Source organism: Triturus cristatus, chromosome 12 (assembly GCF_964204655.1).
Source record: "Triturus cristatus chromosome 12, aTriCri1.1, whole genome shotgun sequence".
Lineage (NCBI taxonomy): Eukaryota > Metazoa > Chordata > Amphibia > Caudata > Salamandridae > Triturus > Triturus cristatus.
The window spans coordinates 56,260,217-56,548,574 of NC_140595.1; the positions used below are offsets into that span (position 1 = coordinate 56,260,217).

Consider the following 288,358-nt stretch of genomic DNA (forward strand, 5'->3'; position numbering starts at 1 on the left):
ATAATCTAAGTGGTAATCATTCTCAAAGATAGAGGTATTCCTGAAAACATCGCATTGATTCATCCCTCCTGGACCAGTGCTGTACACCCCTTCTGCAGAGGTACACAACCCTTTTCCTGTATGTGCAGCAATCAGTTCCACAGCAGAACTGGACATGTGGAGCTTCTGATGACAGCAGGAGAAACCAGCAGGAAGAACAGCACCAAGGAACTGCCTCTTCCACACAGTCCCAGGTGGGGAATGTGAATGAAAATAGGAAGGAAGTCCCCCCTCCACTGTTAGCCCTGGATGAGCTCAATGTGCTGCAACTCTAATTCTCCAGTAGCGGGTGGTGTAAGGGAAATGTGGTGAGGCAGAGCGAAGGGGGTAGCTCAAGTGGGCTAAAACAATTTTTTTTAAAGTATCCACCGGTCTTCTGATCACTGCTCTGCTCACCTGTCTTCTCCTCTGGGCACAGGCTGAAGCTCTCAGCTTCCGCTGTGGTCATTCCCGAGGCTGCTCTCACTGTGAGAGCAGTGTCGGGATTGGGTGGAGCGGGCTTGTCATGCGCTCCATCGGGAGCTGGGAGCCTGTGCCTGCTGATCTCTTCCCCCAGCTCCCACATGTGGGTTGGAGAGATATCAGTGCGCATGACAGTTTGGCCGTCCTAAGACGGCGGGCCAAACTGTCATGCACAGTGACAGCAGGGGGTCACCACCCCTCCTTCCCCTGCTGCAGTGCTGTGGCCCTGCCCCCAAGACTCACCCACAGGACGAAAAATAAAATGATCTGCATTAAGATCATTTTATTTTTCGTTTGCCTCTGCAGGCAGAGGGCGGTGCTCTTCAGCCATAGTGGAGGAGCCGCTCCTGTAATTATCCTCATTCAGATGTGATTACTTATTCAATTAATCTTCAAAGATGTTTAAAATTCAAAATTCAATGTTGGGTTCCACTACTTTGAGAACTCTGCCTTTATTTTACCTCCTCTCCTGGCTTGAAATTGAGGAGCCTTCCTACAACCTGCGTGTTCAGGGCTAAGTGCCAACAGGGTGGGACATTTCGGTGAGTTTGCGTTTTGTTCTGGTTTAGGCCGTACATATTGGTTCAGGGGTGAAGAGCAGCCACTTTAATAGAGTTGGTTTGTGTGTTGATTTATGGAAAATAATATCAACATGTATATTTGGCAACCACAGTGTCATGCAGCAAATATTTTAATTTAATTTTCTAGTAGTTGGGGAGCACCACTATCATAGGTAAAGATTGGCGATATATAGATGTCGATGCTCCTTTATTGGAATGCGGGTACAATATATGGTTCTGGATCCAGTTTTTTCCTCGTATGGCCACGGTGGATAAGCACCATGGATTTATTCCCACTGACTGTTACTTGAAGAGGTTCAAAAGGACAAGTTACCTACCTTTGATAATGCTTCATCTTGTCGACTCTATCTAGCTGCAGATTCCTTATCTTAGAATGATTCCCAGGCATCAGGCTGCTTTTGGACATTTTTGAGCAGTACCCCATGCGCGCCGGTAGATAGCATTGTTCGGCTCCGCATCAGTGGTGTCATCAGCTCCAGAAGTGACATTTGCTATGCCTATATAGTTGCCACCCCAGTTTGCGGACATCAGATTCTTTTTGCGGCTTTCCATGTCAGAAGCCACAATGAATGCTGATGCACTGGTGTTCAGTGCTAAGAAAGGTAACCGTACACATGAATCAGTTCGCAGAGTGGGGAAGATGGGAGGGTTGGTAAGTAATCTGCAGCTAGATAGAATCTCCCAGATAAGGTGCTACTAAAGGTAAGTAACTTGGTCATCTGATAGAGAGTGCTACCCGCAGATTCCTTGAGATACCCAAGCAATATCTCTCTTGAGGATTAGACCAAAGGACCAAACGGGCAAAGTGCCCAGTGTTTGCCCAACGTTTAGTCCACTAGGACCAAACGGGCAAAGTGCCCATCATGACGAACCTGACTGTCCAGGCAGTAATGTTTGGTGAACGTGTTCAGTTGTGTCCACGTTGTTGCTTGACAGATGTACAGGACAGGGACACTGCAAGCTAAAGTAGTAGTCACAGACTTGGCTCTGGTGGAATTAGCATGCAAGCCCTCAGGGGGTTGCTTCTTGACCAATGCATAGCAGAATTTTATGCAGAGCAAAATCCATCAAGAGATGGTTCTTTTCTACACAGCCTTTTCCTTCTTGGCACCAACATACCCAACAGTTGATTATTCACCTGAACTCTTTGGCATGATCAGGGTAGAACGACAATGTTCTTTTTGGGTCCAGACGGTGGTGTCTCCCCTCTTTTTTACAAGGGTGAGATGGAGCAAAGAAGGTAGACAAGATGATATCATGGCCTATGTGAAAAGGTGTGACAACCTTTGGAGGAAATGAGGCATGGGTCCTCAGAACCAGTTTGTCTGGGTAGAACGTTGTGTAAGGAGGGTGCACAGAGAGTGCCTGTAGTTCGCTGACCTTCCTGCCTGATGTTATGGCCACCAGAAAAGCTGTTTTAATGGTGAGAAGGTGATTTGGGCAGCTGTGCAGGGGCTCAAAGGGTGCACACATGAGGAATTTAAAGACCAGATAGAGATCCCATTGTGGCATAATGAATGGTCTTGGAGGGAACAAATGTGGGAGTCCCTTGAGAAACTGGGTTACAATAGGGCCCTTAAACAAGGGAGGTTGGTCCGGAAACCACAAGGAAGCCAAAACGGCTGACAGATACCCTTTAGCAGTGCCCAGAACAGAAATTTGCTGGGCCAGAGAAAGAACAAACAATAAAACTTGGGCAAGAGGTGCAGAAAGAGGGGCAATTCCTTTAGATGCACCCCATGTCACAAATCTGTTCCAACCGCAGGCGTATACCGTGCTGGTATAGGGACCCCCCACTGGTAAATAACAAAACAGACTTCGGGAGGATGGTCGAAAGCTTTTAACTGATGCCACTCAATCTCCACGCATGAAGTTGGAGGGTACACAGGTTTAGGTGCAAGACCCTGCCCTGTTGCTGTGACAGACGACCCTCCCGAAGGTGCAGCCTGATTGGAGGATTGATGCTCATGCTCAGGAGTTCAGGATACCATACTCTTGGTGCCAAATCTAGAGCCACAAGAATGGCTGGGGCCTGGTCATTCCTGATTTTCTTGGGAACTCTGGGCAGGAGTGGTATGGGCGGAAATGCGTACAGGAGGCCGGAGCTCCCCTTGAGATGAAAAGCCTATCCAAGCGAGAGCTGCCTTGAAAACTCCAGTACACAGAACTGTTGACAATGTGCATTCTCGGCGGTGGCAAACAGATCTAACCAAGACTCTCCCCATTCTTGAAACAGTCCTTGCATCATCTCCGGAAAAAGATACCATTTGTGATCTGCTAGCCATCCATTGGCTGAGTTAATCTGCCCTGGCATTCTGGGTGTCCTCCAAGTGTTGAAACACCAGGGAAATTCCCTGGCATTCCAGCCATGTCCAGAAATGTGAGGCCTCTTGGCAAAGGGTCTATGACCCCACCCCTTCCAGATCGTTGCAGTACCACGTGGTAGTGGTGTTGTCCGTATACACCTTCACCAGCCTTTTCTTGATTGAAGGAAGAAGGGCTTTCAATGTCAACCGGATTGCCTGAAGCTCCAACAAGTTGATGTGGAGCCCAGACTCCACCGGACATCAGAGTGCTCTGAGCTCTTCCTCTCCCAGGTGGCCACTCAAGCTCAGGAGTGACGCATCTGTCACTACAGTCAGCTCTGATTGGGGAAGGCAGCAGGTCTGCCGTTGACCCAATCTTGGTCTGTTAGCTACCACGGCAGGTCTTTCACAGTTCCTCAAACACACAAGAGCCCTCAGGTCTGGATGAAGAGGTAAGGCTAAAGGAAACAACACCAAGACCGCAAAAAGGCATCCTTTTAAAAGACGGTTTACCTCACCCACCAGAGGTGTCATGCTTCATGATTGGGGAACCTCTTTGCACCAAGAAGCTTAGTCATGGTGCGGGCTACGACCCCTTCACTGAGAGGGAGGAGCTCAGGAGGGTATTTACTAATTACTCAATCAATATGAGCTGAAAGGCATGGTGAAGGACGCAGTGCAAAAAGTGAGAGAAAGTAAAACTAGCTACAGGGTTCGCCACTTGTCTTTATTCAGGCGACTCTGTGCTAGGATTAAAAACAAAGACAAAAAAGCAGAGCAGGAAACATTTGACCCACTTGTGTTGCTTGGAGATCAACATGTTTTGACCCGTGACCCAATTTATGTCATGGCCTTCATCAGGATCTAATTAGTGCTGCTGCATATATACAAAACCTGTGATCCATGGGTTTCCGAGTAGTGGATTCACCGGTAGTACCTGTTGGAAAACATGAGAGAATTATACAACAAAAACGTATTATTTTAGCGGGAAAGGTGTTGTGCATTCCAAGTAAGCCTAAGCTTCAGAACTGTAATTGAAACAATCCATACAAAGGATACTTCTCTACGTCTATAAAGACGTCCATAGACGAGGCTTTTCAGTTCCTGATATTGCACTGCCTACAATAATGCTAATTCGTGCATGAAGGAAGTGCTTTTTTAGGACTAAATATGAGATTTATTAAAGAGGGCCTTTTGTCCATCCCGCCTTTTTGCGGTATTGGAGTTGTTTCCTTTAGCCTCACCTCTTTATCCAGAGCCCAGGGCTCTTGTGTGTTTGAATAATTAAGGGGAGTATACCCTTGCTGGTCTGTAAACCTCCTCTAGCCCCCTTTTTTGTGTTTTCCTTTCACAGTTCTCTCCAAGATCTGGAACAAGTCGGAGAGATTCCCCTGACACTGTGCCCATTGGGACTTCAGGTTCCACTGCAGAACCTGCAAATGCCAACAGGTATGTCACTAGCAGGAAACCCCGAAACAGGTCTCAGGATGCTTGTTTCTGGTCCAGGGACCTGGCCTGGCAGTTCGAGTTGGACTGTTCATATGGGGGAACAGGATCAAGACTGATTTGCATATGGCTGGTTTCAAACTGGAATGGCATGGGAAGCAAAAAAATGATGGATTTAGGCCCAGATCTTCGTACTGGGGTGAAGGTTTGACATTGTTCAACATTCTGTCCATCAATTGTTCTTTTTGCATTTGTCACCCCGAGTGAGACAGGTATGCTCAGACGTGGGTCCCGTGCTCTCCATGCCACTGGAAGTTAGCTTGGCTGGTGAGGGGTGAAACCCTGTAACCAGTCCCAGGACGCTTGTTTCCAGTCCAGGGAGGACCTGGCCTGGCAGTTCGGGTCAAAACCGATTTGCTTATGGCTGGGTTCAAACTGAAATGGCATGGGAAGCAAAAAAAAACTATGGATTTAGGCCCAGATCTCTGTAATGCGGTAAATGTTTGACACTGTTCAACATTCTGTCTATCAATTGCTCTTTTTGCACTAGCAGGATGTTGTTACACCTTCAGGCAGGCTTTCGGTCCTACACGATCACTATTAATCAGGTGTTTTGCTTTATTTTGATCCTTTGTAAGACCATTAGTCTATACAGAGGCCAACTGTATGTAGTGTTCGTGGACCTACGGGCAGCCTTTAATCTGAAACTATGGGTCCACTCAGAAATATGAGGATACCAGTTAATCTGCTCGACCTAGTAATTCGCTTGTACAGTGACAACTTTGCACAAGTGAGATGGGGCAGGGAAGGTGAACTGACGGACTGTATTAGTGTTGAGATAGTGTTGAGATAGGGGTCTGTCAGGGTTGCGTGCATGCCCCAACTTTGTTTACACTCTACATTAAAGGGGTAATTAACACGGTATATAACTGCAAGGGCAACCCTCCCAAATTGGCCAATCAGAGTATTATTGCCCTACTGTTGGCAGATGATATGTTACTGATTTGGAAAACTCTTATGTGGCTGCAGAACTTAATTGATAGATTTTCTATCACCTGCAAACAATATGGCTTGGAAATCAATGTTTCTAAAACAAAATGCATGCCTTTTTGTCTGCAAAGGTCTTTCAGTGGGAAGGTGAAGATAAGATCTACTTAGTTAGAGCAAGTCAGGGAGTTTGGTTATCTGGGAGTTCGGATTGCGTGTACACTATCATGGGTTCCTCAAATAAAGAGAAGTAAAATGTCCCTGCAACATATGAGGTCAGCAATTGTGAAAAAATGAATGCATCTAATTTCTGACCAATATCTCCCACTGATTTACCGGGCAAGAGGTCTTTGCGCAGCATTGTATGGTGCAGAGATATGGGTTTCAGAAGAAATTAAGAGCGTGGTGAGAATAGTTTTTTAAAATCTATCTTTAACATCCCAAAAAGCACTCCACTAACACCCATGCGCCTAGACGTTTAAAGAATATAGCGGATGTAGCCAAACTTTAGCCCCTGATCTATTGGATTAGACTCTGAAGTAGCACATCTTTGGCATCTTATAAATGGGCATTTGCTAATCTAAAAATGCTAGATAAGCATGGATCCATAATTCGGTTTAGTTACATAAAGTCTTGGATGTATAGGTTGGACATGAACCTAGTCTGGGATAACCCAGAACAGATAACCAAGGAAATACTGGGCCAAATAAAAACATGTTATTGGCTAAAGGTACATGAGGGATGGATAGCGTTGTCATCAGTAGGCTTGTTGAGATAGATTTCTCAATTCCAAATGGGATCTGGAATTGGAAATGTTCATGTACCACAAGCAAGATCCATATTTCTGTAATCTAGGTTTGGGATCCTATTGGTCAATGCATTATGTGAGAGATGGCTGGGGTCTAGTATTCCACTTTCTTGTCCTACATGTAACCTGTGTCCTGAATCTGAAGAGCATTCGTTGTTCTTCTATCCCACTTATTACCATCAAAGGAAGACTTGGTTAATGCCTATATGTCGCCTGTTGTGTGTAAGACGTCATCTAGAGTCCATTCGCATCTTAAGAACTGATAACATGGAGCAGATTGCTTTTGCAGTTTCCAGATATTTACTGTATGCCTGACGGAAAAGAAATTGATTAAATCAAGTACTTCAGCATTTTAGAATTACAGATGTATTAGGTATTTTTAAGATGTACTTTTTAAATGTGGAATGGAAAGATGGGCTATATTTTATGGAATGTTGTGTTGTATTTTATGTTTTGTATGTTTATTTGGGGGGGTTTCCTCCGAAATAAACTTTTAAACTGAAACCACTTGCAGGATGAAAGAGGACACAAGGCCCTAAAGCCTCGGAGTCAGCCTCACCGAAATCCAGGATAAAGGCTGGAACATCCAAATCACAGCCTGCATATCCTGGACTCACAGTTTGGAAGGATAAGTCCGAAACCGCACTGTGTCCAGAGCAGCTCTGAATAAAAGGGAACATCTGAGAGTGAGTGAGTCACATGCGACTTCAGCATGCTTAAAGTGAACCCCAGCAAATGCCGGAGGTCCACTGTAGTCTGGAGGTGGGACACAACTACCTGGGGTGTGCTTGCCTTGAACAGCCAATCTCAAATTAAAGGAGTTTTGAGTCTGTACCAACCTGCGGGAATGGTAAACAGGCTCAACCTCTGGCTGGTGTCCCCATGTGAATTGTGGGAACCTTTGTTCGTATCCACAAAAAGGTTGGGAAGACTTCTGGCCGTAGTGGCTGGGCAGGAATTGAAGCAGTTGGTAACCCCTCCTGTAGCCCCGGAAGGGGCCAAAGCAGATGTCTCAAAGACCTGGATGCAGCTCTACTGTCTTTGAAGCAATCCAGCGCTGAACCTGCCTTTTCATCAAAAAGGCGAGAGCCATCAAAGGGCATGTCCATGAAGAAAGTTTTGACATCCGCTAAAAAGTCAGTGATTCTTAATCAGGCATGGCGTCTAAGTGCCACTGACAACAAAATCACTATGCATAACAAGTCAGAAGTGTCCAGCTCCCATCCGATGGAAAACTTTTCTGTATCTCAATCATCAGCAATAGTCTTGGGGAGTAAGGATCTGGCTTCATCCGGACCATGGGCAGCACTTGGGCAACCGAGTTCTACACAGTATCGCTGTATTTGCCGAAAATGCAAGTGGTGTTCACTGACAACAGTGCTAGGCTGGCGGCTGGATTTTGGATTCCCTATCCGGTAGAGTGGCAGGGAATGTAGCAGGGTTGATTCTGGCGTTGGAGGCTTGTACCACCAAGCTCTCTACAGTGGGGGGCTGGGTAAGGACATTTGGGTCCCCGGGAGTGGGGCTATGGTTGTGGGCAATTGTCCTATGCACAGGGGTCCCTGTGCAGGGCTTGGATCAGTCCCCAAGTAGGACATTAGTGAGGGCTTCATTGAATGTGAGGAGAGGTTCTGAAGGGGTAAGTTCCAGCTGGAGCACCTCCATCAAGACGCTTGTGTTGATTGCCACCGAGGACAGCTGAAGGTGCAGGATCTCAGCTGCCCTCTGCACCACCATTGCAAAGGAGCCTCATATCTCCGTAGCCATGTTGGGAGGCAAGACCAAGTCAGTGTTTGGTGAGGTGTCTAACCAACTGGCATTCACAAGATCCTCATGTTGTCCTCTGGTTCATCTAGGGCACAGCTTTCCAAACTTTTTATGTTGGTGATACACTTTTTGGAGATGCATCATTTTGGGACACAGTAAGGCAGTGTAGCGAGCGAGCGTAGCAAGCGAGCCCGAACCACTTAAAGGGGGTTCGAGTGGGGGTTCTCCCCCCAGAAGAACATTTTGAAATAAAAGTGGGCAAATGGTGCATTTTCAAGCACATTTGAGACCCTGAGGTTGAACACAGGCCCCTGCAGCGGATGCCTTCGTCCACTGAGCCACCAGACCCGGCATACACACATCTCTCTCTCTCCCTCTGTTTCACTCACTCTGTCTCCCTCTCTCTCTCAACTGTGTCCCCCTCTCTGTCTCCCTCCCTCTGTGTCCCTCTGTCTGTCTACCTCCCTCTATCTCTCGCTCCCTCTGTCGCCCTCCTCCCTCTGTCTGTCTCCCGCTCTCTGTCTCCCTCTTGTTACGTCCCTCTGTCTCCCTCCCTCTCCCTCTGTCTGTCTTCCTCTGCCTCCCTCTCTGTCTCCCTTACTCTGTCACCCTCTCCTTACCTCTGTCCCCGCCTGTCTCCCTCCCTCCCTCTGTGTCCCTCTCTCTGTCTCCCTCCCTGTCTTCCTCTCCGTCTCCCTCTCTGTCTCTCTCTGTCTCAGTCTCTGCCTCTATCTGTCTGTCCCTGTCTCTGCCTCTATCGGTCTGTCTGTCCCTGTCTGTCCCTGTATGTTGCTGTCTCCCTCTCCGTCTCTCTGTCTCTGCCTCTATCTGTCTGCCCCTGTCTCTGCCTCTATCTGTCTCTGTCTGTCCTTGTCTCAGTCTCTATCTCTGTCTGTCTGTCTCCCTCCCTCTCTCTTTCTCTGTCTCCCTCCCCATCTCTCTGTCTCCCTCCCTCTCGCTATCTCACTCCCCCGCTCTCTCTCTGTCTCCCTCCCTCTCTTTTCCTCTGTCTCCCTTATCTGTCTCCCTCTATCTGTCTCCCTCCCTGTCTCCATCCCTTTGTCACCCTCCTCCCTCTGTCTGTCTCCCTCTGTCTCTCTCTCTGTCTCCGTCTCTTTGTCTCCCTCTCTCTCTGTCTCCCATGTTATCCCTCTCTCTGTCTCCCTCCCTCCCTGTCTGTCTCCCTCCTCCCTCTGTCTGTTGCCCTCTGTCTCCCTCTCTCTCTGTCTCCCATGTTTTCCCTCCCTCTGTCTCCCTCCCTCTGTCTCTCTCCCTCCCTCTGTCTCCCTCCTCCCTCTGTCTGTCGCCATCTGTCTCTCTCTATCTGTATCCCTCCCTCTGTCTGTCTCCCTCTCTGTCTCCCTCCCTCTGTCTCCCTCTCTCTACCTCCCTCTGTCTCCCTCCCTCTATCTCCCTCTATCTGTCTCCCTCTGTCTGTCACCCTCTGTCACCTCACACCAGCTTCCCGGGCACACACACAGCCGCACCAGAGTACTTTGCAGGTCTTTCAAAGATCATTTACTGGGAGACGTTATGCAATAGATGAGGCATAGTGAGAACAAAGCTTTCAAAGGAATGCCTCTTAATTAGCAGCAGTTATGTGCTAAGTGCCCGTTAATACCAGTGTCATCCCGTGACACACCCACCATTTGCAGGCGACACAGTACTGTGTCGGGACACACAGTTTGGAAAGCTCTGATCTAGGGGGTGACTGACTGAATAAGGGTCCTCAAACCCCTCCCAATTGTCTTCCTGCCCAGGCCTATCAAAAGAAAAAGGCACTGGCTCTGCCTTGGAGGGAATGGTACCGGCTAGCACCAGAGTCAATGTTAGGTGACATCGATCCGACTCTGTTTCGGAGTCTGGAATGACAATGGCTTTGGCAGTGCTGGGAACAACAGCATTGGAGCAGGCCCCAGGGAAGGTTGCAGTGGTATGGGTGGAGTCACTCCGGATCCATGAGGCCTGACTAGCCCCGAGGGAGAACCTGCCGGCGCCAGTCCGGAAGGGCCCCTTCCAAACCTGTGGCACTTGAGGGCGCTCCAGAGGGGTCTGGCCGCCCATATATGAGGCGCATGGCCTCATAGAACTCCTTGAGTTGGACAGGAGTCACTCTGGCAACTTCTGAGAGGCACGTAGTCAACCCTGGGGCAGGCTCTGTGGAGAATTTGGCCGCAAGCGGTGTCCTTGCTTGAGCTCCTTGTCGTATGACTTTGACTGGCGCACTGAAGTCAAAGAACGCTTCAACTGCTTTGACTTTTTATGATTGTGGGACTTAAACCCGAAGATTTTGACAGGAAGGATGATTGTCGGGAGCAGCTCCACAGGTTGACTCGGGACCTTCTGTGCAACCGGGATAGAGTGCGTCCCGGGGTCATCTGACCTCAGTAGGCCAGGAGCATCAGGGAAAGTTCCTTCAGCACCTTTGGGTTCATGGCCTGGCAGTCCTCGAAGGTCTTGGAATCGTGGTCCAGCTCCAAGCACCACAAACAAAGGGCCTGATTTACAAAGGTAAACTCACACTTTTGTGTAAGTTTAGGATTGTTTACTAATCACAAATGGATTTACGAGTAGCATCTTTACAAGTACGGAGTATCCGCACATAAAAAGACCTATCTTATTATGTGCAGAGACTCTGCACTCGTAAAGATACTACATGTAAACCCCTTTGTGAATAGCAAACAATTGTAAACTTACACAAAAGTGTAAGTTTAGCTTAGGGAATCAGGCCCAGTGTGTGGGTCTGTCACGGACATCTGCCTGTGACAGGAACCATAGGGCTTAAAAACCCCTGTTTTTTGTGTTACATTCCTAATACATCAGGAGAAGGGATTCTAAAAAAAGCCTATGGCAAAATGTCGAAAAAGTTCAGTCAAAAATTACTGTGGGCAGCTCTTCCAGATCTGCGCTGATTGACGTGGAAAGAAAAGAATTGATGTCAGTGCACTGGGGTGGCGCCTCTATAGACACTGCACATGTCACTTCAGGCACAGACGACGCAGAGCCAAACGTCACCTAATGGCACGCAGGGGTACTGCTCCAGATTTTCTGGATCCAGTCTGATGAATGGGGATAATTCTACGGTACGGAATCTGCGGCTAAAAGTCTCTATAAGTTGCATTAGACTGTATGAACAGTTAAATCCCTGAATTACTGCACTCTTCTGATGAGCTTTAAACAACCCAATTATGTAGAGCTATAGTAGAGCAAAATAAGAGAAAATGATTGCCACGTGAATAACTAAAATGAGCATGATAACCAGTGGAATGTGAATTCAGACTCCTGAAGTCTGCAACTACGAGTAGCAGATGAACTGTAAAATCTCCAACAAGTTTCACGATGCAATGGGAGAGCAGAAACTGAGGGAGGCCTATTACAATCAAGGTACTCAACTGATTTTGATGTTTGTTTATTCATGTTTGCCCACAACTCCTATTTTTGATGGACGTTTTCCCTTATCTTGGGCTGCTGGCTTTAGTCTGGTGGAGGTGGCTCTTGCAGCACACGATGACTATTAAACTGTTTGAAACCGATACAGTCTCATTCAATAAGCTGCAGATAAAGCAAAATACAGGTGACCTCATACTCCGTGTAGTGATATGTGGGCCAGAAATATTGCAACTGGTAAATATCGATACAATGGGGTGCAGTATTTACTTAGTGTAATATTTCCAACCTGTTTGAATGCCCATAGGTAAAAATAAGGCATAGTCAAGTTTGCATACTGATTACTGCATGTTTTCTCTCTTTTTGATCACCGTTTCTTGGAAAAATTCCATCAGGGTTGTCCTGGCGAAATGTGTCCACAAAAAATTGCGGGTGTGCAGCAATGATGGTAAAAATTGTTTGTGCCCGAATTGTGTTGTATACGACACTTGGGGGCATATGTACCAAGAAGTGGTGGAGTGAGGCATTAGTCGTCATGGCTTAACGCCTCACTCCGCCACTTCAGAAACGCAAGGCTGCACCATATTTACAAGAATATGGTGCAACCCTCCGTTTCCCCACTGTACTGGTGCTACACTTAGCAGTGTAGTGCCAACGCAGGCACCCTTGCACCATAGTGCAAGGGTGTCTGCGTGCAGGGAAAAGATTGTTTATGTACAGGAAGGTCCTCCTTCCTGTACATAATCAATCTTTAAATGCCATTTTGTCACTTCTGTGTGCTGCTTAATGCAGCACACATGGAAGTCACAAGATGGCATTTTTTTTAAAGATTGTTTATGTGCAGGAATGGGGACCTTCCTGTACACAAACAATCTAAGGTTTTTAGCTTTTTCCATGTGTGCTGCACACGGCGGCACACATGCAAAAAGCAAAAACGAGGAGAAATAAAGCATTTCTCCTCGTTTCGCCTGTTTAAGACCAGGTTTTCCCTGGTCTTAATTTTGGAACGGCCTCCTATTTACGCAGCCCTTGTAAATAGGGGGCAGCGTCAAAATCAATGGGTGTTGCGGTGGAACACCAACTGTCCACGCCTTTCATTCTAAGCATTTAGTGGCTTAACGCTGCCTAGTAAATAAGGCAAAGCCCCTATCGCCATCACGTCACTGCAAGTGACGTTGTGATGGTGATAGGGGATTGTATATATGCCCCTTGGATCACAGGCATATGGGAGCTTTTTGCCACAAGAATAACTACAGTCACTGTAATGCACTGGAACTTGTGAATTCAGTACAATGAAGCTTGAAATAGCAATTAGGAGAGGGAGCACAGAAGACCATAGAGATGGGGCAGAGGATGCCAGCACCAGGCTCATGTATGCACATCCATGGCCTCAAAGGCCTAAAGCTGTAAAAGTGAAATGCTCAGTGATGCCTGATGCTGAAATCAGACTTTGAAAGACTCCGATGTAGAAATGTGAGGAAATGCTTACCTGGTTTATCACTACATTCCATGGTCAAAGGCAAAGTGCCCTTGGGTCAGAAGTAAGACACAAACACAAGATGCAGTCTCATACAAACACACCTGATGAATGACTAAAAAATATTTTATTGAACATAAACTGCAAAACTTCACAACACAGTGACAAACAATAAAAGATGAACAAATATTAGGTGAGTTCCTTTCAAAATAAATCTCTCCACAGGAATGCAGATAGGCCTACCCAGCCTTTGCTCCTGCTACAGAGACGATTGCGTGTCAAGGTCATGTTAGTTAACATCCACTGGTAAATGGCATGGTTTGGATAAAGTGCCAAACACTTAGAACTTTTCTTTTTTTACTTTTCAAATGTTTTTTAAACAATGTCATAGCAAACACACGGAAATAATAGTTCCAGTTAAATAATTGCATTAGGGCTCTGTCTGCAGAGCATGTCCCATGATGAGGAAGGCGAATTTGTCAAGGAAATCAGTTGCAGATTTTTACATGGAGGTGAGTTTTTAAAATAAACTTAAAGCTCAGAGACGCAACAGGGACGCATGCACATGAAAACGCATCACTCATCATGGCAAATATTTTGATTTTTCTCTTTAATGCCAATGTGTGCACTTAGACCCCAGGGATTGAAACAGAGATTAAAGATTCGCATGAGTACTGCCTGTTTACTATTCAGCAACCGTGCCCTCTACCATTTTACCCAGTTAAATGCTCCCTAGGCATCTGTCTGTTCATGTCAATTTGGTTGATAAATTTGCAATGATATTTTTAATCGGTTAGTGCATGATTTTGTTACAACGAGGTGGCGTAATCGAAACTTAACGCATGTTGCTCAACCCTAAACATTTTTAACCCACTTGGAAATTGATGTACTCATTTGTAATTGTGGCTGGCTTCATTGGCATTAAATAGAAAAGACATGAAGAATGATGAGATTCCACATTGAGGAGTATAACAATTTATGGCCCTCTTTCAACTCAATCTTTGCAGTCATTGGTGTTAAAAAAACACGGAGGGACTGCATACCCTGCAATGTCCTAGCTGGTCTGTGTATTCGAGGTCAGGGTTACTCAGTGTTCCACTTCTTGTAAGAGGGGTTTTCAATCTGAGACTCTGCTTTTGTACTTTTACAACCGAAACTAGCTACCGCTGCTTCGATACCTTTTAAAGGACTATTAGGACATTGTAATGTTGTAATCTCCGATGAAGACAATGGAGTGCTCCGGGGTGTTCTAATGGCTGATAAAAGCCAGGAGCTCCAACATTCCAATGTTTGTTGTTCACAGCTCAGGCTCACTGAGGCCTTTTTTAAATTTGTTAGAACATTCTGCCCTCTAGTGACGGAATATTCTAATAGCCTTATAGCCCGCCTTAGCTGGGCTATACCAGCCATTAAAGGCCCGATCCATTGTCAAAGGCCCTCTGTACCGCTGGAGTGGGCCTTTAATGGCCAGTATCGTCCACTGTGGTGGGCTATAAGGCTATAGTGATCACCACTGATGATTTTCAACAGACCAGTAAGGGATCTTCATTTTCCAAAGCAGGATGTCTGCTTAGAAAAGAATAATGGACAAAAGGATTTGATGTGACTGACACCCTTGACACCATCACCTCTCTCCGCCATAAGTAGCAAGGACACAACAGAACAAACTGTATAAGCAAATAAACTGTAAGACAATGCACCTGAATTGTCCAGAGGGCATGCAGCTTCTAGAATGAGAACATGAGACACTTACAGTTACACAGAACAAAATGACAATTGATTGCTTTGAGGTTTTCTGTTACCTAATACCCGATCCTTAGCAGAAATCCTATCCTTTATTGTTTTCAATCAGAAAGCGAATGGAAAATGCTACCAAAAACACTAGAAAAGCTGACTGCACTTGGCAGTAAAAGTGACTTATCAGTATAACCTTTGTCTCCCAACGGACTGTCTTTTATGCCTGTTTTTGATGGCTGCGCTCTCCAAGACAAGGGGTTGTAATGCTTGTGATTTTCAACATTTGTTGATGATGATAAACCTTGCTGATGCTTTTCTAAATTCTGTGTTGTTTCTACATAGCACTCTGAAAAGCTTATTAAATCCAGACTCCTGGCCAAATGAACTCAGATATAAAAAAGGCCATAAAATAGTAGCATTCTGTTTAGTCTCCTTGCATACCCTGTGGACAGAGAAATGCAGTAATAGAAAGTGTGCATGAAGCAAGGACCAGAGTGTTATATCCACAGGTAACAAACATTACCATGTATTGAGGCAGCCCATGAATGGTTGGTTTACTGTAGATTTAGTCCAGACGTATACATTGAGTCATTCAACAATGGATTTATCGCAACCTCTTAAAGGCAGAGCTCAGGACATCTCTCACTGCGCTTGCAGGTGATAGAATTAACGCGTGAGCTCAGAATAATCTATTCATCATTTTCCGGAAAGATCTTAAAGAATATTGTAGTAAGGTGCTCTCTGAGATGTATTTTTTTTTTTGGTCCCTAGTTGGTTTTCATATTGTTGCTTTGGTAATTGTATCTATTTTAATGTCTAATGCTCCGGACACTACAAGCACCGAGATTGATCTAAAAAATAAAAATAGCAGACAATAAATAAATAAATAATTACATAACTTAATAAATAAATACATAAAATATATATTAAAGGGCTTGTGTCATATGCAATGAAATATCACTTCTAGGTCTAGATTTACTAAGGGTTCCATGGACACCCACACTGCGATTTACAGTTTAGCCCTGCACCCAAGGGTCTTTTTACGGTAAGTGGATCAATGCAATGCTTTTCACCGCATTGCCCACACTAGCCCCTGTGCTAAATGTTAGAAAATAACCACTCTTATGCGGTGAAAAAAACCCGAGTCCTGACCTTTTCAACCACAGATATGTAGTGTTGGATTTCTGGAGTGCCGCTTTTCAACAGGTGAATGTGGAGACAAACTCACTCTGGTGTCCGGTTCCCTTGTAGATAAATATCATGTCTACACAGAACTGCCAAACAACTTGTGTTACAGAGGCAGTTCTATGTTGTTCACTCCTCTTGCACTGTACTGCGACACAAGAGGCACAGCTGCTTCTCTGTTGGAGTCAAGGAAATCATGTGCTTAGTGGTAAGATCGAACATGCGGCCTCATTCCTGTTGAGTGATGTGCTTTGGTATCTTGGGAATTGTAGGGTTACATACCTGTAGTCCTATTTCTGCATCGTAGGTATTTTCATTGAAGTCATAAACATTGAATAATTCTCCACTTCCGGCGCGGACCCTGGAACACCTTTCTGAACAGATATAACCTTTGGAGAAATTATCATTGAAGGATGTTCATCATTCAAATACATTTTCCATGGATTCTCAATGTAGTCTGTCAGAGATGTCACTGTCTTTCTGAATGCTGGAGAAAGTAGTTAAAGTTGCTGAGTAACTTTTGAATGTACATCATTTGTCATGGGAAAAAAAGCTATCTTTCATATAAAAAGCATGAGTAGGAAATGCAGCCTAATAGGCTAACAATGACAGGGGTGAAAAAATTAGCCTGCCCCTTTAAGAACCTGAGAAGCGCCCTACCCACAATGCCTGCTCTGTGAGGGTTAGTTCTTTTTTATGGGAACTATAACTCATAAGCCACAAATCCGGATTGGAGGGTGGGTCGTTTATGACTTTGATGAAGATATCTATAATGCAGAAATAGGACTACAGGTACGCAACCTTTACTTCTACATCAGAGGATCTTCATAGATAAACGCTGAATAGAGTAGCAGACTGTAGAAAGAAATATTCCTTGGCTGTCAGGCATATGTGATAGGAAGAAAAGAAGACCATTGTAGGATACGATTTAAAAGCACGGTCCATATCCAGCAAATCAAACATCTTGTAATCACCAGTTTCTAAATGTTTCTTGAATGAACTGTGCTTCAGCTTCAGAGTTTGTGTCTAGACAATAATGTCTTGTAAAGGTTTGTATTGGTTTCCAAGTGGCTGCCTTACAGACATCTTGAAGCGGGACATGCCTGATCCACGCTGTGGTTGCTGCTTTGCCTCTTCGCCTCTTGTAGAGTGTGCCTTGGGCTTGCTTGGTAAAGGTCTTTTGGCAATTTGGCAACATAAAGAAATATGTGAAACTTTCCACCTTGCAATGGTTTGTTTTAAAGCCGCTAAACCTTGCAATGAAGAGCCATAGTTTACAAAGAATTGGTGAGATTTTCTTACAGCTTTTGATTTGTCTAAATAAAAAAGGAGCACTCTTTTAATATCTAGAGAGTGTGCAGTTTTCTCTGCTGCTGTAGAAGAGTTAGGAAAAAACGCAGGAAGTGTGATCAATATGGAAGTCTGAGACTACTTTTGGTAAAAAGGCTGAGTACGTAGTACTACTCTAGTGTGATGAAAAACTGTAAATGGTTGTAAAGATGACAATGCTTTTAGTTCACTAGCTCTACGTGCGGAGGTAATGGCTATTAAAAAATAAGGTTTTCCATCACAGATGCTGTAAGGGTGGATTGTGAATGGGTTTGAATGGGGGACCTATCAATTTTGAAAGCACTAGGTTTATCTCCCATGGAGGTGATGGCCTTTTAACTGTAGGAAAAACTTTTTTAAGTCCTTCTAAAAAATCTTTAATCGCAGGAATCTTGAAGAAGGATAGCTGTATTGATGATGATTTGTTGATGTCGACCCTTCTTTCGAGAGAGAGTGTGTCAGTTTGAACCCGATGGTGGTGGTTTTGATGTTGACATTCAGTACCGATGAGAGGGACATCAATGACAATGTCTGGGAGGAGATCTTCTGTCTGTAGATCTCCCTCTGTGGGAGTCTTTACCAGATGTGTGGGTTTTCTCATAAGAAGTACGAGATATAGCTCTTTCCAAACTTTTTCTCTTTCTTCTCTTTATCTTGCATCAGACCTCGTAGTCTGATGCCCTCCCTGTCCTCAAGAGTCTTTTTTGAAATTTTCTTGCAAATGTCACATCCTTTTGACAGATGTGATGGTGAGAGTCAAACCACACATAGTTTTACTCAATTAAAGGGAAGTTGAAATGTCGAGTAAAAGTGGTTTGAAGAAATGCGGTAGATAGAAACAATTGTTTCGGAGGTGTGAAGAAACACCTGAGGTGTTAAGAGATCCTGTGTGAAGGAGCTGTAAAAACACAACTGTCTCTCATAAGGCATTGTGGGTAGGGGTGCTTCTTCGGTTCTTTAAGGAGCAGGCTCCTGTTTTCAGCTCTGACAGTGTTAACCTATCAGGCTGCATTTTCTCCTCATGCCTTTTTATATCAAAGTTTTTTTTTTCCATGACGCATGATGTACATTCAAAAGCTACTAAGTGACTTCAACTACTTTCTCCAGCATTAAGAAAGAAAATGGCATCTCTGACAGACTACTCTGAGACTGTATGGAAAATTAATTTGAATGATAAAAATTCTCAATGATATTTTTTCCCAAGTTTATATATGTTAAAAAAGGTGTGCTGGTGCCTGCGCAGGCACTGGGGAATTATTCAACATGTATGACTATCAATGAAGATCATACGATGCAGAACAGCATTATCTCCAAACAACCATGAGTGAAAAAAGGATGGTTTGGTGATGAAAGGCTAGATAATATGAAATAAATCACAACATACAGACAGGATGGGTGACAAAAAAGTCAATTTTAATCTACACTGATATTCACATTTGCAAAATGCTATTGGTCCAATCAGTTAACTAATTCTGGGTTTAATTGACTATTGCTCACACCGTTTTAAAACAAAATGCTCTTTAAGAACACCTCTCAGTTTGAAAATTGCCTTTTACGCAGCAGGGATTGTCATTATCTATCATCTTTGGTATAATTCGAGGTGTTCTTAAAGCCATTTGGCCAACTGGTGAGATACTGGAACATTCTGAGATGATTCTTTGTAGGAAGTGATGGGGTAATTTAGACAATGCCTCATTCTATGGTCGAGGGAGGATTTAGAATCCTCATGCACATTGGGCTGAAAATTCGTGGCTCTGATTGTTGTGACCAAGAATTTTAGGGTAAAAAGTTCTGAGGTATGAGCGTACCCAGAGGCAGTGCCGGCTGAATGTAGTGACAAATTAAGGGTTCTGCAACCAACCAATGGCATTCCAGTGTTTAAAAATCTGCGGTACTCAACTGAATTCATAGCAGCAAGGCCGCTGCTGAGAATGGAGGATGCCTTGCTCGCTCCCTATGGGCTTGAAGATCTGCAGGGCAGATGATACTCCACATTCTTGTGTGGCTTGCATGTTTGTAAAAAGAAGTGCGGAAGTACACTTGTTACTGAACAAGGACCGGATCATCAAGGTAATGATGTAATGTTATGCACAAAAATGTAACAACTAGTGATTAGCAGCAAAACAAAAACGCGCAACAAATTTTATTGTGATCTATAGGTTCATTAACAACCTACCAAACTTATTTAAAACACTCTATAAAAAATACTATTTGAGCCTAATAGGTCACTCCATGTTTAGATTGCATAGGTAATGGAATTTGAAAGTTTTCATGTACGCGGATATTGGTATCTGCAGGGCTTCTGGCAAAGACGCTCTTCAATCTTTACCTCAACTTCTCTTGGTTGTCTACAGCAAAAGGAGTGCAAGAAATGTGAGAAAAAAATGAGTTGTGGGAGCAAATCATGGGCTATTTTTCTTAAAGATAGGACTGGTGGTATCCTGTTTTGGAGAGCGCTAAGCCTTTCCTGATCAGGATTCAGGAGGAGATGCTGTCGCTGATTGTCTCTCTCTCTCTTCTCAACAAAGACACTTGTGATTTTGATAGTGATAGTGGGTGAATAATCTAAAGGAAAGATGTTTTTAAATAAAATAACAGGCCATAGGCTTTCTTGCCTGGGCTATTCATTTATCCAATGGCACAGTCTCTTTGCACTAAGGCAGTCCCAATGACCTGGCCAGACTTTAGAATGGCGATGTTTGTTTAGAATACTCTCCCGTCTGGGCCTTCTTAGGGGTGGCTGAAAGGTTTTCCTCATACACAATAGGTGGTGTAGAAAAGCAACCTATGAACTTTGAAGAGGTTCATCTTCACTTATGCTTTCCGTGCCTTTTCCCTTAGTCGCAAGCAACATTTTTAAATGAAGCTTACATGTAGCAACAGGGTTTAAAAAACTCTAATAAGACCCCAGTTTATTACAATTAGTAACTGCTATGAAACCACTAAAGATTTCCTAAAATTAAGGTAATCGACTAGCAGAGAAGAGCTGATATTTTACAAATCTGCATAAGCCATGTCCTAGCCAGAAAGACATGTCATTAAAACATCGGGCATCTGAAGACTGGCACACGTATATCAGAAGTCTTTACGTTTTATAGAATTTGTTTTTTTACCTGCAGTAACGTATTTCTGTTGAAATGTGTGGACAGGTACTCTGGGTTTTAAAAAAACAAATTCTTCATTTTATTCCAAAATCAATACCACTTATATTGTGATATGTGCCACACTGATATTCTCCTATCTTCTACAATGCCGCCCTTTCCCCCTTCACTTCTTAAAGTTGTGATGGGATAATGTTTTTATTTTGTTAGTTTTCAATTAACAACTAATTGTTAATGTACTCCTATGAAACTGCTTGTAGGCAGTAACAGAACAACTGAGTTAAAATCAAATGGGGTTTGAAGGAATTGTACAATATATAAACAGTTGAGACAAGAGGGCTGCAAATCCATACTAACCAGACAGAAATTATTTGCAAAAAATCCATGAGTTTTACCTTTCTGTTACACCATCAAACAAATTCTAGCATAGCCAAGTCAGTCATGCACATAAGCTGGAGCCATAGTGCACAAAAGATATTTTTAAACCCCGGTGTTACCTCTCCAAGTTTTTCGTTCTGACGCATTTGAGGCCGGTCATTTGCCAACAAAGAGGCATACTGTCTTACACACCCCTAAAAAGTGCTTAGGTCCCTCTGCTAATCATCACTGGATATACCATTCACTGAACAGCTGATTTAGCACATGAACATAATGACAGATCAAAAAGTCACTAGTCTACAGAGGGTTATCTGGGTTTCTTTTTTACCAGGTGATTGGCTTTGGTCATGGTCGGTCCTCTTTGAGTGCTGACTTTCCCTGGTCCATTTCTAATAACACTCAGTGTTGTTACAACACATTTTATATATACAAATGAAAGAACAGAATCTCACACAATCAGGTGAGGAAGAAAACCATGTCCCATGCATCACTTCTATTTGAATGAAAATCTGTGATTGGAAATTATGTTTCCTACCCATCCCCTGCCCCTTTAAAGACAAATTATTACATTAGTTCAAGAAAGAGTACATTTTCCATGCATAAATCATAACTCCATTTTGCCTCCTTCTTTCTGCTTTTTCTTAAATTACAATTTAAACACGAGGTAACACATATATAATTAGTGTCCTATTCGACACGACCAGAAAAAAAAGAAACACGATCAAACAGAAATGTCATTTGTCAAAGGACTGTTTTTTAAATGTGAAATCTGTAAACCCACTGGGTCTCTCTTGCCTCCCACTCATATTTCTCTGTCTTTTTAAACTAACAAGCTCTTTTCAGTACCTTGAACATTCAAAATGTCTCTAATTGAACGCACCAAAGAAAGAACATGCCATATCTCTGCAAAAAAATTATAATTTAACAGTATAAAGCTTCAAGTCACGAGTTCCAAAAACTAGCTAAGTATTTTAATCACATAAACTATACATTAAATATTTGAGGTATTTCAGAGACAATTGTCAAAGGCTTGAAAGGTCTGTGCTGAAAATCAAGGATTGTGTTGGCTTTTGTTCCCCGCCGTGGAGAATATCTTTGGTTTTTTTTCTTTGGTATTAAACACCAGGGTAAAGGACAGATGAGAAAGGGGTAGTACAACTAAGGAAATGATTCTGTTTTAGAAGGAAGGTTTCTTACAGTAGAACGCTCAGTTTTTAAGAAATATGTTTACCTAGGAATAGGTTTATGTTTCCTAATAAATTAGCAAATGGCAAATATTGAAATTAAATATGTTATTAATTGAACTAAGGTTCACAAACAAGAGCACACTGATTTCTTGAAGATGGAGCTATCAATTATTCCAAGCGTGCTGAAGAGAATGCAGAGAAAGAAACATGGATGTAGTGTTTGTGGTGGACCTGTGCGTATATTTATACTATATTGGGCCAGGCAGTGGGGCAATTTGGAGCTTCACGCTATACGCATACTAAGAACACTCTTTAAAGCAGCCTAACGGCAAAATAAAGTGTTTGAGGAAATATAGGGCGCTGTTCGTCTTTCAGGAAACTGGAAGGGAATGCCGGGTGGTAGAAAGCGGAAGGATCACTTAGCTAGGATGAACATCACAAGTGTATCTCCCTGTACCGAAGAGGGCCTCGCGCAGTCTAATGCATGGCCGAATCAGGCGCTCCATACCGTGCTATCCATTCAACAGATACACATTGAGGTTGTGTTTTCTTATGGACAAACTATACCCAGGACCACAGGCAGCTGAGCTAGTTAAGGGATTTAAAGTTGGAAGCCACTGGCTGCTACAATTCATTGGAAATAACTCCCACCCTTCTACTCATCAACACAAGATTCATATTCTGATTTCTTTGCTTGTTAGGTTTTAATGTACCTACTACGCTATAGGTAGTCCCAAGGATGAAACCACCAGACAAAGCTTGGATTTTACGCCACCTTACAGCTTGAATCAAAATTGGCCACTCGCAAAGGGTGCTGTATATAGCTGAACGACAATTAATATGCACAGGGCAACAGGGTTACAGGTTGATCAATGAATTTTAAAACTCTACATATATTGAATTATTTTAGTCTTAAAGGGTCCTGTTCTAGGAAATATATACGCTGGAGTGGGTTAGTGCATGTTATAAAACTGGCTGTGGTTAACAATGTGTTATGGGGCAGCGAAATTAAAATATGAGTTTGTGTATGATTTCATTCCAGAGGATGTATCTTCTCTCAGTAAGGGTGAGGGATGCCAAGAAATAAACAAAGTGTAATCAATTGTGTCTGTCGAGTGGTGCAGAATTAGGACTCAAGATGTTTCAGGGTATGCCATGCAATCCCTTACCTGGTCAACTACCCCACCCACATGCTACAAGGAGGAACAGGCCCACCAAAACTGAGGTATTGAGAGTCTAGAGCAAAAGCGTAGGAGTTTGTAAAATGGTCACACCTTTGGTACAAGGAAAAGGCACTCATCCAGGACTCTAACCTTCTATTTCGAATATCTGTAAGCCACCAGGAACCTGCCTCGCAACAGTTTGTGCCATATGCAGAAAATGGAGTCAATCTTTTGGAAACAGGACACTGGCTGAAGGGTATTTGAGATATATATATATCAGAGAGAGGGAGAGAGAGTGTGTATGTATGTTAAGAGAGGGGTGAGAAGGAAGGAGAGTCAGGTAAAGAGTCAACACTCAACAAAAGTAGAGGGTGAATGTATAGAGGTTTATGCATGAACCTGTCACAAAGGGAGCGGGAAAGTGCAGTTTCCAGCACAGACCAGGCAAGTGGGAACAAAATCTTTGGTATCAGACGTGATTTTTTTTATCTCAATCACACATTGAAAACTCGAGTGAGGTAGCCTTTCTCAACAGGGTTCTCACTAGAAATGTCTTGTTTATGCATGGTTCTTTTTTGAGCGGAGAAGTTTATGAGCAAAATATCATTCACTTCCCCCAGGGTAGAAATATATGCAATACTAGTGCTACTACTGAAGGTGTGGTTCAAGATTCCATCTTCCTCAGCATCATCGTCACCACATCATAGGAACAACAAGGAGCAATTTATAGGGAAACTCTTTTTTCCTCCCCTTTGCTTTTTTGGCAACACACAAAAAAACCTGCCTGTAGTTTGCATCTCCAGATTCTGTTCTCTCTTTGGTAGTAGCTTCATCTTTTTTTACTTCTTGTCCTTTACCCTTCAGAGTGAAACTCAACATTTGTTTCAAACCTTGAACTTTGTTTCCCAAGTGAAGGGTTTTTTTTTCTCGTTTTTGGTTTATATATATGTATTTATATATACATTGACAGTTTTTTTTCAACAAGGTGCCGAACTGTTGCACAAACACGTTTGTTGTAAAGTGAATAGAAACTATTCAGAATAAACACATCTGAGATGGTACTATATATTACCCGCATCATTTAAATAGTATCATTTTTAGTTTGTAATTGTCCTGCCCCTCCCCCGTACTGACTGTGTACGGGGTGCTGGGGCAATACCTTTCACCCTATAGATTCCAGAAGGAGCTCCTGCTAGGACCCAGGAACCTTTTTGAAGTATGAGGGAGGTCTTGGAAGGATTTTCCATTTTCCGGCCTTGGATTGTGTCTGCATTTTATGGCACACGAATCATCGTGAGAACAAAAACAAAATGAGTTTCTGTTATCTATAGTACCATCTTCCATGATTAGCATTAAGGCAGTTGCTATTGGCACGAAAAAAAGAACCATTCTCCTCCCTTCAAGATTCATTGTCACCATTTCCAATGTTTGTGGCTGGCTTTCCTTCCCCATCTGTTTTGAACTGTGCGATGTTGCATTAGTCACCTTGTGGGGACTTACTTTTTCAAATGGGAGGGCTAACCTGTTCTTTGGTAGAAGAGACCATAATACTTTCCGTCAGGTTAAAATAAAAATTTGCAAATCCCTTAAGATTTATTAGCGCTTGAAGCACAGCCAGGTTCCTTGAGGCGCTGCCATATTTTTTTTTTGACACTTTTGAATATGGCTCACCTTTCAACACCACTGTTTTGCCCAAAACGAAAACAAAAATCTGGTTTATTTTTTGTAAGTCGGTTTTGAATGTGCTTGTAGACCCGCGTTACCTTTGAAGTGGCACAGTGCAACAGAGATTTTTCCCCTCTTCCTGGGGTAGGTTGCTATCTGTCCTGGTTTCTGAGAAATATTTGTGACTCAAATGTGTAAGCAGTTTCCTGCACTGTCCTGAACACCCATTCAGTGTGTATACGTGGGTGTTTGGCTTGTCCAAACGGATTGTGAACAGTGGCAACTCCACATTGCTGCCTTGGTCTCCCCTGATGTGCGAAGAGGGCAAGGCAGTCTTGCGTTGCCCTGCAGGATTGCATGACTCTCGCTATGTGCAGTCTTTTTGTGGACAACACACAATTTGATTTTTTTTAATCCCAAATAATTTTGAGGATTCAATCTTGAACGTATTTGGATAAGATGACCACTAGATGCATTAGAAATTCAGAAATGCCAAAAGGTTTTACCTAGAATGCATTGACATGGAGAATAAGTTAGCCAAAGGGTTACCCCTTGGGCCTACATTTCCGTTGGCATCTCGGGACACTTCCGTTAGTTTATTTTGGAGCTTGTGCGGTTGGTGTCAATCCAACGGATCTTCAGAATGGTGGCTTCGCAGTGGGTGTCTCTTCAGGTCTTACCTAATGACACATTTCTTGACTGCCAGAAGTGGCTTCAATCAGCACGGCTGTGCCTTCTGTATCCATTTGCTGTGGTTATCTTAATTGATTGAATTCAGCACTTTTACATAGAAAGAGTCAGGTGTTGATGGTCTTCTGGTCTTTTCCTGTTCCTTCATATTTTATCCAGGATCAGGTACTCAGACTCATCAGTAAGGGGGTGATCATGATGGACATCGGTCGATTGCCGGGTGGCTTCGTTTGCATTATGGAAAAATATTTATTTATATATGTACATGTTGTTCTTTAAAAGACCCCAAACATTGAGCTGCTGATTTCGGATATCCTCTTAGTAGGATGGACGCATGATGAAAATCCTGAACAAATGTCATTACAGCTCGCTCAACTTGAAGGTGGCACCTAGCAGTACAAACACATTTGGCAGATCTGCAATGGGTCACAAGGTAAGGGACTTCTTAAAAAAAAAGTTTCAATTAGTTTGCCTCCGAAGACAAATGAGTGTGTGATGTTAGAATGTTCCAGTTTTTGGTGAATTAGTACGCTCCCTTTGCTTGGAATTCTGAGGAGCTGGGGCAGCAATATTACAAGAAGATGGTTCCGTCGCCACGATGAGTGAAGTGCATTACTAATGCTGCAGGAGGGCGGGCGAATATGCTGACATGCTTGTGATTTGTTTTAGGATGTTGTTAGCTATAGTCTCCAAAGCCTCCACTGGATTGCCCTTATTTGTTTGCCGCATTATTTAGAGTCTAATTATTTAGTTGTCGTTGTCCATACTGTAGAATGCTGGAGTTGAAAAAATGAAAGAAAGGAGGGAACAAAACCTCATGCTTTGGAAAAAGTGCCACCAGATGATGAGGGCATGCCAGGGTTGGCACCGGGATCCTCCTGCCACCGGTTCATGCACCGCCGGCGGGCGTTCATGAAGAAGTTGCTGACAGTGTTGAGCTCCAAGCCGAGCTGCTGCGAAATGGTGATCTGCATCTCCTTGGAGGGGCGCTTGTTCTCTTTGAATATGGCGATCAGGGTGCGACGCTGTAGGTCGGTGAAGACCAGGCGCTGTTTCTTAGGCTGCATGTTCCGATCCTTCTGCTGCTCTTGCTCTTTGCGTTTGCAGGCTGCGCATAGAAAAAGAAAGGACATTGTTAACGCAACCAGTACCACAAATTCACACACCAACACTTTCTGCCGGCTTCTGATTATTAAGTATTGACAACTGAGTAAGCAGTAGCGCCCACGGAAGAAGGCTCTTCCTTACGTTTCATAGCCGGCAGGCAACAATCTACTTGCAAGAACTCCCATTAAGGAACGCTCATGCTTTTCTCCCTTTCAACCTAAATTTAAACATACAATTCCACTTTCTTCCCACCATGCTGAGAATTCAATCGGCTGATGAAACATTTGAAAAAGCACTCAATGTAAGAACTGGGTACATTCACTTAGCCGTAAGTGCTCCACTTTTGAGACAAGTCACATTGAATATATTTTTTTATGTACCATCCTGTTTGCCGCCTTACTAAAACGCTAGCAAGTGGTTTCGGTTCTCAATTTTTCAAGCATTGGTGTGTGAAGGGAAACAGCAGACAGAACTACACAGTGCCATTACAATGCAGGCACTACAACGAATGTCTCCTTACCACCTATTCCATTACCATGCAAGTCGTTACAACGACTTGCTTTGGAGAACGCAAACTACTATTGCACAGAATGGAGTTGGAATAGTAAAATATACTATTACAAAGTCCATGCGCTTCCCTAAACGACTCGAGTTGTAATGGAAGGCGTGGTAACGAGGCGTTCGCTGTATTGCCCAAGTTGTAAAGGCATGCGTTGTAAAAGCATGAGTGATTAGGTCAGACATCTGTGTGTGAATGGTATGTTGAATGCCACTTCTGATGCCAATATCACTGCCGTCTTGGCCAGTAATACCCAGCTGGAAAATTGACTGAGGCAACACTAAAGTTAAGACGTGCAACGGAATCACATCAGCAGGTCTTCTGCTTGATACAATCTGCAAATGTTGAAATTCTGGGGCTGAAAAAAGACTCCCATATTCAAAAAAGGTGACACGGGCCCAGAGTGTTATCTCCTTTAATCCAAGGAGTGGTGTGGGTGGCTGAGCATAATCATACAAGTACTTATTTGACCCATAAAACAAATGGACAGGCATTTTTGCTAGTAAACCATTCCTTTTCAATAAAATTCATAATTTTTTTTGTGTGTCCGTCTGCCATTTCTACCAAATCGGGGTTCATAACCATCAGGAAGGGTTCATAATACACACAGGTATACTACAATAGGCGGTTGTATTCATTGCTACAGATCCCATACATTTGTTTGAACAACAAACGTTGCTTTCTTGGTGAATCTGTTCTTGCTAGCTGGCAATCCTGGGCTCATCATCCCTCAATAGGACAGATGCAGCAGGGGGAAAAAATCACCATTTACGTCGAAGAACAAGAGCTACCAGATAATGGCTGTGTACACGGAACTACACGGCACAAAATGTGTGAGTGCCCAAGTTATAACAGGGTTGGTTTATGCAATGTGGAGACAGCAGAGGGTTTCATGCTAGATTTTTTGCATGGCAGGGCATAGCTGCACCTCCACCCACAATGAGGACACAGGTTTGGGTATGCTCTCAACTCCTGTAAATTCACTGTTGAGAAGACCACACAAAGGCGGTGCTTTGGGGTGATAATCAGTCTTCCTCCATGATCCATGGAGCTTGCAATTCTGTGGTTGGCCATTAGATGGTGTATTCCTTGGAATTATAGTGCACAAAGATATATATGTTAGCACCCCGAGCGAGAGGGTGAAAGGCCCTAATGTGCATAGGCCTGCACATAATTGACATTTTAAGATGCACCTGTCAGAGGATCCACAAATGTCACCATTGAGCAGCGATCTCTTACGTGCAAGAACCTTGTGCTATCTCAAGTGAAAGAGGCGCCGGGGAATTACTATATTTATATTGAAGGCTCATCCCACACGTAACACAATATTGTGCCAGCTCAAGTCACTGTAGGAAACAAGATTACGATTGCAGGTAATTTTCTAGAAAACGTCAAGAAATACAGCATGATGGTGAGGTCTCATTGAAAACCACTGGAGTGAAGCAGCACTACAAGATTTGACATTGCGCTCGAGCCGGGACAAGAGAGACTTTGAGGCTATGGGAGGTCTAAACGTGTAGCTTAGGAACCACGCGAAATGGTTACCAGAGAAGGCCTTGCCTTTTTGGGGTCAAGGCAGGAAATCTACAGAGTAGACAACAAGACACTAGCACGGAAAGATGAAACTCTACAGCCCTACAGCCTAAGACCGAGATCCTGTGCTAAGGCCAGGGGAGAGACGCGGTGTTGTGTGGGGATCACAATGGGAGACTCAGATTGGGATCATAAAGAGGGAAGACGAAAAGGAGTGGCACAGGATGCAAAAACATATTGAGAGAATGAGAACTAAATAAGACAAAACACCAGGCGTCTTAAGCCTGATTAAGAGAACCCTGCTCTAGAAAGGTGGGCCCCATGTCAGGAAAATTCCCTGCTGAGAAAACAAGTACGGGAAGACCTTCTGGTGGGTGAAATGGTCTTTTAAATCAGACTGTAGGTTTTTTTTTGCTGAGGCAGCACAACCTTCCTTTCCCACATCGTCTAATTACAGCACCGTGAAAACAAAATCAATCGGCGCTCCACGCCACTCTATTTACAGCTGTGACCGCCGCTGTAACTGGGGCAGGCTTACATATCCCATTGTTTCACGATTGGTTTAACAATTGGGCGGGTGGGAACGTTATTTGGCAGAGCACTCCTGTTAAGAGTGGGGCTGAAAGACGCGTATTCGTGTTCAGCGGCATTAAAAGGTGCAGGGGGTATCCTCTAGTCTTAATGCCAGCAGGCAGATGATGATGCGTGCTGGTTCATTGCCGGGGCAGCAGTTTGCTGGAGTCAGCACCAGGGCGCCTCAGCAGAGCGATGTGGCTGCGCCGCACCGAGATATGGCGAGTGCAGCAAGTCGCGACTATGGCGTCAATTAACAAAGGACTTTGCAGTACGTAAAGTAGTCGTCCTGTAGTACTATTTTACATACTTTTACATGCCTTTGTGAATCGGCCACATTACAATTAAAGCGGGACTAGACTGGAATTGTTTAGGGATTATTCATATACAATTAGTACAAATAAAAAGGATTGAGCACTCATTGCACTTTTATTAATAGGGAGTTGGACGTTTTGTGGCTGGCTCGCGAAGGCAGGTATAAATAAATAAATAAATAAAAAGAAATAAGAACATGTAACAGAGTCCTCCTGTACTCATAAATGCAATTGTGAATGGGCCCCTAGGCTGTATGAATCAAATCTTAGATGTTGTCGACAGAGGAGTAGAATGACGTGCTGCCAATGACGTTTGCTGGTATTGAACGAGAAGTCTGGTGCACCAATAATAAAATACTAAAGTGAGAACTTTAAGAAGACAGAGCCAAGAACAGAATCACGAACTGTGTCCATACTAACTTTCACTTTCACTTTTAACTACTCTTTTCTGGTGCACTTTGCAATATGACTTGCTGACTCTTGTTTGCGTACAGGATGTCTTGACTTCTATCCCCAGGTATGATTTGCTACTCCTACTTACAGAATTAGGCCCTCAAGGAGAAACCTGAACATATAGCTTTGCAGAGACCACTCTGCAAAGACGTCTAGTGACCACCATGCCTCAAAGTATGCAGATTGGGAAGCACTGATTTTGTGTAAGGCTTTAAGGTAAGACCAACTACAGATATCCAGAAATGGTGTCATCAAACTTTTCACTATTACCCATAATAAGCCTGCAAACACCATTAGTTGAGAAACCAATTTTTCTAATCTTTTTCCTAATCTGCACCAGTAGTGGCCGGCAAATTGAGCAGCTGGAGTGCGGGCAGGCCACATATGCACACACATACATACACTCACCCACCTACATGCATGCTCACTCACACCCATACCTTTCACAAGCACATACACACTAGTATGCATACATTTATACATACACACACACACAAAGACAAGCACACACACACATAAAAGAAAAACGTAGTGGGCCGCAGCGGTTTTCTCAGGAGATGGGGGGTACGCCTCTGCGGTTGCTAGAGGATTGGGGCTGCTGCCTCCTCTAATTTTCTGACTGTGGATCAGCCAATAAGAGGAGGCAGCAGCCCCTTATTCGTGACAGAGAGGGATGAGGTCAGTGAGAGATGCTGATCCCACCCCACTCTGTTACAAGATGTCTGTGATTGACACTCAGCTCAGGGCTTAAAGCTGAAGCGCCCCGGATCGAGTCTTATCGGTGACATGCCCCCTTGTATTGATGGGGAGGACCTTGAGGCACTTTGCCAGGCTGAGGAGGTCACATCCACAGTGCTGGGAACTCCCCAGCCAGGCAAAGTTCAGCTCAGACAGCCAGGTGTCTGCACATTGAGCTCATGTACAGCACCTGGCTGCTTAACCTGAACATAAAGAGTGTCTGTCAGGCTGATCTTTGCTCAGCCTGATAGATACTCTTCATGTCTGCAAAAAAGTTGGGGGGTGACCCCTCCCGCAATTAAGAATGGCCCGAGCCTCATCTGCGTGTGCACACACACACATCAGGACAAAAGCAGAATTATTTCATACACTAACTCTCAAGGAGAATGCACATGCACGCAAAATGGGCTGCCTGTGTGTAAACTGACCATCAGACATGCATTTGTCCCTTGGTACACAATTAGTGCTAAGGGTTGTGCCAGGAGGTGATGCAAGCACAGATTTCAACACAAACTTAATTCACAGAGTGATGCACTGAAAGCTGTTGCTGTTGCACTTCTTGTTAAACGGGCTGCACAGCGAAAGGCACAATTTTCTCTGCCTACTCTGTGGAATCCATACCTGACTGCTCATGAAATCCACAAAAGGTGGAGTAGATCATTATATTTCCACTCCTAACCTACGGTGGGAATTTAATTTTTTGCATTGACATGCAAAGGGACTTTATGACCCATACATATAGGGAACTCCCACAAAGCCTTATCTTGGCTCAGATCATTTTCAAACGATAGGAGACAAATGGTGCCCTAGGGGAATTTCCCTACAAAGAAAAACTGATTACCAGGGGCGCACCACGGGGATATTCCCTTAGCCCTGCCCTTTTTAGGTCTTGCCTGACTCAGCGCATGCGCTGGTCAGGCAAGACTTATTGAGAGGGCTCCAAAAAGTGATTTCTTTCACTTTCGCGGCCGCACAGCCGCTTTGATGTTTGATCGTGATCGCGATCACTTTCGCGGACGCTTTGCATAGCCAATAGGTCTCGCTTTTGGGACCTTATAAGTATTTAGTTATGAAACTGTTGCATAGCTAAACACTTATAAGGTCCCAAAGGCGAGACCTATTGGCTATGCCAATGCTTGTTAATATCTACATTGCTTCTCTCATCTCGCTAATTGACTCCGATGGAATCGCAACTACACCATACGCGGGTGACACCCAGTTGATCCTTTCTCTAGGTAAGGGATCAACTGGTCCAGAATTGAACTTCCAAAAATGTCTCAAAATCACCTGAAATGCAACTCTGAGAAAACGGAAATTCTCCCCTTTGGAAAATCGAATCTCTTTTCTACTACACGCTGGTGGCCAAACTCAGTCCCCCTTCACCAGAGATGCCAAGAATTTGGGGGTTGAATTTGTAACAGATCTATCCTTTCAACCCCAAGCAGCGGCAGTAGCCGGGATGTGTTTCAACCTAATCAAATCCCTTAAGAAATGTCTTCGTTTGCTTCCTCTGAATGCCAGGAAGACTGTGACATTTGCACTTATCAATTACAAGATTGGATTATTGTGACAGCCTGTATGTGGGAAGTGCAAAACAGCTCAAACATACATTTCAGGTGGTCCAACATGCAGTAGCCAGAATGGTGCTACAGCTCTCTCAATGGAGCGCGGCATCAGCCGAATTAGAAAGGCTTCACTGGCTACACATACAAAAAAGAATCTTGTTTAAGACACTGCTGCTAGTCTTTAGAGCTTTTAAGGCCACAGGATCGAAATATCTCCCGTCCAGAATCAGACATTATCAGACCCTGAAAACGCTGAGATTGTCAAATTCAAATCTGCTGAAGCCCCCCTCTTATAGATTAAAAACTCGAGGTGGAAAGTCGTTCACGGTAAAAGGCACCAGGGCATGGTATCAATTGCCAATGCATCTCCGATTTATAAATACGGAAAATGCTTTTAAAAAGACCCTGAAAACGTGGCTGTCTCAGCCTCTGGTGTGCTCTGTCACTCCCTCATTTAATGCTATACAAAAGAGGGGGGGACCAGGAGCTTATAAAAGGTCCAGTGTCCACGCTCCTAATATCTGCATTAATATCACAAAAAGGACACTGTTCCTGAAAAGTAGGGTGCAAAAAGTCACCCATACAATAAGGTGCAAACAGTCACCATATGTTGAGAAGAGGAATCAGAAAAAAGAGAAAAGAGGAAGGAAAAAGAAAAAGAAAGAGAGAAATACCTAGGTGAAGGGACCCTCAGATGAAAGGGAAAACCATAATGTGTCCTCTGTTGCCCTCACACACCCCAAAGGGTGTCATGCTTCATCATCGGGCAGTTGCTCCTCGTAGGGCCGGCGCTGCAATTCCCTACGGGTCCCCCGAAGGGTCTCTTTGTCGGAGATCTTTTATAGGACTGCCGGATGGTGCATGTGGGTGTGTGGGGTGGGGGGTCCACTGAGGGTGAAAACAAAAGTGCGTGCAAGTGAGAAGAGAAAATTCGTGAAGGGTAAACCTGCAGCGATTGTCTGAATTGTGTACCCTAAGCAGACTCAACTGCTAAATAAAATCTAGCCCCAAAGGCGTACTATGCCCGGGTGTAGAAAGACATAGGTCAACATGTTTCGCGCCTGCGTCGCCATAAGGGTCGTTGGCGCTTCGTCAGGACCAGAACTTTAAAATGTAATGTGCACGTGAAAACCAATTAAAATACCCTCAAAATAGATCAGGGCGGGCAGTAACCTGTATCACCCGAAATCTGGCTACAGCTGCATGATGTAACCGCTCCTGATCAGTACCTAGGACAGAAAAAACAAAACGAAGTAAGACACAAATATAAGCATCAGGAACACCTTGATGCCACATGATGTGCCACCGTTGTGTGCACATCCAGTACATGAAAAACAAGAAATAGATCGGCGTATGAGATAATAACCCACATCGAATAGTGCTTATGGACACTGTGTCCAGAGGAATCAACCGCTCTAAGATTTATACACATACCACCCCATCAAAATTAAAACAGGGTTTTTTTAGTGAGTGCTTACCTCGCACTGCTGAAGAAAAAAAAAACGCTGGCACAAGCAATGAAACGCCCCTAATTTAACGTGCTGTGGAAAACGGGAGATCAAAAGGAGTTTACAAAAACAAACATGGGACCAAATATATATTAAGCCCCCACTAATAGTGGTGCCTGTATCCCTTTTAAACAAGGCTACTCACATTTTTCCTCGGATACTGCCGCCAGTGCACCTACCCCATCGTTGCATATGCCAGAAAGCAACGAAGCTTTACGCGGTTCAATTATAACAAATCACCGGGGTCAGGTACAGGGCGTTAACTCCATCCGGTAAATCCTGATAGTCGAAAAGTTTAGTGCGCATGCTCGAGTTTATGAGCTTAACGCGCAAGTGCATAGGTAGGGCAAACTAATCCCCAACACATGCGCAAATCATGCGCTCAATACAAACGATAATGCCTATTAATGAGTGTAGACTCAACTCGTGCTCACAATCAATTATCATTGCTGCAATATGTAAGATCTCCTAGAGTGAGAAAAGTTCCCACATTACTGTTAACAGACCCAGTGAATACACAAGGGGTCCATAATTGCTGGTGCCTGTATAACGGGGGGAACCACTTTCAAAAGGGTATTATCTCATGCGCCTATGATAAAAAAGGAAAAAAAGGTAAAATAGTAAGGTCCCACGGCTGAGCCGCCGTACATGACTTGCTATACAAAAGAGGGGGGGACCAGGAGCTTATAAAAGGTCCAGTGTCCACGCTCCTAATATCTGCATTAATATCACAAAAAGGACACTGTTCCTGAAAAGTAGGGTGCAAAAAGTCACCCATACAATAAGGTGCAAACAGTCACCATATGTTGAGAAGAGGAATCAGAAAAAAGAGAAAAGAGGAAGGAAAAAGAAAAAGAAAGAGAGAAATACCTAGGTGAAGGGACCCTCAGATGAAAGGGAAAACCATAATGTGTCCTCTGTTGCCCTCACACACCCCAAAGGGTGTCATGCTTCATCATCGGGCAGTTGCTCCTCGTAGGGCCGGCGCTGCAATTCCCTACGGGTCCCCCGAAGGGTCTCTTTGTCGGAGATCTTTTATAGGACTGCCGGATGGTGCATGTGGGTGTGTGGGGTGGGGGGTCCACTGAGGGTGAAAACAAAAGTGCGTGCAAGTGAGAAGAGAAAATTCGTGAAGGGTAAACCTGCAGCGATTGTCTGAATTGTGTACCCTAAGCAGACTCAACTGCTAAATAAAATCTAGCCCCAAAGGCGTACTATGCCCGGGTGTAGAAAGACATAGGTCAACATGTTTCGCGCCTGCGTCGCCATAAGGGTCGTTGGCGCTTCGTCAGGACCAGAACTTTAAAATGTAATGTGCACGTGAAAACCAATTAAAATACCCTCAAAATAGATCAGGGCGGGCAGTAACCTGTATCACCCGAAATCTGGCTACAGCTGCATGATGTAACCGCTCCTGATCAGTACCTAGGACAGAAAAAACAAAACGAAGTAAGACACAAATATAAGCATCAGGAACACCTTGATGCCACATGATGTGCCACCGTTGTGTGCACATCCAGTACATGAAAAACAAGAAATAGATCGGCGTATGAGATAATAACCCACATCGAATAGTGCTTATGGACACTGTGTCCAGAGGAATCAACCGCTCTAAGATTTATACACATACCACCCCATCAAAATTAAAACAGGGGTTTTTTAGTGAGTGCTTACCTCGCACTGCTGAAGAAAAAAAAAAAAAGAAAAAAAAAAAAAAAAACTCCCTCATTTAAACCACACCTTTTAGGCTAGGGTAAAGGCTTACACTGCTGTTCAGAATCAGCGCCAGGATGCTCATGTGTTTGAGTGACAGTGCACTTTATAAATACCCATTCATTCATTCATTCAATCTGCTGCAGTGGGTGAGCTGGGTGCTGGTGCGCGAGTGTGCTGAAACCAGCACGATTCCACCACTGCAACATCCGGGTTTATAGGATGTCTTTTGCCATGCGTGGAATGTTTGTTGCCAGGCCCTCAGTCTGCCACTGTACTCATTTCTGAAGGGGGACCTCAAGGTATGAAAACTGTGACTTCACAATTGTCGGGGCTATTTTGCACCCTAATAAATAGATAGCCACAAGAACTGGATCCTTAGGTCCTTATGACGAGCGACCACATCATTTTATTAGATTCATTGGAAAACCACAGATGTGTATACTTTCACCTGGGGAATTCAGCACCTAAAAGCAGCCAAAATCTTTGGATGAAAGTCCCCAGTAAAATTAGGCACTATCAGGAAAATGGAACAGATTTACCAATTCTCCTTATAATGTTACATTTCTTAGTGGATCATTAGAGTCCAACTTTTTTTGGGCTGTTTTTGCCTAACCCTTTGAATTTCCTGTCCCCTTGTTATCGATGAGTCTAGATCTGGGTAAACCACTGTCCATTTACTGCCCACTCGTAATGAAGGCCCTAGCGAGTTCCGACACTGTATGTGGAGTCAGCACACTTTAACATCTCCTTCCAAGATTACGTATTGAGGTGAAATAGTTGCTGGCAGTCAGCCCACACCAATTTAAATCGTTTGGAGATTAATTTCTAGAAGGCGGCCTGAAAGGAGTCAGTAGCCATAAAAATACCCTTCAAGATATTTTAAGTCTAAATGAGTCCACCTCCTTCAATCTTCTGGCTCCTGTGGCTCAGCTAACAGCCTCAGCCTTATTTATGCCAACATCAGTCTCCCGCTCTCTTTCTCTTTGCCTCACCGCCCTCCTTTGTTTCCAGGCCTTGGCACTCTTCCTGTCTCCAATTTGTCTGCAATACAACCTGCAATTTTCTACACATTTTGCTGAAGAGCTGGTGATTTGCTGGGGTTTCAGTCGCTTGCCAACATCACTCGGCACTAAAGCGCTGCCTCAGAGTGGAGTCTGGGAACTCTCATCTCCGCTCACAAGGAAATGACCAGAGCCTTGTTTTGCAGTGAATCCTCCTCACTCCGACGTGCACTGCCACCTGCATTGTCTTAAAGGAAAGCTATTGTGTTCCGCCTGTTCTGCTCAATCTAGACCAGGGTTCTTGATGAACACCTGAGATGAAGACAAGACAGCAGACAGTTGCCAAAGCCGAATCGGTGAATGGTGCACAGAGGTAGTTGAGCAAATACAGCGACAACAAGTTGCATCGCTGTTTGTTTGCTTTACGAAACTGGCGTAGCCCACACCACCCAAAATCAACCTGACATCACTGATGGGAGTCTCAGAAGGGTCAAAGGACAGCACTGTATCTCTCACTTCAGAGCCAGTCACCCCTTCTATCTCTAGGGAGAGTGTCAGCTCGGATCATATTATATGTTTGGGGCAGAAATGGTTATCATTTATTTTTACTACTACAAAATAGGTGATATAGAAAATGCAACAACATAGGTTTCATGTTGCTAGACACAAAATATTGCATTAAAATCCCAGAAAAGTTGGGATATAAGGCCTGAAAGGCAAGCAGACAGTGGGGGTATACTTCACACAGAGGATGAGTTCACAGGGGCAGAACAATCTGGCAAAGCCTGGAGCAACTGCAATGCATCAGTCGAGCTGCACAGCACGAAGCAGAAGACGCTCCTTCGAAGCAGCGATGCAGGCATTAGGGCCATTGCCTTCACTGCCAATGAGAAGGGGGAATGGAGGCCTGCAGGGGGAAACTCAGAGGTCAGGGTGAATTTGGTGAAAGATTGCGTGGGTTGTACTTTAGGACAGGAATTGGTGGCACTGGCTCTCCCTGACTTGTAATGCTATGGTGATGAAGATAGTTTTAAAGAGCAGTGATTATTCTGGTCACCGGTGTCTTGGCGCTGATATCCAGCCCCAAGGAGGTCGCTTGGTCAGCCTCCGGGGTCTTGGCGCTGATATCCAGCCCCAAGGAGGTGGCTTGGTCAGCCTCCGGGGTCTTGGCGCTGATATCCAGCCCCAAGGAGGTCGCTTGGTCAGCCTCCGGGGTCTTGGCGCTGATATCCAGCCCTGAGGAGGTCGCTTGGTCAGCCTCCGGTGTCTTGGCGCTGATATCCAGCCCTGAGGAGGTTGCTTGGTCAGACTCCGGTGTCTTGGTACCGATATCCAGCCCCGAGGAGGTTGTTTGGTCAGACTCCGGTGTCTTGGCGCTGATACCCAGTCCCGAGGAGGTTGCTTGGTCAGACTCCGGTGTCTTGGCACTGATATCCAGCCCCGAGGAGGTTGTTTGGTCAGCCTCCTGTGTCTTGGCACTGATATCCAGCCCTGAGGAGGTCGCTTGGTCAGCCTCCGGTGTCTTGGCGCTGATACCCAGTCCTGAGGAGGTTGCTTGTCAGACTCCGGTGTCTTGGCACTGATATCCAGCCCCGAGGAGGTTGCTTGGTCAGCCTCCGGTGTCTTGGCGCTGATATGCAGCTCTGAGGAGGTCGCTTGGTCAGCCTCCGGTGTCTTGGCGCTGATATCCAGCTCTGAGGAGGCCGCTTGGTCAGCCTCCGGGGTCTTGCCGATGATATCCAGCCCTAAGGAGGTTGCTTGGTCAGCGTCCGGTATCTTGCAGAAGATATCCAGCTCTGAGGAGGCCGCTTGGTCAGCCTCTGGTGTCTTGGTGCTGATATCCAGCTCTGAGGAGGCCGCTTGGTCAGCCTCTGGTGTCTTGGTGCTGATATCCAGCTCTGAGGAGGCCGCTTGGTCAGCCTCTGGTGTCTTGGTGCTGATATCCAGCTCTGAGGAGGCCGCTTGGTCAGCCTCTGGTGTCTTGGTGCTGATATCCAGCTCTGAGGAGGCCGCTTGGTCAGCCTCTGGTGTCTTGGTGCTGATATCCAGCTCTGAGGAGGCCGCTTGGTCAGCCTCCGGGGTCTTGCCGATGATATCCAGCCCTAAGGAGGTTGCTTGGTCAGCGTCCGGTATCTTGCAGAAGATATCCAGCTCTGAGGAGGCCGCTTGGTCAGCCTCTGGTGTCTTGGTGCTGATATCCAGCTCTGAGGAGGCCGCTTGGTCAGCCTCTGGTGTCTTGGTGCTGATATCCAGCTCTGAGGAGGCCGCTTGGTCAGCCTCTGGTGTCTTGGTGCTGATATCCAGCTCTGAGGAGGCCGCTTGGTCAGCCTCTGGTGTCTTGGTGCTGATATCCAGCTCTGAGGAGGCCGCTTGGTCAGCCTCTGGTGTCTTGGTGCTGATATCCAGCTCTGAGGAGGCCGCTTGGTCAGCCTCTGGTGTCTTGGTGCTGATATCCAGCTCTGAGGAGGCCGCTTGGTCAGCCTCCGGGGTCTTGGCGATGATAACCAGCCCCGAGGAGGTCGCTTGGTCAGCCTCCGGGGTCTTGGCGCTGATATCCCACCCCAGTGAGATTGCTTGGTCAGCCTCTGGTGTCTTGGCGCTGATATCCAGCCCCGAGGAGGTTGTTTGGTCAGCCTCCTGTGTCTTGGCGCTGATATCCAGCCCTAAGGAGGTTGCTTGATCAGCCTCCGGTGTCTTGGCGCTGATATCCCACCCCAGTAAGGTTGCTTGGTCAGCCTCTGGTGTCTTGGCGCTGATATCCAGCCCTAAGGAGGTTGCTTGTTCAGCCTCCGGTGTCTTGGCTCTGATATCCCACCCCGGTGAGGTTGCTTGGTCAGCCTCTGGTGTCTTGGCGCTGATATCCAGCCCCGAGGAGGTCGCTTGGTCAGCCTCCGGTTTCTTGGGGCTGATATTCCACCCCGGTGAGGTTGCTTGGTCAGACTCCGGTGTCTTGGCGCTGATATCCAGCCTTGAGGAGGTTGCTTTGGTCAGAGTCTAGGAGAGAAGTATTGTCGAAGAGCCAGATATTGAGGTTCTTGTGGAGGACAAAGTAGTTTTGAGTGGATCTGAGGGTAAGGGGAATAGCATTCCCGGCCCATGCTGTGAGGGGAGAAGGAGCGGAGAAGAAATGGTGGTAAGAGGAGAAAGCACCAAGAGTGGGTGTGCAGAGGGAAGGGTGGAAGGGGGAATTCTTCATGGGTGGTCAGCATGGCCCTGCGGTTACTCAGTGCCAGTCATTCCTTCCCAAAGAAATGAATCCAGTGTTCGCATGCGCATTACCGGTGATTCCGTTTGCCTGGGTTTCACACCCCCCTTTCACGGACACTGCTCCCCTCTTTCTGCACAAGCTAGTGAAACGGACCCACATTTGCCAGCAGTGAGCTGCGCATGCGCGCTCCAAGGCTGGCCTCTTCCGGGGTTCTGCGGCCTGTCCTCCCGCCCTGCAGGCAGCTCCCTGGAGTTTACTGCGCGATCGATGTGCAGGGAGGGCAGCGAGGCCTGCAGAGGTGTCGGCTCCTCGAAGATTGCTGGTATCGACAGGCTCGCAGGCTCCCCTCGGCCGCCGGAGCGCGGGAAGACAGATTCCCCCAGCCCCGCTCGCTGGAGCCCCCTTTCGGATTCCGCCTCACCTTTGCTTCCCGGCTGCAAGTGCAGACTTCACGTCTCGACGCTTTAAAGGAAAGGTCCTCACAACCAGCGCCAATGAAAACCGAGACATAATTTAGCATGAAAGCAGCATGCTGCCCATGAATATTTGATGCCCTGCCTGCCAGCACCAGGGCTTGGGTTTAATTTGGAGACACAGGAGCCAACCCGCTGCAGGATGAGGCAGAGAGCGGGGGCTGAAGGGTAACTAACTTCATGGAACCTTTCAAGCCGGACTACCGCTGAGACCTAAAGGCATATATTCAGTGGCCCTTTCAGTCTCATAGGTTTCTACTCAGAGATTCCTCTGAATCTGAGATGAGGACTCAAGTCAAGGTTCTTTCCTACATTTTTGCGCTTGGGAGCAGTTAAATGCCAGAGAACATCCTGTAAGACTTCTTGAGCTACAAAATAAAACCTCACCAGAAATGTTGGAATGTCTTTCAAGGAGCAGTCATCATATGCCACAGAAATGCAACGAAATGACCCGGAGATGAGATGCATAAGAACAGCGATAGTCTCAAAGCTCACATAGGCCGGCCTGGGAGTCACTAGGGAGCGCAGAATGGCTGTGACTGCTACCATAGTGATCCCTGAATGACGCAACTCTTTAGGATTGGAAGAAAACCAAGTTAGCCACGATAAGTGTGACCTCGCAAGGATCGGAAATGCTTTGACACGTTTAATGCCGCTCCTTCAAAATACCATTCGTAAACTACGATATAGTCGATTTCAAAATAGCTCACCTGGTCTTATCGCACATCCTAGAGGCAAGACATCAGCTATAGCTATAGTGGATTCCATTTTAATGGAGATAAAAATATGAAGCGTATGTCGGTATAACTGTAATGACTCACGAAGCGAGTCTTCCTATGATTTGTTAGGAAGAATATATTACCCGAGTGTCCATGAAGCTGGCTTGTAATATTGAAAGCATTCAAACCATGAGCTGAAGGTCACAACTGGAACCAAACTAACCGCACGGTTATTAGTAAGCCAGAATAATTCCCTCAAAGCAGTCCTTCCTAATCTTTAGGGTATCCCAAAAGAAAGTGTCATTCAATTTCAGCGACAGTGACAGGAAGCTTAAAGAGCTGACAGAGTGATCCCTGCATCCAAAATGCTGCAGGCCTTTGTTCCATTGAGATGTGGCTAGTATACTGCATTTGAAATGGACTTTTCAGTCAGCGCAAATAAAGATGGTCCAATGTACATAAAATGATTGCAGAGTTTCAAGCTTGCTTTCACTCAGGGTATTTCATAATGTACCTATATTCCACATTAAGTTATGGAAAAGAATGTTAAACTTAACACGAGTGATATAAATCATGCTACTTTTCAGAGCAAAGACAATGGCATGCGTTATACTGCACTGCCAGCACAATTCTGATCAACAAACACTTTTTGGGGTACAGAGTAGTCGCCAATTATGCCATGCATGTCAACGGATCAAACATTTTTTAAATTGCTGTACATGAGGGGGCAAAGCCATTGGCAGATCTTATCAGAGAGTAAAATGGCCGCCTTCTGCTCCTCATGGCTGTGTGCGGCCATTTCAAGAGGCCTCCTAATGATGAACCGGGGAAGAGCTCACCTGCGCAGCAGGAAACAGAAACCCTAAATACTTCGGGGCAGATTTATGAGCCCCTTGCGCCACTTTTGCGTCACTTTTAACATGGGAAAAGTGACGCAAAAGTGGCGCAAGGGGCTTATAAATCTGCCCCTTCATTCTAAGTTAAACAATGTGAGAAGAATAACTATTTCATTGTGATGATATTTTTCCCCATTAACCCAACTTTATGTTCACTTTAAAGACACTGTTCTCAAAGCTGAAGTTATTTCAACAGGGCAAACAGACTTTAGACACATCATACACATGTTGCCTTTCTTTTAAGGTCCCACACTTGAATCTGAAAGTCTCGCCTAAGGAGACACGTACATAATAACTCTAAAATGCACAACACTGTTCGGCTGAATTGTGTTTTTAGAAGGAAACGTGCCACATAATTTGGCTCTCAACTGCCACACAATTCCAGTGGCCTTGTTACACGCATTTTAAACTGCTGGCACGTGTCCAGCAGCAGTGGATGCAAGCAAACATGCGGAATATAGAAGTGCTGGACAAATATACTGCCACTTCCCATACCAATACTATGCACAAGTGTACTGGGTCTGAACTAAAGCAACCGCTTTACAAGAGTGTCAGTTATGGCAATATATAAATAAAGAAAGGCACCTATCTTTTTACATAGCTCAACACAACAGCTGTCCAGAGCAATACAAATAAGGGGCGCGGGATAAAAGGGCGAAACTGGTGCGCGAGTCACAATCGAAATGTGAAATGTAATTCTACAGTAATCAACTACATATTTTGTGTTTTAAGGAAAAAAATAATCAGAGAAGGGTATAGGAAACACTGCTTGGTAATCACCTGGAATTCATGCTATTTTACTCATGTACATTTTTATCAAGAATAAAATATGTAATTTGTTTAATCTGGTTGCTTTTATTATAACGGTTTGATTCAATATTATTTCACTTATGAGGAAACCGTTTTAAAGTCATTTTAAGCCTGCCTGATGGTCATCTAAATGATATGGCCGTTGTGGCTACTTTCATTAATTGGTCTCCGAGACGTGCTGTATTTTATCTGTGTTATACTTCCCGGATCAGAGGATAAGCGCATTACTAGTATTAGTGTTTATTGAGGTAACTGATGTCAAAGCATCAATCTAATAAAATGAAAGGTGGATTCTGATGCCATGAACCCTCGGTAGAAGGCAACAAGCAGCAGCGGATGAAGGATGTACCCGGGTACATCATTCCATTCCTTCTAGTGCAGGACTCATAATAACTGACCCCATGGGGCTCAGTGACTGCTTCAACTGCAGGATAATGAACAATTATGAGAATGGGACATTAGAATTGAAGAGAGATTAAATGATTTCTAAGCCTTCTAGGAACACGCCTATCCTTCATTTTAATCTCAATTAATACATTCAAGGGGCAATACTAGAAGTGAAGTTCTCAGATGCTATCTTTAATCCTCTTGCCTGTCTTTCCAGTTAACCATTTGTTATGCTATAAATCTTGTCACCAAAATTCAAATTGTTAAACTGTAGTGGAACAATGAAGGTTTTGAATGAACACGCTTAACCTTAGCATCTCTGCAGGCTCCAGATGATGTAATAAGTTAGCCTAGAATTCTGTGTTTGAAAACCCTCTGAAACCGGAGTAAATAAAGGCCTTAGTTAAGCATAACCTCCTGCCATCCTGCCCTCCTTTGTGAAGACTGCTGCAGCTCCCTTCCCAGCAGTGAAATCTGCTATGCAAGTTCTATGTTTAAAGCAAGCTCTCTGCAAACTTGGGCAAGAAAAACGAGTGAAGTAGACCCTGTCCTCAATAGGGCATGGTGACCATCGCGTTTGACCCACTCATCCAGTAATGGGGGACTACTAGGTCACGGGTTAAGGTTGGCAGAGCCAGTGAAGGCTTCGGCGATGAGAACCCAGTGGTTCCTCTGACTCTAAAGCGAGTTGGGGAACTCTTGGTTGGGTGTGGTGGCACAACTGTCAGAATACAGCATTCTTCTTGCTCCGATAACCCTAAAATAGGTATTTTTAAGACATTAGATAGCAGTTTTTGAAAACATTCACCTTTCAGACTAACTCAAACTCAAAAACATCAAATGTTGCTGAATTATGCTATTACAATGGGTCTCTTGCTGCAAAATGCAAATTACGAACAACGAAATAAAGAGTCAGTAGTTACAGAATTATTTAATGTTAACACTAGCAGTGCTAGGAAGCACCTTATACATCTCTACGTCTGTGCATTAACATGACTTTACCCACCAATAGCAGTGTAATATCTTAAACTCAGGAAAATTCTAAAAGGCACCTTTGGGCGAAATTCACAGGAAAAAAACACATGACAATGCTGTGGTTAATAAACAGCAATTACAGTTGGAATCCAACAGTGTAGTATTTCAATCGTTAACATTTCATGGGAAATTGAGCATACAGGGTTAATCAACAGCATGTTAAAAGCGTTGAAGCACAGTACTCAGAGCATTAACACAGGAATACTGCTCTATAGGTACTAAACCTCTTTGAAATATTAAATAAAAGACTTCTCTGTGTTTGGTCAAATCCACTGATTTTCAAAAAAGGTACTGTTCTAAAGCATGCACACACCAAAACTGGGAATCCATATTATTACCATAGAAATAACCCTATATGGGGTGGCCAAATAAAGTATAACACGATAGGGAGAGTGTAAAATAAGCTCCCTATATTTAGCTTTACTGTGAGTATGGTAACCTTGTGCTACAGTAATGAGTTAAACCGTGTACACAATTTACCACAGAAGAATCCGTTATATGTTTCGAAGTCACTCACACTGCTGCAGGAGTATGTATCAGGGAGTTTCAAATCTAATAAGGTCATTGTATCATATTAGTTCTGCAGCCTAGTGTGTCAAAAGCATGATATTTCTAAAAATGACACCCTCGTTTACCACCCGTATAAGATTTTCAACATGAAAGAAATGCCACACAGTAGTACTCCAAATCTAAAGTTTTCAACACACAGGATGTTAAAGTGCGCCAAAAGGAGAACACTACCATGGGAAAACCGCACCTTGGGGCTCTAATTCCAAAATGTTAATACTGAAGTCCTGTTCCACGGTATGCCGAGTCAACACAAGAACGTAAGACTACTATACCGGTTTCAGATAAACGTCACAAGGAAAACATAACAAATGAGTCTGACGAATACAGAAAGTTAGAACAGAAATGTAACATCCAGAAAATTCCTAACTTTACAAAATAATCAGTGAACTATAAATTCTTGCTCCTATAGTAAATCCGTAAAAATTGTGAAGTTAAGTACCACAGACTGACAACACATTTAAAGGAAGACCACAAATTCACAAAATTGGTCCAATTCCCTGTCCTTCTAGTTTGACAACCGTACCATAAAGATGACGCCTGCTTACGATGCCAGGCGGCCACTGCACCACAGATATAAACTCTGGATCGGTGCACTTTTGTGCGCCTTAGTTTTACAAGATGGCGGATATGATGCACTAAAAGTGTGCTACGTGAGATAACCACCCCAGCATTGCGTATCATACTGCAAGTGTGTCACATCCAGAACACTGCTAATGAACCACCAGATCACTGGTATAGAAACGTAGCCTTTGAATTACCGACAGCCAAAGAATAGCCACATTAGACCGCCACATCTTTGCGGAACAAAATGGGACTATTACAATATAGTTTTTGATATTTCAATAATTCTGCTAACATCACCACTAGAGAGTATGCCGTGTTTGTTACTTCAGGACTCCACAGGCTTTGCTTGCCCTTAACATGCACTTTCCGCTAAATTCATAACAAACCATAGAAAAATGAATTCTAATACAAAACCGTTTGATGTAGCAAAACAACCCAGCATATCAAATCAAGCATGTCATTTCGAGGTATTATGCATATTATATCAAATCCACTGGATTTCTTGGATCCTTATGCACTATAGTATGACAAATTACGACAATACATATAGCTGCATTACACAATTACTGGAGAAGGAGGGCACAGCTCAGATAAATAGCAGTATTCCCATGGCATTGCCTGGCACACGGCACAGCCGAGCTTTACATGAATGTTTATGCACATAATACGGTTGGGTTTCCCAAACGCCCCCGCCACCACCCAAGCTAACCCTAAATGTTCTTAAAATGTTCCTTACTTGGGCCCACCCGTCCCCCGGGGTCTCCGTCCGACCCGCGCATCGTTGCTGTTGGGTAACCTCTGCCTTAAGGTGCGAGAAGCCTATTTTATGTTTATTACCTTTTCTTCCGGGTTTTCTGAAGTTGAGACCAACTGGAGAAAAAGAGAGAAAGAGAGAGAAAGAAAGAAATCTTCAATCATCTACCCAGGAAGACTTGAGAACAAAGTTCTCTCTGCCAACAACCGCATTAAATTCTCTCTTTCCTCGTTTGTATCTAACTCTCCCTTTTGGTTAATAAAATCTCCCCTAGGAGCAGACTATGGGAGTCCCAATACCTGGGTTTAACACATAACTTTTACAATTAAAAAGCAGGTGAAACCTGACACCCCAGTATAGACAAAACCGCTAGAACCTTCTTTCCTTCTATTTATCAAGTGAAATCAGCTCATGCAACAACCCCGAGTCAAAAGTACAAGAGCCAGCGAGGAGTATGTGTTTGAAGCAGGGACTGAAGGGAGATACAAATATTTGCCGTGTTATGTGTGAAAATGAATTAGTCAATTAAAATATGTGTCCATCACCTAATAATGGAAAGGACATATCTTCGCTATAACACAAATGATACACAAGGGATCAAGCCAACTTCTCAATATCATAAGAAGTATTTTCCACCCAAAAATGCCAGGGTACATATCTAAAGTTTGGACAAAATCTAGAACATAGCTGTCCCATTAGAGATCAGTTTCAAGGTCATGTTATAGAGACTTTTATCAATTAAACACCTCGAGGCACTTAAGTGCCATGAAGGTTTCTCACTCACTCACTTGCCCACTTGAGCAGCTCACTCAAAAGTGGGAACTACGGTGAAGACTCGTTCCCTTGAATTTTATGGTAATGAGGAAAAGAAGAAACTGGTTTGCTTAATTTAGCTATTCACAACGGATACAGCTTTCTAGTTTCCAAGTGCGGACACTACATTTGGCAGACACTCCTCCGATGTTGGGGGACCCATTTAAGGTTTGAACAGATAGGCCTCCAAACCACTGAAGCTGCAGAGTCCTCGCCTCTGCCCTCCCATGGCAGCCCATTGCCCAAAGTTATAGTTCCCCAGTGTGGTAGCAGGAACTTCAGATAACAGTGCTCCAGTCATCAACAACCAGGGAGAATCAGTACCAGAAGGCCTCCTGGAGTACTGCAGCCAACAATCCTGTGGTGGCTGGACTAACGGCTGAGGCCCCCTTGAAACTAACAAATCAGTTCCCCCGTTCCTCAGTTAGGCAGGGGAAGTGAGATGGTGGTGAATGAGGAAAACTACGATTTATGGGCGATGTCTGGTTACTGCCAATCTATAATTGATGGCATTAGTCATCCTTGTGCCATTTTATTAGTAAGAATTAATTCCACTGGTACAAAGAGTGATTTAGAAGTTTCTTTGCCCAGGACGAGCTTGATCGTCTTAAAGTCATCCAATGGAAGAAACACACAGATACCTTCTAGCTGAAGATGGTGAAGGCACTGAGATGTAGAGAGAAACGAAGTTCTCTAGTGACACATGGAGTTGATTTGGAGAAATCCCATTATTTCTCAATGGTTCATTGCACAATAATAGATCCCCATCATAAATCAAAAGCAACCCAGGCTTCACGGTGTACAGTCAGATTTGCCAGTAGGATTGCCAATTTGCTCCCTGTCAAAGGACGCCATGTTTCAAGTATTCAGCTTTCATTTAACAAATCACTGCTTCCTGTACTATTGCTCCGACAACAATTGTTCAAAAAAAGAAAGCTCATGTAAGGCTGACGTTCAGCTATGTGACAATCCTACTTGCAGGCCACACCTTTATTACTGGAAACTAGGGCCTCAAGTACTTTGAAGAGCAGGTTCAAACACCAGGACTGGACCAAAGCAAACCTTTTGAGTTAGAATTAGGCAACAATCTCACTCAATCTTCAAGTCTAAAGCATCCTTTTCCTTGCAATATGCTCAGTTGCTTAACTGAACCATTCATTCATATTGATATGAGATTACACAGGAGTCTCCGGTAAAACATTAGGAAGTAAGTGATCATGGAAACGGTGATTCAATGGCGTTCCCTTACTGTAGGAACGATCAAGGCAAGAAGAGTAAGATGGAGGGAAAAGGCGCTGTGGTTTTGCATGCGTGTCAGACATTACAGGCCAGGCAGTCCTACATCAAACTCAAGTACCGGCCTTGATCATGCATCACTGCCCAAGTTATTAATGTTCCTTACGCTTAACATCTCGTTATAAACGTCTCCATATTGGGATCCCGCAAGCACATATATGTTAGGGAATTGTCCGGTAAATATGTGTGACACAATAATTTGTATAAAAGCAAGGGACTTTTGCTGTGGTATATATTGGCAACAAATGACAGCGCTTTCTGATCTCTCGAAGAAACACGTAACGCAATTAGACGCAGTGCTCATGACAGACCTGAGGTCAGAGAGGATGATTTATGGAAGTGGCCTGTAATTAGAATTCATAATGGATCTCGACTGTGCAGCATGGACGCCCCAAGTCTGTTACATGGATTTGATTTTAGCCTCGTTTTCATGTACATTTAGAAGCAATTCTGGTTGGCTGCATGAGCAAGCATCATTGATTCATACACTAGACTATTGAAAACCAAAATCTAACGGCCCAGCTTTGAAAACTTCCCATTACTTGGAACTGTTCGCAAAGTATACAGTTCTTCAAGTTCAAAGCCATTCGACGTTCCAGAACCTGTGCAATTTCCTAAGAAAATGAAAACTAAGATGACAAAATTAACCTCTCTAAATGGCACACGAGAAAATGATGTTCTGTACAATGAAGACAATAAAAATGACAAACCGCTCTTTGGTAGCTGCTCGGGCATTGTTCTTTGACTCCAAGGTCAGGGTTAACGTCTCCTACTTGGATCCGTGTCCTGACAGAAAGTACTCATCTCTGACTGCAAAGAAGCTAGAATAATATAGTGTACTGCTCCCGGTGCTCTGGGTATCTGTGAGAGCGGTACGGCTCAGAATAAGAGAACACGCCTGTCCACATAAGTGTATGAGGGACATTTCTTTATTTCCATACGCTGATACCATGCCTATTAAACAAGGTGCAGAACCGCGTTGTATTTTTAATCATAATAGGTGCTTGCAATTCCATTTCTACCTTAAGGGCCTCAGTTTGTAGGCCAGCTGTTGGTTGCAAACATGCCAACTCACATGGTACCACAGTGTGACACACGATAGCGGCTCCCATCACACAGTCACCCAGAGAGGAGCCGATATCAAATCACTATAAATAGTGGTTTTCCAGCTCGTTTTCGAGAGGCTTTGAACTGCTGACGTCCATTAAGGGATGTGAAAACACCCCAGGACATGGCACCAGCCTTGGTATGCTTGTTTTTTGTGAGAGGAGGGGCTTGGGGGCAGGGTGGGGTTCAAACGTGCCTCCTAGGTACTTCGCGGCACAAGGCCCCGCCCCTCCTCACACTGTGAGATTGAGCTTCAAGTTGGCAGGTATGTGGTTGTCTACAAGGGTCCTTAGGCAGGAGGCCAAGGGCCCTACTAATTGTTTGGCCCTTGAAAGTTAGCATAGGGAGCTCCCGTGCAGACATAGAGAGAAGTGGCCACGGCCACTGTTCCAGGCATTTGGAGTGGCGGACCTGCTCTTGCGTCTGCAGTCTTGGGCTTCATACATCTTTTCCCCACGGCACTGGAAACCTTAAGTTAAATGAAGAGCCTGGAGGGGAGAAGCTTCTATAACATACAGTGAGAGCTGCAACCATGGCTGAGACTTCTTCAGAGAATAAGTGATTAGAACTGCACATTAGTTACTGCTTCGTGCGCCCCTGTTACATCCCTGCTTCTTCAAGGCGCATTGCCTGGGAGCAGAGCACCCAATGAGATTTGACTTATTTCAAGAAACATCACAGGGAGGACATTGGCCTGATGATATCCTTTGGCATTATTGTCACCGAGATGTGTTTGCTCCTTTTAGCCTTCCACTCCCTGAATTCATGGGCAGTTTAATACTGTGCCGGACTTTAGACGGTTTGGTGTAGCATCAAGGTCTGGAATACTTGCCAATATTGGCTCCGCAATCATGCGCACTTCAGTCCCTGGTCTCGCGCCAGCCTACGTATGCCTACCGCAGGAAGCTGCTGGGAGGTCAGGCTTTTACCCATTCCACACCCTGGAGCTCCATTCTCTGTCATTTTCCTGAACATAACAAGAGACAATTGCTTCTAATAAACTACTAATTCAATATGGCGTTGTGGTCTTGTTTGCAAGAGAAGGCATCTGAGCTCCGGTTACACTGGAGGGAAAGCGCCATCAGTCTGTTTCCTTTTCAGGCTTCCTAATGCATCTAAAGCGACTGTTCTTGCTGTTCCAGGGTACACCAGCAGGGACCCTGGAGGAGTAAATATTAAACAATGATGTATAGCACACACCCAATCCTGGTAAAGTATGAGAAAATGCTGTAAGCAGCGGATACAATCAAACCCCCAACGACAGTGAATATCACTGCAGACTGCCCGCTCTTTGGTCAGCTGGGAATGTGAACTGGTGAAGTGGGGCAAAGCCAACATTTCATAATTCTTCACCACTGTGTCTATTTGTGTAATTAAAAATGTCACACTGGGGCTCCAAAGAGGACAATCTCCTCTGCTTTTGGGTCAAGAATGCACATTGTGGGTGAAGAGACGATGATAGCTTTACAAATGCCGTTAGAAGTAAATTTGCTGTGGCAGTGTATAGCGATGTAAGTTCGTCCACACACTTGTCATTCCATTATTGTGGTGTTTTGAGTGTTTTTGAAGTCTAGTCTTGCTCTAACCCAGCACAGGGCATATTCTCCCTCTGGGGCATGGGGTGGGAGCCCCTCAAATAGAGCAGGAGAGCTCACATCTCAGATGCTGACAACCACTGCCCACCACCTTAGAATGCAGCTCTCTTTCAGCACCAGCATCCTCCAGTTGAACAGCTTTCCACAGACCAGCAGGTCTTTTGAAAAAGTAAGTCATCTGTGAAAGAAGACCTGTGCCTTTATACACGAGGCACATGCACTGTGCAAGCAGCATTTCCCCACACGTTTTTACGCTTCCTATGCAACCTTCCACGTATGAGGAGTATTTTGGCGGTGTGCCCACTTAAAGTCTTTGCCCACACGGCAAGTCTCAAGGCCAAACCACACGAGTCCCCCATACTGGCACAGAGCCCAACAGAGAGAAGCTGGGGGCATATTATCAAGAAACAGAGTTAAAATTATCGACAACATGGGCTTCTATTGGAATTCTCAAGTGCATATTATCAAGCCCATTATCGCCGCTTTAGCGGCAGTTTTCTGCCGCTAAAGCGGCGATAATTTTAACTCCATGCTTGATAATATGCCCCCTGGCTTGGAAAGGAGATGCAGATACCGCCATTTTAAAGAAGCTAAACAACAGGCAACAGGAGGTGGATATGTTCCTGAACCAGCCACGGGGCAGGTTGGCCAATAGTTCATGGTAAAAAATGAATTTGTGAATGTTGGTGACCCTAGACAGGGCCTGGGACTATCACACGTGGTAGATAGTAAGGGAACCTTGCCTGCTCCCGGGCTACTGCCACCTCCCTCACTCGGCTCTGTAACATGCATCTGTTCACGATAACACTGAACTTGAGAGAGGAGCATAGGTATAGCCTAAAAGCAGGCTGCATTTCTCAGGAAGAACACTGATTTGATCCTTGCCTATGCTTTTTGGGTAGAACAGTTTCATCGTGGGAATCCCTTTCATCAAACACCAGCCCTGACTCAAAGTGCCTAGATGCAGTGTCCAGACACAAAGGACTTCTTGCTCTCCTTAAAATGTCATTATTCAGCAGAACATGGAAACATTTGTCCCATATAGAAACCGAAATCCTTCTTTATTCTGAGAAAGTAAACTTCACATTATGTACAAGGTAAGTACAATTTGTTAAAATAACACAAGTTAGGCGGCTGCATCCAAAGACTGATATTTCAACATACAGCTAAATGGCAGCTGACAGCTTGAATCGTTAGTTAAATAAACTCTTTAACCTGGTAACCCCCTGTCCTACATTTCTTTTTTTTATAGAACTTTATTAACCATTTTGCATCATACGGAATCAGAAAATAAAACATGTAGCTCACTGTCACAATTCGTCTGCATAAAAATAATGGCATGTACAGTCATCACAAAAGAATATCAAACTTCATCCCAGAGCCTACTTGCAGTCGTCCCAACATTTCCCCAATTTCTGCAATGTCCTGCGGCATATCCATCATGATACCTGTGTATAGCTTTTCAAATCCATTTCTAGATGTCTCATCCAGCCCATCAGTATCATTAACCCACCCGGCGGGGACTCTGCCCTGCTCAATCGGTGTGGAGGGATGCAGTCGCTCCATGGCCCCATAGTTCTTGAGTGGACCCCAGATGTCTTTAGGCCGCGAGGAGCGTGGTAGAGTACTGGCGTATAAATTGCTATTTGTGTTGCAATATGTTAAGCTGCTCAGCCAATTCTTAAAAGTAGGAACGGCTTTACGCCCCCATTGTAGGGCAATCTCTCTTTTCGCCAGCAATAAGCTGAGGGCGACAAATTTCTGGACGGTTTGTGGAAAATTGGCCACATAGCCCAGTAGTGCCACCTCTGATGTGGGCTCCACATCTAGTTCTACTATGTCCCCCAGTGCCTTATGTACTTCCTCCCAATAAGCTCGTATCTTTATGCATGTCCAAGTGAGGTGAACAAAATCTGCCTGCGGAGCCCTGCATTTTAAGCAGGTGTGTGGTCTGGTCGGATCTAATCTATGGGTTGTCGCTGGGGTCACGTATAGCCTGCCTAAAAATTTAAAAATTCATTCATTTACGGCGGCCATTTAGGGTAACCGTTTTTGTCATGGAGCAACATTTGACCCAATGTTCGTCGAGAATGGGGTGTCCTGGTCCTCCTCCCAGGCCCTACGGATTTTATCATCTGCGACACGGATTATGGACAAGCATTCGTGATATAGCTTAGAGATCAAGTGCATGCTCTTGGCAGTCTCTATCGTCATTGTGAGTGGGGTAAACAAATCTGGTTCGAGAGGGAAACTGGGTAAAGTCGCCCTAAGAGCCGAGCGTACCCAGTCCATGACAAATCTGTCCATGAAGGTGGCGGAGTGGAAACGCTCCTCTTCTGTCAACTGGAAGACATGCCCTCCTGGGACTTTGTTATGTCAAATTTGGCTAATGTGCGCTGCATTAATTTCTCCCCCATGATCGGGATCCAGCGATTGTTAGGGATAGGCAGAGCCGAGGAATACAATAAGGGGCGCCAGCAGTGCGTCGCAGCTTGTCTCAAGCCCAACAAGTGGTGGGAACAGTTTGGATTTCCTTGGGGTCCCTGGCCAGGCCCTTGGGCAACACAGCGTGTAAGGCATCAGGGAGAACCAAGTCTGCTTCAGGTCGTAGATAAGGGATTCGAGCATCAGGATGATGCCAGGCATACGCATAGCTGCACTGGGCAACCAAGTAATAGAGCTTAAGATCTGGGACGCTGAACCCACCCCTATCATGGGGCAATGTCAATACCTGCCACCTCACCCTCGGTCGCTCAGGGCCACTCCAAGGAGTCGAAAGCCTTCTCCGTGTCTAATAGAATGGCCGCCGCGGGGACTTCAGGGTTTATTCTGTGCCGGACCGCAAACAGGGTGCGGAGATTGAGCGAAGTAGACCTTTGAGGCACAAATCCTGATTGCGCCGGGGCAATGATCTTGTCCATTAAAAGTGCGAGGCGGAGTGCAATCATTTTTGCGAGGATTTTGTAGTCCAAATGTAATAGGGATAGCGGCCGATATGAGGCACAGTGTAGGGGATCTTTGCCTGGCTTAGGGAGAAGTATACTGACTGATTCTCTGAGCGTGGGGGGTAGTATGTTCCTCTTAAGCGATTCGGCATATACTTCTATTAACTTAGGGGCCAGCAAATCCTTATATGTCTTATAAAAAATGCCAGTAAAGCCACCCAGGCCAGGAGCCCTGGAGCCATTCATAGCCTTTATTGCACTAATGACTTCCTCTTTTGAGAAGTGTTCTGCCAGGAAGTTCTGTATGTATTTCTCCAAATACACCAGGGCTATCTCAGACAGATAGTCCTCTTGTGCAGTCGAGTCCTGCGCAGCCTTGGAGGAGTACAGGGTAGTGTAATAGTCTAAAAATTCATCACGGATCTTGGTAGTGGCATTGAGGAGCTATCCCGAGGTAGACCTCAGTTCAGTGATGTAGGCTTTATTGTATGGGGACCGCAACATAATGTGATCCGTTGTTTCGTCTTTTCTGGGCTAGGGTGGGTCAAGCATTCCCTGTCCAGCTCTGCCAGCTGCTGCTCAATATGGGATAGTGTAGTCTGCAAGTCTCTTAACACTTCGGCATGTTTTGCAATACAAACCCCCCTAATGTAGGCTTTAAAGGCCTCCCCTAGCACCGCCCATGTGTCCACTGAGCCGGTATTAATGGTAAAATAGTCTTCTATCGCCTCCCCCACCTCAGAGAGGAATAAGTCATCTTACAAGGCCCGGCTTGGGAATCGCCATTGGTGCTCATAGCCGTCAGGCCTGGGGACTCGAAGCTGAAGCAGCACAGGGGAGTGATCGGAATCGGTCCTAGGGAGTGTGGTGATGGACTTGTATTACTGACAGATACCTGGCGTGAGTAACCAATAGTCAATCCTAGTCCACGTGTTGTATTGGGCCGCATAGTGTGTATAAGCAGCGGTGCATGGGTTTCGCTGCCGCCATATATCGATTAAAGTCAGGGAGTCACAGATTTCGAGGAGCGCCCTTCGTGCACCTGGTTTAGTGGCAGTGGAGGCGGACGAGCAGTCCAGTGTACGGGTTTAATATTAAATTCAAATCCCCGCCAATTATTAAATTGCTTGCGTCTAGTCGGGCAAGCTGCGAATGCAGCTCGTGGAAAAAGTCGGGGCAGTAATGTGAGATTGTGTCCCATCAATTTCCCGGCAGCTATAGTGTAGCGGCCTTCCCTGTCACATAGGATGGAATATAAATGAAAAGGGACCCTTTTATGTATGAGGATTGCCGTTCCCCTAGCATAGTTACTGAAGTTAGAAAAGTAGCGGTGCTGCGCCCAGCCTAAAGTAAATTGTGTATTCTCTGCCTTAGGTAAGTGCGTTTCTTGGAGAAATGCAATGTCTATATTGGGTCGCTTCAGCTAGTGTAGTACATGTTTCCGGTTCCTGTTGTCATTGAGCCCCCTGACATTCCAAGACATTAGGGACAGGTCTGATAGGCCTGCAATAGTGCCTATCCTAGCCATCTGGGTAAATTAGATGTCGAAATGATATTTGTGATCTGCAAAGAGGAATGTAGCTGAACAGTGAGCATAATCATAGCTGAGCAATAACATCTGTGTCCCCAACATATTCCCTCCCCCTCCCGCCACCCAGCCTCGCGTCCCCCATCGAGAGGAGAAAATCCCATCAAACAACGATACCAAACCTCCCAGGAACATTCAAATTGATGCAGTAAATAGAAGCAACAGTTCGCTAGGTACCAAACTGAGATTCTCATGGTCTACACCTGAGGGGTAGGCAACGCCCTGCCAGTTACCCAGCATATTGTAGCTATACATGTCGTAGGTGTGATATTATCCCACTAAACATACATCCCAAACAAGGGGCACTTCTAGTTGTGTTATACCTATGCCTATTCATTCAGTGGAGAAGAGCTCGTTGCGGAAGAGAGGGCCCCGCCCTGTCAACTTTATGCTGGCCACCCTTATTTTTAAAAGTCTGGCAGAAGTCCTGCACATCATTGGGTGAGTCAAAAATGCCTGGCCTGCCGTTAATGTCCACCCGCAACCACGCCGGATAGAGCATACCATATTTGAGACCTAAGTTTCTGAGGGTGGCTTTGACACCGTTGTATTTACGTCTAGCCTCTTGCACCATAACGGTATAGGGCTAGCCTGGACCCCTGCCAGTTCGTATCATCCCGCTCCCTGGCCAGTCGCAGGGCAGTATCCCGGTCTCAGTAGTTCATAATTCGGGCCAGGATGGGTTGGGTGGGTAGCCAGGATTAGGGCGAGGGCCCAGGGTGCGTTGGGCGCGCTCCACCACGAAACCAGGGGTGAAAGCTTCTCTGCCAAATAGGTCAATGAGTACTATTTCGACGGAAGTGTTCATGCGCCCAGTGTTCGTAGATTCCAGCACCCCCAAAATGCGTATGTTGTTCTAGCCCCTTTAAAGACTGTGCCAAGCTATCCTCAATGTCCGAGATCCTGGCTTCTCCCACATCAAGCCGCTTGTCGCGCACCTCTATTTTTGCACCCAGCCCCTCCAGTTGTTTGCCAAGAGCGCCAAATCTGCCATCCAACGCTCTGAAGCCAGCCCTCATCTCCTGCAACAGCGAGTCGGCTGCGGCCGAGGGCTCTCCTCACAGGCCAATGTCCTGCCCACCCTCCGCCATGTCTGGGCCTGCGTCCTGTGCTTTTTCTGTTAGCTTTTCGAATGGCAGGACCCTTTGCTTAGGATCCTTACGGCCCATGCCGCTGCATGAGGTCAAGTAGGTGGCCATGTCAGTGGCACTGTGTGTTGGGGCCAAAACTGGGTCGTGTGTGGAACTGGACACGCTATGAAAGGAGCACAAGGGACCGGCACAGTGTTTTGGCTCGATGTGCAGTGTCGCAATGGGGGGCTGAGGCAGCGAAATCGGGGGCCCAGGATGTCACCACAGTCCAATAGGAGCGGTACGATTGCGTCTGTTAATGTAGCTGTTAATGTTAATGTTGTACAGGCAGCGGTGTACAAGGTGGTAGTGAGTGTTTTCCAGCACTTGTTGCAGCAGATAAGGGCCTCAAGATGGTGGCCGCAGGCCGGGTCCGATGTCGAGGCCAGCGCCAGGTGGAAGACAAGCGAGGTTCAAATGGTGCGTGTTTGGGGGCGGCCAGATCAGATACCTCAGCGCGGGGTGACCGGGCTAGGCCCACCACTCGTCTCCCCCTAGAGCACAATCACGCAACTGGGCGGCTGCCTCCCAGGCTCTCCCGTGGGCCCTGTCCCCGCGGGGCCTCAGGGAGTATCAATAGCACACAAGGCACTTTTCGCTCACCGCAGACGGGGAGGATAGCAAGGGGGGGAGGGAGGGGGTCCCCAGTGGCCCGCGCCCAGCACACTCACCGCGGTCTTTGCCCCGGACTGGCTGTGGCAATGTAACGCCAGGATGAAGGAGGCCCGGGCCCACGTCAATCTTGTGTCCGTCTGCCAATCGTGATGGCACCACCCCCTCAGCAGGATCAGGCCTGTTTTTGCCTCGATCGAACACTACCGCTGCATCTCCGGAGCCCTCCGCACGCTCCACATCGCCGCCGCAAGAGGCCGGTGCCGCATAGTTGGAACCAGCGGCTCAATAGTTGGGGATAATTCGGATGTGCATAGGCGATTCGACGGAGCCTCAGCGCCGCGCGACCATGTTGGTCGGCGGCCTGGCCACGCCCCCGACCCCCTGTCCTACTTAGTTTCATTTAATACATCCTTTGGTGCTGGACAGCACTTGCTTCAAAAGGAAAGGGAATACACTTAGTAGCTTGGTTCCCAACTCTCGGAGTGAGGCTTTGTGCTCCAGACTCTCAGTTACTCCATGGCTTTGAGTTTGTCATGCCCAGGAGGAAAACCAATCGCTTCTGCTAACATAAGGTGCCCTCATTTTCTGACCCACTGCATTGGTGTTCCATTGTCCATAGCTGCTACAGTACTCAAGACGCCCACCAAAGGTAGCTTCGGTCTCTACAACTACTGCCTGGTATCCAAAGTACAGATCTAATGAAAGACACTATAGATGGCCATCACCAACCATCTCCACGACAACTACCGATCCAGCCTTTGTGCAATGTGGCGACTGCAAGGATCTCTGCTGCCTGAGATGACGAGCATCTCTCTGTGCCCTTCCCTGGCAAAGGGTCATCTGAGATGTTTTAAAAGATGGGGGACACACCTGCAGCTCCTGCCATAAAGACCAGCATTGTATGCCCTGATTATGCCTTCCACTCAACGCCATCACTTCGTGATCTGCAGCTTAGTTGGGACGCACAGCTCAGATCGACACATGTTATATTTGAACCCAGTTAAATAGTGTCTCTGTCTTGTTAATAATGTGGTAAAGGTATGAATCCAGCGTGCATGTGTGGAGCAGCCCACAGAAAGGATGTTCTACAAAAACTCGCAACCAGGGTACAAGTCCTAAAAAACAGAAGTGGGGGGACTAACCTAGTTAATCAGAATGCAAGTGGCATCACGGTGCCTAACATCACGGCGCGTGACATCACGGCATGTGACATCACGGTGCGTGACATCACATGAAGTGGCATCATAAGAAGTGGCATCAGATCTTAAGCCCTCACATATATGTTTACCATGTCTATCATCAGTACATGGGAGCATATTTCGAGTATACAGGGAAACCCTCCTGATTTAGGCAGAAGATTCACATTTTTTGTAAGCTACACATAAAACAGTGTTGCCTTTTGTCAGAGTAAACTTCCTCTACCCATAGTGCTTTAAAAGAAAAAATAGTGGTACTAAAATAATTTCAACGCCTCCTCAGGGGTAGTAAGCACTATATAAATTACATTTATTTTGTGTAAATACTGGGAAAGACCAAAACATCTGACATTCTTACAGTGAATGTAAACAGGGACTGAACAAAGTGAAAAGCTGCCTCTCTTAAGTATGTGTGAAGTGCTGTCAAGGTGTGAGCCTTTGTTTCCCCTCTGCTGCATTTGCATCTAGGTGTGAGGCTCCTGACTGCTCCCAGCCAGGAAACTCCAACAAAAGGAGGCCTGATGACCCCTCAGATTCTGCCTTTGTTATGAGCCATGTCTGAACTGGGGTGGCAGAGTGGGCTAAAGAATGGTGATGGATCAAACCCAGATCTGTTGACTGGGTGTGAGTGTTTGATTGGTTCTGATGCTCCATCCATCACCACCCCCTTTTGTACCGCTTTGTTATGAGCCCGGCAGGAGTCTGAACTAAGAAAGCCCTGTCCCGCCTGCACGTTGTTGCAGATGGAAAGCAGCCAACGTGCAGACGCCGCTGAAAGTGTCCCGGTGTTTGGAAATTAGACCGGGGCGAATTTAGCACATTATTCAAAGGGGGCTCAACTTCTTGGCAGGTTGGACGGCGTCCACCCTATGAAAATAATGGGTGGACGCCGCCCACCCGCATGTACCCCCGACTCGTGCCCTGCTCGCAGCCCACTCTTACATGACTTTGCAGAACTGGATCCCTGCTTCAGTCAATCCTTGGTGCTAAGCTTCTTGAGTGACTGCATCATGTCCTGCACTCGGAAGGAGATATCATCCTGAACCATGAGCTGCAGGGTCTAGGCAGGATTGTATACTCATGGCAAATGAGCACAGGCAAAAACAATAGCACACAGCAATGGGGAGCATACATATCTGGAGCACTATGGACAAAGAGATAGAAGGGGAGGTTGGTGTCAGGAAGCGGAGCTAAATTGCAAAATGTCACAGTCACTTCCACCTTTATGGTGACTATCTCTGCTTAGTTGCATAAGTAGAAGTGAAACCCAGCACAAGGGTGCACCCCTGCCGAGGCTGCTATCCCAGCTACGTCTAGTGCCGTGCTGATTGTGCGTCACTCGTAAACCACAGTAATATCTCTTTGGAGAGAACCGAGAGGTACCTCAATTGTATTTTGTAGTAGGGGACCACTGTGTTAAAAAATATGCACAGTAATAGAAGCAGATTGTGGAGAAGCTGGGCATCAGGGCCTGGTGGAAGATAAGGGAGGACCACACCATAGAGTCTTCACCAACTGAAGGAGATTCAATGTCAGTGATATAAAGATAAAATATATTTCAGAACAAGCTGTTCTTCTGTTGTTCAATCATATATATTTGCTTAGTATTCCGCCATTATACTTGAATGCATTTCATGGGTCTTCTTTCGCTCTATTTCGATGGCTGGATGAGACTGATATTTGATAGAGGCAAGAGTTGAACTTGCATTGGATTTGTTGTGATTGGGTTATAACTCCGGGCAGCAGCGGTCCGTGCAGGTAAGCGCGGTGGGGCAGGGTGGGGGGGATGTCGAAAGACGACGGAATAGGAATTATTTATTCATTTAATTTCCCCTATTCCGTCGTTTGTCGCCCTCGCTCCAGCTCCCACCCCGCCCCACTGCGCTTACCTGCACAGACTGCCACTGACTATGGGTCGAATGGATCATTAACCAGATTGTACACTCGGATTTGGTAAACTGAAAGATTTTTTTTCAAGACATAGTTCATGAAAGAGTCACACGGGTGGATGACTAATTATACATCATCCTATACCGACTTCGCTTAGTTTTTAATCATATCTGGGATACCCACAATTAAAGGATGACTCCAGGGTATATATCACGATTTGTTAAACTTTGCATTGGATCCCGGCGACAATAAACTATCATTTATCTAAGAACTCCCAGCAATGGTCGACTCCGCCATGGTGATACTTAGCATCCATGGTTTGAAAAATTGCTGATGATGAAACATGCCATGAAAAATTGTGGGAGTGGAGATTTAAAAAAAACTTTTGAGCTTCTTGTAGGGCAACCTCAAAACAATATTTCTGGTTAGCTGGCATTTTTGGTGATATTATGCTGTTACATGGAGGACATGACCTGGTTTTATTCCTCCTTCTCTCCAGATGTGTACATATATAGAGTTCATGAAAGCTCTGCTATAGAGCTTAAACACTCTTTAAAGAAGGAGATTGCAAGACTCTTTGAAATGCTTTTTCAGACTAATCTTAATACTTACTCCCTTAAAACTGATTTTCTTTTTCTGCTGAAGCTAGCTGGACATTTTCAAGAATCTTTCACCAAGGTAATCAATCATACTACCATACCTTTCCAAAGCATTTTATATCTTCTTTGGTTTCCATGAATCACTACTACTTTGAAATTGTTGATTTTGACTTGCTTAATTTCAGCTGAGAGACACTTTTGCGGTGTGCTGATAGACAACAATTAAGATCATTTTCCATAGCCATCTATTGCAAACCTCCCATGTCAATATAAATCAAAAGTCTCATTCCATTCTTACGGGGGTCGTGTAGACCCAGGAGATAGAGCTGCCAGCCTGCCAGGTTGTGGGGCCTTTGTCTGCGCCCCGCTGCCAGTGGCCTGCTGCCTTACTGAGAGATGCTTCACCTGCCTGGCTTAGATCTCTGTAAGAAAAGTGCATCCGCTGATGAAGTGGGTGAACTTTGCTCACAGTTGAATGCTGAGCAGCTGACTGTGTTGATATGGCCCACTTTGCAATACCTTATGCTTTTCTAAAATAAACTCCCATGGTTCGTGTATTTTTTTAACAGTAAAAGAAAATAAAAGCCTGTGACATGTAGGGTGACTTTTCACTGTGTGTCAGGGGCATTTCTCCCTTTTTCTGCAAATTTCAATGATAACTCGCTTGGAGGTGGCAGGCAGAAAAAAAACCAGTTACAGATACCCTGTAGGTCAGGGGTCGCTGGGTCAAAGATCTATGAAAGCTGGCTCTGCCATCATAAATGTAGCAGTGCCCCCGCCTCTGTAGGAGGTGGGGGTCCCTGTGTTTGGTTAAAGTATGGTATGACCCACACTCCCTCAAACCCTAAATCAACCGTTAAGTCTGGAATTATTGAAAACAAAGACAGTCCCAAACACTGGAAGTGTAGGGAGATTTCTCATCGCACACCACCCTCTTTTTTCAGCTCTGTTCATTCGCAGGGGTTGCAAGCTCTTGCTATGTACCACCTTTTGCCATGCACAGCAAGGGATGGCCACAGGGAAGTCCCAGCACCCAACCATCACCAAGAGCAGAACCACCGCTGTGCAAACCCTTCGACCATGCTCAATTGGGGTTGGCCACATGGTCTGGTCTATGGTCAGACCAACTGTGAGGTGCCAACCCGCCACTGTTTCCCAATGTGGGCAGCCAGCTCTTGTTATGCATGGCCTTTATCAGCACGCAATTTTTTCCCTTCTTTTTTTAATGAGAACGTTATTTTCTAGTTTTTCTCTATTTCTCATTTTCAGTGAAAAATCACAATGTATATGACAATCAAGATTTTCAGCATAAAATGGTCCCCTTTTCGATGCTCACAAAATGGTGGATGCAGGATCACAATTTTCATTATAATATTAATTTTATCACAGCAAAACTCTTCAGAAAAATTTGGCCCATATTTCCACATCTATGGGTGCACTCAGCGCTTCCTCAGAGTTGGGCAACTTTCATGGTGCCCCTACATGGCTTTGGCATTTTTTTTCACAGCACGAAAATCATACATTTTCAAAATGGCTAAAAAAACAAATTTAATTAATCAGCCGATCGCGTTTGGGAAAAACATTCAAATGACAAAAATGAATTACAACAACCCAATAAACACCCGTTTTCTGAGTAAAGTTCTAATTTTATGCCAAAAGTATCTATTGAGTGTTTTTTGGCTCTATGCATAAGGAAACTTTCCTCAATGCTTAAAACACAAATGCTCAAACCACCAATTTGCAAACAACAGAACAGAAACAAAAAAGAGGTATTGAAAAAACAATATGGTGGTTGGTGTGAATTCTGGATTGTGTACAGTCATAATCATATTTGGCAGTTTCAGTTGTTTTATGCACATTTAAGTGCATTTGGTTGTTTTTGTTATTATGTACTTCATTTCCAACTCACTGCGAGCTTCTATGGTTTGACAGTGTGCAGCAAGTGTTGGGTAAAAGGCCGGGGTGCGACCACCCTAAGATCCACTTCGCACAGCGATCAGCGGTGTGCAGTGATGGTTCGGAACTGTTGTAGTCATGGTTCTCACTGCAGAAGGCCAACCCTCCTTATGCACGGACTTCGGCCCAACCTGCACTGGGCACTGCACAGTGAGGGTGGCTGCAGGACTGGATGTACAGCCACACCCTGTGCCTTACCTACTGCCATCCAAGACAAGACAGACACTCATTTTAATCTTTGCCTTTTACACTGCCTGAAACTCATGAGTAAGAAGCAACTCATGAGTCAGGCACAAAAGGGCATTTAAATCCAGCAGCTAAAATGTCTGCTGGTGAGCACGGAAGTCGAGCACTGGCTCGAGCACTGTTTTATGGTTGAAATCTTTTTATAGAAGAAAATGCCATGCATTGCAAGCCTGCAAATCAGCTGTGCAACCAGTTGGGCCACGCAGGGCTCCAGTGCAAACCAACGACATATGAGAGTGCCAGAGAAAATAACTATAAGAATAAGAATGAGACCAGAAAAACAACCCCCCTCACCCTAACCCAGAGATAAGAAAAAAGAAGAGACTAGAGTAGCGCTCTCCCCCCTCCTCCACCGCTCCTCCCAGCCCAGCTCATCTATCAATAGGTGGTAACTAGCCGAATGGTTCACCCCTGATGTGGGAGTGTCCAGAGGTGCCAAGCGCAGCAGGCGCAGGTAACTCGGGCATGGTAACTCCTTGAAGCCCTGTGCTAAGAGAGCCAGGAAATTTTGCCAGAAGTGTCGCTAAATCCTGAACCTTTGCCAGCCACGGTGAGCAAAATCTTTTCCATGCCTAATATATGCCATAGGCGGTGAAGCCACCCAGTGAGTGTTGGAGTCCGTGTAGATTTCCAATGCGTGAGGATGTTTTGTGTGGCAGAGCCCAACGCAAGCGCTATTTGTTTCCCCCTCATGGATTTCAAAGGATAGGTAAGGGGATTGGGAACCCCCAAAAGCACGTACTCTGGTAGCAGAGGGATCTCTGTGTCTAAATGCTTGTCGTCGTCGTCGAGGACTTGAGTCCAATAGGGTGTCAGTGTTCGCATTCCCAGAGTAGGTGGACGAGTGTACCCACCTTCCCACACGCACACACACTAACGATCAGGGCTATGTGCACTGTCAAAGTGATGCATGCGCTCGGGGTGTAGTACCAGTAGTACGCGAGCTTCGTAAAAGTTTCGGTGAGACCTGTGTGAGTCGCAGTATATCTCGCCCTATAGCAGATCCCTTCCCATTCCTTGCTAGTGAGATCTCGACCCAAGTACCTTTCCCATCGGGCCCGCCCTGCATGGAAGGTATGAGTATAACGGGATAGGAGCATTCTATACAGGTTCAAGATTAGCTTCTTGTCTGAGGATCGTGTGATCAGCCATCTCTCATACTGGGTGAGGAGTCTATGGGCTTGTAATCTATCGTCTGGGTGTGAGGTCCAATGTCGTAGCTGCAAATAGTGCAGGCACTTAGATTCAGGGAGACCATAGTCAGCGCGTAGTTGTGCGAAGGGCAAGAACCCTTCAGCATCGTAAAGGGTACCTAGCGCGCAGAAACCGGTGGTTCTCCACAATCCCAGGGCCAAAGTCAGAGTTCCCAAAAAGAGGAGTGAGTGGGGAAGGGAAGGTCGTCAGGCCATGACGCTTGTTCGTCTGATCCCAGACCAACATCGTAGCGCGGGTGACATGAGAAGCGTACAGGTTGGGAGGGCGCTGGGCCTTCCGAAGGAAAGGGATCTGCATCAAGGAAGTGACCGCTATCACCCGGTCCTGGAAAAGCCAGTGCTTTTCTGACTCGGCCTGACTCCACTCCACCAAGCGCCGGAGCTAAGCGGCTTTATAGTACAACGCGAGATTGGGTATCCCTAGATCCCCTTCATCAGGAGGGAGGAAACTGACCAACCCCGGTTTGCGACCCTGCCAGATGAATTGAAAAAGTTCTGCTTGCACCCGCTGGAGTCAGCCGGTGGGGGTTGCAGAGGGAGCGTTTGAAAAAGATAAAGAAGTTTGGGAAGGATCGTCATCTTGACTGCAGCGATGCGACCCAGTCAGGAGATAGGGTAATGTTTCCAGCGCCGTAGATCCGCACGGATGTGAGATTGCAAGATGCTATAGCTGACAGCCCTTGTCGCCTGTAGTGTGGGGGCAAGCCGGATTCCCAGATAGGGGACCGTGTCTGTAGACCACTGTAAAGAGTGTCGAGCCTGTAGGTCCGCCAGCATCGGGGCGGCAAGGAAAGGTTGAGAGCCGTGGAATTGGTGATATTAACTTTGAATCTGGACGCCCCCCGAAGAGTCCAGCTCCTCCAAGAAGGTGCCCAGGGCCGTTGCGGGTTCCGTCAAGGTGACCAGAACGTCGTCTGCATATAAGCTAATGGTGTGGGTATAGCTGCCAAAGCGTATGCCCGGGATCCTCGGGTGCTCACGGACTCTTTGCACCAAGGGTTCCATGTAGAAGGCAAAGAGCAGGGGTGACAAAGGGCACCCCTGTCGAGTGCCTCTGTGGATATGAAAGGGAGTCAACGCATGTCCATTGACTCGCACCACCGCCGCAGGGCCATGATAACAGGTGAGGATACGGGTCCTCATCTTGTCCCCCAAGCCAAAACAGATCAGCACCTGCTCCAGGTAGGGCCAGTGCACGTGATCGAATGCCTTTTCAGCATCGATGGCCAAGAGCATATAGTTCCTCTGGAATACGAAAAGCTTTTTCGATGAGATGGAGCACCCGCTTCGTATTGTCGCTGGTCTGCCTTTGGGGTATAAACCCCGCCTGGTCAGGCTCGATTAACTCAGGCATATAGGGAGCTAGGGCGAGCCGCAAGGATACTAGGTATAAAGCTTCAGGTCGATGTTTAAAAGGGAGATAGGACGACATGCCGCGCAGAGCTTCTTATCCTTGCCAGGCTTGTGGATAACCACCATATCCGCCTCGAGCATGGCAGGAGGGATCGCCTCCGAAGAAGCGAAAGAATTAAAGAGACGCGTGACAAGAGGGGTAAGCGTGGGGCAGAACTGCTTGTAAAAAGCCGCCGTATAGCCGTCTGGGCCAGGCGATTTAGCCACTTTTAGGTGCGAGATGGCAGATTACTTCTTCCGGGTGAATCGTCCTTTCTATGTGATCTGCTTGCGATTGGGGCAGGCTGGGGAGAGAAACCTGGCTCAGGTATGCATCTATGGCCGTCGGTTCTAAATGCTGTGTATCGTACAGCTGTGCGTAAAAGTCGCAAAACGTCTCGGCTATGTCAAAGTCCTCTGTGTGTGTGCAGCCCGCCTGGTCTGTGATCTCCTGTACCCCATCACGCAGCCGGGATTCCCTCAGTTTGTGTGCGAGTAGCCGGCCGCACCTGTCCCAGCCGATATAAAAAGAATGGCGCAGACGTAGCACCGCATATTCAGCTTTATCGTGATCTATGGCAGCTAACTGCACCCTAGCTGTCTTCAATTGACGCCAGATGCGCGGTGCTCTGGTGCGTTGATGGATCTGTTCAAGCTCACGCGACCTCTGGGTGAGGTCCTCCCTCTTGCATTTACGTTCCACATTGTCCGCAGAGGAGAGAGCAATCATTGCTCCCCTAACCACCGCCTTCAGGGCTTCCCATCTGGTGGGGACAGGTGTGTCAGCATTGTCGTTGTGAGATAGGTAGTCATCGAGTGCGTGCCGATTCTGGGAAACGGTGTCCACGCGGTGTAAGAGGGTATCACAGAAGCGCCACCATCGGGTAGGAAGCCGGACGGGGGGCAAAGTCAAGGTGATTACTACTGGAGCATGGTCCGATAAGGCAGCCACAAGAATGTCGGTGGAGACTGTGATGTCCCTAATAGTCCTGGTGCCTAAAAAGTAGTCCAGTCTAGCGTAGGTCTTGTGATGTGAGCGCCAGAGTATTAAGAGTATTCCATGGAATTTGGATGGAGGTCCCTCCACAGATCTATCAAGCCCAGGTCCCCCAGCCCAGCATGTCCGGCACGTGAAAGTGCACCCACTTGGCCGAAGCTTTGCACCAACCTATCTAGCTCATTGTTGAGGACGAGATTAAGGTCTCCTCCCAGAAATAGCCTGCGCTCTGGAGTGGCGGTAGCCTTGGTCAGTGCTTCATGGAGAAATCGCTCCTGTCTTGCGTTAGGGGCATAGATGGACCTTATGATCAGCGTGTGACCCCCAATCATGATTTGGTAAGTGAGAAGTCTGCCTTTGATTTCAGCCTCCTTCTGCACCACTCTCCCCTTAAAAGCCCGAGATATCATTATCGCCACCCCTGCAGACTTAGAGGGTCCCGAGGAGAAGAGTTGGGTCGGAAAGGCCCGTGACCGAAGTCTGTGACAGTCTTTAGCTAGCAAATGTGTTTCTTGTAGTAGGCATACGTCAGCCCCGGAGCTCTTCAGGTAAGCCAGAATCGCTCAGCGCTTGATTGGATTAAGTCCCCTCACGTTGAGTGTGAGGACTTTAAGACTATGGGGAGGCATGTACAGCGGGGAATATCTTGCGTTGGGAAGCATGCACGGCCTACGGCAGGATTGAATGCTCAGCTGCCACAGCGTAGAAGGGTCAAGGGACGCATGGTGCCGGCTCGGAAAACTATTGCCAGAATTGCTGGGAGATCGAAGGGAAGCGCAGAAGGAAAGAGAGGAGGAAGACAGCCCCAGAGAGGGGTAGAAAAAGCCCCAGCACCACAGGTGCCAACATGAAGCAAGAGTCTTGGTGAAAGTCCTTCTTCCACGGAAGATCAGGTAAAACATTGATACGAGAATTACGTGGCCAAGTGTATCCCCCGTCAACCCCCCCCAAGCCGCCCAAGAAACAGAGAAGCTAAGAAAGAGACATGGCGGAGGATCGTTACGAGGGCAAAGTCTTAGCCAGGGTTCCAGGTAGGGCCTCCAAAGCGTCCTGCTGACCCTTCGCGATCTTTTCAGGATCGGGGCGTTGCGGGCGGTTGGGGTGGCGTCTGCGCCGCTGCTGCCTCCATCGTGGCTGTGTGTCACTGGACCCTCTGTTTTGTGTGTCACTGCCGTCATCCTCGTCCGGTACTTCAATCCCCAGCACCCTACTAGCCTTTGTGAGAGAGCGTAGTTGGTAGAGTTTGCCTTTGTGGCGAAATACAAGACGAAATGGATGACCCTAGGAGTACATAATGTTGCGTTGGCGTAAAGCAGCAGTGATAGGGCAGAATGTCTTGCGTTTTTGGAGAGTGAGGGCGGCGAGGTCTTGGTATAGAACCGGAGACTGTTTCCTAAATGTGAGAGGATGCTGTTCGAGCACTGTTTTAGGTGCTGTTTTCATTCGAGTGTCTTGTATTTTTCACATATTTAGGTACCTCTTACAACTGTCCTGGGATTGGTCACCTTTAATGGTTGCCCACTATGGCAGTGGAAATTATTTTTCACAGTGCACAATTCGCAAGTCGGAGCCAAATTGCAAGGTTCAAGATGGCAGGAAAAAAAAATTCTGCCAAAATTTAGCCATTCACATTTTGTAAAAAAATTCAAAATGTGATGGACATGATTTGCAAGTCAAAACTGGAGAGTTTAAATGCAGAACTATTCATACGTGTTAATCCTTTAAAGTCTGCTCTGAAACTTTAAAAAAAACTTACATCTCAAAAACTATTGTATGGATTTACAGTAAACTAAAATAAAATCACAATCTAAAGTCTAAAGATCTACTATCATGCCAAGTTTAGTGTACATCTGTTCAGTAGTTTGGGCTCAGGTGTGAACAAAATTCCCTACAGGACCTAACATGGGAAACACTTCTTTTTTCATCTCTCTCTAAACATTTCTTTCCTGTGGAATAATCTTCACCAACCTTGGAATGATGAATTTTAACTGAGTAAGTAGACTTCCAAATTTCATGCAAATTCATCCATGGGGTCAAAAATGATATGCAAATCAAAAAATGCCTCTCCAATTAAAACACCAAATGAAACATAACTACACCTTGGTGATATTTCATATAATTGCATAATTGGGGTGTATGTGTTACAACCCTAGGCCCACATTGTAATTGTACCTTCTGCACTATGTCTTGAACACATTTCAATGGAACAAAATTTATTTTCACAAATATTTTACAACCTAAATGTTTAAAACAATTTCCATGGCTCTGCAAATATAGCTAAGGTCTAGATTATCTGAAAATACAGAGAAACACCTTCCTTCCTCCAAAACCCCAACATTCACTGAACGATTTAACATTTTCTGGGTGCAAAATGTTGGGACTTGGGGTTTTATTTAACTTGGGAGATGCAATCTCAGTTTTAATGCTCTTGACTAAAGCCCATTTGATGAAGTCATCTTTAGATGTAGGTTGGTCAAGAACTGCTAGCCTATTGTGGGGTCTATATTAATTTTGAAGAAAGTGCTTTTGCAGCCTTAGCATGAAAAGCAATGTTTTTCTAGTGTGGAGACATTTTAAGACATGGGCAAACTAGGTGCCTGCCCGGGGCTCCCATCCTTCAAAAGGGTCCCCCCCTGCATAATGAACACTCTCTCTATTGTACCTCTGCATCCACTGTCCATTTCAGTATATAATCCTCCCTTCCTCTGCCTGCTTCTACCTCTATTTCTCTCTACCCAGTGTCATTTTATGGATTTTTATGGTCCCGGGCAAGACATATTGCGGCTATCTGTGTGATCCTATTTTTTTTTCTGGAGTTTTATATAGTGCGAATTTCAGTATAGTATAGCGTCATCGGCGCTTGACTTAGCAGGAAATGAGTAACAAAATGTGAAGTTGTTCCGAACATTGGCCATCCAGCATATGTTTTGCCCAGTTGCCCTCAAAATCCTTAAGATGGCCCTGTATGGCCCTGTTCCAGGTACAGCAAAATTCAGCGAGTTAGCGCGCAGCGCGCATGCTGAACGCGCACTACGCTAAATGCAGAGGTTGGCGGCCAGCAGTGCACTAGGGTACCAGCTCGTTGGAGGGTGTCTGCGGCTTCACCCTGGGAAACCTTGTTCCCAGATGGCTGCACTCAACTGCGAGAAGAAAGAGAGACAAGTGAGGGAACTTCTGCCAAATGCTTCTCTCTCCCAATAAATCCGGATGGGATATGAGCCTGCAACCGCATGGAGAAAAAGGTATTAATTAAATAGGAAATCAATGCCCTTTTATTATTTACAAACACTGGAGACGGTGCACAGGGCCACGGTTCCGGAAGTGAGAGCAATTAGCTCACTAAGCTCGCTTCTACGGGAAGAGGTTAATTGAAATGCACTTTCCCTCAACTCTTGTTTAATACAGGAATTACTTTTCATATAAAATAATAATTACACACAATTAACTGGACATTATGAATCTATCCTGAGACAGAAAGAGAGAGAAGGGAGCGATGCAATAAAAGGAAGCACTAGCCTGGAGAGAAGCAGGAGCAGTGCGAGGGAGTTCAATAAAGAGATACTGAGGGTAAGAAAGTGCAAATGGGCGAAAAGAGGCAGGAAAGACCAAGGAAGGCAACGCTAGCGGGAGCTGAAGGTAGATGGGTAATGGGATTTCTACCATAATATGCAGGGCCACTGGAATTATGCGACTGTGCGGCCACAGTGATTTTCACATAATTAGGAATTTGCCACATAATCCATCATCTGCCGCAAAATCTGCAGGTTTTAACAACAAACAAATCATTTCTAGCTCAAATGGTTCAAAAGTTAGTCAAACACAGCAAAACATGTTGCCGCACAGAGGAAGGCCCTCTGGAAAGAGTGACTGGTCACCTTTCTGTAGCTTATTTGGGTGTTGAACTGGTACTAATGTGGTGCAACTAATGCCCAGATAGTGCTAACAAGTGTAAAAATGACAAAGTAATGAAGTAAACAATCACAAAATTTACATACTGCTTTGACTTTTCTTGACGCATAATTTACTCAACCCTGCTGCATAATTTGGCCCTCCTCTGCCGCCTAATTCCAGTGGCTGTGATGATATGTGAAAACAGTGAATGGACCCTTTGAGTGAGGCTATTTCGTTGCTTCCCTCATCAGAGGTCTCACTCGCATGCTGAGGTGTTTTTGCATCATGTTAGGGTGCCTCTGTAGTTATTTTGGTGAAAGACCCTCATGATTTCTAAAGCAGTCTTCCAACTGTGGCAGCTCTGCAGAACCGGTAACCTTAAATTGGACAGCTGCCTTTATGCCCTTTTTGATGGCTTTGTCACCACTCCAGAACAGAATGATGGCGTTGCTGGAGGAGAATTTGCCAGCAGGCCATCTGCCATTCACCCCCCTCAAAGTAGGGAAGTGAAGCCCCAGGAAATGCGGACAGGAGGACATCTATTTTCCCATAATTCTCATTTTTACCTACTATGTCACCTGAGACAGGAACCAGCAAATCAGTGCACTGGGGAAAACACATAGGTGATGGTGAAAGGCTCGCAAATACTCCGCCACTGGCAATCGCTCAGGATGCCAGTCCCTCATGTTTCACCCATTATGCCATTTTAGACAGGGATCACCACAGGCAAATCAGACTTGGCCCTGCTCCAATAGGAACAGTATCAGCAGGCCTTGAGTAATCGCCCACTTGCTATGGAAAGTCATATTTTATCAGGGCGAGCTCTTTTTAGCGTCAACTTGAGAGAAAGCTGGAAAAGAACAGGTGTTCCTGTTCCTTTAGAAAGTGAATAACCAATAAAGATGCCTGTAAATCTTGTTTTGATCTTTTCACATTTGCTGTGTGTTCAAAGACACAGATCAAATGTCAGCTTATGTCTTCTTGCAAATTGCTGCACATTTTATCCTGGAGATTGCTGTTTAATTTTCTTTCTCTGACTGAAAAGTTAGTGGATTTTGTAGAGTTAACTGTCTGACAATTGTGCGGGGCGCACAACATTAGAATGTAAATGAACTGTAAAAATATTTCAAAATATATTTGAGTAGTTAGGAAAGCTGTTTTTTGTAATTCTGAAGTGAGATGGAGACAAAGATTGTAATAGGATCAAATACAATCATCAGAATACTTTACTGAGTGATTTGCAAATAATAAATATTTGCTGGGACCCGAGCTCCACACATTATCGTTTGTACGCAATATAGTTTTATCAGTAAAACTGAATGCTAGTGGGTACGCTTGTGGCCATTTCGATGGAAAATGTCTGTCTGTAAATGACAGTGTGCTACCAAATCTCATTTCAGCAATATATTTATTAAAAGTGAGAGTTTTTAAATATGAACTGAGAAATATTCCTACCCCCGTCCTGATGAAAATGCTATTAGTAAACTAAGAGGCAAGTCAGGGGTCAAGTGTACCATATATGTGGGCTTCTATTTTATTGCCCATAGTACAAGACGTTAGTCTGTTAAATCAAACAAAAGAGTTTTCTGCACCAGACATGCTGAACTCACATATTTGAAGGGGCTCCTGTATGTGATAATGAAGAAAAAGGTGACTGTGTGTAATAAAATATTTGCCTCGGATCACAGAATTTGAGACGAGTTTATGGGCCAATAGCATTACAGTTAAGTTGAGAAGTTTTTTCACGGAATTAGACCTGCAGGTCTGGTAACATTTTTCTGATTTTTCGAGGCCTGGAATAAGAGTAACTGTCTTTCTAGGTCCCTTGAGAATAAGAACATGAGCAATGCAGACTGGTTTCATCCTAGAGGGCCAATCCCCGAGGTTCAGCTTGAGCGCTGCGGTATAGTGAGCGCTGTCTGGGCATACCTCACGCACTTATGAGTCTTAAAAAGGAGAACACAATGGTGATGAGCAGAGTGCTCGCAAAAGCCTCATTTGGGGCTTCATTTTAGTCCATCATTTCTCACCCCTTTGTCACTTCAGACATAGAATGCCTTATGAAAATCAAACATGGTTCTCGTCCAATAGTGTCAGTCTAAGCAGTATCAGTGGAATCAAGCACGGTTCTCCTCCAATAGTGTCAGTCTAAGCAGTATCAGTGGAATCAAACATGGTTCTCCTCCAATAGTGTCAGTCTAAGCAGTATCAGTGGAATCAAGCACGGTTCTCCTCCAATAGTGTCAGTCTAAGCAGTATCAGTGGAATCAAACATGGTTCTCCTCCAATAGTGTCAGTCTAAGCAGTATCAGTGGAATCAAACACGGTTCTCCTCCAATAGTGTCAGTCTAAGCAGTATCAGTGGATGATAAGGTTCTCCTCCAATAGTATCAGTCTAAGCAGTATCAGTGGATGATAAGGTTCTCCTCCAATAGTATCAGTCTAAGCAGTATTAGTGGAATCAAACACGGTTCTCCTCCAATAGTAACAGTCTAAGCAGTATCAGTGGAATCAAACACGGTTCTCCTCCAATAGTAACAGTCTAAGCAGTATCAGTGGAATCAAACACGGTTCTCCTCCAATAGTAACAGTCTAAGCAGTATCAGTGGAATCAAACACGGTTCTCGTCCAATAGTGTCAGTCTAAGCAGTATCAGTGGAATCAAGCACGGTTCTCCTCCAATAGTGTCAGTCTAAGCAGTATCAGTGGAATCAAGCACGGTTCTCCTCCAATAGTGTCAGTCTAAGCAGTATCAGTGGAATCAAACATGGTTCTCCTCCAATAGTGTCAGTCTAAGCAGTATCAGTGGAATCAAACACGGTTCTCCTCCAATAGTGTCAGTCTAAGCAGTATCAGTGGATGATAAGGTTCTCCTCCAATAGTATCAGTCTAAGCAGTATTAGTGGAATCAAACACGGTTCTCCTCCAATAGTAACAGTCTAAGCAGTATCAGTGGAATCAAACACGGTTCTCCTCCAATAGTAACAGTCTAAGCAGTATCAGTGGATGATAAGGTTCTCTTCTCATAGATATGTTTACCGCTGTGAACAGATTTGTAATGCACTGTGTTGAAGTCATTTTGTATTATATTTTTATTGCAATGACAGTACTAAATGAATCTCTGAACACAACATTTGCAACTCGATATCATGCAGGAAGCAAGAGGGCGATATGGGGAGATATAACCATGTAGGCATTCCATTTTATTTTGACTTTGGGAAAGTCTGATAGATCACGCAAAACTGTGGTGGCCTCTTGATTATTATTTCGCATGCCGATGTAATAAGGATCCGGCACATTACCAGAGGTATTGTTTTGGACTTCTCATGAAGGGAGCTTGATACCAGTCTGAAGCCCTCGTGTGGGCGTAGATGATAGATCTGAAGTGAGCACGCAGTGCCTCTGGCCTTGATAGGGAACTCAGGCCTTGTGAGAACAGCAATGATAATAATGGCGCAATAAATATGTTAAGGGAACTATTATCCTAGACAGATTTAGCAGTGAATGAGAAGCAGCCAAGTGATATTCCTGGCATTCATGGACCCTGGCAAGCGTTTTTTCCTCTGTGGGCGTTAACAGATGAATCCCTGTCACTGGGCACTCACTGCCCTAGTCAGGGGCGGCTCCTTCACTAGGGCGGAGAAGCGTCGCCCACCGCTTTCTGGCAGTGCGAGAAAGCCACAACATAAAATGGTAATAACTTTTGGTTATTACCATTTTATGATTCTTTCGACATTGCGGGCAGGCGGGCGGAGCTGCCCAGGCAGGGCAGGAGTGTTTTGCCCACTCCTGAATGCACATGACTGGTTAAGTCGGCCCTCTCGGGCCGCCCAATCCAGTCATGCGCACTCTGCACTTCTCCATGCAGGCTGCATTGCAGCTTACATGGAGAACATGCCATCCCCTACAGCCCCTGGCTGAGCGGCGTCCTGACCAATCACAAAGCTCCACTGGAGCGTTGGGATTGGCTTAGGTGGAGGGAGGGAGGGAGGCTGCCAGCTTCCTGTTCCTGCCGGAAGCATGAGAGCAGGAGCAGTGAAGACGCGGGACCCATGCCAGCAGAAAGGTTTTTAAATTTTATTATTGACCCTCCTTCCTCCCAGTGCTACCCCCCTCATTGCGAGATCCCGCTCCCGCCCCACACCCGCGAATCCATGTCGGCTGCTACTGGTCCTAGTTCTGGGGTGTTCTTAGGAAACCACTATAATTGGATTCTTTAAGTCTGGTTAGATGTACTCAACGAAACAAAGTCCACAATTCCAAGAACTGAACAGATTGTGAAATGAAGCCCATACCCAAAGCACGGTGTCTCCTAAGACACGGTAGCCATCTGGCACCTTACGCATCGGCAGTAGGGGCTGGACAGCAACATTGTTTGCAGCTTTGTAAGGGTAACAAGAACGAAAGTCTTGGTCCCATACCCTCCAGGTTTGAGTGCATCCAGCCGATGCCAGGCCACTGAAAAGTGTTCATACGTTCCCAAGGCTAAGGTAGTGAAGGCAGGGGGGATGCTTCCTGGAGGAATTATTCCAACACCCAGCTTGCAGAAGTTCTCTTAAGGCTGTTCTCTTGACCAAGCTAAATTCTCATGATATTAATCAGTGGAGAAATCGCGGCGGATTTAAAAACCAGGCACTTTCTACCACTTTCCACCACCTCACACTGGCAGTGGCAGCACGTGTTTAGTTTTCTTCTTTTCTGCAGCACATCACTTGTGGTAGATCGTTATTTTCAAAAGGGGCCAGTGTAGGAGCCTCTATCGACTGAATGTGACATGATGTTGTTTGATTGAATGCATGAGTACAGACTCACTCTGGGAGAAATAGACGAGGGAAACTAGCTGTCTGAAAGGGAGAAAACAAGAAGAGGCCAGGGACTAGGGGAGAACAGGATTCATTGGTGATTCTCTTCTGTAGATGCTGCAGAAAGCAAGCATTTTAAGCTTCTGGAAAACCATCCTTTAGAAAGTAAGATTAAACCCTTATATATATATGTTCTACTTTTTTTTTAAAAATGCGTGGGTTTTGGAGGTCTGGTTATTTGGTTGTTAAGACACTGTGCACAACACACAATCAGAATCAGAAATGTTAAAATGGCGAATGTCACTAAAATGCAAACTTTTACTTATGCGGATTGACATAGGTGGTTTAGTTGTCTATATATGAGTGCGCTAACTGGCACACCTGTTTTGCTGCAATAAGATGTCAATTAGTTAATTACTAGTACTTAGGCTCCTTCTCTCCCCTTTATGCCAAACTGGCCTCGACGTTTCACATGCAACAGATCCCTGGTGCTCACTCGTTAATGTATTTATGTTTATTCATAAAGCTTCTACATTTATCTTGAAGACGATGATCGTGCTTCCAGTTCTCATTGAAGAATCGTACGTGTTTTTCTATGGCAACAGCGACTCATGGGTTGTGTCCTAAAAATACATCTCTTGACACGTAAACCATTGCATTGGTTTGCATGAAAATCAGGGAAATACATTGTTACTCTGTGTGTTGGAACTACATGCCAGTTAAACATGAGTTGCTGCAATAGACACGTTTGGATAGAATGTTGTGGAGTAAAACAGGCACTGTTTGAGGAACATCAAGTATTTCACAGTTGGGTGGAGCTTTGAGATGCCTCATAACTAAGAAGTAACATACTACTGCACCAAATCAAGAAGTCTGGGTAGCCACAAGTTCACTGCCTCAAACTCATCTACAAGGTGCTTATGCTATTTCTCTAATATTGGCCTTGTCTCTTCTCGCCGTCCATTTCATAAATGGTCTTGTGAAAGTGATACAGCTGGGATTAGGAACTGCAAGTCCACAGCTGTTCAGACACACTGGGCTCAAGATTGACAGCCTGCAGCCTATCTTGTTTCAATGAACACTGAGACAATTCCCTTCTTGAGAGAATGTAGGTCAGGGTGTATATGCCCGCCCCTATAAGAGAGTGGTTGTGACACTAACCACAAGCGTACTATCCTCTGTGTATTTACGTTGTTGTTCCATGCCAGAGAAACTGTGTTCCAACATGAGGCTTGTATCACAAAGGGTCACCATAACTTACATGGCCATGTCACCTTTCGTTCTCTCTCCTTCAACTGCCCTTATACGTGATACTGTACTTTGTGGCTCATTGATAACATCAGAATGTTATGGTTGGATGAACCCATCCGGATTTATTTTTCCTGTAGCTGTTTCTGTTAGAATCGGATGTGTGAGCCTAGCTGGCTGCCCTGGCTTTGCTTGAAGAGTTGAAAGAGAGTCACACTGTCTGAACTTTTTGTCTCTCCTGACTAGGAAACTTTTTGTCAATCCCCTCACTACAAGATTGCATTCATTTGTTTTCAGAGCGAAGTAGTGCTGACACTCAGTTCACTTGTCTTCCCAAGAAAAGGCCCTGCACCACCATAGAGGTCAGATTGGCATGGCTTACTATTATTTCTGGGACTGATGAAAGATTTACAGAGAAACATTCATAGTCCGCTGTACGACTTGGGAGCCTACCCTCCAGTCTGATCTGAGTGGATCTTTATCCCTGACTACGGCTAACTCCGGCAAACTGCCTTCAGTGACGAACACTTGGGACCGTCTATTTTAATGCTTGGCTCCTTGGTAGCCCATTATCAGGCATTAACTAGAAGTATTAGACTGGCTGCAAGGTAATGCACTTTGCATTATAAGTGTATTTTCAATATAAACCACTGCCCGCCATAATCTTTTGTGATCCTGGACTTTCCATTCTCCCTCATCTTTATATATCCGGTGGAGTTCTGTAATTGGCAAGGATGCTAGGAGTTCTATTAGGATGGCAGTCGGAAAATCTCCCTGACCACCATGGTAGCAGGACCGCGGAATAACCGTCGGTCCAATTAGGATGCTCCACAGTCGAAATCTGACCGCGGCGGTCGGATTCTGGTGATTAACATTGCAGTGGTCGCTGCTGCCAGCAGCACCGCCGCGATGTTAAAAGGAGCATGTCCTGCATCTCCCTGCACTGCGTGGCAGGCACTGCACAGTTGTAGGGGGGTACTCATACCCCCCTAGGGCACCCACACACCCCCCAACACATTGGGGGCCCGCAATGGGCCCCCGGAACATGTTTCCGCCACCCTTTCCATGACGGTTCCACCGCAGCACAAAGGCTGGCTACCGCCGGCATCATAATCATGCCGGCGGTGCCTGGCCCTGATCCGCCACAGTTGTAGCGATTCAGCTCCGCCCACCAGGCACGCGGGCGGACTGCGACCGGCAGGTATGTGGCGGGCGGAAAATCACATCACCGCGGTCACGACCACGATGCTAATCGGACCGGCGGTTTTCCGGGTTACGATCGCGGGCGGATGGCCGCCACCGGTTGCCACCGCCGGTGCCCATCCGCCGCCATCCTAATAGACCCCTAGATGTCCAGAAGAAGTATTAAGTGCTTCTCTGGAATCTGGTACAAAGGTTACAGGCTCAAAATGTCAAACCTATAATCACTATTTCTTAAAGGGAATGTCCAGGACGTTTATTCCTGTCTGGTAGTGAATGGATAAGAATCCCAACAGTCAGAGAATTTAGAAAAGCCAGAAGACAAAACCATGTAACTTGAAAAAACGAAAATAAACTGCATCATATACACGCAGCATTTCCATTGAATGGAACCACACTTGGGAAATTTTTCTAAAAATCTTTGTTTTTATTACAAGTCATTGGAGCTTCCGCCATTGTTGTCTTTTTCATTCTACATTATTTCCATTCGCCCAGCACCTCCTACGTGTTTTACTCACAATGAGTTTTCCTTTGATTGAATTGTGTGGCCTCTGGACCAATCTGCAGAGTTTACCGCGGTCCAAAATCCGACGGGTAGACAGGAGTAGACTCTCTCCATATGAACCGATTTCGAATAAACCCACTGCTGCATCTTTTCTTTGTGTTACCTCATACATTACAAACTCGTTTTCTTAATCTGAAAAAATCAATACACGTTTCGCAGCAAAATGTAAAATCCCTCTCTGATGAAAAACTGTAAAGGATTTTTCAAAACTGCATCTCGTGTTTTTTTTTACTCTGCAGAAAGGTGGAGAACCGCGGGCATGTTTGCGGTCGATCCCTGTAAACACACACACACACACAAAGCCGGCCTGGGCGCAGCAGCCTCGAAGCAAGTGGCCTGTATGAAAATGGCCCCCCTTACAGAGCTGTCCCTTCGTGTAAAACAACTATTAGTCAGCGCGAGCCATGCCATGGATTTTTAATCACCTGCTCGGGGGCAAACCGGCCTGTGGGGAAAGGGGCAGGATCGTGTTCCTGTGGGCCTTACACACCAGGCCGCGGCTGAGGGGTGACTGACTCCCCCCATGCTCGCCAGCCTGCGAGGCGACGCCCTCACGTGAAATGGCGCCCTTTCCTGCAGGCCTCCCCGCCCCCGCGCCGGCCCTGCCACAGAGCACACGTGTCACAGCGGGGAAGGGAAGGCGGTCTCCGGGAGATGCAAAGAGGGATCGATGCGGCGCAGGCAGTCGATACTGATTGATACCCCAAGGAGTAGCTCTAACATGCGTTTCATATTGCGGGACGGCGGCGGAATCATTACCGGGCCCGGCGCTGCTGCTGCTGCTGGCAGGAGGCAGCTTGCGGTTTCCCCAGACCCGGCTTCCAAGAAGACGCTGCTTGTAGATGTAACGGGAAGATTATAATCGTATTTTTCTTTCTTTTTTTTTTTCAACTCTGGTGTTGGAGCAAGAGAAGAGGTGCCAAGGCGCTTGGCGGAAAGCCCGCGGAATGGGTCGGCGCGGTCTGTAATGTAAAGGAGAGAGTGTTATTCAGTATTTATGTAAATCTGCGGTCCTCGGGGCTGTAGTCGTGTGCTCAGGGCTCAGGGCTTGCCTGCCTCTGCAGTGCATGGCATAAGGCCGTGTGTACGATGCATGCTGTTCATTAGCATATGCTGCTATCGATGATCTATTGGCCCCGCATTCTGAGGCGTCCCCTCCATCCCTCAGCTCTGTCATTGATCTCGGCTCACTTATCTTTCCCATCCTGGCTGTGGGTGCGCACAATCGACAGCCACACACCCCGCAACAATGGACGCACGATACGAAGACCGGGCAGCAAGGAACAGCCACACATGAAACAGCAGCTCGTGTATTAATGCTTCTGCTCATAAGGACTAAAGACGCGCAGTTGTTTGCCAAGGGCAGCGTGGAACCCCACAGATTCTGTTCGTGGTGTCCATGTTCTGCAGCGAAGGAATGTGGTTTGTAGTTCTACAGGCTTCCGTAATAAATGTATCCTTGTTACCCCAGCTTACCAGGCGTGCTGCCACCCCTTTGCAGTGTTTGGGCCTTAGGCCCACATGCAGGTGAAAGTGATGGACACAGACACTCAGATGATGGTTGGATAATTGGCCCAGAGCACGTGCGCTCGGCCCCTTTTATTGCCAGGGTCACCTGACTCGTGACGCCTGTGGTGGGTGGGTGTTCAGTGTGTGTTACAACATGCTGAACACTAGAATGCTGACCGGTCCGTCACTACACCCTTGTACACTATCAGTGCCATGGGCATTGTTCAAAGCCTTTTACTCTTCGAGGCCAGACTGGACGAGTTCCTCTCCTGCAGATCCGTTTTTTCTTAAAAGAAGGTGAATTCAGTCTCTTTTGAGAACCACTCGTCATATTTTGTCCTAGCTTTGCAGTTATGCAGAGATTCGAAGTGCGTTCACCCTTTTGTTCAGAAAGTCCTTTGGAGCGTTGTTCTAGATGCCTTTGTGGCAGATGGACAGAACCTTGAATTGATTTCTGGACGCAGAGGGTTATTGGGAAGGTTCCCAAGGCATGCTTCGAGACGGTCCATTGGCCTACTCTTCTTTGTGCTAACTGATTTCCTGGTCCAGTTGGTCATTCGCCGATCTTGCGGTTGGTAAATTTGTAGGAGGTGATACCTTTCGGTAGTTGGAGCAGCAAGAGGTAAGATTTCATTTCTTGTGGTACTTGGTGAATGACATCTACCTTGGGCTTGCTGTTTACCGAGAATCGCCAATAGGTTGCCACAGTCTAACGGTTCGTATTCCCGCGTTCATTGATAAACCGCCTCTATCTACTAGAACTCTTGTTTACAGTTTGCTGATAAATCCATGTCTGGCTACAGCCAGAATTCCTGTTCCAGTGCAAGGCTCTGCAGACTTTACCTAGCCCTCTAGCACATCGGCCTTTCCCCTTTCTTTGGCCAGAACAGATCTGCAGTGCCAGGGCTACTGTCTGTTTTGCTTTCTAGAGTGTTCTTTTTCCACTGCATCCATGTTCTCTTCGCTTCCTCTTGCGGGTTCCTCTCTGCTTACCCACATGTTTGTGTCTTTAGGTACTGCTTGTTCTTCTCAGGCTCCCTTCTTTCTTCCTTGATTTCTCATATGAAGTGCGTGTGATTCTCCTCACCGCAGTCTTTTATTCGCTCTGCAGTCCGTCAATGTATCTTGCCTAGACTCACTGTTCTCACCCAGCCCCGTTTACTCTAGCTTTAGACCTGCTACAGTACTCTTGCATGTTGCCGCTTGTAAGATACTTACACATTGTCTCCAGCTTTATCCTGCTACCTTACCTTTGCATGGTTTGTTACAGTTGAAAAATGTCTTGCATGTTTTATAGCACAGGAAACCCAGCACATGTAGGGCAGGCCTTCTGATGCTCATCTTTCCTGCCTAAGGTTCTGGGCAGGAAAAAATGTGAAATTTCCCCAAATTGCAAGAGCAAACTCTATTTATGTTTAGTTTTTCTGCAAACAAATTCCGCTTTGGGGCCTTTGGTTCAGAAAAACAAAAAACAAAACTATTGCAGCTTGACAGACCAGTCAATATTCTTATTTTTGCCAAAAATGCTCCTGCCTATTGCCCTGACCACGTTTGTTGAAAATTCCCCGCCGCAATGACAAGGATCGTTAATTGGGTTTAGTATGTTTCAAAAACATATTTTGCGGTCGCAAGCCCTAAGAATGACTGAATTTGAGGGTTTGCAAATGTGAAACACTTGCTTTAATTGCTATTGTGTGAAACTGTGAGTTTTTAGGAATCTTCACGGTTTCCTGCTGGACCCGTAGGAGCTTGATCCATATATTTAAATATAATGTTTGTGGTCTAGCATCCCAATACAATATCAATTTTGTTGTCTCTTTTTAATGGGCATCATAAAGTGGCGACCTGTAAGAATAACTCACAGAGAGACATCAAGCTTCTCTATATCTTCATGAAGTTCGAAGTTTTGCTTGCACAGCCATAATCACTGATCAATCCAGGCAACCGACAGCAGCCCCCGATACATTCCACTATATGTCTGCCGTCTCTGTAAGAGCAGCTCAGTGCTCTAGTCCTCCATCACCCAAGCCCACCTGGGCATGCAAGAATCTCTGTTTTTGAGGCGTTGAGTGTGAAATGGTCAGCAAACATCTAGTGATCAGTTGCTTGTAAGGAATCCCCATGGCAGAGCCTTGAGTTCAGACGAACCTTCAAGCTGTATAATGATTTGAATATCATCAGCATGGTTGTGCCAGTAGCCATTAAAAGAGGATATGAGCCACCCCTGGTTGTGGAATGAAGTACATATTAAACCGAAGCAGAGCAATGATTTGGCCTTGTGGTATGCCAGTGGTGGAGGTGAATGGGCATTGGAGAAAGTGTGAATTGATATGTTGGGCATTCTGTCAGTGTCAGGCTTGGTGCCTTATGTAAAAACTAGGACTGGTGTACTTTCAATGTTAATGTGATTTCACACGATTGTCTAAGTTTGTTTCACTTGTCATTTTTGACTTTTAATTTTTTCGTTTTTAAGTGGAATATAACATTGTGTATGAATGTGTTTTTGTAAATGTGGTGTTCTGTAAATGGGAGCTTTCTTTTCTAAGGCATAAAAAAATATTTATTTGCTTCGCTAATCTAAATAATTTAAAATAAACTAAATAAAGCAATAAGAACCCTAGAATTGATGGTCTAGGGTATTCTCTTTAATGTGTGCAGACTAGTCCTTCTGGACACACTCTTTTCTCTTGTATTTACAGTGGTCCAGTCCAGGAGGTTTTAGGACCCAAGCCTTCTTTGATCTCAAGCTACCACATGGTGGCGGTGATTGTGTAATATAGGAATGACCACAACAGTTGTTCATTAAGCAAATAGACATTAAAACAACTAATACCTGCCTCCCGAGCCATTCTTGTAGCTTTGGAGGCCTCAAACAGTCTGAATTGTCACACTTGTAGCAGTGTGATGGCTAGTAGTTCTGTAAATACTGTCCTTGGAAGCGACGGCAGTGGCAATGGGAGGTGCAAGAAAGGTTGGCCTCCCGCGAGGGCCCTGGCACTTATTTCTTTTACAAATTAAGCACTGACACCATGGAATCCCTTTTGGCAGTCCAACAGTAGGTTGCTATCTTCATTGAATGCCGATGTTAGTTTGAATGCAGAACTTTCAAGAAATGTACCTACAAAAGGAATATATCTTTTAGTGAGTTCGTAGTAGCGGCATAAGGACGCAAACCAGGTATTCTTTGTTAGACTTTACTTTTTATGCACCACTGAATACATCATGTACTCTCTAACATATATTTTTACGTGTTCATGAATGTATTTTAATGTTTAATTCCAACTTCTTCTTGTGTGGTTTATTTTTTTCACTCTGAGAGTGAAGGCATAAAAACCACCAAGGGAGCTAGGGATTTTTCACTCACTTGTTCATAGAAAGAGAAACTGGTGACTGAGATGGCCCTTTTCAAGGCTGTTCTGTCTCCTTTTCAGATTCTTAGAGCTCTGTCCGGTCTTCCGAAATCTGTCCTGCCCATGAAACGTATTTGAATAAAACAAAGAAAACAAAACCAAGAGCATTTTGAATTAACTTCAAAATGGCCACAGATGAAGATCACTTGATTTCATCAAGCACAAATTAAAGCTCGCACCTACGTAGAAACTGCTATCTAAACCACCTTCAAATGTGTACTTGAGCCTTCTGTGGAGAAAAAAAACATACCTTCCAGGAGAAACGCAAAGGGAGGTCTGGTTTGGTACAATAATAGGAAGATAAAGGCGATCACTCACAAGAGGAAGACCAGCTCTTTCATAACTAGGACCAGTCCAATGGAGGTGTTCCTGATTGAAGGGAGCGGTCTGACGAACCAATAGAGAAACAGAAAATGAAACTAAAGGCATAACACCCTAGTATTCACCGCTCTCCCACCGTTCATGCTGTGACACATGACCCCCGGATTTTGGCAACCTTTCGGACTCCCATTGCGTAGTGACATGGATTCCACACTGTGCCACTGGTTTGGTCTTCCAATGAACTGTGTCACATGCCCGGGTTGAGGTAGGACTGAACAGTCGGCTGTTTATCTGTTTTTCTATTTACCTTTCCCACTCACTTGTCTCGTTTTTTTATTCCACATAAAAAGTGCGAATGGCTTCTCCGGCGTTCTCACCGATGCTACCCTCGCTTTACTATACCGACAGACTCAAGACAATCTCCCTCCCCTTGTGCACAACTGACCTGGTTTCTGTTCATCATTTGTTCCCACCTCACACTTGAGCGTGAGTCGACATGGGATCCTTGCTGCTTTGGGCAGCATTTCGTTTTACGTTGGTCTTCACACATGCATGCTTCTTCAAAACCAAAGCAACTGTACTGCACGCAACCTTAGCCGTCAAGCATCCTTATGCTGCCCATTCGTTGAGTATATAATGTATATACGTTATGCAATATTCATTGCAGACCTTCTACTCTCTGCTGACTCCGATTCCTGTCTTTCTCCAGATCAACTACTGGGAATCTAACAGGTACGACCGCTTGGTTTAGTCAAGGCCTAGGCATAGGAACCCCAAGCACTGCATATATTATATATCTGCGCTGACCACTACTGCTTATTAATAGTCAACTTTATGGACAGCTGCTTTGTGGCAGATACGTTATCGTCAGTATAGAATATACGTGAGGAATGAGACTTAACTGCAAATGTGTTGTCGGTAAACCTTTCCTGCTACGCTAATTGTGCACTACGCATGTCGCATTCTCCAACCCTCACACACCTAAAGATCTAGGCGGGATTCCAGGACAACGTATTTGTAGTGGAGAACATTAGTTCTTAAGCAAACCTTGAGAGGCTTTTAAATACCTAGTCGAATACAGGGGGATCATGATGAGGAAGACCAGGACCTTCTGGATGATGCACAGACATGACGTGACCACTGACTACTGATGAATGATGAAGACGCTGTCAGCGCGTGCTATTAAAGAGGTGCTCCCCATTCACGTGGCGACATGGAAGGCTGAAGCTCCTTGGAAGCTGCCAGGATGTCTCCACTTTAACAGTGCGTGACATCTGGCCGCGTGTTCTTGTGCATTGTGGTGGAATATTTTATGATACATAGAAAGCTTTTATTGTGCACAGTAGTGGCTCCTTATTGCACATGGGCGGTACCCAGGAACATCACCTTGAACTGGCCACCATCGTCCATGCCCCTGACACACCCTTGAGTGCATCCGCAGAGCTCAGGGTCGCGAAAACGAATGTCTGTTGGCACAGGAAGGCCGAGGTTCAACAGCCTGTGCCATGAAAGCTTTTACGAATACCACTGAAACTGTACCATGGCCCCAAAATGCCAGCCCACCCCATGAACTCTATGCAGCCACTTTGGGCACTAAATAAGAAACACTGACAAAGACCATGACTCACAGGCCACCAAACCATGAGGCTTTGCACCACACCAGCACCCTCATAAGTCCATCTAAAGGTGTGAATTGCCTCCTCGAGACCTCTGAAAGCAACACACAAACGCACCCGCAGCACTAGCCTTTAAGACAGAGGCTGCCACTAAGCACTGGTAACTCAGGACCAATGGATGGTAGAAACTTTGCACCTCAGTACTCGGACAGAAACAATCTCAGCCTTTGCAGTTTTACAATGTGAGAACAATTGATTGATTGATTGATTGAACTGAATCTATTCAGTTGCAGCAAAATATAAAATAATATTCCAGGGCATTGTTGTGGAATAAGGAATGGAGATCTGGCTGCTTGGGACCATGAGGTTATCTGTCAAGTCAACAAAAAACCCATTCAAGGTGGCTCCCTTCAGAGGAAGGTTCCACAAAACCTACAACTGGAGTTCTTTGACTCAGCGGAAATAAAAGGATGATGATGAGCCTGAGTGAAACCCTATTTTTATGAGCCACGGTGGAATGAACATTATTCAAACCTGGTGCTTAGCTCCAAACTCATATCGGAGCAGTCCTTGAGTTTATCACCATAAAACTAAATTAGCAAACTATGGGATTGTGAATTCACCAAGTGGCACACACAGATAATCACCAACGTTTGGCAGCTAGCAAATAGAATACACCTGTGCTAAGTATATTTATTCAGATGCCCCGGCTGGCAAAATCATACTCTAGCTGTGTAGAGGTGGTAACAGAAAGAGGATGGTGGAATGCATCCAGCTAGAAAAACACACTTAAATGAGTAATAAAACTGTAACAGAGAACGTTGAAAAAGCACAAAAACAGGAACCACAGAACAACTGCTTGGAGGCAAACTGAGGTAGATCATGACCAAAACATGATTCTAGGTTTAAGAAATGTCCCATTCTTGATTTCTGATAGACATCGATAGCAGAAAATGAAATACAAAGAACGACTAGTGCGGTGTAACAAAAAGATGAGTGTTTATGTGGGTTAATTCGATGGATTCTCTTAAAAACACTCAACTGCATATTTGCAGCTGATAATGGTGTGTCAGTCTAGTCTGCTGACAATTCAGCTTCGCAAGTGGAAATAAAACAACATCGACAACAATGCGAGATTCTCCATGTGGCACATTGGGCAGGGCCTACACCTGGATGATTTTCTAAAGTCATCAAGCTGCCTTAACCATACCAAAGACACAGGTCACCAACCTCCCCCACAGTGTGTAGTGCGATTAACAGCCACTGTCACAAATCTTAGCACCCACTGACGCATGCCTGTAGTTGGACATGGTATAGAAATGAGCCCTCAAAGGCAATAAAGGAGTTGTTACAAAAAATCATAATCAAATCCATTGTGTTCAAAAGGCTGCTACTCACTAACAGTTTCCATCACTCGCAGGTGAGTGTCACGTAGAAAGCACAAGCTACTTACCTGTAACTACAGGTTCGCTAGTTAAGTAGAGGATGCAGGAGATGGGCTACGGCTATTGATCTTATGGACAGCTACACCTCACCTGCTCTTCGATACAACGGAAACACTCAACATTCACCTCAGACTGCCCATTAACCCAGCCCATAGTTCGAACCTTGCCTAAAGTCGGGTACAAGAGTAGACATTGCTCTCTCAAATTGTCCGATTCACGGCAGTTGCACATAGTGGGAGGCCATCGCAGCGGAGCGAGCTATGTGGGTGTAATCATTGGGCAAGTATATCCTCTTTTTGCATTTCGTATTTCCACCCCTTCCGACTACACCCTAGCCCAATTCGATAGTAAACAGCAGAATCTTTTCTTCTTAGAAGTTTTCCAACACTCAACACTCTTGTTATGAACAGGCTGGAATACTCAACAGCCAGCCTCTTTCTCAGTTTCCCAAAATACTAACGCCCCACTAGACAAAGTTATAACCTTTGCCGAAGAGACTCTAGTCCACCTTGATCCCTGCCTCAGCATATCCTGAAACTCTTGCAGGTGGGATGACTAACAGCTAAATACTGATTGCTCATTCTAGTTTTCACGAAAGTTAACGGCATGCTCGTCCCTCGTTTGTGTCCATTCCTCATCCCATGACATCACACACTTTGACTGTGATGACAGCACAAAGTTGCCATCCTGTTCCACCCATAGCCCCTGAAAGGTCTTCTATTTGCTGTCAAGGGTCTGGGGAAAGATAAGAAATGAAAGCTGCAGAAAGTAGATATGCCTCTTAAAGAACAATGTACTTATATTCCCGGAGCAGCCTGCTAAAGTTACAGCCCTAAGGCCGCAGGTAGCAGAGGCAATGACGGGGGTGGATGTCTATGGGCACCACCGATCCTTCACAAAACCTTTGCGTACCTAGCAAAGGAGGTCATCAGATGCAGGGCCGTCTGCAGTACACAAGTAATACATTCATCGGCAAAGCCATAGGGTCTGGCTTTCTAATCCCATCTCTTGGCTTTGCCAGTGCTTGCTTTGTTTTGTCATGGTGTTTGTAAAACGTTATTGTTGAAGTCGGATGACCATTACCCCATGCTGTAGTGGGCTGAAGAAAAATGTGAATGACATAATGAAAGAGGACGGCTGGCTGCAAATGCCTTTAAGAAAATATGTAAGATGTATATATAGGGCGTTTTAGGTGGGCCAGGTCCTGCCGGTGCTCAGACCTGGCAGTTCTAAAAAGGTAGGTGCTGAGACGGCTCCCTATCGGTCGCTCCATGTTTACCTTCACAATCAGGATGATTAAAACATCTTAACTCTGCTGCAGTGCCACCCTTCACTGCCTTTGATGTAGCTGCAAAAAGACTCGCTATAGTTCTTTCACAGTCTCATCATTTCAGAAGGGAAGCATTTTCAATATCCTATCCAACAAATCTATAGCTACTGCTTATTTTTCCTAAGCAACTAACAACCATTGACAAAACCAATAGTCCTGGCTTGTTGTAGGTGTAATGTCACTTGTATCATATATCTGGATGCAATGACAGACGTAGCAAAATGCCAGTTAGGCAGCACACTATGCTAAGCACAGATATTTTTAGCTTATGTGTTTTAAAGCCACGCCCTTAATTATATTCGGCCAAGCCCCTTTCAGAGATCCCGTTTTTTTCATCCAACTTAAAGCCTTGTGTATATATTATACAATTTTAGTAAAATCAATAGGTCTTGGCGCCATCCAAAAATAACTTTGTTTTGCAAAGAAAGAGGGGAAGCAAAAGATTAAGGAAATGAGAGAATACAACAGATAAGATAAAGCCTCACCCTGCACATGTCGAGTAAGTTGGCCAGACGGGCGCCTGACGTCATGTGAGCATCAGTCTAGGCTGCACCCAATATATGTGATAAGACGCCTTTCGCGGCTCCTGTCTCGCGCCTGTGTTTACAAGCAGCTGCTATCACAAGGCCTGCTACAAAGGGTGTTATTGCTGCTGAGTCAGACCGGCAGCCTGCCTCATCGACGTGCAGTCAGACTTCTCTCCAGCAGGTGGCACCAAATAGTAAAAAGGCGCACGGGCGGTGCAATAGAATAATAATTACAACATAAACGTTCCGTACTTTATATTTTAAAAGCAATGACATCAGTCAATTATTACAACATATATATATATATATATATAGACGGCAAGACTTTCAAGGAGTAGGAAAAAATCCATACAAAGGCATATGCATTTCTTTGTGAAAAAAATAATCTGTAAACTGGTTTTGAATAACGTTGTTTTAACAGGATTGTGAAAGATTTTTCTGATTGGGGAAAACATCAAAGAAATACAAATGAGTTTCATCTGAACGCGATCTGAAGATCACATATTTCTTTTTATTCCAGAGAGCTTCAAAACCCCGAAGAACATCGAGCAAAACGTGCATGTGCTGAAAACCAACGCCGGCGTCCTGTCTGCCAACATTAAAACTGCAAGAGGCGCTGGCGCGGAGCCCGGATTAGGCCTGGCGTTCGCCACACCCTTTCATTTTACTCTCATTGTATATATATATGTATATATAATACACAGCGCCTTCTATGGGGTAGTAATCGCTCTAAAATACAATTACAATATGATATACTTATAGGGGGTTCCAGGCAGGCCTTTTTAATCCATTGGTCTGTTGTGTCTCTCCATGTTTCTTCCACCTACTACAGCTTACAGCGTGGGGCACTGGGCCAGCCCACTTCAGGCATTGGCGACCTTCACTGTGAGTGACTGCGTTCTGTTCTTTCACAGTGAGGCTTCCACTCACAAGGTAGTTAGTTCCCTTAAATTCAAGGGACTTCTTTGGCAGCGTGTGCGTTTTGAGTCCAAAAATATTTGTGCTTGTAGCCAATCTTTAAAAAAATATATCTATTGTCGCGGGCCTGGCAGCTCCCCACCACTACAGTTTTACAAAAAAGAGTCACAATAAAAATAAGTAATAGCTATATCAATTGTAATTGTAAATGTATTTACATAGCCCTTTACAACCCCTGGTGAGGCACTGAGGCGCTTTTTTGGCAAGTAGCATGCTATTCCAGAACCTAGGATTAGTAGTTAGTATGCAAGTACAATTGTTTTTTTGTTTTTCTTGTGCATTAGTTGTGTTAGGATTGTGTTCTTGCTTTCATGTGTGTTTAGTAGAGTTTGGAGTCGGGATAGAATGATAGGAATGGAATTAAAAAGGTGAAGTAGTGAGTTTTTTGTGAATAGTGGCCATGTCTGCTTGTTAGTTGGGTGGCATGGCTAAAAAGGAGGGATGGGATTCTGAGTAAGATATTGAGAAGTTATACATATGTATATATGTGTGTGTCTATATATGTATATTCACTTAAAAAACCATAGGTTTCACACATGTTATAGTTAGCTGGACATTTCACTCGTGAAAAACCAATGAAATTCCTCCGTTATAGTTAGTGCAGGCAACTATAACTCACGCGACCGCAATCCTCTGCTGATGACGTCAGATATTACATCACTGATTAAATATGTGTCTTTCTGAAAAATAAATATTTGTAATATATGTATAGCTAAAGATTAATGGAAGAAGACATGGGTAAATAGGTGTCTAAATACAGTGATGTAATATCTGACGTCATCAGCAGCGGATTGCGGTCGCGTGAGTTATAGTTGCCTGCACTAACTATAACGGGGGAATTTCAATGGTTTTTCACGAGTGAAATGCCCAGCTAACTATAACATGTGTGAAACCTATGGTTTTTTAAGTGAATTCGCAAGGTTTTTTAAATGCTAATTCCTAACTATAACGTGTGTGAAACCTATGGTTTTTTAAGTGAATTTGTACGGTTTTTTAAATGCTAAGTTATGTATTTATTAATATATTTTTTTTTCAGGTTCTTCACCGTGCGCGCACCGTGCGACCGCCAGTAGATAATATATGTATATATATACATAGATATACATACACTTGATAATTGGTAAAGTTATGTTTGCTTGATTAAACTCTCTATATAAATACCCATATATACATTTAAGTGACAATATATACAGGGTTTGCTGTGCACATTTATCTTGTGTTTCATTTTTATGGTTCCAAATAACTGTAATAATGTCCAACATTGTTTAACATTGTGATAGAGTAAATGTAGCACCCAATACTGTGTTTACTCATTGGTGAATGATACCAGGTGGGACAATTCGGTTGCTATTATTTGTACTAACGTCCACCCAAGGTGTATGGGTTGCTCCTGTAGTTCATACATAAAATAAAGTGAGCATAAGAAAAGCTGTAAGGTTGGCAGCCAATGTCAGACCTATTGGCTTTGCCAATGCTCGTTTATGGTTTGATTGCTGTAATCATGAATGTGCAGGGTATAGGTCCAGTGCAGAGATTGACACACACTTTTGTATCCCAGCTCTTCCCCTTCAATTATTAGACATGTTTCAATGTTTTTGTACCTAAAATGCTCCCCCTCGCGACAGTAGAACTATATCACCCTTCCCCAATCCAACATTTCTTTTGAATGAGTTCACAAGGGCATATCAATCTAAAGTGCATCGAGTGCCGTAGTTTGAGGGGCTCTGTGGACCCCAATTAAGACTATTCTGCCCCAATCTGTTGCTGACGGTCCCATTTTCCTTGCTTCTACATAGGCCAATGTCGCCCTTACTACGCAACTGAGTGTTCATATACAAATCTTGGTGAAAAAGTCCCACCTTTATTTTTAGCAGTTTTAGGTCTCGCCTAGTGACGCAGCGCATGCGCGCTGTGCGCCTTGGCGAGATCTATTGTTGCCGCTTTCTGTGCCGAAGGGAGACAGGAGATGGCACGCGCGGACAGGAGATGTGCACGCGTACGGACAGGAGATGTGCACTCCGTACGCGTGCACATCTCCTGTCAGCGCGCGCATCTCGCGCCTTCACTTTTCCTCCCCCCGTCGGCTCCACGGAGCCAGCTTGTTTGTCCTAGGCATCACACGGCTTTCAGTCTTGAAAGTCTGATCATGTTACTCGGCGCATGAACTGAGCACTGCGGGCAATCAGCGTTTGTAACCACTGTCTTTGATCCTACTGTGTCGTTGGATCCCTGTTTCAATGCTACGCTTGCACATGCCACTTGACGGTTTCATTGAATTCCTGTTTTAAAACATCTAAAACTTCCATCATTTTCTCGAGGAACGATTTAAAAAGAGGCCATGGGGTAATTTATCTTTAATTGGGAGGTTCGGAAGCAGCAGATAGCAGAGAGAGTATATGATACGCTTTCTTCAGCTGTTCACAATGTTCAGGGAAGTCAGCGCATTGATGTCTATTTATTAAACCGCAGTTATCACTGCGTGCACACAAACTTTAGGTTCTGTGCATGCCTCTGCTACATGAAGGTGGTTTTCATCCAATATACGCAGGAAACGGAGTCATTCGTGATAATGTATTTATTCATTCAGTATTGTGCAACTTTTTTTCTTGTTCTCGAGTGTGGTCAGTACTTGTGCAGCCTTCTTCCCTCCCTCCCTTCTTCTCCCACCCTCTCGCTTCCCTCGGTTATCTGCTTCTCAGATTATTTTCTGATTTCCACAGATTTCGGAGTGAGGGAGCTCTGACTTGTGAATGCATCATAGCCCAGTACAGGCCCCCTTATCAGCATCCTGGCCCTCTCACCCCATTAATCACACACAGCAGTACTTCCACCACGGCCTGCCCTCAGCCTCCAACCATTAACTTTCCCTCCACCAATGATGTTATTTCTTCACCTGTTTTTTAATCACGTGGGTATATTTTATGGGATGTTAGCAAGATCGGAAATACAAAAGCTTGGGAATCACCTGCATCTTTCTCGTTAGGTACACCGTTAGACTATATGTGCTTTTAAACAAGGGGCAGAAGGAAGATGCAATTAACTTTGGATGGTTGAGCATGCTATATATAAAATTGAAAAAAAAGGGGGAGGGGTTCCAATCTTTCACACTGTGACCAAACTTTCTGTTCTTTTGCATTTACACATATTAAATGTTCTGTGATGCTTGGAAGGAGGTATTTTAGTATTGTGTTTATATACTACCATATAAAATGCGTTGCTTCAGTGCATTGCATTTTTTGTTGTTTTTTTTAATACCCAAAAACACAGACCTGGAGCTTGGCTCCTACCTATTTGTTTTATTCATCACCAAAAAAGCAAAGCTATCCACACAGTTCCACACCACACAATTCAACTCCACACATTTCCAATCCATATCCCATAATTAAACACTAAACCACACATTCCTCTCAACAACACAATTACACAACACACTCATACATCCCACTCACACCACAGAATTGCCCATCATGCCACAAAATTCAACAGCACACCACATAATTAAACTCTAAAGCATACCACTCCACAACACAAAATACCATTCCACATGCTTACACTCCATAACATGCAATCCCACTCCACATAATTTCAGAACACTCAATACCACATAATTACTATCCAAATAATGCCACTGTACACCATGCCACATAATTCCACTACACAAATCAACTCGACAACATACAAGTCCACACCACATCACATAATTCCACAAATAACAATTCCAATCCAACCCACGTAATTCCACTACACTCCACATACATACACACCATAACACATAGGTAAAAGCCCGCCATTTATAACGCCAATTGAATTGAATTGAATTGAAAAATTATATAGCGCATGGCTACTTGGAAGCATCCCAGCGCTCAGGAAAGGTAACCCAGGGATAATGGAAAGACCATTAGCTAATCTAAAAAAACTCTACTTTCTCGGAAAGAGCCATGTTTTTAGCTTCTTCCGGAACAAAAGTAGTCTGGACTCTTGGCGAAAAGACAGAGGCAGAGAGTTCCACAGTTTGGATACATTTAATGAAAAGAGACGGCCACCAGAACGGGGTCGGTTGAGGGATCACTGCAAGGTTCTGATCGTTGGAGCGGAGATTTAGAGAGGACTTGTAGGGCCTTACCATGTTTTCTAAAATGGGAGGGCCTTTCCCATGGAACATTTTATGAGCCATACACGGTCACTTGAAATAGACCCGCTCTTTCACCGGAAGCCAGTGGAGAGTTTTTAAAGCGGGTCTAGCTGATGTGCGATAGCTAATACCTGTTAGAAGCCTTGCCGCCGAGCTCTGGACGACCTGAAGTTGTTTAGTCGAGGAGGCCGGGGCTCCTAAATAGATGGCATTCCCATAATCTATCCTAGATAAAATCAATGATTGGATTAGGATTTTTCTAGCTTTTTCCGGCAATTGAGGGAGGATTTTGCGCATGGATTTCAAAAGCCCAAAGCAGATAGCAGCAGTTTTTCTAGCCTGAGTTCTAAACGCTAGTTCTGCATCAAGCCAAAACCCAAGGCTTTTGATTTCCGATTTAGGGATGGGGCCAGAACCCATACAAGAAGGCCAGAAAATCGCGTTATCAAATCTAGCCTGTCGTCCCAACAACAGCAACTCTGTCTTTCCACCGTTCAGTCTGAGATGGGACTGATCCATCCAGCTTGCAACGGCTTCTAGACAGTTACATAGCGTCGACGGAGAATGTGCAATCTGATTCAGGGAGAACACCAACTGGGTGTCGTCGGCGTAACTCACCAACTGAACCCCAAAAGGAGCCACTATCTCCGCCAAGGGAGCCAAATACACATTGAACAGTGTGGGGCTAAGGGAAGACCCCTGCGGCACCCCACACTGCAACGGAACCGGGCAGGAGCAATGATTATCCTCAAAGACCCTAAAGAATCTGTCCCCAAGGAAGGATTCCAGCCACTTGAGAGCCTTACCCGTGATTCCCATGTTACTGAGACGGGAAATAAGAATATGATGGTTAACCGTATCGAAGGCGGCGCTGAGGTCCAGGAGGACAATGGCCGCGCTGCCACCTGCGTCCAGAATCCTCCTGGCCTCCTCCACCACCCTCAACAGGGCTGTTTCCGTTCCCTGTCCTTTCCTAAACCCAGTTTGAGATGGATGGAGCAAATTATGTGATTCCAGAAAAGAGGCTAATTGTATATTGACAAACTTCTCAGTCAATTTACTAATCCCTGGTAACAGGGAAATGGGGCGATAGTTGGAAAAGTCCCCTGGGTCCAAGCTGGGCTTCTTCAACAGGGCCCTGACCATCGCTACTTTCCACTCTCTAGGCACCACAGCTGACTCCATTGAGGCATTGACCACGTTCACCATAGATTTACTAATGGTAGTCAAAACTGCATTTAAGATATTCATCGGGGCAGGATCGAGCGGGGAACCACTCTTTATGGCATTCAATAAAGGGGGTAAGAGATCCTCCCTAAGAGGAGAGAAAGAGGAGAGCCTAGGATGATCCTATTGATCCTGGGTGGAAGATGGAAGTTGAAGGTCAATTAGAGATATTGGAGGAAGCGTATTGATGATCTTTTGGATTTTGGTGCTGAAAAAGGTTGCCAGTTCTTCACATCGACTACCTGATTCATCTGGAACAGACGGCGGATCAGGTACTTTCATCAGAGACTTTACAATTCTAAATTTCTCCCTGGGGGCATTAGCAGAGGACTCAATTTTACTAGCGAAAAAAAACGATTTAGTGGTGATCAGAGCGGTCCTATATTTCTTTAGAGCCGCTCTGTATCTCCTTTTCTTTTCACCGATAAACTCTTTTCGCCATTGCCTCTCTTCCTTTTTACACTCTTGTTTAAGAGCTCTTAGCTCCGAATTAAACCAGGGATGTTTGGTGTGGCCTTTCTTTAATGTTGTCAATTTTTTTGGCAGCAGGCTGTCCAAGGATCGTTCTATCCACTGGTTAAAATCCTTATTGGCTCTATCCATGTCCGAATGGGCCAAGGGTTCAGTCTTCTTCAAAATGTTTTCCCAATTAGAGAGCTCAAGCTTGGACCAATGCCTAGCCAGCCCTCTATAAGAGAGGCACCTTCCAACTAAAAGGAACCACCATATGATCTGACCAGGGAACCGGGACAGGGACATCAATGGTGAGGCCGGGAATATTAGAAAAAATAGGGTCCAGGAGGTTACCCTTCGAATGAGTGGGGTGTTGTACCCTTTGGCTTAGGTCATAACTCCCCAGATCTTTTATTACTTCTGAGGCGACAAAATCTGACGATTTATTAAAATGGAGATTAAAATCCCCCAGCACCATGAAATTAGAAACAGTACTGGCTACATCCATAGCTGTTTCAACCAATTTTTCCTGGAATTGCCCCAAGGAACCCGGAGGGCGATAGATCAAAAATCCTGAGAAGGAGGTAGCTGTAGAGGTTGAGATGGCAAAATGTACACTTTCACTATCCGAAATTGAAAGGTCGAATAGGCGACACGCTATATGATCCTTATAAATGATAGCGACCCCCCCCCACCTTTACGGCTCTGTCCTTATGCTGAATCAAATATCCAGAGGGCAATGACTGGACGATATCAGGGTCTGAATTAGGTCCTAACCAAGTTTCCATAAGAAACAATATATCCAGAGCCTTATCATGAAGTAAGAGGGAAATTTCAACAGCATGCTTCGGCAGTGAGCGACAGTTTACTAATGCCATTTTAAGGTCAGCTTCAAATGGGCTTCTGTTCTCATCACTCTCTGTCATGCCAAAAGAACAATAATTACACCTAAATTGACCACGGGCTAAATCTAAAGAGTGGCAACAAACAGAAGATGAGACACCCTTTAATGATAGAAGACACTGGCGAGAATAGATAAGAGGCAACTCGCATACTGGGGCGGAGGGTCTAGGCCCTGTGCCCGACCGTGCGCGAACGGGCGCAAACGGGCTTACCTCTGGCGCACCTCCGGCGCTCATACGGCGCTCCCGCTGCGCTCGACCGCTGCGCGTATCCATGTGCTGTTGAAATAGGCTGCAGTCCAGTACGCCGGAGCGCTAGAGCGCTGACTAAAATGGCGCTCAGAAACGCCACTTCCTTCCCCCCAAGATGGCGGCAATGTCACACTCTACCGGCCAAGGACCCGCTCTAAAAGCGGTGAGTACAACAATTATAGTGCAAGAATGCGCAATTGGGGAAACAACTCTAAGCACACGATGCCACAGGTTAAAAACAGGGCAAAATACTAATGAAATCCAACAGAAATAGGAAAACGAGGAAATTATTTTAAAATACACCACAGCAAGAGCTATGCTACTGCAACGCGCACAGATAACTGACAGCGCTTCCAGCACCCGGGGGTACCTTATTCAGCCAATAGCTCTAACTCAAGCAAATGCGAGACCTATTGCATTTCTAATGCTTTTGTCTCTGTGTCAGGGGACGCAAGGAAGAGACTCAGGGCACGTGGTAGGGAAACTGTGAATCAATAAAACATAGCACAGCGAAAGCTCCTAAGTAAATTCTAATGTGACCTATCAAAGGCACGTGGCCACAAATGGTATTATCGATGTCTTACACCATGCATCTGCTGGACTTTTCAAGGGGGCAATCTCTGACCCTTACAGTGCGCACGGAATTTATTCTAACTAGATTGTTGGTACCAGTCTGTCTCCTGAGGGTGACAGTTACTAGCGTCACTCTCATGTAAAGGATTCTCCTCAGCTTAGAGAAAATGGTGGTGGCAGAAAGTATCATATCTGTCAACTTGAAGAACAATTTCACAGGGTGAGGAGGGGTGGGGCCCTGAAAGGGGAGGGCCTTGTGCTGAGAAATACCCCGCCCAAAAAAACAATCTTGCTGAGGCTAGTGCTGACATATGGGATGTTTTACACACCCCTTAATGGACGTCGGCAGTTTAAAGCCTTGGAAAACGTGCTGGAAAAGCACTATTTACAGTGGTTTTCAGCTGGTTTTCCCTGCCACCGAGTGATATCGGCTACGCACCTGGAGACAGTGTGATGGGAGCCAACATTGTGTGTCGCACAGTTGCGCCGTGTGAGTCGGCAGGCATGCAGTATACACTAACAGCCTATGTAGCATAGAAGGCGGAGAGTATTAAAAGCATCAAAACTGAGGCTACCAACCCCCTTGCCTCTTTGGGAGGGATAGCGACGCCCTTTTAGCATCATAAATCAAGTGCAGCTGTCTGTAGGCTCCTCCCAGTTTTTGTGGCACATCATATATCTTGGCAGTAGTGCAACATGTTAGAAAACTACAAATAAAATACTTTAACGAGCACATAACACCCGGGATACTTCGGATGTGCCTCAAAGGAGCACGTATATACGTGGAAAAAAACAGAGAGAGACCTAAGAGAGAATGAATGAGATATGGGGGAGAGGAGGAAACACAAGGAGGTTTGGGGGAGAGATAAGTTCAGCACTAGGACATGAGTCAGGATGGATCTTCCCAATTGATAATCTTTGCTGTTAACCATCTTCCTAACCTCATATGAATATTAAAACAGTTTCAGCCTTGAACCTCATCAGACCGGAGTCTCTGGTACGTATCTGAATTGGGTCAATTGCCACACTGTGAATATTCATGGGCAAATCATGATCTGGGGAACCACTGCCCAGAGAGAGGCCCCGGGCATGCACGCTAAGCCCATCTCATCACAAAGCAGGACTAAGGACCAGCTTACCTTTACCTGCACAGGTTTTATGTGATTTATCCGGAGATTACATGTTCAGCCACTTTGCACTCCGGCACAGAAACAAAATATAATGGCAACATGCATTAATGTGCATGTGTAGTTTAAATGTCTCTGCAACCTGCCTGCCCTTCACTGCAAAGACACCATGACGCATAACGCCCGGCTGACCTATCGGCTCTGCACCCAGCGCGCCTGGCATGAGTACTGACAAATAAGCCGTGTTTCCGATGTCCTGAGGCCCTTGCTATCTGCTCCCTCGAGTGGGACAACTTGTCTCCTTGTTCAGTTTGTTTTCAGGTAGCCCACTTCTTCGCAGCGCACCAGCTACCAACGACCTGACTTCAACATGACCGCCGCACCCGGTGCAGGAAACAACCACAGGCACACTGAAACCTACCTACAGTCGCCGACCCCCATTTAACTATCAGACAACGGCCCCAATCCCCCCCAATAAACCTAATAAACCGGTGAGGGAGCCGCCACTGCAATTGGAGACATCCTACCTGAGGTGAGTTCAACGGAGGCGTGGGGGATGGGCGAGATGCAATACAGGTGGTGCACCCATGAGAAATAAGCTGGAGGCTGGGTTGTCTTACAATCTGCCGACCTTGGAATCTGTCACTTCCACCTCTCCTCTCAGCACTTTTGTCCTGGGGGCCAGCTGGAGAATGTAGCAGACGGCACTTCCCAGTAACACCAGGACCGGGGCCTTTAGATGGAACTTTGACGATGCCCCCTGGCCGGATACCATAACTGTTTGTACTTACCTCGGAGCCCGAGCAACCTTGGCCGATGCCCGGTGGAGCTGTCCTATGCAGCTATAGAGGAGTATTGGCTCTGGTTCAAGCCCTCGGCTGACACATACCCAGCCGGACATCTGACATTTTTTTCCTCTTGTTCCCGGTGTGTTTCCTTCCATCCCCCACATATCATGTTTTTGTTTTCTCCTATGTCTTTACTTGAAGCCTGTAATTGATGTAACTATGTAACCTGTAACGCTCTGATCCTCATGTAAAGCGCTCTGATACCTCCGGGTCTAGCCAGCGCTATATAAAACGTTGCAAATAAATATGAGCAGCTTATTGTCAAGGGCTTTGTCCCAGACCACGAGTTAGGAGTAAACAAGTGCAGCAAGTCCAGGCAGCTGGATTTACCAATTCTGGCTGGTATCTCCTTATATATTTACTACTATTACAAGTTTAACACCTCAGAATTAGGAACTATTCTGTGGACAAGTAAATAATGTGTATATTGTGCATGGTATCCCCTTTTCCTAGTAGTTCAATCCAAACATTAACCACCTGCTGTAAGCAGGTGGTACATGTGGAAGATTCTATTTGGGGCAGGGGTGGAGGGAGGGAGGTAGGGAAAGAAGGCAAGGGAATTGGAAGATCAGTTCTGGCGGGGGTTGGAGCACTGAATGCTCCTCATTTGCCAGAGAAGACGTCTAGGTTGGGGTGGGCGAGGCTAGACTCTTGGAGCAGCCAAAACTTCCTGCAGTTTTACAGACTGGCAGCTTTGGATCAGGAGTTTGCGCACCCAGGAAACCCGGCCGCGGGCACCAAGCTTTTTATGATGATGTGGAGCGGATTTCCATAGAGGAATTCCGCTCTGCCTGACTCGCAATCATGGCCTTGATCTTAATGCTAGATTGCGCAACAGTGGCATTGAAGGTCCAAAACTGTTTCCTAATACATGTTGGATGCACGCTCTGTTGGATTTATGCATGGCTAGTGCATGCGACTGTTCCCAGGAGTTCAGAAGAGTAGTCTGTATCGAGCCTGCAGTAAGAGCCATTGGAAGATGTGCTACCAACGGCCCAGGGCTGCCACCCTTTACCCATTATATGTAACTGGTGTGGGTCAATGGCAACCCATCGCCGTCTGTTCTGAGCCTCAAGCTATGGTTTATATTGAATCCAGGTCATGGTCCAAGGCCCTTCATGACTCGGATACTGTGTGTGGTTGCTCAGAAACGTAGGCTCATGTGCGGTGGCATCTTTACTAGTTAGAAGCCGTCCAAAGAATGCACAGAAAGTCGTGGAAATTAGGTTCAGTGGTTAAATCTGGCAAAATAAGATCTTCCCAATCGTTTCTTTTTACTGCATCTGATATGTGGCGGTGAAACAGGTGTGTATTGTAAACTGATGTATGTAAAATGTCTGTTTCTAAACGATCCGTTTGATGTAGCACGTTCCCCCCTCTTCCATGACTTTTTAAAGCGCCAGTCTACTGTTCAAACGTGAACCTCACACTCTTTTTCAAACTTGAATATTAAGATCTGGTCAGTGCATATAAAATATTTACAAGATGTAAACAAAATTTAAAACGCTGCGTATTATTTTTGGATCACAAATAGAAGAAAATTCATAGACACATTTTAGAATAATATTACCATTTTAAAAAGTGAAATGTTGAAGGAATGAGGTGCTACAACTTTGATCATTACATGTAAAAATCTAGAAAGTTCCTGTCTGCATCTCTACCCTTCGCACTTCCGCAATCTGGATTTAAACAGTCTCTCAATTTGGCTTCTCTCTGCAGCAAAACAGGCCACCAAGATACTGGGATCTCTCTGGCTCTTAAAACTTAGTTGTGCAACTTACCCGTGCAGACGGGCTTAAGGCAGGCACCAGCAATGTGAATTTAATAGATGTATTTTCAAATTAGTCTGCAGCTTTCAGAGACTTATCAGCTAAATGAGCTTTTCAAATTGATTCAAAGGTCATTGTAGAGTTGACAGGCCTGTTATCTCCTCACAGCTTCAGTGACAACTTGGAAAAAACGGCTGCCAGCCCCCAACACACATTGAGAAATACTCACTTGCCTCATCCAAGTTAAAGTAAATAACAACGTTGCTATGCAATTTAAAAATGAAATATGCTCCAGATAGCGACTCTGCTCAACACTGGCTCCAACTTGTATAGGCTGCCGTCAGGAGACGCGCCTGTTTTATCGCATCGCCTTTCGAAGGCCCAAAATGTTCCGCAGGGGGTGAAAAACTACTACTAGCTTATCACACAAACAACATTAAGAAGACACTCTGTACATCGAATCCTGCGCACAGTCGTGTTAGTAATTAGAATATCTATTAAAATCACAATTAACATTCACATTTTGTCTGTGACCACTCGTGAAAAGGTAGGTTCATGCTTATGTGTGTGTGTGTGTAGATATATATATATATATATATATACACATTTTTTTTTAAAGAAGGCATTGTCATGAACAATGAAACCTGAGGTAATAAGTAGTTCATGGGGGGGTGCAAGTTATAGCTCACTCAGTGACCTATACCTGCTGAATTTCAGTTTTTTTAGTATTTAAAAGTTCGTTGTTTTAATCTTATTTCGACATCTAACTATAACGTCACTTTAACCTTTGTTTATTTTAGTGAATGTCAGTGTTTTTTTTATCATATTCAGCCAACTCCCCCACACCCACACCTACAGGTGGTCAACACGCTGCTACGCATGACCTTTGGCCATGCGCAGCGGGGGATTGGCCAGATATCCTGGTCTCCTGCTGGGTCCTGCACCCCACACCTGCGAAAGGCCAACCCCACTGTGTACAACTTTTTATTGTGCCCAGCGGATGGTTGGTTGCAGAACCTGTCCTCTGGCCAGGCTCCATACCCAAACCCCACGGAGATCTAAATAATTAGGGGTATACCTATCACATCTCATTTTTCATTTTTGCTGAGCATATACAAAAAACATATATTTTACAAACCAAACCCTATATACATAAAACAGAACTACGCTACTGTCCCAACAACAAGGGTTTGGATTGTAAAATATATGTTTTTTGTATATGCTCAGCAAAAATGAAAAATGAGATGTGAATTGACACACATATGAAAGGATAATTAAAAGTGTCCTTATTCAAAAATATTGCTTTATCTGTTCCTCCATACCATTTTCTTTATATTACGCAAACCCCACGGAGGCCAAGCCCTGCAGTGTACAGACTTTGTTTTCTCTAAGGAAGCTTACACTGTGCCGTGGTCCCATGGGGATGAAGCTTGAAGTTGCAGTTTATGCGATACCAGACAGGAGGGCACGCTGAGTCCCAAAGGAGTACTGTGGTACCAGCAACACAATTTTTATTACTATAATTTTGGCTGCTGGGAGAGGCCAGTATGGCACTACCACACAAGTGCCTGGGGGTCAGGGTGTCCCTACCTTCCCGATTATACCCTAGTTTTTTTTAACATTTTCTGGACACAGAGACATAGACCCCGAGTCCTGTGAAGGCAGCCACGACATTTTTCTCTCGGTTGTGGCCAGTCATTCAGATCACTTGGTACCCTGGAACCAGTCCTGGTTTTGCTGTACTGAAATAGTTGACTGAAGGAAAAGCCAATCAGAGGGCCTATTTTTTTTTTTCACATTTTCTGTACCATGGGACTCCTGATAGACCAACCGCCCAAATATGCTTAGCTTTTTAACACCTTAAAGCTCAAGCTGAGCTCCTTGCGAAATGTGAATTTCTTAAAAAAGGCGAAATGGATTTACACCAATCACAAAAAACATGCTCTCTAAGTAAAGTTATAACTTTTTCCCAAATTTGGTGTCATTTCGTTCAAGTGTTTTTTCTCTACCAGAAAGCAAATTTTCCTTTGGGAATTACCACAGGAAATCAGTGTTTTAGGACCCCCTATTTTCTTGGCCCTCACTTGGTGGACAGGCACAAAACTTTCCAGGATGAAGCTGAGGTGGATGATAGTTTTGTTTTTAAAGATTCGTGCAGATTTTCCAAACGGCGTCAAAGTTATTCGGAAAAAAATGCTCTTCCTACAGAAATTCTAACCTAAATGTAACTGCATTGTGGTGACAGCCACCTTGTAATATCTATCTATCTATCTATCTATCTATCTATCTATCTATCTATCTATCTATCTATCTATCTATCTATCTATCTATCTGTCTATGTGTGTTAGTCATGGCTCAGCGAAAGCAACAAAACTAACAAACTAGAAAAGCGTTGTAATTCTCCAGTAGTCCAATACAACATGCAACACACAGTGTAACCCATGAAGCTGCCTTGTTTTAGGCCTGGTACTTTTTTCACATGCAATTGGCAAATTGGTGTATTCAACATGCTGGGGCTGTGAGTTACCACAATGTTTAGAACTTTTATGTTTTTGTGTTTTCTTAAAAATTACATTTAACTGTGTTTTTTCTGAGAATGTATGTTTTTTTAATGAAGTACAGCGTTCACGTCGGACACCGATTCTATGCTGCATGTTAGAGGCCTGTCTAGTCCGCTCTGCCACACAAATCACTATGCCTTTGGCCAGGTGCAATGGAGGCTGGTGGGTTTGCCTCAACATGACACAAAATTAGAATGGACTCAGAAATGTCCCTTTGCTTGGGTTGGTGTAAATCCATTCTATAGTTTTTAATATATTAACACTGCAAAAGGGTTTCACGCGGGCTTCAAAGAGTTAATTGAAGAGATTTTTGAGGCTCTGGATGCTTCAATCCTCCGACGATAAAATATTTGATAAAGAAAACAAACTGCACTGGAAGAGGAAGAATTTTTGCCATTTGTCCAATGAAGGATTCACAAATCCTGGGAGGATTCGAGCATCCAAGCTTTTTAATTGTCAGGCAGCAACTGAATTTTTTGTCGCAGCAGCCATTACAGGATGCTAAAACCTGAAGCCTGTGTCCTGAAACAAAAAGTGATGGAGAATATAAGGGGCTGGGGAGCATCCCTGGCTCCAGGGAGGACGAGGGAGATTTCAGAAGGGCAGATACAGACCCCAAACTGAAAGAAAAAAAGCCTTGATATTGTTTAGGTCATCAACTTCCTAGGCAGGGCACAAGTCGGGGTTACACGCGGGTACACGGCGTCCACCCACTATTTTTACAGGGACGACGCTGTCCACCCTGCTAAGAAGTTGGGCCCCACAGAAATATGTTGAACTTGTCCCAGTGTAATTTTGAGACACCGGGACATGTTCATCAGCTCCTGCAGGTTGTCTGCTTTCGATTCCCAGCAGCAACGTGCAGGCAGTGAGGGGGCTTTTTTTTTTCACCTCCAGCTGGGCAACGATAAAGACAGAAATGAAGGGGACATCAGGCCTCCTTTTGATCGAGTATGGGACTGGAGCGAGAAAACAAAAGCACACAGCTTATCTCTTCACAGGTACTTTAGAGGTGCATGCTTTTTCCTTTGTTGTATATAGGAGAATGCACTGTAAGAATGTCAGATGGGTTGGTCTGCCTCAGTATTTACACAAGTAACAATTTAAATAGAACTATTTTATTTCTTTTATAGCACTACTCATCCCGATACAGAGAGTTAGAGCGCTTTACATAACAGACATGTTATCCATTCCAAATAAATCATGTAAGTGTGTAAATTAATGTACAAGATGTGTTACATGAGACAGTAAGTGTTACAAGGTGTAGGAGTCAAATACCCTTCATAGCTCATTGTGGTCTACTAGAAGGATTTCAATTTATTAAATGTAACTAACAAAAGGATATCTGTGTCCAAAGCAATAATCCACTTACCTATCTACATAAAATAATACAAATCTGTGATCTGCATGTTACATGATATGCTTTGCAGGGGACTACTGATTAAAAAAACATTTTTTATTGCATTTTTAGTTCCCATATGTTATAACATTCACAACCACAGAGCATCACTTCCTCCAGTAAGTTCACTTCCTGTGATGCCACGTGGAATGTGGCGCATTGTGACGTCATGTGCTTTTATGGCACGTGTCATGATGTCACTTGCATACTGCCTAACTTGGTCAGTCCCCCACTTCTTTTTTTAGGACTTGTGCCCTGTACCTAGGCCCAGGGCCGGACTGGGAACCGAAACCGGCCCTGGCAAATTGCTCGGACGGGTCCGCCCTGGGTGGGAGGCGGTTTGCTAGGGCCGGTTTGGGCTGATTTTGTTACAGGGGGGCTGATATTGCCGACCCCTGGTAACAAAAACGGCCCCCAGGGGCCCACAACTGGCCCCCACCCTGGCGGCCCACCGGGGAAACGCTCGGTGCCCACTACAGCCAGTCCGGCCGTGCCTAGGCCCTATTCAAACCTGTCAAGATCTCATACCAAGAGCTTAATTTGATAAATAATTACAAGCTAGATGTACGAAAGGGATGAATAGCGATTTAATGCAAATAGCAATTGGGAAATCACTATTTCTAGAGTATGAAACTCTTCAATGTAATTTGCGATTCCTAGTGGGTCACAAATAGACCTACCTCATGAATATTAATGAGGTAGGTTACAATTTGAGACCCATTAGGAATTGCAACCATCACAGGGATGGTGGCCTGGCGGAATCAGGAGACCACCACATCTGTGATTGCTTTTAAATAAAGCAATCAAAATGGGATGCATTTAAAAAGAAAAAAATGAAACTTGGAAGTCATTTTTTAAGAGTAGACAGTGGTCTGTGGGGCCACTGCCTGCTCTTAAAAAACTTTTTTACCAACCATTCTCAAAGGGGAAGGCGTCCCAAAAAGCATTTTTTGCTGTTGCAAACAGCCCGATCAGGCCATTTATGACCTCAAAAATGCCTCGTACATCAGGCCCTCAGTGCACGGCAGAATTTTCTTTCTTAGGGGCCCAGCTCCAACGCTGCTGAATGCTGTGGTGACTGGACCCGGAGTTTCCCTAGTCTTGATATCACCTAATTCCTCTTTATTCCATCACTCTATCCTTCTGGTCTCTTCACCTCGGTTTTCTCCCTTTGTGTTGCAGTTCACCTATCCCCTCTTCTTCCTCCTTCCTCCCTTTTCTGCCTTTCTCTTTCTGTGGGTCAAAGTTTGATGATTAATAATAATAATTCTTATTCCCCAAAACTGAGTGCTGGAGCCCACCATCTGTAACCACTGGCACACATTAAGCACTGCTGGCACCACTACAACCCATGCAAAACCATATCTGGATCTGTCTGCAACAATTGGCATGTTTAACTGCACAGAAGGCATATGGCATATGGGAAAAGCTATGGGGGGGGGGGGAGATCAAGGACAAAAACACAGAACAGCCACTTTTCAAGGTATCCTGCCTACCGAGGGAGGTCTGTTGGTTGCAGACCGGTTAGCCGAAAACTCTTAGCTATGGTGCAGTTTACAACAATTTTAAGCCCATCTCCTATAGGTGAACAGACTTTTCCCTCCCAATCTAGATGCCTGGCCTCGATCACAATGCCTAGATCCCTTTAAAAATGAAGAACACTCTGCCAGCATCAAATACTGGGGCAGAGCACTGTGTTTAAAATCTGTGGCTAAAGTGCTGTGGTGTGTTCATAAAGTAAATAGAGTTTCGTGCTAAACACAGATACTTATCTGGGGTCAGGGATTCTGAACCCCTATGACCCTCTGACTGTCTAGCATAAATACTTTTGTGAGACGTAGAAATTCAATATATAGAACGAGCAGGCCCATACACATGTTCCTGTAAGAGGAAGCTCTAATAAATCATGTCAAGTTTTTAAAAATTACATGGAGAAACATGTAAATCTCAAATGTATGCAGTCTCCTCGCTGTGCCATCAAGATCGAGGTTTGCCCCATCACCGACTAATTATTGTGTTTGGGGGAATGGGGGACTTTATAGGATTAGTACATCCTTGTTTATAGCCTGGTTGCTGTTTCCCAACTGCAAAGTTGGCTGGAAGCTTTAAAGTTATCGACAGAAATACATAGAATACGTTGAGAAAGGGGCCACAAACCCCACACAGCTAACATGCATTTTATCCTTTCACTTAGCGGTTTCATAGGAATAAATATAAGCCCTTGGGTCTGAGCAGCATTTACCTTCCTTGACAAGACTCAAGGAAATTGAAACTTTTGGTGAACTTCATGAAGGTACACAGAAACTTTATATTCAGCGTAGTCTCATAGTTAGTCAATCAAAGACTAGTAATACTAGTGCTCTGCAGTCAAGATGGCGCCCAACATATGTTAAGACCACACTTTACATACGGCAGTCTTTCCTACAGCATTTGATGCATTGTGTTAGCGGGATCCCATGAATCTAACCCAGCGTCCCATCAAACTCCGGTGTCCTTAATTCTCTGTAGCTGCACCTGAATCGTAGTCATTGGCCGCGGCTACGCACCGTCCCTCTACATACAAAACACCCCTCGGAGCAAGACGTTTCCACTACTTTCACCGCTAGGGAACCTTTTCCCTTTGACGTCGCCAGTGATCTCTCCCTACGCCCTCTGACCTGGAGGCGAGCTGGAGGACGAGGCGGACGGCGCATCCCAGCAACACCGGGACTGATGCCTTCTTTGGAACTATGACGATGCCCCACGGGCTAAAACTATAACTATTTGTACTTACCGCGGAGCCCGAGTACCCTTGGCCGATGCCCGGTAGAGCGGTCCTACGCAGCTGTAGAGGAGACTGGCTATGGGACATCCCCTCGGCCATCACTTACGTAGCTGGACATCGGACATTGGTTTTCACAGCTCTTCACGGTTTTATCTGTCTCTCTCTTCTACTGCTTTGACTACTTTATTCCCCCTGGAGTAATTTCCCACTTCAGATCTACCGGACTCTGTCTGCTCTCCCCTCTCCTGTTTACCTTTACCCCCACTGATTTCCACTCCCCATAAGACGTGTGTCTTGGATATGCTATGCGCTAATATCTTATATTATTGTGTAAGCCCACGTTTTTTCTCCTAAGCATGTACTGGTAACTGCAACGGTAACTGATATAACTATGTAACAATGTACTGAAACAATGTCCTATCTCATGTAAAGTGCTCCGATACCTCTGGGTATAGCCAGCGCTATATAAAAGTTTTCAAATAAATAAATAAAGACTCAAGAGGTTTAGCCACATAAAAACCCATAGGAGGAGGTTAAATCAGAAAATATCTTGCTTTGCTACGGTTGACTGTGGCCCTGGGGATTGATTATATCTGTCACAACGGAAGCCGACATCGAAAACAAACAAAATCTAATTTAAAAAAATGTTTATGTGATGTTTATGTTTTGTTGCTAATGGAAAATCGTCAGAATATTGAAAAGCAAACACCTTGCTTGCATCCGTACACTTTGAAGCCCCAAGTGAAAGATTTCTTAGTACATCTAAATCAGTGGCGTGTTCATGTGCAAGATGGCGAAGACAAGTTATACTTTCAGGAATCAATGTTCCGAAAAGAAACAGAAATGCAACTTCTCCAGGGAGTCCACCCAAGTCAAGTAGAGGAAGGATGGTTTGCAGCCACTGCTGGGATTCCTTTTGATCATATATGGATTTATTGCGAGTGCCTTTGCATGTGAGGGCACCATGGGTCACCGTGAGAATTGTTTCACAACTCCTTTTCTGCAGCAGTAGTGCACGCCTAGTTGTGGAGTAACTTTACACGAATGATGCTTCACAAGGGTAAGCGCGTGACTACCATTAGGTTATTGATAAATTTGATTTATTCTGCAGTCAGTTCATTACAACAACTCGCATATATTACACATTCGAGCTCTTAAAATCCCTTTGAAGTTTCTCTCACCTCTTCTAATAGGGGTATCTTAAATCCAAATTAAAATTGGAGTCCACGCCACTTGAATCCACTGTGTTTATGGGTGGAATTCGCCTTAGTGTCCTGTTCTTTACATTTCACTGTTCTGGGAGACACCCTCAGACCACTCCCTTTCTTCTTTTTATTCTTACACCTTTCGGTGAAACCGTCTCTTATTCTGCGGTTTTTCCTCCCTCCTGCTCATCCTCACACTGGTCCCCTGGGTCTCCTATTACTTAACACCCTTAAGTTTTTCTCCCCTCAAAAGAAATACATGATTGGAGTCATGCAAAGGTGTCGTCTGCTGCTTCCCTCCACTGTTCACTCTTGCTGTTTGGGGATCTGTCATGTGCCGAGTTACAGTCTTTTCACTATTTTCATTGCGTGCGCGCGTTGAGCGGAGCGGAGCGGAGTGGACTGAAACTGAAAGACATTTTACTGTAAACTACTTATTTGAGGGCATCGTGACTTTTACGAACAAGTTAATAAGTGACTTGTGTTTGAATAGTTCATTTGTATTCCAGTTTGGCAGGTGTTGCGGGTCATTTGCGTGATCCTCACAATATTCCTAGGGGCAGGTTCAAAACGTCGCCTGTGCTTTGTCCCACGGCTCACCTTCAGGCTCTGAACGGGACTTGTAAATCAATTGTAACTGTATTTGGTTTGTATAGCGCTTACTGCGCCATGTTGAAGCGCTAGAAACCAATCGCTGTCTAACAGGCGTGACATTCACTAACACCTCCCACAGCATGAATGGGAGCGTTTTTTAATTCCCTGTGCATTATAAATGAGGCAAAAGACAACTCCCAAATAGCCAACAGGAGTAGATGAAGAAGACGCAACCACAGAATATAACATAGAAAATAATCTATTAACCATGAACGGCACAAGCACAATTAAAAGTCTTATCTAACAAGCATTGGCAAAGTCAACGTTCTTGAGTTTAATACAGGTTTGTAGACGAAATGGCTTTGCCTGCTTGATTTACCATGCTTTCTCGATCCAAGGTGGTCACGATGCGTAAAGATGTGTGCAAATGCACCGGCAGCCATCTTGCACAGGTTTTAGTCACAGTTTGACAGAAACCATTCCAAAACGGCCACCCATGTATACATGTATAAATATATATATACACACACACATATAAATATACCTGTAAATATATATATACACACACATAAATATAAAGGTAAATATATATACACACACACACATAAATATACCTTTAAATATATATACACACACAAATATACATTTAAATATATATATACACACACATAAATATACATGTATAATATATATACACACACATAAATATAAAGGTAAATATATATATGTACACACACACATAAATATACAGGTAAATATATATATACACACATAAATATACATTTAAATATATATACACACACAAGTATGCATGTAAAAATATATATACACGTACACATAAATATACTTGCATAAATATATACAAGCAGACTTAAATATACATGACTTACAAACTTAAAAGGCACCTGGACCCTTTCTTCGTGGGACGCTGTTTGTTTGTTTGTTGGTCCTGGCCGACGCTGCACCTGTGTGAGGGCTGCTCAAACCCACGACTTGCGGAACCCGCTTCGCGGGTCCCGCTGCGGATTCCCCTCACCTGTATCGCCTGTCTGTGGTCTCCTGCCTGGCTGCTCTGTGGGGGCGTGTGAGGAATCAGGGCTGCGAGCGTGAACCGGGACTCACCTTCCCAGGAGTCCCGGTCCCGGAGGCTGAGTCACCTGGCCCCGCTCTCCCTGAACGCCCCGCCCCCACCTTTTTACAAACTTAAAAGGCACCTGGACCCTTTCTTCGTGGGACGCTGTTTGTTTGTTTGTTGGTCCTGGCCGACGCTGCACCTGTGTGAGGGCTGCTCAAACCCACGACTTGCGGAACCCGCTTCGCGGGTCCCGCTGCGGATTCCCCTCACCTGTATCGCCTGTCTGTGGTCTCCTGCCTGGCTGCTCTGTGGGGGCGTGTGAGGAATCAGGGCTGCGAGCGTGAACCGGGACTCACCTTCCCAGGAGTCCCGGTCCCGGAGGCTGAGTCACCTGGCCCCGCTCTCCCTGAACGCCCCGCCCCCAACTTCTTACAACATACCCCATTGGTCTTTGGCCCATAAATATCGGAGAGTGACGCTGCGCGGGAGCGCGCGGGAGCGTCCGGGGCTAAGACCGGGCTAAGACCGGGCAAAGAGCGGGCCGTTTGAGGCCGTTCGAGGACTGAGAGGACTGGACTGGCCCACCCCTCTTGGCTCGACAGTTTTGGAAGCTAAACTAATAACTGAGGGGAAATAGATCTACCTTTGTTACAGTGCCTTAGCGCTATGGATCCAAGGGTAACCCGTAGCAAGTCTTCTAAACGTGGGTCACAAATTAGTGGCCCCATGGATGACTTTATAACCCGCACTAACATAGCTATAGACGAAGAGATATTCAAGCTCCAATCTCGGGTCTCGCTAGAACTAGATGCCGCCAGAAGAGTGTCCCAAGTAATTGCACTTTCTAAGAAATCCTCTCTAGGCCACATAGCCACTTCTGTTACCCCTGAGCGCCCAGCCCGCCCGCATTGTATAGTCACTCAGGCAGATGTTTACCATCCTCCGATCCCGGCTACTCCCCAATTTGCCTCGGGAAGTAAGAATGAGGAAACTCCATCGACACCTCTTAGTGTGCACACTCCTGTCCCCATTGCACTTTTCCCGAATCTGTCTAATAATATCCCCAGTGGTAAACAACCGAAGAGGAAACGCAATTCTCGCTCAGCTTATTTCCGCAAGAAAGCGAAAATTGCTGTCCCAAAAGATTTACTAGTGACCAACATCACAGCACCCAAAGCTGGAGTAGTGAATACCCCTAATACCCAGTCATGTAGTAAGGGGCAGGGACAAAATACATCTATTCCCTTCCTTAATACCCCAGTAGGTGTGGACCCCGAAGTGGACGGGTTAACCAATAACAATAAAGAATTTATAGAGGTGGTTTGGGACACACTTAAAAAACTTTTGTTACCTCTAGATCTAAGACTATCAAGGATAGAAAATAACTTGCTAGAAATAGAGAAGAGCATTATTGCTTTGGCCACTCTTGGGTTGAAAAGTCTGGAAAATCAGGGCATTATTGCAGCAGACTCAATGCCACAACCTACCGCACCCCAAACCAATCTAGCCTCCTCTTTAGTACCATCCACAATAAAATCTGTCCCTAAACCAAGGTCAGTTATGGGGGAGCAAGCTCGCGTTAAACCAAGGCCAGTTATGGAGGAGCAAGCTTGTGTTAAACCAAAGTCTCCCCCACAAGGTCTCACACGCAACCTGCAACATCCCAAACGCGAAACACTAAACAGATCGATTCCCAGTAAAACCCAGGTTCCCCCAGTCAAAGATAATTTTAGAGGAGGCTATATTGACCTTCCCCCAGAGGCAAACGACTATGTGGTTGTCTTGACGGGTGTTCCTATGATAGGCAATGGCCAATTCGAAAATCACTGGTCGCTTAAAAACAAAATAATGCACTGGTTAAATGTTAACAGACCAATTCCCAATGGTAGAAGAAGTCGCGTACTGATGGTCCGCAGGACCCCCTGGGTAGGGCCAACGCTGAAATCCAGTTCGGGGGACTGCATAGTAGTGACCTTCGAAGACCCACACACGGCACACCACATCTGTAGTTGGCCTAGCAATGATGACTCCTTAGTCAAACCCAAACCACTATCCTTTTTTTATCCCCCCCGATCCATCTGTAACCAGGGGGATAATTGGTCACTGGTCCAACACCACCAACGGCCGAATAGGCCCTGGTGTCACCGGGAGACCCCCCCTCATTGGAATGGTCTCTCTACTTTTAACAGATTTGGTGGCCTAGAGGAGGTGGATTGACTCCCTGTGCAACCACCCAAACAACCCCGAAGGGAATTCTTAACCTCACAAAGGCATCATTCCATTGATTGTCCAGTCCGAGTAGGACGATCCAAGAATGAAAGGGTTGATGGGGTGACTTTGTCATTGGACACAATAGTAAATTGTAGCAGGGTAAATTGGTCAAACTTGCTCTCCATGACCCCCCCTGCATCTACTTCTCTTGATTACCCGGATTCTACCTGCCTGGTCTCCTATGCGACCCCCATTCTCCAGCAAAATGAGCCATTGGTGAGGTCCTCAAGACCTGTGGGTGCGATTGTTTCTCCTATGCCTATGCCCATTGATCCCATCAAGGTCTCTCCAAAAGCTGACTCTGTTTTAAAAATGTTATCTTGGAATGTGGCTGGTCTTGGTCGTAACTTTGACATCCCCGAATGGAACGACTTTCTGGAACCCTTTCACATTTGCCTCTTTCAGGAAACTTGGTGTTTGGAGCCAAGACATCGAGTGGGATTTTCCACCTTTTTTATCCCTGCAGTCCAGGAGCAGGGATCCAAAGGTCGCCCGTCAGGCGGCCTTATTATATGGATTAGTATTACTCTCGGCTTCAGGGTGAAAGAAAGAATTACTCAATCACCGGATCTCCAGTGGTTAACGATAACTCACAAAGGGGGAAGAAGTATGGAAATCTTCAACATTTACCTGAGGGGTGCCAAAGGCGGTGTATCCCATCTACCTACTACAGGCCTAAACCACAACCTGGCTGCTTGCAAAGCGGACTCCTATATAATGCTTGCAGGCGATTTTAACTGCTGTTTTGAGCCCTTGGCCAGCGAAGATATCTTGGACACTTTTGAGGAGGACACCAGGAGAGGTATTCCTATTTTGAATCTTGACCCGATTCCAAAATGGTCGCAAAACGCAATAGAGATCAATGCCCTCTGTATGGAGCATAATTTGCGACCGACAAATGGCCGATCCAAATCTGACCATATGGGTGCACACACTTATAACAGACAAGACCATACGTCTAGGATTGATTATATTATGCTTAATTACAATCTCTGGCTATATCACCTAGATATGGAGGTTATAGTGTCGGGCGATAGCGACCACAACCCCTTATCGCTATCTATTTCATTTCCCTGGCAGGCTGGAAGCCAAGGCCCACTCGGACATAAGTGGAAATCTTCCCACGAATTAGTCCCCGCAAACTGTAGCAGGCGCTTAAAGTGGGCAAAAGTCTTGGCTGATGAAACAAGGATGGCCCAAGCCGGGTCTATTTTGGAAGAGGTGGAGCCCCGGATGAACACTTTAAGCTCAACCGACAATAAGATCTTACCTCTATTCACTGAGACTGTTTTGGCACTGAGTGACTTATTTATTGTTCCCCAAATCTCTCGTAGGGGTCCCCCGAAAACCTTGCCTAAACAGTCAGATAAGTGGTATACTGTAAAATGTCGTGAAGCTAAGAAGGAACTTGTTGTGACATTAAAGTCCAAAGACACAGTTGCTATTAGGGCTGCTAGAAAATTCTACAAAAAAACCATATTTGAAGCCAAACAGGTTTATGATTTTAACTTTTGGGGAGACTTAGTAGAGGCTAGCACCAGGAAGGATGCCAAGAGGTTCTGGGACCTATTAAGATCTAGGGAAAAGCCCACTGACCAGCAGCTAACTTGTAACATTATAGGGGGGGTATGGTTCGACCACTTCTCACAACTGTACTCCGCTCCCCCAGGCCTCCCCCAGCTAGCTTGCCCACCCATGGGTTTATTGCCTAATCCTACAATCATCCTACCGTGCTATGATGGCCTATTTACCAGCTTAGAAGTAGAGAGAGCAATACAAGGTATTGTCCCGAACAAAGCAGCGGGTCCTGACGGAATCCCCGGAGACCTAATCAGGAATTACCCACCCATTTGGAGTAGATTAATTGCCTCGCTTTTGAACGAAGTTATGATGGGTGGAGTTTTTCCTGATTCATGGAGGGGTGCTGAGGTCGTTCCTATTTTCAAAAAAGGTTCTAGGGACGACCCAGCGAACTACCGTCCAATTAGTTTATTGGACTCTTCTCAAAAGGTAGCAGGGAAGGTGGTATTGGGCAGGATCAATGAGTGGGCAGATGGAAATCACATCCTGTCAGATCTTCAAGCGGGCTTCAGAACAGGAACAGGCACAATCGAGCAGACGTTCCGCCTTCTAATGATCTATTGGAAAGTGGTGGTGCTGGGAGGGGGCAGTCTGTATCTAGTCTTCATTGACTTGCGGACCGCCTTCGACCTGGTACCACGTGCACTTTTATGGAACGTCCTCGATGGGTTAGGCCTCCCTCCTTATTTGCTGTCGCTGCTCGTGAAATTTCATGATAGGAATTTCGCCCAAATTAGATGGGGTACACAGGGAGAGAAAACATCTCGTATCCCCGTGGACAGAGGCGTTCGCCAGGGCTGCGTGCTTGCCCCCACTCTGTTTTCTCTTTATATTAACGGAGTGGTGGAGCATCTTCTACAACAACCATCGGATGCACCAACCCTGGCTGGTAGGAAAATCCCAACGCTCCTGTTCGCAGACGATACCCTCCTAATCTCAAAATCACCAATGGGCATTCAATCGCTGCTTTCTAGCTTTCAAACCTTCTGTGAAGGAAGGGGTTTGGCTATAAACATAGGCAAAACTAAGTTTTTAGTCCTTAACCCGCCCAAAAAATCCGTCTATCCCCCGGTCCTAGATTCTGTCCCACTTGATCGCGTCAAAGAATTTGATTATCTGGGTATACGCATCAGTGATACCATGAGTTGGAAGGCACACCACCAAAAAATCCTTCTTACTCACAAAAGGGTGGCAGGTGTGTTGCTCAAGGAACAGCGAGCCTCAGTATTAAAACCTATTGGGGCTCCCCTAGATATTTATAGGGCTAGGGTTGTAAGTGCGGCACTTTATGGTGCTGAGCTGTGGGGCACCCATGGAGTTGACACTTTGGCCCATCTTGAGAACAACTTCCATAAAGATCTAATGGGTTTGCCCCACAGCACGCCAACAATCCCATTGCTGCTAGATGCAGGTACCCGGGCAATCTGCGACCAAGCAAAATTACGCCCACTTTTGTTATGGTCCAGGATCTGGAATGTACAGGAACTAAGAAGCTATGCAGAAGCCTTGAATGACATTTTGTCATTACCGGGTTTTCATAAGATCATCTGGCTTAGGGAGGTAAAAAAGCTGCTCTACAAATTAGGCCTAGGAGAGGCTTGGGCCAACAAATCTGCACCCCCGAAACAACAGTTAAAGAAGGTTTATTGGGCATGGGTGGACAATGAGAGGGCCCGAAGTATAAATCATTGTAAATCTGTAGTTCTGTTTCTGTCGGTCAAAGACTCGCCGTCAAGGGAACTTTATCTAGATACCATTCAGAGCTCATGGGACAGAGCACTGTACATTAAGTTTAGGGTGGGGGTGCTTCCACTATGTGAGTTCATGTCCACTTGGAAACCGCCCGCTCAAACTGTACCCTATTGCCCATTTTGTGATCTAAGGGTAGAGTCTGTGTCCCACATGCTGTTTGAATGTAGCGTCTATGTAGCTCCGAGACGTAGGTGGTTGAAGCCCTTGTGCAGGTGTTTGGGAACTCGCTCTCACTTAGAAGCTCTGCATATTTTACGTACAGATGCTAGACCCTTTTTTTCCACTTGTATGGCAAAATTTTTGGGCTGGGCTTGGCGTCTAAGAACTGCAAGAAAACTGTTAACCCAGTGAAGGACCCCCCTTACCCAATACGCTGTTTCGGATATGAAATGTTTTTATACTGATGATTGTTTTTTAAAAATGTTCTTTTTTTTAAAAATGTGTGGAAAATGCTTTTATGATATGTTTGTATCGAATAAAGCTACTTACTTACTTACTTATATATATATACATACACACACACATAAATATACACGTATAAATATATACATACCCACAATATGTTAAGGCAGTGGGGGAGTTAGGGGTGGGCGATAATGTGATGAGGAGATAGCGGGGGCTGGGAAGCAGGGAGGGATAAAGACACTGGAAGCGAGGAAGGAGGAGACGGGGGAAGAGAGCGAAGAAAGGGATGCATTCCCACGAAGTGTTAAAAGGCACTTTTTTTTTTTTTAACAAATGGTCACCTAACATCACCGGTGGAAAGACACAACTCCTCCAGTCAGAAAGGACACGAATCAGACATGCTTCATGGGTGAGGTAAACACAAGAATAGGAGTGAAAGCATCGAATCTTGGGGAATAGGACAGACATGAAAGCCATCCCCAAGGACATGACTGTACAATACATGCTAACGACTCCACACACATGGATGTTCGACTACTGAGCTTTTTATAGCGCTGCGTGCCGTTCAGCCGTCGCTTCATGGCACTCGTCCATCGTTATCGCATTGGTACAGGGAAGGAAAACTAAATACAACCTGAACAACGGAATTCAAAAAACAATTTTGTAAAAAAAAGCTAGAAGACGTCAGTGTTATAAAGCAAAACACAGACTTTATATTTATAGATGTTCGTGCAAAATATTATATATGCATTGCATTTTTTTACGATCTCTCGTCACCGAAACGCAAATCGATAACATTCTTTTTTTCATTTCTTAAGTGTGTGTGCGCGGTGGTTTGTTTTAAAATGAATATTTACTTAGAGATGACGCGCCGCCGTGTAGCCCTGAAATCCTTAATCAGTTATGTTTTGAAGGAAAAAATAAAGAAAACAAGGATGCGATGTAAAACATAAACCCCGGTGCGCGCCGCTAGGTTTCCGCTTTGCTTTGTTCGGAATGCCGCTGTTTGTTATATTGTATTTTGTTTGTGTGGTTCAGACCGCCCTGGGCCGCATGTATTTTCCGTGGATCCCTCGGTTTCTTCCTAATCACACACATGTTGGTGTTTTTATGTTGAGCATTAATTAACGCGTTTGGCTCTTTTTCCGCTGCATGGTGTGACCTGGCTGGACGCGGAAGTGTCCGTCATATTTAGCGGCACCTCGTTAAACTGAAATGATGAAAAGATGAGCGGGGCTCGCGTCGTTCGTTTGTGCTTCAGACCCGGTCAGAAATGAAGCCGTCTGGGCCGCTCGGGGGGCAGTGTGGACTAAACAGAAAACGGATATTTCTTTGTACAATGTCGAGCTTTTGGTAGCCATGGACTGAAAAAAGAAACGACCCTAATGGGAAAAATACTGCACTTATTTCCACCTGTTCACTGCAGTTGCCTAATTTTCTTTTTGTGTATCATTTTAAATCAGTTGGTGTTATTTGTTTGTGGAGGAGTTTTGACAAAATATGCCAACCAGAGACTTTCCTGACAGTAAAATATGTATATTTTCTCTTCGCCAATGGGCGTGGCCACCTCGCTATTTCAATAACTATATGTGGCTTGTGGCTGGACACCGTTTTTTTGTTTTCATTGCGTCAATGCTCCTCTTAATTAAATTATGGGATTTCAGAAACCTAACAGTATCGCGTTTCAGACTGGGTATTTGCTACGTAGTCGTCATTGCCCCTTATTTCTAAGAGGTTCCTATCGTGTTTAGTTATGGTAATACAGGGTGCACATTTCATTTTTTGGTGACATTTGGTCGCTGAGTGTTTACAAAATAATGTTTCAATTTGGGGTTGCACGTATTGCTCGCTTGTCAAACTTGACATCTAAAGGCACTTTTTACTGAAGCTGCATGGCCGTAACCTAGTCTTAGTATGCGATATATTTTAAATAAGACAAAACATGCATTTTAACCCCTCGAAGGACTGACAGCATTACGCGGCGTTGTAATTGCGCTCGTCTGACGCAGGGACAGGATGTGGCCTGGAGATGCTTGTGTGCTACGTGTTTCCACGCTCCCGCACATGTATGTCGAGTCCATGATGCGGCCATTAGCACAACGTCTTTCACGGGTCTGTGGGAACTCTTGGGCCTGCCTCTGCACCCTTCTTCTGCGGCGCCGCACCCTGGAAATGAAATATGTCACGTGACGCGTGATGTCAGGCCTGTCCGTGCACACCCCTCCCCGTACACTATCCACAGCCACACCGTACACGTCCAGTACAGAGGTCAGGCACCCCCTCACGTAAAGCGCACTCCATTCCTGTTTATTCTTAATATCAGCACCACTTCACTCGTGCAGGGGCAACAGTCAACATGTCACAGAGACAGTCAACATGTCAAGAGCGCAGCCAGCATTTTACAGGGACAGTCGACATGTCACATGCACAGCCAGCATACCAAGAGCGCAGCCACCAGCATCTCACAGGGACAGTCAACATGTCACGCCTACAGCGAGCATGTCACGGATGCAGAGACAGCATTTTATAGGGACAGTCAACATGTCACACGCACAGCCAGCATACCAAGAGCGCAGCCACCAGCATCTCACAGGGACAGTCAACATGTCACACGCACGGCCAGCATGTCACGGGTGCAGAGACAGCATTTTATAGGGACAGTCAACATGTCACACGCACGGCCAGCATGTCACGGGTGGTGAGACAGCATTTTATAGGGACAGTCAAACATGTGACACACACGGCCAGCATGTCATGGGTGCAGAGACAGCATTTTATAGGGACAGTCAATATGTCACACGCATGGCCAGCATGTCATGGGTGGTGAGACAGCATTTTATAGGGACAGTCAACATGTCACACACACGGCCAGCATGTCACGGGTGCAGAGACAGCATTTTATAGGGACAGTCAACATGTCACACGCATGGCCAGCATGTCACAGGTGCAGAGACAGCATTTTATAGGGACAGTCAACATGTTGCACGCACGAACCAGCATGTCACGGGTGCAGAGACAGCATTTTATAGGGACATTCAACATGTCGCACGCACAACCAGCATGTCACGGGTGCAGAGACAGCATTTTACAGGGACAGTCAACATGTCACACGCACAGCCAGCATGTCACGGTTGCAGAGAAGCTAGCAACTCACAAGTGCCAAAAAGCCAGCATCTTACAAGTGCCGCGAAGCTAGCAACTCACAAGTGCCGCGAATTTAGCAACGCACAAGTGCCGGGAAACCAGCATCTCACAAGTGCCGCGAAGCGACCATCTCACAAGTGACACGAAGCTAGCATCTCACAAGTGCCGCAAAGTATGTGAAGGGAAAGCATCCGCTCGCTAGTGCAAAGGCAAGCAACAGTACAAGGACATTTCGCCAGCGAGTCGCAAGCACTTATAACCAGAGCGACAGGCCCAACAGCACGTCCCACGCCACATGGTTTTCCTACGGTGGACGGGGCGTTTCCCGCAAAATTATAAATTTGCCACATAACCATCATCTCCTGCAGTTTTCCTTTTCTTATCGCATAATGTAGTCAACCCAGCCACTTTCATCCCATCTTCTATGTGTAAGAGAACCTGTGGCAGCACACGGAGAAAGAACCCGGCGGAAAACGTGATGTTACACCTATATTAACCGTGCCAGATAAATCAGCTTGCACGATCACCTACCACCGGTGTTCATTCTAGTATGTGAGATTGGTTCCGCGCGTGGGCCTGTCTTTTTTTGACTCTAGGTAATACAGATTCAGCCGTGCAGTCCTAGGGGACAGAGGTCATCTTTTTAGCCCCTATGTATTCAATGACACAATACTGGTGATTGGGCCCAATGGCTGCCATGTGTTAGGAATGAACACAACTGCACTTCTAGTTTGCACGCATGCTCCGCCCCTACAGCTCAGTGAAGTGGGCAGTGGCCGAGGCAGCCTCCGGCAGTCAGCGCTTCCTCGGGGCCGCCCCCCATCACCATAAATATCACACATTGCGCTCGGCCCTGAAAGGCTGCGCGGGGAATCACCGACGGCCTTTCCACATGCGATTCCCACCTCCTTCATCATCCCCGGCCGGTTCTGCATGTATCGATGCACTTTAGGAACCATCGATCCGGGCCGGGCTTTAATTAAAAGCCCTATGCAAAATATGAATCAGTCTGCCTTTATTAACTCTTTCCGCCCTGCCGTCCCTAGCTCAGATTTAAACATCACACTTTCCCCTCGTTGATTGGGCTGAAGAGGACAGATGATCAATTTTATCTAAGATATATGCGCGCGCAAGACAACTGTTAATGCTTCTATCTATCGGGCTGGGCCAAAGAGGGCCTAATGTATTCTAGAAGCACTAAATATATCCCTTTCCCTTCTGAGGGGCCCAATTAAGAGAGCGGAGAGCTGCCAATCACGGAGGAATCACCGAATACCTGCGGAGCGCGCGGCCACGGAGAGGCTCGCGTCGATGCCTGCTTTTCGGGGAATATTCGTGTGCCCCGTCCGCTGGGGTCGGGCATCCCATGGTGGCTGTATCAATGCGGGCAGCTGCTGGCCACGTCTCCGGGATTGTTGTTTACTCCTACCAAGTATATGTGTATACCACAAATAACTCTCAGATACTAAAGTGATTATTGAATAATCAGTCTGAAGCGCGCATCTTGGTAGAACAGGGCTCCGGGGGTTACTCGCCCTGACTGTTGCCCTGTGCATACTTTGTAGGTCTGTGGTTCTGGTTTCAGTTTTGGATTCCGCATCTTACGCACGTTTGTCGGGGGAGTGCGATCTTAATTATCTGTATGGTTTTACGTATGTATCGAGCTTTTCATATTTTATATTGTATGTATTAACTGCTTTGCATTGCACTTTTATGCACACAATCTGCATCCGAATAAAGGTTTTGAAGTGAAAATGACTGGCTGCTTGAGTCCAGCCAGGAGATTCCATCTCCTTTAGCTCCGGCTCACGCTTTTGATTGTTAACATTCGTGCACGATTTCATCGCTCCGTCTTTCGCCTCTGTTTTTTCTTAATTTCTCACCCGAATTGTTTTTCTTCCTTCTTTCAACTTGTTTCCCCATCAGTGTCATTGTCTTTAATTATTTTGCCTCTTCCATTTATCATTTACTTTCTTTTTCCTTTGGAGTCTGAAGGAAGCTTTCTTCCTTTTGTCCAGTCGCTGCCACGCCCTCCTTTCCTTCTCAGCCTCGGTCACTTTCTCTCCTCTGCCTTTTGCTTTTTCTTCCGGTCTGATCTCTGCCCTTCCTCCCTTACTGTCCGCTGCCTCGTCCCTTCTCCCCCCCTCGGCCCTTCATTCCTTCCCCTGAGCTCTCTTCTGTCGTGTCCTCCACGAGGCCGCCTTCCCTCTTCAGTTTCACGCTCCATCTTCTTACCCTCTTTCTGGTCTTCTCGACAATGCAATACACAGACACCTGCGTGGATACACGCGACTGTAGAGACGTATGTGCGTGACGTGATATATATATATATATATATGCGCTATGTAAATGGCTTATTACACACATGCACGCGCGCGCACACACACATTAGATAAGCCATTCACATAGCGCTTATACCCCCGAAGGGGCTGAGAAGACCTTTGCGGACGGAAATTACTTTACTTCGTCGTAAATTTATGACATCAGATATTGCGTCACGTGCAGGCAAGTAGTGGCCCTGACATAACTGGACACACAGAGGGACAGCCATGGCGGTTATAACGCCACTATGGGGTGCGTAATAACAGTGGACACGTGCCTCGGAGAGTCCTGTGCGTGTCTTTGCGCGTGTATGCACGTGTCTTCGGCATCCCACGGTGACAGCAGCGCTGCGAGGAGGGGCGTGCAGCAAGCAGCGCTGCCCAGGACACCCTTTGCAAGGGCCCTTCTGATTGGGCGCCCGCGAGTGTTTATTGCAGCCGCGGCAGCGCGCGGTGATTTATGAGCCCGAGCGCTAATTCAATTTAAGGACACGCGCGGAGGGGGCGAGGAGAGGAGCAAACACTGGCACGGGCTATTGGCGTTTTAGGCAGTAATTATCACGGGAGAATGTTCTATTCCTGTATTTATTCATAAATCAGAGGGCAGATGGAGTTGAGGTGGAATATGATTTATTTGTGCACAGCTGCCGCCAGCGCCATCACTGCAGTGTATAATTCTAAAAGGGTTCAGAGTCGGAGCTGCGACAGAATTACCACCCATCACCTACAACCTCTTGGCGCTCAGTGGCAGAGCCGACCTGGCACCAGTGGGCAGGGCGAGGTGTACACTGAGTGACTGCTCGGCAGAAGGAGGGCTTGCTGTGTGCACGGGGTTCTGTTATGCGGCGGAGTGTGGTAACATGCGGCATACCTTAGTGGTGGGAGGAGAATCATCAGCGGGTAAGGTCTGCTCGCTCACCCCATAAGTAATTCCATATCTCGCCAACCTGTTTGCTCGCCACATAATTAAATATTTACATAGACCGTGTGCATGTTGAGAGCGTATCCCCATAGTGTGTTCGCCTCAGAATGGGCCGAGCTCTGGTACTCGGGGGACACACCATGACACTGCCAGGGCAGCGTTGTCGCGCTGGGATAGAGGGGCGCTGTCGCCAAATGTGAAACTCAGGCTGGGTGTAATCTGCATACTGCCCGCTATGCCACATTTAAAGCTGTAATATTCATTCTCTACAGCCTAGAAAGGCATTGCGAGGCATTGCGACCCCAGCCTTCCTAAAGGCTGCCTGCTGACACTCAGAAGGGAACACTTCTATGAATGTGAAGGTGCTCACCTCTCAAAGCTGCAGGAAGAGCATCCCGCAATAGTGCAAGCAATGTGAGCATCCAACGAAAGCACGGTCTCTCCACTCACTACTGGAGGAGCTGTATGAATATCAGACGTAAGGCCTCTCTACTCACTAGCAAAAGACACACGATTGACGGACGGAATGCAGAACAAATCAAAACATTCATCCCAGTCAAGAGATCTGGGTTGAATCCATCATTCTTTTGCTCACCATGCCACCCCAGTATAGACCTGGGCATATGCATTTGTCACCCCGAGTGGGAAGGGTATGCCCAGACGTGGGAGCCCTGCTCTCCATGCCACTGAAGTCAAGCTATCCTGGATGTTGAGGGGTGAAACCCCACAACCGGCCCTAGGATGCTTGTTTCCAGTACATGAAGGACCTGGCCTGGCAGTTCGGTCTGGACTGTTCCCATGAGGCACAGGGTCAAGACTGATTTGCATATGGCAGGGTCCAAACTGGAACGGCATGGTGAGCAAAAAAACAATGGATTTGGGCCCAGATCTCTGTACTGGGGTGAATGTAAGACAATGTTCTGCATTCTGTCCATCAATTGTTTTTTTAGCATGTCTACTCACTAGTGCAAGAACGGTGAGCATTCAACAAAGCAAGGTCTCTCTGTTCACTACTGGAAGAGCTGTACGAATATAACAGACGCAATGTTTCTCTACTCACTAGTGCAAGGCCTGTGAGAATCCAACACAGCAAGGTCTCTCTACTCACAACTGGAGGATCTGTACGAATATAACAAATGCAAGGTCTCTATACTCACTAGTGCAAGGACTGTGAGCCTCCAACAAAAGTATGGTCCCTCTGTTAACTACGCAAGGACTCTATACTGCCTAGTGCATGGGCTGTGAACGTCCAGCAAAAGCACGACCTTTCTGCTCACTACTGCACGGGCTGTTGGTATCCAACAAACACACACTCTCTATACTCACTGGTTCAAGTGCTGTGCGCAGGTAGCAAATGCAATGACTCTATACTCACTAGTGCAAGGGCTGTGAGCTTCTTACAAAAGCACATTCTCTCAGCTCATTACTGAACAGGCTCTTAGTATCCAACAAATGAAAGGTCTCTCTACTCACTAGTGCAAGGGGTGTCAGCATCAAACAAATGTGCAAACTCTCTAGTCACTAGTGCAAGGGCTGTGCACAGGTAATAAACGCAAGGTCCCTCTATTCAATAGTGCAAGAGCTGTAAGCGTCCATCAAAAGCACAGTCTCTCAGCTCACTACAGCACAGGCTATTAGTATCCAACAAACACATTGGTTATCTATTAACTAGTGCAGGCGCTATGAGCAGGTAACAAATACAAGGTCTCTTTATTCACAAGTGCAAGGACTGTCAACATCCAACAAAAGTATGTGTCTCTCAAGTCGCTACAGCACAAGCTGGTTCTATCCAACAAACACAAGGTCTCTCTACTCAATAGTGCAGGGGCTGTGAGCAGTCAAAAAAAGCAGGAATATCACAATTTAAAAGAGCAGGAATTGTGAACATCTAACAAATCCACAGCTTCTCTTATCACTAGTGCTGGGGCTGTGAGCATTTAACAAACATAAGGTCACTCTACTCACTAGTGCAAGGGCTGTCAGCATCCAACAAAAGCACAGTCTCTCTGCTCCCTACTGGAGGAGCGGTACGAATATAACAGGCACAAGGTCTCTCTTCTCACTAGTGCAAGGACAGTGAGCAATCAACAAAAGCACAGTCTCTGCTAACTACTGTAGGAGCTGTACAAATATAACAGAAGCAAAGTCTCTCTACTCACTAGTACAAGGACTGTGAGCATCCAACAAAAGCACAGTCTCTTTGTTCACTCGTGGTGGAGCTGTACGAATATAACAGAAGCAAGGTCTCTCTGCTCACTACTATAGGAGCTGTGCGAATATAACAGGCACAAGGTCTCTCTTCTCACTAGTGCAAGGACAGTGAGCAATCAACAAAAGCACGGTCTCTCTGCTAACTACTGGAGGAGCTGTACGAATATAAAAGACACAAAGTCTCTCTACTCACTAGTGCAAGGACTGTGAGCATCCAACAAAAGCACAGTCTCTTTGTTCACTCGTGGGAGAGCTGTACGAATATAACAGAAGCAAGGTCTCTCTGCTCACTACTGTAGGAGCTGTGCGAATATAACAGGTGCTCACTATTGCAGGGGATGTAGTATCCAACAAACACACTGAAGGGGCTGTGCACAGGTAACAAATGCAAGAGCTCTCTACTCGATAGTGCAAGGGTTGTGACGGTCCAACAAACCACGGTCTCTCTGCTCACTGCTGGAGGAGCAGTATGAATATAACAGACGCAAAGTCTCTGTACTCACCAGTGCAAGGACTGTGAGCATCCAACTAAACTAAGGTCTCTCTGTTCAGTACTGGAGGAGCTGTACAAATATAAAACCGAAAGGTCGCTATACTCACTAGTGCAAGGACTGTGAGCCACCAACAAAAGCATGTTCTCCCAGTTCACTACTGCACAGGCTGTTAGTATCCAAGAAACGCAAGATCTCTCTACTCTCTAGTGCAAGGGCTGTGAGCATCCAACAAAAGGACAGTCTCTTTGTTCACTACTGGAGAAGCTGTACGAATATGACAGATGCAAGGCCTCTGTGCTGCAGGGGCTGTTAGTATCCAACAACCCGTGGGTATTAATGCGCGTTATAAATCATAAGTTAATTTAATTGCATTTACAAATGCACTGCAGGGGCTGTGCACAGGTAACAAAAGCAAGGTCTCTACTCACTAGTGCAAGGGCTGTGAGTGAGTGTCCAACGAAAGCATGGTCTCTCTGCTCACTACTGCACGGGCTATTAGTATCCAACAAACTCAGGGTCTTTCTACTAACTTGTGCAAGGGTTGTGAGCAACCAACAAAAACACGGTCTCTCTGCTCACTACTGCACGGGCTATTAGTATCCAACAAACTCAGGGTCTTTCTACTAACTTGTGCAAGGGTTGTGAGCAACCAACAAAAACACGGTCTCTCTGCTCACTACTGCAAAGGCTGTTAGTATCCAACAAACGCAATGTCTTTTTACTCACTAGTGCAAGGGCTGTGTGCGTCCAACGAGAGCACAGTCTCTCTGCTCACTACTGCACGGGCCATTAGTATGCAACAAAAGCGCGGTCTCTTAACTCAGAGGTGCAAGGGATGTGTGCAGGGAGAATTGTCATATTTCGGCTCGGCTCCAGCACCCTATGGCGGCTTATCGGCGGTCCGCCGCTCCCATGAATAAAACAACAACCCGGATAGTGAAAAGCGGCTTTACAGAGACTACTCTGTTGTGTGTTCTCAGGGTTCGTAATAAACTGCCGTCACCCTCGCGCGGCCCATAAGACACACCGACTGTGCTTTGCCGTCGGTTGTATATTTGGCACCTGAGGGCGAAGTTAAACAAGCAGGATGGCCGCGCAGACGCCCAGGCCTCCTGCTCACCTGGGTCCGGCAGGAAGTCTGGGTTCATATTGCGCTCGGATTCGGTGCAGTCGCAGCAGTGTGGAGAGCCGGAGCGCGCGCGTGCACGAGGGATGCACGCGAGCGCCGCCCCGGGCGCTATCACTGCCGCGCACGCCTCATGTGTACGCTGACCTCTGCCTCGCAGGTCACGCACGCTGCGGCGCCGTGGCCGCTGCACAGCGGTGGTGGTCAGCACCGAGATGTGACTTTATAGTCACAGGTCACGAGGGAGGTCAGAGGCCATATGTCACGAAAGCACAGCTGAGCCCGGGGATGTAACCCACCGCCACCAGTGACCATAGGAACCACGTCCCAGCTCACAGAGGGCAGCTTATGTTCCCCACATGCCCCTTATCCCTCAGGGTTCCTCTTCAAGGACTGTGTGCGCGCATGCGCTCAGATGCAATGATTGTACTATGCTATTTATCGCCCTTTCACACAGTGGGAGGGGCTAGGACTCGCAACTGGAAGAGCCTTGAATAGATCATGATACCCACTCCTTTCCCCCAACGATAGTATGACGAACACGCACTGGCAATGTCAAAAGATCTGGCTTTAAAGAAATGTTGCAAGGTAATGTGAAGCATTACACATAAACAGCATGGGAATAGATATGTACTTGTGTGGAAGCAAACAACAGTAAAATATTATTGTTGTAGGTTAAATGGGCAGGTGTCAGCTGCATTAACAAGACAGACCTAAAAAAGCCACATGGTTTAATGACTGTGCTGATATCAGAGAAAAATAACATAAATTATGTAGTTATCTTAGACACTTTATTAGTATTATAACTTCACGTGCGCGCCCCCGAAAGTCCAAGCTTAGGCAGCTAGAAAAACAAAATGATCACAGCAGCACGAGGGCAAGCACTTCTTTTGTGGAAGCACTGAACTTCTGCCCAATCAAATCATGTATTGCTGGGTTCGAACATGTGGGTGGAGTGAAAGCCCCTTACTACTGGTACTCGCATAATTGTCTGGCAACAGCTGCGCTGTCAAGCCAGATCTTTAAAAACGTATATCACACCGGGAAGACCTGTATGTAAGGATCATCTCCATAATTATTATTTTTTTCATCTGGAGAAGTTCTAAATAATTGAATTTAATTAGAGCTTGAGGGTTTTAAATTCGTGAAGCAAGACAAACTCTTAGTAAAGGGACCTTATGAGGATTACGTTTTTATCTCTCTACAAAAGGACTATAACTTGGATATATAGCAATTCTACTATATTAATACAGTTAGCAAATAAGTTATGAGAAAACATTATTTTGTACCTCACAGACTTCTTTATACGTTCACTTTAGAATGGAAACAATACTCCAATAATCACAAAGCCTCTTCAATGTGATTTTACCTTCCTGAACAAATTGAATCCATTACATCCTGGTCTTGGTTAAACACATTAAAAAATATACAGGAAAAAATGCTGAGGCATAAAACAGATATGCAGATGTACACAATGTACTATGTTATTTATAACCAATGCTGAGAGAGAGCAAGACATCACACCCCACTCAAGGCTTTGCATCTCAAGAGCAATGCCCCACATGCAACAATGGTAATAAATAGCATATCGCACTGCACATCTGCATACAAACTATTTATTGAACCACCATCAGTTTTAGTGGCACACACACATGCACACTGCACAGCCGACATTCTGATATATCAATGTTTGACACCTCGCCCACATGTGCCTCTAAGGATGGGCTCTAGCTAGTAACCCCACTTGTCCCGACACATCTCCCTGGGCTCTGTGCTCCCCCTCCCCTCTATTTCCTGCTTCATACAGCTCTCTTGAACTCTATAGCTAGGTTTGTGCTATATGAATCTCTACAGACACAACATTACACCGGGGCAGGGCGGGTTAAACATATATGGCAGACCAGCAACTGCCAGAGGTGTGGCAGCGACAATGATAAAAAGTTTCACCATCATATTAAGGATTTACAGGTCGAGTATGTTTAACACTAATTTTTGACACTTATGTTAAAATCTGGAGCGTGGTGATGACATGCTTTTCACTCTTTAATTTTTTATTCCAATGGTTTTACGCTTGGAGTTCCAGAGATAATTATTGCCTTTCCACAACAAATCAGGACTCACAAAAGGATAGTCTTTGCTGTGTTGCAGAGTGAGGACATTTAAACATGCTAGGCCAATGGACTCCCCGTCTCATGTATAGCCACACATAAATTGGTGTGTATATATAAGATGTTTATTTCCAAGATATTATCCTATAGAAATAGAAACAAACTGTAAAATGTTGTAAAATTTATAAAACACAATGATGTCTGAATACATTTTGTGTGGTTTAACCAACATAATATGTACATAAACCAAAAGCAATATACAATTATCAATATCAACAAGAGTTCAATATATTTTTAATCAACATATTAATTAATCAGCACTACTAATTAATCTAATGAAGAGCCTGTATTGAGACAAACTATCAGTAAAAATGAGGGATGTGCCAAACCATTCTGATGAGTTTTCTCGTCCCTTTCAAAATCTTGAAATCTTGCTACCAATTCTGACTTATAAGAATATATTACTAATATAGACAGTACTTTTTAGCTGTCCAGATTAACAATACTTTTTAGAGACAAGGTCAGAGGTTAAAGTCAATTTAAAACTAGAAATTACTTATCTTTTAAAAAGGCTGCCACACATTCTCTCGATACCTTAGCAGAAGTAGGGATTTTATCATGTTTATTTCCAATTACTGATGAATGCATGCAAAATCAAATATTTCAAATCCTAATAGAAATTGATCTGATATGGAGAAAACCAAGTCCGAAAGGTAGAATTTGCTTCAACAGTGAATGCTGTATATGCAAATTGAGGGTCTACTACAGCATAACTCATCTTCTTTTAGATTACCTACTCTTTTTGGATGAGAGGAAAAACAACCCTTCATCTAGTTTATAGGAAATACCAAGTTGCCACCTGTATTGAAACACTTAATTCTCTAAGAAATAGTTTGATGTAGGAATAGCTATTTACAAATATGCTATGAAAGAGAATGTTCTTAATTAAGAGTATGCACTAGGGTATCGATTAATCAATATATGGGACTCTTGTTGACACTGAATATTGTACATTATATTGTATTATAAATGAATAAAGGGGTATCACCATAATTGCGGGCCCTGGCCACAAAAGGGGCCAATACCTGGCCCAAGAGAGGGGCACACCAACAGCATTTGTCGCGCAAAGTATTTTATTAAAATTTGGGCACTTTATTACTTTTTGGTTTATGTACACACTGCCATATTTTAATTCCAGACAAATATATTTGGACATCATTGTGGTTTATAAATTGTACACTGTTTCATATTTCTATACATTAATATCCTAGAAATAAACCACATATATATGGTTATGAAGTAAAGGAGTTATATATATATATATATATATATATATATATATATACTCACACACACACACGCACGCATGCACATACACACACACACCCCTCTACTGGGGGTCGCCAGCCAGTAGGAAGCTATAGTTGGGACCTAGTTTCCATAGGAAAAGCAATTTTTGTTTTTCTAATAACTTTGGCGCCATTTGACAGAATTTTCAAAACTAGTTTGCCACTCACTCTGGAAAGTTTTGGGGTGATTCCTCAAGCGGGAGCTGAAAAAAGGGGGTTCCCAAAGTGCATTTTCCTCATGCAATTTCCTATTAGGATTATAGACAATACTACAGCCTGAACCTCTAAACCGAATTACACCAAATTTGACACAAAGCTACATCTTGGTCAAGATAGATCTCGTTTTGTAATTTGGTGAACGTCTGTTCAGTAGTTCTGGAGTTATTAAAGAAAAAAGATTTATGTATATCTAGGGATGAAGAGAGTTTGTGGATGCGACAGATCCCACGCTGAGATCTAATTGACTGCCACCACTTTAACCAGGAAGTGGTAGCAGCCATCCTGGGACTCAGGACTTGGCCCGAGTCCCATGAAAAACGCAAAAATAAACACAAGAGGGCATGGCAAGAATACTCTGACCCACTAGGCCTGGGGCCCAAAACGACAATTAAAAAATAAAATAAAAAACAAGCACAATTTCCTGCGTTTTTATTTTTATGCCCCATGGGTGGGTTGGGTTCAGGTTTCACGCCCGGTTATCCCATGCTCCCAGGGAGTGGACAATTTAAAATAGTGGGAGGGAGCCGCGCTGCCCCATTCCACAGGTTCGTTTTGGTCTGGGGTACCCCATCCAGCGGGGCCTGGCTGTTAAAATAAACTGGGAGAGGGGAACCCCTCTCAGGCCAATTTCGACTAGAGGGATCCCCATCCTCCGGGGCCTATCCATTGTTGAACAGGGAGAGGGGGCATGCAGCCCTCATCCCTAGGCAGAATTCAGCTACAGACCCCCAGAGTCTGCCTCAGTTCGATTTCTGCCCCAGGGTACACATCCGCCGAAGCCCGGCTGCAATTTCAATACAGAGAGGGGCCACACGACCCTCCTCCCAGAGTCATTAATGGCTCTGGGGACCACATCTCCCAAGGCTGGCTCCTGCTATGTCTCGGCGTGCCCATTCCTGAGACATAGCGTTTGCCTGCCCACATTGGTGCAGGCAAGGAAACCTGTGTTTGTTCTCTCTTGGCAGGAGCAATTTCAAAGGTCCCGCCAAGCTGAAGCAAACACAAAGTCTGCTCCCAGCGGGTGGAAGCATGTAAAATGTTCCTGCCTGCTGGGAGCAGACTTTTCATCTGTTTCCCTGCCCGCACTAAGGTGGGTAGGGAAACAGATAAAAAAATGTATGGGGTCCCTGGGGCTGCAATGGGCCTATGGAGGTGGGCCGCGGCCCCCCTTCCCCTTTGAATATTGGCCAGGTCCCAGGAGATGGGGTCCACGGGGTCTAAATCAGTCTTGGGGAGGGGGACTGCATGCCCCCTTCTCATTATAAAAAGTGCTGGGCCCCAGGGAATAGGGCCCCTGGGGCTGTCAATGGCCCTGGGAGGGGGACTGCAAGCCTCCTCTAAAATATATGGCCAGGCCGGGAGATAGGGACTATAGGCCAAAATTGACCTGGGGAGGGGGGCTGCATGCCCTCTCACCAGTATAGTGGTGGGTTCCAGGGCCAAAAGTGGCCCAGGGAGGGGGGCCCCCAGGTTGGCTACCTTTAGGGGACTGGCCACAGGGTTGGTGGTATACAGGGGGTTGGATGGAGGGCCAGCCACACACGGACAAAGGCAGTTGGATTAACATATGGATATGAAATATTACTTTATGTTGATAAAAAACTAGAATTTCACTGAAAAAAAACAATGGTTACAGTGACGCATTAGTTAGGAAATAGCATTAAAAAACCGTCGAAATTTACTGAGAAAACCAAATGTTACAGGGATATTATTTTGGAAAATAGAATTAAAAAGAAATTCACTAAAAAACCAAAGGTTACAGGGAAGTTATACGTAGGTTCAGATTTTACACACACAAAACTATAGAAATTCAGCAGTTGTAGTTATAGGTATCTCAAGTAACTATAGCTCATGCTATGGTAACTATAACTCGCGCCCTAAGGGAACTACAGCTTGCGCCCTCCCACGCACGGCTAATTATCCCACATATTACATCACTCATGACATCATCTATGACATCACTGACAGTATCACTGCAACATTTGCTGTAAAATTATTGATGACAAAACTGTGCATGGCGGGATGAAGAATTATAGTTATCTTAGAACATGAGTTACTTGAGATAACTATAACAGCTGAATTTCTATGGTATTGTGTGTGTAAAATCTGAAACTAACTATAACGTCCCTATACCCTTTGTTTTTTTAGTGAATATATAGTCGTCACTAGGTAGTTATAGTTTTTGTTCAAAATGTAAATGCTATCACTGACATATTCACGTGTTACTTTACTTTAACCATTGTTTTTTCAGTGAATATATATATGTGTATATATATATGTGTGTGTGTGTGTGTGTGTGTGTAAGAACAACTCTACTTCATGCCATCCAAAGAAGCAATGTCCACACACTAAGCCAGCCCTGCCAAGTACCATGCATCAGGGGTTAGACTAATGCATTTTAGTGTTGGTGTCTGCATTCCCACACTAAAATACATTAGTCATGCATTATAGGACTCCTGGACCACACCACGATGAGGTGCGCTATTAATGCTAGCTCAGCTGCATAATACAAAAAAAGCCTGCCAGTGTGCTAGAATTGGCATGCTCTATCTGCCTCTGACATTTTTGTTTCAATACAGAGACCTGAATTTTGTTTTAATTCTCAGGGGGTATGTGTCATCCCCGCAGGCTCGGCTGCCCTGAGCTTCATATCAAGCCGCAAGGAACCCAGTCTCTGACTATGGGCTGCACTACGTGATTTTAGCAGCACTGGTGGTGAAACATAAACACTGCCTCCAGCAGTAGCACGTGGGTAGGGCGGTGCCTAGCTGTAAATTGGCTTTTGACTGCACTGCTGCTGCACAGAGCCTAATTATCATTTCACACAGGCCAGTGGGGCAGGCTGGGATTTAGGATGTGAGCACTGTTGTTTATAGTAAAGGCCAGACACTTCTTCCAGTCATTAAACCCTCACTCAGTTTCTCTGGTTGAACCAAGTAGTCAACAATGCACGATGACCGAAAATACACTTGAACAGCCGGACAATGAGTCATTATCCGGTCAGCACTATAGCCGTGTGTGAACCAGTACTATCTTGCCTTCTTCTGTTGTTTCTGACAAGCCGCCCCCTTCATCACGTAGCAGTCAATCCCAATTGGCCCAGAGCCAGCGGGGCATTTTTTTTTTCCTGCCGTGGCCAAGCGGCCTGCTAGAAAGGGGGCACTGCCTGGGACCCATGCGACCCTCATAGTCTCTCAAGGAGGTTGAACTGGCAGGATCATGATGTTTTCTCCTCCGTCTTGAGTCCTGCCAACTCCAGCCCAGACAAATATGGCCACCCCAAAGGGGTCGTGATATCAATGTGTTGACGACAAGTCAACAACTCCTCACTACTCACCAGCACTCTGGTCACATGTCTAGAAGGGCAGTGGCACACAATTTGTCCATTCCTGGCAGCAGTGGCCACACCCTAGAGACGGATTGTCAGCTAGAAAGACTGACTCCTGTCTCCACTTGGGAAGAAGACTAAGAGAGACACAGAGAGCCTGCCTGCTCCCCACACAACGATGCCAGCAGCAGCAAATAGGCAGTTATGCGTAGACATGGCCTTACCCTGTGGCAGTAGTCATTGTGGCAGACAGTGCTGCGAGACCAGATTCCAAAGTCCAAGACCAGGCTTCTTCCATGGTAAACACTAGGTTTAGCCTGTCTGAAATTAACACAGCATGGTGCACCAGTCTATAGCCATGGGACCCCCAGCACAGCCTATCTGAAGATGGCTCAGGCAGCTAGGCTGCAGCAATCACATTTCCAGTTATTATTGGTAACTCCAGCAGAGCTGCACTCAAACTTATGACTACAATGGTGGGTGCAGTGTCAGATTTTGTGGGTGGGGCATCAGGGACAAAGAAGTGGCTAAAACCGACTGAGAGAATATTTTTTAGTCTGTTAGTTTCTTGGTCTTTCCACTTCAGGTAACTATAAATAACTGCACACACCTCATATGACACAATAGTATTGCAGTAGGATAGGCTTAGAAAGGGGCAGTAGGTTAGTGACTTTCCATTTCAGGTGTTTTGCAGCTTTAAGAACTTTTAAGAGCTTTCTTTGCTCAAATGGGTGCTATTTCTGATTTTTAACTCTATCTTTGCTTGTGATTAACTCTTGAGAGAGTGTCACTCTAAGTCAGGAGTCTTCAAACTGGGGGGGGGGGGGATGGGGGCCCACGGGGGCCTCAAGTGTTCCGGGGGGGGGGGGGCGCCAGGCTCTGGCCAAAAGAAGCATTATGCTGATAACATTCCTTTGTTTTCAGCAGAAAAAAAATGAGCGGCAGTAAGCTAAGCTGTAATGGGCCAGCAGTAACAACTTTTGTCATTTATATCCTGGCTGGGAGAAGGTGGCAAAAGGGAAGGGACTCCAAATATTCTTCAAAACCCCCACCCCAATTTCTAATAATCACCCCGTGGATACTTTTACATTTTAGAAAGGCCTGCCTGCCCACAATGGTATGTTTGGCAATCATGTATTTGACTGCATTTGTAAAACGATAATAGACTTTAACTGCAATGTTTAAATAGGTCTAGACATATTTAAACATTGCCAGTTTAATAGAATAATTGTGAAAAATTGAGGGGGGGCCCCAGTGATTTTTCTTCCCCGCTGGGGAAGGGAGGTGGGGGGGGGGGGCGGCATTTAAAAGTTTGAAGACCACTGCTCTAAGTCTCACACATTTGGTCATTGAATGTCACTCATAAATACCTACAAGGAAACCACGAAAATGTCACATATAATCAATCTGAAAACTTGGCAGCTATGCAGAGGAGTGGTTTGTAGTCAATTGAGGTTTATTTACAATGGCTCACAATGTGTTTTGGCAGGGGCAGCTGCCCTTCACCTTTTCTTTCTGCAGCTAAGTGATGTTCATTTACAACAGCTCATGACTCATTTCGGCCGGGGCAGCCGGCTTTGTTCAAAATCAAGCGAAAGAAAACCAAGTATATAACTCACACGAAGTGCAAGCAAAAACATAAACAATGGACAAACATTGGGGCAACTTCAAATGGGCGCCATCTTGAAACAGTAACATTTCTCCTGCTAATGCTATTCCCTGATAATTATCTCCCTGCACAATTTCGCAATAAATTACTTCAACTGATCACCATAGTCATATAATTACTATTAACAAATCCAAAGGGGTTCGCTAGAGGGAGAGTGATGGGAATAGGGACCAATGTTACATCATTAGTGAAGGGCCATGAATATCCTATGGAAACCATTGTGCCATCTTGAATCAGGAGACCAAGCTCTTCAAAATCACTAGTGGTCATATCCTTCAAAAAGATATGCTCATGAATTGACATATTTATTTTTATATACCCATACATCGGTGTGCATGTGTGTCTAAGCAGAGGTGTATATCTGTGTATCTGTGTAAGGCTGTCAACACAATAAAATTGTGTTGGTGGCTGGCTTGTGAACTATACATCCATATATGCATATGCATCTCTGGTTACGCAAACAATAGATTCGGCCAGCCTACAGGCCTACTTGATTTTGGGTCAGAGACAATTATAAAAACAAAAGGGTTTTGGGGCTGGAAACGTCCCCGGCATAGCTACCTCGAAGCTGTTTTCAGATAAGAAGTTATTGTCCTACCTCCGCCGAGTGTTTTTAAATTATTCTACCTCATCGAACACAACAATGACGTGTACCCGAAGGTGTCCTTGTGTACATAGATTCAGACCCCAAGAGTGGCTTTGAAGTCGCGAGCGACATACTACATGCACTCCTCGCAGAGAGTGAGTACTTTCTTCTAAGCAGGCTCTGTTGAACGGGCAGTGATGGCAGCCTGGACAGTGCAAGGGGCAGTCCTTTTTACCTCTCATTGGGGATAGTTTCAAACGGATGTCTTGAATAGAGGATGCATGTGCACTTTGTGCGTGCAGTGCCGAGTGAGGAACCACTATACACATTTGACTGGGTGCAGCAAGGGATCCATCTTGGCTCCTTGTGAGAATGACACAAAATATAGAGGGCCTTAGGAAAGGCTTTTAGAGGTCTTTGAGCCTGCAGCGAAAAAAACATGATCACACCACCATGAGATTCACTGTAGGAGTGCTGTTATAGTCTGTGGGAGGGCATGCGACATTGCTCCCTTTGTGTTTGCCTCCTGCGCACCCTGCCACAGTGTTCTTAGCTCTCTCCTTTTTTCCTACTTGACAAGTCGTGTGGTTTAGTAGTCTGGATGGAATCCACATCTGCCCCATAACTGGTCAAATCAGTCGCGGAAGAAGCTTTCGTTGCACTCCACCATGGCAAGCAGGATCCGATTTGAGGAGTCCACACCAAACGTAGAACTGTACACACAAGCTGATTTGTCAGCCTGGGTTAAATACTTGATAGTTGCCCTGCTTAAGTGTACCAGAATTTCCCATCGACCTAAGAGGAATAATGTACCAGTGTGGTTGTGAAGACTGCTGCGCTCCAGGCCTAGAGTCTCTGAGCGGCAACTCTTGTGGTTAGCTGGGAATAGATCCCAGGCCATGATTCCTGTGGGAAGACCGAATGTGTGACGGTATTCCGGAAGCCAGAATCACGCTGTGCCTTCACAGCGCTGTCATTAGAACAAATGCGTCTTTGGTACGCATTTGTTCACTACGCAATTCGTTAAAACGACTTGTTTAAGGGGGGCGCTGGATTTTGGAATAGGTTAATTTACAATTCCAACTCCAGTATGAGCAACAGTAGGGAAGGTGTTGTACTTTAAATCCAACACCACTCCAACAATGCACACCCCTAAGGCAAGTTGTTATAACAACTTGTGTGCTAAACAAATGCATACTAAAGACGTGTTAGTTATTTTGCCAGTGCTGTAAAGGCACAGCAGCATTCCGGCTTCGGTTTGAAGGAAGTTTCCTAAAAATCTAAATCTAGAAACTACATTGTGAACTTCACAACAAATATAACAGGAAAGGGCAGTGCTTTAAATGGGCCGGTACTCACCGGTACTGAGTACCGGCACTTCTTAGATTTATCAATCGGAGTACCGGCACTTCTCTACTGCCGAGGAGAGTACCGGTACTCATGAAACGCTGGCGGCCTTTTTTTGATAGCTAAGGCACTTCTATAGACCTGCGCCGAGCCCAGCTGAACAATTCAGCGTGGGCTTATTTGCATACCATCTGGGTGTTCACAGACATCCGAGACAGCCCAGTGATTAGCGTAATTAAGAAAGCCATGGGAGGTAACCAGGTTCAAATGGCTTTAAAGTGTACCCGATTCTTTTGTTAAGTGTCTGCTTATGTTTGCTTGCCTATGATTGTTGAGAAAAACGAGAGAAAGGGGGGGACGACAATAGAGACACTCTTGGAAGTTATAGTAGCGGAAATGTGTGGAATGTTTTGTGGGTGCATGTCTGCTTGTTTCTTTCTGTATCACTCGAGAACAGCAAAAATGTATGTTGCACATTTTACAAAACAACGAAAAGTTGAAGTATCGCCGCGTTTGGGTTTCGTGTTTTTTGTTACAAGTAAACAAACCTGATTTGTTCATTGAAAGACATTTCCCAAGTGTTTCGGTCTGTGCTGCAAGTAGTATCGAAGTCAATAAGTATCGGCATGTCTTGCCCTAAGCCCCGCCCCCAAACCCCGCCCACTCGCCACATTTAAATGAGTGCCTGCACTATTTTGCTCCCATTTAAAGCACTGGGAAAGGGGTTTTACACTGCGGCTTCTGTGAAAAAAAAAGCAGCAGGCAGGGGTTTTACATTGTGAACACTCTGACAAATACAATACGATGGAGATTTGTATTGTGTAACCATGTAATAAAATAAGTATTATAGGAAGTTGTTTTGTATTGCAAACATTGTTCAAGTTTTACCTAGAAAGATGTTGTTCAACTGTATCTGTGTATCATTTTATGAGAAGTATTTAGTGGTATATGAATTAAACAACTTTTTGTTTTTTCAAAGTAAAAACACTAACTAAATTGGTAGCGTTGGTTGCATTTATTGTCACTACTGAGAGCTAACCCATGAATTTCTGCAGATCCTGGAGAAAACTCCAAACCGTCTCAAACGTATTAGAACTGGAGGGTGAGTTTTAGTTGTCTGGGGATATTTGTGGGTTAAAGTTGGCTCTAGGAGGACATTTTGACGATCTGGAGGTACAGAATTTAGGAAAGCACCTAGATTACATATTTTCACATACACAACAAAAGATATACGATGCCTTTGCCACTCACAGTTTAAGCTGAACTCAAGAGGCCAGAAAAAGCTTCCATACTTTGTAGCTTCAGTCAAAATCTCCCACTTCAAGTCTGACCATATGTGCAAGGAAAGACTGCCTTTGATAACTATGCATGCGTTCACCAAACAGGTGGCCTACACTTGAGGAACCTACACTTTCTAGTCAGTCAGGTAAGGCCAGTTATGCCCAAATCCATAGTCCAGTCACTGGCCACGCTGTGAATACATGTGCCGTGCCATCTCTTCACAGTATGCATAGGTAAAGCACCGAGACTGGGATTGCAGTGAGCTTGGGGGTCGCACGTCAAATCTTTTTCAAAGAGGGTGCCACTTGTGTGCCTGCAGGAGCTTATTTATTTAGGAAGTAGCTTCTTCAAAACACGGAGCTAGTAGTTTACAGCTGCTTTTCAATAAATGGAGAATCAACAAATTTTAGGATTTGCATAGGACTAGATTACTTTGTAGATTGTTAACAGAACAGCAGCTGAGCTGCTGACTGTCTTCTGACACCTTCAGTCCATTCTGACATTTTAATTAAGTCTCTTTGTTGCGATGAGCCCATAATAACAGTGTAAAAAGGTAAACTTCTCACGTAAAGTGCAGTATGCTTATGGCTGTAAAGACAGGACTGGCGGATGTTTTCAGATGTTATCAAGATACTTGACAGCCTTGTAAAAATAAAAAACAAAATTCAGTTTGTCGTTTTTATTCAGGCGGCAGTCAAATGGGGAGCCTTTGGGATAAAGATGAGAGTATCCTAATGCTAACGGGCAAGCCTTAGCACTGCTGTAAAATAAGGGCCAGAGAGGCGGCAGGAAGTTTTGGTATTCGGAAATAGCAATATCCACAACCCCACCCATCCTGTAATGAAGATGAGGGACAGCAGGAGCTGAACGTTTCTGAAGGAACACAACACGGAACCTGATTTGCTTGCTGCCCTCCTCTTGTTTCCCAACCTAAAGTCTGGCTTGCTTCACTACCACACTTGCAACGCCTGTGTGAAAGACACCCTGCCTTGAACAGGTACGTATTGTAGGTGATGCACCACGCTAACCGCCGGTGGTGCACTGTGTTCTTCTCCCAGGAGAAAGTTGGACACAGATGACAGATTCTGTGCTGTAACACGGATCCCGAGAAGGGGTTTTCAGGTCGATTTTTTGACCTGTCTCGATACTTTGTTGTCGGTGGAACAGTGTGCCTTTTCTATGTCTACAGGTTTCAAACCTTGTGGGTCTTGTAGCCAATATATGTCGCTTACGGACTGCATACAATTTGTCTGTGGTGTTTAGCCTAGCACCAAGATGCCTAGGATTGTAGCTCCTGCCAGAAACTTAAACCGAAGTCCCTAAAGGAGCAGCGTTTGAAGTTGATGGCGGCGTGTGTGTCACAGTCCTCTGAGGCTTTCCAGTCTCTGTATTCATCTTCCCGAGAAGAGCGTTTGCGGAGTCGATCTAGGCGCCGAAGCCGTTCTGGAGGAAGTCGTTCTCCGGGGAAGTCAAAAGGTAAGGGACGCGCAAAGTTGTGGCATTCTCGAACTTCAAGGCGTGGAGACTCTGTCTCCCATGGCTCCTCTCACTCCATGGTTGAGGAGCCCGTATGTGACTCCGCACCGCATCTCCCCGTGTTTCCAGGAGCCGAGGCGTTGATAGCTCAGATGAGGGAATATTATAAATCCTTGCACCTAATCTTTGGGACCCCATCTCCCTCTGGAGTGCCTTTAGGCCCCATGGAGGTGAGTGGGGCGCCGTCGGAAGGTTTGCCCTCAGTAACGGTTGAGCCATTGGAGTCAATGGATTGGCGCCTGTCGACGTCGGCTGATGCCGCTTTGACCCAGGTCCACAGTCTTTCAGGATCGTGACCAACGATGCCGGACTTCGATCAGCCGACTCCGACACTGACATTGGCGGCGGTCGAAGTTGCTTCTCCTCCTCCGTGTAGGCGTCGTACAACATCGGATGTGGAGTTGAGTATTCATACTGAGGGAAATATGCAGGTTTTGATTCCTTCTCAGGAAGATGTTGTGGAAAGACAGCCTGTGATGATTGAGGCAGGGCTCTTTCAGCCCATTCCCGGCATTAATGTGCCTCAGATGGAGGAGAGCTGGTTGTCTGCTCTGGGAGAGGCTAGTGGCCTGGATTCTTCACTGGCTTCGGGGTTGCTTTCTTCCCCCGGCCTTGCTACGGAGGCAAGTACCTCCTTTGCAGACATGCTAAGGAAAGTGGCTACAGTTTTAAGCTTGTCACTTCCTACGGTGCAAAGGTCCACATACCCTTTGATTGAGTACCTTTTTCAAGGACAGACTGGGGAATAACATGTTCTTCCATATGGGGAGGCCCTTTTTAATATTTTATTAGGTAGTTGGGCCAAGCCTGAGTCGGGGGCATCAGTGGACCGGGATATTGCACGTAGACACCTGCCTGCCCCTGGGGACACGGTTTGTCTTCATATACATCCTCCACACGTAGCTTGGTGACTCAGGTTGCGACTTCTTCACAGGATGTAGACTCTGTACCTAAGACTCCAATGTGTAAGGCGTCTAGGAGTTGTGATGCATGTGGCAAACACATCTTTGCTTCTGCTAGCTCAGTCTTGAGATCCACAAACACAGCTTGTGTGCTGGGGTGATATTCCCATGCTGTATGGGATTTGCTACAGAGTATGTTGCCATCTCTTCCGGATAACCTCCGCTCGGAGATTGGTAATATGATTAGAGATGGTCAGCAGGCTGCTAGGCTTACCATAAGGTGTGGTATGGACACTACGGACACTGTAGGTCACGCCATGGCATTGGCAGTGGCATTAAGGCGTTGTGCTTCATTGGCAAATTCGGGTTTCTTGGAGGCTGTCCAGTCGACTTTGGTTGACATGCCATTCGACACCATCTCCCACCACACATTAGTAGCCAGACTACACGACACAGCCCTGGATTGGATCCGATAATTCCTTACCAGAAGAAGGCAAAGGATCAGACTCCCACCCTTCCTCTCCGACCCCACGAAAATCACCTGCGGAGTCCCACAGGGTTCATCCCTGAGCCCCACCCTCTTCAACATCTACATGGTCCCCCTCGCAGCCATCGTCCAACAACACGACCTCAACATCGTATCCTATGCCGACGACACCCAGCTCCTCTTCTCCCTCCCCAAAGACCCCACCTTTGCCAAACTCAACTTCCAGAAAGGAATGCAAGACGTTGCAGTCTGGATGACCAACAGCTGCCTGAAGCTCAACGCCGAGGAGACAGAAGTCCTCGTCCTCGGTACTACCCCTTCTGCATGGGACAGCACCTGGTGGCCGACTGCCCTTGGAAGCCCACCTACTCCGTCAGACCACACCAAGAAACTCGGCATCGCACTCGACTCATCACTCACCATGAACCGACAGGTCAAAGCCGTCACCTCCAGCTGCCTCAACACCCTCCGCATCCTCCGCAAGACCTTCAAGTGGATCCCCCCTGAGTCAAGGAAGACAGTCACCCACGCACTCATAACCAGCAGACTGGACTATGGACACACTCTACGCCGGCATCAACAATTCCCTACTCCGCAAACTCCAGACAATACAGAACACCGTCGCCAGACTTGTCCTCGGCATCCCCCGACACGAACACATCAGTCAACACCTAAGAAGTCTCCACTGGCTCCCCGTGGAGAGAAGAGTCACTTTCAAAATCCTCACTCATGCCTACAAATGCCTACACAACAACGAACCCAAATACCTCAACGACAGAATCAACTTCCACGTACCCAAAAGAAACCTCCGATCTTCCAACCTCGCACTGGCCGAAATCCTGCGCATCCGTTGAGCCAGAGCAGGCGGAAGATCCTTCTCTCACATTGAAGCCAAGACCTGGAACAAGCTACCGGCAGACATCAGCCGCGCCCCCTCCCTGAACACCTTCAGGAAGACCCTCAAGACCTGGCTCTTCAGCTAAATAGATCTGTGGACCCCCCCCTCAGCGCCTTGAGACCCTCACGTTGAGTAGCGCGCTTACAATTCCCTGATGGATTGATTGATTGATTTGATGGTGCCCATCTGTTTGGGAGTCAAGCTGATACAGCGTTAGACGCTTCCGTGACAGACAGAGGTCTTCAGAGTTATAACTTTTCATTTTCTGTTACTGGTGTAACTTGTATTTATGCTTGAGATGTAGACTATTTCTTTGAGAGAGAGTAAGCTTCGTTGGGGCATTCTAGATGTCTGTTGTTGGTTTGACCACACGGTGTTCCTGCGACATTAGATGTTTTATGCTCAGTACCATTTTCCCTTTTTCAAGTTGGTATTGATTTAGATGACGTAGGGAGGTTTCCCTATGTCCCTTGACCTCTGAGGATGAGTTTTGTGCTCAAGAGGTCATTATCAAGAGATGTATCTTCTTGTATGGAATATTTTCTGATGCAAGCTTCTTTGAAGCTGTTCAGTATTCTAAAATGTGCATGGTTTCGACCTTTTGTTGTCTTTCATATGGTCATGTTGGTATGCCAGTGGTAAGTCTGGTATGTAGGGATGCTTTGGTCTTTACTCGTTAGAGTAATCAGCATAGTATGTCCTCACTACTCTAGTGATGTGCATATTTATTGTAAGGCGCTGGTGGATTCAGAGCTTACACTTAGTATTCTTTTGAATACACGCTCATGTGGTTCAGCCGTCATTAAAGTCCTTTTGGACTATGCGTTTTATGGTGCAGGTTGTTTTATCTTTCTGTGCGGATTGCATATCTACATATGTATTATAAGTGCTTCCATTTTTTGAAGGGTTGTGCAAGTAAATTCAGAGTTTATGGTGTAATTTGTGAAAGACACGAGTTAGTGGCCTTCTCTGTGGAAGGAGATAGGTAATTCATTGGTTCATCCTTGGAACATGAAGGGGTGAACTCTGTATCTTACACTGTGTGGTAGGCAGTGTCGGAAACAATCTGTTGGAGATGTCTAGATGCAGATTCCTGACCTGTTTTAGGTCATACAGCTCATGGTATGGAGTTTTTAAGCTTAATTGGAAGCTTTTCTTGTTATTCTCCTACAATGCTTTCTGCATCTGTCAGGTTATATACTACCTGTTCTCTTGGGGTATGTATCTATTATCTCTGTGCTTCACAAGTCCTTGGGAAATCATGGCTGTGGCTTCTTGAGACGAACTTGCGATCAAATTTTGTTTCAAATCCCAATTGTTGTTACATGCGCTTGTTGCTAACAAGGATTCATTTTAATTATGATTTCCATTTAATATTACAATTTTTTCCTTATGTTATGTTTTGGTACTGCACTAATAGGTGAGTTTCCTTTTGTAATATACATATTTGGTCTTCATTTAAAAAAAAAGAACAGAAAGAGGCTTTATTGTGAGTTGTGATTGCTTCTTTTTTCTCACTTGCCTTGGTTCTTTGAGCATGCCCTCGGCTCGGGTCATGTTCAGACTGTCAGATCATGACACTGAAGATCATGTGGGGGAAAGCTTTGTAGATACTTGCAGTCGGGCAGTAAATGTTGGCCAACGAAATTCAATGAGTTGTCAGGCCACTCAGTGTCTATTGTGACTCAACTTTATATACTATTTAGTTATAAAGTTTTATATAGCGCGAACATGATCCCGAAGGATATCAGAGCACTTCACAATTGGAGGGAAAGGAAGGTAACAATTGCAGTACCGGCATCAAATAAGAATACCAAACAAAACAGTTACAAACAAAAGGGGGCAACAAAGGATAAGGCAATAACTGAAACATAGTGAACTAGGAGGGGAGCAAATGATTAGTAAAAGAAGAATAGCACCCAGCGCAGGGCTTAAAGGTGTAAGTCCAATGGATAAGAGCAGACGATCCAAACCCCTTTTAAGGTAAGAACTTGTTCATAAGGAATCTTTTAACTTCCAATTTGAAAGCAACCATGGAGGCGGACCTTATTTTTCACCCTATACCGCTCTCAATATATCCTCTAGCCCAACTCTCTGACTCATCTCAAACCTCTTTCTAGTACTCTTTCCAAAGCACTAGCCTATTTCTCACCCTGCACCTCTATCAATATATCCAATACCTCCACTCTCTCATTCATCCTAAACCTCATACCCAGGGCAGGACTGGCCGTAGCGGGCACCGGGCAATCCCCCGGTGTGCTGCACGGGTGGGGGCCAGTTTTGGCCACCCCGGGCCGTTTTTGTTACAGGGCCGTTTTTGCAGCATTGCTGCAAAATCGGCCCTGTAACAAAATCGGCCGAAAACCGGCCCTGGCAAAGAGCTCGGCCGCACGTCCAACCCCCCGGTCCGGCCCTGCTAATACCACTACCATGATCTCCAAAATAACCCTTTTGAGACTTTTCCCTACTCCACCACTCTTTTTATTCCAATCCCCTCAAAAAGCCTTTCTAAACCCTCCCCCTGACTCCTCCCCCTCCACCTCCCTTTTACTCATCCCAAGCCTCCTCCTACTGCTATGAGCTTGAAAAGAAAAAAGAAGAAAATAAATAATAATACTATATCCTTCCCTTCTATCCCTCTACTATCCTTTTCAATCCAAACAACAGACTAACATGTCCACCACTCACATTAATTTCTTATTTCACTATACTAATTCACCACTAATCCTTTATGGGTTCCGGAGTAGTGTGCTACTCACCAAAAAGGCACTTCAACACCTCATCGGGTGTAGCAAGCGCTATATAAATGCAAACCTTTTTACCTCTTCTAGCCCTTCGCTATCCTTATCAATCCAAATAACTGACTAACATATCCACCACTTAAATTTCTTTCATATTTCCACTATACTAATTCACCACTAACACTGTACGGGTTCCAGAGTAGCGCGCTACTCGATGAAAAAAAACACTTCAACCCCCCCATCAGGGGTAGCAAGCGCAATATAAATGCAAACCTTTTTTTCCCTTCTCTATCCCTCCACTATCCTTCTCAGTCCAAGTAATCTGACTAACATATCCACCACTTAAATTACTTTCATATGTTTACTATACTAATTCACCACTAATCCTTTATGGGTTCGGGAGTAGCGTGCTACTTGCCGAAAAAGTGTTTTGATGCCTCGTCAGAGGTAGTAAGCGCTATATAAGTGCAATTACAATACAATGCAATACAATACTGAGTTTCAATTTTCTAGTACACATAGCCTCGCTGAGTACGTCAGGGGCTCAGTAACCCTGGAGTATTTTTGGATCCCAAGAACCACCAGCTTCCACAGGGGCTAACAGAGAACTAATGTGTTTTAAAATGATGTCCTTATTTGCCCTCATCCAGTTTCTGAACTATGGTGCCAAATACTATTTTTAAAAAAACACTCTTGGGCATGGGAGTGACGGAGTGGGCTGGGACTTCATGAGGGCAATGAATATAGGTCCAACTATTTCTGTGCTGTTTAACTAACAGATGCCACGTGGTACACATTGCGGATCATGGCTCCAGTGACCGGAAGTAACAATTTGCACTGCAACTCTTTAGGGGTTTATAGGGAGGCAGAGTAAGAGAATCTGCAAGAAGAGCCACTGTTACTCTTCGTGTCGCCAGAGTTTCATATTAATCCCCCGTTTTTGCAGTATGGTTGGCGAAATGTCATTATTTACTGAAGGATAATGCACTATATGAAGTTTTATTTCTTATAGCTTATGGAGTAATAACATAGTATTTGGTGTTTCTAATCCTAATAGATGTTACATACTGGGATTCTACTTCTTATGTTGTATCAAACAGTATTGTGGAACATCATTTTTGTTTTATATCACCTGTCAAAGATTCAGTTATATTGACTTTTATTCTTTTTGGTTGTACAAGGGGATACAATTATTGTTAGGTGGGGTAGCAGGTAGTGGCACTCGATTATATATATTTTTTTGTTGTTGTTTCTAGTTTTGAACATTGCAATGTACAATAGGTGGTGAATCTTTGGTTCCTGGGACAATGGGACGGGTTTAGGCTAGTACATCTTGGATTGGGCAGCTGACAAGAGTATACCCATTCGGGGCAATAAAGGGAAGTATGGGGACTTAAGAACAAAAATGTGAATGCAGGTTTCTACTCCAATATAACTAGACAGTTATGTATCGCTTGTAGATTGTTTGTAATGTTTCATAAAATGGCATGCTGATCTCATAAATATGACCTTATTTCTTATACTAATTTTTACAAGATTGCTTGTAAAAAAATCCTCTATTGTACACAGAGATATGAGTAGTTTGCAGGTATTTCAGCTTGGAAAAGCATCTACATCCTGCCCACTTTAGAGCCTTTTGGAAAGCAATATTTTGTCATGACGGTTGGACAGAAAACACTAGAATTGTGTAAAAGGTTTTTCCACTGAATTGGGGCATCCTTGTGCACTTCATCAAGCCAGTTGTTATCCAGTACAGCCCATCAATAAACAATTTACTTGTGTATTCTAACCTGTTACAATTCATATGACTCAACTCTAAACAATATTAATCAAGGCCAAATACAATGGCAACAGACAATTTTGAATTGGGTCAATCGGTATTCCAGAATTAGGTTCAGGCAACCATGTGCTAAAAGCACTTCAGAAACACACAACTAGTGGGAATGAACCATACATACGTACTTACCATAACATCAGGAGCCCCTTTGGGACTAATGTATTGTGACATAATTGTATTGTGGACCTTTTTATACGTGATATTGCTGTTTACTGTTTGATTATGATTTTTGGTGCATATAATTGCCCTGAAAAAGGTCCAAGATTTCCCTCCATTTCCATTACTGGTCGAAACGTATGTATATATCTACTGGTGTTGTGTTGTAGTCAAAGTTAACAGAAAGCAAGGGTTTGTGCTATGATTGACACTAGGCCTGGGCAAAAATTTTGTTCCGTTCGCGGAAATTGCGATAATTTGACATTTTTGCGTTCCGCGGAGAGCGCGAAAATGTCAAAAATTCCGGTTTCCGCAGCTTGGCGATAATTTGTTTCTTGCTCGCGCTGTAAAATGATACATTCTCGCGCGCGCGCGATCGCCTTACCTGAATCCCTGCGTTCGCCGACGAGTTTTCTTGATCCGGTCGCGTTCTCCATGAGATGTTGTATTGTTTTTAGCCATTTGCGCTGTCTCGCGACAGTTCGCGCCCGCAGTGACGTCATGCGTCGCGCGATCACGTCTTTCTTCTCGCGATCATGCACCGCGAGAACAACTCAAAACAAGATGGCCGCGCCCGCAAGCAACCACATGGGTAAGTTGGCGACCCGCAACCATGCAGAAAATCTCGCGAACATGCCGGAAAAAAACTTCCGCATCTTCGCGATATTTCTGCTTGTTTGCGATAATTTTAAACATTCTCGCGATAATTTGCGAAGGTTAATTCCGCAAATTCCACCCACCCCTAATTGACACTGACAGATTTTGGTGTAATATCTCCATACCCCTTGTATGTTTACTATGCTAAATAATGTGTCTTTCTGATGTAGAGAAATGGCCAAATATAAAATCTTCATCCACTTAATTCTTGTGTCCTGGCGATTTGAGTAACCCTTTTACATTGTTATATTTGTGATTTTGATATGATATGATGAAATAAATGTAATCACTACATAGCCTAACTCAGGCTATGTCATTATTTTGTGCCTACGAGGAATATTGCGCCCGGTTCTTTGGCTGTCCTTGGACCACCCTCCATTTCCCTCGTCGCCTCTTCATCACATTGGTGCCATGGCTCCCATTGCTTGAAGCATGAGGGGTGATGTGTGGGTGAGTGTTTGAATGTGTGGTGTTTGTGGGTCCAAACGTTTTCTTAGAAGCTCTCTGCTAGTGCTGCCGAATACCTAGGATGCCAATAGCATGGTTGCCTAGTCTGGAAGTTACCTAATGCCTCTTGCAGTTCGCCGTCATCCCTCCCTTTCCCGGTTTCCCCCTCTTTATCATACGTCCTCTCTTTTCTGCCTTTCTCTCTCTTGCTCGGGGCAAGAGTCAGAGGCTGATGTGGTGCCTCTCCCAGGGCATAGCTTTGCATGTCTATCAAGCTACATCACTGTTTCATTTTTCATGTTCCCAATCCCTCCTAAGGCACATGAATACCATGCGTTGTAATGAGGGAGCCGGACAGGGCGATAAATATTTCCGGCCTGCATTAAGTTTGATGTATGGCATATCCCTAGCTGGCTGAGTAATAAAGTTTACAAGAGGTGGTCAGGGACTGCAGCCTTTTTGATCACAGTTGAGCGTGTGGCTGTGGTGGTTTGAGGAGCAGGTGGAGGGGGAGGGGAGGGAATGGCGGTCTAGGAGGAGAGGAGAGGAGGCGAAGCCTGGGTAGAAATCGATACAGATTCAGTTCAGACCAGCTATAGATCAGCCTCAGAATGCACTGTGCAGCCGCTGCTATATAACCCAATCACATACATCAACACACAGCTGCTGCTCCGGGCCTGCGAGGCAGCTCTGACGCCTCACACCACACATAAACACACATGTGCGCACATATACTCAACACACGCGCACAAGCCAATAGACACACAAAGAACAAGCACGCACAGACACGCACGTTTCACGTACGCATGCACAACGAAGCATACGCACTCCCACACATACAGACTCGCACAGAACACACTGAGGTAGAAATTTAGAGACGCACGTATGTACAGCCACAAACAAAGAAAGCGTGGCCCACACAAACAGGTGCAAACACACACTCCAAACGATAATCTCATGTGAGTGTTAATGTGCTGCCGGGTTGAAGGGTCTATCTGCTGTGCATACATTCACACGGTCGCTTTCTGCACGAAGAGGGGTATATGCAGACAGCTTCAAGGGGGCAGGGAAGAGAGGATCACATTAAAGAGACCGAAAGAGATGGCACACACAGCAGGGATGGGGTAACAACGAGTGACAGGGGGGTACGCGTGCCTATGCAGAGCAAGTGAGACAGACGGCGAGAAAGAGGAAGAAGGGGTGTGCCACGGACAGAGAAATGCCAAAGGACGTGGATTGATGTGCAGTGATGGCGACGAGCAGAAAAGAGATGCCGTCCTCGGGGAAAATAAAGGCACAGATTACGATCACAGCAGAGCCTCGAGGATGCTGAGAGCAAGCTGCAGGGGCTGTATCTGAGGAAGATTGGGGAACAGAAGCAGGAACAGGGGAGGGTTAGAATAGACATCAGACATAAACACTATGAGAAGTATGGACATGCGTGTCAGGAGCCCCTGCTCACTCAATCAGTCGACGAGTTGACATAGCCCGTCCTCTCCACTGACGACTGCTCAGGAGCCACCCGAGGTATAACCGCACGTGTCTGATTGACAGCTTTCATCTATCTATCGTTTGGTCGCCAGTAGGTAGATATAGTTAGGACCTTGTTTCTCTAGAAAGAGCGTTCTTTGTTTTGCTAATAACTTTACACACACACATAGACACACATCAAACCTCCCGATGGCTTGCCCTCCCCTGCGGTGCACCTAACCAAGGGGGGCTGCAAGCTCGACGGATCGGCTCCCCATAACAATCTCCTACTCCGGTCACTCTAATTGGAAAACCAGGTGCCTGCACACCGAGGTCTCTTTCCAAAGCAAACTTTAATAGAATGCTGCAAATAATGCGTTGTAACCATGCCCTCTCCTTCTCTGTATTGGGAGCCTGCCATTTTAGTGAGCATTTATATTCCTCATGTGGCGCTTTGAGTGAACACATGAAAAAAATACTACTATGCTACGAATATGACAGTTCACTCGCATTCCAAGTGAATACTAGGGTATATAATGTGGTTAGATTCTACCCTAGCAGACTGACTCAACATGGCTCAAACATTAATTTAGTTTTATAATTGCTACTCATGTACTCCCAATCATATCCTAGTGGGCAATTGCTCTACAGTTATAAAACATTTGTGTAAACATCTCACATTATATGTGCTGTGTAATTTATTTGTTGGGACTCCCTTACAGTCGAAAGAGTGATATAAATACTCATCTGATGATATGGAAACAGCTACGGGCTATTGTTGATTGTAAGTGCGTGTATAACTCGTCTATATTCAGTCTTGGAGGAGTTTTACTGTAAAATTTCATCATATATGTGGACTCTAATTGATCTCAACTTTTTCCCTATTGCCCCCTCTACTACTTTTAGGCATGGAGTCAATAACGTAATACCTTAATTCTCTGTCTATGCTGTTGTGCAACTGCAAAATGTCTTGCTATAGGGTAAGTTTTGTCTCTATTCTATATTGCCCTCACATGTTGTAGAACCCGTTTGTGCGCTGGCTGTATTGTTCTACCTACGTATTACGTATTGTAGCTTACAAGGACATTCTAGCACATAGACTGTGTATTCTGTTTTACATGTACATGTTCCTCTGATGTTTAGTGGGACTTTGTGAAAGGGTGTGCTGCAATGGGGTTTATCTATTCCACACTGACATGCCTTGCACTTACTACACTTCCCGAATCCTTGACTTCCTTTTAACCCATTTTCTTTGTTGGTCTCTATTGAATTACTCTTTACTACTTCTTTGTGCATGGATCTTGCTCTGCTAAACATAAATCCTAATTTACGTGGTAAAGGCTGGCCTATTATTGGATCATTTTTGCCAGATAGCAGTATTGATCCCCAAAAATTCACCATTGCTCCTTCTACAGTGCTAAAGGTGGGGATGTATTTTAAATTTGCATCCTTCTCTGGTTTCTTTGCTTTGCCTTTTATGAAAAGTGCCTCTTCCCTCTTCATTTTTTCTATTGCTTTATACACTATATTCTTTGAGTACCCTCTGTTTAGAAAATGCGAGGCCATTTCTTGTTGTGCTTTCTCACATTCTTTCAGTTCACTACAGTTTCTGGACACTCTTAACGCTTTGCCATGCGGTGTGCTAGCAATCAAGGTTTTAGGGTGGAAACTGCTGGGGTGTAGAAACGTGTTGCCTTGCTGCAGGTTTTCTGAACATCTTAGCTTCTGACTTTTTATTTTTAATGGATAATTTTAAATCTAAGGAACACCCCTCTTTCTTACTAATGGAACTGGTGAAATGCAGGTTCAGATTCTTATTGTTGATTTGATCACAAATTCTCAGGCACTTTCTTCCGACCCTTTCCATATGAAGAAAAGGTCGTCTTTATACCTCACCCACAAAACTAGCTTTTCATTCCATTCTCTTCAAATTCGACTTGGAGCACTTGCACCTATAAATTCACGTCGCTGGGGCCGAAGCAGTAGCCCATTGCCGTATCATGTAATCGCTTGCATACCACGTTGTCAAATAGAAAAAAAAGATTTTCAAGGCACCACTTTGACATGTGAAGCAACATAGGAGTATGTTTTAACAGTGCTAAAAATCTTGCACTCAAAAAATCTTGCATAGCTCTTAATCAGTCACTATGATTTATACTGGTATATAGCTAGATTGCATCCATAGAAATTAGTAGGAAACCTTCCTCACATGGGATATCAAATATTCTTTTTAGAAGTCCCCAGTGTCTTGCACATAAGAAAGCAGATTCTTAACAAAATCCTTTAAGAAATTGCCTATGAATTTGGAGTTGTTCTAAAAAAAGACTGTCATTTGCCACTATTATTGGTTGACCTGGAGGTTTTGTCATGTCTTTGTGTACTTTTGGAATCAAATAAAAAAAATCGGCATGCTTGGATCATCTTTCCTTACAAACATGTATTTCTTTTGATTTAATAAGCCTTCATTACTCCCTTCAATTAGTGCTTTAATGTAGTCTTTCTTGACCCCCATGGCTGCTTGAATATTCATTTTTTTCATAGCATCCCTCATCATTTAATTGTTTATATGTCTCTTCCATCTATAACTTGAGTGGCCACAATACAATGTTGCCCACTTTATCAGCTTGCTCACTACACATTTTTTGTTGGATTTTTCATATTAATTTATCATACGCTCATCGTGTATTGTAATATTTTACTCGTTGTTTGTGTCTTGAGGCGCGTACGTTTTTGATTTCTTGTGTCACAGACTCAAAATAGAGCCAGAGATCTTGTGCCCTCTTGCTTGTTTATATAGTGAATGCTGGTGGTGCTGTCTGTGCAAATCAATACTGACAAGCCTTTTATCCTGGGTAGGAATGCTTGAAGACCCAACAAAATGGCTTTGAGTGCAAACAAATTTCTATGCATTTTTGTTTGATGCGGAGACCATTTCTCACTAATTTTTTAATCCTGCAGGTGAGTGTCCCACCGCTTTAGGGAAGCATCTGTGGTGATAACAAATTTGGGTATCTAAGGTAGAAATGTTAATCCTGTCAACAGATTACCATCCTTCGTCCACCAAGGTAAAGCTGCTATCATGTTCGGACTCATCTGGATTACGTAGTCGAATAATCCTTGCGTCTGAATGCATTGCTTATCTAACTCTTCCTGTAGAGGCCGCATTCTGAGGCGGTAAAATGGAACAAGAGAAATGGCAGAGGACATCATCCCTAAAAGTAAAATGTATAGGCGAACCAAAGCGGACTTTCTTTTCAGCAGCCTCTGCGCCAGCAGTTTGAGTCTTATTCACCTTTCCTGAGCTAAGAATGCTTTGCCTTGAATCGTATCCAGAACTGCTCCCAGTACCATTATCTTCATTGAAGGATTTATCAATGATTTCTGGTGATTGATGGTAACAGAACGTCGAAAAAAACGAGAAAAAAATGACTAAGTTGTAGCTCTACCTGGATATGAGCTAGCTTATGTGGAAAGAAAAGCACTGATGTCAGAGCTCCTGGGTGACACCTATATAGGTACCATGAACGTCACTTTTGGTACGGATGACACCAATGATGCCATGCAGAGCTGAATGGTGCCAGCTACCGGTGCACAAGGGTACTGCTCAAGAAACATTTCCAGATCTAGTCTGATATCTGGGGATAATTCTAAGGTAAAGAATGTGCATCTAGAAGTCTCTATCACAAAGTTCATTTGAGAATTATGCGTAAACAGTGGAACAAAGCTGCCATTTTCTTCACCATTTAGCTGTTGCACCACTTTGCAAACCTACCCTCTGCCAGAAAATCAAGTATCTGGAAGCCAAATAAGATCTCGCTTTACTAAATTTGACTTACATTGGGTGTATTCCTCAAATAACTTCAACAGACACGAGAACACTTGGAATATCTGTTTTTACAGTAAAGTAATCAGATTCGCTGTGTGCAGAGGAAGTACTGTACATCTGGTAAAAATACATAGCTGAGCAAAGGTATCAGATATAACCTTGCTTGAGGTTTTAAGCCCCGCTGCCCAGGGCTGCTACTTGGAAGCAGCGGATCACTGTCGGCCAGCCTGGAGATGCAAATGTAACAGTAGGGAAAGGGTCCCTGGAGGAGATTAGGAGCCTGGAAATTATGAATGTGTCAGGCGAAGGCTTTCTGGAAACCCAGCTACATTTCCTAGCAGGAAATAACCCAAGAGACATTTCAAGGTGACTGCAAAGGCTGTTTTTAACAGATCTAGTACAGTGTTGCAGCAGGTGTTCCTGAGTGCATTGCCCCTAAGCAGCAGGTCAGTGCAGTAGCCCTCCAGTACTGTAAATGCAGTCCCTCTAAACTGTGCTCAAAGTGCATTGCTAATGTGCAGCCCAGCAGCCGAAACTTTTCTACCAGCTGTTGCGCTTCGTCCCTCCTTTTGCCACCACTTTCCGGCTGTTTTAGCATTGAGGTGCTCACCCTTAAAATTTGGAGTATTTGAACTAATTGTTTATCCCTTATCTACCAACATGATGCTTAAGGTTTGCCTTCAAGAAAGGGGTAAACAAACTTAGGGGACAGACCCTACACTGCCAAGGCTCTACCCCCTACCACCGGCCCTTTAACATCTACCTGTCCGCTACGGAGCTCCATGAAGATCAGACTTGGACTGACTGAAGGCCCTCTTCCTCAGATTTCCTACGGTTCGAATTCACTTGCCCCCTTGAGTACTGACATACCAGTCCAGGTAACACCAACTGTCTCCCGTAGTAGGACTGGGAAGAATTAAACACGTTTCACATCTCAGACAGCTGCTCCCACCCAGCATTTAGAATCCGGTCCTTGCCAGCAACAGTGTTATACGAACTAACTAAAATAAATCAATACATGTGGCAAGGCAAAGAGAATACAGATGCCTAACAGCATTTATCCATCATAATAAACAAATTGTTCATGTCGCTAAAAACAATTCAGGAATGTTTTCTTCCTTGCACATATGGTATGTATAGGCGTGAAACAACTCAACCAAGGTACGTAGAAACCTGCCAAACAATGTTCCTGTGCACAGGCATAGGAAAAACTCAAGTCACAGCCGGTGCTCGATTTGAAAAGCAAAAACACTAAAAAAACCACACAAGTGCCAGATGTTGTGAGAATGCTGCCCCCTGCTGATGCGGTCACTAAAGTTGCCATTGCCGCTTCCATCATTCTTTTTCTTTCTCTGACATACTTCCTGCATCAGGCCAATTACTATGTCCAACACATCACTGATCCCCAAATAGATCTGTAATTCGTTGTGGAAATACAAATACGTAAATTACATTTCGCTGTTTGTTTCAAATAAGCAGCATCCCACATTTATGCAGAGACAGATAGATCCTAACATTTTACATGTTGGTGAGAGCAGCCCGCCCACTGTTGTTTCTCTTTTGAATTCTGCTTTTGGTAGTCTACATTGCATTGCAAATGTCAGAATCTGATGAAAAAATATGAAAATAGGTTACTTGATTGGGCTGGGTCAAATTGAGAGGTCCTATTTGTTTAGGCAGGAGATCTAGAACTAAATCTTAATCTGAATCTGGCCATGCCAATACCACGCCAGTCATCTGGTCCAGTATCTCTGAATAACTCAGCGAGAAGCGGAAAGTGCTACAGGTACAATCAGGTACTACTGCAACACAAACTGCCATTACCGTGCCCTCAGCTTTGTGGCATGTTTATTTACAATAATGGAATTAGAACAGTGCTCAGTATACCTTATTGTAGTCAGTTTTGCTTCTCTGCCCGGTGACTTCGCCCACATGTCATTTTTGGTTTTTTACTTAAAAGTGCAGCCTCTCTATGACCACAGGAGTCTATGTCTTACAGCTGCTTTCATGCAGATCCTGGGTCTGATGATCACCCTTAGATTCATACAACTGGGTCGAGGGTTTGGGACTTTACAATGGGCTCAACAGCTGTTTAAGACTAATTGAAAAATATTTCTGGGTCCTAATGGCCCCTATACAAATACCATTTGCACATCGTTTTCCTAGTAGGGTCTTAATGATAGTTTGTAAAGTAAATGTGTGCTCACTTTTTTGGTGGCTTTGCACTGATCGCTGCAAAGCTGTTCACTTTATTTACTTCTCCTTTATGTATTTTCGAATAAAAACATCATAATTATTTACAATTTACCGCAACACCATGCGATCCATAATATCTAGAGCTACCCAGACCCCTGCCCCACTACATCTTCTTGAAAGAACAGGACCCCCATCTACGAGCCGCTCACTTCCATATTCAACCTCTCGCTCTCCACCGCTACCTTCCCGGACACCTGGAAACATTCCACCATACTACCCCTTCTCACAAATCCCTCAGCTGACCTGATGACCATAGCAAAGTACAGAGCCATCTCCCTCCTACCTTACCCTGAAAAAGTCCTAGAAAAACTGATTAACTCCTGCCTCACCTGCTACCTCAAGACCAACTTCCTCCTCTACCCTTCACAATCAGGCTTCAGACCCAGCCACAGCACCAAGATGGTCCTCATTGCCACCGTGGATGATAAATGCCTAATCACTGACAGGGAGACACAACAGTACTTGTCCGACTGGACTTCTCAGTAGCCTTGAAGACCGTCTCATCCTCATCCAGAGACTCCCCAAAGCCAAAGTGAATGGAGCCATCTTATAATGCATCCTTCATTCACCGGATATTCTCAAATGTTCAGCTTTGCCCCATTCCTATCTGATGTTCCCAAGCTCGTCTGCAGGTTGCCGAGGGATCCTTCCTCAGTTCTACCCTCTTCAGAGTCTACATGCCCCCACTCACCCCCATTGTATGATCACACGGTCTCAACATCGTCTCATATGCAGATGACCCACAACTGATGATTTCCTTTCTCAGAAGACATGCCTACCACACAATCCCAACTTTATAATATGTATGTCCAGCATGGCAGACGGAATGAAAAGTAGCTGTCTCAAGCTCAACTGCAACAAAACCGAAGTGGTGCAGTTTAGCAAACACTTCTCTATGGTCCCAGCCTGGTGGTCCAATGACCTAGGTCCAGCCTCCAACCATACCAATGCTGCAAGGACCCTGGCATTCAAGCTAGCCTGGCTAATGGGGAGTGATGCCCTGAAACCGGTCCCAGGAAGCTTGTTTCTGGTCCAGGGAGGACCTGGCTTGGCAGTTTGTGCTGGACTGTTCCCATGATGCACAGGGTCAAGACTGATTTGTATATGGCATGGTCTAAACCGGGGTGGCATGGAGAACAAAAGAACGAAGGATTTAACCCAGATAGCTTGACTGGGGTGAATGTTTGATTTGCTCTGCATTCTGTCCATCATCTGTGTGTCTTTTGCTTTCTCGCCCTAAGTGTGCCGAGTATACCCAGACGTGGGTCCCATGCTCACTGTGCCACTGGATTCAAGCTAGCCTGGCTGATGAGAGGTGATGCCCCGAAACCGGTCGCAGGATGCTTGTTTCTGGTCCAGGGAGGACCTGGCTTGGCAGTTCGGGCTGGACTGTTCCCATGAGGCACAGGGTCAAGACTCATTTGCATTTGGCTGGGTCTAAACTGAGGTGGCATGGGGAGCAAAAGAACAATGGATTTAACCCTGATCTCTTGACTGGGGTGAATGTTTGATTTGCTCTGCATTCTGTCCATCATCTGTGTGTCTTTTGCTTCCTCACCGTATTAGAGCATATGTCTCTGCCTCATAAAATTTAGAAGAAAACTGAAAACCTGGCTTTGCACCTAAGGTTCAAATCAATTAGACTTCTTCTAGGGCGCCTGGTGATAAGCGTGCCTTACAAATCCTAATGACATAACATAATATAACGTGTGGGAGTAAAAGAAAAATAACTTCCTTCTGTGACAGAATCATTGTTGGACAAAGTTGCACCAACCAGCCCCACAACCACCTGTGCTGTCATGTGATACTTTGTCAACCTTGATGTACATGGAGAGCGAGTCCTTGGTGCATGAAATCCTTGTGCTGTCTGTTAGCTGGTTCCTCAGAGTACAACTGGACACTCCTGTGCATTGGGGGCCTTTGTAGCTTCGTCCTGTGCCTGGCTGCCTGCTGGAAAGTGAGCAGGGAGTGTTAGTCCTTCATTGGACCTTCTGAAGAATCACTAAAGCCTGTCCACAGATCTCTTTTTAAAAGCTCAAGATTTCCAATCCCTAGCCAAAAGACTACGATGTCAGGGAATTAGTGTGCATCTAGTAACTGAATCTGCCTCGGCCCCACCATCCTCTGTTAGAGCACTCCGCCACGGGGGCCTTCCAATGGCCATCCTAGTACACTGAAGTCCTTTAGAGAATACCTTTGAGAGAGGGTCAACTGGAAGATGGGTCTGTCTGTAGTATATTGTGTGGGGCACCATGGGCCATTCTAGTTGTTTGCAGTGGTGTTTCGCCAATCTGAGGTCTTTGGGTTACCAGCTAGTATGGCCTGGGTTTGGAGTCGGTTTGGTCTCGGGCAAGAGTCGCTGCAAGTGGTTATCCATTCATTGGTATTAGAGATGGTGTGGGTTAGGCTGGAAGTGGGGGGGGGAGGCAGGGAGAGGGTCGAGGGCCAGAAGTTCAGAGCTGCAGTTGTCATCAGAGATTTTGGTATATTGCCAGTGGGTGGTCCACAAATTGGCAGGTTTAGCCTGGTTGGGTAGTTGAATGTTGAACTGAATTAGGTAGTGGTTGGTGGGTGTGGGTGTTCACATAGATGTAGGGGGAAGCAGGCAAAGATGGAGTTGAGGAGATGGCCTGCCTAGTGGGTGGAGACGTTAACTCAAGTGAGGCCCAGGATCATGGGGTCTTTTAGGAGGTTGTCAGAATTGGAATCTGGCTGGTCCTCAAGATGGAAACTGAGGTAGCCGAGCAGGACATGGTGTTCAATTCTAGCATCCAGGGGGTGATGAGGTAAGTGAGAGCAGGGCTCAAGTTGGTTCAGGGCCAAGGCAGTCCATAGAGGAGAGTGCCACCTAAGATGGTGGTGTTGATTTTGAAGGCAAGTGTTCTGGACAGTTATTGCTGACAGCATAGGTGGCAGTGTATCTGGGCTATGCTGCCTCCTGGTTTGTTGACTCTATTGTGTTTCATAATTTTGTAGCGATGCTATGTATGGGACCATTGAGGGGGTGAGCCAGGTTTCCACGAGGAAGAGTAGGTCAGTGGAGAGGACATCCAGAAGGGTCCCAGTCTTTAATGGTGTGCTTGACCAGAGACCAGGTGTAGAGGAGGAGACAATGAGGTTGTGGTATGTTTTGGGCTCCATGGTACTCACAGCGGGTCCCAGGGATCGGGTCAAGTGTTGAGTTTCGTGCGAGGAGATGTTGTGGGTAGTGCAGGAGAAATGGTGAGTGGGGCAAGAGAAGGCTGTGATTGGGTGGCTCTGACACAGAGTGGGGAGTGTTGCCTGGCTTTAAAGGAGAGGAACATGTGAACCGAGCAACATCGCTTAGGGCCAAGAAGGATGATTGGACGACTAGGGGTTCTGGTGCTGGGTGAAGCTGGGGCATGGACGGGTGCAGACATACTTGCCTTTGGTGCACCACAAGCACATCAGTGGCACGCCAGCAGCATGCCTGCTGCGAACGTTCGCAGTGTTTTGCCATTTGAAGGTCAGAGAAAGGAGGAGGAGATGATCTGGAGGGTGGTAGGTGGGGCAAGCAGAGCACTGGGTGGGGGTGGTAAGATGGCTGCAGGAGTGGGAAAAAAGAGAAAAAAAATGCACAGAGATGAGGCGGAGGGATTAAGAGCAGCAAAATAATACAGGTTGGCAAAAAAGCAGAGCGCAAAATGGAGCAAAGATCAAAGCAAAAACAGAGCAATATATGATATTCAAAGAGAGTGGAACATGAGAGAGAAAGGGTGAAAGAGAGACTCAAAGCCTGCAAGAGAGAGACTACAAGAAAGAGTGCGAAATGTGTAAAAATCGGGAAAGGAGGCAAAAAAGCAATGAGCAAAAAAGGGGCAAAGACGTAAAAGAGCGAAAAGGGCCAAAAGACCGAAGAGTGAAAACAGGTAAAAGAGCAAAAATAGGCAAAAGAGTAAAGCATGAAAAGGGAAAATGGGGCTAAAGAGCAAACAGAAACTAAAAGTAAGAGGCTGGGGCCCACAGAGGCACAGCAGGAGGTCTGAAAGGGGCTGGTCGGCGGACCGGGCCCGTAGGAGCCGGATTTGCCACAGAATGTCAGGCGGTCAGACAGTGCCAGGCAGCACCATCTCATCGTATTAGGAAAAGTCTCCAATATAAATGACTGCCCATTGATAAGCTGTCACGAAGCTGTGTGGGCCCCTGTACAACAATCTGACCTCACCAAAAACCTTAAAGAGTTGCAACATGATAAATGAAAACTGTCCATATCAACGTTCAGTAGAACTATGTTTAATGCAATGTATGTGAACAAGGAAACGATGCAAACTAATATTAGTGCAGATCTGCAATTAGCACTGTAGTTATCATATTCGGGAGTATACGTCTAAGCTTTCTACTGAACACGCTTGGCGCATACATATCAAAGAATTTTTGTCAGTAAATTTGATAGATTGAAATAAAAGAATAGTTACCAGAGTCTTTCAAACTCAATCCAGCATTCATATGTGTACACACCTATGTGATGATTCACAAAACACTTGTAATTCACAACATGCATAGTTCACGCTTGTGCAAGGTCATACATTACGAGGCTGTGGTTGATTCACAAAGATTTCCGCTAAGAAGTGTGCAATTTAAGAATGGTGTAATTTATCAGTAAATTTGGATGGTAGTCCCTAAAAGTACTGACTTGCGCTGTTTTTGAAAAACCTTACATATGAACGCTGTATTACAGCCGGGGGAATGGGTAATTCCACCAAGAGCTCACTAAGAATGAGGAATTATCAGTAAAATCGGTTATCACGGGTCAAATTTGTACAATATTTCGTCAATTTCGCCCTAGACTGTCACATGAGATTCCAGCTACTTTTAGCAGATGAAATATCTGGTAGAAACTGAATAGATCTGCCGTCTTCCTGCGCATCTGATCATTACGAGGGGGGCAGTACCTGCTTTTACTGAACCATGGCTATTAAGTTGCAATATTCTATGAGGTCCTAAGCATACAACATTTTTGCCCCAATATTTTCTTCTGCTTTCCTTAATACAGGTGGTCCTTGAGTTCCTTCCCTGTTGGTTTTTCACATTAGTAACAATGAAGTTGTGTCGAGACCCTTTAATGTCTCAAATTGAATCCTCTGCCTCCAAATCGACTAGATTGAACATCTTCTATAACCCCCCTGATGGGGCCACCTTACACTTGTTGAACACTGTACAGAACAAATCACCTCTCGCTGATTTTGATGAATATCAGCGACATTTTCATTGGTGGCTTCAGTCTTCAATGGAGGATTCCTAAACACTCTTCTTTCCGATCTTTCGCCTCCTTTCTGTACGAACACGACTTGACACAACACTTCCTAAAACCCATTCACTTTAAAGGTGCTAACTTTGATCTGCTCATTGCAAGAATGCACTTGCTCCGAGTTAAATACACATTCCAGTTGAGTGGTCTAATAAGAGACCCTACATTCTGACCAGGGAAACTAGTAATCTTATCCTCAATATTCACAAAGATGTTGCTACATGATTTAACTTCTTTCTCGCCCATCCTACAGAAAATCAAGATGTGATGCAAGCTACTCATACAGGCAATGACAATATTGCAGTTATCTTCAATAATGTGGCACCACTCAAGGACAAAAGATGTATGGAGAAAGCACCATCCACGGGAACTTGAATTTCCTCTGCAGTGCTATAAAAACACATTTTTGAAGCGAAATCTCATGCCATTAAATCTTAGATTGACATGGCAACAAATTGACCCAGGAAGCTTTTTGAGGTGGCCAGAGCTGCCACAAATCCTACTCCCATTCCTAACTGAAATTAGACTGGAAACAAACTACATGAACTTCAGGAAGCATTTAAAAACCTAGCTGTTTAAACAAGCCTACAGCCAATAATCCGAGCTGTGCTGCCTTCTTCACCCTAGTGCCAAGAAGCCTATGGTGAACATGAACTTTATACGTTTGTTATAATATAATATAGCATAATAGAGGCCACCGGGATAAGAAATGTGCAGAACTTTAATTTTTCTTTCACAACAAGTTCAAAGAAATCAACTTATTCCTCTCACTCCAAACGAACTTTCCAACCTCCGTTGTTTGCAAAACATCACTGTGCATTTGGTCAACCGTCTGAAAACTACCTGTGGTGGAACTTCTGCACATTGTCTCCAAATTAAATCCTTCGAATCATTTCACTGCCCCTATACTGGCCAATCTAGCTGAAGAAATGCAATCTGTTGTTGCACCTTACCAGCTCAACCTCAAAAATGAATCCATAACTGCAGGAGTATTTCCAAACTGTGTCCCCCCTTCTAAAATAACTCCCTGTTCTGGTCAACCTTAACAACTACCATTCAATTACAGGTCTATCTTTTCTGGCTACATTTCAGAAAATCTTTGTCAGCAGCCAACTCAAAGAATTCCTGATTGACAATAATCGTCTTGATGACTGGCTGCATCACAGTGGTCGCCATCCAGCAGATTATTGATGATGTTTTCTGTATCCTCGACAACGGGGAGCCTTGTCTGTTGATTCTAACTGAGCTCTCAGCGGTATTTGACAATCACTCACAACATCCTCATCCGCACACCACAAGAATGAATGGGCATTTGAATAATAGTTCTGAACTGGTTCACGTCTTAGCGAGATAATTGATTGCAACTGATTAAAATCAACTCCTCGATAATCAACCGTCTTTCTGTTTCTTAACATGTTCATAAAGCTCAGTTATTGTTCCGGCCATCTTCAATCATTATCCCAAACTCTTTGGTGACATCATAAAATAATCTGGCATCTCTTACCATCAATGTGTCCATGATACCCAGCTGTATTTAAAACTAGCATCGCTGGATGACATCACCATACTAGACTTTACTCTAGCCAAATTAACTATTGGATACCCACTTATCAATGTAAACGTCGTCCCGTCAAAACATAGTTCCTACTGATCTCTTCACACACATCATCCATGGTGGTGCAACAATAGCTGAAGTACATCCCAATCTTAGACTGGCCTCTGACAATCACTGACAATGCCAAATCCCTTGGCTTCATCCTTGATAAAAGACTCAATCTCCACAAGCATGTATTCATGATGGCCAAAATTAGAACCATCAGCCCAGACGTATGGAAGGGATCAAACACTTCCTACAAGAACAAATCCTCAAAGATGTAACCCAACCCAAGCTGTGGTCTTATCTATATTAGACTGTGGGAATACTGCCCTATCAAGAATCCCTAAAATTAATCTTGCAACATTTAAAGCCTCCCTGCAGTTGGCAACCAGACAGATCTTGGGGGCTGGGCATTCCGATCATATGACCCTAGTCCTACACTCATTAAATTGTCTGCCTGTTGAAGGCAAATACACCTATAAAATTGCAATATAGTTTACAAATTTTTCCATTCCAAACAATCGTACTGTTTGGTCAAAAAATGTAAAATCTGTGGAGTTACTGGACATGTCTGCAGTTCTGAATCATTACTACTGGAAATATTGGCCTACAACAAAAAATGCACCTCTAACGGCTCCTTCTCTGGAGGGGGGACCTAAGGTCTGAAACACCCTCCCTCCTGCCATTTGTGCAACTTCAACCTACGTCTGCGTTAAAAAAGGATCGAAACCTCTGTCTTCTCAACCTTTATTTCCCTTCTTTTGGACTCTAGTCAAAGTCTGATCTCGAACCTTAATGGCCATCAACTGTATAGAATTGCTCCTCCACGCTGGATGTGATAAATTGGTAACACAATGCTCATATATATCTTGTTTTTATAAGGTAACTCTCTCTGATATTATATATTTGATTCACCAATGGGATATCTGCTGGACTAAACCCTTTCTTTTTCCAGATAATTCTACTGTCAGATGAACGATACCTATGCAATTGGCACTTCTTGGATAGTGATTACTCAATGCATGCGTGGTAGTTACAATACCAGTCACTGCAGCGTTCCAAGCATTGTAATCTCTCATTACCGCTGCTTGTTTGCTGATTACCTACTCTGGAGCTTTTGATGTGTTTTGTTTCATTACTCTAGATCTATGCTGATTAGCTTCTTCACTCTCAGGTTGTACTACTGAATATCGACCCTAAAAATATCGACATACAATGTCGCGGGATAAATTATAGAAAAGTAAATACGCTTAGGGAATTATATATTTACTATTCCTAATTTTATATATATATATATATATATATATATATATATATATATATATATATATATATATCTCACCTCTATCTCACCTCTTTGTTCCCTAGAAGGGTCCTCTTTCTCTCGCACCCTATGCCACCGGTTTTTCACTATGGTCACTTGACCAATGAACCCATTTTCCATAAATTGTCGCTTCGGATTATGGTGGGGATTTCTTCCCATTTAAGCGCATTTAGGGATCAGGCCTGGGTTTTATTTACCTGCACTTGTAATTTCTCATCTGTGATGGCTTTTTTATGCCTCTCACCTGACAGTTATACATGTATATGTATATACAATTTAATATATTATTTTTTAAAGTGAGAAAACTGCTATTTAATTCATGTTTAACAACGACTTTTTAATTTTGTTTTTCCTTTTATTTAATAAAAATGGTTTGACTTACATAGTCTTTTTTCACTGTGACTGATGAGATGGCAAAAAGTTCTTTTGAGCCCAAAGTCTTTTTCCTATGTTGTTTTTTATTTTCCACCACTGTGTCTCAATGTATGCTACAAATACTGTGCTACAATGTATAGTCCCTAGCTTTGACAAAGACCTTCTGGTCGAAACGCGTCAGCTTTTCAAATAAACTGTTTTGGACCTACCTGGAGAGCGGGCATTGTTCTGCCGCGGTGCGGCTGCGTCAGCAGGGACCTCTGAAGCATATATATATATATATATATATATATATATTACCTACTGGCGGTCGCCAGTAGGTAGTTATAGTTAGGACCACGTTTCCATAGGAAATCCGCAACATTCTATTTTGAATAACTTTGGCGCCGGTCGACGAATCCTCGCGAATTTTTCAAAATAGGTGGGGCGCTACGCTCCGCTCCTTCCCTGAAAGTCTCGGGGGGATTCGTCAAGCGGGGGCTGAGATAAAAGGGGGGTCCCAAAACGCGTTTTTCCCATGCATTTTTCCATAGGACCTTTAGACAGGGCTACAGCCCGAACGTCTGAACAGAATTTCTAGAAATTTGGCAGAGAGGTAGTCCTCAGGTCAAGGAAGTGCCTTTTGTAGGTCTGGTGTAAATCTGTTCAGTAGATTCTGAGAAAATAGCCTTTAAATCAATATATATATCTGAGCCAGCTTACGGTGCGCTTACGGTGCGCTTACCGTACGCGTACGGTGGCGTGCGCGAGCGCGATTCTGATTGGCTCTTAGATCTTAGTAAACATTCGAATCGGTCGAAACCAGGAAGTGGCGGCCGCCATTTCGTGTGTTTCACTCAGAAAAAAAAGAGTGATAACAAGAAAAGGGGGCAAGGAGGAGAGTTACAGACCCCCTAACATTTGTAAGGGGGTCAAAGAAGGACAGAAAAGTACAAAGAAAACATTTATTGATTTTAAAAAAAATCACGGGGTACGCGTACGGTAAGCGTACGGTAAAAAAAAAAAAAAAAAAAAGAAATGAAATGCAGATTTAAGTGTTTAGATATGAGGGGGCTCTAAAAAGAGCCGTTGTGTTTATGAAGTGATTTTTTAGTGGTACCTACAAGTAAGTACCGATGCAGAGTCTAAGGTTCAAGAGGAAGACTCTGTTCCCTTCATCATTGAAGTGCACACCATCTCCTCTATAAATGTCTTGCATGTCGTAACGCAAGTTGTTGTGGTAAATGGAACCCATACCATAGTCACGGAGGAAAGCAGAAACAGATTTGTTGACGTGCTTTCTTGCTTTGTCAATCTGCGGACAGAAATGATTGGACCAGTTCCATTTTTGCCTTTGGCATATGTTAGAAAAGACAAAGGCAGTTTTAGGGAAAAGTGAAAACAGTTGTGCAAAGGTGTCCTTCATAAGCATTTCCAGACCTACCCCAGTCAAAGTGCCTAGGTCATTGCCACCACAGTGCACTATTATGAGGTCAGGGTGTTGGATTTGCATGAAGGATTTCACCAATGGCATCAATTGGTGCCACTTTAACCCTCTCTGACCAATCCATTTAATGTCTACATTTGGCAAAGCAAGGTCTCTCACCATACCTGTTTTCTCTGCAAACTTTTCACTCCAGAAGACATAGCTGTGCCCTACAATCCACACTGTGAACATCTTCAAAGGAGAACTGGATGCACTCAGGAGGTGTAATTCAGTAGAATGGTAAAAAGAAATGAAAGACAGTTTGGAAATGGAGGCATACATATTTTTTTCATAAAAAAAAGAACTGATTGGCTGTTTCATACCATTCTAGAATAAAAACTAGGCTGTATGTGTAAATTAATAGAAGCATGTTTTGTATTGGTACAGAAAAATGTGTTACCAAAGAACAGTACTATGGATTTGCTGTTAGGTTTGAAAAGTCAAGCACTCTTGCTCTGTGGAATTGAAACATTGTTTGGCGAACTTCTGACCTAACTCCACACAGCAGTGTTCCATGAGCTGTTGCTATGGTAGCAGGCAGAAGTCAAGTTGGGGGAAGGGTACTAGGCAGAAGTCAAGTTGGGGGAAGGGTACTTTTGGAAAAGGGTTGGTTTTCAACCAATAGAAATGTGTGATTACATTTGAAAAAAAGGGGAAGCACTGAGATTTGAAATTAACATGTATATATGTGGAAAAAGAGAGGGAAAGTTTGCCATTATCTGGTTCTGCTGGGAGGAGAGAGGTGTAAAGAACAGAGATCCTGGCTCTGATAATCTGCTGTTTGAGTGCCACATTTCTTTCACAACTAACTAATTTTAAAGGTGAGTTTAGAGTTTGAGAGGGGATGTATATGGTAAATTAAGAAATGAATAATAGAAATGCAATTCTTTTTGTTGAAGTTGTGTTTATTATTTTCTGTTTTGGGAGAAATTTAAATGTGAGGAAAAAGTAAAATAATATGGACTATGTTTTCACAATAAATTAAGGTGTACTGGTATAAAAAAAGAATAGTTTAAGGGTTTGAGGTTGGACTCAGTAATGCAAATACATTCAGCATCACTAAGGCTGGTTGCCCTTGCTGGAGTGTAGGCAGTCACCCAGGTTACAAATGGTGCTGGTCTGAAAAAGCAGTTTGGACATGTGCTTTTTAAAAAATCTGAAAAGTGGATTCATAATGTGTCAGTCTGTAAAAGTGTTTATCACTTGCCAAAAAAAAGAGCAGTAAGTGTGCTTTCAAATTGGCAAAGAAATTTCGTTTTGTGACTAATGTGAAAACATGACTCTGTGTGCAAATAGGAATTACAGGCAGAGATTTATTGCGTATTGCTCTGGTGATTTCACAGTTGCATTAGATGGAAAGGGGGAGCCATTTTTTGGTGCAGAAGCAGACTCTTAGCACACAGCCAGCTACTTACCATGTGGAATCATGCACAGTATTCAACAAGCGAGTGGGGTTTGAGGTTTCAGTCAGTAATGCAAATACATTCAGCATCACTAAGGCTGGTTGCCCTTGCTGGAGTGTAGGCAGTCATCCAGGTTACAAATGGTGCTGGTCTGAAAAAGCAGTTTGGACATGTGCTTTTTAAAAAATCTGAAAAGTGGATTCATAATGTGTCAGTCTGTAAAAGTGTTTATCACTTGCCAAAAAAAAGAGCAGTAAGTGTGCTTTCAAATTGGCAAAGAAATTTCGTTTTGTGACTAATGTGAAAACATGACTCTGGGTGCAAATAGGAATTACAGGCAGAGATTTATTGTGTATTGCTCTGGTGATTTCACAGTTGCATTAGATGGAAAGGGGGAGCCATTTTTTGGTGCAGAAGCAGACTCTTAGCACACACCCAGCTGCTTACCATGTGGAATCATGCACAGTATTCACAAGCGAGTGGGGTTTGAGGTTTCAGTCAGTAATGCAAACACATTCAGCATCACTAAGGCTGTTTGCCCTTGCTGGAGTGGAGGCAGTCACCCAGGTTACAAATGGTGCTGGTCTGAAAAAGCAGTTTGGACATGTGCTTTTTAAAAAATCTGAAAAGTGGATTCATAATGTGTCAGTCTGTAAAAGTGTTTATCACTTGCCAAAAAAAAGAGCAGTAAGTGTGCTTTCAAATTGGCAAAGAAATTTCGTTTAAGGGCCTAATGTGAAAACATGACTCTGTGTGCAAATAGGAATTACAGGCAGAGATTTATTGCGTATTGCTCTGGTGATTTCACAGTTGCATTAGATGGAAAGGGGGAGCCATTTTTTGGTGCAGAAGCAGACTCTTAGCACACAGCCAGCTGCTTACCATGTGGAATCATGTACAGTATTCACAAGCGAGTGGGGTTTGAGGTTTCAGTCAGTAATGCAAATACATTCAGCATCACTAAGGCTGGTTGCCCTTGCTGGAGTGTAGGCAGTCACCCAGGTTACAAATGGTGCTGGTCTGAAAAAGCAGTTTGGACATGTGCTTTTTAAAAAATCTCAAAAGTGGATTCAAAATGTGTCAGTCTGTAAAAGTGATTATCACTTGCCAAAAAAAAGAGCAGTAAGTGTGCTTTCAAATTGGCAAAGAAATTTCGTTTTGTGACTAATGTGAAAACATGACTCTGTGTGCAAATAGGAATTACAGGCAGAGATTTATTGCGTATTGCTCTGGTGATTTCACAGTTGCATTAGATGGAAAGGGGGAGCCATTTTTTGGTGCAGAAGCAGACTCTTAGTACACACCCAGCTGCTTACCATGTGGAATCATGGACAGTATTCACAAGCGAGTGGGGTTTGAGGTTTCAGTCAGTAATGCAAACACATTCAGCATCACTAAGGCTGTTTGCCCTTGCTGGAGTGTAGGCAGTCACCCAGGTTACAAATGGTGCTGGTCTGAAAAAGCAGTTTGGACATGTGCTTTTTAAAAAATCTGAAAAGTGGATTCATAATGTGTCAGTCTGTAAATCTTTTTTTGAGTGGGTATGGTAAATCAATAATATCATGGTCCCTTTTTTCCACTTCTCTACAATCACATTTTCAGTTTTTCTTTGTAGTCTCTCAAGGACCTTGTAATGTGATAATTGATTTTTAGTGTTTTTTAAAAAAAAAAATAATAATTACGCGTACCGTACGCGTACGGTAAAAAAAAATACAAAAAAAAGTTTTAAAAACATATATAAAAAATAGATGAAAGGTAAGGTTGGCTCTTAAAAGAGCCGTTGTGTTCATGCAGGGACAGAGGAAAGAAAGAGTGGGAATATTAGTCTCTACGACAAATGTGCTGATCTATTTTATTGTTCACTAGGGAAATACTGGTCTCCCTATGACAAATTAGATCATGACAAGTGGCGCACCGTATATCAACCCTCAGAAACCGAGGGTTAGTTTCCAGAGGACCAGAAAAAGGAGATGCTCCCACCACAGATGAAGGGCTCACCTGACCTGCAGAAGAAGGACTCGGCCCTGCAGATGATGGTCCAGGCTGAGCTGCTGTGGATGTGCTTGGTTGATTTACTGAAGGGTTACCTTCAGTAAGTCGAGCATGTGTCCTTCTGTGTACATCCTTAAGGTGTCTCATCATGGTGTGATTCCCAAAGGAATACTTCCTGTCAGGATTCCCTCTTGAAAGTACACGCTTACACAGCTTACAAGTCACTAAGGGTGCATTTACCTTTTGCTGGCCTTCTGGAAAAGTAAAATACTCCCATACGTAAGAGGTCTTTTGTTTCCTCGCTCTCTGCCTCAAGGTAGTGCTGCTAGCCTCACTCTCAGAAGAGCTCTGCTGTTCTGCCATCGTATCACAAAGACAACCCAGCTCCTTCTCCTAAGGGATCACAAGCAGAAATGAGGGGAATGGGTGTGGTGTAGGAGAGTTCTAGAACTGAAAGTAGTTTCAACCAATCAAAAGTTGTGTTTCATGATCACATGACCCACCGTACGCTTACGGTGCGCTTACGGCAAAAGTACGCATGCGCGTAAAAAAGACACGCGCTCGCGCGCATGCGCATAACAGTCACTCCCCAACACTTCCGCGTAACGTGCGCGTGTAGCGTACACGCGTACGCGCCCCACGCGAAGTACGCGCGGCTACGCAAATTGCGTAACTATACGCAAACAGCGTAGATAAATTAAGGACATTGCGTAAACCGTACGCTTACCGTAAGCTTACCGTACGCGCACTAAAAAAAAATAAAAAAAAAGGAAAAAATGTATTGCTAATAAATTTTACCTGTTTATTTTATAAAAAATGTAAAATAAAAACATATTGTAGAATTTTAAAAATTTAACCATAGTCTTTAAAAAAGGATAGAAAATTAAAATAAAAATATGTAAAAAAAAAAAGAAGAAAAAAAAAAAAATTAGCATTTAAAAAACCTTGCAAATTCACTGAAAAAACCATGGGTTTCACACACGTTATAGTTAGGAATTAGCATTTAAAAAACCTTTGAAATTCACTGAAAAAACCATGGGTTTCACACACGTTATAGTTAGGAATTAGCATTTAAAAAACCTTAGAAATTCAATGAAAAAACCAAAGGTTTCACACATGTTATAGTTAGCTGGACATTTCACTCGTAAAAAACCAATGAAATTCCCCCGTTATAGTTAGTTCAGCTAACTATAACTCGCGCGCCCGCAATGCACTACTGATGACGTCACATATTACATCACTCATGACATGGTCAGTGACATCACTCATGACATCACTGATGACATCTCAAATGACATCACTGATGACATCACTGATGACATCATCCAGTGAATGTGTGTTTTTCTGAAAATTAAATATGTTTTATATATGTATATCTCAAGGTCGATGGAAGAATAAATGAGTATATAAGTGTCTAAATTGATGATTTGTTTTTGAAAAATTGATTGTATTACTGACTGATTAAGTGTATCTTTTTGAATACATGGCTAAGTGAGTAATGTTTAAATGTGTAAATACCTGTATCAGTCTCTCACTTTGTATATAAGTGGCTGCATGGGTTGGTGAGTAGCTACATGAGTGTCTATATAGGTTATTAGTTGGTTTTTTGAGTATCAGTATGAGTGTCTGAGTGTCTTCATGGTGCGGTGGGGGGTATTACGTAGTGCATAGGTGCATGAATGAGTGACTCACTGTTTGTATGTGTTGAAGACAGCATGTGTGCAGGACTGTATGGGTGGATGAGTGTGTGCATGGGTGTGTTAGTGAGTGAATGACTGTCTCAATAGTGTCTTCATAAGTAACTACATATGTTTTAAACTAGTATATGTGACTATTGGTGTTTATAAGGGAGTATATGTGAGAGTGAGAGATTGGTAGACTTCCTGTATGAATAAGTATGTGTTTCTATAAGTGATTGTTTAAAAGACTAAGTATGTGTACATTTCTGTAAAAGTAAGTGTGGTGGTGTGTGTATAACTGTATATGCAAGTAAATGGATGTTTGATTCTTTATTAGCATGAGTGACTATGTGTGAGTAACTCTATGGATGAGTGGCATTGTGTTACAGGATGTTTAGGTGTATGAGTACATATGATGTGTGAGTACATGTATGAGTGACTGTATAGGATTGTTGGTGGATGAGTGGATGTGTATGTGGATCTTAGAATTACTGAATAGGTTGTTGTAACTGTTATTGGTATGTCCATTTTTTTGAAAATTTCAGTCTCTATTTTTGAATGTTTGTATCAAAGGTTATATTAGGGTGAGAGGAGGTCTACCACTCTGTCACAAGGATAATGTCATCAGTGATGTCATTTGAGATGTCATCAGTGATGTCATGAGTGATGTCACTGACCATGTCATGAGTGATGTAATATGTGACGTCATCAGTAGTGCATTGCGGGCGCGCGAGTTATAGTTAGCTGAACTAACTATAACGGGGGAATTTCATTGGTTTTTTACGAGTGAAATGTCCAGCTAACTATAACATGTGTGAAACCTTTGGTTTTTTCATTGAATTTCTAAGGTTTTTTAAATGCTAATTCCTAACTAGAACGTGTGTGAAACCCATGGTTTTTTCAGTGAATTTCAAAGGTTTTTTAAATGCTAATTCCTAACTATAACGTGTGTGAAACCCATGGTTTTTTCAGTGAATATATAGATAGATAGATAGATAGATATATATATATATTAGTAAATACAATCATAGCCCATCGCTCTCCCGATGGGGCTTGTAAGGTACGGACCACCAGACGCCAGGTAATGCTGTGTAAAGAAAGTGCTTTATTTATTTTTCTCGGCACATAGTCTAATCCAGGCTAGTGTCTGCCATTTTATATATCGTTCCTTCTTTCTTTGTGGAGACGGAGTTGTGTGTGTTATTATACATATATGTGCATAGCCCCTTGGAATTTGCTGCGGACGCGTTTCAAGCATTGTTGACCACCATTCTTTAGCTTCACAGGCTGCCCATGAGGAAGGGTGTAATGCTTGAAACGCGTCGTTCCAAGGGGCTATGCACATGAGACCTGAGCGATGATCCTGAGTGTGCCTCCACCGCAAGGGGAATTATTTTTGTATATTTGGGTGACCGCCCCGGTCACGGATGGCACCACCACGTGAACTCTGTGGGTTCGCTGCCGCAGGAGTTCGAGCGGCGAGGCAAAGCGGGAGATGCCTGGCATTGCAATTGCATTTCTCATGTGACATTTTTGTTTCCCTGATTACGGATTGTTTTTTTGAAAGCTTGAAATGGTTTGGCGGTACCCCATTACAACTACCAGCCCCAGAATGCACCATAATTATTGAATCAAGGAAAAATAAAAACTAACGAGGGAAAACGCTGGTTGTTGACCACCATTCTTTTGCTTCACAGGCTGCCCATGAGGTAAGGCGTATTGCTTAAAACGCGTCGGCAGCAAATTCCAAGGGGCTATGCACATGAGACCCGAGCGACGATCCCGAGTGTGCCTCCACCCCAAGGGGAACTTTGTTTATATATATATATATTAGCATATTGAGCTGCTGGTACCCAAAGAAAAGAGAGATGAAAAAAACGATAAAGTTATCAGATTTGTTACTGCCTATCACTCCAGTTCCTGGCAGGTACGCAAATACCATAAAAAACATTAGAAAGTCTTAAAAACTGAATCTACTTTTAAAGGTGTGGTAGGTCTTTCCCCAAATATCACCTATAGGAAGGCAGATTCACTCAAAGATAGACTTTGTAACAATGAGGTGTTACGCACAAAGAGCTCCAACAGAGGTATTCAAGGATTTTTTACCTGTATGTCGTGCAAAGCGTGTAAATTTAGCTCCAACGTCAAAAATGTTTATTATCCAATCAGTGATAGAGAGAGGGGTATAGAGAAACATCTTACATGTCTGTCGGATTACTGTGTCTATGTTTTGGTTTGCCCATGTGCTTAAAAAATACGTGGGGAGCACCATGTTCACAGCCAAAAAATGTATCCTTGAGCACATGAGAGCCATCCAAAACAAGGACAAACTATCCCCCATGGCAAGACACTTCGAGGAACTACACAAAAGTAATCGCAATTTACTGCGATTTTTTGTAATTGACAGAGTCGCACCTACTAATAGAGGAGGAGACAGAATCCGCAGATTACGTCAATTAGAATCCAGGTATATTCTGGATCTGGATACGAAGATTCCGGGGGGCTTGAATTCTGAAGAAGAACTGTCCTGGCATTTAGGAGAATAGATTACCCCTATTCGGTTTTTTGTGTATAGTGTCTAACTGCGCCATTTGGGAATTTTGAATATTTTCGCAGCTATCAACTTTTGCAGTCTTTTCTTTTTTGTTTGCCTTGCATGCTATGTTTATAGCAGAATATTGTGAAATTTGTGTAATTAGCAATGATCTTTTGCATAGTCTCCTATGTGATATTTCTGTAGCAATTTTATCAGTTTTAATTCACGTACACATGAGTTATGTATATGTTAAAAGAGTGTGGTTGGCCTTTAGATCTATTTTATTTACCCCTTCCCCCCTTTTTTTCTACTCAGGTGGTGTTACAACTGGAGGAGACACTTTCAAAATGTCTACCATTTGTAGTACATGAGAGAAAAGATGGAACTTATGCCCACTTGGGCGAAGTCATGAATCGGGCTTTCTTTAGAGACTAGAGAATTCTGTATTAAGAATTGTGTAAAGTTATTGATGCCGACTTGGGCATAGTATGAACTATATTTTTGAGTCATATAGATTAAACAGATTCATTAACCTACTTGGGATTTTAAACTTACATGTTTATTTGCAGTGTTGAAAATACTGAATTAAATAAGCCTGGCAATATGTAAGATTGAACACGTGCACAGATGATTTGATTTAATTCTTTATAACTATTTACCTTTGTTTCACTATCAGATGAGATATAAGTTATTTTAAGGAGGGTTGAAATTAACTAGCTATCGTGCAGCACATTGACGGCTTTTCTCATTATGACGGGCGTGATCATGGAAGTTAAATGTCAGTCAAATAATGTTGAGCCCGCATTAACGGAGTTTATAATAATAACATTGTGATTATATAAATGTTTTGAGTAAATTGGGCCATTGCTGCACGATTTAGATATAAAAATGAATTGTTGTGGGTATTAATAGTAGTAGTGACAACCAATGTGATTATTTTAAAACCATTATAAGATGGCCGACGTTTTCTTTGGGACGGTAGTCCACTGTTGATGTCTTTGCACTTTACAGTGTACGTAACCTTCTATGTGTATTTATATGTTTGATTTGTTTCAACACCAAATTACCCGTGAGCAAGGCGGTTTCGCGGAAACGCGTAGGTTTTTTTTTCTTGGCTTAATGCTAATTAAATTAATCTTTTCGATTATTCCCGGAGTTGGTGTGTAATTTGGACGCGTGCATTTTTTGCATGGTGGAAAACTTTGTAGATTACTGGGCGACCTCGGACCCTGAGGTGCACCGCTGCTTTAAGTGTCCCGGCGCTTATATATATATATATATATATATATATATATATATATATATATATATATATATATATATATATATGTCACCAGAAATCGCCTCCTCCAGCGCGCACAATCCAAGCGCAGAGACGAACACGGACCCAAAATCAGTGCTTAAAGTATTTATTTACGGACAGGAACTTTACGCAGCCGCCATGACGCGTTTCGGCCTACAGGAGGCCTTGATCATATATATATATATATATATATATATATATCTCTCAATCCAAACAAAGCTTTTCTGACAGAGAGAGCGCCACAGCCTCTCGAGTCGGGCCCGGTAAAGGTGTGTCAGACACCTTGTAAATTGCAAAAGAACACACGCACCCATCAGCTGCGTGAAACAGGCCACTCCATCGTACTGTTAAAATTCATTTATTTCTGGCAGACACAGCATGACGCGTTTCGAGGTAAGGAAACTTTGAATCAGCCAGAGTTTGCTGGAGGAATCTGTCCTTAAGCACGTCGTGCTGATGAACTTTTACTTCAAAGGCAAGAGACAATTTACAGAAACCGGGGTGGTCGTGAAACTTTCTCCTGCTACTCGGACCATTGGATGCAGCCACAGTAAAGGTACTAAACCCAGTAAAAGGCTTCGTAAGCATTTGGCACCGAGTAAAATCAAGATGAAGTTTTGCTAAGACCTACATTGAAGAAACTGATAACTATGTACACGAGAGAGGCATCCTGGGGATTGTAGTCCTAACTTTTAGGGGCACAAGAATGAAAGCGTCATAATCGCACATGTGAAACATACAATCACGCAATCTCCTGAGAGACTCTTTATGAAAGATAAATAAGGAAAGTATTTTGCATGCGTGATGTAAAATTCGAAAATCATAAATATGAACTGCCTCTTTAACAATCAAGTGGACACTGGTCCTTCTTCAATGTTTCAGTTATGTTTAAATAATCTAACGAACCCTCCCCTGGAATGCTGCATATGATTAAGAGGTTCCTTACCTCGAAACGCGTCATGCTGTGTCTGCCAGAAATAAATGAATTTTAACAGTACGATGGAGTGGCCTGTTTCACGCAGCTGATGGGTGCGTGTGTTCTTTTGCAATATATATATATATATATATATATATATTACCAAGGTACATATTTGTGGAGTTAGGTATAGAAAATCGATACTTACTTACCATTTGATATTTTGGATTCAATCTTTGAGCCTCGATATTTGGGGCGCACACCTCTCTACCATAACCGTTCTGAGTAATGGCCTTACACTGATCCTGTTGTATGTCAAACACTCTAATGCTCCAGGGCTTTGCATGTGCTAATGAAAATTCCAAATAAATTATTTTATTGTGTCCTTCTGTAAACTGGTGCTCATGTAATGCGCTCTGATACCCCATTTCTCGGGTGTAGTTCGCGCTATATAAAACTCCCCCCCCCCCAAAAAAAACATGAAAAATAAAGAATTTAATGCCAGTTAATTCAGATACTTTTAACGTAAGTTTTTGTTTAGTGGGTGGCAAATGTGCCATGGCCTCTAATGTAGGCATGGGAGATGGGCCCCTGGTGAAGAGAGCCTGTTAGGGCGCGGAGACCTAGCACCACTGCACCTGCCGCACTTATCATGGTTATGCTTTTGCTTTTGTTTGTGCAACAGTCGCATAGGACACAAAGAAAAGTTCTCTCTTCCCTCTCACACTGGCCACTTTCTGTCATAGAGATTCCTTTCCTTCCATAGTCTAAGTGGCTTTAGAAACAGTTTCTTTCAGATCTGCCACCTCGAGTGGGTGCTGCAAGAGTTCCCTGCCTGGGCTTCCCAGTTCATATGATATTCCATTTAACCTCTGTAAGTGTCAAAGTTGTTTGGGCCTGTTTTTCTGCTATGAGTTTTTCGTCTCACATTTTCCATACCACTTTTTATTCCTTAACCCCACCCCCCACCCTTCCCCAATAATGCAACTAACCATGCTCATCTTGTTATTCACAAGCTGCTTTTTATCACTCTCCCTTAAAGTTTTTTTATCTGTTCCGCGGATCTATACCTCCTGTTGCGATTCACAACTGCGCTGAGAGAATGGATGATGGAGGTGTCCTTGTCCGCTATGAAGTCCTCTTTTTTATGTCTGCTTAATAGGGTAGATGCCTGCAAAATCTACTGTTAATTATATGATACCCCAATTTTATAACACACAACTGCCTTCTTTTTAAGAGGCTCAGAAAAATCCCTGTTCTTTCATCACCCCTGAAACGACGATACTGTGGCCCCACTAAACACACTGATGAGTAAATAAGAGGGACTACAGGATCTTGGGCCATAACATACAGATTTCAGTGTGTCCATGCTGATTCCTGCATGTTTCGCTGAAGTCTCACAGTCAGTTGCTTTCAACAGCTGAAATATGCCTGTGAAAAACTAGGACTACCATGACTGCAGTTACGGGGCCCATCTTAATTAACGAGGCACTCTTACTTAGGGGCATAGAATGAATTTTGGCTCTACCCTACAAAAGTATTTTTGCTCTCACCTCATGTTTATGTTTGCAATGCAAAGCATGAGAGACTGCTTAACATATAAAAGGTATACCCATTTGTCACACACTCAATTCTTTATGTCATGCATACATATACATGCATGTTTTTGCTTTATTTCAGTGAATCAGACATTTTAAAAAAAATCAGGACTCGATAGGGAGCCCTGACCTTAAAACGGCCATTCTTTGCTGCTGTCTCTTTACAGATCAGGACAATTTGACCTCAAGATTACTACACCGATCTTGGGAAACTTGGCGGTGGCCGTCTTGAAGCGAGGCCATCTTGGTCGGCCAACACCACTTTGTCCGCGTGCTGCAGAAATGATGTGAAGTTCTCTGCTTATAGTGGAGCAGCATGGTGTTCTCGGTTGTCTCACACTGATCCACCAGCAGAACACTGAGTCCCAGGCAAGCAGCAGGAGCTCGACTCCTCCGCCTGCTCTCTCCTCCATGGTGCTCTGCCCCTTTCCCTCCTCAGCGGTGCTCTTTGGTCTCCAACTTCCAAAGCTCCAAACCTCCCCACTGCCCCCAGTTCTTCCCCTGCTGCAATCCAGTGGCAGAGCTCCCCTAGCCTCACCCTATATCCTCAGCGGTGCTGCCAGCCAGCCCCATGTTCGATGTTGCGGTCTCATCAGCGTTTTAAAGCGCTGACACTTTCGATCAGCGGAGCTACAAGAGCAAAGCTCTTCCCTCTTTGCAAGAGTGTGTTTGAAGAGGACTGGGGGTTTGGAGATATCTGGGGATATGAAAGGCGGAAACCACCAAGGGCAAGAAGAATAAGCAGTTATGCAGGACCACTCTGTCTGGCTAAAAACAGTAAAATGTGTTTCAATTGAGATGGCTTGAGATGCACTGAACTTGCATGCAGCAGTCATTGCAACTAAAAGTACTGACTTCAAAGTAAAGGGCCGAACTGGACATCCTTAAAATCAGATTAAAAGAAGATGCCACCACGCAGCTGAGGAACAATGAAAGGCATGGGAGGAACGTTCATAAAATAAGCTACTAAAAGTAACTTGAACAACAAAGACTGACACGTAAAAGCAACTGGGCAACCAGGAAACCCTTGACTGTAGTCACTGACTGCCCCTGCTGTGCAACTGTGTGCATGATTCAAAATGATTCAAGCTATCTGACTCACACCACTGCACAGATTTGCTCCAGAGGCCTGCATAGATGACTTCAAAGCAGGTTTTCAGGGAACGTGATGTCTGAAACTTCGTCTGGAAGGCAAAGGGGCTTTCGGCTGGTACCACACAATCTTCACATATGCAGTAACAGCATTTAGGGACGGCGGTGCAGGACCTCGCCATCCTGCTCTACAAGAGCAACACTTGGTGGTTAGGAAAGGGGCACTGTTGGGAAAGGATCTTCTGTACAAAAATAAGAGCTTTAAAGATTAGTCTGGAACGGATGGGTAGCCAGTGAGAAAATCTTAGTTTAGGTATGATCCTGCCCTGTCTTGAAATGCCAGCTATCAGGCAGGCAGCAGCACTCAGAACAAGCTGCAGACAATGTAGAGGTTTTGCATGCGATGCAAAACAAATGGTATTGGTATAAACCAATGTGGACTGAGTTAGGGCGATGACAACTTGTATGTGCCAGTTATCAATCAATGGTATAATAATTTTTAAGGATCTTAGTTGGCCAAAACAAACATTAAAGTTACAATGATTTCACGTGATATGGTGGTATCAAGGTAGATGTCCAGGTCATGTACGACCTTGGTATGACGTGGAAAACACTGCATGGATTCAGGGTAGTGTCCGCAAATCCAGGTGGCAGGTGCATTAGGATTGACCGAAGCCTTAGATTTGGAAGGATTTAATTTCAGGAAGTTTGCAGACATCCACCTGTGTCTCCACAAGAAGCTTTAGCTGAAGGTTTCACCTATTCATTCCAGAGTAACTTTTTCTGTCAGATTAGGTAGACCAAATATGGTTTGAGTATATTGGTGTACACACAGAACTGGACCCCTAGTACTAAAAGGGCAGGTAGGGGACACAAGATGGAGAAGTCTATGGTGTTGACTGCAGCTGAGAGATCTAAAAGTATCAGGGCCGGACACCTCCATCATGCACCAGACAGCGGAGAACATCCAAAACTGATAAGACGACGAGTCCTCTGTTGTGGCCAGGCACAAAAGTGTTTTGAAACAAGTCTACAAGATTATTATCCTTGACAAAAAGTAGACGATGTTTAATGATAGCTTTACTAATAGGAACCCCACAGGACAGGATTTTAGAAAGGATTGGAAGGGATTTTACAACAGCAATGGCAAAGACCTCTGCATCCAGGATTGAAATGTGAGTCAGGAAGCTTGTTATAACAGAGAGAGGACAGACAGTCCGGTGAAAGGGAGGGTGTAAATCTTGCAGACCAGCTAAATGGTGCTAGATAGGCAGGGGATGGCACTGCGTGATTTCTTTCTGAGGTGCCAAGGCCTTGAGCCTGTGGTAGCTGCGAGTTGGGAAACATCAGGTTCAAAGTGGCTGGAGTTACCAAGCCCAAAGGAGCAGCTCCACCATACAGGAGTTGGCCCAGAGGGGACAGGAGCCTTTCTAAGGATCTCCAACTAGGGCTGATGCAAGTCCTCGATCTGCTTGGGGGATGTGAGCTGGAATTCTGGCTGTATCTCATGCCACTTCGGAATCTTCTTCGAAGACAAGGAGAGGGCATTGTTGAGGAACAGCACTTTGACTCTAATAGTCCTGGGAATAGGGCCATTTTCTCAAAGAAGAAGAGTATTTCTCATTCCTATTGTGTTTTTTGTGGAAAGATAATTTGGGAGATTGATACCTCTCAGGAGGCTAGGCATGTCCCCCAGATTCTGGCAGAGAATAGGTTAGCCTTAGGCTCCCTGATGGCTTTTGGGTGCATTAGGATACAACATAAGTTGGCTAGGGTGTGCTCAGTTTTAAGAGTGAGTGGCAAACAGTGGGAGCAGAACATTGTCACACACAATACCATTTTCTGAATTTACAAGAAAGAAAAAAAGACATCGCACAGTTTGAAATGATGTTGATGTAGAATGGAAATCATCTAATGTCTAGAGGGATAACAGTTCCCACCCTAGGTTCACTTCCCAAAAAGGAGGACGAGTGTTTGTCATCTTAATTCCTTGTGTTTCAAAGTGATGGTTATACCTGCTCCACAGGAGGTGCTGTCTACCAGACATGGTCAGTCCTAAGCAATGTAGTAGGGAGCTCCCAGAAACTCAAATGTATGCATGACGAAAGCTAACTTTTCAAATGTTCCTCACTTCTATGGGGAGCCACTTCAAAGAGATTAGAATGGGTGAGATGTGGTTGAACTTTCTTACGCCTCTGGCCTGCCTGGCAGTATTGAGGGCTGCTGTCAGTGGAGTTAGATTTACTTTGGGAATACCGGTTTCCAGGGTCCCGCCTCAACTGTGCAAGAGACTTTATAGCATAAAATCCAGTCCAGGACAAAAGGTTTGATGTCACAGATAAGTCTGTGCTGAAATGGTACTCTCTCTAACAGCGCTTTGGAGTGTCCATGAAGGTTAGGGTTTTTGTCCAAGATTAAGCAAGGTACTCTGACTGAAGGGTCACAGTTTAACACTATAAGTGAGTTAAGCCTTGTTTGAATCGGCTTTGGGAGTTAAGTGGCGTTAACAGGAGACACTCTGTTTTAAGGGGCTAAGCTTTAGATGGTGATGTGATCTCTCAACTTGAACATCCTCAAGAATTTTGGCTTTGAACTAAACATCCTATTTGCAGGGAGATTTTCAGGTTTACCTCAGTGTCATCTGCATAAATGTGATATAAGATGACAGGGCAGCTATGACTGGAGAACAGAAGCTCTGTGGAAAGGTTCAGGGTAGGGGAGAAAATATCTTTTATTATGTCAAAAGACGGTTCAAATAGTGTATGTTGTTTGATTTACAAAGTGCTAGCACATGAAATAATTTGGGGTTTGTGAGCACTGAACATAATAATGCTATATAAATGCAAACCTTTTCTCCCTTCTCTATCCCTCCACTATGCTTCTCAATCCAAATAACTGACTAACACATCCACCACTCAAATTACTTTCATATTTCAACTATACTCATTAACCACTAATTCTTTATGGGTTCCGGAGTAGCGCGCTACTCGCCGAAAAAGCACTTCAATGCCTTGTCAGTGGTAGTAAGCGCTATATAAATGCAATTAAATATACAATGCAATACAATAACACAGGAACAAAGAGAGGGGCCACATATCTGACCTTACTTAAACATCCATGCTTATCAGTATTTCAAACATTTTCTTAGAGCGTCTGCGCGCAGAGAGATTTGTTTTATTATGTACCTACACTATCAGACTAGCTAGAAACAGTGGCTCTGAAGGGAATTTGTGTCATATTTTACCAACGTATACAGCATTAATACCCTTTGCTTTGAAATAAATCGAGCATCTTTCCTACCTATTGAAAGTCGCCAAATGTGGCTGATCAGATTCACTAGTGATTATTGATATGGCCCATGTATATGTTCAAACATAGTACTAAAAATTTCTTGAACGATCTATTTTGCGATAACTTAATTATTGAACTCCGTTAGCTTTGTGGTCCTGTATTGAACCGTAGCGAATTCTCAAACAGCATTTCTCTAACATGGCATCCAATGTCTACTACAATATCAGAAATGTAAGTTGACCAAGAATGGCACAGAGTAAGTGTTCGCTACATAATACTCAGCTCAGTTTTTTTATTTTTAGCCAATAAGTTCTTCATATCGGTTCCCGGTAAATTTAATAGTGTGTTCCAAAGCACTGAACCACACTGTAACTGTGAAACTCGCCTACACCGCAATATCCCTCAAAGGCTGTGGCATTAATCGGTGACTGTAAAAGTGTTCCTTTCATCGTGGATCCATGAGTCGCCATTCAACATAAATCCAACAGCGAAGTTAAGTATGATACAGCAGCAAATGCATTTGCAAAGACAAAATGTACCACTAATCCTTTTTTCTAGAGCCACACTATTGTAATTATTCAATACATCACAGTAGCCCTACCTTCAGGCTGATACTAATTAAGGGTTTTCTGTCCAAAATCTACACAAAACATTTTCTAACAACACACTTCCAATTTATCATGGCTGTTAGATTAGAAGTACTGGTCTCTGGTTCCTCAGTTCTGTGCTTGTCCCAGCTTACATATCAACTGTGGTTGACTTCTGCTTGTCATTGGGTGCTAAAACAGATTTGATTGATTTTTCCACAAATTAAGTGCGGTGTAGCCAAAACGGCAATCAGCTCCTTTAGAAGGCTGTTAGGTCCCATCTGGTCTTGGAAACCATTTCTATTAATTACCTCAGGCTGTTGTTCATACTTTTTCCTCAGTAAGCAAAATCCAATTTACAATGTCTTCCATTGCCACCTCTATACTTAAGAAAAATAATTACATGAAACATTTTTACTTTTCTCCTGTTTTTGGCTATATTTTTTCATCCCCAAAATGGAAAAGGTCCAAATGCAGCACAGTTCATCTATTAGCTTCTTATAACCTTAAACAATCCTTTGGCGGACGTCCTGCCATCACTGCGTGTTATTCTCTCATTAGTTTCGTTAATTTGCTTCAAATGTCTTTTACATTGCTTCTCCCATTACTTTCGTTAATTTGCTTCAAATGTATTTTACATTGCTTAGTACACTCAAAACACGACCGCCTCTTTCCATCCAGCTCACACAATATAAATTATGGACAAGTAACGCGTAGATTCAAAGTAGCTCAACCCATTCTCTGGTACGCTTCATATTATTTCTCACAATGACTTTTAATACGCCGCACATCCCATCTCTAAAGTTTGAATCTCTAACCTCTGCTTCCATTTTGACTGCATTATTTTTAATTTAGTATAGTCTGCTTTTTTGAACGTTAAACTTTTAGTTATGCACTCCTCTGTCCCCCCCAGCCATTTCGAATTCAAAGAGTATACATGGTATGGCCACTTTTGCCCAAGAATTGAATGAGCAGCCATCAAAGTCTGTTATTACCAGATTTAAAATAGAACCTTGTGTACTATCTCCCACTGAGAAGGGTGTTCAATTGTATTCTAGTCTCAGTGATTTGCAATAGTTGGGTATATCAGGTTTCTTGCTACATTAACTGAATGCCTACTGCTCTTTTAGAATATGTTATGCATAGCTTTCATTTCTACAACAGAGTTTGGAGGGACGTATGACATTACAACGCGTGTCATTACAACGCATGCAGTTACATTGCATGCGTTACAACGCATGCGATGTTACAACGCTATGCCATTACAACGCAAGTCTTTACATCGACTTGCGCTAGATGGCGTGCTAACATTAGAAAAGTGTAATTTACTATTCCAACTCCAGTCCACTTAACAGTAGGGAAGGTGTTGGGATAGTAAACTACACTATTTGTAATGTTAGCACGCCATCTAGCGCAAGTCGATGTAAAGACTTGCGTTGTAATGGCATTGCGTTGTAACATCGCATGCGTTGTAACGCATTCGATGTAAAAGCTGCGCGTGGTAAAAACCGCGTTGTAATGGCTGTTACCCGTTTGGAGATATGTAATACATTTCGGCTTATATGACCCGCAAATATTCACACAATGGTTTTTTTCTGCTTTTAATCACTCACGCACCCCACCACATTACAGTCCTCAATTCACGTTTTACGCCAGGTTTGTTGTAAATGCAGAGTACGCAATTCCCTTGTGTGTATATTATTCTTATGTTTAAGATATTAGAGCTCTATTAAAGAGCACCTATGGGTCTGAGGTTCTCAAGTGTTTGTTGCTCCGTCATTGCCAGCATCAATGGGGATGTTCCTCACCCCGACTATGTTCAAGCAATTCTTCTCACTATGTTTCTATTTCGTTGTGGCCCAGCATACTCTTCTCTAACAATGTGTGAGACAAAGCAGTGGGATGCTCATCATTTCCGTGCATGTTCACGTCTAATATGAGGGTTCTCCCTTTTATCACACAAGCTCATACTCGCCAGACCCTCAGAATGTCAAGGCTCAGGCCACATTTTTGCAGTACAAGGTAGAGTGTGGGAAGTGATTGGTCCAGGTTGGTTGAGTGGTTTGACCGTGAATAAAGCAAGGTAACAGGCCAAGTCAAACAAAATAAGGTGCCCTTGGATTTATTTCCAGTTTCCAGTTTTTAAGTGCTATATGCAGATGAACATTAAATACGTAAGTGTTAAAAGTTACATTGGTTGTGTTACCAGAAAATTGACAGCATATAATCTACAAAGATGTCGAAGATGACCTTCTGAGGCCGTTAGCGATTGTTTAACCCCGCAAATGCTAAAAATATAAAACATTTAAGCCACATGGCTTCCTGTAGCATTTTGGTTGAAATCCATAAATTATGCGAGTAGTATCACAATACTCAATGATATCCTGTAATTCACTGCAATTACCTAATTTCTGACAGAAAATACATATTATGATAACAGCTATTCATAAAACAGTACTTGTGAACTGTGTACCTTGTCATGTTACAGTGATTTGTTTGAAACATCATTGGTACCAATGTACTTGAAAGGGTGTGTCTAAGTGCTGATGTGTGCATATGTGTAGGTGGGCATGAGCGTATGTGTAGAAGTGTGCTTGTGTGTGTGTGCGTGTGCCCTGGTTAATGTACTTTTTCAAGAAGAAAATGCTCTTTGTCACGAGGACCCTTCTAGAGCCAGTAGGAAAACAAAGAAATTAATGCTGATTAGGAAGGAAATAGGGAAAAATATACGTCAGCCTCTTTCATTCTAAAGGAGAACTGACGAGTAATTGATGAACAGAATAGTCTAACTAGGAATCTGGATGAGCATACCTAAAAATGTATTCAAAGAGGACATAAAATGTTGGACTTGTTAGTGGGACTCCTACTGAAATGTTTCTGTTCCCACGTTGACTTCCAATCGTGGCCATAGCTATGTACAAAATGCTGGAAAATATGAGTACTTTGAACGACTCAAGAATCTGTTGGATGCAAGATAATGCTTGAGAAAGAATCTTTTTCTATTAGTACCAGACTGAAACATACTCATCGTATTTCTAATGCAGCAAGCGGGGTTTGTCTCGTCTACCAGCAAGGATTTCAAGTAGGAAAGGGTGTTTGAGGCCTGTTGCAAGAAGATGGTAACTTTGAGGTACCTCATGTCACACAGCCCAGCTTCCCTCTTTCACAGTTTACAGCAGAGGTCTTGAAAATACACTCGGCAACATTCAGGGCAATTATCATTCACAAGAGGGATCCATAGAGCACACAAAAAGCATATGCCAAGTGAAAGACCTACTGCGATTAGTGAAGGCAGGGCAGATTCTCAGTGAGAAGGAGATCTGCAAATGTGGTGGGCAGATTAATTAAGCTCGCAGGGGAATCTCGTCCGTATTGCTGTGCAGATTGGATAGCCACAGAGATGGGTTCTTTTACTTGGGGGTTCTGCTTTGAGATGCACAGAGAGTGGTCTGTGCTCATTCAAAACTCACTTCAGGGATGCCTCATCGGGGGAAATTGAGGCAGCTGTGTCCTGGGCATAGCAAGGTGAATATGTGGGTACTTAGAGCAATTTAAAATGTAGGCAAATAATGAAGGTTAGGATTTTAATAGTATTTCCAAAAACGCTGTCAGGATTAAGCAAGTGGGTGGCTAGACATCAGTGCCCCATTAGGTAATGTTGGTTTGGTAGTTTTTCAACATAAGGAAAGAATCCCGCCTACTTTACACTACCATCCATTACAAACCTAATGATAAAGCAGTAGCACTGACTTTCTAGGTCCTTGGGGTGAGGTAAGGACTATGGCCATATCCTCTCAGAATTTGCACTAATAATTCCCTCAACACAACTTTGCAAAAAAAAAATAACTGGCTGATTCGAAACCACCTCAAACTTAACTCGCTCAAAACTGAATTCCTCGTAATCGCCCCACCCAAAAGATCCATCAATATCGAAGAATGGATGAAGCATGTAACAGCCCTCAATTGCCCTCCACACATTATAAATTCCACAAGATCACTGGGAATAACCATTTACAAGAATCTTAACATGCAGGAACACATCAGTTCATCCACCAAAGGAGCAAACTTTCAAATGAACGTAATAAGAAAAATAAAACCCTTCCTCCCCCTTGGCGACTTCAAGTCAGCGGTGCAAGCTCTAGTGATCCCCAGGTTAGACAATGTTAGTGCAACCCTATGCACTCTGCCTAGATCCAAGCTGGCTTCACTATGGGCATCCCTTAACTCTGCTGCAAGGCTCATCACTGGATCCAAAAGATACAACATCACTCCCGATCTGAAGGCACTAAACTGGATCCCATATGAGGCAAGGATAAGCTGAAAATTGCCTGCATGGCCCATAAAGCCCTACACTCCAACACACAGAAGTACCTAGCTGATAAGATGGAGCTGTCTGGCAGCTGCCGATCATCTTGAAGCACCAGCACCTTATTGATGAAAGGTAAGAAATTTCGGAAAAAGAAAACCTACAACCGAGCTGTCTCCGGAATGGCTTTGAGAATCTGGAACTCCTTGCCCCTTGAAATCTGATTGAACCCTTCAACTACATCATTTAAGAAAGAAGTCAAATTGCTTTTGATGAATACATTTCTACTCTAGAACTCACGGACTCAACTATCTGTGCACTGATATGACGCAGTGTCTTAAACCATGGTTATCATGTTCTTGCTATGTCCTTGTTTATTAACTCACTGACTGTTTCCTGATTTACATCGGGCATTGTCAGCGTTTATGTTTGTTGGGTGTTCTACCGGTTTCTTCTTGCCTAACCATTTGTAAAGTTCTCTGATACCCGTCTACGGTCAAAGTCGTGCAATATAAAACTATAATTTAATAAAATTAAAAATTCATTATTAATTCTTGGCACAGTCTTCTTTGTGTCATTGATATCTGGTTTCAGCGTCTTATTGTGGTGGTTATTCCACTAGTAAATCCCCGGAGATCGTGGAAAAAAGCCACTGGCTAAAACATTGATGCAAGTAGAGCGGATTTTATTTTTCGGCACATTGTTAATCCTTCAGGAAACGAGTCTGTCTATATTGATGTATTCGACAGAATGATTCAGGGATGACTGTGAGCAGCTTCGGTTGGTGTTTCAAGAAAGAAACTGGGTAAAGATAAAAAGCTCAGTTATTTGTCTATATAGGCCGGTTGCCCCAAATGATGTGGGCAGAGCAAGAATTCATGTTGCGTTACATGGTTAGGATTAATAACAGCTAATCTGAATGAACGCACCACAGGTTCAATGCAGATACATGGCGTCAGACCTCTCCCCAGGCATGTCTAGTAAATAAGGCGCACTAGTGTTTACAGTGCTAGGACTGTACATGTTTCCTTTCCACTGAGGTGTTGGGTAGCAGTGTTGAAAGTTGCAGCATCCTTTGCGCGTCTATAGTAGGGTGGTCCTGTAGATGGTGGACTCAAGGTTTCACCAGATACAGCTTGTTACAATTCATTTTCGAAGTAAGTAAATGCAGAGGTTTCAATCAGGTACCTAAAGAGGCAACATCTATTCTATTCCCTCTCATAGAATAAAGTGACAATTGGGCAATACCAAACGTTGATGGTAAACTGGTTAGGATAAAGTTGGAGACTGCCACACTGTAGTAAATTGTGGAGTCCCTTTTCTCCTAAGTGGCATTTGCTAGTCTGTGGATGTTCAGTAAAGAGGGCAGTGAATCTGGGGTCCCGAGTCCTCAAGCTCCTTCACAATATTATTTCATAAAACAATTACTTCTTTTAGGCAGCAGTGGTGCCAGTACGTTTAGTAAGGACAGGAACTGCTGCGCTCAGCATGCATCGATATGTTTGCCGGTCTTGGTGCTATTTCTGATCAAAGAATAACACCTGGTTGTGCTTCCTCATAATCTATTGTGAAGGGGTGCGCAGGTAAATACGCCGGGTGATGAACTGCATCTGGGATTTCACTGGGCACAATAGGGGAATTGGCAAATGCACCTATAGGGGAGTATTTGATTCTTTGGAGGTTTGCAAACAGCCTTCAGAATAGAGAACCAGAAAGTAGCTGGCATATGTTCCCCCAGAGTGTTTTTCAGGCCTTTTTTAGGGAGCAGCTTGTGACCTTTGCAAGGAAGCATGGTCACTCACTGCTGCACAGGGTTATGATAGTTACGGTGGATAAATAATCTCAGTGCCGGAGTCTGCCCATAGCCAGCATTCAAGGTTCGCTTCTCTAAAGAACAAATGGACTGAACTTCTGCAGTACATTACTCATGGTAGTGACGTCCCTAAGTGGAGATGATGGCTCAGACATCAAGTAGGATTTGTAGAACGTTGCTTATCACCCCTAAGGGTGTCCAGGCGCTGGATGGGGCAGGGGGGATACTGCTGCTGAGCTGAGTTAGTCGAAGAGTCAGATCTTCAGGTCTTTCTTGAACTCTTGTAGGGGTGGGTGAAGTGCGGAGGTGGAGAATATTCCAGGACTTGGCTGCCAGGTGTGAGAAGACGTGGCTGCCGCTTCTGCTTTTGTGATTGAGGGAGAGTGGGCCAGGAAGAAGACAGAGGAACAAAGGCTGTGGGTAGGTTGGTGGAAGTTTATCCTGTGGTTGAGGTAGGCTGGACCCTTGTTGTGGAAGGCTTTGTAGGCACAGGTGAGTAGTCTGAACTGGCATTGTTTGCTGATGGGGAGCCAGTGTAGGGTATTTGGGTGAGGAGAGATGTGGGTCTGCTTTGGAAGTTTGTGGAAGAGCCTGGCTGCTGAGTTCTGAATGGTCTGGAGCCTGTTGAGTAGTTGGGCGTTGATTTCAACATAGAGAGAGTTGCAATGGCCTGAGTCACGTTGCGTCTGATGTTAAAAGGGAGCCATTTGAAGATTTTTCTGAGGAGGCACACGGTGAGAAAACAGGCAGAGGAGACATCGTTGATCTGCTTCCTCATGGAGAGCTTGCTGAGGCAGGGTCTTTTATGTGCTTGTTGTTTCCTGCATCAGTCTTCTAAACATACAGGGAGGAGGTAAGCATCTTGTCCATTCTGGAAGCTTCAAATGTTCTTATTATTTCGTATATATGGTTCACAGTCCTAGCATTTGAGGTCCAGTCTTCAGTCAAAGCTGCAGACCCTAGCATTCATGAATCAAGTGCTCTTCTTAGCTCCTGCTTATTTTTCAAGCACTGGCTTTTGTGTTCCGTTCTTCAGACCAACCCACCTCAGCTGGAGGACTGGACTCCTTCACATTGTACTATCACTTAGGATCTATTGTTGACTGTTAAGGCCAATCTCACATGATGAAACATCCATTGAGAAAAAGGTTGTGATGAACTTAGTGCCTCAAAATGGCTACAAGGCAATATACAGGCACTGTAAAACACATGGTAATAAAATATATGCACTATCTTCTCCCCTTCCCAGCCAAGGTCATCGAGAAGGCCATCAATTCCCAACTTTTCGAGTTCATTGAAGCAAACCACATCCTGTACCTCTCCCAATCCAGCTTACAAAGCAACTACAGCACTGATACCATCCTCCTCGTCACCACAGACAACGTCCACGCCCTCCTCGACCGAAGCAAAATGGCAGCCCTCATCCTCCTGAACCTCTGAGCCGCCTTCGATATCGTCTCTCACTGCACCTTACGCACAAGACTCCATGACGCCGGCATCCACGACAAAGCCCTGGAATGGATCCGCTCCTTCCTCACCAGCTGAGCTCCTTCCTCACTAGCCGAACACAGAGAGTCAGACTACCTCAGATCATCTTGGAACACACAGAGATCACCTGCGGAGTGCCTCAGGCCTCTTCCCTGAGCCCCACGCTTTTCAACATCTACATGGCCCCACCCACAGCCATCGCCAGGAACCATGGACTCAACATCGTTTCTTACGCCGACAGCATCCACCTGATTCTCACCCTCACCAATGAACCAACATTCTCCAAGAACTACTTTCACAATGGGATGAAGGCTGTTGTTGTCTGAATGAAGAACAGCTGCCTCAAGCTCAACTAAAAGAAGACCAAAGTCCTCATCATGCCCCCCCCCGTCCACCTGGGATGACCCCTGGTGGCCCTCACCAATGAACCAACATTTGGAACCTCACCCACAGACCATGTGCAGAACCTCAGCAGCATCCTGGACTCCTCGCTCACCGTGAGCCGCTAGATCAACGCCATCTCATCATCTTGTTTCCACACGCTACGTCTGCTCTGAAAGATCTTTAAATGGATCCCCATCAAGTCCAAAAAGATGGTGATCCATGCACTCATCAGCAGCAGAATCGACTATGGGAACACATTCTACGCTGGCATCACCCGAAACTCCTCAAGAAACTGCAGAACATCCAGAACACCTTCGCCAGACTCATCCTCAACATCACCCACCGCAACCACATCACAAGCCACTTAAGAGACCTCCACTGGCTCCCAGTGAACAAAAGAATTACATTTAAGCTCCTCATACATGCCTACAAAGTCCTACATGACACAGGACCTGTGTACCTCAACAAGAGCCTCGCATTCCATGTACCCACCAGAGGCCTATGCTCCGCCCAACTGGCCCTGTCTACCGTCCCACATATCTGCAAGACTACAGCCGAAGGAAGATCCTACCTCACAGCAAAGATCTGGAACACCCTGCCTCTCCACCTCAGGCAATCACTGTCACTGCCTTAATTCAGGAAGGACCTCAAGACCTGGCTCTTAGGCTGAACCACAGCGCCTCGACGGATCAGCAGATCCCCTCCCTCCAGCGCCTTGAGACTCTTACGGGTGAGTAGTCGCACTTTACAAGCCTGTGATTGATTGCCTATTGTTCTTATTTGAAAACTTTTTTATATAGCACTTTACATCACACCTGTTATTTCTTAGCACTGTAAAAAATATCACAAGAATGAAAAGATGGACAGAAAAAGGCATACAGTTTGAAACGTGAAAGATAACAATGCTCATGTGCATGCTGATTTTAGAGGCATCACGCTGCACACTGGCAGCCTAAAGGCTTGTTAGCATCAAACCACTGACAACTATCCGTATAATCGACAGTGTGCAGGAGACCTGAGAAACAAGAATTGGCAAGGCCAACAGGTGCCTTTGTACTTTGCCAATGGTTTTTAGTGATGGGCCACCTTTTAGCAAAGCTGTAACGCTATGATGCGTCTGCCTGCCTTATTTTATTGGCATGTGCAACATGTGACTACAAAACGACACAGGCACTATTTTCCCTGTTTATTTACCAATCTGAGTTGGATCAGTAAATAAGAAAAAAATATAAGCGCAAAAGCATTTTCTCTCTTTGTTTTTGATGCGTAATTGTGGGGAAGCAACAAGGAGGGTGAGAGTGAAGCAAAGGAACACAGAGGGTGCAGCTGGGGAAGGAATCAAGGAAGGGGCAAAGTAACTTGGAGCAGAACCAACACAGCAAGTAAAACACAGGGTGTGGGGGTGAAGCACACAGACGAGAGAAAGCAACATGGAACATGGCAATGGGGGAAAAAGAAGTACACAAGGGAGACAGCTGGAAAAAACTCCTCTCTCATGGAGGGCTTAACCAAAAAGAAAATATGGTGCTGCAAAAGTGAGCAGTAGATGGATACATATAATGTGTCCATGTTCAAGGAGAGAGGCAAACACAAGAAGAGGAAGTAAAACCCACGCAAGTTTGTATGTTTGTGTGGCAAATTACAGACCTTTCTTCTTTAATTTATAAGGAGAAAGCATCAGTAGTCTGAGGTTTTCACTTTGGAGGAGTACGGTAAAGTGATTATTTTGGGTACCAAATAGTGCTTGCCAGGGCTTAAAAACATTTAAAAGTCAAAGAAGTATGTTTGCAAAGAATTTTAGCACAAACCAGGAGTCACTATAGATCCCGCTACACTTTGACAACATAATCCATTTTTATTCAGCCAACAACTACACCAAAGCACCACAATAAGTGCCTATTTTAAGTCTGGGTATTGATGACACAGCAGTCAAACAGAACTATTGCTTACAATAGATAGAGAGTGGGATTTGTGGGTGCTGCTTTCAACCATTGGCTTTCTTTGCCCACACCAGCCTGTCATTGGCTTCAGACTTTGTCAATCACCTCTTGGTTGAGACTAGTGTAGAACTCATTTCTCATCTAATGCCATTGGTTGCTTGGAAATACCCTCCCTCTTCCACTCCAGTGCTTGCATTGAAATGCATGAGGGACTACTTTACAGCTATAGACTTCTTTGTCTTCTCCTGTTGACTCCTTCCTATGTGTCTTACTTTAATGTGCAAACACTGTATGCGTTAACACATCTTATCCAAATCTATTGGCTTTACCAACACCTGTTTGTCTAGAAGTTGCATGATAGTTATTGGTTTGGCCATGTGGAAGAAGCAGTTTGTGACCACTGCTCCCACTTAGTGGACTGTGTTCATGTACGAATCAGGGAGAACACAAACCATACAAACTTATCCACACATGAACAGCAAAAAGCATGGGAATGGAATTCTCTTGGTGGGTGGCCATAGTTATAATATTAAGAAAGACCACTAACATTTTGTCTATGATCAATTGTAATGAACTAGCACAGACACACAAATTCACATTTTCTGGGCTGACTAGCAAAGGCTGAAAGACAATGGATGATAATCAATTAAGCTGGTAAAGAGACATAATTAGCGGACTACGTACATGTTAAATAGAATGGTGAGGGCCCGAAGTGGGCCCAACAGTCAATCCTGACAGACTGAGATAAGAAAGAGCCAAAGCAAACCCATTTAGACTGTTCATTGAGAAATGGAACCAACCAATAGTGACTCTCAATATGTTCAGTGTCATCATCTATAGGGTCAAATATTGCAGATAACTCCAGATCCCCAAGGAGGATACAGGCACACATCTCTCTATTTCAGGTCTAACATCCCAAAAGTCCAGTAATTTCAACTCAGATCCACACCCTGACCGGACTGCAGACTATACAGAAGAGGAATGGTGATGATTGCCCATAAAGATCTGAAGCTGATGGACCACATTTAAAAAGAAATTTTGACAATTGTGAGAGGGTAATAATAGTGAATATGGCCAAGGTATTGTATTTGTTGACCAGGGTGGTGACAAAGGGTCCCAGAAGGGTATCCTGCCTTTTCAATTCAATTCAATTCAATTCAATTCAAAAAAGCCTTTATTGCGATTATTCATCATAAAAGACAAAACAGTCAGTATATTAAAATTAGGTGCAGCCACATATATACCATACCAAGATCCAAGACTGGTTTACAAGTTTCTCAGTAAGGTTTAAAAAAAAAAATACCTATATTTACATATTAAAACAGTTCCTAATACAAGATTAAATATATCCCACGCACAAGACTTTGAGCACATCGTAAAAAAAACATAAAAATACATAATTCCACGTAGTTCGTTCGATACCCCAAGGGGAAATATCTTAGCTATTAGGGCCCCCCGTTTTTCATCCGCAACACCCATGCCCAACTCAGGAACTTAGCTACTCCTATTACTGCGATCTCATTGTAGCCAGATTTCAGCAGCCTCTTAGCGGCCATCGCAGAGCTAGTTCCTAAGGACCGACATGCTGGTTTTAGCCACAAGCTACGAGGTTTGTGATAGACCGGACATACTAATAGGAAATGGTCAATATCTTCAGTATGATCTGGGCAAAATCGGCACTTATCACCAATTCCTGGTTGCCACTTACATGTAAACTTCCGGAGTGGCAATGACCCAACTCTGAATTGGTGGTAAAGCTTGCGGTATACTGGCTTTGATATAAGGTCCCAATAGCTTTCCAAGCAGGGTTCATCTTTTAGATCTAAAAAATCTCTGGACAGAGTTGGGCTAATGACAGAGGAGAACTTCCTTATTTTAATTAGCTCCCAATATGCTGCTCGATAGGATTCTTTGGAAGGAAATTCCACCGATTCAGGTCTCTCCCAAAGTTCCCTCATCCCCATGTCAATAAGGAGAGATTTTATGCCAATCAGCCATGGGATCCTATGCAGGCGATCCAATCCCCTTACTTCCGACAAAGCCCTAGCAAAGAGATGGAGCTCTGGAGTGATCCAGAGACGCCTTCAGAAGGCCAACGGCCTATAGCGGGCAGTGTCCTCAATACTATGACAGCCTAAGTCAAACAGCAGTGGAGTACGGGGGGGTCGATTGCCTTTTCAATTGCCAGGCTTCAGAATACTCTAGTCGGAACTCTATAGAGGGGAGTTTCTTTAAAAAGGTAGCAACACCAATGGAGGCAGATGTCAGACTAGATTCTGGGAAAGAAGACCTGAAGACATTTTTATGAGATTGTGTGGACTTGACAATGGAACCTGCTTATCAGTCACTGAGATTCCTCATCTCATGTTAATAATTCTGGAAACATAAAAGGATTTAAGATTAGCACATAGTTCTTGCAAGTGGCTGGCAGGTGTACATGGACTTTACGAGAAACTCTACTGAATAAAAAGTGTTTTTTTGTGAATAACCGTTTTAAGTTCTGGTCTTAATTATTGCTCTTTTATACTTGAGCAATGTGAGCTGTTGACACCGTAGGTGTTGAACCGCCTTTTCTGTAGTCAGTAGACCTTCAGTGGTAAGCAGTGCAAGATCTGCAGAAGGATTTGTTTTTTTGCCTTCTCCAGATAGCATAGTGAGTAGAAGGTAAAAGTCAAAGAAGTTACATGTACGCAGAACAAGGGCTTTAGCTGAACAAACAGAAAGGAAAATCAAAATTATTGTGGAGATATAACAAGAGGTATAAAATCCACCCACGTTGAGACAAGTGTATGAGTGAGACAAATGAAAACTGACTTTAGAATGATTTTTCTCACGAAATAATACAAAAAACTCACACATAGTATCCAAGGGACCATATACCAGCCATCCATATCAGAGAGTAAGTTAAAGAACTGAAATTAGCAACCAGGAGAGGGTAGGATATCAACCAACTCTTGCATAAAGCCTACATGGTGACTGGGATTCTAAATATAAAAATCCAACAACAGAAGCCACTCCCTTTAATGCCCCTTCAGTTGTCTGCACTGCCCAATCAGAGGGCTTATTGGGCCAGAGTGAGATGAGAGAATGAAACAAACCCACCCTCCAGTCTACAAAGAGGCCACGTTCTGATGGAGACGGGCAGCAGCAGCAAGGACTGGAAATCCAGGAAAGCAAGCACCGAGAAATATGCCTGATTCTGAGCAACAATCTTCCAGATAGGATTTGGTAACCTGGTGTACCATTGCAGTAGGAGAGGCACTACCTTTAATGTCCCTTTAGTTGTCTGACCTGCTCATTGAGTGACAAGAGTGTGGCAGAATAATACAATGCTGTCACATGGTTTGAATATCAAATGATGAAAGTGATTACTTCTAAGCAAAGAGATGATATCTCCCTTCACAGCACATGGTCCTTCTTTAAAATAAAGTAACTGGACAAGATTGAGCCAGGAGGCTGGGCTGTATAACAGCAAAGCCAGGTTTCTCTTGGAAAAAGTAATTGGCTCATTATTAGTAACGAGAACATAGAAATCAAAAAAATCTTTAAGAGCAGATCTGCAGTTCAAAGTAGTGCCCTTATCAGATAGAGTGACTTCCTAGTAGATGGTGGCCCCCATGAAGCAAGGAGCATGAAGCAGAGTGTAACACCCAAAGATCTTGAAGAACGGGGAGCACTTCTGAAGGGATAAGGTATAGTTTGTCTAATGAGTCTTAATTAAATTTGAGGTCCTGTGGGGGAAAAAGGCATTGTGAGAAGGCAGGGAATGAAAATGAACACTAACAAGAATTTAGAGAATCTGAGCCAAGGGTTCTTGGCACAACATCTTGCACCCAACAGCAGATAGCTGTAAAATACCTTTAGCTAAAAAGTGATGGATGGAATGCTTGAATTAATCCAGTGTCTGAGATTAATTCAAGCAAATCATCCACCACTTTTTTGTACACTTTAGTGTGACGCCCTCAGTGAGATGGGTATGCCAAGCCCTGCGTCCCTTGCACACTCTGCCACTGGAACCAAGCTTTATCGGACTGATGGGCCAGAGCTTTGGGTTTCATATGTTTCGGGTCAGGGAGGACTTGGCCTGGCAGTTCGGGCTAGACTGCACTAAATGGAGCAGGGTAAATACTGATTTTTACTATGGCTGGGTCCAAACTGAGGCAACAGTGTGCAAAATGACGATGGACTATGGTGTGGTCCTAAGTAATTACCAGTGACTGAGAATATTTCAAGCATTCCATGCATCATGTTTTGTATCCGTTGCTACACAGACGGTGGTGCGCAACTGTTAAGGTATAGTAGAAAATACAACAAAAAGCCTGATGGCAGTATGATGCAAGCACACCAGAGCATATGTCGGCCGCTGTGGTGCAGCCTCAGACATGATCGTACTCTTCGTCTCCAACTTAAGATGCACTCAGGAAGCAGCCTCCACACGAGCATTCAACAAACTATTTACAACCATCAGAAGGGCGCAGAGAGGTTGGGAAGTCTAGGAAGGCAAACATGGTGTAGCGGGTCTGGTTCGGAGCATCAACCTCCCAGATATGCATTGAGGCACCCAGGGTGCCAGAGCCGATGGTGAGGCACTTTCTTCAATGCCCTTTTGTCTGCACTGCTCTTACCGCCATCTGAGCAGGCATGCTGGAGCATGCATCAGCAGCATCAAGGAGGCCACCAAGGATGAGGAGACTACAGTCCTAACTTGCTGAGTTATTCCAAGGAAGGACACCCAGAGTAGTCAGATCTGGTTCCCAAGACATTGGAGATGGAGACAGTAAATGCTAGCTAGCAGAGAGATGGTTGGACTCCTAAATGTAGGAGCTTTAAACCACAAACATCAAGTAGCAATGAGTATGTTTGGGGGTCTTTTAGCTGGCCGCACTGGAGCACGAACAGATGGTCGGCACTGGTATAGTTTGGGTCTCCTAATTGAGCTGGCAAGAGTCAAGCAGCCTGGGTATGGTTATGTACTGCTATTGGGGACATTGGAGACAGCAAGAGGTGGTGGGCATGGGTATGGTTTGGGTTTCCTAGCTCATGGTGAGAGGATGTAGCCTTATAGCTAGAGCGGTCAACCTCGAACTGGGGAACAGGGTTCTGGTCTCTGCAACAATGCTCAACATCCTGTGATTCTGAGCAAATCACTTAATATCCCCATGCCTTGCAAAAAAAATGAATGTGTTCATCTGTAACAAAACTGGTGCTCATGTAAAGCACTCTGATACCCGATGTCTCGGGTCTGGTTCGTACTATATAAAACTCTAAAAAAAAACAACAACAATAAAACGGTATTGGAGACTGCGAGAATTAGGCGGGATAGATTTGGATTGGGTCTTATAGTCGATGCAGCTGATGAAGGCAAGAACCAAGCAACATGAAGGTGGTTTGGGTCTTCTAGCTGACGAAAGCAAAAGCTAAGTGGCAAGGGTATGGTTTGGGTCTCTTAGCTGGGGGCACTGGAGATAGCAAGAGATAGACAACAGGGGTATAGTTTAAGTCTTCTAGGTGTTGGCACTGGAGAGAGCGAGAGATGGACAGTAAGGGGATGCTTTGAGTCTTTTAGCTGATACCACTGGAGATGGCAAAACACAGACAGCATGAATATGGTTTGGGTCTCCTAGATGGTGGAGATGGAAATAGCGAGAGATAGAATGGCTATGGTTTGGATTTTCTAGCTGCTGAAGTAGGAGACAGAGAGAGATGGACAGCATGGTTAAAGGTTTGCGTTTCCTAGCTAGTGGAGCAGTAGACAGCAAGAGACGGACAGCATGGCTATGGTTTGGGTCTCTTAGCTGGTGGAGCTGGAGACAGTGATAGACTGACAGCATGGCTATGGTTTGGGTTTACTAGCTGGTGAAGCAGGAGACAGCGAGAGACTGACAACAAGGTTATGGTTTGGGTCTCCTAGCTTGTGGAGCAGGAGACAGCGAGAGATGGACAGCACGGTTATGGTTTGGGTATTCTAGCTGGTGGAGCAGGAGACAGTGAAAGACGGACAGCATGGGTATGATTTGGGTCTTGTAGCTGGTGGAACAGGAGACAGCAAGAGACGGACAGCATGGGTATGGTTTGGTCTCCTAGTTGGTGGAGCTGAAGACAGAGAGAGCCGGACACCAATGGCACCGTTTAGGTCTCCTGGAAGGTGGAGCATGATTCAGCCAGAGACGGACAGCATGGTTATGGTTTGGGTCTCCTGGCTAGTGAAGCAGGAGTCAGCCAGAGACGGGCAGCATTATTGTGGTTTGGGTCTCCTAGCTGGTGGAGCATGAGTCAGCCAGAGACGGGCAGCATTATTGTGGTTTGGGTCTCCTAGCTGGTGGAGCATGAGTCAGCCAGAGACGGGCAGCATTATTGTGGTTTGGGTCTCCTAGCTGGTGGAGCATGAGTCAGCCAGAGACGGGCAGCATTATTGTGGTTTGGGTCTCCTAGCTGGTGGAGCATGAGTCAGCCAGAGACGGGCAGCATTATTGTGGTTTGGGTCTCCTGGCTAGTGAAGCAGGAGTCAGCCAGAGACGGGCAGCATTATTGTGGTTTGGGTCTCCTAGCTGGTGGAGCATGAGTCAGCCAGAGACGGGCAGCATTATTGTGGTTTGGGTCTCCTAGCTGGTGGAGCATGAGTCAGCCAGAGACGGGCAGCATTATTGTGGTTTGGGTCTCCTGGCTAGTGAAGCAGGAGTCAGCCAGAGACGGGCAGCATTATTGTGGTTTGGGTCTCCTAGCTGGTGGAGCATGAGTCAGCCAGAGACGGGCAGCATTATTGTGGTTGGGTCTCCTAGCTGGTGGAGCATGAGTCAGCCAGAGACGGGCAGCATTATTGTGGTTTGGGTCTCCTGGCTAGTGAAGCAGGAGTCAGCCAGAGACGGGCAGCATTATTGTGGTTTGGGTCTCCTAGCTGGTGGAGCATGAGTCAGCCAGAGACGGGCAGCATTATTGTGGTTTGGGTCTCCTAGCTGGTGGAGCATGAGTCAGCCAGAGACGGGCAGCATTATTGTGGTTTGGGTCTCCTGGCTAGTGAAGCAGGAGTCAGCCAGAGACGGGCAGCATTATTGTGGTTTGGGTCTCCTAGCTGGTGGAGCATGAGTCAGCCAGAGACGGGCAGCATTATTGTGGTTTGCGTCTCCTAGCTGGTGGAGCATGAGTCAGCCAGAGACGGGCAGCATTATTGTGGTTTGGGTCTCCTGGCTAGTGAAGCAGGAGTCAGCCAGAGACGGGCAGCATTATTGTGGTTTGGGTCTCCTAGCTGGTGGAGCATGAGTCAGCCAGAGACGGGCAGCATTATTGTGGTTTGGGTCTCCTGGCTAGTGAAGCAGGAGTCAGCCAGAGACGGGCAGCATTATTGTGGTTTGGGTCTCCTGGCTAGTGAAGCAGGAGTCAGCCAGAGACGGGCAGCATTATTGTGGTTTGGGTCTCCTGGCTAGTGAAGCAGGAGTCAGCCAGAGACGGGCAGCATTATTGTGGTTTGGGTCTCCTAGCTGGTGGAGCATGAGTCAGCCAGAGACGGGCAGCATTAGTGTGGTTGGGTCTCCTAGCTGGTGGAGCAGGAGCCAGCAGGGCAGTCAGGACACTGGTCACCAAGAACACGTTAGAGGCCTGCGTGAATAATGAATGGCTCGTCTGCACACTGGCTTGGAGCTGCCGTTAGAAAGGGAATTGGAGTGGAAAGAATAGAAAGGCAGCAATTGCCATTTTATAGGGGGCCCAGCTTGTTTATCGATCTTCTATTTACTGACTCTAACTAATACATCACGATGGACTGCCGAACTCCCGGCACATGGGATGCATGGGGAAGAGAAGGTTGGCACGGTGATGAGGCGTGCGCAGCGTGCACGGGGGCAGCTGAGTAAGGGAGGGAAACAGAGAGGACGTAGGGTGAAAAATTAGAACCAGTAAGAGAGGAATGGCGTTGACATACGTGTACGAAAAACTAACGGGCGAGCCGGATTGTAAAGTGCAGAAAAGAGCCATCAATAATGGCTGGAAGGATGGGGGTGGCTGGGTGGATGAATGGATGGATGGGCGGGAGGAAGGAGACATCAGTACGTGAGGAAAATACAGTCCTAGGCGTACACGTGTGTGGATGAAGGCAACTCTACCTTGTGCTTATGACTAAACTTTGTCCTTCGTCAAATCCATTGCGATTCCAGAGCCTGAATGTCGTCTTCCCAACAGACTTTACATAGCAATATAAATCCTCATCGATTACTTTTGCACACGCCGACTCTCTCTCTCGGCCTCCTCTAAAAACGCGGCCTCCATTTAAAGGCCGCCCCGGATGTGCTCGATGAAACACGTGACGCCGCGCAGTATTTTACGGCGTGTAATCTTATATCACTGCCATGGGGAATGGACCCGGACACAGAGCCGCTGTCGGCCTGTCCCCAGTCTCTCCTCCGCCTCTCGGCGCCCTCACACCTGCTGTCTTCATCTTCCGGCCTCCGTCCCCGACCGCCCCCCGCTTCACGCTCCTGCATACAAACACACCGGGGGCTCCACCTCACTCGTGCGGGGCTCCTGGGCCGCTTTACTGTCAGTCACGGGGGCCAACAGGTTCTTAAACGTGCGCACAAACATCAACAACACAGGCACACACAGCACGCGTGAACAGTGCACACACGCACAACATCAACAACACAGCACAGGCACACACCACGCGTGGACAGTGCACACACGCACAACATCAGCACAGGCACACACCACGCGTGGACAGTGCACACACGCACAACATCAGCACAGGCACACACCACGCATGGACAGCGCACACACGGCACACGCACATCAACACAGCACAGGCACACACCACGCGTGGACAGTGCCCACACGCACAACATCAACACAGCTCAGGCACACACCAGCATGGCCAGTGCACTACGACATAAACGCTGCCTGGGCGCGCACGCACACGCGTATGGCTTCACTTTCATCACCACCCCCACCACCACGGTAGACTCCGCTTCCGACACAGTGTGAAGGCAGCTGCATGGATCGGCCCTGACAGATTACTCAGACGAACAGAACAATAATAGCGTTCGATAAGCCCTAGATATTGCATTGAGGAGATATTGTTTATTTCTTCTCGGCTTTGATGCCTAGGGCCGCAGGTGAAGGGCGACGGAGAGGCCAGGGAAGCCGCGAAGAGGCAACTGGTTCAAGGCCCCGATTGGGGTTAGAGGGGTGAAGTGTGTCGCCTTTATTTCTCAAACAGCAGGTGCACTCCTGTCCAAAAGGAGGTACAACATATCAGCATTCGCGGCCTGGTAGACGTAAAGCAACATGGTCACCTTCTGAGTCTTCGCGCTCTGTCCCTGGGCCCCTCGCTTCTTCTCTCATCCCGATCCCTCTTTCCTTCATCCCCGCCCTCCCTCAATAACATCCCTCTTCCATTGCTATTCTTTCCCGTGTCCATCTTTTCTCCTTTTGCCTCTGATCCTTTCCTGTCCTTCTTCTGCCTTCTTCCTTTGCGTCCCTTTCTTCTCTCCCTCACCCCCGTCCTTTTCCCCCTCGCCCTCTTGTTTCGCCTTTGTCCTCCTCACCGATCCTTCGCCAGAGCCCCTTCTCTTCCAGACTCCGGACGGTGGCCGAGGGGGGTTTTACCCAGGATGCCGCATACGCCACACATGACAATATTTTACAATATCATATCAGTTCTGGTCATTTACAAAAAGGGTATATAGGTTTGCTCTGGAGATGGAATTCAAGCAATAATTGAAGACACCGAGAAGGAAATCGATTGCCTTGACTGTGATGAATTAGGAATAGTAATTCGAATTTATTGATCTGAGTGGCGGAGCCCTCTCCACCCCCCAAACCAATTCCACTTTCCATATAATTACTGTTTTTAATGTAATCGCTGTAATGTATTCCACGCATCTGCGTGGAATATGCATCCGGGGTACGGGAGCTGGGAGGAGAGCGGCGTCCACCCGCGCACGGCCCACTCTGGGCTCCGTCCGGGGGTTGGTAAGCCTCGCCCCGCTTCGGACACTCCCCAACCTAACATGGGGGGCAGTACGCCCGGGGACCCGGAACGCGATCAGCATTGATCCCTGTTCTTGCTGCGGACAGGAGAAGGGCCTGGCATTTGCATTTGAAAGAAGATGTTTGCATTTCTGAATCGCGCCATCTTTGCGGTGTTTTCTGCTTGCTGTAGTGTGCGGCGCTCCCTTTCCTTTCTCCCTTGCTCTTGTCTCTAGTTCTTTAGGCCTCGCTCCTTCCCTCGTCCCTGGTGACTTCTTCCTTCCGGGTCTCTACCCCACCCGCTTTTTATCATCTTCCATCCCGCGATCCCATGCTCGGCCCTTTCATTCAACCTGCTTTCCGTTTCATTCAACTTATGTCATTAAACCCCAGGGCTATAAACACGTCCCGTTTCCGCCCTGGTCTTTTTTATTATATACCTCATATTTCCCTAACACGTTTATCGCGAGACCTTCATATATTTGCCTATATTTTGGCATGTTGCAATTTTTACTGTACCCCAGAATCCGTCACAACGAACTTCCAAGTTATTCCAACTTACAATCACTTATTTGTTATTTAATAAAACATCATCTTTTATAGAAAAACCTAAAAAGGCCACTCTCCTAGCCTGAGGTGTGTGTGCCTGGGTGACGGTTGTGTTTTAAATATCGCGCGGCACCGCCAGTCGTCGATATGGTTCCACATCACAATAGCAGTCGCCGCTCTGTGAAATTAATACACCAAACAACAGGTTGACAGAAGCGTTTTCTGTAACAAACTAAAGAAGAAGTCGTCCTACAAGTGTCAACAGAAACTATTTGGAATTTTTAGTATTTGATGTTTTAAAACATCATTTTTAAAAGTCGATAGCCTCTTCAAAGATGTTCGCGAAGTTTACATCTGTTTTGTTTCAGGGACAGAGGTGACACGGGAACTTCTACGCGTTGAGATACGTGTAATATATATTTAGGCAGTCAAAAAATCACTGATATTTTTGAACAGTACGTATTTTTTGGGGGGGAAAGTAGAAGAATTACCGTGTAAATATATTGTTTGTGTCTTCAAATGTGTGCTTAAGAATATATATATATGTGTGTGTGTATATATATATATATATATATTTATATTGCTGCGTCCTTTGTGCTCGAGTTGCGTGTGTGTATGGTATGTGTGTCTGTGTGTACATGTGCCTATAAAAATATACACCTGTATATGTGTATGTGGGCACTGGCGTGCACATGCATGTGTAATGATGTCTGCACTCACTTCTTGGTCTGTGGGTATATTTTCGCCTGGGTACATAAGACGCGCGTGCGTATGAGTGTTTTTAAGAAAATGAGTGTTTTTAAGAATGCTTGCCTACCCTTGTGTCCATATCTATATGTAGATATATATCCGTGTATGTATATATATATTTATACGCACACACACATACTCGGATATTAAACACGCGTCTGTGCGCGCACTCACATGTATGTATCTGTGTGTGAGAGAGACGCATACCGCCGTCCAGCGCTATCAATTCTATTGCAAATAAAAAGTATTCAGAAACAGACATCTATTGAGACTACAGTATGCACGTAAACCCGACTAGTCGCCTTTTCATTTAAAATTCTTGGATATAAAAAACAATGCTCGCTGAATATCGCATTCTCGCGGCAATGCCACGCTGCTGGAATACTTTCGTAAGATTGGAGAGAAGATGCTTTTCTCGTGCGCTCTCTTTCTGGGCCGATGGCGCGTGTCCGTCCTCTGGGCCGTGAATTTGGGAGCTATATCGGCTCCTGCAAACATCCAACCACATGAGACATTTTAACTGCGTCCTCTAATATTCCAGAGGTGTCTTACGGCAGCCGCCATCCCTCAGGTGATGCCCCTTTTATTTTTGGTGAGTGGGGAATAAAACACCAACTGCTCAATTAGATTGAACAACAGAGCTACTTAAAAAGCCAATTGTGGCAGTCTTTAAATCTTTATTTACCAGAACCTTGTAAAGCCAAGAACAATTTGCATTCTATTAAGTGCTTTTCAATAGGGCATTGACTGGAACTAAAAGATGCCACTATGCTGCCCTAATTAAAGAGCAGCTGAATTACACTAAATGCATATGAATCCCGGCCTGAGCCAATAAATACCGCGGACGGCTGCGTGGACAGGGCACGCATCTGGAGTGGGTGCCACGCCAGCCGGCACGGGCACCACGCGAAGCCCGGGGCATGCGTCACGGGCAGGGATCCGCTCTGGGCGCTCGTGTGCACCTGCAGGAAGGACGGGCGCAGGAGACCAGAGCGAAGGCGGGCCGGGGCCGGACGGATCCGAACTGGTGCGAGCCGAGTCCGCTAGCTGCAGGGGCCTTGCATTCACTCGGTGTTCGAGCTGCGCGTGATGTCAGAAGTGAGGGGCTCTTCACGTTCTCCTTCCGGAAGGCCGCACATAAACACTGCGAGCGACGACGGCAGCGACCGAGCCCCGATGGATGATCCTTTAGGCCAACTGTGACACAATCAAGATACAACCTACGGTTCTGCAGCCCTCTGAACCGCCCTCATCTAGAGCAGCAGCACCAACAAGCACTGTCAAGTGTCATGAAAGTCGCCCACCATCACCCGAGGATCCATTGTCCCGAATCCATCCAATCCACCCAGCCTGCATCCAGTGAGTCCATCCATCGACTCACCGGCCCATTCACACTCAGTCCGTGGTCCATCCACCATCTCAGCCACCCATCCATGCATCCAGGCATCCACCCATCCGTCAGTGCGTGCGTCTAGCCATCTATACATCAACCAACCCATTCATCCACCGTCCAACCATCTACTCATCCCCCACTCAATCGATCCATCGATTCCATACGTCCGTCTGTCCACTCCCCACCATACACTTATAGCTTGAGGGCTGTATTAGTTCTCAGTGAGGGTTAGCAGTATCGGGGTACCCGGTGTGAACATGCACAGCCATCAGAGTCTGATGCCGAGGAGGTTTCGCAAGGGACTGAGCATAACGTGTTCTGCGATCCCGCAAACCGCTTGTGTGCGGGGGAGGGGGTGCAAGCAGTACACCCGACACTGGCTTATGTGTCATGCCACTAGAACACGTCACGCATGAGCAAAAACAACATCCATCACAAGCTTGGACCTGTGTAAACGTGAGCACACACTCACGCATGCAGGTGCGCGCGCGCACACCACACACGCCTCTCCGATCTCTTTCTTTCTTGATCCCACTCACGCACAGCCAGGCCCCTCGCGCCCATTAAAAGGAGGACGCCGCGCAAGGCGCGAGAGGTCCCCTAACGCCGATCGCCCGATGGGCCATAGATCATTGATTGGCTGTGCCATTTGTAAAGTGAAGGGCCATCATATCGATTAGTTGGCTGGAGGCGCAGCTGAGTTGTGACCCGCTCAGCTGCCTCCAGGAGCAGCCGCGCAAACAAAGAGGCTGGAGCGAGGCTCAGCATCCCGGGCGCGGTGTGACCTGCGACACGGCCAGCCGCGGCCTGCGGGCTGGGCTGGGCACGGAGGCCGGGCCGGCGTGGGCACTCGGGGCACGGCACGATTCCTACTAACGCAAACCGCCATAAGCCGAACACACAGCCGACAGCCTATGGATATTATGCATTTCTTCTAGTGACACGTTGAAGGGAGGCCACGTAACGAGGCCTTACCGGGCGGGATGCACGTTTCCGTGTATGTATCCCTCCGGTTGTAGGGAGGGAACCCCTGAAATGAGAGCACCTCAGAGAGAATATCGACTTTATAAACGCTTCCGTCACCTTACCGGAACCCCCGGATAAAGATGGCACTGGGCACTAATATAAATATTACATACACATATGCACCCAAGGCGTGCTTGTGCAGACACAGGGACGCCTTGTGGATGCACACAAATGCACGTCACAACTGCATCAGTGTATGTGATACACATGCAGCAATGTGCATACACACAGCCCTCGTGTTTATCAGTGTTCATATCACACATGTTATATAAAGAGAAAACGTGTTTTCGAATGTAGGTATTATACATATTATACGCACAAGTATCGTGTTTATGAGTGTAAATATGGTACATGTGATACACAGAGGCATTCTAGAGATATCAGACGTCAGAGAGGCGTCGTGTTTATGAGTGTAAATATGATAGAGGCATTGTGCTATGGAAATGATACATATATACAGCGGCATTATGACTGTAGTTACGATACATATTATATAGACAGGCATCATGTTTATGACTCTAGATATGATACATATTATATATAGAGGCATCCTGATTATCACTGTAGATACGATACATATTATATAGAGAGGCGGCTGGTTTAGGAGTGTAGATACGATACATATTATATATATATAGGCGTCCTGTTTATGACTGTAGATATGATACATATTATATATGGAGGCGTCCTTTTTATGACTGTAGATACGATACATATTACATAGAGAGGAATACTGTTAATGAATATGATACATATTATATAGAGTGGCATCCTGTTTATGACTGCAGATAAGATACATATTATATATAGAGGCATCCTGTTTATCACTGTAGATATGATACATATTATATAGAGAGGCCGCTTGTTTAGGAGTGTAGATACGATACATATTATATATATAGGCGTCCTATTTATAACTGTAGATATGATACATATTATATATAGAGGCATCCTGATTATGACTGTAGATACAATACATACTATATAGAGAGGAGTCTTGTTTATGAGTGTAAATACGATACATATCATATATAGAGACGTCCTTTTTATGACTGTAGATACCATACATATTACATAGAGAGGCGGCTGGTTTAGGAGTGTAGATACAATACATATTATATATATATAGGCGTCCTGTTTATGACTGTAGATATGATACATATTATATATGGAGGCGTCCTTTTTATGACTGTAGATACAATACACATTACAAAGAGAGGCATACTGTTAATGAATACGATACATATTATATAGAGTGGCATCCTGTTTATGACTGTAGATATGATACATATTATATATAGAGGCATCCTGATTATCACTGTAGATACAATACATATTATATAGAGAGGCAGCTTGTTTAGGAGTGTAGATACAATACATATTATATATAGAGGAGTCCTTTTTATGACTTTAGATACAATACATATTATATAGGGAGGCATCCTGTTTATGACTGTAGATATGATACATATTATATATAGAGGCATCCTGATTATGAATGTAGATACAATACATATTATATAGCGAGGCCTCTTGTTTATGAGTGTAGATACAATACATAGAGGAGTCCTTTTTATGACTTTAGATACAATACATATTATATAGGGAGGCATCCTGTTAATGACTGCAGATACGATACATATTATATAGAGGCATCCTGTTTATAACTGTAGATACAATATATATTATATAGAGAGGTATCCTGTTTATAACTGTAGATACGATACATATTATATAGAGAGGTATCCTGTTTATAACTGCAGATACAATACATATTATATCGAGAGACATCCTGTTTATGACTGTAGATATGATAGAGGCCTCATGCTTATGCCTATAGATATGATACATATTATATAGAGAGGCATCCTGTTTATGAGTGAAGATACAATGCATATTACATAGAGAGGCATCCTGTTTATGACTATAGATACAATACATATTGTATATAGAGAGGCATCCTGTTTATAACTGTAGATAAGATACATATTATACAGAGAAGCATCGTGATTATGACTATAAATATGATACATATTATAATGAGAGGCATCCTGTTTATAACTGTAGATAAAATACATTTAGAGAGTCATCATGATTATGGCTATAGATATGATACATATTATATAGAGAGGCATCCTGTTTATAACTGTCAATACGAATATACGATACTTATTATACAGAGAGGCATTGTGCTTATGAATGTAGATATGATACATATTATATAGAGTGGCTTTCTGTTTATGAACGTAAATATAATACATATTATATAGAGAGGCATCCTGATTATGAGTGTAAATATGATAGATAATATATATAGTGGCATCCTGTTTATGACTGAAGATATAATGCATATTACATAGAGAGGCTTCATGTTTATGACTGCACATATGATACTATATAGAGAGGCATCATGTTTATGACTCTAGATATGATACATATTATATAGAGAGACATCATCGCTCTTATGGGTGTAGAAGTTATACATATACACACAGGCGTCATGTTTATGAGTGTAGATATGATTCATATTACACACACGCATCGTATTTACAATAAGATACATATTATACACACAGGTATCGTGTTTTTGAGTGTAGATATGAGGCATTGTGTGTAGATATCATACGTATTATATACACAGGCATCCTATTTATGGGTGTAGATATCATAATATACACACAGGCATCATGTTTATGAGTGTTGATATCATACATATCATACACACAAGTATTGCGTTAATGTGTAGATATGATACTCATACACTCAGGTATTGTGCTTATGAGAGTAGATATCATATATATCATACACAGAGGCATTGTGTTAATGAGTGCAGACATAATACTCATTATACACACAATATTGTGTTTATGAGTGCAGATATCATCCATATTATACACACAAACATTGTGTTTATAAGTGTAGGTATGATACTCACATGCACTCAGGCATCATGTTTATGAGTGTAGGAATAATGCATAATATACACACGGGCATTGTGTTTGTGAGTGCAGATATCATTCATATTATACACACAGACATCATGTTAATGAGTGTAGATATACATATTACACACACAGGCATCATGTTAATGAGTGTAGATATAATACACATTATGCGCACAGCCGTGTTAATGAGTGTAGATTTGATACTCATATACACTCAGGCATGGTGTTTATGAGAGTAAATATCATACATATTATACACACAAGCATCGTGTTAATGCGTGTAGATATAATGCATATTATGCGCACGGGCATTGTGTTGATGAGTGCAGAGATCATATATAATATACACACATGCATTGTGTTTGAGTGCAAATATCATACATATAAGCACAGGCATGGTGTTTATGAGTGCTGATATACATATTATACACACAGGCATCATGTTAATGAGTGTAGATATGATACATATTATACACACAAGCACTGCGTGTATGAGAGAAGATATAATACATATACATTCAGGCATGGTGTTTATGAGAGTAGATATCATACATATTACACACTCAGTTATTGTGTTTAGAAGTGTAGATGCATATATACATATTATACGCACAGGCATCGTGTTAATGAGTGTAGATATCATACATATTATACACACAGGCATTGTGTTTATGAGAGTAGATATCACAGATGTTATACACTCAGGCATTGGGTTTATGAGAGTAGATATACATATTACACCCTCAGGCATTGTGTTTATGAGAGTAGATATCATACATATTACACACACAGGCATGGTGTTTATGAGTAGATATCATACATATTACACACTCACGCATTGGGTTTATGAGTGCAGATATGATGCTCATACACTCAGCATTGTGTTTATGAGTGCAGATATGATACTCATATACACTCAGGCATTTTGTTTATAAGTGCAGCTATGCATATTACACACTCAGGCACTGGGTTTATGAGTGCAGATATCATACTCATATACACTCAGGCATTTTGTTTATAAGTGCAGATATGCATATTACACACTCAGGCACTGGGTTTATGAGTGCAGATATGATACTCATATACACTCAGGCAATGGGTTTATGAGTGCAGATATGATACTCATATACACTCAGGCATTTTGTTTATAAGTGCAGATATGCATAGTACACACTCAGGCACTGGGTTTATGAGTTCAGATATGATACTCATATACACTCAGGCATTGTGTTTGTGAGTGCAGATATGCATATTATACAGTCAGGCATCGTGTTTATGAGAGTAGATATCATACATATTTCACACTCAGGCATTGTGTTTATGAGTGGAGATATGATACTCATATACACTCAGGCATTTTGTTTATGAGTGCAGATATGCATGTTATAGACTCAGGCATTTGTTTATGAGTGCACATATGCATATTATACACTCAGGCGCTGGGTTTATGAGTGTAGATATCATACATATTACACACTCAGGCATCGTGTTTATGAGTGCATCTATGATACTCATACACACTCAGGCATTGTGTTTATGAGTGCATCTATGATACTCATACACACTCAGGCATTGTGTTTATGAGTGCAGATGTGCATATTATAGACTCAGGCATTGTGTTTATAAGAGTAGATATAATACATGTTGTACACTCAGGCATTGTGTTTATGAGTGATGTGATACTCGTATACACTCAGGCACAATACTAGGTGCTTCCGCCCTAGCCCGGCTGCAGCAGCCGGGAAGGGCTCCCCAGACTCTACAATGCCCCTGGGGTGCACACTCCACCGTCTCTCACCTGCAAGCCTCAGGGCCGACATCCTTTGAAACTCGGGCTCCTGCAGCCACTTCCACATTCTCCGGAAGGTCTCCCGGCCGGACTTCAGCTTACTCCAAGGCTTGGGGTTCCTCAGAAGGTCCGAGAGCGTCCCCTGAGACCTGCACAAGATCCTCTGGGCAAATATGGCCTGGGGGATGCTGTAGCGCTTCAGCTCGGCCGTGATCCTCTGGGCCACCTCTTTGGTGTTAATCTCCTCCACCTGGCCGGAGTTGGACTGTGAGCCTGACGTGGACGCCTGCCTGTCCCTGTCGCCGAGGAGTGCGCCGTTGGACTGGGAATGGTGGTGCCCGTGCGGGTGCATGCCATTCAAAGGGCCCATCATGCCGCCCCCGGGGGCCCCGAGTCCTCTGCCCAGGTGGTCTTCGCTCCTGGAGAGCATGGCGGCGTGCTGCTCGAAGCCATTGGGGGAGAGCATCTTGTCGTTGGCCAGGTGCCCGCCGGGGCCGTAGGGGGCCAGGGACTGCTGGGAGTTGTGCAAAGATCCCAGGCCGTTGGAGAGGGGGGACAGCGGCTGCCCCATGCTGGACATGTCCTTGGGGTAGTGGCTGTAGAGGTTGCCCATGGATGCCAAGCCTCGGTCATCCCTCATGAGCGTGAAGCTGCCGCTCACGTTGCCGCCCAGCCTCTGGTGCGGGTGGTGGTGGTGGTGGTGCGGGTGGTGGTGATGGTGGTGGAACTTGTCGGAAACGGTGGAGATGGGGGGCAGGTGCTGGAGAGGGGTCAGGGTGGTGTAGGTGCTGCTGAGGCTCATGCCCGAAGGGGACTCGCAGGACATGCTCATGGCAGGGTGCAGGGGGCCCGACAGGGAGTGCTCGGGCCGGTAGTCGCCTCCTTCCAGGATGGAGGCCATGCTGGAGACCATGGCGGGGCGACCATGGGAGACCAGGTTCCGGTGAGACGCCTGCCTGCTGTGCGAGCCCCCCATCAGCTCCCCGGCCTGGGAGTGGGACACGCTGTGCAGGTTGCCCAGGTTCTCCATTGTAAGTTCCATGGCGCGGAGGTGGCTGGCTCTGCTCCTCGGCTTCCCAGGGTATTTCGGATTCAGAGCGGGGGCATCGATTCCAGCGCCGGGCACTCAATCCAGCATGATTTGACGAGGTTCCGCCGCGCCCCGGGCTCTGCTCCTGGATGCCGGAGCAGTAGCGGCTCCTTTGGGCTCTCTCCTGGTCTCGACCGCTAGTGCGCCTCCAGCAGCGGGGCTCAGCTCAGTGCCGGCGCGGCGGGGCTGCTGCTGCTGGACGGCTGCACATTGCATGAATCCCAGCCCCACAGCCAGCCTGCGCCTCACAAGCAGCCGCGCCTGACGTCAGCAGCTCGCAGCTCAGCCGGCACCCGTGCACCTTCCCTCTCACGCTCCCCGCCTCCCACGCCCCCTCTTTCGCTCTTAGTCTCTTTCCCTGTCGCCACTCTTGCCCCCGCCACCCTCCCACGGCTACCTGTCCCTCCGCTTTAATCACCTCCCGTTGTTGTGTTTCCTTTCCTTTCTCCGCGTCTTCCAACCCCAAACGGTCGCCTATCTCCACTCGCACAGCTCCTTTAATGCCAGCTCCGTTTACAAGCATCCAGTTGAGATTGCCATCTTTCTCCTGTTTCCTCCTTTTACCCTTCCATGTGTTCAACCGCCATTCACTCTTTCACTTTCCCTCCGAAGCCTTTCTTTAGGCGGCCCACTGTATTCACACCACGGCTAATCCACTCACCTGCTGTCACCACTATTTACTACTTTCCCCTTTCTCTGCCCTGTCCCCCACTCATCGGACCTTTTTGTGGTCGTCCGCGCAAACCATGTATATAAGGTGAGGGCATTTTTGGAAAACATGTGACCCCCATTGCACTTCCACCAGCCTGCTAAAAGTGCGCGCGATTTAATTCAGTCTCAATCACCGTCAATGCTTTCAGCCACCCGTCTAACACCAAACCACCATCATCGCACCGCTTTAATCTCCCAACCACGCACGCCACAAGCATCACACACCTAGTATTATCCTCCACACCTATACAGGATTGCCATATTAAAACACTGACAGCCTCTGATCACCCACCGCCAAAATACAGCCATAACATCCCTCTTGCATGTATACACACACACACACACACACACACACTGAATGAATAACTCATCATAATAACCATGTCGTCATACACCATCCATACAAACCCACACTCTCTCAAATCCAGTCATTCTCCTGAGTACACACATCTTCAAACACCCAGCCACCCTCCAACACACCCCTACTGTCAAGTACTCTCGACAACCGCACCAGCTGCCTTTATTACTATCATCTTTAAACAGATATGATGCCACCCTGAATCACAATCATTGTCAGGTACACCTACCTATAATCCCCAGATTCACAACACACGTCACTAAACACACTCCTGCTCTTGCATCATGTATCATCAGTGTCTATTTACCAAGCCAAACCGGAAACGCAGTAATGCTCCCCAAGTCGAACCACTGCCACAACTCACTCTTCACCAAGCCAACCACATACACACGGATTCAAATTCAGCCTGAAACACTCCTCAAACCAAGCAACCCCGATCCACTTACACTGACAAAAACCCTCTCCCCAGGCCCTCAAACCGTGGGCAATGCAAGAAACTACGGACACTTTCATTGTCCTTGATGGGCATGTTTGGAGTCCTCCTTTGCTGCAGAGAAAAAAATAGGTCCAGCTTTAATCCTTATTTCTGGTGATTGAGTTTTAATTTGATAGTTTGGGAATATAGGCCTATCCTTGCCACACTTGAGCTTTTTCCGGTCTGCCAAAGATGCCTGCTTACAGACCAGGAAAACGACCTTAAAATACCCCCCATAGCCTGCTGCGGCAACTGAATTTCTTGTTACATGTCATCTCCTTGGGCCACCCATTCTGCCGGGCCTATATCAAGGAAAATGTCTGTTGTGAAAGCTAAGAAAAACACCAACAATGGTTCCCTCCGAAGGTACTTAAAGCCTAAGCTTCCTAGGCAGAACAAATAATGGGAGCTTACAAATAACCAATACACAGGTAATTCATTGCTGCTCGTACTTTCCTCAAGAAAATAATCAAAAACATAGGTGATACACTAAATGGCTCAGTGAAAGTGATATGTGGCAAAAGCGAATTATAAAGTGCGCTAGATCTATTTACAAAAGCAATAAGTTCACAACAGTGCTGACTCGGTAGTGTTTGAATATACAACGTTAAGAGTTCAATTTTGTCCATTCTAGTTAATCTCAGTCAGCATGTTATTTCTTTAACGTTTCTACCCAGGTCATAATTTAAATTCTTCATCAGGACAGATAAGGAAGCAACCTTTCAGGTACAGACAATTTAAAGAGGGAAATCTGCTAATAGTAGACAGCAAAACATCTGTTTAGTTCTGCATCCCAAATCACTAATGATCACCACTTATACCATAATTCGGGTTGTGATGGAGCAACAAATGCTGCAGGAGTCAACCCAGGTTCTGAGGTTCCAGGAATACCAGGTTAGACCCTCATTTTCAGTCTGGAGTGAAAGCTAAGCATCATCGGACTTGTTCACCAGCTGACGTGGCAGAAGATTTAATAATATGGAGGAGTTTCCTGAATGATTTCAAGGGCACAGCTATCTGGCCTTCACCATTTATTATTAGCGAGCTGTTGGGCCTGCAAAGCCTCAACAGGCAGTATAAACTTTGGTGTATTAACTGGAACACGCAGGACAGCCACTAGGCAGGAATCAGGTTTAGTCAGAAATGTCATCTTCTAAGAGTTGTTAATAAATGTGCTAACCATATACATTTGAGGGAAGTGACTTTGCAACCATTGTTTTATAATTTTTTCCGAAAGCATATCTGTGGTGGATGCATCAATAAGTAGAGGGCATACGTAAACTGGTTTTGAGGATGTATGCGAAGCTGGGGCTTTAGTTTGAAAGATAACATTGTGTTTAAGCTAGGTACATCCCAGGGAAATGAATAATCCTGCTAATGAATTAAGCCATTCCAGAATGCTAGATTTCCTGTCATTTCACACATAAGCAGTGGAAGACGTGACACCTTTCATAGAAGAACTGTGGAATCTTTGCAAATGGGTTTACCAAGGCTCATTGCAGCGTCACTAGCCCAAAGATCAAGGTCAATAAACATTATGAGGGCGCACTGGGTTCCTAATCTAATCTTTCATAGGAGAGGTTATCAAGGATATGCCTTTCCCAGAGGTATGAATACTGTACATGGGGCACATGGAAGAGGCAGGGTACTCAACTGTTTATGTATGTTGGCAAAAGCAACAAGCATTTGCATTGCAATATATCTCGCATTTACAAGAGTTTGAGCTAATGGCATTGTAAATGACAATGCCAATAGTTGAAACGCTCGCAAATGCGAAACTTATTGCATTGCAAATGCTATTTTTGGAAAAGCGCCCCATGCCGTGCTTTGACGTTATTGGCGGCCACGCCCCTTTTTTTTCCCCCCGGCTCATCTAAAGGAAGGGGCGCAGCTGCTATTAAAGTGAAAGCATAGTATGGGGCGCTTTTACCAAAAAAAGCATCTGTTTGTTAAGTTGACAAACAAATGCTTTTTTTTTTTGTAAAAGTGTCCCATGAAGCGGTTTCACTTTAATAGAGGCCGTTCACCTTTCTTTAGATGAGCCGTGTCTAAAGAAAGGGGCGTGACCGACATTAAAGTGAAAGCGCCATATCAGGCGCTCGTAAACCAAAAACTGAATAGTAGAAAAAAAAAACATGCAGCCATGTTCGAGCCGCAAACAACAAACTAAAGGCACCGCTTATGTGGGGCCGGAGTGTTGGAATGAGGACACCCTCTGCAAACAGTTTAATAAAGTGCCTTCATTTGTGAATTGATTGGTACTGTAACTCCCAGGATGCCTTAGCACAGTGCCATACAGGACCGCCCAAATGAGGGTGTGCTATTAAATGGCTGGGAGTTACCGTATCTGCACGACAGAAGTCCGCTGAGCCTCTGAGGAAGTATTCACGAAACGAGTCAGGCGGAACGGACAATCGCTGTTTCATTGTGCGCATGAAGTGTCTATACCATTAAAAGCTCATCAGCTACCACGATGGTCCGAGTGCTTCTTACGCTTTTGGGCAACTTTGGATCTTAACATATATATATATATGTGTATATGTGTATTGAAGAAAGGAGTACGGACCACAACTTTGGTGCATTCAATCGATTTATTTACCTCAAGGTAAATCTGCCATAACGCGTTTCGGCTCCGAAGAGCTTTGATCACATGACACGCATTGAAGTCAGCTGACCATTTTTATACCATTTTTTTAGTGACTTTTTAAAAAAGGTGTTAAAGTGACAGTGCAAAAAAATTATGTTATTAACTAGTCAAGTAGTCAACATGGAGCATTTACATTGCATGTTGGCACCTTCAGCTTGTTTGAATGATGGTATGAATACCTATTTGATGACAAAAACATCAGTACATTGTCGATATTCCATAAATGATTTACGATCACATTCCGCAAAATTTCAATACTATGCATATTGTCATAAATAAAATACCTGTATAAATAGATTTTAAAATATCATAAAATCAGTACAGGGAGGTAGGAATTTACATTCAAGTTTTAAATACCAGATCATCCACCTCGAATACTATGTATTCATAAGACAACGGGTAAATCGCACAGAAGTGTATTAAATAGATAAATAAATAAATAGTAGACATAGATTTCATCATAACAACCCTGGTCTAAAATCATTCATAAAATCATATTGTGCATTGATGATTGTGCCCCTTGATATGGTCATATATTTATGACTTGATGTATGGACTTGATCTGTGTAAATGTCTTCGATTCAATGTGATGTTCTTTAGCCGCTTGGGTTTCACTTGACCAGTCAACACAATGTGCAAAGTTTGTGCGAATAAAGTGCAAATTACAGTATCTGTTTGACAAAAGCCTTTGTCAATAGTTACTTAAATAGCTAAAAAACTTCACCTACCGCCAGAGCAATACCGGGACCACAAGCCCCAGGAGTCCCTGCGATCGCGCCCGGAGGCGCTACTGCTGATGCTATCTCAGCCCGCCCAGGGGGGCCTACTTAACTGCTCGCGGCACCTGCTTCGCGGGAGCCGCTTCGCCTACCGCCAGAGCAATACCGGGACGACAACCCCCAGGAGTCCCTGCCGTCGCACCCGGAGGCGCTACTGCTGATGCTGTCTCAGCCCGCCCAGGGGGGCCTACTTAAATGCTCGCAGCCCCCGTTTCGCGGGAGCCGCTTCGCCTACCGCCAGAGCAATACTGGGACGACAACCCCCAGGAGTCCCTGCCATCGCGCCCGGAGGCACTACTGCTGACGCTGTCTCAGCCCGCCCAGGGGGGCCTACTTAACTGCTCACGGCCCCCGCTTCGCGGGAGCCGCTTCGCCTACCGCCAGAGCAATACCGGGACCACAAGCCCCAGGAGTCCCTGCCATCGCGCCTGGAGGCGCTACTGCTGACGCTGTCTCAGCCCACCCAGGGGGGCCTACTTAACTGCTCGCGGCCCCCGCTTCGCGGGACGCGCGCGGGCGTGCACCGGGCGAAGCCCGGGCCAAGGGCAGGCCCGTCTGCGCCCATCCGAGCCCGAAGGAGACCGGACTGGGCCACCCCCTTGACAATTACAACTGGAGGACATCTGCCCTGTAAGGTACTGTTGACCCTGCTTCCTGTCTGTTTTTGCCTTATCTCTCTGTAATATATGGCGAAACGGGCCAAGCGGAAGGATATTCAACCAGTCGGAGGGGGACTTGTGGGAACTTTAGATGCTTTTTTAACTCGAGCGGAGTCAGTGTTGACGCAAGAAATCCTCCTCACTGAAAAAAGATTGTCACTGGATACTGTAGTGACCCTTAAGAGATCATCGCTGGGAGGGTTGAGTGGGGTTAAATCACCCGCATGTGTCACGCCTGATATACAGCTCGCGTCTGCAGAAAGGTGGCGGAGTGGAGAAGGCATGGGAGAGGGGGAAGAGGAGGCAGGCACAATGAATCTTACTGGGAGTACGTGCCAGCAAACTGTTGTCACAGGGTCCGGGAAATACAGTACTGGTAATGGGGAAATGACGACCATAGTTAGCATCAACCCCCCTCTGGTTTCGCCCAGTAAAGACCCAGCGCACCTGATAATCCTGGACGCAAACCCAGCTTGTGGCCGAGAGGAAAGAGCAGCTTGTACTAGGTCAAGCAAGACACAGAGGGCCAGTCTAAATAACCCCGGTGCCGTTCAGACCCCATCAGTAATAAATGATCCAATGGCTAAATGTACAAGGGGAGGAGCCGTTCATAAGCCTAAGCAGAAGACCAGAGCGAGGAAGTTACCACCTAGAGCAAATACCCCTGACCAGTCAGTGGAGGTAGACAATCTTTGTATAGAGGAACACCCCCAGCTCCCACAAGTCTGTGAATGTGAGAATGACCAATGGTCCAGACTAGAAACATTGATGGCCGTTATGTTAGAGCCTCTATTGAATAAGTTAAATATAATCGAGGAGAAACTACGATGCATTCAATCTAAAAAAGACTCGCACACGGGGGGGGGGGAGTCTTTTAACCCAACAGGTTACAATGGAACCAGCTTTTCTGATACCCCCACAGTCCAGGGCCTTGGGTCACACAATATGCATAATATGCACGGGGATATGCTGGGAGCAGGGGGACACAAGTGTACTGATCATTCACAGGGAGGGACCACACAGAGGGGGAGCAGTAAAGACACAATAGATCAGCCGAGTTGCCGACACAAGAGGGGTGGAGTTACATCCTCCGAATTCGGAGTTAAGTGTAGAAAATAGGTCTATTGCAAATTACCGACAGCAGAATAGACAGGGGGCATCAGTGAACAACCAGAGGGAAGCATCTCAAGTTATTAATCTCCCCCAGCTTGTACCCCGTATACTGTGGTTCTAACAGGTGTGCCAGTTTATACACTTAAGCACGAAGAGACCACCAAGAAGCTAATTAACAAGGTGGCTCACTGGCTGTGCAAATTCGTTAGATTTCATAGGGAAGATTACCGGCACATTCTCATGGTCCGCAGGGTCTCATGGATAGGTAGGTCTCAAAAAGTTTATGGAGGGGATTGTTTAATTGTTACCCTCAGATACCCAGGGTTGGTGCAGGGGATCCTATCAAACACAGCTAGGTTATTTGATCTGGAGACTAGCATCAAACCCATGCCATTAGGGTTCTTTTACAGACCAGTGCTAGGACCCATCTGTGTTAATTCAAGGGATAGCCACACACAAGGCACAAGCGGGAACCATTGGGGGGGACAATGGAGTTATCTAACGTTTTTACTCCATTAGGGGATCTAAATAAAATAGATTGACTGACGGCCAGTAAGTGTGAGGACAGTCTCTCTGAAACCCCTATACCCCAGCCATGATTAGGGACTCGCACACAGAGCTAACAGAAGTCCCCTATAGGGTCTGTAGGGACCCGCATGAGACAGACCAGATGTGGGAGGGGATAGTAGATCTTGGTAGTAAAGATAGTGGTCCCCCGGAATCAGAGGTGGATATTGGTCCAGGTCACATAAAGATCATCTTCTGGAATATAGCAGGGCTGGCAAGTAAGCTTGGGGTGCCCTAATGGCTTAATTTTGTGAAGGGCTTCGACATAATATGCCTACAGGAAACATGGGCAACGGAGAATAACTTTTTTATAGAAGGGTATAAATCCTTCTTTCGCCCGGCGGTTAAAGCAAGAGCAGGGTGGGCAATAGGGGGCTTGTCAGTGTTCGTTGCCCTGAAGTTGCACGGCAGCTGGAATGAGTTGGTGTGTGACTCTAAGAATATACAGGGGCTGTCCTTTAGATCGAAAGGACTTAGGGTCACCTTAATACATTTTTACAATGCCACTCAGACAGTTGCCCAGGGCCCAAATAGTCTAGCAGAGCTAAATAGCTGGTTGGAGCATAATACAATGAATCCTAGAGCTACCTCGCAAATGATCTTAGCGGGCGACTTCAACTGTCATATGTGCCCTCATCTAAAGGTGGCCAAGGGTGATTGGTCAGCGTGCCCCCTAACTAAAGGTCCACATTTGGAACATACAGAAATGGGAAAGGTACTAACAAGTATTTTATATGCTTTTGGGTTAATTCACACAATGGACATGGCCACTAACAAGGTTGGTAGTGTTGTACCCCCGACATATAAAGGCAGAGGGTGCCATTCAGTGATTGATTATATATTCATATCCCACACATTAAATAGTAGTACAATAAAATTTACCATCGAACATAGCGCGTTCAGTGACCATAATTCTCTGACATTAGAAATTCAGTGTCATAATCCATCACGGGGCAGACAGACAGAGAGGGACAGATTGGGATCTGTGGACCAGGGTAGGAGGCTTAGATGGGCCCATGTAGACGCAGCTGAATTTAATGCCGTTTTATTTAAAAACGGGGTTAAAGATTTTAGTGACTGCTTAAATCTGGAGGTAAAAGGGGCAGACCTGATGGAGGCTTTTTTAACATCACTATAAGGGTCAGCAACATGTTGAAGTCAACCACACCGAGACGTATAACGGACAGTCCGCGGTGGTTTGACAGTCACTGCTTGCTGGCCCTGAGGAAACTGAAGGGGGCACTCAAGCAGAAGCCCAGGGATAGGGAATGGGTGCGCGCATGTCGAGCATCCTATAAGCAAGCGGTAAAAAATCGCAAAGGCCAGTGGCAGCGTTTAGCATGGGAGGAGCTTGTGGATGCAGCCCAGTTGAAGGATTCCGCATGGTTTTGGAGGACTATCAACTGCCCTTGTTTCTCAGACCCGAATAAATCTGGGCTAAGTGCGAATATTCTTCCTGAATACTGGAGGCAGTATTTTCAAGGCCTATATAACCTTACTATAGATACACAGGAGGAACCGGAACTAACAGTTTGTTTAGCCAGCAGTAGACCGGTCTCTTTTTCTCTAGCAGAAGTAAGGGCTGAAATAGATGGCCTTACTAGACATAGGGCCCCAGGACCAGACGGGATTCCGCCCGACCTCTTCAAATGTAATCCATAGGTATGGGCGCCCCTATTGACAAGGGTGCTAAATGCAGCAATAAGCTCCTCTATGCCAGGTTCATGGTCATCTGCAATTATCATGCCCATTTTTAAGAAAGGGGACAGGGACAATCCGCAATGTTATCGCCCAATATCTTTGATTGATGTATCAGCAAAGGTTTTGGACCGGGTGATTTTAAATAGGCTGATGGACTGGGCTGAATCCACTAACATAATCACTGATGTTCAATATGGGTTTCGTCCCGGGAAATCCACGGTCGCTCAGTGTTTGACTCTTTACCTCATCACGGCCAAATATACATTAGCGAAGGAGGGGGTTTTCTATCTAGCGTTTATGGACCTCACGGCGGCATTCGACCGCGTGAACCAGAGAAAATTGTGGTCCTTGATGGCTAGTCAGGGTGTAGACATAGCTATAATTAATATTTTGCAGTCTTTGCACCACAACACCTCCGCCGCGGTAAGGTACACTCAGGAGGGGAATATCACAGATAAATTTGCATGCTCCAGTGGGATCAGGCAGGGGTGTATTCTGGCACCATTTTTGTTTACGTTGTACATCAACGGGTTGGACGCCGCCCTGCGCGATATCAAGACAGACCTGCCGAGGATAGGGTTAAGAGCAGTTCCTGTTCTGCTTTATGCAGACAACGCGGGGTTGCTAGCCCGTACCCCCCATGGGTTACAGTTGCTAATCGATGGCTTCGTAATGTTTATGGAGAGTCTGGATATGTCCATGAACCTCACAAAATCATATGTGATGGAAATGGGGAACAAGAAAGGGAAATCGTATAACTTCTCTATTGGGACACACACATTAGGTAAAGTTCCAGCATTTTCCTACCTAGGAATAATATTCGACGGCCGATTACATTTTAACCATCTACTCGACGACAAAGCCCTGTCCCTGATCAAATCCACAGGCGCAATTATGAACTATGGCCACAGGCTAGGGTATTGGACTCCGGACATGATTTTAAAATTGTATAACTCAATCTGCTGTGCCAAGGTCTCGTACGGAAGTGAGGTCTGGGGATTTGTAAAGCATAACAATCTACAAAGGGAGGAAAATAAATACATGAGGCGCTTGTTAAGGATACCTAACAGCACCCCTGCATTTATAGCGCACGAAGAACTGGGGGTCGGGTACATCTCGGATACTATAGCAGTTAAACCCTTAGCATTCTGGTTAAAAATTTGGTTAAGCGAATAGCTTGGACTGACAAGGATGGTGGTCCAGGATTGTCTCACACTGGACCACGCGATGAAAATCCCTTGGCTAAAATATGTGAGGGATGTTTTTCATAACCTGGGCCGCTCAGCCCTGTTCTCCGATATAATCACTATAAGTCAGAAAGACAAGTCGGACATCAAAACATTGTATCTAAAGTTCAGTCAGTCATAACGGGAGACTACCGAACTAGAAAAGGAGTCTGTCAGAAACTATATTTTAGTGAAGTCTACCCCGACCATAGCACCTTATCTAATCCTTCTGACCAGTCCACGTGATAGGTTCTTAATAACTCGTTTAAGACTAAATTTGATTGACCAAATCCTGGGATCTCCAGCGGGTTTTATGAGAAATGTAGACGAGAGAGGGCCCTGTGGCTGCGACGATCTGTCTCCACAGGTTACCACTCATTTTCTTTTTGTTTGCTCGTATTATACTTACCCAAGGAGAAGGTTTTTAAAGATTTTACGCATGAATACTGGTATTAAGCAGATTTGTGTTGCCTTGTTATTTTTAAAAATGTTCTTACCCTCCATTGTGTTGTTAATTTTTTAAGGATTGCATTTAAATTAAGAACTACGAGAGGGACTTGTAATAATTAGAATTGAGTGTGTTGTCACATTTTGATCTTTGATAATTTTCATGGTGTTTTTAGAGTCTTTTATTTTAACACTTGTATGTAATGCCCTTTAACCTAGGTCGCGGACTATAACGCTATCAGAGATATCAATGTAGGGGAGAAACTCTGATATGTTTAATTGTTTTTAACATTGTGAATACATTTATGATTTGTGTCAAATCGAATAAAGGACTATAATAATAACTAAAATACTGGTGAATTAAAAAAACAAGATAAAAGCCTTTATCTTGTTAGGACTTCTGTGGGACCTAAGGCTATGTTTGCTGCACCTTTATAATATATAGCTCCATACTCCTACTTGATTTGTGATGTTTAATTTTGTTCTTTATACATGAAACTTATATGAGGAGAAAAACAGGGATCTGTGTCGGGGTACGAGCATTAATTCTTGTCAGTTGAAGACATGTGTACATATCTTCTGTTACATTCAGGCCATTGGGACTTTCGGAATCCAGTTCCAAGATGTATTGGGTTTATAATTGTCGTATGGTTCTTTCCCTGTCTCCACCTCTTCTATTAAAAGGTACACAGTCAATTATAAAATATTTCAAATGTTTGGGGTTTGACTGATGATGTTCTTTAAAATGACGGGCGACTGGATACACAGCATCTTGGTTGCTGATTGCTCTGATATGTTGCAAGATCCTCTTGTGCCCCTGTAGCTTGGTACCTCCCACGTACCGAAGCCCACAGTGGCACTCGAGGACATATACAACAAATTCAGCCCTGCAAGACAGAGCTCAATTAATCACTTGATCTTGTCTGCTGAAGGCAGTTTTATATGTCAGGGTGTTGGTGCCAAATTGACAGGCCTTGCAGGTTCTACATCTGTAAATGCCTTTTCTTTGGCTTAACCAATTTCCTTTTGGTCTATCTATTGGATTATTTTGAACCAGCCTATCCTTCATATTGGTGGCTCTTTTGTTAGTGATTGAGAGCTTTGTGGGTAGTATATGACCTAGGACAGGGTCATTTTTCACCAGCGGCCAATTTCTTTGGATGATGCAGTCGATTTCTTTGCTCTGATTACAGTATCCCACTATCATCCGAAAATCATCATTGGCTGCACTCTTTGACTTTAATGGTGATCTAAGGGCCTCCTTAGTTGTACCTACTATATCAAGCTTTAGGAGGGTGTCCCTGTTAATCAACCCACTTTTCAATATGGAGGCATCTACGCACCTTTTAGTGTAGCCACGTTCAAGGAACCTGGATCGATTGTTTTGTTGGGCCTTCTGTAGTTCACATACAGTGCTACAAATTCTTTTCAGTCGAATCATTTCCCCATAGGGGATACTTTGGATAAGGTGTCTTGGGTGTAGACTGGTCGCGTGCAACACTGAATTCACTGCTGTAGGTTTCCTGTGTATTTTTGTCTCAATTTTCCCTTTTTCTATGTACACCTCTACATCCAAGAAAATAACCATCTCTGCACTGATGTTAGCAGTGAACTGCAAATTAATGTCATTTTGGTTCAATTCATCAATAAACGTTTTAGCCTCTGTTTCTGAGCCATGCCATATTAAAAACAAATCATCAATATAGCGCCACCAACATTTCACATTCTGTTTCAGAGTGTTTGAGAATTTTCTATGTAGGACCAGTTCCTCCCCCCAACCCATGTGGAGACAGGCATAGCTGGGGGAGAAACTGGCCCCCATAGCAACTCCCCGTAATTGTTGGTAGAGAACATTCTGAAATAAAAAAAATATTATTATTGAGGCAAAAGTCAATCATATCAATCAGCATTTTGTTGTGCTGTTCATGTACAGCTGGTCTTTTTCTAAGGTAATGTTTCACTGCCCTCAAACCATCTTTGTGGCTAATGCTCGCATACAGAGCTGTGATGTCCATTGTTATCAATAACAATTTATTTTGCCATTTAAAGTCGTTTATTTTAGCCAGAAAATCGCCAGTGTCCCTTAAGTATGAGGGCAATGTTCGAACAAACTCTTGAAGAAAATAGTCGATGTCTTGTGAAGAATTTTCGGTAAGACTATTGTTGGCGGAAATAATGGGGCGTCCAGGCGGTTTAGTTGGAATCTTGTGAAGTTTGGGTATAAAGTATATTACTGGAGTTGTGGGGGTGTTGTTTCTGAGAAAAAAGTATTCATCCTTACTAATTAACCCCAAGCTTCTCCAGGCCATCATATATATATATGCTCACCTCAAATGTCTGTTTTTCTAGCAGAGCTTTAAAGCATAGGATATGTTGTTTTTGCATTTGTCACCCCGAGTGGGACGGGTATGCTCAGACGTGAGTCCCGTGCTCTCCATGCCACTGGAATCAAGCTATCCTGGCTGAAGAGGGGTGAAACCCCGAAACCGGTCCTAGGATGCTTGGTTCCAGTCCAGGGAGAACCTGGCTTGGCAGTTCAGGCTGGACTGTTCCCATGAGGCACAGGGTCAAGACTGATTTGCATATGGCTGGGTTCAAACTGGAATGGCATGGTGAGCAAAAAAACGATGGATAGGCCCAGATCTCTGTACTGGGGTGAATGTATGACATTGTTCTGCATTCTGTCCATCAACTGTTGTTTTTGCATTAAAGCATAGGATAGGCACAGTGCCATCCAGGGCGAGCTAAAAAGGGACTAAGCTTTTTGACGATTTTACAGCAAAGTCTTTAAGCATGGGATTAGAACAGTGCTACGCACACCCAGCTAAAAAATGACAAAAGCCAGGCACAGTATTGCAGCTTTGGATTGGTAAAATACCATTCAAGCCAACCTGAATAAAACGCAACTCCTGACATGTGTTTCACTCTAGTTAGAGCTCATCAGAGAGGCACAGCTTTGTTCATACTGGCACTGTGTGAGACAAGGTCCCCGAGTCCTAAAATGGCTGCCATCACATCTTTGTTGTTGAGGTGACAGCAAATCGGATCTCATCTTGAGATCTGCTTGCTCTATAGATTTTCCGTGGCATGAAATATCTCTATTTTTTTAACCTTTATTTCTCTAAAACTACTGGACCAAGATCGGGCTTTTTGCCAAATTTGATGAAATTTCATTCAGCTGTTTTGGCTGTAGCTGTGATTAATTATCCTATGAAAAAATGAATGGGAAAATTGTATTTTTTACCCCCTCCTTTTATTGGCCCCTGCTTGACGGATCACCCTGAAACTTTTCAGAAAAGAGCTGAGGTGAGATAACATATTTCTCTGAACGTTTAGTGGAGATTCATCAACAGGTGCCAAAGTTATAAGTAAGTATATATATATATATATATATATATATATATATATATATATATATATATATATATCACACACACACACACACACACACATATACATATATATACATATATATATATATGTTTCCCAGTGGCGGCTGCCTCTTCGTAGTTATAGCTAGGACAATACACATTATTTTCAGGCTTACACACAGCGTTGTTGTCCTTGGGATTCAAGGTGTTGATGAATATATATATCAATTTCACCCACGCTGCACTTAGTGGTTCCCTGCCTGACTATCATCGCCAATATGATCAGCAAGTGATGTATTGCAATAGATCATGAAATAACAATAAGTTTTAATATGCAGCAAAAGCGGCCCAACGTTATTAACAGTTGATTGTTCACTGATTTGCAGACCAAACTTTACTGACAAAGTTGTAACTTTCTGATAGTTTATTCATACGTTTATTTTATTCGATTATATTATTTTTGAACTAACATGATGAAGTGTGTTACATCGAAATCACAGTTACATTTGTATATAGCAATGTTTTTGGTTTGAGTACATGTGTATTTTTAAATCACCGGTAAATTTCTATGTCTATGCACCATGAAGCCTATTTTTGAAGGGGATTGCTGTACAGGAAATCACTTGAGAAAGGCGAACGCTGAAACGCGTCGTCTTTAAACTGGTGCACAATAAAGTTATTGTGCAGTTCTCTGGTGTGCCATATCTTGTTTTTTTGCCGATATGTGTGTAGATATATATATATATATATATATATATATATTCACCAACACCTTGAATCCCAAGGACAACAACGCTGTGTGTAAACCTGATAATAATTCTTATTGTCCGGCTAATATCAAACGCGTTTCGTCTGACTTGCAACCTTGTTCACTGATATATATATCTACATACACACACATACTTATAAACACACATATCATTTGTAGGATGTACTTAAGTTCCAACCAGAGCTACTCCTAGTTTTTGGCGGGGCACAGCAGGGGTCGGACACAGTGCCACTGCACAACCCATCACGGGTGCCCAACCCCATCTGCACACATCCTTTGGCCAAGCACTGCAGATGTTAGGGGGCAGGTCCTGGCCTGCAGACTGGCCTTGCGCCCAGTATGCTGCAGAGACTCAACTCTGGCTACAACCTGCGGTATACTCTACCTGCTTTTGGTGGTTATCCAGCACTGCGTCATATGTCAATAGGGGGGACCAAGGGCAAATAAAAGTCCGGCACACATGCCCCAGCAATTGAACTGTTAATTACGATTGATGATTTTTCACAAAATGAAGGTCAAAACCACTATTGAAAATGGCAGCTCGCAAGCTTGTAATTTTCTTTTGACTTGTGAGTCATGCCCTGTTTTAGTCTTTTTTATGTTCTGGATCTTGAAGTTTCCGTGCCTCTGAGTCCCCCAGAGCACTCCTTTGGGTTCACTAAGCTCAGTGGGTGGTTCCCAATGGCTCTATAAAATATTTTTCAACACCACGAAACTCTCGAGTAATAAATCACTTATGAGTTTCGAGATGGCCTAAAAAAATATTCTGAGCCATTATCCATTCAATCACATTTCTTAAAAAATCAAAATGTGATTGACAGGAATAGTCATGTCTCTCAAGTTGAAATGCAGAGATATACAAAAGTGTTGACCTGAATAAAGGCAGCGTGGAATGCTAATATTTCAAAAGCTTCTGGATGGATTTACATTTTTTAAAAAACCTTCACTTTCTAAGTAAAGTTCTACTTTCATGCAAAGGTGCTGTAAATCTATTCATTGGTTTGAGCTGTAGGCATGAGCAAAACTTCCTATGGAGCTTAAATGGAAATTACTTTTTTTGATCCCCTATAACTATTTTTCTCATGTACGGATTTTCACAAAACGTGGCATGCCCAACCTTAATTGACATAGTGATCTGCCAAGTTATGTGCAAATCAGTCCACAATGTCAACAGTTACTGGCAACCCCTCCCAAAAATAGTATGGAACACCTTAGCCCTGAACCCTGAGCCTTAATTCTGTTTCACTTAGCTTTGCACCATTAGCAGGTAACCATGCACCGTAAACCCTACCTGCATCCCTAGCCAAGAATCCTGCATCATTAACCCTGCACTCTAAATCCAGTAGTGTGTACCCTGTACCCTTGCAAGCATCTGCCAAATTTTCTTCAGATTTGTTACACACTTCATTCTTATTAGCTCCCTTCCCTTCTAATTGGTATCCCCTTGATAGATCTATATACATTTGAAAATATCAAGATTATGTTAAATGTGTGATAAATCTGCCAAATTGTATGCACAAATTCACTAAATGGTGCCAAAGTTGTTAGAAAATAAAAATGTATAAACCCTCCCAACCCCCAATTAGATCTGTAAGAAACCTGAGATACCTGTACAAGATGTATCCTGATAAGTGTTCACTACATTTGATGCAGAATCATCGAACAGTGCCCATGTTATAAGCAAATGAAAATGTTATTGCCCCATTTATTTTTATTGCACCATTTTGATGCATTGGCCCAAAGCTTGTCATACCAAAAGTACAATAATCCTGCCTAACGTTGACACATTTTAGTATTAGCAAAGAAACACCCCTCCCCATTTTTAACTGCCCCGCCTTGCTATATCTGCCCAAATTAAAAACATTCGAAGAGTATTCTCAGTTTAATAAATGCCTACCAAATTTCATGCATATTTGTCAAACGATGTGTTAGAAATGGGATTTCTGCTTGGCTAAGACTTACGCCAAAGCTAGGCAGAAACCGCCACTCTAGTCGGGGCAAGGAAGTTACACGCCATAGATAACCCCTGCTCACCCCCTTGGTAGCTTGGCACGAGCAGTCAGGCTTATCCCGGAGGCAATGTGTAAGTCGTTCGCGCATGCACACAGCAACAACACCCCAGGCACACCACAAAAGGAACTCCACACATAAGGCACCCTCATAACACAACTCTCCCATCAGTTCAGGACCTTTATCCAAGAACTGGTCTCCCAACCTAGGGTTTAACCCCTCAGGTTGCACCGGGGTCAGAGGCGAGGACTCTCTCCCTCTGCACCCCCTTCCAGAGTCCGGCACCCTCCCAACTGGAGTGGTGCCCCTAGCAGCTACATCGGTCAGGACACTGCCTACAGTTGTCCTTCCCTCCAGGTCAGGAAAAACCTGAACCTGGCCTCCCAACCCAGGGACGGTACCCTTTGGTTGGACAATTGCTGGCGAACCAGGACTTCCTGGGGAGTACATATACCCCCCCCCCCCCCTTGAGGGTGACACATAGCTAATGTGTCATGTGACAGTCTGCCTGGCGCAGAGCTCATGACCTCCTGTCCCTCTGACAGTGCGTGAAGATGCCCCAGGACAGATGTGGTGTCACCATGGTCACTCCAAGGGAACTCAGCCCTACCGGCCGGTCCCTGACCCACTGGCTCTTCCACTGGGGAACACAGCCCCATGTCACCCTTCTCTCTAGACTTCTGTACCCTGCCAACTGGAGCGGCACCACCAGACACCAGAACCACTGGAGCTTTATTTACAGACGCTCCAGGTTCTCCAGACGCTAGGTGATCCTCCTCAAATGGAATAACAGGACAGCCCAGGCTCCCAACCTGGTGTTCCCTGAAGAAACCATCCAGGTTCTGAGACTGGGTTTCGGGCACCTGGGGACACTCAGTCCCACAATTACTCCTACTCCACCAAGACAGGACGTGAGCCCCTACACCCCTCTCACTACTCTGGGACCTAGCTGAGCTATTCCGAACCTCTTCCCCACTACAGGACGGGAAGATACCTGAGCCACTACTTTTGGAATCACTCTCCCATGCCTCATCGGAACCTATATACATTTGAAAATATCAAGATTATGTTAAATGTGTGATAAATCTGCCAAATTGTATGCACAAATTCACTAAATGGTGCCAAAGTTGTTAGAAAATAAAAATTTATAAACCCTCCCAACCCCCAATTAGATCTGTAAGAAACCTGAGATACCTGTACAAGATGTATCCTGATAAGTGTTCACTACATTTGATGCAGAATCATCGAACAGTGCCCATGTTATAAGCAAATGAAAATGTTATTGCCCCATTTATTTTTATTGCACCATTTTGATGCATTGGCCCAAAGCTTGTCATACCAAAAGTACAATAATCCTGCCTAACGTTGACACATTTTAGTATTAGCAAAGAAACACCCCTCCCCATTTTTAACTGCCCCGCCTTGCTATATCTGCCCAAATTAAAAACATTCGAAGAGTATTCTCAGTTTAATAAATGCCTACCAAATTTCATGCATATTTGTCAAACGATGTGTTAGAAATGGGATTTCTGCTTGGCTAAGACTTACGCCAAAGCCAGGCAGAAACCGCCACTCTAGTCACGGCAAGGAAGTTACACGCCATAGATAACCCCTGCTCACCCCCTTGGTAGCTTGGCACGAGCAGTCAGGCTTATCCCGGAGGCAATGTGTAAGGCATTCGCGCATGCACACAGCAACAACACCCCAGGCACACCACAAAAGGAACTCCACACATGGTTATATATAAAAATAGCCTTTGTATTATAATAAACACATTAGATCATAATCACATAATATACACTGTGCCAACTGGCACTGGGCAGTATCTACAGGGGATTATATACACATGACAGGGCCAATTGGGCCACTGTCAGAACAATCACAAAGGGAAATTAGCAAATGCAGAACATATACTAACTGTAGTACAAAATAATAAATGTAGTCAATCAGTAATAACAACCAGTCTCTACTGGTAGAAGAAATGAACTTGGCACCCTCAGCGTAGCATAACTCCCATTATGCCTAACATCCTAAGCATAAATACACTACACATTAGGAATCAAATATATCCTGCCCAAACCTCAGGGGCATAAATACATTATGCATAAATCACATTAGGCATCATGTTAGGTATAAAACCTCATGTAATTACCATCACAAACACAGTGTGCCTCAAGCGGGGGCACAACACCTGAAAACTGTCCCCAGGCCGACTGGCCTCTCACAGGGGCTCAAAAAGGCCCAATGTCCTGCAAATGTCAGGGCTGGCTGCGCACGCAGCAAAAGTAGAGTGTGCAGAAGTTCAGGCCTAAACTTGGCAGCTGCCCACTAATTGCTGGGCAGCTGTGGACATGAGCATGGGCACCAACGTGTCGCCTGAGCCCTTCTCTGGGACTCTAACTGAAAGACAAAATGCCCCAAAGCGTTGCAGCTGCCTGCGCTCTCGCAGGACAGCTGGAAGAATGCGCAAATACAGTCTGGCACTCCTGGTGCCTCCTGGGCCCCCACTGGGGCTTTTCAACACAATCTGCCCCCACGTTGCAGTGGCCCGCTATGGCAGCGCCACTGAGGGAAACTTGGCCCCAGCACTGGGGGCGGACTAGTCCTCACGTTGGAGTCCCGCTCTGGGGACTCGGAAAACAAAGGCCCCCAACGTTGCAGCTGCCCAGTGCTCTTGCAGGGCAGCTGTAGAACTAACACGGGCCCTACGGTGACTTTAGAAAGAGCACATGGGGTGGGCGGGCATCGACTATGTGCCCCCGCGCAGTCCCCAACAACCAGTTCCTATATGAGCCCCACTTACCGTGCTCTCTGCTGGTGTGAAGTCACCGCTCTCTCCTCAACTCTGGGCAGGACTCTGTTCTTCACCCGGTCCCTCTCCTAGGAACGGGACTTCGACGAGGAGCCTGCAATGCTCTGGACGTCCTGGGCTGCCCGCGGGACTCATCCCAACAACACGGGAGCCCTGCTGGGCCTGCAGCCACTTGTCTTTCCACCGGCCGGGACAGCACACGCGGGGCTCTCTCTCCACCACGGGATCCCCGCTATTCAGCTGCAGCCCCTCCTCCCGCTTCCGGGACGGTGCCTTCGCTTCTTTGGATCACAGGAGCGCGGGGTAGGCTCCCGTCCGCTTTCTTCTTCTCCCTTGGGGCACACGAGAGCGGGGTAGGCTCCCGTCCTCTTCCTTCTTTTTGCGGAGTGCCCCGCCCACAACACGGCCGCTCTGCCTGGCTTCCGGGTCACCGCGGTGATTCCTTCGCAGATCTCGGCAATGCGGGGTGGGCCTCCGCCGGTTAACGCAAATCGGCACAACAACGCAAGGTGGGCACCCGCTTTCAAAAATTAGCAAATGCTGGGTAATCCCTACGCTCGGGATCCCCTGCCCGCAACGTGCAACTCCGAGCTGCAAAGCCCCCGCGCTCTTCAGGGTAACAGAGTGCTCCTCATAAATTAAAAATAAAGTGCTCCCACAGCGCTAGAATCACAGTCAAGGGTCAAAGATGGAGCGCTCTTCCAAGTAGGCAAAGTAAAACGCTCTTCAAGGCGCTAGGTTCTGGGTTTCCAAGGCAAGGTTCATGGGGCACAAAGCTGGGCTCAGGCAGGCCAGCACACAGGGCCCTCCAGCAGGGATGCAGTCCCTTGTGGCGGTTCCTCCTGGAGCCCAGCAGCCCCCAGCGTCAGGACAAGCACAACAGAGCACAAAATTCATGGGGCCACAGCCCCTTCTCTTATACCCAGATTTCCTTTGTCACAAAGGTGCAGGGCCAGGGGGAAACCAGATGCAACTGGTTTGGGGGAGCTTTGGAGCACTTTGTTATGCTCAGCTCCTCTCTCCATTGTCAGGTGGGGGCTAGGTGCTCAGACGCACCACAGGGGGTGGAGCCAGCATTGTGGAGGGAAGGCACAGTCCTATTCAGGTCCCAGGTGCAACTCCTCCCTCCCATCTAGATGCAGATATCTCTATTCACCCCTGGGCTGACTCGCCCTGGCTCCTGGAATTCCCCATACCATCCAGCACCTGTCAATCACAAGCCAGACATGCACTCCACATCAGGCAGGCAGACACACAGCACACAGAAATGCCAACTTCTAAAAATGGCACTTCTCCACCAGTCACAATAAATCTGCACACACCATTGCGCAGCATTTATTCTCACGGGTTCGCACATACTAAACTTGACCCTGCACTCCTCTCACCAGGAATTACCATGGACACACATATCCCCCATGCATTCCTATGGGAGGGCAGGCCAGTCTCACTAAAGGTAACACAGAGGGCACGCACTTTACACTGGGACACAGTGCTAAAGTGCCTAGAGGCCTAAAACCACTAACACTACATAGGGAAAAAGGCTAGGATAAATGTAAAAAGTTTAGGGGTGAACCTGCCAAAAGGGCCAGGTCCAACACGACCCCCTTCCAGCCAAAACGCAGGGTAGGCCAATCACCACCGTGATGGGCTTCCCTGCTTTGGGCGATAGAACACGGACGTGGGCAAGCAACGGCAGGGACACCCTCCGGTTCTACGCCACTCTGAACCTACGTGGTTCCTTCTGTAAAAGCTCTCTGGACCAACTGGGCTACCCCACTGGTACTCCCTAGCTGTCCGCGGCCAGGACCAGGCCCCAGGCCACCCAGATGCCACTGGTCCTTGCCCATCCACAGAGTGGGGGGTAGTAACCCCTGGCACATAGTAGCCATTCTCCACTCTACCCCTCATCAGGGCAGTTCTAGACTGCCACTGAACCTCCAGCCTAGGGTCGGCACCCTCAAGCTGACCAAAAGTCACGGGCGAGGCTCTCCTCCCCCTACCTCTTCTCTAGGGTTCCGTCCTCTCTTCCTCTGAGAGGCACCCTCATAACACAACTCTCCCATCAGTTCAGGACCTTTATCCAAGAACTGGTCTCCCAACCTAGGGTTTAACCCCTCAGGTTGCACCGGAGTCAGAGGCGAGGACTCTCTCCCTCTGCACCCCCTTCCAGAGTCCGGCACCCTCCCAACTGGAGTGGTGCCCCTAGCAGCTACATCGGTCAGGACACTGCCTACAGTTGTCCTTCCCTCCAGGTCAGGAAAAACCTGAACCTGGCCTCCCAACCCAGGGACGGTACCCTTTGGTTGGACAATTGCTGGCGAACCAGGACTTCCTGGGGAGTACATATACCCCCCCCCCCTTGAGGGTGACACATAGCTAATGTGTCATGTGACAGTCTGCCTGGCGCAGAGCTCATGACCTCCTGTCCCTCTGACAGTGCGTGAAGATGCCCCAGGACAGATGTGGTGTCACCATGGTCACTCCAAGGGAACTCAGCCCTACCGGCCGGTCCCTGACCCACTGGCTCTTCCACTGGGGAACACAGCCCCATGTCACCCTTCTCTCTAGACTTCTGTACCCTGCCAACTGGAGCGGCACCACCAGACACCAGAACCACTGGAGCTTTATTTACAGACGCTCCAGGTTCTCCAGACGCTAGGTGATCCTCCTCAAATGGAATAACAGGACAGCCCAGGCTCCCAACCTGGTGTTCCCTGAAGAAACCATCCAGGTTCTGAGACTGGGTTTCGGGCACCTGGGGACACTCAGTCCCACAATTACTCCTACTCCACCAAGACAGGACGTGAGCCCCTACACCCCTCTCACTACTCTGGGACCTAGCTGAGCTATTCCGAACCTCTTCCCCACTACAGGACGGGAAGATACCTGAGCCACTACTTTTGGAATCACTCTCCCATGCCTCATCGGAACCTATATACATTTGAAAATATCAAGATTATGTTAAATGTGTGATAAATCTGCCAAATTGTATGCACAAATTCACTAAATGGTGCCAAAGTTGTTAGAAAATAAAAATGTATAAACCCTCCCAACCCCCAATTAGATCTGTAAGAAACCTGAGATACCTGTACAAGATGTATCCTGATAAGTGTTCACTACATTTGATGCAGAATCATCGAACAGTGCCCATGTTATAAGCAAATGAAAATGTTATTGCCCCATTTATTTTTATTGCACCATTTTGATGCATTGGCCCAAAGCTTGTCATACCAAAAGTACAATAATCCTGCCTAACGTTGACACATTTTAGTATTAGCAAAGAAACACCCCTCCCCATTTTTAACTGCCCCGCCTTGCTATATCTGCCCAAATTAAAAACATTCGAAGAGTATTCTCAGTTTAATAAATGCCTACCAAATTTCATGCATATTTGTCAAACGATGTGTTAGAAATGGGATTTCTGCTTGGCTAAGACTTACGCCAAAGCCAGGCAGAAACCGCCACTCTAGTCACGGCAAGGAAGTTACACGCCATAGATAACCCCTGCTCACCCCCTTGGTAGCTTGGCACGAGCAGTCAGGCTTATCCCGGAGGCAATGTGTAAGGCATTCGCGCATGCACACAGCAACAACACCCCAGGCACACCACAAAAGGAACTCCACACATGGTTATATATAAAAATAGCCTTTGTATTATAATAAACACATTAGATCATAATCACATAATATACACTGTGCCAACTGGCACTGGGCAGTATCTACAGGGGATTATATACACATGACAGGGCCAATTGGGCCACTGTCAGAACAATCACAAAGGGAAATTAGCAAATGCAGAACATATACTAACTGTAGTACAAAATAATAAATGTAGTCAATCAGTAATAACAACCAGTCTCTACTGGTAGAAGAAATGAACTTGGCACCCTCAGCGTAGCATAACTCCCATTATGCCTAACATCCTAAGCATAAATACACTACACATTAGGAATCAAATATATCCTGCCCAAACCTCAGGGGCATAAATACATTACGCATAAATCACATTAGGCATCATGTTAGGTATAAAACCTCATGTAATTACCATCACAAACACAGTGTGCCCCAAGCGGGGGCACAACACCTGAAAACTGTCCCCAGGCCGACTGGCCTCTCACAGGGGCTCAAAAAGGCCCTATGTCCTGCAAATGTCAGGGCTGGCTGCACACGCAGCGAAAGTAGAGTGTGCAGAAGTTCAGGCCTAAACTTGGCAGCTGCCCACTAATTGCTGGGCAGCTGTGGACATGAGCATGGGCACCAGCGTGCCCCCTGAGCCCCTCTCTGGGACTCTAACTTAAAGACAAAATGCCCCAAAGCATTGCAGCTGCCTGCGCTCTTGCAGGTCAGTTGGAAGAATGCGCAAATACAGCCTGGCACTCCTGGTGAAGATGCCCCAGGACAGATGTGGTGTCACCATGGTCACTCCAAGGGAACTCAGCCCTACTGGCCGGTCCCTGACCCACTGGCTCTTCCACTGGGGAACACAGCCCCATGTCACCCTTCTCTCTAGACTTCTGTACCCTCCCAACTGGAGCGGCACCACCAGACACCAGAACCACTGGAGCATTATTTACAGATGCTCCAGGTTCTCCAGACGCTAGGTGATCCTCCTCAAATGGAATAACAGGACAGCCCAGGCTCCCAACCTGGTGTTCCCTGAAGAAACCATCCAGGTTCTGAGACTGGGTTTCGGGCACCTGGGGACACTCAGTCCCACAATTACTCCTACTCCACCAAGACAGGACGTGAGCCCCTACACCCCTCTCTACTCTGGGACCTAGCTGAGCTATTCCGAACTTCTTCCCCACTACAGGACGGGAAGATACCTGAGCCACTACTTTTGGAATCACTCTCCCATGCCTCATCGGAACCTTGGGCACTTTCCCAGCGGTCTGCTTCCAGTATAAATTCCAATAGATCAGAAATCCCACTCTCCAACAGGTGTTGGCGCAACCCTGGCACACAACAACTGAGTATGTGCTCTCTGATCACCAGATCGAACAGTTCATGAAAATCAGTTTCCGTGTTAACCGTCACCCAATCAGCCAGTGCATCATTACATACTTTTGAAAAATCCGCCCAAGACTGGTGAGACAGTTTCTTACTGCCCCTGAACTTCAACCTATACTCCTCTTCTTGGGAACAAGGTACCATACTTTGGGAACTGGGAATGGGACTTCCTGCACTGGACTCTATATTGCTGCCACCACTGGATCCCAACCTTACTGGTGAATCCAGAAAACCACAACTGTGCTCAGGGGATAATCTACCCTCCAGAGCTAATTTCTCCCTGGCGAAGGCCCTCTCAGCCTCCGCCATCCTCTCCTGCGCAAGGACCCTCTCAGTCTCTAACTTTTGCTCTTCAAGGCCCAACGCCTTGAGACTCAACTCTTGAGCCAATAATGCCTTTTTCTCCTCTAAGGCTAACTTCCTATGCTCCAACTCCAATTTCTGAAATTCCATATGCTCATAGCTCTCCTTCTGGAGTTTCTATAAAGCCAGCGGATGCTCTCTTTCTTTCCTCCTATCTACCCACTCCTCTGGGGACAGGGAAAGGGATGGGATGCTGCCCCCGACACTGGACCCAGCAAGGGACTCCCTATCCATGGGGTCTTCACTATCTACTGGCGTCCCTGTCCTGTCACTTTCTTCCTCCTCTTCAGGGGTCCCCTCAGACCCACCACCCTTTTGGCGTGCGGCCCGGGCCCTCTCCTCCTCACTGCGCTCACGTTCCTATTCATCCTTCTGCCATTGGATCAGGTTTTCCCTAAGTTTTGACTGGGAGTCTGACCCACTCACTGCTATGTCTCTCTCCTCACAAAACTTAACCAACTCCCACATACTGTATCTAAACAGACCACAGAAATTAAAAGCAGACTCCATTTTGGCAGGACGCTCAGGGACACGTGCAACACAAGGGACCTAGGTGTCTGAGCTGAAGCAAGAGTACACAATTCAAAAATGACACTTTTAGGAGAAGAATTAAAATAAAACTCAGAACAATAATCCCCAAACACGTGATTATCTAAATGCAGAGTTTTGAAGTGCAGCCAGTCGTCACTGTGGTACTGCGCAAACGCAAGTCCTATCCCACCACCGATCACCAATGTTAGAAATGGGATTTCTGGTTGGCTAAGGCTTGCGCCAAAGCCAGGCAGAAACCACCAGTCTAGTCAGGGCAAGGAAGTTACACGCCAAAGATAACCCCCTGCTCGCCCCCTTGGTAGCTTGGCACGAGCAGTCAGGCTTATCCCGGAGGCAATGTGTAAAGCGTTCGTGCACGCACACCAACAACACCCCAGGCACACCACAAAAGGAACTCCACACAAGGTTATATATAAAAATAGCCTTTGTATTTTAATAAACACATTAGATCATATTCACATAATATACACTGTGCCAACTGGCACTGGGCAGTATCTACAGGGGATTATATACACATGACAGGGCCAATTGGGCCACTGTCAGAACAATCACAAACGGAAAGTAGCAAATGCAGAACATATACTAACTGTAGTACAAAATAATAAATGTAGTCAATCAGTAATAACAACCAGTCTCTACTGTTAGAAGAAATGAACTTGGCACCCTCAGCGTAGCATAACTCCCATTATGCCTAACATCCTAAGCATAAATACACTACACATTAGGAATCAAATATATCCTGCCCAAACCTCAGGGGCATAAATACATTACGCATAAATCACATTAGGCATCATGTTAGGTATAAAACCTCATGTAATTACCATCACAAACACAGTGTGCCCCAAGCGGGGGCACAACACCTGAAAACTGTCCCCAGGCCGACTGGCCTCTCACAGGGGCTCAAAAAGGCCCAATGTCCTGCAAATGTCAGGGCTGGCTGCGTGTGAGAAGTTGGCCTGATGTATGATGTCACTAGTTATAGTGTACACCTTATATCAGTCCAAATACCCTTATGGTGATTGGTTGTAAAGTCAACCTTATAGACCAGCTATCCTAGTGGTAGCATGGACAAGAGCAGTCTTAGGCTAAACTCTGAATGGCATGTGAAGCCAGCTGTGATACCATATATAATCCCTTGAATACCAAATGAAAGGACACCACAACAGATATATATATAAAATAAAGTGTATTTATTCTAAGCAAACCCTCAGCACTCTTTATGAGTTTAGAGGTAAGTACAACACAGTCTTATTAATGCATACAGTAAGTCACACAGGTAAGTAATACAGTTAGGCCCTAGGGGCCACGCAAACCATATACTAAAGAAGTGGTATAAGAACCACTGTCACGGAAATAGAATAGGCCTAGGCCTAGGGAATCGCTGGGGCTACACTACACTAGCGTTAGTTAGGAAGTGGGAGGCCCACGGGATTCGTGTGCAGAGTGGAAACACTCACGCGTAATGCGTAGAAGTCAATAGTAATGTTACAGATTAGAAATAGATAGATTTAGGACACTTCCGGAGTAGCTAGGAAGTTGAGACTTGAAAACTAGACACTAGGATAGTCACTATCCTGATGAGCACCGGAGTACCCAAGTTACCTAGCCCACAGGCTGCGGGTGCATAGGGGTGAAGATGCGTCGTTTTCGTCGTCGACTCCTATGGATGCCTGAAGAAAGATGCTGACAGGCAGTCAGGAGAGAGTGTCCGGGGGATCCCAAGCCTGGGATCAAGAAGAGAGGAAACCTGCAAGCAGAGGGGACAGAGTCAAGGTCACTAGCCAGTGACCACGTGGAACCAGGAAGGAACCAGGCGATGTCGTGAAGAGTTGCAGGTGAAGGTGAAGCTTGTCGCTGCAGCCAGGAGGACCAGGAAGCATCGAGGACGACCAGGACCAGGAGGCGAGCTGTCCCACGAAGGCTCTTGCTGTCGGCGGCGTCGAAGTTGGACTAGGACTCACCAAGCCTTGGCAAGCGGAACCCACGAAGAACAAGGGACTTGCTTCTGGTGCAGACCAGAAAGGTCTGGGGTGCTTCTTCTTTGCAGAGAAGCGGGAGCCAGTCTGGAGGAGCCAAACCAGCGCAGAAGATTTCAGGGAGCGTCATCACAGAGGCCACTAGCCAGCGGGCAAGCAACCGGACAGACGCGGCAAGCAGGAAAATGCTGAAGGGCCCCACGCAGGACTCGTGGAGTGTGGGGGGCTGGTCTTCTGTGCAGATGGTGCTTGGGGTTGGGGCTTCTCAATCCCCGGTGCACAACTTCGAGGGTACCTCAGAAGCTGCGCTGTAAGTTACTAGCCACTTTTCCCAGGTAGCCGGTCCCACGTCGCTCGTCGCCTCCACGGATCTCAGCTCTGCTGCAGATGTGGATGAGGGTCGGAGAAGTCTGGAAATCAAGGCTCTGGTCGGGCTCTGCAGTCGGTTCCTCGTCGAACGTTTCACAAAGCAAAGGGTAGTCTCTTGATGGTGCCTGTTTGCACAGGGTAGCCACTCCTTGGCTACAAGGGAGATTCTTCAGTCTTCTTCTTTCGTCGAATGTCGAAGGTCCAGAGTTTCTGTTCAGTTTTGCAGGTTCAGGATAATCTAAAGTCTTGAGGCCCAACTCCCACTCTTATACTAATCTGGGGGGCTGGGATACCTGCTAGGTCACGCCTTATGGGTGGGACCTGGGAGGGGGTGGTTACACCCACTTCCCTTTGTCCAGTTTCGCGCCAGAGCTGGGGCTGGAGTGCCCCAGCGCCGGTTTGAACTGGACTATGCAAGGAACACCTTGTGTGCCCCAGGCATGTCTCATTCCTTTCAGCCCACCCTGCCCCAATACACTAAAGGCTGTCTGGGGAGGTGCTAGCACCTCCCCAAGCAGGAAACCTATTGTCCAGGCCTCCCTGGCTGGGATCACTCCCAGCTGCAGGAGGTCAGACTTGTGTCGTGGCAGCAGCATCCATTTTGTGATGCTGAGGCTTTGGTCAGAGGCCAACAGTTGAAGTATGATTTTAACATGTCTTTCCCTCTAGAAGGGGGGAATAATATTCTCATGTCCAGAAATGGCATGGGGGTATTATTCCCGAGTGTTAGACACCTTACACGACATGTTTTGATAAAGCCCAACCATAGTTACCATAACCGTCTAAGATTATAAGGCACTTTAAGAGTATATGGTAGGCTATATCATAGAACAGCTATAAGGACATGGTTCCGAAAGCTGCAGACAGGCTCAGCTCATGCTAGAGCACCATCTCACATGTTACCAAGCACTCTGCCTCCAGGATTGTTAAGGCCTGCCATAGGAGTGACTGATAGGTACACATGTGTCTATATATAAGGTAGGTATAGGAATACTACACCTAAGCAAGGGGTGATTACACGACCTTGCCCCAGCTGAGTGATCAGCCAGTTGTGTCTGATTGGAAGGCCAGACCAGGGGTGGCATAATACATGCTGCAGCCCCTGGGAGGCCTAGGGTACACCTATGCCCTGGGTACCTAGGGTACACTGTACAGGGTCCAATAAGGTGGTCCTTACCAATTGGTTATGTACCTAGGGTACATGGAGTCCATTTTAAAGAGAGAGCAGACAGCCTGAGACCCTGAATGGCAGGATCTCAGGCCAACTAAGTCGAGAAACCAGCTAGACACTAGGCAAAAAGTTGGGGGTAACCATAGTCAGATATCCACCTTCCTACACAACCCCCCCCCCAAACGAAAGGAGATAAGGCTGGCCTTGACAAGGTAAGCCTCTATTGCCTGAGTGGCCATATAAGGAAGAACCAGCACTGGCATGGTTACCCCCTGTCTCATGGTCCACTAAGCAATCCCTCATCCTAAAGATATCATAGGGTCTCCACCATAGGGAATCTCTACCTTTGGTGTGTCTTTGCAAAGTAAGAGGCTGGTGTTGAGATGGAGTACTGAAGTGAGTGTCCTCAAAGTGAGGCCTCAGCTTCCTCCAATCATCCTCCACCATGGATGCCTTTCTTTCTCTAACTGAGTTGCACTGTGCTCTCAGGGTCAGCCTCTGGCTACCTAAAGCTGGAGGCTGGGTCCCTTTTGTGGGCTTACTGGAGGGACAGGTCAGGTTTGGGGCCCTAAGGTCCCATGTTTGCCTGTGCCCAACAGAATCCCTCTGGGGGAGGTCCCTAACTACCTGTGAAGGGGATCCCTCAGGAATGTTTTTACCCATCACCTGGCTAGGGCAACTAACCAGGCAATCCTCATTCTTTTGAAGGGGGGGTTCTTGTGGCCAGGGGCCCTCTTGGGGTCCACTGGCCTCCCTGACCTCTGCAGCCCTGGGCTGACTGAGGCAGGGTAGAGAGAGGCAGGCTACCTGCACCAGACTGGGTCCCACCTTGGAAGGGGCCACTGACATCAGAGGCTCTGCCAGGCCAGGCCTGGCTACCTCTGGGGCAGTTCCTTCACAAGGGGTGAGGTCAGATCCCTGAGGAGGCTGACCTTTTCCTAATGTCTGGGGGGAGGGAGACTTTTCTTCCTCCCCACTACTCTCTGTTTGTGTGGAGTGATCCATAGTTTCAGGCTTCACTACACCTATATCAGTCTGAGTATGGGCTGAGACCATTACAGCCTTGCCAACCTTTTCAGGAAGGCACTCAGTTTGTGTTTGAGCTGTGACTGTCGCAGCTCTGCCAATTTCTACAGGGAAGTCTGTCTGTGCCCGGGCTGTGGCTACCACTGCCCTTCCAACCTTTTCAGGGAGGAAAGCTACTTGGACAGGGGTTGTGACTGGCACAACCCCACTACCCTTTTTGGAAAGGCCTACCATTTTAGAATGGGTGTCTTGTTCAACTCCAGCCCAAGCTGAGAGTTCTAAGTCATTCCCCAGCAAGCAGTCCACAGGCAAGGTTGGAGACACTGCCACCCTTTTAGGGCCAGTGACACCTCCCCAGCTGAGACATACCTCTGCCATGGGATGACTGTTCTGTTTGCCATCAATGTTAGTTACCTGGTATGAGAAACCAGGCAAAAGCTGCTCAGAGGGAACTAGCCTATGGGCCACCATAGTGATGCTAGCTCCAGTGTCTCTGTAGGCCTCAGCTTTTCTACCATTGATGTAGGGTTCCTGTCTGTACCTACCCAAAGTGTTGGGACAGGCAGTGAAGTTGGCAAACCCCATGCCACCATCACAGACAAGAGTAGCTGCTGTAGGGGAATTGGCTAAGCCAGGATCCCCCTGTGTTCCCCAAGAAAACCCAACCAAATTTTTGGGGGCACTCCCACCACCTGGGGGATTACTGCTGACAGTAATAGGTGGTGTGACAGGAGTAGTTGGAGGAACAGTTTTGTTTTTAGCCTGTGGACAACTGCTGTCAGTTTTCCAATGCCCAGGTGTTTTACACACATGGCAGTAAGGCTTTTTAACTGTGGTAGAGGAGGGAGCTTGGGACCCACCACCCTGTGTGGAGTTTTGGGGCCCTGAGGAAGATTTCTCTTTTGCTTTATCCCCACCCTTCTCTTGAGGCTTGGTGGTATCTTTCTTTTGGTCACCACCCTGATTTTTAGGCCTAATCCTGGTCCTGACCCATTTATCTGCCCTCTTTCCCAATTCTTGGGGAGAGGTCAAATCTGAGTCTACCAGGTGTTGATGGAGAAGCTGGTTCTGACAATTACTAAGGATCTGCTCCCTCATAATCAAGTTGTACAATCCTGTATAGTCCTGCACCTTGCTGCCAGTTAACCAACCTTCCAAAGCCTTAGTGGCACAATCCACAAAATCAGACCAGTCCTGTGTCTGTGTCTTCTGGGTGTCTCTGAACAACAACCTATATTGCTCAGTGGTTAAGCCAAACCCATCTATCAGAGCACTCTTCAGGACTTTGTAATTGTTTGCATCCTCATCACTGACTGTGAGGAGCTTGTCTCTACCTTTGTCAGAAAAGGAGAGCCACAAGATAGCTGCCCACTGACTTTGGGGTACCTGCTGTACTTTGCAGGCCCTCTCCAAAGCAGTCATCCATTTGTGGATGTCATCCCCATTTTGATATGGGGGGACTATCTTGCTTAGGTTTCTATGGTCATAAGACCTATCCCTATCTCTAGGAATGTTGCTGCCACCAGTGGGTTCTGACCCACACAATTTTTGCTCTCTAGCCAGAGCAAGCTTCTCTTTGGCAAGGGCAATTTCTTCCCTCTGAATCCTCAGATTAGCTTCCCTCATTCTGGCTTTATGCTCCTTTCTCTCAGGTGAAGTCATTCCCCTGTGAGAGGAAGCATTAGAGATGCTAGAAACATGGGAGTGGATGGATTCCCTTGAAGGGGATCTGTCCCTCCTGCTTCTCTGTGAAAGCCTACTTGGGGGTCTGTATGGGGGGACCCCATGCAAACTCCCATGTAAACTTAGGTTAGCCTGGCTAAGTCTCCTTACTTGGCTCTGGCTGTCTACCTCTTCCTCTGAAGTCCCATCTGACTCATCTGTGGTGGGTAGACCCTTATCTACAGCTATGGCACCATCCCTGGCAGCTCTTTCAGCATCATAGGCCTCCAGAAGCTCCACTAGCTGTCTAAGGGTAGGGTTTGCACCCTGTTTTATTCCTCTGGAGGTACACAATTGTCTCATCTCCTGGAATGTGAATGCATCATACCTAGAGGGAACCTGTCTAGGATTCTCCTCTCCTGAGGGAGCATCAGTGTGATCTCCATCCAGGGGCATGATTCTAGTGAGGGTGTGGTGTGTGCACCTACCTACACTAGTTGTATCTACTAAACCTCTCTAGTAGTTGTAGTCAGGGTGTGTTACTTCCTTCAACCTACAACTACTAAGTCCAGTAGGACTTAAGTATTATAAACTATGTTATATGTACCTAGACAATATCTGTGTGATCTTTCAATTTAGTATCTCAAGATTACAATGGTATTACAACAGCAAGCTCAGATCCCAACCGCTGCTCACCAATGTGAGAAGTTGGCCTGATGTATGATGTCACTAGTTATAGTGTACACCTTATATCAGTCCAAATACCCTTATGGTGATTGGTTGTAAAGTCAACCTTATAGACCAGCTATCCTAGTGGTAGCATGGACAAGAGCAGTCTTAGGCTAAACTCTGAATGGCATGTGAAGCCAGCTGTGATACCATATATAATCCCTTGAATACCAAATGAAAGGACACCACAACAGATATATATATAAAATAAAGTGTATTTATTCTAAGCAAACCCTCAGCACTCTTTATGAGTTTAGAGGTAAGTACAACACAGTCTTATTAATGCATACAGTAAGTCACACAGGTAAGTAATACAGTTAGGCCCTAGGGGCCACGCAAACCATATACTAAAGAAGTGGTATAAGAACCACTGTCACGGAAATAGAATAGGCCTAGGCCTAGGGAATCGCTGGGGCTACACTACACTAGCGTTAGTTAAGAAGTGGGAGGCCCACGGGATTCGTGTGCAGAGTGGAAACACTCACGCGTAATGCGTAGAAGTCAATAGTAATGTTACAGATTAGAAATAGATAGATTTAGGACACTTCCGGAGTAGCTAGGAAGTTGAGACTTGAAAACTAGACACTAGGATAGTCACTATCCTGATGAGCACCGGAGTACCCAAGTTACCTAGCCCACAGGCTGCGGGTGCATAGGGGTGAAGATGCGTCGTTTTCGTCGTCGACTCCTATGGATGCCTGAAGAAAGATGCTGACAGGCAGTCAGGAGAGAGTGTCCGGGGGATCCCAAGCCTGGGATCAAGAAGAGAGGAAACCTGCAAGCAGAGGGGACAGAGTCAAGGTCACTAGCCAGTGACCACGTGGAACCAGGAAGGAACCAGGCGATGTCGTGAAGAGTTGCAGGTGAAGGTGAAGCTTGTCGCTGCAGCCAGGAGGACCAGGAAGCGTCGAGGACGACCAGGACCAGGAGGCGAGCTGTCCCACGAAGGCTCTTGCTGTCGGCGGCGTCGAAGTTGGACTAGGACTCACCAAGCCTTGGCAAGCGGAACCCACGAAGAACAAGGGACTTGCTTCTGGTGCAGACCAGAAAGGTCTGGGGTGCTTCTTCTTTGCAGAGAAGCGGGAGCCAGTCTGGAGGAGCCAAACCAGCGCAGAAGATTTCAGGGAGCGTCGTCACAGAGGCCACTAGCCAGCGGGCAAGCAACCGGACAGACGCGGCAAGCAGGAAAATGCTGAAGGGCCCCACGCAGGACTCGTGGAGTGTGGGGGGCTGGTCTTCGGTGCAGATGGTGCTTGGGGTTGGGGCTTCTCAATCCCCGGTGCACAACTTCGAGGGTACCTCAGAAGCTGCGCTGTAAGTTACTAGCCACTTTTCCCAGGTAGCCGGTCCCACGTCGCTCGTCGCCTCCACGGATCTCAGCTCTGCTGCAGATGTGGATGAGGGTCGGTGAAGTCTGGAAATCAAGGCTCTGGTCGGGCTCTGCAGTCGGTTCCTCGTCGAACGTTTCACAAAGCAAAGGGTAGTCTCTTGATGGTGCCTGTTTGCACAGGGTAGCCACTCCTTGGCTACAAGGGAGATTCTTCAGTCTTCTTCTTTCGTCGAATGTCGAAGGTCCAGAGTTTCTGTTCAGTTTTGCAGGTTCAGGATAATCTAAAGTCTTGAGGCCCAACTCCCACTCTTATACTAATCTGGGGGGCTGGGATACCTGCTAGGTCACGCCTTATGGGTGGGACCTGGGAGGGGGTGGTTACACCCACTTCCCTTTGTCCAGTTTCGCGCCAGAGCTGGGGCTGGAGTGCCCCAGCGCCGGTTTGAACTGGACTATGCAAGGAACACCTTGTGTGCCCCAGGCATGTCTCATTCCTTTCAGCCCACCCTGCCCCAATACACTAAAGGCTGTCTGGGGAGGTGCTAGCACCTCCCCAAGCAGGAAACCTATTGTCCAGGCCTCCCTGGCTGGGATCACTCCCAGCTGCAGGAGGTCAGACTTGTGTCGTGGCAGCAGCATCCATTTTGTGATGCTGAGGCTTTGGTCAGAGGCCAACAGTTGAAGTATGATTTTAACATGTCTTTCCCTCTAGAAGGGGGGAATAATATTCTCATGTCCAGAAATGGCATGGGGGTATTATTCCCGAGTGTTAGACACCTTACACGACATGTTTTGATAAAGCCCAACCATAGTTACCATAACCGTCTAAGATTATAAGGCACTTTAAGAGTATATGGTAGGCTATATCATAGAACAGCTATAAGGACATGGTTCCGAAAGCTGCAGACAGGCTCAGCTCATGCTAGAGCACCATCTCACATGTTACCAAGCACTCTGCCTCCAGGATTGTTAAGGCCTGCCATAGGAGTGACTGATAGGTACACATGTGTCTATATATAAGGTAGGTATAGGAATACTACACCTAAGCAAGGGGTGATTACACGACCTTGCCCCAGCTGAGTGATCAGCCAGTTGTGTCTGATTGGAAGGCCAGACCAGGGGTGGCATAATACATGCTGCAGCCCCTGGGAGGCCTAGGGTACACCTATGCCCTGGGTACCTAGGGTACACTGTACAGGGTCCAATAAGGTGGTCCTTACCAATTGGTTATGTACCTAGGGTACATGGAGTCCATTTTAAAGAGAGAGCAGACAGCCTGAGACCCTGAATGGCAGGATCTCAGGCCAACTAAGTCGAGAAACCAGCTAGACACTAGGCAAAAAGTTGGGGGTAACCATAGTCAGATATCCACCTTCCTACACTGCGCACGCAGCAAAAGTAGAGTGTGCAGAAGTTCAGGCCTAAACTTGGCAGCTGCCCACTAATTGCCGGGCAGCTGTGGTCATGAGCATGGGCACCAGCGTGCCCCCTGAGCCCCTCTCTGGGACTCTAACTGAAAGACAAAATGCCCCAAAGCATTGCAGCTGCCTGCGCTCTTGCAGGTCAGTTGGAAGAATGCGCAAATACAGCCTGGCACTCCTGGTGCCTCCTGGGACCCCACTGGGGCTTTTCAACACAATCTGCCCCCGCGTTGCAGTGGCCCGCTACGGCGGCGCCACTGATGGGAAACTTGGCCCCAGCACTGGGGGCGGACTAGTCCTCACGTTGGAGTCCCGCTCTGGGGACTCGGAAAACAAAGGCCCCCAACGTTGCAGCTGCCCAGCGCTCTTGCAGGGCAGCTGTAGAACTACCACGGGCCCTACGGTGACTTTAGAAGGAGCACATGGGGTGGAGGGGCACCGACTATGTGCCCCGGCGCAGCCCCCAACAACCAGTTCCCATATGAGCCCCACTCACCGGGCTCTCTGCTGGTGTGAAGTCACCGCTCTCTCCTCAACTCTGGGCAGGACTCTGTTCTTCACCCAGGCCCTCTCCTAGGACCGGGACTTCGACGAGGAGCCTGCAAGGCTCTGGACGTCCTGGGCTGCCCGCGGGACTCATCCCAACAACACGGGAGCCCTGCTGGGCCTGCAGCCACTTGTCTTCCCACCGGCCGGGACAGCACATGCGGGGCTCTCTCTCCACCACGGGATCCCCGCTATTCAGCTGCAGCCCCTCCTCCCGCTTCCGGGACGGTGCCTTCGCTTCTTTGGATCACAGGAGCGCGGGGTAGGCTCACGTCCGCTTCCTTCTTCTCCCTTGGGGCACAGGAGCGTAGGGTAGGCTCCCGTCTGCTTCCTGCTTTTTTGGAGCACCCCGCCCACAACACGGCCGCTCTGCCTGGCTTCCGGGTCGCGGCGGTGATTCCTTCGTAGATCTCGGCAATGCGGGGTGGGCACCCGCCGGTTAACGCAAATCGGCACAACCACGCGGGGTGGGCACCCGCTTTCAAGAATTGGCAAATGCGGGGGAATCCCTACGCTCGGGAACACCTGCCCGCAACGTGCAACTCCGAGCTGCAAAGCCCCCGCGCTCCTCAGGGTAACAGAGTGCTCCTCATAAATTAAAAATAAAGCGCTCCCACGGCGCTAGAATCACAGTCAAGGGTCAAAGATGGAGCGCTCTTCCAAGTAGGCAAAGTAAAACGCTCTTCCAGGCGCTAGGTCCTGGGTTTCCAAAGCAAGGTTCAGGGGGCACAAGGCTGGGTTCAGGCAGGCCAGCACACAGGGGCCTCCAGCAGGGAGGCAGTCCCTTGTGACGGTTCCTCCTGGAGCCCAGCAGCAGCAGCCCCCAGCGTCAGGTCAAGCACAACAGAGCACAAAATTCATGGGGTCACAGCCCCTTCTCTTATACCCAGATTTCCTTTGTCACAAAGGTGCAGGGCCAGGGGGAAACCAGATGCAACTGGTTTGGGGGAGCTTTGGAGCACTTTGTTGTGCTCAGCTCCTCTCTCCATTGTCAGGTGGGGGCTAGGTGCTCAGACGCACCACAGGGGGTGGAGCCAGCATTGTGGAGGGAAGGCACAGTCCTATTCAGGTCCCAGGTGCAACTCCTCCCTCCCATCTAGATGCAGATATCTCTATTCACCACTGGGCTGACTCGCCATGGCTCCTGGAATTCCCCACACCATCCAGCACCTGTCAATCACAAGCCAGACATGCACTCCACATCAGGCAGGCAGACACACAGCACACAGAAATGCCAATTTCTAAAAATGGCACTTCTCCACCAGTCACAATAAATCTGCACACACCATTGCACAGCATTTATTCTCACGAGTTCGCACATACTAAACTTGACCCTGCACTCCTCTCACACCAGGAATTACCATGGACACACATATCCCCCATGCATTCCTATGGGAGGGTAGGCCAGTCTCACTATAGGTAACACAGAGCGCACACACTTTACACGGGGACACAGTGCTAAAGTGCCTAGAGGCCTAAAACCACTAACACTACATAGGGAAAAAGGCTAGGATAAATGCAAAACGTTTAGGGGTGAACCTGCCAAAAGGGCCAGGTCCAACATGATGCAAAAGTTATAAGCAAATCAACAAACAGCTTTTCAAATGACAAGCTGTAATAATGTATCATCCCTCTCAAGCCCACCCAGCACATTTTTCAAATAATTACATCTCAAAAACTACTGAATGGATTTACATCAGATCATCAAAAGCACCTTTCTGAGAAAAGTTCTACTTTCATGTCAAGTTTGACCTAAATCTGTTCAGCAATTTTAGCTGTAGCTGTGGGCAAGATGTCATGTAGAAGATAACTTAAGAAAACATAGTTTTCCAAACTCCAATTAGCTTTCTTTTACCTCCACAGAACTACGCGAAAAATAAATGTGGCACACCAGATCTTAGCTGACTACATTAAGTATGTTCCAAAATTGGTGCATATTTGCCTAGAGGCCCAAAAGTACAGGAAATTGTGGCTGAAAACCATAACTATACAGTGGAAACTGACACTATGTGTGTGTGTGGTGTGTGTGTGTATATATATATATATTTATATATATATACATATCTATCTATCTGTCTATCTATCTGTCTATCTGTCTATCTGTCTATCTGTCTATCTATCTATCTATCTATCTATCTATCTATCTATCTATCTATCTATCTATCTATCTATCTATCTATCTATCTATCTATCTATCTATCTATCTATCTATCTATCTATCTATCTATCTATCTATCTGTCTATCTGTCTATCTGTCTATCTATCTATCTATCTATCTATCTATCTATCTATCTATCTATCTATATATATATATATATATATGTGGTAGAAAGAATCCCGAAACTGTCAGCTCCACTCCTCTCGGGGTCGGTGCGAGTTCCCGGGTTCGGGTCCCGGTAAATTTCTTTCTTTCTCACTTTGAGTGTCTTGAAGTCTTTTGTTTATTACATTGCTCGAATAGCGAGCAACGCTTGGTCCACTTTCTATGTTTATTCATTTTAAATGGAGGACGAGTGTTATACTTTCTGTGGCCAGTGAAGAAGAGCGTCTGCTCGAAACGCGTAGCCAATAAAACCTTTTTTTTTTTTAATTAACGGACCTTGGAGTGCGAGTATTCCTTTGGATTAATTGCGGTGGAATCTTCATCAATATATATATATATATATATATAAAAAAATATATATATATATATCGACACTCCCCGAACAGATACCAGCACTCACGGGGGTATATCCTCCTTCAGATTTATTGGCACAATAATCAACAAAGAAACGCGTTTCAGCAGTACCCCTTCCTCAGTGAACACTGAGGAAAGCATACCGCTGAAACGCGTTTCTTTGTTGATTATTGTGCCAATAAATCCGAAGGAGGATATACCCCCGAGAGTGCCGGTATCTGTTCGCAGAGCGTTGAGGTTATGCACGAGTCAGCCCTTGCTCACCAAGCACCCACTAGCGAGTGCGGGAGCACTGGCAGGTTGTGGAGCAGATATACATATATATATATATATCTATATATATATATATATATATATATATATATCACTTAAAAAACCATAGGTTTCACACATGTTATAGTTAGCTGTACATTTCACTCGTAAAAAACCAATGAAATTCCACGTTATAGTTAGATCAGGTAACTATAACTTGCGCGCCCACAATAAACTGCTGATGACGTCACATATTACATCACTCATGACATGGTCAGTGACATCACTCATCACATCAATGATGACATCTGAAATGACACATTGTGGATTGCGGTCGCGCAAGTTATAGTTACCTGATCTAATTATAACGTGGAATTTCATTGGTTTTTTACGAGTGAAATGTACAGCTAACTATAACGTGTGAAACCTATGGTTTTTTAAGTGAATTTGCAAGGTTTTTTAAATGCTAATTCCTAACTATAACGTGTGTGAAACCTATGGTTTTTTCAGTGAATTTGTACGGTTTTTTAAATGCTAAGTTATGTATTTATTTATTTATTTATTTATTTTCTGGTTTTTCACAGTGCGCACACCCTGCGCGCACGGTGCGCTTCGCGCACCGTGCGCGCGCTGTGGACACTCGGTGCGCTTCGCGTACCGAGTGCCCACATTGCCCAGTTCATACCGAGTGCGCCTCGCCTTTTTTTACACAGTAACACATTTTTTTTCCCTTGCGGGTCCTTCAATTTATTTAATAACTGTGATTGTTATTTAGTTTTTTTTAAAAAAAATTTTTTTTGCCGTGCGCGTACGGTAAGCTTACCGTACGCGCACTCCGCACTCCTTTTAAAATTATTAAATGTATTTTTCGTACTTTTTGGTCCTTCGTGGACCCCCTGACAAACGCTAGGGGGTCTGCAACTCTCTCCGTTGCCCCCTTTTCACGTTATCCACCTTTGTTTTTCAGTGCGAGAGACAGAAAATGGCGGCCGACACTTTCTGATTTCGACCGATTCGAATGTTTACAGTCATGTAACCACCAATCAGAATTGAGCTCGCGCACGGCACCGTACGCGTACGGTAAGCTTACCGTAAGCGCACGGAGCGCGCTTACAGATATATATATTGATTTAAATGCTATTTTCTCAGGACCTACTGAACAGATTTACACCAGACCTGCAAAAGGCACATCTCTGACCTGAGGACTACCTCTCTGCCAAATTTCAAGTAATTCTGTTCAGCCGTTCGGGCTGTAGCTCGGACTAAAGGTCCTATGGGAAAATGCATGGGGAAAACGCTTTTGGGACCCCCCTTTTTTCTCAGCCCCCGCTTGACGAATCCCCCCGAGACTTTCAGGGTAGGAGCGGAGCGGAGCGCCCCACCTATTTTGAAAATTTCGCGAGGATTCGTCAACCGGCGCCAAAGTTATTCCAAATAGAATGTTGCGGACTTCCTATGGAAACACGGTCCTAACTATAACTATCTACTGGCGACCGCCAGTAGATAATGTATGTATGTATATATATATATATCTATATATATATATAAACAGGCAGTCGCCAGTAGGTAGTTTTAGCTAGGACGGAGTTTCTGTCAAAAAGGTGATTTTCAATTGCCTATATCTTTGGTACCCATTGATGAATATTTATGAAATTTTCCTAAAAAATGTGACTATTACTTCAACTGTTTGGTAAGTTTCAGTGTGGTTAGTCAAGCGGAGGCTGAGAAAAAAGGGGGTGGGGGTCCCAAACCTTGTTTTCCTCATGTTAATTCCCATAGGAGCTTTGAAAATGACTACAGCCCGAACCACTGGATGGAATTACACCAAATTTGGCAGAAGGCTGGCTGTTGGTTCAAAGCTCGTGCTTTTTGTGACTTGGTGTAAATCCATTCGGTATTTTTAGAAATATTAACAGAAATCCAAATTTGCATATATAGGTGCACAAATCCTTCATGGATCCAGCAGTCTCTGTGTTGAAATCTGATTGACTGCCAACACTTGAACCAGGAAGTGTTGGCAGCCATCTGGGTACCCAAAAAATTAAGAAAAAGGACAGGGTAGGAGTACCCTGACCCATTAAAACTGGTCGTTGGTTCCCACAGGGACCCCGCCGAGGGTTAAAAATGTATTTAAAATTAATTTTTCAGCAAAAGTGCAGATGAATCCAGGTATTTGCGGAAAAATTGAAAAAAAGCGTGGCCTCCTGCACATCTTTGAAAGGAAGCCCCAGGGCGGGCCAAATCCTGTGGGCATCATAAACATAAGGGGGGGGGGGGCGCATGGGCCCCCGTCCAAGGCTTTATGAATGCCCAGATGACCACCAGCTCCATGGGGCACTTATTTTCAATTACCTCCCCAGGGCAAAACAAAGTAAACAGCAAATTAATGCGGGGCCCCCGCGCAGCACCCGCAGCCTGAAGACCACCACCTCCCTGGGGCTTTTCATAAATTATGATGCAGGGGGCCACGTGGGCCCCCGAGCTCCCGGGACCACCATCTCCATGGGCAAATAGAAGAAGGGATGGGGACCGCCACCCCCTATGTCTGGCTCCTGCTATGTCCTGGGGTGCCCACCCCCGGGACATAGCAGTTTGCACTGACTTGGTGGAAGCTTTGATAGCTTCTGCCAAGTCACAACAAGCTGAGCTAAGTTTCATCTGTTTCCCTTCCCATAGAGATGAGGGCAGGGAAACAGAGCACATTTGCTTTGGCCCGATCTAAAATGTGGGCCTATTGGCTGTATCGAGGGGTGACCATATCAATATATATAAAGCAGATCTATCACCTTTGTCCAAAAATCACCAATATTTGTCACCAAATGCATATTTCAGTAATTCACACAATGCAATGTTAAATGATGATTATTATAAAAATGTTTAGTAAATAAAAAAAATAAAGTCAAAATCTCTGAGTCTTTCTTTTAAATAGTTTTCACGAGCTGAATAATGTTACATGAAAGACCCAGAGACATGTTTGTTTTTTAAAATAAAATCAACGTGTCTCTGAGTCATTTCTTTTTTTACATTTCTCAGCCCACAAAACGTAATCATAAAAACACAGTTTAGTTAGGTATAGTATTAATATCTTACTTTACATAAAAACACGCTTAGAAATTCACTTAAAAAAAGGGTAAAGTGACCTTATATTTAGGTGAAAAAGTCAGTTTAAATGTAACATTTAAACCTAAAAAACACTGATATTACCCCATTATAGGCAACTGAAGTAAGTATGCACAGTGATGTCATCATTTATGTCATTTCAAATGTCATCTGTGATGTTATCAATGATGTCATAAAACATGTCATCAGTGATGTAATATGTGAGGTAATTAGTAGTGCATGGCCGAACATCTCCCATCCAATATTATAGGTCATAAGCAGTGTATGGCAAAGGCGCAAGTTATAGTTACTTTATTAACCTATTACTGCTGAATCTCACTAGTTTTTTACTTGAAAAAGTTACGATTAAACAGACATTTTCACCTAACTATAACGTCAATTAAACATTGTTTTTTTCAGTGAATTTCTAAGTTTGTTTTTAAATGTGAAGTAAGATATTACAACCATAAGTAACTATGCAAACACCCCATCATGCACGGCAGAAGCTGGGAGCAGGGCTGAGCCTGTGGCCAGGCCCTACGCACAATCAACTGCGGCTGGTCAAACCTCCATCGTGCATGGCCAAGGTTTGGCTGACGGTGGCCAGGCCAGGCCTTGCATCCAACCCCCATCCCCACAACCAGCTAACCCCCACCATGCACGGTTTGTGTTTGGCCGGTATTTGGACAAAATAATGAGTTTTACATATTGGGAGACAGAAATATTGGAAAATAATATTGTGACACAAAAATATTATGATGTAGAAATATTGTTGTGAAGAACATCATTTTTTTCAGGTAAGTAATATAGTTGTTAAGAATATTGTTGTTAATATCGTTTTCAAAAATAGAGTTAAAAAAATATTGGTTTTAAAACTATCTTAATGTGTTTTGGTTCATATATTAATTTTCTGTGTTATTATTCTGAGCATCATTGTAAATAATAATTGTAAATATAGTTTGTAATTTTAAGTGATTTTTAATTTTTAATGTAATTGTTAATAGTAATGTATAGTGTCAAAGAGGGTTGCTAGGTTTATAGGCATATAGGGTAGGAAGTAAATGAAGAAATGATTAATTATCAATTATTTATTACAGTGAAATTCTTTATTGTATAGTTAATTAAAACCCACGCAATGTTCCAGTACATAAAATACATTGTAGCTACATGATACGCTTGTGAATATCTCAGTTTCAAAAATAAATGTTAGTATAAACAACTAAAACACCACCGTTTTTGTTCAATACATTAAAATCTAATTCATTATTGCTATTTACAATATTTTGACTTTTAAAAGACAGGGAGTCCTCTAAACGATGTTATGACCGGTATCACTGTGTCGTTAGTTTCTTATAACAAATTACATTTTTTATCAATTGTCAGGTTAGTTGTGGGTCCTTTGAGTCCAGACTTTTTAGTATGGCGGATCTGCAGGTGCGGATGGCTCTTTCATTAAAGTGTCTCCTCAACAAATGACGGCGATAGAGACCTAAGGCTGGGCAGATACATATTAGATGTATAAAGTCCTGTGTTGGTGACCCACATAGGATACATGCTTTTGAGCCCTGGAACTTCCAGCTAGGAAGGTCGGCGCTAGAGGGCAACTTTCCCATACGCAATTCTAGGAGCTTGGTTTTTTGATGAGGGGAAAAGGCAAGGCCCAGGTAAGCTGCTGGCTCTGACTTAGTGTAAGAATGTAGTACCATCCATGCGTGAGCTCGTCGGCTTAGCATTAATTTATCGTCTTGTAGCAAGTGCATTTTTGCCGCCTATTTCATGATTAGTTGGAATGATGCCAAGGGTAATTTTCGATGCCAGAGGTCGGCCGTCCTGGTTATTTGTAGTGAGGCGTCTAAATACTTTGCATAGTGAGACTTAGGGTCTTTTTGCAGGGCGTCCCAGAGCGCATTATTAATTTCAAGCCCACGATTCAGCCAAATTTTGTACCAGGTTTTGATTGCCTCATACCTTCTGTACAGTTGCTGTTGCTGCAGGCCAAACTCTAAAAGTACCTGGGCTAATGAGGTGTCGCATGGTAGACAAAATACTCTTTTATACACTCGCGTTTGGACGTTATCCAGAATTACTGCGTTGTTTCCGTGGTGGACTACACTTCTATGTGCGATGGTTGGAAGCAATTTTGCTTTGATGGCTGCCATTAGTGGGGTAAACAGCAGGCCTTTTAAGGTTTTTGATAAACTACAAAATGCAAAAAGTAGAGCATTACCCTTTTTTTGTATGGCCTCGTACTGCCTTGAAAAGGAGAACCTTCGATCCAGATATATCCCGAGATATTTGTAGCTGTTAACCAGTTCTAACCTTGAGTTGTTAATTGTGTATATCATTTGTTTACGTAATCTCTGAGTTATGATCATGACCTTTGTTTTTATTGGATTTTTTTGCATCAGATTTGTTTTAGCGAAGTCAGCTAACTCATGGATAGATCTTTGCAAGCCAATTTTCGTGTGGCTTAAGAGGACAACATCGCCCGTGTAGGACAAGTGTTTCAATGGCAGTGTGCCCAGACGAGGTGGGTGTGAGTTGACCCCCTCTAGCCATGGTGTTAAGTCGGCCATAAATAAGTTGAACAGAAGTGGGGCCAGGACACATCCTTGCTTTAATCCCTCGTTGGTGTAGATCTTCCTGGAGAGTCTCTGGCCGTCGACGATTTTGACCTGCACCCAGGTGTCAGTATAGAGACCCATCATTGGTTTCAGAATTGAATCCGGTAGACCCTGCTGCTTCAGTTTGGCCCACAGCGTACGTCTACTGACATGGTCAAACGCCGCCTTAAAGTCCACAAAGCATAGATGAAGTTCTTGTCGCTGTCGGAGGCTTTTATCAGCGATTAGCCCTATTGCTAGTGCGTTTGTGATTGTGCCTGTGCCCTGTCGAAAGCCCGACTGATTGAGGGGGATTTTTTTGTTTGCATCGGACCAACTTATCAGGTCTGCTAAGATCAAGGATGCATAGTAGTTGGCCTCAGCATCTAGTAACACAATCAAACGGTAATTAGCGGGGTCTGTACGCTCTCCTCCTTTGTATATTGGATTGATTATTGCACCTCTCCAGCTCTCAGGGATGCGACTGGATGTGCCTATCAGTTGGAACAGGCAGTACATCTTGCTTGCCCAATAATTGGGATCTTGCTTGTAAATTGCTTGTGGTATGTCGTTTGGGCCCAGGGCCCCATCAGACGACTTTTTGTTATAACTTGTAAAATTTCGACTTCAGAGTAAGGAGTGTATGACGGTGGTGTGGCCTCATTCTGCTGTATGCCATTTCCTGTTGTTTTGGTAATTATAGAGAACTTACTGGTACTGTGCTTATTTGAGGACGCTAAAGCTTTTTGCTCTCCCTTTATAGTAATTACTGTGGAGTTTAGCCCACCTGCGTTTGTTGCTGAAAATGTGGTGATTAGGTGTCATACCCAGTCAGGCTCTGTGACACAGGTCACGTTTATGGCTTTTGAGGTTCTGTTCAAGGAATTCACTTGGTCCCAGAAAGCTCTAGCATCTGATTTCTTTGCGTTGTATAGTAACTTTGTCCAAAAGTTTTTATGTTGAGTTTTTTTATCGATCCAGATTTGTTTTTTGTATTTTTTCTTTAGTTGACGTACTTGCTCCCATGTTGTTGAGGATGGGCTTGATGATGTGCCATCCTTAGGGCCTTTCTTAGTTGTTTCCTTATGGTGTGTGCAGTTTGACTAAGATGACTATTGTGATTTGTCCGCTTTTTATTTGACTGTTTAATGGATGACCCTGCTAGTGGTAGACTTGCCAGGAAGGTGGTCCATGTTTCAATTGTCAGGTTTTTTTGTGACTCAAGGGTCTGCATTAGGTCTTTTGCCTTTGAAGCTATGTGCGGAAGTGTATCGCTTGTCCATCGCAGGCGTTTTAGATTTATTGTCGATGTTGACCCCTCCACTACTGGGGCTTCTATGTGTCTTTGAAATTACATGAATTAACAAATAACTATTATTTATTTAGTTACTTGATTGTCAATTATGTAAATTGTGTCATACTTATTTTTTGTGTTTTATATTTTAAGTATGGGCTGCTAGGTTTGTGGGGATACAGAATGGGAAGTTAACTAAGTAATATACAATTTTTGCAACTGATGATAAAATATTTAATAATCATGTAAATTGTTTAATTGCCTTCTATTATATATATATATATATATATATATATATATATATATATATATATATATATATATACACACATATATACATACATATAGATATATATATATATATATATATCACACACTCACAATGATGTAAGTAAAGCCTGCACTACAGAAGGGTATTTCAGGGAAAAGTTTATTCCGGCTGAAACATTTCGACCTGCCCGGTCTTTGTCAAAGCCACAACAAAGTGAAAGTCCTCTAATCACTATAAACATAATTTATACCCTCTTTACAAATGTAATCCATTGCATTACATTTGCAATAAGGGTATCAATTATGTTTTTTCAAAGCCATGTATATTTATATGAGTTAAGGGAGCAGGTCTGGGAAGGAGATGCCTTGTCTGTTAATCACTTTGTATTTACTTTTCCCCAACTGGGGTAAAAACGTGTGTTTTAATATTTAATCTACATTAATTTAGTTTATTATTACTGATAAGTCTGTTTTTTGAGAGGAGGACCACACAATAATTAGGGTTACGTAAGTCTGTTTACCATGTTTACTGGTGTGTGCACTTTCCTTTTTATTTATAGGAATTATCACTATGTTGTGGCTTTGATAAATACCGGGCAGGTCAAAACGTGACAGCCATAATAAACTTTTGACTGAAATACCCTACCGTAGTGCAGGTTTTACTTGCATCGTTTGGGAGTGCTTGTTAAATATTGAGAGGGTCCTGCGCCCTCTGTCCGAGCATTGACTCCGCCAGTTGGATGAAGTCAGAGGAGCTGCAGGATTGTAGTTACACACACACACACATGCAAGCACGCACACACGCACACACACACACACGCATATATACACACACACACACATACATACATATCTTGGTTAATTAATACAGTTCATATTAACAAATGTATATTTGTTCTAAATTAATAAGGTTATACAAATGTTTAATGGTTTTGAAGTGAAGTACTTACCTTCTATTGCTTAGACTGGAGTGGGAATAGTACATATAACAGCCCTGAAGTCCAACACTTTCCCTACAGATGCACAGACTGGATTGGGAATAGTAAATCTTACCCCTCTGAAGTCCAATGCTTTCCCTACTGTTGCACAGACTGGAGTGGGAATAGTAAATCTTACCCCTTCGAAGTCTAACGCTTTCCCTACTGCTGCACAGACTGGAGTGGGAATAGTGAATCTTACCCCTCAGAAGTCCAATGCTTTCCCTACTGTTGCACAGACCGGAATGGGAATAGTAAGTTATTGTTAGCTCAGGTAACTATAACTGCTGAATTTCATTGGTTTTGTACGAGTGAAATCTGAGTGTAACTGTAACATCCCTGTAACCTTCAGTTTTATCAGTGAATTGCTAAAGTTTTTTTAATTCTATTTTCTAACTTTAATGTCCCTGTATCCTTTGGTTTTAAATGTGAATTTCTAAGTTTTCAAATTCTATTTCCTAAGTATAACATCCCTGTAACCTTTGGTTTTTTAGGTGAATTTTTATGTTTTTTTTAACTAGTCGTCACATTTGCAAAGTGGTGGAGAAATGGGGCAGGGCCTCCGACCAGCACTAAGGAATCCTGCTGTGTTGGACTTACTGGAGATAACTGGAGGGCTTCTGGGCCCCCCAACGACCCTCAACATCCAAAAGGCCTTTATCTCCCAACCAGCAGTGTGCCAGGAGGCGCATTTGAGGCGCATTTGTAGAGTGGTGGAGAAAGAGGGCGTGGCCTCCTAAGTCCTCTCAGCAATCGCACTCTGTGGGATTTACTGGAGGTAACAGGAGGGCTTCTTTGCCCCCAAGGACCCTCTAGAGCTAAGGGGTCTTGTTAGACCTGTCAGCCCTTTGGGTGGTCCCTCCTCTAGAGCTAAGGGGTCTTAATCCCCCAACCAGCAGTGTGCCAGGAAGCATGTCTGCACAGTGGTGGAGAAAGGGGGCGTGGCCTCCGAATTCCTTTAAGCAATCGAGTGTTGTGGGATTTACTGGAGGTAACAGGAGGGCTTGTTGGTCCCCAAGGATCCTCTGGAGCCAAGGTCACTTAATCCCCCCATCCAGAAGTGCGCCATGAGGCATGCTTGCAGAGTGGTGGAGAAAAAACAAGTTACTTACCTGTACACTGTGGTTCTCCAGTATTGATATCTTTTATAGATTCACATGCTTGAATCTTCTCTGTCGTCATGGTGGGAGTCCCACAGTAACAGTAGAAATAGTAGTACTGAATACATTACATAGACCTCCATAGAGAGAAAACTCAATTAAGCACTCTATCAACCTTATTTTATAACATTCAAAGTTCAGCCAATCACAGCAGAGACCTCAGAGTAACCCTCCCCACAGAGCCACCACACCTCAGATTTCGAGCACAAGTGTGCATATATATATACATAGCCGTCCAGTTTTCTGAAAAAACGTCCATTTCAACCCCGTTTGTGTCCTCTGTTCTGCTCTTTTGGAGGAGATTTTTGGTGATACACAGCATGCAGCTTGTGGTGCTTTACAGAGGACCCTTCCGTTTTGAGGTCGCAATTACATGGCCAAATGGAACTTTTACTTACCGAGGGATCGGATGATTGTGACCCGTCGCCCGTTTTCCAGGTAACCGAGACGCTACTGCAGTGTTGTGGTCCAAGACTTCTTGGCGAGTCGCTGGCATTGTCCTTACGTCTCCAGCCTTGGTTCTTGGAGTTTGGGCTGGCTTGAAGTTGGGGACCCAAGGACGTTTGTTGCCAGTAATTGTGCTGATTCAACCTCCTGCTACACGGTATTCACCATCAAGCTGCATTGTGGGGCATGCAGTCCGGACATTGGGCTGCTGTTACATTCTGCAGACTACAGTGGCGCAGGTGAGCCCTCCACCACTAGGCAGGGAGAAGCCTACTTAAGAAACCTAACAGGTGACTCAGCATCGAACTGTGGCATTTGAAAAAGGCGCACAGCCGAAACCGGTCATGCCGTCCAGTTTTCTGAATAAACGTCCATTTCAACCCCGTCTGTGTCCTCTGTTCTGCTCTTTTGAAGGAGATTTTTGGTGATACACAGCATGCAGCTTGTGGTACTTTACATAGGACCCTTCCGTTTTGAGGTCGCAATTACATGGGCAAATCGAACTTTTACTTACAGAGGGATCGGATTATTGCAACCCGCCGCCCGTTTTCCAGGTAACTGAGATGCTGCTGCAGTGTTGCGGTCCAAGACTGTTTGGCGAGTCGCTGGTATTGTACTTACGTCTCCAGCCTTGGTTCTTGATGTTTGGGCTGGCTGGAAGTAGGGGACCCAAGGACATTTGTTGCCAGTAATTGTGCTGATTCTACCTCCTGCTACACGGTATTCACCATCAAGCTGCATTGTGGGGCATGCAGACCGGACATTGGGCTGCTGTTACGTTCTGCAGACTACAGTGGCGCAGGTGAGCCCTCCACCACAAGGCAGGGAGAAGCCTACTTAAGAAACCTAACAGGTGACTCAGCATCGAACTGTGGCATTTGAAAAAGGTGCACAGCCAAAACCGGTCATGCCGTCCAGTTTTCTGAATAAACGTCCATTTCAACCCCGTTTGTGTCCTCTGTTCTGCTCTTTTGGAGGAGATTTTTGGTGATACACAGCATGCAGCTCATGGTGCTTTACATGGGCTGGACTGTTCCCATGAGGCACAGGGTCAAGACTGATTTGCATATGGCCATGTCTAAACTGGGGTGGTGTAGTGGGCAAAAGAACGATGGATTTAACCCAGATCTCTTGACTGGGGGAGAATGTCTGCATTGTCAGCATTCCGTCCATCATTTGTTTGTTGTAACGCTTTTCGCCCTAAGTGGGATGGGTATTCCCAGACGTGGGACCCGTGCTCACTACGCCACTGGAGTCAAGCTATCCTGGCTGATGACGGCTGATAGCCAGAAACCGGTCCTAGGATGCTTGATTCCGGTCTAGGGAAGACATGGCTTGGCAGTTCGGGCTGGACTGTTCCCATGAGGCACAGGGTCAAGACTGATTTGCATATGGCCATGTCTAAACTGGGGTGGTGTAGTGGGCAAAAGAACGATGGATTTAACCCAGATCTCTTGACTGGGGGAGAATGTCTGCATTGTCAGCATTCCGTCCATCATTTGTTTGTTGTAACGCTTTTCGCCCTAAGTGGGATGGGTATTCCCAGACGTGGGACCCGTGCTCACTACGCCACTGGAGTCAAGCTATCCTGGCTGATGACGGCTGATAGCCAGAAACCGGTCCTAGGATGCTTGATTCCGGTCTAGGGAAGACATGGCTTGGCAGTTCGGGCTGGACTGTTCCCATGAGGCACAGGGTCAAGACTGATTTGCATATGGCCATGTCTAAACTGGGGTGGTGTAGTGGGCAAAAGAACGATGGATTTAACCCAGATCCCTTGACTGGGGGAGAATGTCTGCATTGTCAGCATTCCGTCCATCATTTGTTTGTTGTAACGCTTTTCGCCCTAAGTGGGATGGGTATTCCCAGACGTGGGACCCGTGCTCACTACGCCACTGGAGTCAAGCTATCCTGGCTGATGACGGCTGATAGCCAGAAACCGGTCCTAGGATGCTTGATTCCGGTCTAGGGAAGACATGGCTTGGCAGTTCGGGCTGGACTGTTCCCATGAGGCACAGGGTCAAGACTGATTTGCATATGGCCATGTCTAAACTGGGGTGGTGTAGTGGGCAAAAGAACGATGGATTTAACCCAGATCCCTTGACTGGGGGAGAATGTCTGCATTGTCAGCATTCCGTCCATCATTTGTTTGTTGTAACGCTTTTCGCCCTAAGTGGGATGGGTATTCCCAGACGTGGGACCCGTGCTCACTACGCCACTGGAGTCAAGCTATCCTGGCTGATGACGGCTGATAGCCAGAAACCGGTCCTAGGATGCTTGATTCCGGTCTAGGGAAGACATGGCTTGGCAGTTCGGGCTGGACTGTTCCCATGAGGCACAGGGTCAAGACTGATTTGCATATGGCCATGTCTAAACTGGGGTGGTGTAGTGGGCAAAAGAACGATGGATTTAACCCAGATCTCTTGACTGGGGGAGAATGTCTGCATTGTCAGCATTCCGTCCATCATTTGTTTGTTGTAACGCTTTTCGCCCTAAGTGGGATGGGTATTCCCAGACGTGGGACCCGTGCTCACTACGCCACTGGAGTCAAGCTATCCTGGCTGATGACGGCTGATAGCCAGAAACCGGTCCTAGGATGCTTGATTCCGGTCTAGGGAAGACATGGCTTGGCAGTTCGGGCTGGACTGTTCCCATGAGGCACAGGGTCAAGACTGATTTGCATATGGCCATGTCTAAACTGGGGTGGTGTAGTGGGCAAAAGAACGATGGATTTAACCCAGATCTCTTGACTGGGGGAGAATGTCTGCATTGTCAGCATTCCGTCCATCATTTGTTTGTTGTAACGCTTTTCGCCCTAAGTGGGATGGGTATTCCCAGACGTGGGACCCGTGCTCACTACGCCACTGGAGTCAAGCTATCCTGGCTGATGACGGCTGATAGCCAGAAACCGGTCCTAGGATGCTTGATTCCGGTCTAGGGAAGACATGGCTTGGCAGTTCGGGCTGGACTGTTCCCATGAGGCACAGGGTCAAGACTGATTTGCATATGGCCATGTCTAAACTGGGGTGGTGTAGTGGGCAAAAGAACGATGGATTTAACCCAGATCTCTTGACTGGGGGAGAATGTCTGCATTGTCAGCATTCCGTCCATCATTTGTTTGTTGTAACGCTTTTCGCCCTAAGTGGGATGGGTATTCCCAGACGTGGGACCCGTGCTCACTACGCCACTGGAGTCAAGCTATCCTGGCTGATGACGGCTGATAGCCAGAAACCGGTCCTAGGATGCTTGATTCCGGTCTAGGGAAGACATGGCTTGGCAGTTCGGGCTGGACTGTTCCCATGAGGCACAGGGTCAAGACTGATTTGCATATGGCCATGTCTAAACTGGGGTGGTGTAGTGGGCAAAAGAACGATGGATTTAACCCAGATCTCTTGACTGGGGGAGAATGTCTGCATTGTCAGCATTCCGTCCATCATTTGTTTGTTGTAACGCTTTTCGCCCTAAGTGGGATGGGTATTCCCAGACGTGGGACCCGTGCTCACTACGCCACTGGAGTCAAGCTATCCTGGCTGATGACGGCTGATAGCCAGAAACCGGTCCTAGGATGCTTGATTCCGGTCTAGGGAAGACATGGCTTGGCAGTTCGGGCTGGACTGTTCCCATGAGGCACAGGGTCAAGACTGATTTGCATATGGCCATGTCTAAACTGGGGTGGTGTAGTGGGCAAAAGAACGATGGATTTAACCCAGATCTCTTGACTGGGGGAGAATGTCTGCATTGTCAGCATTCCGTCCATCATTTGTTTGTTGTAGCAGGTGAGCCTTCCACCACAAGGCAGGGAGGAGCCTACTTAAGAAACCTAATAGGTGACTCAGCATCGAACTGTGGCATTTGAAAAAGGCGCAGAGCCGAAACCGGTCATTCCATCCAGTTTTCTGAATAAACGTCCATTTCAACCGCGTTTGTGTCCTCTGTTCTGCTCTTTTGGATGAGATTTTTGGTGATACACAGCATGCAGCTCGTGGTGCTTTACAGAGGACCCTTCCATTTTGAAGTCGCAATTACATGGGTAAATGGAAATTTTAGTCACCGAGGGATCGGGTGATTGCGACCCACCGGCCATTTACCAGGTAACCGAGACGCTGCTGCAGTGTTGCGGTCCAAGACGTCTTGGCGAGTCGCTGTTATTGTCCTTACGTCTCCAGCCTTGGTTCTTGGTGTTTGGGTTGGCTGGAAGTAGGGGACCCAAGGACGTTTGTTGCCAGTAATTGTGCTGATTCTACCTCCTGCTACACGGTATTCACCATCAAGCTGCATTGTGGGGCATGCAGTCCGGACATTGGGCTGCTGTTATGTTCTGCAGACTACAGTGGTGCAGGTGAGCCCTCCATCACAAGGCAGGGAGAAGCCTACTTAAGAAACCTAACAGGTGACTGAGCATCGAACTGTGGCATTTGAAAAAGGTGCACAGCCAAAACCGGTCATGCCGTCCAGTTTTCTGAATAAACGTCCATTTCAACCCCGTTTGTGTCCTCTGTTCTGCTCTTTTGGAGGAGATTTTTGGTGATACACAGCATGCAGCTCATGGTGCTTTACAGAGGACCCTTCCGTTTTGAGGTCGCAATTACATGAGCAAATGGAACTTTTACTTACCGAAGGATCGGATGATTGCGACTCGCCGCCAGTTTTCCAGGTAACCGAGACGCTGCTGCAGTGTTGCGGTCCAAGACTTCTTGGCGAGTCGCTGGCATTATCCTTACGTCTCCAGCCTTGGTTCTTGGTGTTTGGGCTGGCTGGAAGTAGGGGACCCAAGGACGTTTGTTGCCAGTAATTGTGCTGATTCTACCTCCAGCTACACGGTATTCACCATCAAGCTGCATTGTGGGGCATGCAGTCCAGACATTGGGCTGCTGTTACGTTCTGCAGACTACAGTGGTGCAGGTGAGCCCTCCACCACAAGGCAGGGAGGAGCCTACTTAAGAAACCTAATAGGTGACTTAGCATCGAACTGTGGCATTTGAAAAATGCGCAGAGCCGAAACCGGTCATTCCATCCAGTTTTCTGAATAAACGTCCATTTCAACCGCGTTTGTGTCCTCTGTTCTGCTCTTTTGGAGGAGATTTTTGGTGATACACAGCATGCAGCTCGTGGTGCTTTACAGAGGACCCTTCCATTTTGAAGTCGCAATTACATGGGTAAATAGAAATTTTAGTCACCGAGGGATCGGGTGATTGCGACCCGCCGGCCATTTACCAGGTAACCGAGACGCTGCTGCAGTGTTGCGGTCCAAGACTTCTTGGCGAGTCGCTGTTATTGTCCTTACGTCTCCAGCCTTGGTTCTTGGTGTTTGGGTTGGCTGGAAGTAGGGGACCCAAGGACGTTTGTTGCCAGTAATTGTGCTGATTCTACCTCCTGCTACACGGTATTCACCATCAAGCTGCATTGTGGGGCATGCAGTCCGGACATTGGGCTGCTGTTACGTTCTGCAGACTACAGTGGCGCAGGTGAGCCCTCCACCACAAGGCAGGGAGGAGCCTACTTAAGAAACCTAACAGGTGACTCAGCATCGAACTGTGGCATTTGAAAAAGGCACACAGCCGAAACCGGTCATGCCGTCCAGTTTTCTGAATAAACGAATAAACGTCCATTTCAACCCCGTTTGTGTCCTCTGTTCTGCTCTTTTGGAGGAAATTTTTGGTGATATATATATATATATCTATCTATATATCTGCGCTAAACTCCAATCGCTGCAAAGCTTCCGGCGTTAAACACCAATGGAGGACGGACCACAGGTACGTGCAAAATTAGTTTATTGTCCTTTCCCCTTGCACCCTCGCACTCACCTGACGTATTTCGATCCTCTAGGGATCTTGATCACATGACGCGCTGTACAGTGCTTGATAGGTTTAAATAGGTTGTTACATTTTTTTGTTTTTTTGTGTTTTTAAAGTGACAAGCGCAAAGAACACCTCGTATTTACAACCATGAACATAGAAAACATACCATATTCGTCACAACGTACAAATAAGAAACTAGAGGTTAAAACCAATAAATGTTTCAATAAAAACATTAAAATAGTTTCCCTATGTATATAATACATTGGACTACTGAATAGCTGCCATTATTTGTGCAAATATGCAAATGATGGAAAGTATAAACACGCAGATTTCAAAATTTCAAGGTTTTAAAATTTCAAAATTTCAAAGGTATCTATATATCTATACACACACATATATATATATATATATATATATACACTTAAGGGCAATAGTTTATTCAGATGAGAGCTATCCAGTAGCGCGTCACTTCAAACTAGTGCACAAGAATAACTTGAATGACTTGAGCTATTTTGTTGTCGACTCAGTGCCCAGGAACCTTAGAGGTGGGAACAGGGAGAAACAATTAAGACAATTGGAATCGAAATATATTATACTACTCGACACTAGAATTCTCAAAGGTCTAAATACAGGGGAAGACCGCCATAATTTTCTATAAGATAAAAGGGAGGTACTTAATTCCAATTGTCTTCGTATTTCTATACTCTGCACTCTTCTACTAGAGATGGAACTGTGGTTGGGCAGCCTTTTAAGGCCTATCTTGGAGACTGGTTTGGGTCTCGTTTTTACCGTGATTTTAAACCTTGGTTTTGGTCCTGGTGACTGCGAGTACACTTGCCAGTTTTTAGGAAGGTGGTTTTGTTAGGCTGCTCTCAACACTCTTTCCGAGTTCTTTTGAACATTTGATGCTTTAACTATGATTGATGTATAAATAGAATGAGAACTGTTATTAATTATGTGCATATAATGAATTTGTGTGACCCGGATGGATCTCGCAGGTTATTTCATGTACTAGATTGGGTTCTATATGAGATCTGGTTTGAAGGATTTATCCATTTATTAAGTACTGATATTGAAATTACATTTATGAATCTTGCACTTGCACCTTAGTGGTTAGAGAAGGTACGAGCTTCGACCTTCCGCCTTTTATTCCTTTTATTTCTCTATTTTTATCATATATCCTGGAATAGATATGATTTTAATATCTGTCATTTACGGATAACTTTGCACTGTTTCATAGATTAAATTAATAATTGTTTTTGCACTTGCACTTTATTTAAACATGTAAGGTCTCAGTCTGACAAGGGCTTTATGTTGAGCTATGGTTCTCTCGTATGACAAGAGGCAGAGTTGTAGCCACTTGGTTTTAAACAAGTCAACACTTGTTGAATTACATACAACTTTTATATTTTGCTAAATTTGTTTTTAAGTGATTTAATATATTTAAAATGAATTTTTTACTGCATTGCACTTGAATGAGTTGATCCTAATTTTAGCATACAAACATTATAGTATGTGTTTTTTAACTCTATTGTTAGGCCTGTTTGCCGTGACCTTTGTGTCCAGGAAATCACTATAAAAACTCAATTTGGTTCCGGGGTGTCATGTGATCAAGGCTGTGGCGACACAGCCGAAACGCGTCCTGCTGACTAAATTGGCGAAATAAAGCACTTTATTGAAATCTGCACATTTGCGGTCCGTACCTGTATTTATATTACCAGTGGAAGAGGTAATCCAGGATCTCTTGATGTTATATATATATATATATATATATATTCACTGAAAAAAAACATAGGTTTCAGAGACGTTATAGTTAGAAATTAGCATTTAAAAAACCTTAGAAATTCACAGAAAAAAACCATAGGTTTCAGGGGTGTTATAGTTAGCTGCCCATTTCACTCATACAAAACCATAGAAATTCCTTTGTTACAGTTAGTTCTGCTAACTATAACTCACGCGCCCGCAATGCACTGCTGATGATGTCACATATTGCATCATTCATGACATGGTCAGTGACATCACTGATGACATCACTGATGACATCTCAAATTACATCACTGATGACATCACTGATGACATCATCCACTGAATGTGGTTTAGTTTGAAATTTAAATATGTATCATATATATACCAATCTGTATTGAAGATTGAGTGGATATATAACTGTCTGGATGGAGGATTTAGTAGCTGTCTGACTGTCTTTTTAAGTGAGTAATTAAAAGTGTCTCACTTAATACATGGATTAGTAACTAAACTATGTGAATGTGTGCAGCACTGTCTCTGTTGTTGTATAACATGCTGCATCAGTTGGTCACTAACTACATGAGTGTATATATTAGTTATTGATTAGTTGGGTTAGTATTTGTATGGGACACTGAGTTTGTGTGTGGTTGGATGGGGTGTGTGTAACTATGCATAGATGTGTGAATGGTTGATTGACTACGTGTATGGGTTTAAGAGTGCATGTGGAAACAGTTGTTTGGGTGACTGAGTGTATTTATTTGTGTGTTGGTGAGCGAATATATGTTTTAGTTGTACATCTTCAACAAAGTAAAAAAATAAAAGGCATTGTATGTGAGAGTTGGTGTATATAAATAAGTATGTGTAAGAGTCAGTGATTGTGAGAGTAACTATATGAATGAGTGTATAATTGTAATGGTGCTTTTTTAACATATTAACGATGTGTTACTATGAGCAACGATCGTCCAACACTGGTTGTTGCTGTGGCGTTTGCAGACCTTACCTGAGTTACGTGGCCGCGCCCCTCTAACTTAGGAGCCACGCTCAAACTTCCCGCTAGCTGAGGAAAGGACTGGGCGTAACGGAAGGAGGTAGGCGGAGCTGGACGCTGGACGCAGACTGCATGGCTGGGCTTGGCGAGCGAGGCTGTGGACGCGCTGAGCGAGCGCGGGAGCAGGGGGGCAGGAGAGCGGAGGGGGACGGTCCTTGGGAGCTTGGAGGCGCACCGGTGAGAGTAGCAGTGGCAGTGGCAGCCGAGTGAGTTCCCGTAAGTCAACGGAACTGGGGTTGGCTGGGGGGGGCCTCGAGGGCCTCGCTGCTGAAAGTGGGGGCGAGCTGGGAGTTTTTGGCAGGCTGGTTGGTTGGTTGGTGTGTACATCTTGCCATAACACCCCCCCCCCCCCGGAGTCGCACGGCGTTGCGGCGTGCTTGCTTGTCGCAGCACATCCAGATCTAGCCATGCCTTTTAGCTCTCTCAGGTGTCCGCCTCCACAGGCTAGTTCCCTGTTGGTCCCCCCGCCCCCCGTTCTGCTCTTATAAAGTTTGCCTCGTAAATGCGCCTTGCCTTGCCCTGCCTTGTTGCCCTGTTGCCTTTTTGCAAGTTCTTGCATCGGCGGTCTGTTCTCTCTACCTTGCTGTCTCCATCATTCGCCCAGTGGCCTAGCAGCGACGTGGGGGGGCGAGGTGACTCTGTTCAGTTCTGGGGCTGCTCCTCCCGCTCTCTCTCCTCCCCCCTGTGCGGCCACCATCGCACCTAACACTCTCACAGCTTATTGGGCCTTTGGCTGGTGAGTTCTATTGTCAGCCTCACTATCTACGTGACCCCTCTTGAGGGGAATAACAGAGAGGCGAGGTCTGGCCTAGTCTCCCAGTCTTGCCTGAGCGGTGCGGTGAGCGGGTGGCCGTGGGTCAGCTGATAGGAGATGATAGGGGCTGGGGTATATAAACGAGCGGGGGGGTGCCACGGGTAAGGCTCCAATAAAAGCCGGCGCAATCTCCCCGAAGCGCTAAAAGCGCCTATAAAGCAAAAACTCACGCTACCCTCAACTGACTTGGCAGCTCAGCAAAACAAAATAAATTTGCAAGACAGCTCAATAAATACACAAGCACAGGACAATAACCACAATATTCAATCACCAGACAAGTATTGCTGGAACCTTTAGAACATTAGATCTTCAGCTCTCCAACAGCTGTCCAACAGTTTGGCAGAGCAACTCTGGTGGACCTCGGGTAGGGGCTCTGTATCAGCTGATCTCTAACAAGTATCTCAATTAACATAAGCCATGAGATCTGGGAAAGTCAGGAAAACTGCAGCGACTCCTAAAAGGAGGAAACCTAAACAGCTGTCATCTGACGAGGAGCCTGACCAAGTAAGCCATGATGCCCTAAGGGCTTGCAAGGACACAGTGAACGTAGTAAAACTAAAGCCCAATGGCAAGAGTAAGGATTCATCAAAGACTCCGGAAACCTTGAAGCTGTTGGACTATTTAAAAAAAATCCTATCTATGGCGAAGACTCCTTTACACTCGCAATCACAGGAGGTAATCAACCTCGGAGGATCAGACCAAAAGGCCGAAGCAAGCATGCTCCTTCGACAACCTGCTCCCCAACAACAACCATTGAAGAATTCGACCAGTAAAAACTTAGTTCAATTCTCGGAAGTCTTTATTTTTGGATCCGCACAAAAAGAGGTAACCCCAGCTCAGCTAGGGGGGGTACTTCCAAAACAAAACTCTAAACATGATCATTCTTTACAATCACAACCAGGACAAACTCCCTCATCAACGGCTAAGTGTAAGCAAGAAGCAGGGTCGCAGCACACTCCCTTGCTGAGCCCCCTTCAAAATTCAGGCCCCCTTGCAGTCCACGTGCAGAACATAGAACCATCAGCTCCACTGCCAAGTCAGGATCTCGCCGAATTAAAGGAACCCATATTGGCTTCTCATAGCCACTTAACTTTCCCCCAAATCCATGCGCAAAATAGCCATCTCTGCAACAAAAAACTACGACTAGCAGAATCGCCTCAAACCACCAGAAGTCCAAAGGATCATTTAGATGCCACAAGTCCCAAACGCACTGTACTCACACCAATAACAACAGTAATAATACCACTATCGCATTCTCCTAAAAAATCAGTTCAAGATGACCAGTTTTTAGCGGACTTGTCATTTTTTCTGAAAAACACTCAAAATTCTCCTGAACACATGCCAAATGTGCAGTCCAACTCAGAGGACTCTACAGCAATAGGTGTCTGGCCTCAACTTTTACAAACTTTCCAACAAACAGTAAATGCCTTAAACTATCATTCTGATAAACTGGATGTGAAGATAGATCTTTTAAACACTCTAGCACTATTTACAGCAGGAATCGACAATAAATTAGACAAAGTGAATAATCTAATAATAGGAGCACAATCCTCTGCAAAGCTTGTTCAGGCGGTTTGCTGCTGTTCCCCAATCATAGATTCACTTTCATCGCTTCCAGCATTTCTATCTAAAGTCATAGATGAAGTTAAGCAGTTGAAGGGAGGCAACCAAACGCAAATAATGCAAAATACGCCTCAAAAACAAGCCAATCCTTGGATTATAACAAACCAAGACACCAAGCAGAGGGAGGAAACAGTCTCCACTCCAAAACAGATAAATGAACAGTCATCCCCTGACCAACTCCAAAGTGGACCAACGGGCCCCAACCCGACTGAAGCAACGATCAAAAATGCCCGGTCCTCAAGCGGGCATCCACTTTGTGCAGCCAAAACTGAGCAAGAGGTAGCAACCAGTTCAACAGATCAGTCACCCTTGACCTCGGCAGAGCAGCCAGTCCCCTTACCATTTTGCAGTAAGAGAGAGCGCAAACGCCAGCGCAAAAATAGAAATAAAGTAAGGACTAAAACAACCGCTGCCCAGTCAAATTATGACCCTGTCTTTGCAATTGCTCCTAATAAAAAAGCTTCCAGTGGAACTGACGCAACATCATCGTCAGCAAATTCAAACGCAACGGATAAGAAAGGGGACTTATCTGAAACTGCTATCCAATGGTCTCTAGGCAGCAATCAAGACTCAACTAAGTCAGCCACAGGAACAGAGACTGAGGATTTAAGCTCTATTGAAGAAGAGCTAAAGGTGAAAATTAATGAACCAAGCTTATTGGAGACCTTACCCGTGGGAATAACAACAGAAGACCCTAGTACAGCTAAAGCAAAATCAAGGGCGAAAAGTAATGATCCAAGCCTGTTAGAAGCTACAGCGATTGCAATTAATTCCAATTTAGTGCCTGTTTCAACTCCACCCCGGTCAAATAAGACACCGACTAACCCACATTTAATAAAAACAATCTACAATCATAAAACACTCTTGCCTATTAACAGTCAGACTTTGAGGAAGGTCTCCAATTACCAGCCTGAACAGGAGCAAGAGTCCGATGCAGGGCCGTCATTCAACAAAACTAATAAACCAATTCAAAGCCCATGTAGTAAAAATGTCAAAAGGGACTCAAAACTATTACATATCATTCTAGCTCCTGACTATAAATCTAAAGGCCGGCATGACATCCTCAATAGATCTAATATAATCAAACTAGTAGATGGCACCCCGGGGTTTGCAGGCCTTGCAATGGATGACATCGAATCCATTGAATTCCTCCCACCAAGAGGCACACAACCATCTGAGGTAACATTAGTAACATTCAAGTCAGCCTATTGGGTAGGGTTTTTTTTGGATCACAAGGCTACCCTGCGGGACTGGGGCATCCGAGTCTATCCATATTCCACCCCAGGGTACCCACCGACACTACTAAATCAGCAAACCCCACCTAAAAAAAACGGATCTCCTCGATCTGTGTCTCACTCCAGACCATATTCGATTTTAAAAAACGCGTCCGGCCCTGAAATATGTAACAACCAGCCTTCAAATGCGGTAACTAATGTCGATTTAGATCAAGGCTGGAGTTGGCTTCCAGCAATTTTATCAACAAAAAGATCAGAATGACCACAAGGTACAGAGTCTACGGGTGATACTATCAAATCCCTGGAAAATATAAGACCTCAAGCATCTGTATTACCAACGGAGCACAACCCGCAAGCAGCCTCCACATTCTTAATTTGCTCCTGGAACATCAGCGGACTTCGACAGAAAATCACAAACCCAGATGTTCAATCTTTCATTTGTAAACATGCTGTAATAGCCCTGCAGGAAACCTGGGCTTTACAGGGCTGCCCTGTCATTGGCTATATCGAACTATGGAAACCAGCATTGAGGGACAGCCGGTTTGGCCACTCAAAAGGCGGCATGTCAATTTATATATCAATTAACTTAAAAGCTCCAATAACACAATTAAAACTGGAGGAAGACTGGCTGTTGGGTGTCAAAATCAATGCATGGCGGGATCATCGTTCACTCATCTTTTTAAATGTATATATCAATCCAAACACACGAACAAAAAAAGCACACTTGGTACGATTAACAGAAATTATGAGTGACTTAGCCGTAGAGTACTCTGACTCAGACTGCATTGTCACTGGGAACTTTAATACAAATTTATTCCAGGGGCTAACAGAATCTGAAGGGCCCTTCTTATTCTCCTTGAATGAGGCAGAGTTACAATCTAAACCGGTAAATCAAGCCTATTGTGACCTGGGCCACCTTTGTGTGATGCGCTTTTACAGCGCAGGCTATCTGGTTATAAATGGAAGGTCGGAAGGCGACATCCCTCCTAATTGGACTTGGACAAATGGAAAGAAACGATCCTATTTGGACTACTCCATTTGTAACTCAGCTTTGCTCCAATGTCTGGTTAGCTTTCGCATTCTCCCGCGAACAGAAAGTGATCATCGACCTCAGGTCATAGCTTTCAAAACAAATCCAGGGAAGCACAAATCCGCCCCCTTAACAAGCAGGGGAATATATTCCGAAAACCTGAAGCGCCTCAGATGGAGTGAAGACATCAGCCCAAAGATCCTATTAGCTAGCAAGGAACTTATAAGAGGTGGAATTGATCAAGAAACATCCCCGATAGCGACATGGACGATGCTCTGCCTCCACCTGATTAATCTCTTCCCCAAAAAATCGCACTCCCCAAGGAGAACCTCTACGCGCCAGTTTGCACTTTCACAACAATCGAAGCTACTTAAGAACGCCAGAAACAAAGCTCTACGTCTACTGGTAAAAGCTCCAGGGAATAGCGAATGCTTAAAACAGTACCAAGCAGCCCAAATGTTACTCAGGCAGGAGATCACTAAAGATAAACGAACACATGACAACCAATTCTGGTGTAAATTAGTGTATGAGAGCAAGAGCCGAAATTCACGAACATTCTGGGCCTTAATCAATCAGTCCAACTCAAGCCCACTGAGCTTTGGATCCGCCAACATCCAAGAATCAGACTGGGCTACCTTCCTCACTGACCATTTTAGATCTCCAGAATTTCTAGGTGACACAGGAACCAGCCTTGCAAGAAAGAACGTAACAGACCTTAATAATAAGCAGAGCATCCTTACAGAGTGCTCACATATTGACATCGTGGACCTTCAGATGTCTCAAGAAAGGGTTGCTACTGCTGTGTCAAAAGCCAGATCAGATGGAGCTCCAGGCCCAAATGGCCTGCCACAGAATCTGTTCAAATCTGACGTGACCTTTTGGTCAGGCCCACTGACAAACCTTTTCAACTTTGCTCTGAGAACTGCAACAATCCCAAACTCATGGCGGGGTGCAATAATTCAACCTATTTATAAATCAGACTCTTGGGCATCCCCCAATAATTATAGACGTATTGCACTGCTGGACATTGAGGCAAAGCAATACGCGGGTCTACTGCTGGAGGAGCTGAGGCTATGGGTAAAAGTTCACAATCTGATCCCAATTAATCAAACAGGCTTTACTGCCAAGTCTGGGACGATGACCAACTTATTAGCACTGTCAACTATAGTCGACAAAGCTCTTTTCACATCTAGATCAGTGTTCTGTTGCTTTGTTGACTTTAAAGCAGCGTTTGATAGGGTTTCGAGGGCTGCTTTATGGGAAAAACTGAGGAAATGGGGGATCCCGGACAAACTCCTGGAGGCAATAATACAACTCCACTCCAACACTTGGGTCAGGGTGAAGTTGGGGTCCGGCACGCACCTCTCGCAGAAAATCCCGACATCAAGAGGCGTGAAGCAGGGATGCGTGCTGGCCCCCATGCTTTTTAATCTGTTTATAGCAGATTTGTCAACCTTATTGGACGACACTAAGAGCCACCCCCCAAAGATAGGAGGCATGACATTAAGTAATCTTCTATACGCCGACGACCTGGTCCTTTTTAGTCTCACCAGGGTTGGGCTGCAAAGACTTCTGGATAAATTGTACATCTACACGACAATGAACCTATTAGAGGTTAACCTAAAGAAAACACAGGTTGTCCCATTTGGTCGGAAAAGGCACACTGTTGGTGGATGGGCGTATAACAACATAAGCCTTGCTGTAGGACACTCGTATAAGTACCTAGGCGTCCACTTGGACTCTAGGGGTAATCTTATTAAACATCGGAACGAGATTACAGTCAAAGCTATGACTCTTGCGGTGTCATTAGCAAAGCTTTCGAAAAATATCTCTGGCCCAACTCTCCTACCACTTCTAGAAGTCATGAGAGCAAAAATTGGCCCGACCTTAGCATACGGCATAGAGATATTTAGAGGCAAGCTGAACACCGCCTTAAACCAACACACGACAAAAATTTACAAAAAGGCACTTCATCTGCCAAATTCCGCATCGCCAGCTCAGGTAAGATTAGAGCTGGGGATATTGAATTATGATATCTCCAATATGGGTTCATACTTAAACCTTTGTCACAAACTAAGGCAAGCGGATTCAGGAACATTAGAATCCTTAGTCTGGATGGAAACTACCCAGAAAAACCCTGGAGGCACGTTTGGCTGCCTATTCAAGGACTATATCCTTCAATTGTCGGTGAGTGAGCTATGGGCCCTTAACCCCAGCCGGGCAGTATTTAAAACCGCCATTAAAAAATGTGTGAGAATGAGTTCCCTTATAATGGATAAGGCACTATTCACCAAACGCAATCATGCTTGGGCCCTCGTAAACTCATACAGACGGTTAGGCCCTGCTACTTACCTGTCCTGCACATACTCACTGTATTTAAAACGCAGTTTCATGACAATTAGAATGGGTGATTGGCGCTTCCTGCAAGATTTGCCCCCTTGGCGACGCACGGCGGAAAACGTAATTTGTAGAGGGTGCGGCAAGACTGCCGAAACTCTGCTACATGTAGTTTGTCTCTGCCCAGCTTTTAACTCTCAACGCAGGTTCAAACTCAAAGCAGACTGGAACAGGCTAGGTGTCCGGACATGCAGGCAAGCCATCATTGAGGCCCTGAACCCCGACAATACAGTTTTAAACTTGGGGTTAACAATTTTCATCCAGCAATCATATCTTAATTTTATGTAAAATAGGCCTTGCTAACAAAAACTTTATAGAAAATGAAATGAAAATATTATTATGCTTTGCAATCTAATAGCTCTATTATGTAACTGTCATTGACTCAGGCGGTTTAGGATTTAGAAAATTTCCATTTTAGACTGGCTATTGATCCGTTGCCCGTTTTCATCATTTTAAATCAGTTGGCTTTTTAATGTGAAAGTTTGTAATTTTGTAATTTCTTTTAGAGATATCTGTGTTATATTTAAATAAAGATTATGTTTTACCTTTTAAAGAGTTACTATGTGTTTGAATAAATGAGGTGTTGTTGGATAATTGTGTAAGTGAGTAAATTTAAGTGCGATACATTTTTTTCATGAGTGAGTAGGATGACTGCATAACCGACTAAGATGACTGCTGATGTGTCAATGTCTATATATGTGTATAAGTGCATTTGATAGTGTTCTATTAATTAATGACTGCATGTATAGATGATTCTGTTGTTGACTGGGTAGTTGTGTGTGTAGACTTAGGAATCAGTGAGTGGGTATGTAGTAACTGGTATTGGTGTGTCAATGGTTTCAAATATGGTACTCTGTATTTTACAGTGAGTGATGAAAGGTTATACTAGTGTATGATGAGGTGTATCAGATTGTCAAGTGGATGATGTCATCAGTGATATCATTTGAGATGTCATCAGTGATGTCATCAGTGATGTCACTGACCATGTCATGAATGATGCAATATGTGACATAATCAGCAGTTCATTGCGGGTACGTGAGTTATAGTTAGCAGAACTAACTATAACGGAGGAATTTCTATGGTTTTGTATGAGTGAAATGGGCAGCTAAGTATAACACCCCTGAAACCTATGGTTTTTTCTGTGAATTTCTAAGGTTTTTTAAATGCTAATTTCTAACTATAACGTCTCTGAAACCTATGTTTTTTTTCTGTGAATTTCAAAGGTTTTTTAAATTCTAACTTTTAAGTGTGATAGTAGTTATATCTATTTTTTTTTACTGATTTTCTACAGTTTTTTAACTGTTTATTTATAAATATTTTATTCATTAAATAACATTATATATTTCTCTGAAAATTGCAAAAAAAATTTTTTTTTAATTAAAACTGAAATTTTTATTAATTTTCTTGTTTTCATTTTTTATTTTAATATATTTATATTATTTACTTTAAAAAAAACATTCAATTTTTTTTCGGAGCCACGCTCTCAAAGTGTACACATCACGGTGGGTGCGCGCGTTCTAGTCGCCATTTTAGAAAAGTCATGAAGGATCCGCATATGGTGTGCGACGGCTGCGTGTTTTTCAGTTACACCATATACATTTAATATCACGTGATATGCGCGATTGGTATGCGACCAGTCTGCGACTCCTGCTCCCGCGCATTCGCGACACATGCGCATTATGGTACGAGATGTTTGTGCGGTTGCGGGTCCCACGTGACATCATATACGTGCTGGGGCGCGCTGGGTGCGCGACTCCCGCAAAAAAAATGTATGTTCCAAAATGATATGTATGTGTCTTTAATATACATATTAAGGCAAGAGATTATGTAAGATATTCATCAAAATAATATATTTGCACTTATAATAAACTTATATTATTTTTAAATATATTTTCGCGAAGTCGGGTGCGTGCATCGTGAGTGCAGAAAACCAGGTCAGCAGAGCTGCTGTAGAGCCAGAGAACCAGGTCAGCAGAGCTGCTCTAGAGCCTAAGAACTAGGTCAGCAGAGCTGCTCTAGAGCAAGAGAACCAGGTCAGCAGAGCTGCTTTAGAGGGAGAGAACCAGGTCAGCAGAGCTGCTTTAGAACCAGAGAACCAGGCCAGCAGAGCTGCTTTAGAGCCAGAGAACCAGATTAGCATAGCTGCTTTAGAGCCAGAGAACCAGGTCAGCAGAGCTACTCTAGAGCCAGAGAACCAAATCAGCAGAGCTGCTTTAGAGTCATAGAACCAGGTCAGCAGAGCTGCTTTAGAGCCAGAGAACCAGGTCAGTAGAGCTGCTCTAGAGCCTAAGAACTAGGTCAGCAGAGCTGCTCTAGAGCCAGAGAACCAGGTCAGCAGAGCTGCTGTAGAGCCAGAGAAACCAGGTCAGCAGAGCTGTTTTAGAGGGAGAGAACCAGGTCAGCAGAGCTGCTTTAGAACCAGAGAACCAGGCCAGCAGAGCTGCTTTAGAGCCAGAGAACCAGGTTAGCATAGCTGCTTTAGAGCCAGAGAACCAGGTCAGCAGAGCTACTCTAGAGCCAGAGAACCAAATCAGCAGAGCTGCTTTAGAGTCATAGAACCAGGTCGGCAGAGCTGCTTTAGAGCCAGAGAACCAGGTCAGTAGAGCTGCTCTAGAGCCTAAGAACCAGGTCAACAGAGCTGCTCTAGAGGCAGAGAACCAGGTCTGCAGGGCTGCTGCAGAGCCAGAGAAACCAGGTCAGTAGAGCTGCTTTAGAGGGAGAGAACCAGGTCAGCAGAGCTGCTCTAGAGTCAGAGAACCATGTCAGCAGAACTGCTTCAGAGCCATAGAACTGGGTCAGCGGAGCTGCTTTAGAGCCAGAGAACCAGGTCAGCAGAGCTGTTGTAGAGCCAGAGAACTAGATCAGCAGAGCTGCTCTGTAGCATAAGAACTAGGTCAGCAGAGCTGCTCTAGAGCCAGAGAACCAGGTCAGCAGACCTGCTGTAGAGCCAGAGAAACCAGGTCAGCAGAGCTGCTTTAGAGAGAGAGAACCAGGTCAGCAGAGCTGCTTTAGAGCCAGAGAACCAGGTCAGCAGAGCTGCTCTAGCTGACACTGACTGACTGACACTGACTGACTGACACTGACTGATTGACACTGACTGACAAAGATTGACTGACACTGACACTGAATGACACTGATTGACTGACACTGACTGACTGACTGACACTAACTGACACGGATTGACTGACACTGACTGACTGACACTGATTGACTGACACTGACTGACTGACACTGACTGACTGACTGACACTGACTGACTGACACTGACTGACTACTCTCTACTACTCTACTACTGACTCTACTACTCTCTACTACTCACTCTCTACTACTCTCTACTACTCACTCTCTACGACTCACTCTCAACTACTCACTCTCTACTACTCTACTACTCACTCTCTACTACTCACTCGCTACTACTCTCTACTACTCACTCTCTACTACTCACGCTCTACTACTCTCTACTACTCACTGTCTACTACTACTCTCTCTACTACTTACTCTCTACTACTCTCTACTACTCACTCTCTACTACTCACTCTACTACTTTCTACTACTCTCTACCACTCACTCTCTACTACTCACTCGCTACTACTCTCTACTACTCACTCTCTACTACTCTCTACTACTACTCTCTACTATTCACTCTCTACTACTCACTCTCTACTACTCTACTACTCTCTGCTGCTCTCTACCACTCACTCTCTACTACTCTACTACTCTCTCTCTACTACTCACTCTCTACTACTCTCTCTCTACTACTCACTCTCTACTACTCACTCTACTACTCTCTACTACTCACTCTCTATACTGCTCTCTCTCTACTACTCACTCTCTATTATTCACTCTCTACTACTCACTCTCTACTACTTGCTCTCTACTATTCACTCTCCACTACTCACTCTCTACTACTCGCTCTCTATTACTCTCTACTACTCACTCTCTACTACTCACTCTCTACTACTCTCTACTACTCTCTCTGCTACTCACTCTCTGCTACTCACTCTCTACTACTCTCTACGACTCGCTCTACTACTCACTCTCTACTATTCTCTACTACTCACTCTACTACTCTCTCCTACTCTCTACCACTCACTCTCTACTACTCTACTACTCACTCTCTACTACTCTCTCTCTACTACTCACTCTCTACTACTCTCTCCCTACTACTCACTCTCTACTACTCACTCTCTACTACTCTCTCTACTACTCTCTACTACTCACGGCTACTCAATCTCTACTACTCTCTAATACTCTCTCTCTGCTACTCACTCTCTACTACTCTCTACTACTCACTCTCTACTACTCACTCTCTACTACTCTCTACTACTCACTCTCTACTACTCTCTACTACTCACTCTCTAATACTCACTCTCTACTACTCACTCTCTACTACTCACTCTACTGCTCTCTACTACTCACTCTCTGATACTTTCTCTACTACTCTCTACTACTCACTCTCTACTCTATATTACTCGCTCTCTACTCTCTACCTCTCTTTAACTCTCTCTCTACTACTCTCTACCTCTCTACCTCTACCTCTCTACCTCTACACCTCTACATATACACCTCTACCTCTCTACCTCGCTGTACATGCACACATATGCACATATATATATGTATATATATGCATATGCATTTATATATATGTATGTGTATATATATACATATATAAACATATAAATATAATCTGCATATCTATATAAATATAAATGCATGCAAACATATACATATACATATATGCATACATATGCATGGTATGTACATGAAAGTTTGAAAAACTCTAATACAAGCAAAGCTAAAAAGCCACCTAATTACAAACAGAATTGCTTTAACTTAAATGAGGGCGAGACCTATTGCATTTTCAATGCTTGTTTACTTTGATTCCATCAAGAAGGCATTCAGATGTGTCACACATTTTCCATAAATTCTGAATGGTAGCACTCTAGTTGCTCATTAGATCACTGTAGTAAAGCTACTGCTCACAAGGGAAGTCTGCTGCTGGTATTCAAAGTGCATGTTTCAGTCTGCATGTCAGAATTCTTTTAATGAAATGGAAGAGGATTTGAGAAGTCAAAATGTGCCCTAATCTTTCTTTCTGCAGCAGTAATCATAATTTCTATGGCAAAATGAACCCCCTCATTTTGTTCCTTTGCAATTTAAATGTTTTAAGTGTTACCACTTTATTCCAATCAAGATGGCATCAGGTGTGCCATACTTTTGTCATAAGTAAGACTGTTAGCGCTCTAGTTGTTCTTTAAAACACTCTGGGACATTCTGTCATTGGGCTATACTTGTGCTACATCTGGGTGATATTTGGGCTACATTTGGGCTCTTTTGTCTCTGGTGGCCATCTTGGGAGACTTATTTGTTTTGAAGTTTCCTAATTTCCTCATTTACAAAAGTCTCCTCACTAGGAAATACTTTCAGGTTTTTTACTTTCATTCCACCAAGAAGGCATTCAGATGTGTCACACATTTGCCATAAATTCGGAATGTTAGCACTCTAGTTGCTTATTAGATCACTGTAGTAAAGCTACTGCTCACCAGGGAAGTCTGCTGCTGGTATTGAAAGTGCATGTTTCAGTCTGCATGTCAGAATTTTTTAATGAAATAGAAGAGGATTTGAGAAGTCACTCAAAATGTGCCCTAATTTTCTTTTTTCCGCACTAATCATAATTTCTATGGCAAAATGAACCTCCTCATTGTGTTCCTTTTAAATTAAACTACTCACTCTCTACTACTCACTCGCGACTACTTTCTACTACTCACTCTCTACTACTCTCTCTCTACTACTCTCTACTACTCTCTACTACTACTCTCTACTACTCACTCTCTACTACTCTCTACTACTCACTCTCTACTACTCTCTACTACTCACTCTACTACTCTGTACTACTCACTCTCTACTACTCTACTACTCACTCTCTACTACTCACTCTCAATTACTCACTCTCTACTACTCTCTCTACTACTCTCTACTACTCACTCTACTACTCTCTACTACTCTATACCACTCACTCTCTACTACTCTACTACTCACTCTCTACTACTCTCTACTACTCTCTCTGTACTACTCACTCTCTACTACTTATTCTACTACTCTCTACTACTCAATCTCTACTACTCACTCTCTACTACTCTACTACTCACTCTCCACTACTCTCTACTACTCACTCTACTACTCACTCTCTACTACTCTCTCTGCTACTCACTCTCTACTACTCTACTACTCTCTACTACTCTCTCTACTACTCACTCTCTACTACTCTCTTTCTACTACACACTCTCAACTACATGCTCTACTACTCATTCTACTACTCACTCTCTACTACTCCCTACTACTCACTCTACTACTCACTCTCTACTACTCTCTACTACTCACTCTCTACTACTCCACTACTCTCTACTAATCACTCTCTACTACTCACTCTGTACTACTCTCTACTACTCACTCTCTACTACTCTCTCTCTACTACTCACTCTCTACTACTCTCTACTACTCACTCTCTACTACTCTCTCTCTACTACTCTCTACTACTCACTCTCTACTACTCTCTCTCTACTACTCTCTACTGCTCACTCTACTACTCATTCTCTACTACTCTCTCTCTGCTACTCATTCTCCACTACTCACTCTCTACTACTCTCTACTACTCACTCTCTAATACTCACTCTCTACTACTCTCCACTACTCACTCTCTACTACTCACTCTACTACTCACTCTTTACTACTCTCTCCTACTCGCTAATTCTCACTCTCTACTACTCTCTACTACTCACTCTCTACTACTCACTCTACTACTCTCTCCTATTCATTCTCTGCTACTCTCTCTACTACTCTCTACTACTCTCTCTCTACTCTCTATTACTCATCCTCTACTCTCTACCTCTCTCTAACTCTCTCTCTACTACTCTCTACCTCTACCTCTCTACCTCTACGTCTCTACTTCTACACCTCTACCTCTCTACCTCTCTCTACCTCTCTCTACACGCACACATATGCACATATATGCATATGCATTTATATATATGTATGTGTATATATATACATACATATATAAACATATATATAATCTGCATATCTATATAAATACAAATATAGATGCATGCATACATATACATATATGCATGTTATGTACATGACATTTTTAAAAACACTAATAAAAGCAAAGCTAAAAAGCACCTAATTACAAACAGAATTGCTTTAACTTAAACGAGGGCGAGACCTATTGCATTCTCAATGCTTGTTTACTTTGGTTCCATCAAGAAGGCATTCAGATGTGACACATTTGCCATAAATTCTGAATGGTAGCACTCTAGTTCCTCATTAGATCACTGCAGTAAAGCTACTGCTCACCAGGGAAGTCTGCTGCTGGTATTCAAAGTGCATGTTTCAGTCTGCATGCCAGAACTTTTTAATGAAATAGAAGAGGATTTGAGAAGTCAAAATGTGCCCTAATTTTTCTTTCTGCAGCACTAATCATAATTTCTATGGCAAAATGAACCCCCTCATTTTGTTCCTTTGCAAATTAAATGTTTTAAGTGTTAACACTTTATTCCAATCAAGATGGCATCAGGTGTGCCATACTTTTGTCATAAGTAAGACTGTTAGCGCTCTAGTTGTTCTTTAAAACACTCTGGGATTTCTGTCATTGGGCTATATTTGGGCTACATCTCGGTGATATTTGTGCTACATTTGGGCTCCTTTGTCTCTGGTGGCCATCTTGGGAGACTTGTTATGAAGTTTTCCAATTTCCTCCTTTACTACAGTCTCCTCAGTAGGCATACTGTCAGTTTTTTACTTTGATTCAATGAAGAAGGCATTCAGATGTGTCACACATTTGCCATAAATTCAGAATTTTAGCGCTCTAGTTGCTCATTAGATCACTGTAGTAAAGCTACTGCTCACCAGGGAAGTCTGCTGCTGGTATTGAAAGTGCATGTTTCAGTCTTCATGTCAGAATTCTTTAATGAAATAGAAGAGGATTTGAGAAGTCACTCAAAATGTGCCCTAATTTTTCTTTCTGCAGCACTAATCATACATTCTATGGCAAAATGAACCCCCTCATTTTGTTCCTTTTTAAATGAAATGTTTTAAGAGTTACCACTTTATTCCAATCAAGATGGCTTCAGGTGTGCCATACGTTTATCATAAGTAGGAGTGTTAGCGCTCTAGTTGTTCTTTGGAACACTCTGGGAAGCTGCAGTAGAACACAAAGGAATCAACTGACAGTCTCTGCCCTTGTTGGATGTACATGTGTTACTGAGAATGTCAGACTTCATTCTCACATGACTAAGAAAGATAATGTGAATTTACAGAAAACATGCTCTCAGTTTAGCTTATAGATCACCTTCCAAACCTCTGTGGGAAAAGCATGTGAAAATAGTTTTCTCTCAAACATGATTCATGATATCCCAGCAGAAGGCTTTTTCACATGGTAAAATCACCTTAGAACATACCACAATTCCTAAAATGAGTATGGTACCATCAACAAATGATTTATAATGTAACTAAAGTCTTAAAACCTTCTATTAACTGCAATGCTTTTTAATGAGGTGCTATCATGTATATTGGTCCCAAGATGGCTGCCAACACTTCTTGGATGAAGTGCTGACAGCCAATCAGATCTCACGATGAGATGTGTGGTTAGGCCTCCGCCCAGATATATATATGTGATTTTAGTTTTTATTTTCTCAGGAACTACTGAACGGATTTACACCATTTAAGCAAAAGGCACAACTCTGAACCAAGGTCTACCTTTCTGCCAAATTTGGTGTAATTCCGTTCAGCAGTTCGGGCTGTAGCTGCGTCAACAGGTCCTATGGGAAATTGCATGGGGAAAACGTGTTTTGGGACCCCTCTTTTTTCTCAGTCCCCGCTTGACGAATCACCACGAAACTTTCAGGATAGGAGCGGACCGGAGCTGGCCAAAAGTTTGGAAAATTTCGCGAAAGTTCGTCAACCGGCGCCAGACTTATTGGGAATAGAATGCTGCGGATTTCCTATGGAAAATAGGTCCTAACTATAACTACCTACTGGCGACCGCCAGTAGGTAATATATATATGTTACTCTGAGGTAGAATGGTGAGCCTAACCGGGGAGGATGGTAGGTCGCATGTGAATCTATAAAAGATATCAATACTGGAGAACCACAGTGTACAGGTAAGGGACTTGTTTTTTCTCCAGTATTGTATTTTTTATAGATTCACATGCTTGAATCCGATTAAAGAGCAATATAGCTATATATGAATAGAAACAACAATGAAGGCGGGAAGGAGAACAATCCCACCATGACCGTATCAGAAAATTATACATATCAAAACAGAATTCTCTTAATACAGGAAGAGATAACCATCAAAAAAGATTATACAAGAATACATACGATAAGTAGAAAAGACAAAATGAGGATGGCTACAAGCCTCATACCTTAGGTAAAGAGATGCCGAAGAGCCACTTGTCCCACGGCTATATCTGCCTTCCACCAACCATCCAGACAGTAATGCTTTGTGAACGTGTGTGTCCTCGCCCATGTTGCTGCTCTGCATATGTCAGGGAGAGAAGCCCCCGCAAACAGGGCTGAAGAGGTTGCAACTTTTCTCGTCAAATGGGCCTGCACCCTTGCAGACAATGGATGTCTAGCCTTTTCATGGCAGAAGACAATAGTTGAACTGACCCTGCGAGCAATACCGGCCCTAGCTAGGGTGAGTCCCTTCCTGGGTGCAGAGTTAGAAACCACCAGCTGAGAAGACTTATGAAAGGATTATGTCCTCTGCAGGTATAATATCAAACAGTGTTTGATGTTCAGAGAATGGAGAGATTTTTCCGCCATCGTGGTCAGATTTGGAAAAAATGTAGGCAAAATTATAGGCTAGTTGAGGTGATAAGATGATGGTACTTTAGGTATGAAAACAGGATTCGTACGCAGAATAACTCTATCTGCTAAAAATTTAAGAAATGGTTCATTTGAAGAAAAAGCCTAAATATCGCTGGTACATCTGGCTGATGTAATGGCTAAGAGAAAGGCCACCTTCCCGGAGAGAAATTTTAAGTCACATTTGTGTATAGGTTCAAATGGAGAACGCATTAGTTGTGATAAGACCGTATTTAGTTGTCATAGCACTGGAGGAGATTTCACCGGTGGGGAGGTCCTGAATAGGTCTTTAAGACATTTTTAATAAGTCTATGAGACCACAATGAAGATTGATCCAGACGTCTTCTGAGTCTAGAAATCGCAGCAAGGTGGATCTTAATGGACGAATGTGAGAGTCCTGCGTTAGCTAGGTGTAAGAGATATGGTACTACTTGTTCCGGTGTGGATGAAAGAGGATGTAAAGAATGAACGCTGCACCGCACACAAAACCGTTTCCATTTTGCAGAGTAACATTTGAGCATGGAAGGAGCGCGAGAATTTTGTAAAATTGCTTTGCAATCATTGGGTATGTTCAAACTCTCAATTTTAATGAAGTGAGGAGCCAAGCTGATCAGTGAAGAGAAGGGATTTGCAGATTAATAACTTGCACCATGTCCATGCAAAGAAGGTCCTCCTTTGAAGGAAAGATAATCGGAGTGCACTCTGATAGGTGAAGAAGCTCTGTGTACCAAAATTGCCTTGCCCACCCGGGAGCGATAAGAATTATGTGGCACGGCTCCCATTCTATTTTTGGGAGAACTCGAGGAATGAGAGGAAAGGGGTGGAAGGCATAGGCAAATTTTCCTGTCCAGGAGAGCAGAAAAGCGTCTCCCCACAATCCCATCTGAGGAGTTCTGCTTGCGTAAAAGGTGAACTTTGTGTTTAGGTACATAGCGGATAGATCTAACATTGGAAAGCCCCAAGACAAGAAGACCATCTGCCACAACTGGCCATTGAGCTCCTATTTGTGGCACTGTTTTGACACCCTGGTGAGAGAGTTGGCCCACTGATTGTGGATTCCTGGCACGTGCTCCACTCAGAGGGAAATTTGGTTGAAGAGAAGCTATTCCCAAATATTTTGCGCTTGAAGAGAGAGAACCTGAGATCTCGTGCCACCCTGTTTCAGGAGATAAAACATAGTGGTGGTGTTGTCCGTCCGGACCAGAACTGGAGAGCTCCGAATCCGAGGTAAGAATGCTTTGAGGCCCAAGAACACCGCTCTTAACTCTAGAAGATTTAAGTGGCATTTCGATACCTGTTTGGACCATTTTCAGTGGACTTGAAGCTCTTGGAGGTAAGACCCCCAACCCTCCATGGACGCATCCGATGTCATCACAAACTGAGGAGTTGAGTGAATGAAGGACAGGCCCTGAGTCAGGTTTTTCTCGATTTTCCACCAAGACATTGCAGCTTTCATAGCCGTCAAGATCTGAATCATGTTATTGAATGACCCCTTGGATTGAGTGTCCAGTTGCTCCTGCAGTGGGCGCATATGAAGGCGGCAATTGGGAATAAGTTAAATGCATGAGGACATCATCCCCAGCATAGATTTGTACTTTCTGACAGAAACTGACCTTTTTGACGATAGAAGGCGTGTCATTCACTGGAGACGCAAGACCCTTTTGAGGGTTGAAAAGCTTTGCCGAGATTTGTATCAATGTGAGCTCCTAGGAAAGTCAGAGGATTGGAAGGCATGAGAGAGGACTTTTCTAGATTGAGGGGGAGACCCAGAGACTGGAAGAGATACTGGCAAGTCTGAGTAGAGTTCCTGGCTGCCTGAAACGAAGGAGCTTTTATTAACCAATCGTCCAGGTAGGGAAATACCTGGTGACCTGAGCGTCTCAGAAAGGCAGCTATCAGCGCCATGCATTTGGTGAAGACTCTGGGGGCCGACTTCAAACCAAAGGAAGCACTCTGAACTGATAATGGCACCCCACCACTTCGAACCTGAAATATCTTCGATGCTTGGGGTGGATGGGGATGTGAAAATAAGCATCAAGAAGATTGAGAGATGACAGAAACCCCCTTTTTTCCATAAGAAGAAGGATGTCCTGCAGAGACAACATCTTGAAAGATTGGTTTTTGATTAATTTGTTCAGTAACCGGAGGTCCAAGACCTGCCTCCATTTTCTTGTCTTCTTTAAGATTAAAAAGATGTGGGAATAAAATCCTAGATTGCACTGACGTAAGGGTACCTTTTCTATGGCGTGTTTGGTGCGAAGAATTTTTACTTCCCTCTTGAGATCTGGCAGATTACAATGTAATACTTTAGGAGGAGGGGTAGTTGGAGGATACTGAACAAACTCTAGGGTATGACCGTGGCGGAAGACATCCAAAACCCATCTGTCCGACGAGACGGACGTCCAATTTTTAAAGAGTTTTAAGCAGGATGGTTCGAATTGTTGTGGTACTGTAGTGGCGAGGGCCTGGAGAAACTCATTGCCTCTTGTGAGAATCCTGTTGTCTTCCAGCAGATTGCTGCCTTTAACGACCGGTAGGCCGCGAATAGGATGATGCA

General features: G+C 44.9%; 1 protein-coding gene across 1 annotated transcript; it reads right to left on the reverse strand.

Moving 5' to 3' along the window:
• Positions 1 to 24,505: 24,505 nt before the first annotated feature.
• On the reverse strand, positions 24,506 to 211,805 carry LOC146772458 (hepatocyte nuclear factor 6-like). Its single transcript, XM_085638022.1, has 2 exons — positions 210,584 to 211,805; positions 24,506 to 26,803 (listed from the first exon to the last, which is right to left on the reverse strand). Exons 1-2 carry the CDS (start codon positions 211,614 to 211,616, stop codon positions 26,511 to 26,513), a joined length of 1,326 nt encoding a protein of 441 aa, XP_085494148.1. The 5' UTR covers positions 211,617 to 211,805; the 3' UTR covers positions 24,506 to 26,510.
• Positions 211,806 to 288,358: the final 76,553 nt, after the last annotated feature.

Coding starts and splice junctions, on each gene's coding strand:
- LOC146772458 (XM_085638022.1), bottom strand. CDS start 211,616: ATGGAACTTACAATGGAGAACCTGGGCAACCTGCACAGCGTGTCCCAC. Junction 26,804..210,583: donor GTCGGCCCTGAGGCTTGCAG/GTGAGAGACGGT, acceptor TTCTATGCGCAG/CCTGCAAACGCAAAGAGCAA.